The 242,976-nt window shown below is 45.8% G+C and overlaps 10 protein-coding genes and 1 pseudogene across 16 annotated transcripts; 3 read left to right on the top strand and 8 right to left on the bottom strand.

Annotated features, from left to right (window-relative positions):
* Nucleotides 1–11,725: 11,725 nt before the first annotated feature.
* Nucleotides 11,726–28,552, bottom strand: Scn4b (sodium voltage-gated channel beta subunit 4). The gene is made up of 5 exons (XM_021637955.2): nt 27,752–28,552; nt 20,080–20,252; nt 19,056–19,284; nt 16,970–17,099; nt 11,726–15,792 (listed from the first exon to the last, which is right to left on the bottom strand). The coding sequence occupies exons 1-5, from the start codon at nt 27,810–27,812 to the stop codon at nt 15,699–15,701; spliced, it is 687 nt and encodes a 228-aa protein (XP_021493630.1). The 5' UTR covers nt 27,813–28,552; the 3' UTR covers nt 11,726–15,698.
* An 8,517-nt stretch (nt 28,553–37,069) lies between these two features.
* Nucleotides 37,070–49,071, bottom strand: Scn2b (sodium voltage-gated channel beta subunit 2). The gene is made up of 4 exons (XM_021637897.2): nt 48,802–49,071; nt 41,882–42,048; nt 41,395–41,605; nt 37,070–40,625 (listed from the first exon to the last, which is right to left on the bottom strand). The coding sequence occupies exons 1-4, from the start codon at nt 48,869–48,871 to the stop codon at nt 40,426–40,428; spliced, it is 648 nt and encodes a 215-aa protein (XP_021493572.1). The 5' UTR covers nt 48,872–49,071; the 3' UTR covers nt 37,070–40,425.
* A 9,994-nt stretch (nt 49,072–59,065) lies between these two features.
* Jaml (junction adhesion molecule like) lies at nt 59,066–88,813 on the bottom strand. Its single transcript, XM_021637905.2, has 11 exons — nt 88,668–88,813; nt 85,100–85,196; nt 83,802–83,864; nt 80,517–80,671; nt 79,076–79,301; nt 73,518–73,630; nt 69,460–69,691; nt 66,291–66,441; nt 63,799–63,859; nt 62,709–62,792; nt 59,066–59,596 (listed from the first exon to the last, which is right to left on the bottom strand). Exons 3-11 carry the CDS (start codon nt 83,842–83,844, stop codon nt 59,531–59,533), a joined length of 1,131 nt encoding a protein of 376 aa, XP_021493580.1. The 5' UTR covers nt 83,845–83,864; nt 85,100–85,196; nt 88,668–88,813; the 3' UTR covers nt 59,066–59,530.
* A 4,223-nt stretch (nt 88,814–93,036) lies between these two features.
* On the bottom strand, nt 93,037–111,372 carry Mpzl3 (myelin protein zero like 3). Of its 2 annotated transcripts, XM_021637898.2 has the most exons (6): nt 111,216–111,370; nt 104,581–104,747; nt 100,077–100,287; nt 98,307–98,472; nt 96,279–96,342; nt 93,037–93,681 (listed from the first exon to the last, which is right to left on the bottom strand). In XM_021637898.2, the coding sequence occupies exons 1-6, from the start codon at nt 111,289–111,291 to the stop codon at nt 93,655–93,657; spliced, it is 711 nt and encodes a 236-aa protein (XP_021493573.1). In that variant the 5' UTR covers nt 111,292–111,370; the 3' UTR covers nt 93,037–93,654. The 2 variants fall into 2 exon arrangements, with proteins under 2 accessions (XP_021493573.1, XP_060228901.1); XM_060372918.1 differs by lacking the exon at nt 98,307–98,472 and having other exon boundaries at nt 111,216–111,372.
* Nucleotides 111,373–112,619: 1,247 nt separating this feature from the next.
* Nucleotides 112,620–123,953, bottom strand: Mpzl2 (myelin protein zero like 2). Of its 5 annotated transcripts, none has more exons than XM_021637950.2 (6): nt 123,685–123,949; nt 122,677–122,843; nt 122,165–122,375; nt 119,547–119,694; nt 117,132–117,204; nt 112,620–114,961 (listed from the first exon to the last, which is right to left on the bottom strand). In XM_021637950.2, exons 1-5 carry the CDS (start codon nt 123,740–123,742, stop codon nt 117,141–117,143), a joined length of 648 nt encoding a protein of 215 aa, XP_021493625.1. In that variant the 5' UTR covers nt 123,743–123,949; the 3' UTR covers nt 112,620–114,961; nt 117,132–117,140. The 5 variants fall into 5 exon arrangements, with proteins under 5 accessions (XP_021493625.1, XP_060228928.1, XP_060228913.1 ...); XM_060372930.1 differs by lacking the exon at nt 112,620–114,961 and adding an exon at nt 116,421–116,566; XM_060372945.1 differs by lacking the exon at nt 119,547–119,694 and having other exon boundaries at nt 123,685–123,951.
* Nucleotides 123,954–151,764: 27,811 nt separating this feature from the next.
* Nucleotides 151,765–162,643, top strand: LOC110549111 (T-cell surface glycoprotein CD3 epsilon chain). 2 transcript variants are annotated; one of them, XM_021637949.2, is made up of 9 exons: nt 151,765–151,889; nt 152,018–152,119; nt 154,171–154,188; nt 155,561–155,575; nt 158,651–158,668; nt 159,096–159,311; nt 160,381–160,548; nt 161,095–161,141; nt 162,026–162,643. In XM_021637949.2, exons 2-9 carry the CDS (start codon nt 152,071–152,073, stop codon nt 162,080–162,082), a joined length of 588 nt encoding a protein of 195 aa, XP_021493624.1. In that variant the 5' UTR covers nt 151,765–151,889; nt 152,018–152,070; the 3' UTR covers nt 162,083–162,643. The 2 variants fall into 2 exon arrangements, with proteins under 2 accessions (XP_021493624.1, XP_060228881.1); XM_060372898.1 differs by having other exon boundaries at nt 151,852–151,889; nt 152,021–152,119.
* Nucleotides 162,644–166,228: 3,585 nt separating this feature from the next.
* Nucleotides 166,229–167,579, bottom strand: LOC110549099 (large ribosomal subunit protein uL4-like; annotated as a pseudogene).
* A 6,392-nt stretch (nt 167,580–173,971) lies between these two features.
* Nucleotides 173,972–178,626, bottom strand: LOC110549118 (T-cell surface glycoprotein CD3 delta chain). Its single transcript, XM_021637963.2, has 5 exons — nt 178,469–178,626; nt 175,190–175,408; nt 174,639–174,770; nt 174,316–174,359; nt 173,972–174,111 (listed from the first exon to the last, which is right to left on the bottom strand). The coding sequence occupies exons 1-5, from the start codon at nt 178,518–178,520 to the stop codon at nt 174,046–174,048; spliced, it is 513 nt and encodes a 170-aa protein (XP_021493638.1). The 5' UTR covers nt 178,521–178,626; the 3' UTR covers nt 173,972–174,045.
* Nucleotides 178,627–179,950: 1,324 nt separating this feature from the next.
* LOC110549119 (T-cell surface glycoprotein CD3 gamma chain) lies at nt 179,951–191,410 on the top strand. Its single transcript, XM_021637964.2, has 7 exons — nt 179,951–180,094; nt 185,765–185,788; nt 186,831–187,058; nt 187,654–187,785; nt 189,920–189,963; nt 190,352–190,434; nt 191,192–191,410. The coding sequence occupies exons 1-6, from the start codon at nt 180,043–180,045 to the stop codon at nt 190,415–190,417; spliced, it is 546 nt and encodes a 181-aa protein (XP_021493639.1). The 5' UTR covers nt 179,951–180,042; the 3' UTR covers nt 190,418–190,434; nt 191,192–191,410.
* Nucleotides 191,411–199,959: 8,549 nt separating this feature from the next.
* Ube4a (ubiquitination factor E4A) lies at nt 199,960–242,368 on the top strand. The gene is made up of 21 exons (XM_021637921.2): nt 199,960–200,106; nt 202,118–202,209; nt 205,733–205,894; nt 212,912–213,085; nt 213,707–213,819; nt 215,407–215,559; nt 216,330–216,489; nt 217,067–217,269; nt 217,701–217,892; nt 219,283–219,616; nt 221,165–221,285; nt 223,379–223,683; nt 224,866–224,998; nt 226,031–226,218; nt 229,306–229,406; nt 229,504–229,617; nt 231,880–232,054; nt 233,549–233,729; nt 234,579–234,726; nt 236,358–236,515; nt 239,517–242,368. Exons 3-21 carry the CDS (start codon nt 205,774–205,776, stop codon nt 239,641–239,643), a joined length of 3,201 nt encoding a protein of 1,066 aa, XP_021493596.1. The 5' UTR covers nt 199,960–200,106; nt 202,118–202,209; nt 205,733–205,773; the 3' UTR covers nt 239,644–242,368.
* On the bottom strand, nt 208,439–210,158 carry LOC110549096 (phosphatidylinositol N-acetylglucosaminyltransferase subunit A-like). The gene has a single exon (XM_060372870.1). The coding sequence runs from the start codon at nt 210,020–210,022 to the stop codon at nt 208,571–208,573; it is 1,452 nt and encodes a 483-aa protein (XP_060228853.1). The 5' UTR covers nt 210,023–210,158; the 3' UTR covers nt 208,439–208,570.
* Nucleotides 242,369–242,976: the final 608 nt, after the last annotated feature.

The raw sequence follows: 242,976 nt of genomic DNA, 5'->3' as shown, positions 1-242,976 counted from the left end.
TTCAATGATGTTCCCTGAACTTCAGACAGGTTGGTATAGATAGGTTAGTGTTAGTTAGATGTTTTAGTTAGGAGTCTATCATTGTAATAAAACACCATGACCAAATGTAAGTTAGGGAGGAAGGGTTTATTTCATTGCTGGGGTCCAGCCCCAGATGAGGGAAGAGCTTCAGGGAGGGCAGATGCAAGAGCGACTGAGGGATGAGGGATGAAAGGATAGACCATTCAGTTTCCTTTCATGAGAGACGGGACAGAGAGGAAGCACGTCTCAGTACGGCTTGACCTGCTCTGACAATTTGTGTCCCTTGCGAGCTTTATTTATACATAAAATCATTTCCTCAGAAACTTTAATCATTGATTACGGAGCCTTAGGTCTTCCTTGGTTACATAAGTATATAGGAACAAAAGAAACAAAGCAAGCAAACACCAAATGTCATAAGAACTAAAAATTAACATTATGATAAAACCAGTTTTCTTTTAACACAAAGTATTCTTCCTTGTGATTAGTGTTGTAAAGCCTTGCAGTTACAAAAATGCTAGAAAGGATGACTCTATTTGAGTTTGATTCTGTTTTAAGTTGGCATGGAAGTAACAGATTTAAAATTATTTTCTTCCACCTGTTACATTACACTTATCTCCTTCAAAAGTTCAATCTTTCTGACCCTTAGTTGATTCTTCCTTTCCTTCCTCTATTTTTCTTATATATTTAAGATAAAACCATCATCCTTTTCTTGGATTTTTAAAATATTGGATAGCCATTTTTGCTTAAAGACAGTCTGTCCTTCTGTTTTTCTATAATATCAGAAAAGTTCTGGTCTGACAGGTTTATTCAGGAAGGCAGGCAGTTCAATGAGCCAAAATGCTTGTCTCTGTGACTTTGTCATGAACCCGTGTTTCAACACAATTTCTATCTTTATTACAATCCTCTAAGGGCTAGAACATCAGGGTTTCTAAAGTGCTTACTTTGTCTTCAGGAAAGTACCAAGGTCTGTCAATAACAGCATGATCAAAATCTCTTCCTGTCCATACTAGTTCCTTGTTTCTGAAGCTAAACATGAAAAACTAGTGATTTAGTTACAGCTTGTCAGCTTTCAGATTTTCCCTAAGTTTCTCTTCTTTAACAATTTTTTCTCAAATCCTCTACATCATGCTTACAAATATCATTTATTAATAATCCAACACTAAACTTAATTACGGTCTACAGAAGACTCACTTTTCTGCATAGCTGTTTTTCCCTTAGGGAACTACCACTAGTTTTATTATTATTTTTTACTGCAAAAAAAGAAAAAAGAGAGAGAAATATTCCTCCATAACTAAGACAGAAACCTATGGATATAACCATAAAGTCTCGAAGGCAACGGCATATCATATTCAACAATAACATATTTAACATATTAACATACTTAACAACAGCAATAGCTTTCCCCTTGGAGCCAGGAGTCTCTCTGGGACATGTGTTTGTCCTAACAATACCAAATACGAGCCCTGTGCAGCAGGATTTAAATCCAACGAGGAAGCGGCTAGCCACACCTCTAACAGGCGTGTCATTATTGCACCACAGCCACATCTGACCTGACAGAGGGGTAATGCAGCATACGGGGTCAAAACAGCGGGACTGTCAGCAATTCTTCCCTGACAGTCAGGATAACACCTGGCACCAAAAAAGGGCATGGGGCAGGAAGTAAGTTTCCACATCAGCCCCCATCCTCATTTCTCTCTGTCCTACAGCCAAAGTGTGTGGTGTCTTCGGCAACAAGGACTACTTGCCATCTAGTTCTGGCATGCAACCAACAGCAGTGGCAAAACATTTATGGTTTAAAGGGCCTCAGGGGCCTCCGTGACCAGTGACTTACAGGGTAGCAATCGACCTCTGTTACTAAGATTCCATCCAGTAACCTTAAGGCTTCTGGACATGCCTCTTCCCCCCCACACAGAATGTCTTCACATAAGCTCTTTAATTGCTGTTTCTTTACTGTTCTTCCAGATGCCTTTCCAAATCTGTAAGATACTCAAGGTTTAGCATTATATAAGAAAACTTTTTATAGAAGACAGACAGCCTCTCTGAAGGCCCACCACCATCTGCTCCAAGCAAGTGCCAATTGGTCTTGAGAGTCAGCAGCCAAGGGCACAAGTTAAAATAAGACATTAGAAGGCTCCAATGCCGTGTGAAAGATGCCACCACTGATCAGTCATCCTGCCAGGGAGCAGTGTTGGGTACAGCAATATGATGGAGGACACTTTCTCATCTAGCTTTCCATGACTGTCTTAGTCACTGTCCTAGTGCTGGGAAGACACACCATGACCACAGCCACTCTTATAAAAGAAGGCTAGGGTCAGATATAAGGGGATGTCTTCCTCCCCTATCAATGGACTAGAGGAGGGGCACAGGGGCAGAAGAGGAAAGGAGGGTGGGACTGGGAGAAGAAAAGGGAAGGGGCTACAGCAAGGATACAAAGTGAATAAATTGTAATAAATAATAAATAAATAATTTAAAAAAAAACTAAAAAAATAAAGACTGAAATGCTTAAAAAAAGAAGAAGAAGAAGAAGCGCTTAGTTGGGGCTTGCTTATAGTTTCAGAAGTTTAGTCCATCATCAACATAGTGGCATGCAGGCAGACGTGGTGCTGGAGAAGTAGCTGAGAGTTCTACATCTGGATCCAAAGCCATCAGGGAAATAGAGACTGGGCCTGGCTTGGCCTACCCCCAGTAACACACTTCCTCCAACCATTGCCATACCTGCTCCACAAGGCCCTGCCTCCTAATCCTTCTCAAGCAGTACCACTCCCTGATGACTAACCATTACCTAGATAAGCCTGTGGGGAGCCGTTCTTATTTAAACCACCACAATAATCTACCATAACTTCCTATGAGTCCTGTCATCTCCTCACCCTGGGGCCCTGCTGCGGAGCCACTGTGCATCCACTGCACCTAGTGATTCCAGCAGGGTGTCTTACACTGCTTGGCCCAGCCCAGAGCCAGAGCATACAAACCCAAGTTCTAGCCTGCCTCTGGGTGGTTCCCATGCCTGTCAGGTTCTCAGTTGGTACCATAACTGTTCCTTCTCCATCAACCACATCTGGCTCCTGAAGAGGTCGAGCAAACCTTCACCCCGGGTGGACCTTCTTGCAGGGGATAAACAAACACAGCAGAACCCCGAGGCGAGCTTAATCCTTTTACATGGGCCATTCTGTCATTCACTAAGTCTTTTTCTAAAATTTATTTTAGTTAATTTATAATTATTTGTGAACATTTTTGTCAGCATGTATGTCTGCACCGCATGTGTACCTGATGCCCAGAGAAGCCGGAAGAGATGCCCAGGGACTGGTGCTAAAGAGGTTGTGAGCCCGAATGTAAGTGCTGGGGATTAAATACAGGCCCTCTGGAAGAGCAGCCGGTGCTCTGAGCCATCCCCCTAGCCCCGTTAGCTACACACACACACACACACACACACACACACACAGACCTTTGGTGATGAATTGCTCAAGGTTTAAAACCCCGCCCTTGCCAGAGGCTTGCCTGAGTAGCATTTAGCTTTCTATTATCCCCGCCCCCTCCCGAGGCTCAACACAAATCTTCTCACATTTTCTTTCAAGTTACCCAGGCAGGCCTCATTGTCTGCTTTGCCTTTTTGTTCATATCTTCCTGGTGACTCTACCTTATAAACCCCGCTTACGTGACAGTTTGAATTGTTCAGATCTGTCAAAGCCTATTCTACATTTTAGCAAATCGAATTCCACCCTTGAGCTCAGGAAAGCCATAGTTCTAAGACCCCTGCTGGTTTAACTTCTTTCTGAAATACTGATCTTCCATACCAAGTCCTCTCAGTGATGCCTATCTTTCCCTTGCTGCGTGGGGATATCAGCAAACGAGACTAATCTCTGAAAACTCAACCTCTGTCTTAAGGGGGATGGGTAGTTACATCCAGTAGTTTCTCTGCTCCCACGGCACTGGGATTACTCTCATTCACCCGGCTGTCCCATGGACTCGAGAGCCAGCTGGCTGGGAAGGCGCTTTCATTCCCTGTCTACAAGTCCTTCCCAATCCAAACAGCTGAGATGCAGCATATCCCTGCTCATCATAGCTTCCCACACTAGGCCATTATGATGGTCCTCATCTGCATGTTGGATAGTGAGCTTTCCTCTCTGTACCGAAGACTGGTCCTACAGGGTAGCCTCTATCACTTCTATTTCACTCACCCCACCCCCACCCCCAGCTGTCTGACGAGTCCCATGAATTTCAAGTTTGGGGATTCCAGGAAGTGCTATTTAGCATAGACCTAATTTGGATTGCCTTTCCCTTGCACCGTGCCAGCTGTAAGAAACATGAAGGCCACACCCCCACCTCGTCCTCCCTTTCTTCCACTTTTTCTGCCAAATAAAAGGCTAATGAGAACAATTCCCTCCTCGTCTTTTTTTGCTCTCCATTACTCTCACCCAGGCAAATTCTCCTGGACAGAGAGCTCACCCTCCACTGCTTGTCTGATTACCCACGGCAAAGCCGCAGGATTGTTGGCACAATGTATTTGCTTAGGGGGCATTCCAATCCTCATGTGGCAAACCCGGAAGGAGATGTGCCACCTATTACATTAACTTTTCCTGAAAGTGAATGAGCAAAACTGTATTGATCTCAGATGGGGCATCAGCAAAGGACAGAAGGAAGTCCACTGTGGGTGAGGGCTTACCTACAGCAGTGGGGGCAACTTATGGGCAGTTACATCACTAAAAAAAGTCTCCCCTTCACAATCACTAACAGCTCATATATCCTCAGGGAAGGGTTGGGCCTCCGGCACCTACTGTACTGTCTCAAATTACTCATGCCCTCCTTCCACTATGATGGGATATTAGTGGGCCCAACCCCGTGAGGAAGCAAGCACAGCCCTTCTCTTCTCAAGACAGCAGTGCTCATGCCATGCCCAGAGGACAGCATTTCACAATACAACCCTACACTACATAGAGAAAGGTGGCCGCCCTGGACCCACCCCCAGACCCAGCATGCTCCATCCTAGGAGAGCTCAGCTTTGGTTATAAGTCTTGTCACCCACAGCAGGGGACACACAATTGCCACTACATCAAGGAGGCCTGCCACCCCATACCACATGAAAAGGTAGGCAAAGGTGCTCTGTGCTCAGTGCATCAGTCTTGGCAGAAAGTCTTTTAAATTGCAGGTTCCATGCAACTGCTCCTACCCAACCCATCTTTGTTCTGTCTGTTCTTCATTGGGTGCCAATTTTGCTGAGTACATTTTCTACACTTCCTGCTTTCTCAAGTAATTTTATTCCTTCTCTGATAGGGTTGAAGACCAGATAGTTATAGCTTTACAATTAAATTTAGTTGCTTAGGAGTTAAGAAGATGTCTTAAGGTCTAGATAGATGTTTCTAGGCTGATAGATACAAGGTGTGATAGCAAATAATTTAGGTACAAAACTTTAGATTCACCAAATTAGGATGGACAATTCTTTATTCAAGGTTGACTAGACATTATGTATGCAAGTCATATCTATTGGTTTTTTTAATTGTTTGATAGTTGTTCTTACTTAAAAATTGCTTTTTCAAACAGACAAAAAAGGGAAATACAACAGCTTGATCTGGTGCTTTGAATTTGATTGTTAACTATGCTGCTTCCCAAGGCCTGCTTGCAGTCTTTTATGAGCAGACACTCATGTACACCAAGTATTGCTGTGTAGCCTTGCCTCCCTGGTTGGCTGAATAAAAGGTCTAGATCTGGGAAGGGCAGAAGTGAGAGGCAGAGCTAAGGTTTAAGGGCCTTGGGAGACAGAAGAATCATGGGAGGTAGAGGAGAAAGGATCCAGTGAGCTAATTAAAGAACCATGGGGACTGGGAGAAGGAATCTGAGGTTCTGCATGGAGAGAAGTGGCCCAGATAAAGAGCATAAGCAAGTATTTGGGGATTATGGATGGAAAATAGCCAGACAGAAATGATTAAAGCAGATGGCTTGGGATGGGGGCTGGGAGATAATGAGATAGCTTAGGTAGATAGCTGGGTAAAATGATGCTTAGTCTAAAATCTAACAGGTGTCTATGTCTTTTATTGATTAGGATAGCAGGTTAGATAACACCACTACAATAATTAGGCTTTTAATAATAAACATTATTAGCCCAATCTTTTAATTTTCTACAACACATAATATATGTATTCATAAGAATATATTATATATATATGGCACCAAAAACAGCTCAGAGAAATGATCCCACAAAGTCTAGCTTGGTAGGCTCTAACAAGGAATTTAGTGGGTTCACATGGGTGACTTAAAGGCAGTGGCACCACCAAATCCTCCCCCCCTCCCCAATGGTTAGCAACCACTAAAGCAGCATCACTGAAATTCCCTGAACAGCCCACAGGCAGCTCCACTGAAGTGTGCCCACCTACCCCCAGCCCGCCCGACAGTATATCCTACCGTATATCCTCAGGAAAAGAACTCACAAGTTCTAGAACTATCTAACCTGTTCTAGGAGCTTCCTGAAGCTGGTACACTCCATTAGCTTCTGGGGTCTTGTTGGCTTCCTCCTTTCAAAATATTCTGGAAGGGAATATTTTGATTTGAAGGAAATAGCTACACCACACCTTGGGATGAGTCGATCCTTCGGAGGCAATTACTTGCCAGTGAAGGCAGAAGTAAACAGAGACATGTTTACCTGCTGATGAGTTGGGGAAATGGTGAACTGATACTGGAGAGGCCAGAGGGATCAAGTGTGATTCCCACACAATCCTGTTCCATTGTCCTCCCTTCTTTCCTCTCTGCCTGATATTGGCCTTGGAATAAAGACAACACAGATGAACCAAGGACATTATGTTAAGGGAAATAAGCCTACATAAGACACATCTCATTTCATTCTACTTATATGAGATATATAATCAAATTAATTGGCTTCCAGGAGCTGGAAGGAGCAAGCAATAAAGAGTTATTTGCTAAACAGAGTTTCAGTTTGTTGTTGTTGTTATTGGTGGTGGTGGTAGTCATGACAGTGGTGATAGTGGAAGTGGTAGTGATGATGGAATTGGTGGTGGAGGTGGTGGTGGAGTTTGTGGTGGTAGTGGTGGTAATGGTGATGGTGGAGATGATGGTGGGGTTGGTGGTGGAGGTGATGGTGGTGTTTTGGAGGTGGTTTTGATTTTTTGAAACAGGATTTTTCCTTATGTAGCCCTGGCTACACAGAGAACTCACTATGTAAACCAGGCTGTCTTAGAACTCAGTGGCCGACCTGCCTCTGCCTCCTGAGTGCTGGGATTAAAGGCATGCACCACCATGCCTGGCTCAGAATTTTAGTTTCACAAAGCAAAACATTTCTGTAAGTAGATGGTGTTGAGGTGACAGCACAGCACAAATAACCCTAACACCACTGCATAACATGCTTAACAAATGTCTAAGATGGCCATTTTGTATGTGCAATTTACACTTCAGAAAAGCCAGGCCTGTAAGCCTAGCCACTGAGGACACACAATAGCAGGTTCAAGGCTAGCCTGGGTAACAGAGAGAGTTTGCCAAGGCCAGCCTGAGAGGCGTAGTGAGACCATTTCTGAAAACAAAAAAATTGAAGAAAGGAGAGATGCAGATAAAATTACATGATAGAGCACTTGCCTAGCATGCATGAGCCCTAGGTTCAATGCCTGGGCCTACCAACATCATAAATAACTGTATTGGGGTCCAAGACTGTGGCAGCTAATAGTGTGAGCTCTAAAATCAGAATGCTCATGTCACCAGTCTAATCTCTGGAAAGGTTCCTTAATGCTTTCCTTTTCTATGTCTACAGAATGAAGATAAGACTAATAAGTAAATAAATAATGTCTTGTAGGGTTGTGTTAAGAGAATCAGCACACTTAGAATATGTCTGTTACATAGAAGTATACTTTCCAAGTATTATTGTCTTAGTTAGGGTTTCTATTGCTGTGAAAAGACACCATGATCACAGCAGCTCTTACAAAGGAAAATATTTCATTAGGGCTGGCTTAAAGGTTCAGAGGTTATGTACATTATTGTCATGATGGGAAGCATGGCAGCATGCAGACAGACATGGTGATGGAGAAGGAGCCAAAAGTTCTACATATGGATCAGTAGGCAGCATGAAGAGATAGTGAGCTACTGGGCATGGCTTGAGCATCTGAAACTTCAAAGCCCACCCCCAGTGACACACTTCCTCCAACAAGGCCACACCTCCTAATCCTTTCAAATAGTTCACTTCCTATGAGCTTATGGGGGACATTTTCATTCAAACCACCATAATTATTCTTGAAAAAGTTTTTTATACAATGTATTTTATCGTGTTTTCCCTTACCCAACTTTTCCCAGATCTTCCCATCTCTCTACCTACCCAATTTTATGTGTTCTCTCCCTCTCTCTAAAAACCCACAAAACAAAATAATCAAACATAAAAACAAAATAAAACAAAAGGTACCCAGAAAACAATGAAGTTTATTTGTGTTGATTAACTATTCCCGAGCATGGTGTCTGCCCTAGGTTATACTTGAGATACCAAGTATCACTTCATTGTAGAAAACTGATTTTATCTTTGCCAATGCATATCAATTGCAAATAGCTTCTTTTTAGGGGTGGGGACTCTGTCCACTTCCTGGGACCCCATCTGGCTTGAACCTGTGCAGGTCTTAAATGTGCTGCCACAGTCTCTGTGAATTCATATGTGCACTGGTCCTGCTGTGTCTGAAGGACACTGTTTCCTTGAAGTCACTCATCACCTCTGACTCTAAAATCTTTCTGTCTCCTCTTCTGCATAGATCCCTGAGCCTTGAGACAGCCCATTTAGGACTGAGTGCTCTAAGGTAGCTCATGCTTGGCTCACGGTCCAGATGTGGATCTCTGTGTTATCTCCCATTTACTGCAAGAAGATGCTTCTGTGACTAAGGCACTGATCTGGGTCCCGACCGAATGTGGCCACTGAGGCCATGGTAGTTCAAAATGTTTCTGACGGCCATTGACACAAAGCAACAAAGATGATCTAGGAGGAAAGGTTGAAAGGGATTGTGGGAAAGAACTAGGGGGATCCTGGGTCTATACCAAGAGGCAGAATCCCCAGGGAATAGAGGTAAGGTCATGAGTCAGTTTCCAAAGCCCTGCTGAACTGTAGAGTAATAACAGTACGTGAGTTGGAAGGGACAATTGGATTTAAAATATTCTAACCTTCTTAAGTTATTCAAATGGTTAAGTATCGATTCAAGTTATTATGGCCCATAAAAGGTGTACACTCTATTCTAAGTGGCCAAGGTTAACTCTCAAAAGAATGGAAATAAAGCTTTTACTTTCAAAACAATAAAGGAAGAAATACATTTTTTTAAAGCAAGCAACTCAAAATAAGAAGGAACACAAAGAAGATGGATCTGTTGTTAGGTAAGAAAGGTGGTTAGAAAAATTACTAACAACCATCATAAATGTTAAACTCAGCAGCTAGTAATGGGCTAGACAGCTTGGAGGGAAGTGGCTTTAGCTTTAACTTTATATTTATAACCTTAGTCTCGAGCTTCCCCTATATGTCCCTGTGATGCAGACTTGTTCCTGTTCTGTTGGGAGGTCCTGGGACCCTTAAGAGGTGGAACCTAGTGGAAGAATGTTAGGTCACCGAGGCAGGCCCATGGAGGGGACATGGAATCCTCTAGGTCCCTTGAGAATGTAGTTCTCAGGGGAACCCAGATAGCTCCCACAAGGAGTTTGTATAAAGGAACAAGTACACCTTTCACATCTCTTTGGCTTCCTATTTCCTCATACGACCTCTCCATTCGCACATAACTGCCCCGCTCCCCTATTCTTGCCATGTTGTGAGGGAGCTGGTGGTTCCTGGATAAGGTACTGGCATCTTGCTGTTGACCAAACAGGCCCCAAAATCATGAATAAAATGAACCCTTTTATTTTAATGCTTTAGTTTGGGAGTGCCTCAAAAGTGGGTTGTTCTAAACACAACTAGCTTCTCTCCTCACACAGTTTGTCTCTTTAGCATGTACTTTGACCACTGCAATGCCATCTACCAGAAGACCCTGGCCAGAACCCACCACATATCAGTGTCAGGCTCTCTGGCCTCCAGAACTGTGAACTAAGCAAAACATTTTTTTTATATAGTACTCGGCATCTGGTGTTTTGTTACAGTTTAACAAGGCAACAAATTACATCTACTCACCAGTCCAAAGACATTTATGTTATTTCTTGCTTTGGAGTATAACAAAGTAAAATGTCTAAAAACATCTCTGAATGAGTTTTTATAAGAATGTACATTTTTGTGAGTTTCATCCAACAAGAACAGAGTGACAGGAAAGGAATAGATCTACTTCCCCCGAACCCGAAGCAACTGAGAAATACCTCAAATATCTTTAATACACAGGAGGCAACCCAAGTCAGTGAGGCTTGAGAGAGGAGAAACAAAGGAAGGGAGCTGTATAGTCACCTCATGCGGGGAGAGCCTTCAGTGGCAGAACCCCATACCCTCCTGAAAATAAGAACCGCTGTCGCAGTTACTTTTCAATTGCTGTGACAATTACCATGACCAAGGCAGCTTATAGAAGAAACCGTTCATTAAGGTTTATAATTTCAGAGGGCAAGTCCATGGCTGTCAGGGCTGGGAGCATGGTAGCAGGCAGTCACTGGAGCAGCAACAGCTGAGTGCTGGTATCTTGATCCAGCGGAGAGCACTGACTGGGAATGGCTTGGGCTTTTGAAACTTTAAAGCCCATCCCCAGTGACACACCTTCTCCAACAAGCCCACACCTAATCCTGCCCAAACAGTTCCATCAACCGGAGACCAAGTACCCAAACACAGGAGCCTTTGGGGAACTTTCTCATTTAAACTATTATGGAGATAGAGCTGGAAGGTCATGGAAGCCAAAGCAGACATGGTTCCTCGGGCAGAGAGACAGAAATGAGAGAATATCACGGAAAGAGAGCTCTAGGACCCTGTCGCTTTACAAGAGCCCACCTCCAAACACTGCACTTGGTGTATGAGTTGAAGGTGACATTTTATATCTAAACCATAGCAACGATCGAGATGGCTAACTTTTGGATGGGGTGGGGATTGAACCTGGGCTTTGCACCTACGAGACAAGCACTCCCAAGATGGTTGATCCTCTGTGAGTGTACATGTATATGTATGTGTGTGTGTGTGTGTGTGTGTGTGTGTGTGAACGTATGTGCAAATGCACATGTGCATACGGATGCAAGTACACACGTGAAGACGGGGGGGGGGGAATCAAGTGTTGCTCCTCAGGTGCCATCCATTAGGTTTTGGGCGGTTGGTTTTAGCATTTTCTTTACTTTATAGACAGGGTCTGTCACTGGCCTAGAGCTCACCAAGCAGGCTAGATTGCTGGCCAGTGTGCCCAGGATCCTCCTGTCTCTGCCTCTCCAGGCCTGGGATTATTCAAGTCCACCACTACACTTGGCCTGTTTTGTGGATGAGTGTTCTGAGACTCTAATTTGGTCCTTTATGTTTAGCACTTGCATCCTTCAGCTGGATGTTTTCCAGTGATTCCAGAGTTTCTGGGGTCATCAGCACACAGAGTCTGGCCTGGGGCGGGGGTGGGGGGGTGTGGGCACCTTTTCAAAGGACCAGCATTAAAACAACACCAATGGCTTGGGTATGTCAGAAACCCTAAGACATCTGACACGTACTCTCTCACCTGAGCAGGTAACGTTTTCAACACAAGTAGTAAACTTGTCAGCTCGGGGGAAATGAACTGCCAGGCAACCCAAAATAAAAAGCTCACATCCCAGGTTATTAAAAAATAATTTTTATTTCATCCAAGGCAAAGCTAAATTCAATTGTACAATGCAAAAATGTGTTGTAGAGGCAAGACAATCTAATCGCATTCAGTCTGTGCTTACACACAAGTCAGTGCTGGGCATATGTGCATCGGTGCCTCCCAGAGGCACCACGGACCTGGGGCTCGCATGGCCCATCGCTATGTTGCTTGATCTATAAAGTTATATAGGAAAATTGACTAGAAGTACTGCCATCCAAGCCGGAGGAATAAACCATGCATAAGATAGTCAAAAGCACTGCATATCCAGCGGGACAGGGGAGTGCAGAGAACCCAACCTGGGACAAAAGAATAGGCAGCAAGCTAGAGGGTTTCCCCACAAATCCCTCTCCTGGGCATCCCAGCCCTCCAATGGCAGTTGTCTGTCACCCTGGCGTGGAGTCACCCAATAGAATCTAGGAGCACGGCTGTTCATTTCTGTCGCTTACCCTCCCTCCGCCTCTCCCCCCCCCCGACTCTCACATCAGCCCTTGCATGCACAGCCCACCCTCTTCAGTCGCGCTTCTGCACCTGCAGACTCACCAGGTCTGTGGGTCTGCAGGCCTGACGCCATACCCTCCTCACCAGTGCACCCTCACCTCCCGCCGTCTGAAAGACGCTCTCGCCTCCCTGGCTCCACCAAAGCTGTTCGGTCAGATGTGTGAAATTCTGCCTCCCATCTGTCCTTCTCTTGGGGCCCTCCAGCACTGTGGGTTGATTCCAGTTGCCTTCTGCCCACTGTCTACACCGAGGGATCTGGGCCCTCAAATGCAGATGTCTATTTGGAGGTCAAGGATAAGGGACTTTGTGCTTTGTCTTTGGTCTCACTGACATCATTGTCAGCACAACTGCATGGGTCCGCGTTCCCCAAAGTCAACTGTGTAAGAGTTTCTGTAGCACACTGGGCACAGGGAAGACCTTCAGCAACCCTGAGATCACTATTGAAGACTTGCCTGCAAGAAGGTCTGGCTAGGGGAAATGGCTTTGCGAAGATACATTCGAATGCAATCTGTGGCGATGTCTGCACAGGCATGCAGCTAGCACGAGGACCAGACATTCTTTGTTAGGAGGACTCAGGTTTTGTGCTCTTAATCCCTATCCATTAAGTGCCAGCATTATCACAGGCATTGGGACAACAATGATAAAAATGCACCCTCCCCCCATAGTCCCCGTCACCTCCATTCAAAACCGCGTGCCATGGACAGAGATGCTCTGAGCATCAGTGAGAGCCACGGTGCCTAAGGTCACAAAGGGAGGAGGAAGAATGTGAAGTGTGTAAGTGTTGTAGGGAGGCAAACCAAACCAAAGATGAAGACAGGACATACAGGGAACCCAACTAAAGATGAAGACAGGACATACAGGGAACCAAACCAAAGATGAAGACAGGACATACAGGGAACCAAACTAAAGATGAAGACAGGACATACAGGGAACCAAACCAAAGATGAAGACAGGACATAGAGGGAACCAAACTAAAGATGAAGACAGGACATACAGGGAACCAAACTAAAGATGAAGACAGGACATACAGGGAACCAAACCAAAGATGAAGACAGAGCATACAGGGAACCAAACCAAAGATGAAGACAGGGCATACAGGGAACCAAACCAAAGATGAAGACAGGGCATACAGGGAATGCTTTCTTATTAGCTTTGTTTCCCAATGCCTTTCCAAGCCAGGGGGCGGGGGGACCTCACCAAGCCTCACGACAGTCCTGTGAGGTAGCTATTATTTCACCCTTTGGGAGAAGCTGCAAGAGCCGCCTATAAGTGATCAGGAGGAGGGGACGGTGGCTCCCTTCCTCTTTTCTTCTGTATGCCCTGGCTTCCTCTCAGGAAAGTGAGAAGAGCCCACAGCACTTTGCCTCTCCCAGTGTTGGGGAAGAAAGCAGTTTTACATGAAGGCAGCTGGAGTTTCCTGAATGGCTGGAGGTTCTGGCGCCATGTTTGCTCTCAGGGTGTTGGCTCACACCTGTCATCCTAGCACTCAGATGGTGGAGGCAGGAGATCAGGAGTTCAAGGCCAGTCTTGGCCACAGAGGAAGTTGGAAGCCAGCCTGGGCTACATGAGACTTTGCTCAAATAAATATATTAAAAAGCAGGAGAAGGGTACTTTTTATCCAGGCCCACAATAGGTTCTGGATAAAGAAGGACAGGAGGAGAGGAGGCAAGGACCCATGAGCCCCTTGGCTTGGGCAAGAGACACTAGCCATAGCCACAGGCACCCTACAGGTCCTACTGCAGCTTAGTCTCCCCCAACTTTCACTTTGGGAGCCTTCAGCTACTACTGGGCAGAGCCTGTAACAGTCTTTATAGCCCCTGGAAAGAAGACTAGTCTCCATCTTCTAGAGTTCCAAGGGTCTCAGAAATCCAATGAGGAAGAGGGAGTTTGGGTACCCCCTGTTATTACATCTCACATAGCATAGGGACCTACCCAATCAAACCCATCTGAAGGTCCCACATCGAATGCCATCACAGCTCGGTATCAGGGACAAGAAAGAAAACAAACCCACACGTGTTAGCAAGACTGCCACCAGCCACAGGGCCACTGTTTGCACAACACCAGCTTCATAACCTTCTCCATGACCTTGGAGAAGGGAGCTGGGGAGCCCTAACAACAACACACCAAACTGTGCAATTAAGTCAGGGGGTGTGAACCAAAGGAACGGGGGCTAAAAAGCAGAACTCAGGAAGCTAAGGCACAATCTAGCCCGACACTCAAGGGCTGTGCAAACTGGCCCTGAAGAAAGCAGAGAGAAGGTATAAGCACCCTCTCCCTCTCTTCCTCAGCCTGGGTGAGGAGCTGGCCCGGCTGGGCAGAAAGAAGCTGGAATAGCCAAGGGCCTTCTCATCTGGCAACAAAGGTCCCTGAGGCAAAGGCAGACCCAGGGCTGGGGGTGAGCAGGCTAGGAGACAGAGGAAAGCCAGGCATGCTGGAGGGACATAGAGGGAGCAAAGGTTCTAGGAAACCTAGGGATGTGGCCACACCAGCTCTTTCAAGAGAAGGGAGAAGTGTGGAAAACTAAGGTCTGAGAGTACCAGGTGGCATGGTCCTGCCATGCCAAGGATAAGGTCTGTCAGTCTTGTGGGGCTGGGGTAGACATTCCAAAGGCTGGGAGGTCAAGGACACTGCTCTCCCACCTCTGAAAGCCAAAGAGCAAAGCCAGAAAAGATGCAGATAGCACCCCAGTGCTCTAGGAAGGATGGAGGCTGCCCCCTCCCAACAAGCCTCCTCCGCAGCTGCAGCCCAGAGAGCAAAGACAGGCTAGGTAGGCTGGGACACTTGAAGATCAGGGCAGCCAGGCCTAGCTGGAGGGTCTACATATTCAGAGCAGAAGGCTGGACAGAGAGCTGGAACAGTGTGCATGTATGTCAGGGTAGGGGAAGGAGAGGTCTCCTCTGAAGGAACTTCCAGATGTCTGACAGTCCTCAAAGCCCAGCCTGCCTCTCACAACCGGCTCAGCACTCAGCAGACTCCATCCCAGAGTTCTGGCACGTTCCCAGCATCTTAAGTGCTCACCCTCCACCCATCTCCAAAACCCAGCTTTGGGAACAGCCCTCACTGATCACCCCGATTTCCTCATGAAAGACAACAAGGAAAGGTGAGGGGAAAGTGAGGCTTCACAGAAGTGAAAGAGACAATCTAAAGAAGATCCCATTCTCCCGGGCCCCAGGGACCAATCCTTCCACACCGCTCCAGCCCCTCCTTTCCTGTTCTTCAACCTCTTGTAGGCTTCCTCCCCCCAGCCAACCCTTGCCTCTAAGAAGCCCAGGCTGGGGAAGGAATGGCAGCGCAGGCTGGGCAGGGCCAGGTCCTTCCTGCTCAGAGAGACTAGCGTTTGGGCCAAGCAGCACACATCTCAGTACGTGGGTTCTACAGACAGGACTCCACATGGACGTGACCATCAGAAAGTGAGGCTCCCTGCACTGCCTGGCCCTGAACGGGACTTCACACTTTTGTGGGTGGCTTCTCTTCTGCCTTGGAGCCAGGCAGCCCATTCTCTGTGTTGTCATTCCCAGAGGAACTCACAAGACACTCCTTCCTGGAGAGGGAGGGAGAGAGAGAGAGAGAGAAAGAGAGAGAGAGAGGCTGGTGAGAGGAACATGGGATGGTGGATGCATGCCTCTCTGTGCCCAGTTCTGTGCCCTCTCCTTGGCCTTCTCTTTTTTATTCTGTTCCAGAGACAGCCTGTCTCATCACCTGTCTTGCCTAGAACACAGCTTTCTAACATCTGTTCCCTTCTGATGCCTTTTTTTTTTTCCTTGCTCTGGCTTTATAAGAGTCTCTACCTGTCACATTAAAGACAGCCTGACACTGTTCCAAGAAATTCTGGGCCTGGGCCCACACCCTCTATACCTGCCCATCTCTCTCCTCCTTCCAGTAAAAATGTATACTGAACCCAAGTCCTCACACACGTTAGGCAGACGCTGTACCACTATCCCTGACTCCAGATGTCTGTTTTTATAACTGAGTTTATCCTAGAACTTCCTGGGAAGCCATGTCATCCTCTCAGGTTTTAATTTCGTTTAGTTTAGCTTTGGCTTTTGAAACAAGGCCTCCCAGTGTTACACGAGGCTGGCCTTGAACTCAAGGGGATCCTTCTAAGCCTGACTCTCAACTACTGGGACTGCAGGCCTGAGCCCCCATGTCTGGCTGCCAGGTACTGTTTCTGCTCCCCTCATTTGAATTCTCAGTATTTCTTGTCTCCCTAGAAGAGTCTTTCCATTCCAGCGTTCCTATGCATGAACTAATATTTTCTCTGATAAAATGAAAATAAATAGGCTTCCTAGCCAGGTGCAGTGGCACACACATGTAATCCCAGAGCTCAGGGAGGCAGAGGCAGGCAGATCTCTGTAAATTCAATGCCAGCTTGGTCAACAAAGCAAAGGACAGCCAAGGCTAACCTGTCTCAAATATATATATTTCCTAAATCCTATAGTATGCTTTAGGGCGTGTGGTACAAATGGATAGAGAGAGACTAATGGGACAGCGAGACAAAAAGAGATAGCCAGATGAGGAAGAGAAGGTGAAGAGAAGTTAAAAAGGAGCCAGGAGATGGGGCAAGGGCTGTAGGGATAGCAAAGGACAGCAGTGGCATCAGAAGGAGGTGGAGAATGAAGAGATGGAGGCTGGCAGGGGTAAACGGACGTGGCAGAGGAGGGCCGCAGGAGAGGGGCACCGGGCTGACGGCAGCCGGGAGTGATGCAGAGTCAACTCACTTCTTCTCTCGGGTCTTCTTCAGGATGAAGGTGATGAGCTTCTTCAGCAGCAGGATGCAGACGAGAAGTCCAATGACGCCACCCACCACAGCCAGGATGATGAGCGTCACCGTGTTGTCCACCTCTTCCACTGGAGGAGGGGCAGAGAGGGGGAGAATCGTGCACGCCCACCACACACACCGCAGTCTACCTCTAGGCCACGACCCTCTGGGTCAGCCAAGACAGAAGGCGTGGGGAACGTAAACATGGTTTTGTTCTGATCCCGGGTGTGGGATATGAGACTGATTCGGATAAGCCACAGTGGGAAACTACTTGGCTGGTGCAGGCTCTGAGAGTGGAATTTGCCAGCTGCAGATAGTTTAACTCTGAGGACTCTGGAGAGGGAATAAACGCCGGCACCCAGGTTGAGAGAGAGAGCTCTGAGAAAGAAGGCGGCTGGTGCTATCTCCTGCTGCTCCTAACTGCTGCTGATGCAGTCTGAGAAGAAGTTGGAGATCTCCTGAAGTGAAGACTGGACTCCCCCAAGGAACCCGACGACCATAACCAACTAGCAGCCTAAGAGAACTCTGTCCCTTCTCCCCACTAACCTTTTCTCTCTTCTATCCGATACTGGGGTGTTGGAAGAGATTGGAGTAGAGAAGGGAAGAAGAGGACTAAGAAACGTAAATAAAATAGTTTAAAAAGTACCCTAACAAGAAGGGTCTGGAACACGGTGCTACTCAGTTAGGCACCCTGGGGAGCCTATGCCTTCCGCCTTTCCACACCTTCCCATACATTTCACTCTTCCCAGTAGCTACTCACACACAAACTGCGAAGTAAATCAGAGCGAGATCCACAGCTCCTACTGAGGAGTGAGTCACAAGCTCACTCCTCAACCATCCTCCCCGCTTCCTCTCCCACGGCCTTTGGACACCACCTCCCCACTCTCTCAGCCCCCACCCCCACTCCCGTCACCCCTCCCAGCGAGGACTCCCTGGCCACCCTGTGAGCTATACAGCGCTATTCTTTGTTTAATTGCATTGATTCCTCAGCTAGTGGGAGGGAGGGAGCAAAGCTCCCATCCGGGTCTCACTGGACCCTGGCCACCCTGTAAATGGCTGGCCGAAACACTCTCCATAGATGACAGCCACCTGGGAGGAGCCACAGAGCTAACCCAGAGCCCAGCACCCAGAAACACTCCACCGGCATTGGGCCCTTCCCTTCTCCTCCTCTGCAGAGGCCAAGCACAGAGCAGAGTGACAGGAATCTAAACTGATAGGAGGGGTGATGCCGTTTGCAGCTCTAACTCCCTGGATGGCCTCAGGCCCTGCGCTTGGACTAGCCTAAAATCCAGCTCCTGCTGTCCTGTCTCCAGGGGCTCCTTGAGATGGTCACTGGGGTGGGGGCCTGGAGAAGGCACCATCTTCCAGGACGCTCAGCTGCAAGATGCCCAATATAATTGCTCACCTATTTATTCCCTTCTGCTTCTCTGACCACCTCCGGGGAGTGGAGAGGTATGCGGCTACCCGGCTCCTTGTCTTCGGTACCTTCCCTGCTTCACTGACCCACCCGTACCCAGTTCCAGAGGGGAGAACCACGCCTCTTTCTACCTCTTTGGAAAGCGTCTGCCCTTCAGCTATTCATTTGGGGCGGTCCATCTGCTTGTCTTACTCTGAACTACACACTCCTCATAAAAGAACACCGAATACCCACCACAGTATCCTTTACGACAACACCTGACAGGCACCCAACACCTGCCAACATGGTACACAAACCACCTACAAAAATCCACCTACATGGAGAGAGTCTAATGCCACCGAACACTCTCAGCTGGCTTCTCTGTCCTTCGCAGCCACTCTGGCTGAAGGTAGCCAAATGTCTATTTTACGGACGAGGAAATCAGGGCTCGAAGATGCTCAGCGCTATTGCCAAGCCACTCGGCAGCTGACTTTCTTCTAACATCCAGTAACTCATGCGCGTGTAAAGAACAAAGACATTGCCAGCACGGCCCATCCTGCCATTTCAATGCCACACTGAGACGGGCACCCGGGTTCCTTCTGCCCTACCACCCTCGTCCCCCTCCCCACACACACACCTCGCTACATACATTTATCGACCACCTGGAGGGTGATAGTGGCAGAGTTGTTCAAGTCCTTCTCCTTGGGGTTCCTCACGAAGCAGGTGTATCTGCCCGAGTCACTGAAGTCCAGGTCACTCAGCAGGATAGAGATGTTATTCATCTTCTCCTTGGTGGAACCCTCCAGGGTGATGCGGTCATCATCTTTCACCCTCACCTTCGGGTCAGACTTCTCGTTCTTCACGATCCCGTCGATGAGCTGGGGTGGGGAAGGATCAGAGTAGCACGCGTCACAGCGCCCACCCGTGAGCGCCAGCCACGTGCATGCCCAGAAAGACCCTTCATTTTCCTCTGCTCTCCCTCACGGTGGCAATGGCTCTGCCTCGCCTGGATTCTTCCTGTTTCAAACTAAACCTGTGTTCTTTTCTCAAGGACTCCCTGGAACACAGCTGTTTTCATAAAAGCCTCCCCCCCCACACACACACAGAGACACACACCATTTCTCTCTGCACGTCTCACCTAGCCTTTACTTCCATACTTACACTGTATCCTCTGCCGCATCCTGTCCTTCAGTCAAGGCCTGGATTAACACCATAGCTTTCTCCATCAGTATCCTCTAAGGCTAGTGTCTAATGTACAGTTACTCTGGGAGAAGCGCCTCTGCCAGACTTCAAAGAGCTCCTTCAGCATCTGCGACCTGCTCCCCTCCCCACTGTCCCTTTCTTGCCCCACTCCTGTCCTTCCATGCAATCCTCAGCCAACACTCTTTTTCTTTCTTCTGATTGTTAAGCCATTAATTTTTCTCCAAACAGCCAATTTGCAGGTTCCTCCCCGCCTCCCCGGAAAAGGCAACAAGGTCTAGTCAAAATTTCCAACAGACCCCAACTTCTGGCATCACCATCCTAACAATGCTCCTGCCTGGACTTCGAGAGAAAGGGTAGCAAAAGGGGGATCAGCAAGGTGGAACTTATCTCAGAAGGGACCAGAGTCTGGGCTTGAAGACATCCACGGGTGAGGGGACAGACAGGGTGGGGGACACGAGCACCCCACTTACAATCCTGTATGTTTCGCTGTTATTGTAGGACCACCTGAAGTAGAGGTTCTCAAAGCCAAAACAGCTGGAGAAGGTGCAGGGCAGCAGGATCGCTGAGCCATTGATAGCGTAGATGGTGGTGGCCTTTCCCACAGAGACCTCCAACGACAGGGCCGTGGGGAGCAAGACGAGACCTGTTCAAGGGACAAGACCTTCCTTAATAAACCCCCACGGGAAACCCTGGAAGGGCGCAGTCCTTCAGTGAAGGGTGACTTTGCCAGGCGAAGAGACCTTTGGCTTTCTCAGGCGAGAAGGTGGGTCTGTAGACCATCTCTAGGCGGCCTGGGCCATGCATTTCAATATCCATTTGGCCTGAGCAGGACTGAATTCTGAGCCGTAGCGGCCCGTGTGGTACTCAAGATGACCACTAGGGGTCAGCCCAACCCAAGAAAAGGAGGGCCTGCCTTTTTTTTTTTTTTTTTTTTTTAACCTGGAACCTGAAACTCCACCCCTTTGCCTAGGTTGGGGGCGACACCAGTAGAAGCCGTGAAAGTGCCAGAACTCCCCATTCCCCTGCACCCAGGGGACTTCCCTAGGTTGGGGCACACCCCTGGTGACGTTTGAGAGTTGCGGGTAGGGGCCAGGAAAGACATGATCGCAGGTCGCCATAGCCACAGCCCCTGTCTTGGAGCTAGCGGCAAAAACACCTTAGGGTTGGGCATTGCCTGGCTAGTGGGTCCAGCGCCTCCGACCACACAAGGGGATCCCGAGGGTAGCAGGATGATTACCCAGCCGCCGGGATGGAACCGTGGCCTCAGGGGACACAGACTCAGCGACGCAGAGTGGAGCAAGCAGAGCTCAGCTCTCTGCAGAGGCCATTCGAACTGGCACGCTGCAGGATGGGGGACCTAGCAGTTGCTTGTCCCCTCCCGACCCTGTGAAGCTCAGGCTCCCCATCACCCGGTAGCCACACTCCGCAGCCTCACTCCAGAAACCACAGTGACCCCCACGTTCCCCCCGCCTCCACACACACACACATACCGAGGCCGCCCCAACCCCCTCCACAGGACAGCCTTCTACCTCCCACACCCCCTCCCCCACAGGACATCCCTCTGCCTTAGGAGGCGTTGCCCTCGCCTTGGCCCTCCTCCTAAGTGCTCTTAAAGAATCTAATCCTCCTCCTCCTCCCCGGCACATTCCTCAGGGAAACTCCACTGCCTCAAGGTCGTACCTGGGTAAGAGATCCGCACCGAACCCTTAGAACCCTTACCTCTGTTTGCCCGTAGGGAAGATGAGCACTCAATCGCATCTTAATTCTCAGGAAACCCCTTTGTTGTCTAACTTAATTCCCTCGTGCTGCATCATAAATCGATTTCCTCTTGTCTTGCCCACAAGAGGTAATGACTTCGCTACTAAAAGACAGACAAGGCTCTCCAAGCCGTGCTGGTGGTCATGCTCCTGCTCTCGGGGTCCCCTCTGTACGCTTCTGGACGCCTGTGTACCCTATGACCCAGTACCCCAGTCCTGACTCCTGCCATGGTCTGTGATGACAACAGATCAGATATTGATGAAGCATTTGCCGTGTGCCTGGCGCCTTTCTGCTACCCCATCATGTCTAAGATTATAGACTACACTGCAGAGGAAGCCAAACCTAGAGAAGTCAGCGATTCCCTTAAGGTCAAAGAGGGAGACAGAAACCCCTCCTCACATGCTTAAAATAGGTGCGTTTGCCCACTGCGGCTCTAGCTCTTGCTAGATTACCTCAATTAGCAACTCTCTCTCTCTCTCTCTCTCTCTCTCTCTCTCTCTCTCTCTCTCTGTGTGTGTGTGTGTGTGTGTGTGTGTGTGTGTGTGTGTGTGTGTGTGTGTGTGTTGCAATGGTTTTCCGTGCTGCGGGACATCAGAATCAACTGGGGACAGGCATGGGCAAGGGTGGGTTGGCCCTGGAGCTATGTGAGTCTTCAGAACTGGCCTCGCTGTAGCTCCCAGGGAACAGTGGGAACAATGTGGGTGCAGACCACAGTTTGAGAATGGCTATGCTGGAGGGCTCCCACACAGTCACCCCCACTTCTAATAGGATACCAAATCGCAGTATGTGTTTTCTCCTTTTATAGATGCTGAAACTGAGGCTCAGAGAGGTAAAGTGGTTTTTCTAGCAGCCACACAGCGACTGGCCTCTTTGGAGCTCAGTACTCACTGTATAATAGGATGGGTCTATTTGATAGACTATGCCCATTTTCATTCTTAACCCTTAACCCATTATTCCTATTATTCCCAGTAAATGCCTCAAGAAAACAAACCCGTAAAGGCCACATACCCAGGAAGTGAAGAGGCAGCACCCAGAAAGAGATCTGCTGTCCCCAAGAGCAGCTCTGATGGGGGAGGGCGTCAGTGCTCCCTAGAGTCCCTGCTTGTTTTATCTCTGCTGTCCTCTACCCCATCTCTCCTCTGAGGTCTAGGAACAGTAACGGTCCTAAGTGTCCACTGTCCAGCTTAGATCCAGCACTAGAGGGTGAGAGCTCTGCTCTCCATGCCTCCCTAAGCCCAGAACCAGGATGCAGACCAGAAGACAGGAAAGCTCTGAAGAAAGGCAGCTTCTGGGCTGGAGAGCTGCCCCAGTGAGTAATAGTGATTGCCGTGTCAGTGTGAGAATCTGGGTTCAAATCCCCAGCACCCATGTAAAAGCCAGTGTGTAGCATAAAGCATGGGTAATTTTGAGTGTTAGCACCAAGAGATGGGTGACAGAGACAGGAGGATTCCTGGAGGCTCATGAGCTGGCCTGCCTAGTAGTATATGCAGCAGGAACACAACAGTGGTCTCAAACGAGGTGGAAGGCAAGGACGTGTACTCTGACCTCCATGTACACACTCACACATGAAAGCATGCCCACATTCACACATGAAAACATAAACAGACCTCTATGGTTATAGAGAAAAAGAAGCAGCTTTCTAAACTGGCCTCCCAGAACTCAGCAGGGGCAGGAGGATTGCTACAGCTTCGAGACCAGCTTTTGCTTCAGCATGAGACTCTGTCTCAAAAAATACAAGAAAGAGAAGGGGGTTGGGGGGAGGGAAGGAAGAAAGAAGCAAAAAAGGAAGGAAGGAGGGAGCAAGCTCCCTGTAATTCCTCCGAGCCTAGTGCCTGGACCCAGGAACAAGGCTCCTGATGAAGTTGGAGAGCCTTGTCTCCAGGGGCCAAACTCCTCTTTCCCAACTCCTGCTCAAACAAGAGGTTCCAGAGCACAGAGGCACATCAAAGGGGAGATGGTACCTTGTTTGTTTTTGAGATAGAATCATATGGGCCAGACTAGACCTGCTATGCAACCAAGGATGACCTTGAACTTCTCATCCTCCTACCTCCACCTCCTGAGGTGCTGGGATTCCAAGTCTGGTTTGAGAAACTGCTTTTGGTTGCTTTAAATAGACAGAAGCAGAAAAGAGCAGAGAAAAAGTTCAGAAGGAAGAGCACTATTTCTTTAAGTTCTGGCTCGCTGCACAGTGCGCATTTCTGCCCGACGCGGATGACTTAACTCTATCTAATTCGCTCAGGACTCTGATGGAAGCGCTGCTGTGTCCTCACTAGCCTGGAGGGGATAAGGGAATCGATGGTTTCCACGGAGTCCTCCCTGCCCAGGTGGAAACCTGAGAGACAGCAGGCAAGCCTGGCTGCTTCTACAACACCCAGCCCACCCAGCAGGGCATGAGGAAGCCCTGCCTGCAGCCTGGCACAGGCTCCTGTGAGGCTGAGCTTGGGAAGAAGAAGTACGGGTCACGATCTCCTAACAGGCCCCTGCAGGGCTACTTCAGCAGGTTAGCCAGTGCTGGAAGGGACTGGTCAGCAGGTCTCAGTCTGCCTGCTGACCTTGACAAAGTCAGAGGTGCCAAAACCTGCGAGCGCATCCCCAGAGCCACTTGGGAACAGCGGTAAGCTTTCCTACCTCTCAAGCTTGGTAGGGAGCCAAACTAGGAGGCTGCAGAGGACTCAAGGACTTCGGGAAGGGGACATCCTAGGGAAGAGGAGATTGTTTGAAAGAGGTGAGGAGCGCAGGGCTGTCCCCATACCAGTATTGGACAGAACCAGGGCGCCACCGGTTTCTCTTAACAACTACTGTTGTCAGCCAAGCCTGTCTCCAGGCTACTCACACATTGATTTATCCCTTCACCCTCTACCACGTCTTGAATTCTTTCCATGTGGCTATTTCCCTGAGTAAAGGACTTTCTTGCTTTGCCCAAAAGTTACCTCATTAGAATGCCAGTGTGGGTGCTGGGCATGTCTGTGAGTTGGGCCTCCTCCTGGTGCTATGGGATCAATGAAGTCTCCTCAGTCAGAGTCCTGCGGAGTCCCACCTCCATCCTCACAGCCTGGCTTTTTTTCCCCTAAGTCATTTAGCCATTCTCAGCAGCCATCTTCCCAAGTCCCTGGCTCCTGCCGCCCTGCTGGGATTTTGTCCAGGGAGAAGGGCAGACTTGGGATTCACAAGCTGCCCCAAAACTTTAGAAAACATTTAGGGCTGTGGACATGACTCAATAAGGAAAGTCCTTACTAGCAAACGGGAGTTCAATTCCCAGAAACTGTGTTAAAAAAAAAAAATGGGTACAGTGGCTTGGGTTGGTAATTCTATAACTGAGAAGACAGAGGCAGGACAGTGTCTCGGGCTCACTAGCCAACCAGACTTGTCTATTCATCCAGAAGCTCCAGGTCAAATGGCACACCTTGTCTCACCTGAGGAATTGCAAACAGGGTTAACTTCCAGCCTCCTCCCAAATACCCGCACACACATATACACACCCACACACACAAAAAGCATTCAGCACGTGGCTACGCTAGTAAATGTGCACACCTACAGGAATCTGATGGCTACCACCATCCATATCAGGGTCAATGCCAGGCTGGGAACATCCCGTAATCTTTTCCCATATCCAGAGATCAGTCACACCCAGGCAGGGTAGGGGGCAGAAGGAGGGCAAAATGGTACCTGCTCTAAGTTTAGCTCCAAGGACTTGCGGGGCATGGAGAGCAGAAGCTCAGCCGAGACTTTCTGGCCCCAGGGAGGAAGAATGGCTCAGAGTTAGAGCTTGGAGGAAGAAAGTGGGCCGAGGGCAGTGAGACAAGGACCCCTCCTGGGAGAGAGGCCTTGGGGACTGGCGAAGCAGGGCTGGGCCAGGCAAGGCTCCTGGGCCCTGTGGCAGAGGAGAGATTTCTGCTCGCTCATCCTAGGCAACCTGCCTGCCTACTTCCTGCCCACCCCCAGGAGCTTTGCCAGGTTAGAAGCGTGCCCCTGAGACAGCACTGGATCGGTGAAACCAGCTTTACAAACAAGTCCAAACAGTAGGTCTGTCCCTCTTTTCAGAGGCCGCTGGCCTGTGGTGTTGGCCCACCGCATCCATAGCTTAAGAGGATCCACCTACATCCCCTCAAGGAGCAGCCACAGGGCAAGGTGATGATCCCACTAGGAGGTAACCAGTCGGGAGGGCTTAGGGACTGAGCCCTGCCTGTTCCCATAAGCTTGCCTTCTGCAGACCCAAGGATTAATCATTTTTTCCAGGTGCAGACTGGGCCCTGCCCCTCCCCCCTCTTCTCCAGAATCTCCCGGTTTATCCTTGCTGATTTCTTCCTCTGAGTGGGACTCGACACCCTCTCCTTAATTGCGCACTCATTAAACAAGCCCTTAATAAATACATACCAGGGGAGAGAGGGTTGTGCAACACGGCACCCTCACAAGTGATAATTAACCACAGATCATGGCAATTAAGCAAATCAGGGAGCAAGGAAGGGGTGGGCAGAGCAGCACACCACCACTTACATACTTAGGAAAAGACTAGAACCCTCACAAACCTCAGCCACAGTGATGCGGCTTTGCCAGCTGCCTCTCGGGTTCAGAAAAGACTATCGTGTTTGTGTCTTCAAAAACCACTGGGGTCTCAGTCTACGAAACTGAAGTTGATATGGAGAGAGGGAGAGAGAGCTTCTGGGACACTGTGTCCCAACACTTCGTCCCCAACTGTGAAGACAAAGCTCCGACCACTGCTCAAGCCTGCCCATAGCCTTCCATGCCATGTCCCAGGGCCTCACTCATGCTCAGGCCCTAAACACAAGTCCCACTGACCTTCCCTCTCACCAGACGGCCTGGATTCTGTCCCACTTGACCATCAATTGGCCATGTGCCCTTAGGCAGGTTCCCATCCCCCTCTGGACTGTACATTTCACTTTCTGGAAAGCTCCATGCTATGGTTTTCAAAATCCCTGCCCCACTCATGCCAATGCTCTCCACTCACCCGACCCCATCCCCAGTTCCTAGAGCACTCTTGGATGTCCACAGATGCCTGGTTCCATGAATATTCTGGTAGTGCTAGGCCTGGTACTCCCTTGGCCACCCAAACACAGGGGTAAGGCCACCCGTGACATGAAGTGGCTGGCTTAAAGACTGGAGTTTCGGCACCTTGGAGATCCCTCGCTCTGTCCATGGCCACAGGAGAGGCCTGGGATGATCCAAGTGGGAACTCCAGAGGAATGACACTGTACCCATCCCACAAAGAGGAGCTTTGGGCGTTAAAGAGTCTCCATGAAACCCATATAACACCTGTGCCAACGGAACGGGACAAAACTCCAGTGTGTATCTCACCTGAGGGAGGTGAGTGAAAGAGCTCAGGTGGGAAGAGAATGCTGTTCCCACCACCACCACCCCAAACACCTGACAGATACCCCTAGGACAGGTCTGCAATGGCTTTCAGGTGCAAGGGTGTCAGAGGCTTCCATCAGAGATCTCTGTCCCCTGTTTCCAGCACAAACACCTCCACCATGTGCTTGACCCAGTGAAGAGAGGAGGGGCAAGCCGTTTAAAAACCAAACCTGACATAGATAAACAGGAAGAGGCACAGGTGCCAGAGAGGGAGTCAGCTTACATTGGAAGTCAGGCTGTGTAGAAGATTTCATTCTGGACTAATAAATACTATTGCCTAATCTAGAGGTTGACATTCAAAACCATCGTGTGAATATTAATAGATAACCGTAATATTCTATACCCTTCCTGTCCTCTGGACCTGACTCCTCTCTCTTCGCAGTCTTCTCCAAAATGAAGAGCCAGGAGCAGGCCAAACAAGTCTTCCTCTAAAGAAACCCCTTACAGGAAGAGGGACAAGGCCCTTCTTAAAAGATGGCTTTGGAATGGTCCTAGAGGTCCTTCCAAGCCCTTCCAGCATTTGGCATAGAGTGTCAGTGACACCAGAGAAGACAGAAGGTGGAAGAAAGAACCTAAAAAGGGTTGGGGGGAGACCCTTGCCCCCCCCCCAACTGGTGCATTGCTGCTGCCAGGGAAGGAAGCCCATGTCTCTTAGCAAAAGAAGCAGAGACTACTCCACCTGCAATCCCCACCCCCGAACCCCGGTTACACTCCAGGCAATAGACCCCTCCACCAGCATGCCTTAACTTGGGGACTCAGGAAGATTGCCCTGCTGCAGCCCCAAGCACCAGAGGGAGCAAGAAACTCATAGGCAGGGTGGCTGGGGGGAGGGGGCACATGCTCAGGGTTTCCAGGGAGCATAGTCGCAAAGCTAAGCGTCCAGCAGGAAGACGGTCATTCCACTCATTTGGTGACACCTTGCCTAAGGTACCTCTTCTCCTGTGTCACCCTGCCTCAGGGCGGGGTGGGGGTAAGAAAGAGGCGAGAGAAAAGACAGAGCTGGAGCTCTCTTACCCAACAGCCCAGCGCCCAGCCATCTCGCCAGGGTACTGCCTTGGTCCCCAGCCCAAGACATGGTCCTGTTCTCTCCGGAGCGCTCCGAGGGCTTGGGATGGGATAGTGGGCACAGCCGGGCTCTCCGCCCGGAAGCTGCCGGCGGAGCTCCGCGCCGCGGGTCGGGGCTCCGGAAAGTTAGCCACGAGACAGCGAGACGAGGGGGAGGACGGGGAGGGGGAGGCGCGCCCTCCAGCCTCTCGGAGCCGGCTGCGGGAGCCGGAGCTGGAGAGGAGGAGGAGCCCGAGCTGGAGCGAGGACGCCGGGGCGAGCGGTACGGCGCTGCGCCTCTGCTCTGGAAGCGCTCCAGCCGCAGGAGGGGCGGCGTCCCCCACGGATCAGGATCCTGGGGTCCAGTCGGGTCAGCCCTCTCTCTCTCCCTCTCCAGCCCGACCGGGATGCTGCGGTTTGGCACTGCAGGGCCGGCCCGCAGCCGCCCGCATCATCCCAAGCGCCGAGCTGCCAATTAGGAGAAGAGTTCACGGGGGAGTAGAGGTGGAGCTTTTAGGTTTGTTGGAAGGCTGTTTTGTTCCGCCCGGAGAATAAGAGTTGAGGGCAGCGGCTGCCTCTCCCGGGACCCACGGGGAGGACGTCCGCAGCGGGCGCTGCCGCAGCCGGTGGGCGTGTGCCGGCTTGCCCGCTGCGGACGCCCGGGTGCAGACCTGGACCCGCACGCGTCGCCTCCTGCCGCTCCGCTCCTTCGCTCTGCGGATGGCTTTTAGGCCGCGGGAAACCGAGTTTTCCCCCCTACGAACCGCTCCTGCGCACCGCCCACCAACCCGTTTCTGCACGGCCTCCTTGCCTGTTAGAGGACTGGGTGCCAGACTCTTGGCGACCTGCTCCCCACCCCCACCCCCCAGTGCTAGGCAGCGGGAGCGGGGAGGGAATCAGAAACACCAGGGATGCCCCCTCTCAAGATACCTAGCCAGCTACCCCACACGCCCTCCGGGACAAATCCTCCTCCCTACTGGAGACCAGTTAGACCTTGGAGGGTACACCCTCCTTCTCTGCGGCAGGCACACCGCCACACCCGCCGCCCATCTTCCAAACTGGAGTCCCTCGTAGGCTTCAGGGCCATAAGAGACCCTTGAGATGGTACACAAAACGTTAATTGTCTGCGGGGAGAACCTTGCTGTTTTCTCTGCCTGCGTTTGCGGCTGGAGAACTCTAAAATAAAAAGACAAATTTAACTTTGTGGAGAAGTCCATGCTGTCCGCCGGATGGTGACCCCACGATATTTACCTCCTGAGGTCATGCAAACCAGCATCATCCTCAACCCTGGGCTACAGGAAGGACAGCCGAGGGCTCCTAGTTTTAGAGGACCTCATGCTAGCTAGAGTCCAGAGTACTGTACAGGGAACACACCTCCTCCCGATTCTAAACGGTTCTCTCCTCTTCGGAGCAGCTGAGTTGGGCTCCTCTCCTCTGAAATGTCTTCTGAAGTGACGGGTGTGCCCACAGACTCAACGAGTAGCCCCCAGAAGCTGTGTGAAGACACTTAATGGGTGGTTTCTGGATGTGGGTGTATTAGAACTCCTGTTGCTGCAGGACCAACCACGGAAGCAGGATGACTAGGAAAGAGCTGGAAAAATCCCATTTGGGGCCTGATCTTCTAGATCATCAAGGAAGGTTTTTGGGGTTTTTTGTTTGTTTGTTTGGTTGGTTGGTTGGTTTGGTTTGTTGAGACAGGGTTTCTCTGTGTAGCCCTATAGACCATTGATGTAGATCAGGCTGGCCTCGAACTCAGGCATCTACCTGCCTTTTCTTCCTGAGTGCTGGGAGTGTGTGTGCCCCACCATGCCAGGCTGGTTACCCTGATTTATAACCTACAATTAGACGGATGTGCCTTTTGCGCTTGCATCTTGCTCCAGGCCTTGCCAACATTGGAAACAGAACTGGATATGAAGACCTGAAGAGACAGACACATGCTAACATGCTTAGCAGGGTGCTAGGCATACAGGCTGAGCACACAACACATCCGAGTTCAAAGAAGCCTGGGGCCCCAGAGGGAAGCCATGTCCAGGAGAGGCTTGACCTTTGGGAGAGCCTTCCACTATGGGAGCAAGGCCAGGCATCCACACTGCTCATGTTATTTTTACAACAGGGTCATGTTTCTCGGAGCAGTAGGCTGAGGTGAGAGGAGGTGAGCCAGAGGGAAAGAAAGTGACCCCTGCCCGGAAAACAGGGAGGGAGGGGGGACAGAACTCCAGAGATATCTTTAGACCCTGGTAGCAGACGGAGGTGACCAGTTCCCCTGAGTGCCCTACCCCCAGATCTCTTGTTGTGCCACTGATTCTTTTGCTGAAAGGGCCCTTACCGTGCCCTCACCCCAACCCCAGATGGATAGGTGGGCCAAAGAAAATGTATGGGCCAAGGTCACTGACCGAGTCACATGGAAATCCAGGGTTGGTGCTTCCCTTCTGTTTGGTTCCTACGCTTCACACTCCTGGTTGTTCTCTGAACACTTGGCAGAGCCCCCAGCTGGGCAGAACAAGGGCTTGGGAAACACTAGGCCGTCGTGGGCTGAGAGAGTTTTACATTTATAGAGCACATTCCACACAGAAACCTCAGGAAGCCATTGCAGTTACAGAGCTAAGAGGGTCCTCCTGAGAAGGCCAAGGGACAGGGTGGGGAAGGACCCGTTCCTTCTCCACCCTTGGAGACCTCTCAAGGAGTCCCACCGGATCAACTCCTTTCTCCCCTCAGAGGCCTGTAGTCACGGGAGAGCAAACAAAATGTGCCTTCGGGGGGTTGGGGAGGTCTGGAGGAATAGGCCCAGCAAGTGTCCCTGTCAATCCTGATTCCTGGGAACGGGTGACATACACAGGTCTGGGTGGTTTGGCTCAGAAATCCCTTGAAGTTTGCAGGGACAGCGAGATGGGTTGGACCAGAGCCAAACAGCTGTCAGAGAAGCATCCGTTTCCCAAGCTGGCAGAAAGAGCCCAGGCTTAAATGGAAGGAGCTGCTTCCTTGGGAATTCAGGTAGGTTAGCCCCCAAATCCTGTCTGACCAGACAACTGACTCAGCAGAAAGCCCATTTCTCTAAGCCTCCTAAATGGCTAGACTAGAGTTGGGGAGGAAAGGGGGGTCCTATTTTTTGAACAGGGGAGCACCTAGAGGGGTCACTGAAAGAGGGAGGCAGGATCACAGCAACGGAGGCCTCAGAGTGGTCCTGACACCACAAGATACTCACTAGTTCAACAGGACCACCCCCTACAGGTGACCCTGGCCAGTCGGTGGGTGACCTCCTCCCTTTTCAGTTCCCAGCAACTGGGCTGGGATCCTGTATGAGAGAGAAGGAACCAGGAGGAGGAGGAGGAAGGGGAGGTCCCCAGAGTTATTTTGAAAGGCGTTCTTCTAAGTTTGCAGGAGCCTGGCAGGGCATCCGCCCCCCTCTCTGGATCCCCCATTGCCCTTGTCTACTGCCCTCCTCCCTGGCCTCCTCCCCAGAAGCTCTCACACACTCTTCTCAGGACACTGCAGGTAACTGCAGGCATGAAACAGGGTGACACTGACTGTGGGTTCTGCAGGGCGCTGGCCCTACATCCTCACCCTTCAGGTCTTGGATCTCTACCAGGAGCCGCATCTGCACCTTGCCTACCCTGATCCCTCCCACCCACCCCCACCCCGCTTGTGAACAGGGCTTCTGTCTCAGACAGAGCAACTAGATTCTCTGCATTAAAGTTAAAAGCTCACAAGTTCTTCTGCCAGTTGGTTGGGGTCTTGGGCTGGACCTGTCTGGATCAATGTTTGGGAGCCTCATTCCATACTAGCCGGAGTCTGCTCACAACCCCTCCCCCTTTGCTCAGAGTGGCTGCCTCACTCAGCCACCCTCTCAGCAGCCACGGAAGTTTGGCAGGTGCTGAGAGAGTTAACAAGACAGCATACACCAAACCAACCCGCAGGCACGTGGCTGAACAGTCCAGCAAAGGATGCCGCATGGCCACCTCAGTTCGGCCGGGACTCCTAGGGCTCCTGGGGCATCAGTGAGCTGGGAGAAAGCTAAACTTTCTTTAAGCCCTCCTTTTAAGGAGAGTTCTCCCTTGCTCCTCACCTGCCTTCACTTCCTAGGGGCTCAGGGCATGGGCAGGTAAGCAGTGACTCCCTTGCATCTCTCCTTTCTTTGCCTTCTGCCAGGTTTTGTCCAAACATCCTTTCAGGCAAAGGGGGATGGGGAGCCCCAGACAGATGAGCTCATTGGAAGGAGGAGGGCAGAGGGAGGAGGGAGCAGAACCATCCCGAGAGGAGACAGGCTGGCCGGACAGTCCCAAGCTGGAGAGGGGTGTGTGCCTACTTCTAGAAGCAGCTCAGAGATGGGTGAGTCCTGGGCATCTCTTTCTTGGGGGACACACTGGGGTGGGGTCTAAAACCCCTGGGAAGAATCTTAGCCACCCTAACCAGCACCCCAGAGCTACGTTTAACTGTTTCCTGGGTCACCAAGTGCCCTATCCTCTTCTCAGCGAAGAATGGGCGCTCAGGCGTGGGATCTGGAGGCTTTGAGAAGGTTTGTCCTACATGGCAGCTGCTGTTCATTGTGAGGCTGTCGTATTAACCAAGTGGCCACGTGCGCACCTAGAAACCAGGACCTTGTTCTGCCCCTCAAATGGGCACCTAATGCAAAAATACAGTTTCAGGCAGCACTCCCTAAAAATTCTAATCCTGTTCTCTTCACAGACATTTTAGTTGGCGTGGGGGTGAGGGAGGCAGCTAAGAGAGGAGGTGTGCCAGGGGAGGAGAGAGGAAGGTGTAGAGAGGAGGAAAAAGGAAGAGGGAAAACGGAAAGGAAACGTTGGAGTGTGTTGGGGAGGAGGATCTCACCTGGTCGAATGCAGTCAGGAAGTTAGAGTGTGACAGGCTGAGGAGAGAGGGCCAGGGACTGGGAGAGCTCATGCCAGGAGGGTAAAAGGACTCAGGCTTTCAGTACTAACAGGAGGAGCTACAGGCCAAGAGGGAAGAAGGTGGCCAGCAGAGGCCGCCACTGTACAGACCGGACTGGGGCTTCAGAGCGCCAGGTTCAAACGAGACTTTAGAGGCCTCTGCGGAAGCTGTGCCCCTGCTCCCTTTGACCCTACATCACCTACAAACACTTTGAAGTTGGAGCGACTCACCTTTCTTCCACCTGCCCCTAAGTCTTTGCACAGAAGCCAGTCCACTGTCCTTCTGATATACAGGAATGGTTTTGGCTTTGTATGGCCCTGGACTTTAAGTCAGCTCTGCAGTAACCTAGCCACATCCCCTTGTGTACACATATGCCTACTACAGCAGAATTTTATTTCCTCACCTGCAGAAATAAGAAAGGGATGAACATTTGGGCTGTGTTTTTAGACTAAGCTCAACTGACGTAGAGTACCGAGCTCAGGGCCAGGCACAGCAGGTATTTAGTAAATAATGGCGGTTAATATAGGTCTAGCCAACTGTCATCCAAGCCCTACCAATAGGGCCAGTACTGTGAGACAGCCGCAGGAATATGGCCTGCTGGCAAATCTGGGAGAGGTAAGAAGAAACGGAACGCCCATGGGGGTGGGGAGAGGACTTTTTATCTTTTATGTATAGTCTTATCCGTAAAGACAAGGGAATCCACAGCCCTGGCTGGCAGGCCAAAGAAATCAAGTTAGACTTGGCTCAATCTTCGGAAAGAAACTCCACAGAAGCCCCTGGCTTCAAGTTTCTCATCATCTTCCAGCCTATTTTCTTATTCTGTGTAGGGGTTTCCCGACCACTTCTAAATCATGTAAAGATGTCAGTAAGGGACTGGTATAAGTAGGGCTGGTAAGATGGCTTAGTGTGTGCCTGCAACCTGAGTTCAATCCCCCAGGACCCATGTGGTGGAGGAAGGAAAGGAGAGAACTAACTCCGGCACATTGTCCTCTGACCGCCATTTGCATATACACAGACAAATGCATAATCAACCAATCAGTATGAAAAGTCGGGTACAAAGGTATGAAGATGGTCTGGAGAAGATGGTGGCTGAGGAGAAAGACGAAGGGATTAGGATCAGTGTTATTAATCTCCAAAGCAAACAAGGGTTAATCCTGCCTCTCTCATGTGAATCCTAAAGTGAGGGCTTTGAGGGCCATCGTCAGTAGTCTTAAGACTGTCTAAAAGTACCATCTGATATTTGAATCTTCTTGATGATACCTCCAAGCTATGCTTGGATACCTTCCGGAATGGAGATCCGGAAAACCTTGGGAAACTCATCGCCTGCACAGCTGACCTCCACTGGATCAATAGCTGCCTCCGCCAGCCAGTCCTAGTGTTTCGCCTTGAGCGGAAGAAGGCCAGCGTGATCCCTGTGACCACCACCTTCCCCCACCGTGTTTGCCAACAGCTGGGGAGCGCACTTGCCTTCCTGGCTAAGCACACCATTTTCCTCTGCCCTTGTGCTCATGTAATGGTGGAGGAACCTCTCAGTCGGCTGGGATGAGTGGCTTGTAGACCCAGTTAAGAAGCAGGGGCTACTGGGGTTGGGATAAATGTTGTTGTGCTAGGACTGTAAGGAATTCTCCTCCCATGAAATCCCAAGCAGCCAAGCTCAGTGTCCAGGGTCTGTTCAGGTCCCTTTCCCATAGCACCTCCTAGACTTTCAGGGCCATTATTGCCAGGAGGGGGGGAACTGTATCACCAGGTCACCCACTCCCCAATTCTCAGGTCCTCTGTTTTTCCTCCACCCACAGCCTTTCTCTCCCATCTTAGTCTGGGGTCTTTTCTGTCCTATGTGAGAATGGGATTCTTGGCTGATCCCTCTCAATGCCATGTTAGAATTCAAGATATGGGTCTCTGGGTCTCAGGAGCTGGGCACCCTGCTCCTGGGTCCCTGAAACTTCTCACCTACCAGTTGAAGCCTCTCTTGAGAGGTGGCTGGCACCTTGGATATGAGAAATGACTGGAACCTTGGGAGTGAGACTCTGTGAGACTCAGGGTGAGACTCTGTGAGGAGGAGGGCAAGCCACCAGGGCTCTCTGGAAGAGTTCCTGTAGAGGTCCCAGAAACAGGGACCTTTCTGAGCCCCCGAGGAAACAGTGAAGGTGTGAAGGCCAGGAGGCACAATGAGAGCTTGTCCCTCTGTCATCCATGTCGTGTGCACCCTACCAGGCCCTGCTCTGGGTTCCTCCCACATAAGCGTATGGATTCCCCTCCCCCTGCAGATGGGTGGGAGATCCATAATCTAAGAAGAGCCGGCATACAAACCAACAAATGGCCAATGAGCATGAAAATGGGATTCCGACTCTGAGAAGCAGAACTAAAGGAAAGTAGCCGTCTTGCCCATGGACATCAGGTCAGCCTGGGGAAGAAAGGCCTGGGCTCTAGCCATGCCATCAGCCTCGACTTCTCTTCTCTGAACTTCTGCTCTGAAAATTGGGCCTTTAAGGGAAGCATGAGCCTCTCCTATGCCAACGTAGGCCACTAGAAGGGGGCAGGGCAGGAGCTCGGCTGTCATGGGCTCCTGTGCTAAGCTGTAGTAGGCCCAGCGCTAGATGGGAGCTGTAGGAAGAGAAGCATGACAGTTTTTGAGGCCACTACAAGACCCTCTCTATTCTTGATTTAACATCCAGCCTTAAGGAAATTCTGGTCCTCTGTGTCCTCTTTATGGCATTGAGGAGGCCTGAGGGTGTATTCTGTGGGGCCCTCCCATCTCCGAGGTTGTGAATATCAACTTGCTTGCTCCATTCCTGTGGTCCAGATTCCTATCCCCCAAGTGACTTCCCATCAAAATATCGAAGAAACAGTTTGGTTTGGTCCTCTCAGCCTGGCTGAGGAACTCAGAAAGTCAGTGACTTGACCAATAAGGGCAGGGGAGAGGATGAGGGAAGTCTTGCCAAAGACAACTGGAGCTGTAATCATCCCATCCCATCCAACCCCAAGCAGGTCAAAGACATCAAATTAGGATAAATATCTGAATCCCCACCTCCTCTATAGAAGCCAGGCTCAGTTTGAACCTTCCAAGTATTCTTAGAACAAGAGGTGATGGAGAATGATGGTGATGTGACTGAGCCTCTGGGACCTATGTCCACCCTGAAGGAACCAGACAGACTCCCTAGTGCCTCTTCTACTCAGTCTCTTGCTTCAGTTTCTCTTTTCATCAAGAACAAAGACACCGTCTCTGACATCCCACCCTCAGTAGGACTCAGGGGCTGTAGGGAATAAGCACCCTCCTAAACCAAGGTCCTCGGCTCTGTTGAAGCCAGCCATCTTTGCTTAACAGTGCTGCTTCCTTCCTGGGGTCTCTCTTAGGTAACATCTGTGTCTGTCACAAGCATTAGGGCTGCTAGTCCTGAGATCTTCCTGGAATATTCCTGACCACTAACCACCAAGGAGGGTCTCTGCATCACCAGAGAACAGGCAGAAATATGAGAGGAAAAAATGGTCCATTGTTTATAAATTTTCCTTGACATTCAGAACGTTTAAGCCCCTAGACAGTGGAGACCCCAGACAGAAGGTTGGCCTTGGTCTTCACGTTGTTTACATATTGAGTTTCTATGTGTATGTGCCTGTGCCTGTGTTGGCCCAGGGGCTGGTTCTCTCCTTGTATCATGTGAGTCCCAGGGATGGAACACACGTTGTTGGGCTTTGTGCCTAAGCACCTTTAGCACAGAGCCATCTCACTGGTCCTTAAATGTCTTAAGGCTGAGTCAGCACTAGGTAAACAGGATACAGTGATACAAATGCAAATGAGATAGAGGTAACCTGACTTCCCATCTGACATTCCCAACCCCCCTCCCCGCCTCCTGCACCCCCTGAAGCTGCACTGGGGCACTCTGACCAGCTGTCACCCTCTCTTTCCAGAATGCAGGGCAGGCATGAGAGCTGTCTGCCTAGTGAGGCACTGTTAAGAATCCAGGAGCAGGAAGGACGGCCCATCTGTCTATGAAAAGAATAGGTGGCATCCTCAAAGTAGTCAGCCTTGGGTGCTTGAGTGTTTTCTTCATCCCTGACGTAACTGAAAGTCTCTCCAGCAGTGGGTGCTCGGCCACTTGTCTCAGAGGGCTTACCGTGGAGGGCAGACTCCTCCAGGGGCTGGAAGGACAAATAGATGAAAAGCAAGAACAGGCCAGGCAGACTACATTCTTCTCTGAAGGCAAGTGCTTTGAGATTTTCACACCCATCAGTGTGCATGGCATCATGGCGAAGGAGCTTTAGGCTTCATGTGGGTCTCCTAGTAAGGGGAGCGGGGGCTGTCTCTGACATGGACTTTGTTGATTGCTTTCATCAGGCTCCCAGCAAAGCCTTCCCCTACCCCAGTCTGCACCCTGGGAAGAAAGCCACCACACCAGAGAGATGTTTGGGGGAGACAGTGTGTTTATTGCAGCCAGTAGATCCAAACAATCAGACAAACTGCTAAAGAAACTCAGCCTGCTCCCAGAAGTCAGGTCACAGAAGGCCATTTGTTTAAGCATCTCTCCCCCCTCCCTACCACCAAACAGGACACAGAACCTAGATGTACATAAGCTCTTGCTATGCAGCTGGGTTCTCCCCTAAAAAGCATAAAGAACATTCCATAATGAACCTTTGGTAAATCTACTCGGAAACACTGAGACGTGATTACAGTCCCCCCCCACACACACAGTGTAATTTTGGGGTGGGCATAGTGAGATGTGTTATATCTGTGTATATAATATATCTCTACCTATATAGAAAGGCTATGTACAGTCGCATCAGCAAGCTTCGATAAAGGAAGACATCAGCAAGAGGCACAGCAAGGCTGTCTATCCTTAAGACACATGTAGGAAAAAAAAAGTTATCTTGATTTATCACCCGTTCCAACTGCGCCAAGCCATTCCTATGGCCTGGGACTAACTTCTCTGGACCTGGCCAGTATTTCTACCCGTCTATCTGCTTAACTGAATCTTGTAGATATTTAGCAGCCCAATTTTCCCAAGGAGACCCATAGGGAAACATGGACCCAATCAGCTTTTCCATTTTATAAACTGGGGATAACTGATGAGTCCACAGCTGGAGGGGCAGACAGCTATTTCCAAAGCCAGTTCCAAGGCACCACAAGGATTTTCAGTCCTGAAAAATTGTGCTTTGTTCTCATAAACTGAATCCCACGGGTTAAGCCAGCCCGTCTTTCTATGCGGTGGCCCTTAATTGGGAGGAAGAGGCAGAAGGGAAGCACGGAGGGGGCTCTGGGAGGGCAGGAATGGTTGGGAGCAGTGGTGGGAGCATGCAGCCAGAAGCAAAGCTCAGAGCCCACACTGCAGCAAGCGAGCAGTTTGCTGGCATAAGCTAGGAAGCAAGCTCGAGCAATGGCTCCTGCAGGGATATCTCACAGTTTCCCACCCCACCTCACAGAAGCCCCATGTTGTTCCCAAACTCAAGCCCGGAGGCCTTGAAAGAGGGTCTAGGAGGCTCCAAAAGAAAGTGCATGTGAGGGCAAATACCTGGGGAAAAAAAAAGATCCCAGCTTCAGCTTCTTAAAGAGGCAGCCTGTTAGAAAAACCTTGGGGTATCTCACAAGTAACCCTTCCAAAAGTTATGAGTCTCAGCCAAAGCAGAGCCCCTTGTCAGTGGCCCCTGGAAGAAGAGGGCATGTGCAAGGTGACAAAAACTGATAACTCCAGGCTGCAGAACTCTGTACCACTGCCCTTGGTTTCAGACGGCTTGAGGTGCCCACCACTCATCTCTCGATCCCTGGTTGGCTGGCTTGAAGGATAGGCAGTACCCACCTGCTCCTGGTGGCATCCTGGTGGCTTAGGCAGTGTGTTGATTGGCAGTTAGATACTGAGCCAAAGAGATTAGAACTTCCAGAAGGGTTAGATTCACCTTACCCAGGAGTTCTCTGCCTGGTTGCCCATCCCCTACTCTGTACCCCACCTCCCTGACTGCTGCATCCCTCCCCGTGGTCCCTTCCCTCTTCCTTTTGCACTCTTACTTTCCCAAGAGTGTCTTCCTTCTCCTCTGGCTCTCTTGTGGAAGCTACGGCTACAGAGGTGGAAGTAGATGCACCAAAAAATTAACCTTGGTCCTACAGTGCAGATGTGGCAGTCCCTGACTCTGTTATGGCTTTGTATGCACCCCTGGCACCCAGCACAGTACCCGGCATAGAGCCCAGGCTCAATAAATGGTTGTTGAATTGAAGTGAAGGAAGCTGAACCTCCCATCTGCTATCACTGTCTCTTCTGGTTGGCTATCTGATAAGCAGAGGCAAGTATTGGTCCCTGAGACTGTCATGGTCCTGTCTCCACCCTTCATTTCCTACCCTGGACAGCTAACTCCCTGAGCTAGTAGGGGCGGAGTTCCTGGGAGGGAGGCAGGGCCAGATGAACCCCACCACCATCACACACAAACACCTCTTAGGCTTGAGGTTCTCCCACCAGGAGGCTCTAGTTATTCTAATTGGGGACCACGGAGCCAGAACATGGGCAATGCTTTCAGCTTCTGTCAGTCATTTGGAACTTCAGCCTCTCCATCTCTAGGAGGCTCGGGCTAGTTCTCTTCTGAGCACCTCCCAACACTGCGCTCTCTGATTAGCCATTTCCACCCTGCCTTTCTCCTCATCTCTGGACTTCAACAAGTTCCTTATAAGATAATAAAACGGCAGTGAAAGTTGGCGTCCCATGAGGGCAACTTTCTCCCCTACAAAGGGAGTTCTGGGGGCGGGGCTCAAAGGCTCTTCCTGCAGGATCTCACATTTCCTTCCAGCTTTCTCTTTTTTATTTCTTGCCAAAAGCCAGATGGAAACCCTGCCAAGGGCAACCAGAAACCCCCAAACTAAAGCCCTGTAGGAAGGTGCCCCCAATACCAGCCCAACCCACCCCAGTTCTGAGTCTGGGTGCTGTTGGCTGAAGCCAAAGTGACCATCTTGTAGGAGAAGGCAGCCAAACACATATGCAATGAAACCCACACCCACACCCCTCAGTCCCCCAGCAGACTTCAACTCGGAGTCTCCTGATGGAGGGATTTCTAGGGCAAGGTCTGATCCTACCCGATGCCACTTTTCCAGTACTGCCCCTGCCAGCATCCCCAAAGGAGCAGTAGTCAACAGTGAACCAGAGCCTCTCTGGAAGCGGCAAGTGATAGAAATGAGGCCAGAACAGAGTCCTCTGGGCCAAGGCTCGTGACCAGGAATGTCTCAGCCCTGGCTTTCTTTTAGTGCTCTGGAAATGCACAGTCATGTTTTTAAAGAATGCCCCCGCAAATGGTAGGACCCCACTTTCATCCCCAGCCTGATGGCTGTTCTGGGCTGGGAGTAGCCAGAGGAACACAGCAAAGCCACCATGAGTCCTTCCCATGGCGCCTCTGGTCAGCACAGAACCACCACCACTCATACACTGCCACCCCCACAGTTTAAACCGACACCAGACCAAACCCTAGACAAGATGGTAAGCTGATCTCTTCTCCCATTATCCTCCCTCCCCCATCCTGTCTTTGGGACCGCACACGTGCGTCTTTCTTCCTCAAAGACTGACAGGCTGGAGCCCTTCTCGGTTCTCCCTGGGGCACCTAGGCAGTTTTCAAATGGAAGGGAGGGAGGTCACCCTTGGTATGGGGGTGGGGGATGGGAAGTGAGGCCCCAGATCTGGGGTCCTATTCAAGAGAAGCACACCAAGAGAGAGCAGGCAGGGTCACACTGGATAGGGCAAGAGAGTGATAGGAGACGGGACACGGGGAGGGGCTTCAGGGCAGGCTGCCATTTACTTGGCACCATCTTCCGCGTTGCCCTCGCCATCCGTCTTGCCCTCCTCCTCAGTCTTCAGGTCATCCGTGCTCAGCTTCTGCTCTTTTTTCCTCCTCACACACTTGACCACCATCAGCACCAAGATGACCACAGCCAGAAAGCCCCCCACGGAGGCACCCACAATGACTGCCACCGTGGAGTCCCGCTCTGGAGGCACTGGGGGAAAGGAAGCAGAAATCATGGAGCTGGAGGGAAACTTCCTCTGTGGCCACTGCTCTCCAAAATATGAGGGGGTCTGATCTGACCCTTCTCCACGGACAGGGCATTAGCCAAATTCACAGCAACCTAGACCACTGACCTCTAAGTGTCCCTACCCTCACGTCTCCTCAAAAAGCCTCTCCACCCCCAGAATGGAATATTTAAAAGCAACTTTGAGATTAGATCTAAATTTGATTATAGACATTAGGAATTGGGAAGCTGGGCGTGGCAGTGCACGCCTGTAATCCCAGCACTCGGAAGGCAGAGGCAGGTAGATAGCTGTGAGTTTGAGGCCAGCCTGGTCTACAAAGCAAGTCCAGGGTAGCCAAGGCTACACAGAGAAACTTTCTACACAGAGAAACCTTGTCTCGATAAAAAAAAAAAAAAAGAATGAATGAATGAATGAATGAATAAAAGAAACAAACAAAGAAAGAATGAAAAAAAAAAGGTATGCTCTTGAGTCTCAGTTTCCTCATCCATACAGTGGGCATAAGAGCTCGCCTCTCAGTGGGTTCTGTGGATGAAATGAGGTAAAGCCTACGAGAGCTGTTGCTGTTAAGGTTATGATCATGGCTGACTTGTTCCTTCAAGGACCAGAGGGAAGGAGTGGATGCCTTCCATCAGTACCAGCACCTGAAGATGAGATGGGGTCACAGCCTTCCTGAAGTGCCCTGAGCTACACTGTGGAGAAGGGGCAGTGTCTCTTCAACAGCCTGGTCATTCTTACCTTCTAGAAGGACCTGCAGGTAGATCTTGCCGTGGCCACGGTGGCGGTCAGGTGGGTTGGTGATGTAGCAGTTGTAAATGCCTTCATCTTCTAGCTGCACATTCTTTAGTGTCACTGACACATCGTACTTACTGGGGTTCCCTGAGAACTCCACACGGTCTCCAAAACGCTCCAACTTCAGGTTAATGATCTTCATTCGGAACTGGAGGAACTGGGGGCAGGTATAGAGAGTGTGGGCAGCTGGGCGAGGAAGGAGCTATGAGAATCACGGGGACCACCCTCTCCCAATGCTTCTCTTTTTCCACATGGAAAGTAAGGGAGTTAGCCTCAGAAGGGTCATCCAGTTGTGACATCATGCCCTCTGTTTCAGACAGCCCACCCAGAGTCCTCTGGGGCCCTGGTTCAAAGCAGGAGTAGGGATGGGAGTGGTGGGCTTCGTGCTTTGGGGCTCCTGTTTCCCTCCACTCCCTCCTCCACCGGGACTTACCATCTCCTCTGAGCAGTTATTGCACTCCTGGTAAGTCCAGTTCAGAGAGAACTGCTTATGGTTCACGGTGTAGCAGGAGTTGAAGGTACAGGGCAGGCGTGTGTCAGACCCATTGAGGACACTGAGAGTACTGGGGACTGTGACTTCCATGCTCCACCCCGGGGGCACTGCAGATGAAACCACAACCCGATGAGGATGTTTGGTGACAGAGGTGGAAGGTTGCAACCTTTCCACGGCCAGCCAGTGAGGAGCAAAGGCAGAGAGGCAGAGCAGAGTTAGGGGCCGATAGTCTGGGCTCCTCTCGGCTGTGTTTAGGAAGGCAAAACACATGATGGACACCAGATGTGGTCCTTAAGAGGAGAAGGGGGACCGAACAGATATAGAACAGAGCCACAGAGCCGTCAAATTGCCTACCAGGCCAAGGACAGCCAAGTTTGGCCTCAGCCTTTTCTAACTTAGAAAAGTAGACTTGTGTCTCTACTTGTCCCTGCCAATCCCAATGCCACTTCCCTGCCACAGGCTTCACTGGCCTTGCCTCAGTTTCCCCTTCTCCAGCCACTTCAGATCATCTTTGCGGTGTCAAAGCCCCTCCAAAGGAAGCATCAGTGTCTCCAAGGGGCAGGCCCGGCACAAGCACTAACATCCCCAGACAAGAAAAAGGATAGACAGCTGAGGAGCTGCTAATTGGCCTACGGTGATGACCTCCTCTTTGGGAAAAGTCATCCTGGAAAGACTATGGCAAAAAGCTGGTTCAAGCTGGCAGATGGCAGGGTGGGAATGGAATCTCTTTCAAGTCCTGTATGAGGCACCAGACTTGGATCAGGCCTGATGCTGCAACTGAGAAAAGTGCCACCAGGGTCCTCTAAGCAGAGAAGAGCTGAGGGAAGACAGGTGGGCTGAGCAGTACTCAGGGGTAGAGCTACTCCTCAGGTCAAACCCTCAGCTGTGACATTCAGCATCATTCGATCATTCATTTTCATTCTTTACTTTGTGATTTTTTTGGGGGGGTGTTAGTGGTGGGTTTTTTGTTTGTTTGTTTTGTGTTTTGTTTTTATTCAGGGGTGGAAGGGTCTGGCGGGCCTACTTCTGCAACCCAGGCTGTCCTTGAACCAGCCATGTAGGCAAGGATGACCCTGAACTTCTGACTCACCCACCTCCACTGGGCTTACAAGAGTGCACCGCAGCACCCAGTTCATTCCGTGCTAGGGACCAAATACAAGACTTCATGCATGGGAGGCGGGCACTCCTCCAACAGACCCACATCCCTACCAAATATATGTAAACTATCTACTGTGTGCCAGGTGGTTAGTCTTAGGTCCTGGGAGTTGTCACTAGGGTGAGGGGGGAGTCGCTGCATTGTGGGGCTTGTGTTCTGCTGAGGGGCCATACAGTGACAACTAAAATAAAAATGTGGCTGTCTGGAATGTTACATAACAGGGGCTATAAGGATTGCTGTATGGTAGAGGGGAGTTGTTTGATTCAGGACGGTCAGAGGACAAAGCTCTGAGAGAGTGATATTCAGGCATCATCTAACTCAAGAGAAGGGAGGAGCCATTTTCGGAATATCAAGGGCCGCATTCCAGTGGTTGGGTTGATCTTCACACAACTGAGAAAGAACAAGACATGGTAAGACCTGAGGTCAACATTGGGCATGGGCCAGGCCAAGGGGTAGAATATGGGGTGATTCCAGGGAGCTCAAGGATGGGCCATGGTTCCCGGGATGCCTGCTAGGTGAAACATGCCCCTCCCCACCACCTCACTTAGGTTCCATCCCAGCTCTAGCCTCGACAATGATCAATTGTGAGAAACGTAGGCAGACTCCTTCACCTCTCGGTGCCTCAGCCTCCTCCTCCAGAAAACCTAGCTCATCACTGTCGATGGGTGGTTACAGTGACTAAAATAAGTGCTAGTTGTTCAGCAAATGGAGGCTGTTATTAACCTCCTTCTCCTTAAGTTCTGCTTTGGGGGAACAGAAAGAGCTTAAGAGGTGAGAAGGGGTCTTTAGGTCTGATGGCACCTTGGAGACTGACCCCTCTGTTTGGACTCCCCCCACACCCCCAGATCTAGCTAAGGAGCCAGATTGCAGGGATCCTGGTTTCCCCACAAATCTGCTGGCCCCACCTCCAGAAGCAGGGCACGGCTGCCTGCAAGCAGAAAAGCCAGGCCTGTGCAGTGTCCTTCTGCTCAGCACATCCCCACAAAGGGCCTGAAAAGCTCAGAACTTAAGGACAGGAAGACTGCCGGGCCTGGAAATCCCCCCAAAGCCCTGCCTATGTGGCAGGCCTATGGACCTCACCTGCAGGGCCAATGACTCCAGGTGAACATTGAAATGCTCACCAGGGGAACACCAACTGGGAAAGCTGATGGGACTTCTCCCAAGAGGAACAAAGCCCAGCTGACTCCGCTCTTGCACTTTCATATAGAGTCTAAAAGTACCTGGCATGGTGCCAAGGAAGGAGGACGTGTGCAGAAAATATTAATGCCACCCCCACACTGCAGAGGCTGAAAAATCTGAGGAAAAGAACTGACAGAGGCTTGTCCCCAGTTTACCTTCTATGCTGGGCATTCCCATCTCTCCAGGCCCCTCTCTTGAAAGGGCTTCCACCTTCCAAGCTCTCCCCCTCCCCCTAAAAGCTCTGTGAAACTAGCTGGCTCTCTAAAGCCTCCTCCACCTGTCCCACTCCAGCAGCTGAACTTGAATGTCACTTCACATCTCCCTTCATCTCATCTAGAAGGAGCCAGCCTGCCGCTGTGTCAGGCCGCAGAGCTGCAAGGGGAGCCGGAGGTGGGTTTTTTGTTTGTTTGTTTGTTTGTTTGTTTTTTGGGTTTTTTTTTTCTTTTTTTTTTCAGGCTGATGGCAGGGGAAAGGGGAAGGTGCAATGCGGGTTAAGAGGCACCAGACGAGATTTGTGTGCCCTCTAGTGGTCATGTATGTCAACTCTCAAGTCCCGTCAGCAGAGAAGAAAGTGGGGAGGGAGCCCCGAACTAAAGGAAGCCAGAGAGCTAAGAGGACCTCCAGAGTTGTAGCTCTAGTGTCATCCTCTTGCCCATGAGAAAACAGGGGCTTTGAGACACACCCTGAGAACAAGGATAAGCCAAAGCCAGGAAAATGGCGCTCATCTTCTGGTCCAAGACTCACCCCCCCCCACACACACACACCGCCGCCACCACCACCTCATGAGAATCTCAGGGGTGCCAGGCTGAGGCCTGAACCTCCCACCAATTTAGGCTCTCACTAAGTTCAGGAAAGCATTGGTGGAGGCTAGAGCTGAGAAGATCCTGGCGCATCTGTAAAATAGATGGACCCCAGGCACCCACCATGCTGCAGCCATCTCAGCATTCCCTAGCTCCCTCGCTGAGGGCACAGAACTGTCAAGCATTATTGCCGGTCACTTTTGGCTGAAGAAATAAAGCGCAAAGAAGTCAAGTGACTAGCCCAAGTTCACAGCCAGGAACTAGTGGGATTAGAACCTGAATCCATGCCACCTGGCTGCAGACGGGGCTGAGGTGAGGAGCCGGAGCTGGGCGGGGTGTTATTGTCATTTCAGGGTGGACACCCACTGTTCTCCCAGGCCCCCTGTGCAGAGACCCTGAAACAGGGCTCACGTGCCAAACACTCTCTTCTAAAGACTGGAAGTAAATTCCCTTTACTCCTCCTTCTAGCCCTAAAGCAATCTATAAGTTTGTTTTATTCTTGAGAAAAGAAAAAGAAAACGAGGGAGGGAAGGAGGGAAAAAAGGAGGAAGAGGAGAGGGGACATTTAGCCTCCCAGGCTAATGTGACAGCTAACCCCACCTCCTCTCCTGGTCTTTCTGCTCAGATCCTCCTGCCCAGGTCTCCTCCACAGGCAGCCAGAACCAAGCTACAATCATGTGCCCTGGCCTTTTCCAATCTGGGGCCCAGCCTCATCACAGCCTCATCTCCTGCCAGACCTCATCCCTCACATGACTCTCTTCTTCCTTCCTCCCACCAGGCCCTGTTCATGTTTTATTGTCCGTTGTTTTTGTTTTGCTTTGCTTTGTTTTGTTGGGGGGGGTTGGCTTTGGTTTTTGGTTGGTTTTTTGTTTTTGTCTTGTTTGCTTTAGGTTGAGAAGTTTGTTCACCCTCCTCCCTGGAGTGCTTCTCCATAAACCCCAAACCCCATTCATAAGGTGCAGCTTGGCAACATCTTCCCTGGAGTCTGATCCTCTCCCAGTCAGGTTCCTATTTCTTCTAGTAACTTCAGGACCAAGTGACAGGAGAGCACTCAACACTGGGACTCTTGAGCTCTTAGGCAAGACCCTTAGCCTCCCAGGGCTGCCGTGCCCTCATCTGTAGTATAGGGGGCACCTCTCTGAGGCTATTGGGACAATTAAATGACTTGTTGTATGTGCATAGCCCAGCACAGTGCCTGGCACACAGCTGTTGGCAAAGGGGACTCCTAGCATTAGCACACACAATGCTGAGTTTTTGTTTATGTTCCTGGGCCTCTCAAGAGGCTCTGGTGAACTCCTTCTCGTTCGCTGCATCCAAAAAGGCATCTAGCACATAGTAAGTGCTCAGTGATGATTGTTGCCAGGGTTGGAGGAGGTGGGGAGGAGGCTTCCTTCTCCTTCTCTAGGTACTGCCCTAGCAGCAATGTGTGTGGTTGGACTGAGTGAGGACCACGCTCCACTCTCTAGGCTCCCTCAAATACAGTCCAGACCTCGAAGGGCAGGCCAGAGGCTGAAGAACTGATGATCTTGAGAAGAACTCTGGGAATATATGCTTACCACCTTTACAGCCACCCCCACGTGCCCTGTCCCTGATACTCTGCCTCACCTAATATCTGTGGCCTCCGTCCATCCCAGTGACCAGCACAACTACAGCTACCCACGTTCCGTTGCCTAGAGTACGAGCTGCCAGAGGCACGTCTCTGCGCAGCTTCAAACTTTCAACTCTCACAGGCCTCCCGCTTCTTTCTGCTCCCCCTTGCAGCCCTCGCGCACAGGCCTCTGCATCTCCCTCAAGCCCAGGTTGACTGCCAGGGCCCCTGGCCTTGTCCACTTAGATATGGCTGCCATAAACAGCCTCCCCCCTGCAGGAGGCTGTGGCTAACTCCTGAGAGGACACTCTGTTTGTTGTTGTTTTGTTGTGCAGATCACTCGTCCACTCTTGGAACCTGCACTTGAGACAGCTCACCATCTAATGCTAAACAGAGCAGTACCATTGCCTGACCTCTGGGGGCAGTAGAACCCAATATTAAAAGAGAATGTGGTAAACCAGGCACGTGGGAGTTCAAATCACAGCTCACTTATGCTAGTCACATGACCTGATTGGCTAAATTACTTAACTTCTCCGCGCCTCTGTTTCCGCCCTAGAACATGAATAGAATCATAGTATCTGCCTCAAATAACTGCTGTGAGGGCTAAACAAAATATGCCATGCCAGGGCTCCCGGGAAGCGTTCAGAAAGGTCTGTCCCTGGTAGTCCCTGCTCTGCATCAGCTCACAAGCTCACCAAGCAAGAGACAGGGGTCTCCAGTCACCCATGGGAGAAGTGGTGCTCAGGGTGGGTAGCATCCGGCCCATGGTTATGAAGTAAAGAACAAAGGCAGCTTTAAGCTTCGGTCCAATCCCATGGGAAGGAAGATGTTAGGTTCTTAGTGTGCAGGCTACCAGGGCTGCTTCATGTCTCTGCCTAGAGCTGTGGCCCAGTACCCAGCATGGGGGGGAGAGAGAGAGAGAGAGAGAGAGAGAGAACCCAGCACAGCAAGAGAGGCAGAGACAGTCAGTCAGACAGAGACACAGAGAGACAGAGATTGAGAGAGTTTGTAATGGAGCATATTCCCACCTACGCGATCCTTAGATTTGACCCCTGAGCACTGCTGAGGGAGTTTTAAGAGCAAGAATAAAACCACCTATGGGGCAGGTTTAGACCCCAGCATGGTGGCATTCGTCTGTAATCCCAGCACCCAGGAGGATACAGAGACAGGAGAATCACTGAAAGTTCGAGGCCAGCCAAGACTACAAAGTAAGACTTATCTGGGAATGAGGTGGGGGGAGGCAGAGTGGGAGGGTGCACACTTACAAAAAAGCTTCCAAGCCACCTGCCTAGCATGAAGTTTCTGGTGTTCAAATAAGAACTTGGTTAGGGACCATATGACTAGGTGGTCTGCAAGGCTGGGGTGGACCATTCTGAGACTGGTTTTAAAAGACCAAACCATGCCCCTCCAAGGGCTCCATGTATATTTTTCTCCTTTTCCCTGGATCCTGGACCCCTGACCTCTCCTCCCTTCTAGCCAGCCCACGCCAGGGGTGCCTGCCCCCACAGCAGCTGCTCTGGGGTCTCTCCTCCCAACCCAGAGCCCACCCGCAAACGTGATCCCTGCATCCTCCCACACATCCCAACCCACTGGTGGGGCAGACTCAACTCTCTGCCCCCCAACTCTCCAGAGAGCACTGTCTCCTTCCTAATCCTCTAAACCCACCGGATTCCAGGGAACGGGGGCTCACGAAGGAGACTTTTAAGATAAACCGGCAACTCCTAACGAGCTCTCATCGGAAACAGCTAAAAATGAAAATAATAACAACACTATGCTAATAATGTTGATAATAACCCTGACGAGACTGCAGAGCAGCCTCGCTCCACCCCACCCCCACGTAACTCTACTTCAGGGAAATCCAAAGTGGGGGAAGGAGGAAAAAAAAAAAACCCTCTTGATAATTGTGATCATTTTCATCCCCAAGCAACACTCACACACCCCCCCCCCCCAGTCAACATTTATATGACCAAGTAGTCCAGCGTACTGCAGTCCCGGCTGTCCCGATGCCCAGCACGCCCCTTCCCAAGGACACTGAGGGAAGCGCTCGCTCTTCCTTCCCACCTGCCCCCTGCCCCCCTCTTCCAGCTGCAGCTGCGCTTCTGACCCTTAGGAGCATGCAGATGTGGTTCTAACTTACCCAAAGAGAAAAACAGACTGAGCCCCGTGAGACTGAAGGCAGGGCGAGGTAGCCAGGCATCCCTGTGCATTTTCAGAGACTGTGATGTTAGGCGGGTGGGCTATGGGAGAGGGTGATTGAGGGACCAAGGACCACAAGAGAGGAATGGTTAGATGCTAAAAAAGAAAATGCACGGATGTACTTCAAATACACATACAACATTAAGGAAGCTTTATTTCCATCTCTCTAATATGGCCGACTTGTATGTGGCTGCTAAAAAGAGAGGGGGGTGGTGTGTAAGGGAAAAGGAGAAAAAGGGGGATGGAGTAAATATTGTGGTTGGTGGATTTCAGAAAGCAGGTGGGAGGGCATAAAAAGATATTCCTGGAAGAAATTAAGTTGCCAGAAAATTTTACCCTCTAAACTCAGAACTATATCAAATCTTGCCTTTCTACTGCACTAGAAATGATTTTTAAAATTTGAAAATTGTTAGGGAAATCTAGGTGAGGTGGTACATGCCTGCAGTCCTAGGGAAGCAAAGGCAGGGTTGCCATCAGTTCAAAGTTAGCCTAAGCTGCAAAACAGGAAAGGGAAGGGAGGGAAGGAGGGAGGGAGAAAAAGCTAAAAAGAAAGAAAGAAAGAAGGAAAGAAAGAAAGAAAGAAAGAAAGAAAGAAAGAAAGAAAGAAAGAAAGGAAGGAAGGAAGGAAGGAAGGAAGGAAGGAAGGAAGGAAGAAAGGAAGGAAGAAAAACTGTTTATGTCAAAGGCTGTAAGGAAGTTCTTTTTGTCATTTAAAAATACCCCAAAGGCCAGTGAGATGATTCAATGGGAGAAGGTGGCTGCAGCCACTGTCGAGCCTGAGTTTGATCTCCTGGAACACACCCGGTGGAGGGAGAAAATGAACCCCGGCAAGTTGTAATCTAACCTCAACACACAGGAGTGGCACCTGTGGCACATGCTCTCTCTCTCTCTCATACACACACACAGAGGAGGGAGAGGATGGATGGATGGATGGATGGATGGATGGAGAGATAGGCAGATAGATGTAAAAACATTCCTTCCCAAGGAAAGGGTTGCTTTGCGTTGTTGGGGTTTGGGGAAGCAGGCAGGAGGTTCTCAGAAAGCAGTGACTTCCTCATTGCTCTAGCATTTCCACAGAAAACAGAACATGTCAGAGCAGGCTGATGTGCAAACACCTAAGAGGCTTTTACAAGAGAAGAGAACATGAACCTTTGAGCGACCCTGATCCTAACACATCAACAGGAAAGGGGCATCTTTTGAGGCAACAGGGTCAGGGAGTAAATATAAACGGGGCATTGATCACGCCAGGGAGAACCTCTAATGTTGGTGGGTGTCGTGATGACAGAGGTTTTGTGTTTTTAACACCCTTACCTATTAGAGATACAATTACAGGAGAAATAGTGGCTGAAATAGTCTGTGCACAGATGAGAGCCTCGGGTAACGTTGTCGGTGCTCCCAGACGATTTGTGACATCAGGGGTACAGTTGGCTTGAGTGTGTGTTTGAAACTTGTTATTTTGAAGGAGGAGAAAGAAAATACAGGCTACCCCAAGTAGAAGAACGTGGGACAGAGGCAGCCCTAAGCAAAGAAGGGGACTAAGTCACCAGCACCCCAGGGTCTTACACAGCAACCATCACTTAGCTATCCCAGTGAGGAATCAGGATTTCATCTTAACTCAGGTCCAATTTACACGGGTTCAGGGCCAGGACTCAAACCCAGCTCTTTGACACACACACACACACCTCCCACAGGGTTTATCTCCAGGGTAGGAGACAGGCTATGAAGAAGCCTTATTCTGCACAGTGAGGGGCTGAGCGGTCTGCCTGGCTGAGACTCACTAACCAGGCAGTGACTGACCATCCAGGGACGCACAGGAGGAATGAATGTGTTTAAAGAGGGAATCAGAGAAACAACAACAAAACCCAGCCAGGTCTCTGAAGTCGCAAAGCCAACTGGAGCTGCAAGGCAGGACTGTGAGAAGGCAGAGGGATGACAGGCCCTGATGGTGCACTGACCCTGTCCCCAGCGCTTTCTCACACTACCATGGGGGTTTCCTCGGCCCCTGCACTGAGCCACAGCACAGGAGTGCGAATTTCAGGAGACAGTCTCCTCCAGTGCCCACCCCTATCACTCCAGGGCCCCGAGGCCTCTTCCACGGTGCACAGCTCACAGGTGTGTGCCCAGAGGGCTAGACTGGCACCACTCGGACCTCCTGCTCTGCTCAGGTCCCATCCAGCCAAGTCCCAGTCTGCAGAACCACCAACCAGGCGGCTGCAGACACTTCTCAGCCTGGACCCGCTCGCCGGAGATTTTTAGTTTGACGTAGCCGGCCTCTTCCTTTTTTCCTTCTTTCCTTCAGGCAGCCTATGGTGCCTTGTGAGGCCCAGGAACTGAAGGAAACTGCTTTACTCTCTCAGTTGACCTCATTCTATGTGTCGAAGCTTCTGTTTAATAGTTAATTGAGGCGAGAAATAGTCCTACATTCTTGTGCTTTTTTGCTAGAATTTAGCTAAGAGTCACTAAGTATTCAGACTTCAAAGAGCCGTGGGCCAGCTCAGACGTCCTGGATCAAGGACCGGTGGTAGCCAGATCAGGGACCCTGAGACAGGGGCTTTGTCAGAGCCTCCCACAGGCCACCAGGCCCTCAGTAGTCACTTGTCGCAAGGGGGCAAGCCTCCCCTAGGAGCCCGGAAGCAGAAACTCAGAGGTGTTTTGCAGACAGATGACACTAGTAATCAAAGATTACTTTTTTTTGGAAGTGAGGCCCTGTGGTTTTGGCATTTCTGCCAGGTGCCATTTATCACTGAAGATTTTATTGGACAGCATTCAATTACCTACCCTGCTGGGAGAAGACGAGTCAGAAATAATCCAAACGAAGGCAATTTCCTTCTGCCTTTGAAACTCAGAGTCCAGGCTACAGGCTTTCACCAGAGAAGCTAATTTCTCAAAGAACGACCCCCCGCTGGTCTCTGTGGTGCCACCTGGGAACTGGTTAGAAACATAGAGTCACAGTCCTTGTGCCAAGATGAAGAGGTCAAGAAGCACCATGCTTTACAAAGATCCCTTTAGGACGTTCTTAAGTCTATTAAAGTTTTCCACTTTACGGGTTTGCAAGTAGCAAAGAGAAAGCCAGATTTGGGGGGGAGGGGTTGGCAAAAAGAGGACGGTACCCAGGAGCAAGCTCTGGGTCAATGTCGTCGCTGGTCGAGCTGTAGAACACGGCAGTTTGTGGGATGTAAAGCAAGAATTCGTTTCACGGAATCCCTCGATTGCTCTATGCCTTCTTAGGCCAGTCCCTATCAGGTGAGGGTTGTTTTTGTTTTTGCCTGAACACCACTTACAGCTCTGCCTGGGCAGTTTCTTAGGAAGGCGCCTCCTCTCCCAAATACTCCGCTAGCTCATAATCTCAAAAATCTGCTCCAAAGCTGGAGGCATGGCTCAGTGGTAGAGCATGTGCTTAGCATGTTCAATGCCCTAGTTCAACCCACAGTACATGTGCACATTCATCTTCAATACACACACACACACACACACACACACACACACACACACACACCTGCTCCAAAACCACCTACTCCTGGTCTTCTAATTGCCTCTTCATTCAGTGCTCTTGTGACTCTGGCCACATTCACTCATTCAACACAATCAGGTATTAGAATCCCCCATTATCCACAGAAGATTCCGTCTAAGACCTCCAGTGGATACTGGAGACCATACCAAACCACTTCAGTACCTAGATAGAAAATCTGACAACAGGGCTAGGGAGTGACCAATGAGGTGATGGCTTGAATATACTAGACAAAGAAAAAAAGGGTATGTGCCTAGCCTGGGAAGAAGCAAGAAGGCACAAGATTTCATCATGCAACTCAGCTTAAAATTGTTATTAAATGGAAAATTCCAGAAGCAAATAATTTACATTTTCAGACTACAGCTGATCATTGCTAACAGAAACCACGGAAGAACAAAGCAAACATACTGTGGAACTACTTCATCTATCTAATAGCCCTATTGCTAAATGCTGGGTGAAACTGGAGAGCCAGAGATATGCCTGCCTTTGAGCTCACCCTTTCTAGACGAGGAGATAAAGGTGTAAAGCCACAGTTGAGCATGATGAGAGCCATTTTGTCTGCTGGGGGTATAGTAGCAAAATTGTTCCTAATATTGTTGCCATCTCTGAGCTAACAGAAATATGGCCAGAATGTAACCAAACAACTGACCTCCCAGCTGGACTGTAGCACTTTGAGTTGATTGTGTGTTGTTTCTCTGAGGACAGCCGTGGTCTTCCGCTGATCCCAAGCAGATGAGATTTACTGGATATATTTGGGGAAAGGGTAGCGATTCCACCAGCCTGACTATCCAGGTAGGTTCCTGTGCCAGCTCCTCCACTTCCTAGGCATTCTCATCAGCAAGGACTTGACCCAAATAGAATCAGATGTGCAAGGGCCATGGGAAAGGGCCTAAAGCAGCTTGTCTAATAGCTTCAGATCTCTGAGAGAAGACGAAGCACTACATGAAAGAGAGGACGAGATACGAATCAGATCAAGTGTAAAGATATCTTAGAAGATTCGAGAACTAAATTGCCCAGGTGAGACTCAAGCAAAGCCTAGAAAGAATATGGATTTGGGCAGCAAGGCTGGCAGAGGGTGCCCTAGGCAAGACGGCAGAAGGAGGGAGGCTTGGAAGCAAAGGGGGCAAAGATGAATGAAGCAGGTGTGTGTTTGCTTGTGTCTTTTGTTTTTGTTTTATTTTGGTTTGTTTTAGAGAGTGGCATGGTGGCTCAGTGTAGATGAGAAGACAAGATAGGGCCAGAATGCAGAAGACCACAAACACACAATGTGGAGTTCAGACAGGAGGTTTTGAAAGTTTCAGAGTTTCTGGTTCTTATTTTGAAGCAGGTACCATTATTACCATTGTTCTGTATATATGAGAAAGACCTCGGCTTTGTGGGAAAACACTAAGTTCCCTTAATTTTTTTTTCTTTTTTCTTTTTTTCTTTTTGAAGAAAAAATGTTTTGTGATTCTGGTTTTGCAGAAGTGGTCACAGATTGCCTGACCTCCCTTGAAGAAACTCCAACCACATCTGCAAACGAGCTAGCCAGGTCAGCAGTCATGAGAAACATTCTCTATGCTAGAAAGATGACTGGTCTGGGTCAGAATAGGATGTACTTAAAATTCTAAGGCTCTTGGCTCTAGGAAACTGGCGTGTCAGTGTTAGCAGAACACCCCAAACACACATGCATGTACACATGCACACACACTCTAGCATTTGGGGAAAGATAAGAGCCCATATAGACGCATGACCATACTAACTAGCCTAGGTGAGGTCAGGATATGCCAAGGAGGAACAGAAGAGCAGAGGGCTGGAGCCTTTTAAGGAGGCCCAGCAGCTGCCTCCAAGCCTCTAGAACCACTAGAGTCTCCATCCTTCATGGGCAGCGCTACCCACTCAGCCCTTGGAACTTCGTTCTCTTGGCAAGGGCCTGGATGTTTCTGGAAACCTACAGGCATGATAGCATCTGCTGTTCTAGGGGCCCAAACTACTGAAAATTCAAAGAGGAAAACTGCTTGTTGGAGAATGAGGAGACCAGCGGCCTCATGCCCTTCAGGATTGTCTCCTCACAGTTCCCCTAAGGCCCTTGCCTCTGACTGGCTTCCTTACACACTCTTCTTTGGATGGAAAGAGTAATTTAGGTGTCTGATTAAATGGCTTTGTGCTTACAGAAATCAAGATTAGCAAAGTATTGGGGCCGAATCACCGGAAGACACCGTCATCTAGCCAGCTCAGTTTTGCTTTTCAGACTGAATGGCAGGAGCCTGGAGAGACAGCTCAGAAGGTAAGAGCACTGGTTACCCTTCCAAAGGACCTGGGTTCAAGATCCTGAACCCACAAGGCAGCTCACAAACAGCTATAGCTCCAGTTCCAGAGGGTCCAATGCCCTCTTCTGGCTTCTGTGGGTACTACACATATGTGGTATGCAGGCAAAACATACACACACACACACACACACACACACACACACACGTATACAGAAAAACAAACTTTTTTTTTAAGAAAGGGATATTTATTTAAAAAAGAAAAGACTGAATGAAAGACTGGCTAGCCTCACATTAGAAAAAGAACCAGTTACTGAATGGCAAGAACTGGAGCGATGAATAAATTGGGCAAACAAATGTGACAGGGTTAGTAGGCTCAACCCAAGAACAATTGCCTAAGCCACTTCATTTAGTCACTGGGGGAAAAATCCTGGGCTGGAGAGATGACTCCCTGGATAAAGGTACTTGTTACTACCCTGACAACCGGAGTCTTCTGGTTCAAGTTTTGTCAATTTGACACGACTAGAGTCACCCCTAGGAAAGGATGAGTCAGTTGCCTCCTTCAAACTGGCTTTGTGGACACGTCTGTGGGGCCATTTTCTTGACTAATGATTGCTATGGGAGGGCCCAGCCCACTGTGGGGAGTGCTGCCCCTGGGCAGGTGGTCCTGCATTGTGCAGAGTGCAAGCAGAGCAAGCCAGCAAGCAGAACTGCGCCACGGCCTCTATTTCAGATCCTGCTTCCAGGTTCCTGCACTGGTTTCTCTGTATGATGGATGGACTGTGACATGGAAATATAAGCCAAATAAACTCTTTCCTCCCCAAACCGTTTTTGGTCATGGTGTTTATTACAGGACACCCACGGACCCAATCCTAAAAACTATCCTCTGACCACTACAGACATACACTATAAATTAAACTCCATAAATCTCTACTTTTATATAAGAAAGCCTCAATTTAGCATGGTTTGACATTACAAATTTTTTCTGCTTCGTGCTAATGTGAAAGCCATATACACTAATTAGAAGCTGGGCTGTGAGTTCTGAAGTTTGAGCTTTTCCCCAGCTAGCGGCAGGCAATTGTATCCTCTCCCTTGGGGCTGAGCAATGGCAAATCACCACAGTCACCCACGTGATCACAACCAAACCTCTGTGGTGCCGTGTTGGTGAGCTGCGATGTTGGACGGGTTAATGTGTTTGCTGCATTTTGAACTCATGATAGTCTCGCTTCATGATGCCAGCCGATCTAAGCCAAGAGCACTTGTATGGGAAAGCAGATGCCAAAGCAGCCACATAAACTTTTTGGTATGGAAAAGTAAGAGGCAGGGCCAGGGCTTGAGCACAGCCACTTAACTTCAAAGCCTTCTCCCTCCACCACATCCCTGTGTGTTCTTAGATTAATAAACACCCCCCTGGAGAAGAAGGAGGAGGAGGAGGAGGCAGTAGAGGAGGAGGAGGAGGAGGAGGAGGAGGAGGAGGAGGAGGAGGAGGAGGAGGAGGAGGAGGAGAAGGATATGGGATAGCAAATGAGCAGATTTCCCTATGCTCCGCTGAAATATTAGTATTCCATAGCTGTGGATCTACCTCAACTCTGAAACTCTGTGCCTATATATAAAAGGAAGGTTTTGGGGGGAGTTAGGGAAGGAGGAGAGCTGTGGGTTTACTCCTCCTCCTCAGTTCTAGCTGCTGAGCCCAGAATGGAAGCCAAACGGAATGAGTTAAGTTCAAAGCTGGACATGCCTATGCTTCTGCACACTGCCCTCCGAGGATCAAGCTGCCCCACCCATTCTCAAGCTTCTAGCTCAGAACAAGAGATATGAAGCCACCATCCATTCACCCGTGCCTATGTCCTGGAGGCCATTCTCCAGTACACACACTGTTTAGGGAAGTAGAAATGGACTTAGCCCAAGAAAGAAAGCAACTTAATAAGCCACAAATGAAGTTCCTTCCTCTATGAACTCTCAGTCACAGAAAGCCCCAGACTCTTCTTGTCCCATATAGGATGCTTACCTTCAGCACATGGCCACACAAGCCCTGTTTAGCATTAACAGATGCTCTCTGTGGCTGCTGAAGAACAAGAAGAGAGATTTGGTGATGCTCTCCCATGGTTAGCCAAGAGTAGATGGTAAATAGAATAAATTTATAGCAACTATGTTACATTTGGAGAGTTTGGAGAATCATTTAAAAAATGTAGCCCTGAGCCTGGGGTGACTAAAGCAGAGGCAGGAGGATCCCTGTGAGTTCGAGGCCAGCCTGGTCTACAAAGAAGATCCAGTACAGCCAAGGCTACCGAGAGAAACCCTGCCTTGAAAAACAAGACAAAACAAAAAATGTAGCTCCACTTGAGAATAAATCAGAAATCAGAGATTCCAGCTAGTATAGTAGGTTTATTCCTGCACTCGAGGGGCTGAGGCAGAAGAGGCCCCCATGAGCTCCAGAGCAATACCCTATTTCCTCCTTCATGTCCTCCTTTTTTATTGTTTTGAATTTTTTGTGTGTATGGGTGTTTTGCTTCCACATATGTCTGTGCATGCCTGGTGCTCACGGAGGCCAGAAGGGCCCCCTAGAACTAGAGTTAGAGATGGGTAGGAGCCACCGTGTGGGTGCTGTGAACTGAATCCAGATCCTCTGGAGGAACAGCAAGTGCTCTTAGCCACTGGACTGTTTCTCCAGCCTGACTCTTTTTTTTATTATTTTTTTTAAATAACTCACTGAGTCCAACTAATGCTGTTCATATACCCATGTACACATCAGTGTGGCATCATCACTGAAGGTATGGGTGACCTGTTAATGGCCACACTCTGAAGAAAATTGAGTCTCCCAGTGGTCATCAGTTTCCACTCCCATATAGCTCGTCAGCTAGGGCTTCACCCCCAGTGGTGCTGGGATGTTGATTAGCTAGCTCTCCTGCAGGTAAGCACAGCTGCTATCAAGACCAGAAGACATTTTACAATAGTGTGACCCCTCTCCAGCCTTCACATTTTTTCTGCCCCTCCCTGCAATGTTTCCTGAGCCTTGATATAGGCCTCCCATTTAGGGCTTAGCATTCAGCAACCACTTATCTTCAGCTCTCTGACCACTTTCGAATCTCTGCATTAACTGTTGCGCCCTGTGAAAAGAAACTTCTCTGACTAGGCCTGTAGCTGCCCCCTCTATCAGTATAAGCATAAATATTTGGAAAGCAGTTTCACAAAATGAGCATTTACCAAAACAATAGTAGTAGGTCCTCCTGCCCCAGAACTTAGGGCCTCCCCAGCTATAGACTTCTGGCCAGGTTTACGGTATCAGACATGAATTTCCTCCTGTGGATCAAGCCTTTAATCCAATCAGAAAGTGGTTGGTTACCCCGTAACGGTCATGAAACTATTGTGCAGTAGGTTCAGTGTGTATCAGTGTCCGGTCCAGCGCCTGGAAGGATCATCAATGCCTCCTCCCTCAATGGTCTACATAACACTATGAGAGCTAGCCAACAAGGAAGATTTCCAGTCACCTCCAGGCTTATTTCTCTATGTTTACCAAAGTGTACGGTGTCTCCAGCAATAATAGATCTTATCATTGAGTTATGGCAACACCATGTCTCAAACAAGCAAAGGAATCAGTGACCCAGGTCCTGGACCAATGCAGCTCAGTAACAGAACACTTGCATGCTGTGAACAAGACCCAAGCTGAGTCACCAGTAGTTCAAAGGGAGGAAAGGACTCGGGGAAGTCCTTAGAGAGACTGGGCAATGAGGAAAATGATGCAGAGAATGAGGAGATGCCTGTGGTACTCAAGGAAAGGTGACCAGAACTGGGCTCCCAGCTGACCCTTACAAGGCACAAGTCAAGTTTAAGAAAAACAGGATTTTTAAAATCAACCTTTTTATTTAGCTTTTATGTTATGTGTGTGGGTGTTTTGCCCGTATGTATGTCCATGTACCATGTGCATGCAGTGACTACCGAGGCCAGAAGAAGGTGTTCCCTAAGACTGGACTTAGAGTTATGAGCCACCATGTGGATGCTGGGAGTTAAACCTGGGTCCTCTGCAAGAGGGATCAGTTCTCTTAACCGCTGAACCATTTCTCCAGGACCACTCCCATTAAAAATAAAAAATTTAAAATAAGATCAACCCTTTTAAATCTCTTGATAACAAAGAAAAGCATAGGAACCTCACACTTCAGACCGAGAGTTCAGTCGTTGGCTGTTTGCTTTGGCAAGCCTGCTCAACACTTTTGAAAATGACAGATGCCCAAACCCCCTAGCTTGCAGCCACCATTGCAGATCCACAGCAGGAGGAAATCTCAGAGCTGCCTTCGCGTCCCACTTCTGACATGTTACCCCAAGCCTTCCCCAGAACCAAACCAGCCCCTGTCTGTTGAGCCCCTGGTGGCTCTCCCCTCGAGAGACATTTTCTCAGCAGTTCCACGCTTCAAATCCCCCTGCCTGCCCTTCATCCAGGACACCTAAAAGAATAGTTCCCACAAACCACATTTATTTGAGGATGATCCATCAAAAGAATTAGGTTTGTTGGTTTATATCTCTTCGAGTCTCTTAGTAGCTCATCCACAAGAAAACACTGTTCACATGTCAGATCCAGTCCAGCAGAGTGCTTGAGACCACGTGCTTGTAGATCAGCCAGCACCCCCCCCCCCCACCGGGCGGCACGCCATCTCTGGGGAACATCCATGGCCTCCCTCCCCTCATCAGTGCCTGATTATCAGTTCGGTCTTCCTGCCAGGCTCCAAGCCCTCCATCTTCAGGCCTTTGGTGGAGGCCGAGACCAGCTGGAAGCAGAAGTCTACAATAGCTGGCACGGTGGCTCGGGGGACACCAGGAACAGTCTTTGCCACCGCCAAGATAAAGTACTTTCTCTTTTCTTCTCAGAAAGTTTTCTCTGTTTCCGGAATTCCCGGAGATTTTTTTTTTTTCTCCCAATGGCATTATTTGAATCTGACTGAAGAGAGGGCCAAGCTGGATGGTTTAGGGGAAGAGGGCCAAACTGGGTGCTGTGGTGGAAGAGAAGAAGAAACAAAAAGGTTTGTAGGTAGTTAGGGGCTGGGGATGTAGCTCAGCAGTACAGTATTCATCTAGCATGTGGAAAGCCCTAGGTTCAATCCCTATCACTGGAATAAAAAAAAAAAGTCAAAATAGAATCGTAACTTTCCTTATATGTTGGGTAAAATACTAAATTTTAAATGTATTGCCTCATTTGGCCCTCACCCCCAGAGAGGCAAATGTCACTGTTCTCTTTTTGTGAAACAGGGTCTCATGTGGCCCAGGCTGCCCTCAAACTTACTACATGGCAGAGAAGGAGCTGAAGATAGGAAAACAAGCTCCCAGAGGCTGAGGCGCCCGCTCCTGAGGATCAGCTCCCGAGTTACAGGGGCAGGATTTGTATCCAGCCATCCAATGCCAAAGGCTGAGACTGGAACAGCCACTTGCAGAGCCTGGGTCCAGGAATCTTGCAGATGTCAAATTCAATGGATGTTCAAGGCCTTAGAAGTGGCAGGACATTTGTGCATGACCTACATACATGCATTTCTCTGTGTCTTGTTTGATACAGTGCAAATGCTATGCAATTAAGTGTTCTAATGTGTTATCTTAAAAAAAAAAAGCCAAGAAACAAGTCTGCAATTGCTCTTTATAGATATTTCCCAGATATTTTCAACCTGTGATCGGCTGAAACCATGGATTCTGGAAACAAAGATAAAGACTACATTAAAGCATCTTAATCAAGTCAACAGCAACAAAATGGCAGGTTCCTTATTGTTGTTCTCTATCAAAGAACACACCTGCTAAGGTTTCAAAGAAGAGCTTGTAGCCCAGGGTTTGGCCACAGGAGTGTGTGTGAGTGTGTGTGTGTGTGTGTGTACATAGGGACCAGAAAAAGATATTGGGTTGACCCTTGTTGCTGGACTCGCACCTTGTTATGTGGGGTCAGAACTCTGGCCCTCACAATTGCAGCAACAGAACCCCTAACTGCTTAGCCAGAGGCCAACCTCCCACAGATAGATTTATTTTGGCACACATAGCGTTTTGCTTACTTGTTTGTTTACATTTTTGAGACAAGGTTTCTCTGTGTAGCCCTGGTTGTCCTAGAACTCACTCTATAGACCAAACTGGCCTCAAATTCAGAAACCCACCTGCCTCTACCTCCCTGGTACTGGGATTAAGTTGTGTGCCACCATATGTCTGACATGTGTCTCTCTCTTTCTTTCTTTCTTTCTTTCTTTCTTTCTTTCTTTCTTTCTTTCTTTCTTTCTTTCCTTCCTTCCTTCCTTCCTTCCTTCTTTCTTTCTTTCTAGATTTGCTTTTTTTTAAATTATGTATATATAGGGGAGATGTGCATATGAGTACAGGTACCCACAGAGGCCAGAGGCGTCAGCTTCCCCTGGAACTGGAGTTACAGACATTTCTGAGCTATTTAACATGACTGTTGAGATCCAAACTTGGGTTGTCAGCAAGAACAGTATGCACTGCTGAGCCCATTCTCCAGCCCCACATGTAGTGTTTCTAAGTGACTTGACCAGCTCTGAAGGCCTGTATGTTTATAGCCTGGATCTCATTTCACCTACACTTTTGCAGACCTGAGGCATCAAGGGGACAAGGACATCAAGGGACCAAGGGCACTGTTTTCCTTGCACAGCTTGTGAGTAGCTGTGAAGGGCACTGTCAAGCCAACATTACTCTACTCCAAGAGGTTCTACAAACCGTGTAGAAGCAGTAGCCATGTCATCAGGTCAGGATGAGGCCTGGCCTGTTGCTGGAGCATCACATGGCAATAATGGGAGAAGGATGAAGTAGAAAATGACTCTTTTCATTCTCGACTTCAGAAGAGCTAATGTTTTACTTAATGGAACAGGGCCAGACCTCTGATCTCACAATGTCTAAGCAGGGCTTTCTCCACTGCCATCAGCTGGGAGTCATGTGTCTTCTGTGCAGGGAGCTACACAGCCTGTCATTCTGAAGTATGCTTGGGAGGCCTGCCTTCCTGAATTCAACAGAACACAGCTCCATCACAGGGTGGAGGCCACTAATTTGCCCACAAAATAACATGGTGCCACTGTGAGCACCAATTCCTTTGTCCCTCCCCCTACACACTGCACGCAGGGAGCCCTCCTGGGTGCTTTTCTTCCCTGAGTTGCCTGAGTCGGGTAAGACTCAGACTCCACCCTATCTTCTGAAATGCAGCCTGCAACCAGCATGGCAGTTAGAATGTGAGAAGGTAACTACAGAGTTCAGAACAAATAAAGCCAATGGCCAAAAGGAACCCTACTTTTACCTTTTAAGATACCTGTGTGTTTATGGTATGTGGGCATGTGCACTTGTGTGCATGAGTACAGGCGCTTGCATCTGGAGATCAGAAGACAGCCTTGGGTGTCAGGCCTCGCCTTCCACTTTGTCTGAGACAGGGTCTCTTTCTTGTATGCCGTCACCTATGTTGGGCTGTGTTTCCAACCCTCGCCTTGCCATAAGAACACTGGGGTTACAGGTGGATGTGCTAACAGCCTTTTATGGGTTCTGAAGACTGACTCAAACTCTGCTCCTCACGCACCTGCAGCAAGCATTTTCCCAAGCCATCTCCCTAGCCCCCTCCCTCCATGTATTTTGAGACAGGGTCTCACATACACCCGGCCTTGAACCAGGTATGCCACTGAGAATGACCCTGAATTTATCACCCTGCCTCCACCTCCTTAGTGCTGGGATCACAGATGTATACTACCACAACCAACTTACATGGGGCCGGGAAGCAAGCCCAGGGCATGCACGGGAAACAATGACTCTATAAACTGAACTACATCCCTACCCCTCCCACGGCCCCCACCTACTTTTAACTTTTACTCTCCTGAAAGCCTTGTCCAATGATCTAATAAATACACTTTATTACAACTAGTTTAGCCAGAGCTGTGCTGAGGGGAAGGCCCCTCCCTCCCTACTCTGCTCTCTCTTGGTGACTTTAGTCCTAAGCAGGGTTTATTCTCCCTGCTTCCCACTGTCTACCAAAAACAACCTCTTCAGATGGCCTCACCACTTCTGCCTCCCAGCCCTGGGTATCCTTCCCAACACCTCCTTCCCCTCCAGAAACCTGGCCCAGCAAGGGCCCAGAACAGTCCTCACCATGGTCATGTAGGTGCCCTCTGACTGTCCACTTGGTCCTCTTTCCTCCGCCTCCCATGTATTTATTGAGGAGTAGACATGTTTCTGGGTTGGGAAGAATACAAAAGTTCTTCAATATCATCCAGGAAGAAAACTCCTGTTCATACTGGCATCAGCTACCAAAGCCACCAAGTTCAGAGGGTTGTGGAGAGCTACCCAATTGTCACCAATGATGATAGTTCAGGCTTCAGGCTTCCTGAACTAACTCACCAGGAACAGGTACCAGGCTTCAACAAAACAAACATCTTTGCATCTTTAAGCATTGACTGGCAGAAGGGGGACCCTCATCCTGCAGAATAATTTATAGTATGTGGCCATTTCCTTCTGATTAGTCACAGCAAGTTGATACCAATTATCAGCTAGCTGTTACCGTAGGTTGACACAGCAAGAAGAGCCCTCCCCGAACCTCTCAGCTGTCACGTCTGAGCACTGTGATTCCCCAGCCTGTCACTCTTAGGAAAAAAAATACATATTCTCAGGCTTCAAAAAATTGAATCGGGTTAAAGAAAAACCCAACACTTGGGACAAAAGCAAGCCAAAACTCAGGAAGCCAACTGATCAAAGAGATGACTAGAAGTTAAAAGGGGAATGGGGGAAGGAGAGAAAGACAGGAGGGGGAGAATATAGGATCTCAGAGAAGCTAACCAATCACTCCTATTGAAAACTCCACATCAAAGCACTATGGAAGGGAAGTCTTTCTTGGTTCCCTCTAAAGGAACCCACTCTTAGTCATTAAGTCCCCAGTTCATGGAGGTAACAGAGCTTTCTGATCCCAAGCTCAGAGCTCTCTCCTACACCTACCAGGATCTGCTGCCCAGCGCTGATCTGGCCCAGGCTACCCTGCCCCAGCCCAATCCTCAGAAGCTCCAAGGCAGTGATAAAGTCTTCCTGGTTGACTGCTGTGCACAGAGCGATGGCCTGTGAGCTGAGGGCTGAGACTAACGAGTAAGACACAGATCCCAAGTGACAACCTCCACCTCACACCTCCCCACGGTCCCGCTGGAGTGTGTGCCCATCCATGTGCCCCTCAGAGGGTAGGTGGTTCTCTCACCTCTAGATTAGTCTTCTCTTTGCTCTCCAAGCTCTTCACAGAAGCCATGGAATGTACTGAGCTGTAAGGCATGAAAAGGATATGGAATTACCTTCTGAACTTCACAAGGTGCACTGATTCAAGTGTACTAGAAGAAACGCTGCACTGAACGGGACTTTTGCATCCAGGGGGACACCTCTATCACATAGGACCCTTGCATCACTTCATGGAGGGACTTCTAAGAGGAACTAAATACGAACGGAGCAGCAGTTATGGTGGAAAATAGGAAGCTGTTCTGGGGATAGTTAAGACTGAAACATGACTTCACCTTTTTTGTTTTCACTCTAACGATGTCTGTCCCAGAGTGGGAGGTAGAGGATAGCGGGGCACAGTGGCATCTTGAAGTCCCAGCTACTCCTGAAGCATGGAGCCAGGAGTTCAAGACCAGCCTCGGCAGCATGTAAAGACTCTATTTTAAATTATTATTATTATGACTATTACTACTACTGCTTGTAGTAGTATTCATTATTGCGTGTGTATGTCTCTATGTGTATGTGTGTTGCATTTGTGTGTGGGCATGCCCAAGCTACAACATGTATGTAGAGATCAGAGGACAACTTTCAGTAGTCCGTTCTCTTCCCACCTTGTTGAGACAGAATCTCTCTTGCTGTTTCTGCCCTCTCTGCATACTTCAGGCCAGCTGACCGGCTAACTTCCAGGTGATTCTCCTGTCTCCACATCTTATCTCACCGTAGGAGTGCTGGGATCACTATGCAAGCCACGACATCTGACTTTGTATTTGGGTTCTAGGAACTGACCTCAGGGCATCAAAGCATCTCACTGTCCCAAGAGACCCCATCGTAACAAGAAGAGGAGGGGAGAGAAGAAGAGGGGAAGGGCGGGCAGGGGAGGAGAGAAGAGGAGGAGAGATGAAAAATGAACATAGCAGGAAATATAATATTAAATGACTGAACAGAGAGAAGCCATGAAGTTCGGCTTCATCATCCTTTTCTTAGTGCCGAGAACTAGAACTATCAGTGAGCAGCCCGCACGCAACAAGACCGCGTTTCCCAGGTCCCTAGCTCTCCCAGTGACAACCAAGCTACAAGGAGCTACCCATCAGGCTGTGTGCTCTGACCGTTCCCTGATCAAGCCCTTCGTCTCTGATCTCTTGCTCAGTTGCCTCATGTGTTTGTCACTAAATGTACCTTTTTTTTTTCTGTTTTGATCTAAGGCAGAAATTTTTTTTTAAAGAGTGTAAGCATAAAAATAAATTAATTTGTCTCAAATGAAAATATTTGCGCTGTTAAAAACAAAAAAAAGCAAATACTACAGAATTAGACTGTGGAAAGTTGAGGTTTCCAAGTGGTCCCCTTACCCAAGAGGATCTTTATCTTTATTTCCCAGTAATGCCTCAGGACTATCCTTCAGAATCTCTATAACGACAGTCTAAGTAAATTCTCAGACAAAACATATCCGGCACGCAGGCTCCTGACATGAACAGTGCATTGCTTCCTTCCTATAACGGAGATCACACTGCCCATTTCCCGTACAGCCTTCTTGGCGGCCAGCTCACCATTACATGCTGGCTTGTCTGGAACGGTAGATTCAATGGACTACCCATCCCTCCAATCATTGCCTTTCTGAGAGATGTCGTGCCGACAGTGACTCCAGGATTTTTATTTGCGGCGAAGTTGCAGTGACGGTACCTACGTGGGAATCTCAGAGTAGCAGTGTTTCTGAGCAGTCACTCAGACATCAGTGTTGGGAGGCTTGAGGTGGTGACTCGGTGGAAGATAACATGCCTAGAGTGTGCAAGGTGCAGGTTTCAATCCCCAAGGGGGGAAAAGAGCCAATATTCCTTGGTCTTCATGGGGTCTCTCCCACTGCTGTGATTTCAACTGGGACATTAGCTTAAGCTGCCAACATATTTCATTAAAATTCTGTAAACTGAGGCGCAGAGGGCTACCAATAGTCAGTGAAATACTAGCATCTCTCTACTGGCATTTGGGCATTTCAAAGAGTCTGGGAGAGCTAGTGATTAAATTCAGCCCTTTAACACATTTCGAGCCAGGCAAGGCACACCTGCAATGCCAGCAAATGCCAGCAGGAGGATCATGAGTTCAAATCCAGCCTAGGCTACATAGGGATTTCTTGTCTTACTCTCCTTCCCAGCTATAAAACGTCTCCTAAGCAGTCACAGGTACCGTTACGACTCTTGCCTGAGGTCTATATCTGAACTGTGTTCCTCGTAAGCCTCCATTTGTGAGGGAGTTGATAATCTTTGGATAACAGCAAGGAGAACAAGCAAGCATGGTGTAGTAATGTCCAAGCCTTTCTGAGGGGAAGTGAGCGAAGGGGGCAGAGCCACCAACGATGCCGTCAAATGCAACAACCAGTGTTACACACAGGGAAGTGGCAGGCTCGCAGATGGGGGGTGAGGCTACTCTTCCACTCTAGAGGCAGTCTGATCACTCAGCCTCCCAGCTGAAGGGGTGGGGATGGTCACGTACCTCTTACTCCACTTGGTTTTCTTCACAATTAATATCAAAACAGGAAGCAGCAAGAAGGTGACGCAGACAATCCCCACAATGATCACCACCTGATTCCCATCCAGGACGGAGAAGAGCTGATTCCCGTCAGGTGGAGTTGTTGAAATCGGCACTTGGAAAAGGGAGAAAGCATTGAGAGGGTGTTAGCATTCTAGAAAAGAGCAGAGAACCCCAATGAACCTACACCACACAGCCCCAGCCAGCTCAGGGAGAAGACGGAGAAGGCCAGGCTGCATTCTATATCAGGACCCTGGGACACCATCCCCAGTAGACTAAGAACTAACCCAATCCCCCTTTGCTTATCCCTAAAGTGTAGGTTAAAGTTGGCAGAAGAAATGGCTGCCTTCACTGATGCTAAAGCACCTTTTTACATCACTAATTCTGTGTTAAAGTTTGGTTTACCAAATGACTAGAAATAACAGGTACTTGTGACGTCAGTGACATTTTTACGGGCAAATGATTGTTTTAGAAAGAGCATGTGCTTTAATAGCTAGCTGCATAGCCACGATGCTATAAGGCTTCAGAGTATTTCTACCAATGTCATCTGTTTACTCTAAAGAACTACATCAGCATTTCTTTGGCACCAGAGAGCTTTAGGCATACAGGATGCCTACAAAGACAATTGATGCCCAGTTCCTGCCTCCAAGGAGGGAGACAAACATGAAAACAGAAATCCACCAACTGCTACATGCACAACAGATATCTGTAGGGGGACAGAAGGGCACAGAGAAAGGGGAGCTCAATGCTGTCCAGAGCAAGGGAGGAGACCTTTGCCAGCAAGTGTCAAATTTTAATGTGAGCTTTAAAAGAAACGCTCAGTTTGTTGGGCTGTTGATAAAATGGAGAAAGGCTGAGAGAATGGCTGAAGCTGGGGATGTGTAGGAACTTGGGCTGGAGAAGCAACGGGGTCCAAGTCAGGAAGGAGTTTCACCACCTCAGCAAAAAGTTTCACTTTTTTTTTTTTTTTCCCTACAGGTCATGGAGAAGCCAATTGGAGCTGTGGAATGGAACACTCTGCCTTGTGACTTAGATGATGGCCCTGACTAAGAATGACAGCAGAGACTGGTTAGAGGCAGAAGGTCTAACAGAAGAGAAGACAGCCAGGACTAAGGTTGATGAAGGCCTGAAAGGAAGGCGGACTCAAAATCAGCCATAGAAATGACACGACATATTCATCTGTTAGATCAGGACAGGGAAGATTCAGGGGCCACTCCCTGGCACCCATTTACACAACCGTGCCCATGGTGGTGGCATTAACCAATGTTGAGGAGATGGGATGAGAAAGAGGTTGTGTACTTGAAGGATCTGTGGGAAATTGGTGTGGAGTTGAAATATATACATGCATCTAACCCCTGCCCCCCCCAACCAGCCCTCATCTCCATGTACCCTCATCCTTTGACCCAACCAACCGCAGATTGAAAATCATTAGGGGGAAGAATTGTTATCTGTGTGGAATATATGATATATATATATATAATTCCCCAAGCAACAGAGGGCAACCATTTCTTATATATCAGGTATTGTCGGTAATCGAGAGGTGATCTTGAGTATACAGAAGGCTATGCATCTGTTATAAACAAATGCCATCTTGTTTTGCTTTTCAAGACAGGGTTTCTCTGTGTAGCTCTGGCTGTCCTGGACTCTCTTTGTAGACCAGGCTGGCCTCAAACTCACAGCAATCTGCCTGTCTCTGCCTCCCTGAGTGCTGGGATTAAAGGCATATGTTACTATGCTCAGCTCCACATGCTATTTTTAATATGGCAATTTTACATAAGGAGCTTAATTATCCACAGATTTTGGCACTTTCAGTGGAGGAGGAAGTCCTGGAACCAAATTTCCTCATATATCAGGGGACCCATATGGCTGCTTATAGACATTTGTGCCCATCTAGCTGTGTCCCATAGAGAATGTAGGTTAAATGCACTGTCTAATATCACTATGGTGAAGAAGGCTGGGGACGGATGATTCTCATGCAAGTGGCCACTTAAGCTAGAATGGACCCGGCAACTTGAGCCTGAAAAGAAAAAAAAAACCAAACAAACAAAAAAAAAACCAAACAGAACTGTAGGCTGAGAGTTAAAATGGGACTCCAGCAGGGAGAGAAACTGAGCTGAACAAGAATGGCAGAGAACAGCAGAAAGTGCAAGTTCAAAGAGCCATGCCTGGCGGGTCCCCAGCAGAGGGGTGGGTGAGGCCAGAGCACAGGGGCTAGGCGCACCCACGGCAGGAAGGAACTCATCTACCTCAGGATGGTGCGTGAAGATAAGAATGGGGGCAGGTGTTGACGTCTGTGGGTGGGGAGCCCTGACTCCCCACCTTGGTGTGTTTTTTTTTTTTTCTGTGAAGTGGAAGAAAGACTTGTGAAAATGGAACACATAGGGATGAAGCAATTTCCTGAAGAAACCCTTCTGTCCTGCTTCCTTCTTCAGGTGGGACCACTCCACTTGGCACTGACCAGAAGTTGTCTCTGGCCTGAAGCACCGAGGCTTTCCCTTTCTAGTCATCTCTTTCACCCTGAACCCACCACAGCCAGCTCCTTCAGGCCCTGGTGAGAGAGAGAGGCAAAGTCCACAGCCCACATCCTGGCTGCTAACTGAGTTACCATTTAAGTTTAACCTTGCACAATCTGCCTCAGACAGCACCGTTATGTCTTTATTCTCCTTGGTGCACACTCTTAGCCAGGACATCTGTTTCTTATTATGGAACCCTCCTACTTTCTCTCCGCTGCTTGCTGTCTCTCACAGTTTAGGATTAGTGTCCCTTCACAGGAAGGTACGACTCCCTCAAAGCCAAGCAAACATGACTTGGGACCACCACTCTACTCGGCTCCAAGCTCCCGTGTCTTTACAGCAGTGGGTTGCACTGGCCACTAGCAAGATTTGGCAAAAATGTGGTGCTCACTGCAAGTTAGCTCCCTTTCCCGGGCCTAACACAGTGCAGAGCAAGATAGAGCAAAGTGAGCCCAGGCATCTGATGAGCCAGGCTGATGGAGGCATCCCTCTCAGGGTTGCATGCGTCCAAGGCCAGCCCCTAGGAACAATGCCTCCTTCCATTGGGCATGCCTGGAGCCTCCAAGACTCACTCCAGACACCCGTGGCCCCTCAGCCCTCTTCACTCAAACATTAGATACTTGGAGATTTGTCCTGGACCACACGCAGCAAAATGGTTTTCCTGGACTCCAGCTTCCCCAGGTAGATGCTGCAGGTGTAGACTCCCTGGTCAGACTCCTTCACCGTTTGAAGCCAGATAGAGCCATCGTTTTGGGAGGTGTCACCCATCAGGTTTACACGGCTGCGGAAGCGGCCCTGGTTGTGGAAGTACCCGCTATGCGTGTTGACGTCATAGCGCAAGATGATCTCCTCCTAGAAGGAAGGGTCGAAAGCGTGAGGCTGGGAGGATGGTTGTGTGTGTGTATGTGTGTGTGGGGAGAGCTCAGAGCTGCCAAGGCACTGCCATGTGAGGGGAGGAAGAGTGGATAGCCATGTTCATACGCATGTGTATAAACACGTGTGTACTGCTAAGCACGACGCCAAAAAACAAAAACAAAAACAAAAACAAAAACAAAACCCATAAACAAATGTTTTACCAGAAGGGGTAGGTTTAAAAGGGCCCAGTGTTTCTGGCCTGGAATCCTAGATACTCAGGATGACAAGTTCAAGTGAGTAATTTAACCAGACTGTGTCTCAGAATAAGAAGTGAAAAGAGGCCTAGGGTTATAATTCCGTAGCAGAATGCTGCCTAGTGTATGTGAAGTCCTGAGTTCCCAAAGCAAGAGCTAAAGACAAGAGACAGACAGACAGACACAGAGACACAGAGGCACAGTGACAGCCAGAGACAGAGAGACACAGAGAATAAGAAAGTAAAGTAAAATTATTTCATTCTCTGCTCTTTTCCAGAAAAAAGGCAAAATTATACTCTACTGTCTGTCACTTCCAGTTGAATTTCCAATGGGCAGCTAAAGCATGTCTAAAGTTGCCTGTTGCCCCCAAACCAGTTCTTTCCAGCCCAGCCCATTTTGGTAAATGGCAATGTCTTCTTCCAGATGCTCAGGTTAAGGATCTTGGAGTCACCTTTAATTCCTCTTTCTTGAGCAACTTGTATCTAACTCCCCAGAAAAAAAAAAAAAAATCCTGTGCCCTCTGCCTTCAAAGTACACCCTGAGCCCAGCTTTCCTGTCTTAGCTCCCAGCCACTATCATGCCAGGCCCACCCCACACCTCGTCTCTTCCAGCAAGGCTCTCTCACCTTTCTCCCTGTTCACCCTCCCCCACAGACTGTCCTCAGCAGATGGGTCTTTTAAACCCTAAGATCCAGCATGCCATTGTCCTGCTCTAAACCTTCCCCTGGCCCCTCATGCCTCTACAGGCCCTACATGGGGATCTTTCCCAGTCTCTTTTCCCTCTCTCACATCTATTTTCAATTCCTTCCCTAGATTTAGCTACACAGCTACTTCCTCAACGCTTGTCTCGGGACTACTGTTCTGGAGACTCCTGAAACTAGAACCCTCCGGTTTGGTTCTCTCTCCTCACTTTCTCCAGGCCACTATCTAAATGTCACCTTCAGGAGGCTTCCCTGACTATCGACATGAACAACAACTGCAGAACCCAGCTTAATGGTTCTTCACAGCGATTTCTTATTTGTCAATACTCACCCAACCATTGTTTCACTGTGAATAGCCTCCATCTTTACTGTTACTGTCCCATCAGAACAGGGTCTTTAAATAAACGGATGTTGAAATGTCATACAGAGGCATGTGGATATTAGTGACAGTTGTTGTGGTAGAGATAGTAATAAGGATTAAAACCAGGGCCTTTCGCCTACAAAGCAAGTGTTCTATATATAATGAGCTACGTCTCTAACTCTAGACTTTTAAAAAAAAATAGGAAAGAAAAGCTTTTCAGTGAAGCTAGTGATACATACATACATACATACATACATACATACAAACATACATACATACATACATACATACATACTCATATACATATACATATATATATACATATACATGGAAACACAAATGGAGAGACCTGGCCCCAGCTCTTCCCTCTGCTGTAAATCATTTGGTGCATGACATTGGGGGCCAGAGAACTGGACTGAGCGTTAGGTCTGGGCCAATCCAAGGCTTTCCCTGAGGCCCTGATGTGTGTCAAAGGAACATAGCTCCTTCTCTAAAACCAGAAACATGGTTGGCTGAACCTGTAATGGCCTGGGGCTAGGGCATTGGGGACCTGTGGATCTGAAGATCCTGAGAAAGCAACCATTCCCACCCTGAGGGGCCATAGTTATTAGACTCAAGGCAAATCTGTGCTCAGCCTATAATGTCCTTGTGAAAGACTACCTGCTTAGCTTCCTGCTGACTTCTTCCCACTGTATGATAGTTTCTGCAGACTCCGTCCCATTTCTCCCCTAAAAAATGCTGGATAGGGTGCTGTTCTGTTTGTTTGTTTGTTTTGTTTTGTTTTTGAGACAGGGTTTCTCTGTGTAGCCCTGGCTGTCCTGGAATGAGCTCCATACACCAGGCTGGCCTCGAACTCATAGAGATCTGCCTGCTTCTGCTTCCTGCGTGCTGGGATTAAAGGTGTGCACCACCACCACCCAGCTTGGTATAGCACTTCTTTAAAAACTGGCTTTTATGAGCCATCAGCTTATGCTAAGCCTCTCAATGCCAAGCAATTCCAAGCTTGTGTTAGAACTCCCAATTCCTGTCTTTTTCTTTACCTTCTCATTTCAAAGCCACCTCCCACTTAGGACCCTGCCAATACAGAACTATCTGCTGGTCCAGGTCAGCTGAGCAGTTAATAGTACTTGTTCTTAAAGAGGACCCAGGATCCATTCCCAGCAGCCACAAGATGGCTCACAGCTGTCTACACTCCAGTTCCAGGAAATCTGATGCCCTCTTTCCTCCAGACAAGCATATGGTGCATATACATATGTGAATGTAAAACACCCACGCACAGAAAATAAAGAATAAGTAAATAAAAACTTCAATGCATGACAAGCTCTTAAGAGCTAACCTGTGGCTACATATCACTCCCACCCTCTACCATGGCCATCCTTTCGATGCTCTCAGATAGCATCCAAGAATCAGGGACGTGCAAGATGACCTGGAGTATGTTTTCACTTAGCAACTTTGCACTTTAAGTTTTATCAATGGGCCAACTAAGATGCCACCCATAACACATCTTTATTACATCTTATTGAGGGGCACTTGCATGATGCGAATGTAAAAAGTCAGAACCTGTAGGACTCTGTTCTCTCCTGTACCATATGGGACCCTCAGGTCATCGAGCTTGGAAGTGAGTACCCATATCTGTTGGGCCATCTCGCCAGCATCGTTATACATTTTGACCCCTAAAGACATCACCATGTCATAGCTGAGATCTGTCAGTCCAGTGAACTAACTCAAAAGAAAGAGAAGAAATGAGTACAGAGTTCTGAGCCTGGAAATGGGCTTGCTCGCCTTAAATACTATTTATTGTTGCTATTTATTGTTTTATGGTTTTATGGTTCCCATGAATTATTACTCACTCTGGCTTCCAAGGATCCACCAATCCCAAGCCCTGGAAAGTTCATAAAGGTGAAAAAAAATTTTCTTCATCACACAAAGTGAGTAATGGAGCCCCAGGCCATGCTTACAGAAACAACACACGTTAGGGTAAGAAGGCAGTTGTGTTCTTATGCCTAGCCTATTGCTTTCTGGAATAGGCCACAAAAATCAGCCCCCTTTGGTAAGGATTTTACAAAAAAAAGAAGGAGGTAAAAGGTTTCTCAAACGCAGTGGCTATACCATATACAAAGTGCTTTCCACGTCCAACTGCAAGTTAGGATCTTGGAAATCTTAAGGGTTAAGCAATTATCTCCTCCCCACCCACCCTTCCTCTCTGCCTCCCATACCTCCCCCTCCCTTCACCTTTCTCCTCTTTCCCTTCTCCTTCTCCTCCTCCTCCCCTTCCTTATTCTCCTCCCTCACTTTTCCCCCTTTCCTTCAACAGAATCATACTTCCCACCAAGAAGCCAAGGTTGTCCAGCCTAGTGGCTAAAGCAGAAGCCAGATCTGAGAACTCTAAGGCCCAGGCTTTTGGAATGTCACCTCACCACATGGTACCTGACAACTGATTCTCCTCGCCCTGCTCTGCTCTGCTTCCAGCCAGGGTTTTCTAGTACAGTGATGCTCCCTCCTCCTTACCTTGGCATGGTTTCCTGAAGAAAACATCCAGTCAACTTTGGTCACCTGTCTCTCTCCTGTGCTCTGGAAAAAACATCCCATCTGAGCTGAATCACCCACACGGACTGTGAGCTCTGGGAATAAAATGGTAAATTGAGTCAGACTTATTGCGTAATCAAATAGACTTTCTAGACAATAAAGTCTGGCAGCTGAGGAGATGACTCAGTGGGTAAGAGTGCTCATTCTGCAAGCCAAAGAACCCGAGTGTAAATCCCTAGCCAGGCATGGTTGCACAGCACCTTGGAACCACGGAATTCAGGAACTGAAACAGGTAAACCTGAGAACTCACTGGCCAGCCATCCTAGCCAAGTGGTGGCGTGTCCAGCTTTGTAAGAGGCCTATCTCAAGGCAAAATGGTGGAGAGAGAGGGCAAATACAACCGTGACCTTGTTTGTATGCAGCACCCATGTACACACATACACCCACCCACACACACACACACAATAATAATAAATTAAGTCTACCTAAAGATTCTCAACAGCAGAATGCCACTGTCACTACCAATGACGTGAACAAGATATCCAAGAGCCTCTTCTCTCAAAGCAACATGGCATCCCCACATGAGAGAATGTGCTTGCTCTCCACAGGCACCAAGTCTGAGGTTTCTGCTGTTTTGACACTGCAGTAAGCTCTTTCTGCTTGCCTTTGCCTCCTTCATCTTTCTCCTTCTCCAGAATTTCTCTTGTATTTGAAGTCCACAGTAAGCACAGGAAAAGCCCTCACTTTCTGTTCATGGACATAGAGACCCACTTCGGCATAGCACAAATAGGAAGCAGAAAAACAGAAAACTCATTGTCATGTTTAACGTTCTCATTCTCTTAACTGGAGAAAAAAAGATGAATTGTGGGTAACTTTCTTCAAACTCCTGTACTCATTTTACAAGTTATTTTGGGACTTGCCTGAGATTTACTTCTGGCTTCAACACCGGTCATGAGACGCCTTGCAAATTAGGCCAAGGAAGTAGCCAGCTCTCCCCTTGGCTTCGCTGGTTGTTTCAGTCCTGCCCTCTCCAGAACCCTACCTCCGCATCTGACCCCAGCCCCACTTCCAGCTCCCCCAGCCTTCCAACTCATAGGAGCATCCTTCTACTGTTGTGTAAGCAGCTGACACTGCTATAGTCTCTCTGAATAAGCCGTTCTAAGAGGTCCTTGAGAGGAAAGCAAGGAGGATACTGCCAGCTTTTCCATGCTGCCTTACACAAAGCAACCATGAGGTCAATTACAAAAGCAAAGGCAGGTGATACACCAAGGAGACATGGGCCTGAGTCTCAAGTAGACAGAGTTCTTTCAAAAGAATGCCAAGCAAAGGCTCTGGGTGAACACACGCAGAGCATAAGCAGGCTTTTCATCTAAGTTGCCTCCCTTGGAGAACATGAACTTCCTGCCCAGCAAGAGAGCTACGCAGTGGGAAGAAAGCAAAAGAAAACAGTATGAACTTAAACTCAGTGGAGAGAATTCTGCAGGCAGTGAAAACCCACTCCAAAGGGCATCAGTAGAGAAGGAAACTCCCTTTCAATCACATCAGCACATTAAGAACTGAACACTAGCTTTTAAATCAATAACAACTGAACATTCTGAGTCCTTTTTAATGCACGGAGCATGTACCAGACCCCTTATAGGCTGTGTAGCAATTAGTCATAACATGCATGTTCAGCCCCTATGATCTGAGCCCACTAAGTGACTCATATATGTTAACGGCATGCTCAGCTGTAGAACTGTATCCCCAGCTGAAGAAAATATAATGTTTTTAGGCTCTTACCGTATTGCTCTCCATTTTACGGGAAAGAATAGTGAGGGGAGCTCAAAGCCACGTGAACAGTAAAAAGAAAAGTCAGAACTCAAACCTGAGCCCAAGTGCAAACAAACCACAAGCTTTCTGGTGTGCTGTACTCTATCACATCATGTTAGCAGAAGGAGGCCTGGGTCTAGAGCAAAAGGACTGGAAACCAGCGTTGTTTTCATCTGAAATATTCAGGGACTACGGGAAAGGCACTGAAGCAGTGGAATTGCAGGAGGATTATGAACTGGAGAGTGCACTTCGCAAAGAAAAATCTCACATGACTATACATGGAGTGTCCATGTGATCAGAGATGACCATAAACAAGTGGGCCGTGGTTCACCCAGCATGGAGGCCAAACGGTTAGGGCTTAGAGCTATCTGTTCCTGTTCTGGCTGAAGGGGGAAGAAATGGGGTTGACTCATCAGCAATTAAGGAAACACCTGACCACTGTATTGTGATTCTAGTTTCCCTGGCTTCTCCAGCTCTTGACATTGGCTCCTATTAATCCTTCTTTATATCCACTAAACCAGGAAAGGCAGCTATTTTGTGGATTGCACTTTGAGAAGGGTGAAGGTACAGCATCGGAGAATGAAGGTAGAAAAGGAACACAAAGGGAGAATCTTGAGGGAAGGAAAACATCAGACTTCCTCCCTTTCCCTGGAGGACCACAGCTTTGGAATTAAGATAAGAAGAAGTACCCAGAGCGTTGCACACCCCTTTAATCCCAGGGAGGCAGAGGCAGGGGGGTCTCTGTGAGTTCGAGGCCAGCCTAGTCTACAGAGTTAGTTCCAGGGAAGCCAAGGCTACACAAAGAAGCCCTGCCTCAAACACACACACACACACACACACACACACACACACACACACACGCACGCACGCACAAAATGCATTCTCACAAATTGGATTCACAGGAGGCACACTGGTTTAATAATTTCATCCATTACTCTAATGTGTATTGATTGCCTACACTCTACCAAGTACTATGCCAAAGGCTTGTCAGAGACAGACAAGCAGGGAAGACACAATTGTATGGGTGTGACGAGCATCATGAGAGAGAAAGGCAAGGTATGGAGTGTGGGGGGGGGTAGGAGTGCAGCGGCTAGAGACCAAAGCCAGAAGGGGATAATGGAGGCCCTAGACTATGGCCCTCTGCTCTCAGGCAAGCAGCCCTGAAGCCATCCACTGTTCCTCTCTGACATGCTTATTAAAGATTCGTTTTTATTATTTTTTAATTATGAATATGTGTAGAGGGGGTGATATATGCATGTGAGTGCAGGTGCCCAAATAGACCAGAGGAGTTGGTCCCCGTGGAGCTAGTTATAGGCCACTGTAAACCGGAAATCAAGCTCTAGTCCTCTGCAAGAACCATGTATGCTCTCGACCATCTCTCCAGCCCCTGTCCCATACTCTTTTTAATTGGAAAATTTTTTTCACACAATAAATTTAGATCATGTCTTCCCTCTCGGATCCCCCTCCTCCCTCTACACACTTCATGTTCTTTTTGTCTCTCCCTCTCTTAAGAAAACAGACAAAACAACAAAAATAATAAATACAGCACACAAAAACAAACCCCATAAGACCACAAAGATGAAAATCAAAACAAACAAGCAAAAGACTGATGACGAAAATGCTTAAACAAAGAAAAATGAGACCAAAGGTCTACAAAATACCGCTGAGGTTTTTGTGCGTGTTCGCGAGAGCACCTTCATCTGCTGGGCATGGGGCTGCCCTGAGGAGCAGCTACTATAGCCAGTAAAGACTCCGTGGAAGAAAACTGATCTTTCCGGTGGGTACCACCTGAAGCAGCTTCCTGGTTGCAGTGGGAGCCCACGGCCACTCCTCCCTCTGAGTGCTGGAACTTTGAATGGCTTGACCCAGTGCTGCCATGGTCTTTGTGGGTTCATTTGAGTGTCAGTTCTGTTGTGTCTGGAAGGCACCATTTCCTTGGTATCATGCATCCCCTCTGGCTCTTACAGGGATTCTGCCTCCTCTTCTACAGGCTTCCCCGAGCCTTGAGAGGAGAGCTTTGATGACAACATCCCTTTCGGGGCTGCGTGCTCCAAAGTCTCTCACCTTGTCTACTCATGGGTCTCTGTGTTAGTTCTCACACTCATGAAGGGTGTGTGCATATTGTTTTCTTTTTGTTTTGTGAGACAGGCTAGTCTCAAACTTTCTATGTAGCTGAGAATGAACTTGAACTCTTGAATACTTCAACCTCTCAAGTGCTGGGGTCACAGGCTCGGACCATCACAGTTGGCTAAGAATGAGATAGATAGCTTTGTGGTTTTCCGACAGTTTTTCTTTACATATTTTATTTGGAAAAGTTTATATGGATACAGCAAACAAATTTTAGATGCCCTGGGTATGATTAATTTGGATATCATTAGTCTATTAGAAAAGAGAAGTGTGAAAATTGTTCACACAACAAAAGAGTCCAGAACACCCATGGAATGTCAAGTTCCATGAGCTGGCACTTCTAGTTCAGTCTAAAAACGTCACCATCCCAGGGCTGGAGAGTTGGCTCAGTGGTTAAGAGTCCCTGTCATCCTTTCGAAGGACCAAGATTCGATTCCCAGCACCCACACGGAGGCTCACTACTTCCTCAGGCACCAGACATGCATGTGGTGCACAGATATACATCCAGGAAAAGCACTCATCTGAATAAAATAAATCGAAAAAATAAATTGAAAAAAAAAAACAGTCTACATTTCTAAGTAAAGAATGGTCTTTGGCATTGAAAGTTACTTGCAGCCCTCCGTCTCTGGGGAAACCTTCCTTCCAGCAGCTAGTTGGCCCTCCCCCTTTGCCTTAAAGACCAACAACAGCTTCCACCGTTGCCTGTGAGACTTCTTGAGACTTCTCTGGAGTGTAATGCCTCATCTGGGTTATGGTCTTGGCTGTGATCCTTTCTGCTTGGTCAGAGAGGAGAAAAACCTTTCCAATGTCCACCCTGCCACAATTCCAATCTCCTCAGTTCAAACTGTCATTTGCAGACTGTTTGAAAGCAGTAGATTCCTACTGTAAACAAAGCCGGCCTGACATCACCAAGAACAGAATAGTGACAAGGAAAATGACCTTGGTTGTTGTGGGTGAAGAGCGGGGATCCTCTGTGAGGGGGTCTTCTGCCAACCCCTGCCCTGCCCTCATGCTGCCAGAGATGCCCCAGAAGTTCAGGTTTCCACAAAAGGGCAATCTTAAAACCACTAAGCAAGGCTGGGGTATAGCTCAGGGAGACTGTGTCTCACTGAGTGCGGCACACTGAGCATGAGACCCCAGGGTTCAATCCCCAGTACTGTCTAATTAAAGCTACCCATCCACTGACATCACTCCTTCTATTTACAGACAGGAAAGCAAGATGCAAAGAAGTGAGAGAAAGCTGCTCCCTTCCTTAAGCCCCAGAACTCCTGACGTAGATAATACCTATAAAACCTGGATGTGGCATCAATGTGCCTAACTGAAAGGAAGTGGAACGGCTCCAAGGCCCAAGTATCAGTTAGATGTCTATAAATAGGTGCCCTTAGGCACATGGCTCAGCCTCGCCAAGCCTGGGTCACCTCCTCTGCAAGATGGAAAGCTTCCCAGGGGTTGTGAAGAGGGATTAGGCTCAGACTAATAGTTACCACTTATTAAAGATTCCCCTAAGGTGAGTTTTGGCCTACAGGCCGGCAGTGGATCAGCTCCCCGCCCTCTTCCACAGCACTGTTGCCCTCTGGCCCCTCTTTGGGTCAGTGTCCGCCTACCTTTAGGCTCCTCTGGCAGCACGCGCAGCACCACGGACTTTTTATACACGAAGCTCTCACTTTGGAGGCGTATTTCACAAGTGTAGGTTCCCTGGTCAGCCTCTTGCACATTTTGGAGCAGGAGAGAACCGTCATTTTGTAAGACGTCACCCACCAAACGCGAGCGGTTCTGGAAGCGCCCCGTAGGCACGCTAAGGTTGGAGTAATAGTATAGCACGTATTCATTCTGAGAGTAACAAACATTGGAGAAAATCAAGACAGGGACAAGACCTAAGAGTCTGGAGGAAAAGACCATTATGTGGAGACATCAAAGTTATCACCATCATAGTGACCAAGAGGTACTCAGCTAATAATAATATTAATAATGATGATGTAACAGGTAGCTCTCTCTCCTGTACAAGACTCTCTGACTAAGGTTCTGTACAGACAAATGAAACAGGGTACCCACATTTTCATTCCTTACAGCATAAGGGAAAATGCAACACCTTCTCTGAGGATCACTCTGAGGACTGGAACTGTTTGAAACCATTTCCTGTCTCATGGCAGGGCAGGTGAGATACCATTCAAATGTATGGCCTAATTCCTCTAGTATTGTGGGCTGTTTCTTGCAAGCTAGCTGCCACTCCCCTTAACCCTGCCCTCCTCCAGCCAGCAATATCCTAACACAAGAGGAGTCATCAGCAGGAATGGTAACAGGCTGGAAGGCGGAGCCCTGGGGAACTTAGTCTACTTTCACCATAGCTCTGCTTCTTCTATAATGGCAAATAGAAATGTAATTCTGAGTGAAGCAGCATTGCAGGATTGTCAGAGACTATGCTCTCAGCGACGCAAGCAGTCACCGATGTGTAAATATTGCTATTCCATTGCTAACAGCAAACTACTTGGGCCAAGTTTCACAGGTGATCCTGACACCCACACATCTCCATGGACTTTGTGACAGAGGCTGAAAGCAGTTTCCCAGTCAGAGAGCTCATGAAAGTACATGTCCTGCCTGGCTGTTAATCCCAACACTTCAAGCAGATGCAAAGAAGCAAAGTATGGCTCCCCCAGAGTCAAAGAAAGGTCAAAGAATCTATCCCGCCACCCAGAGAGATGCCTGTACCACCTAGCTCAGAGCTCTTCTGTCTAGACTACAGAAACTGCCTCTCACATCCACCTTTCCTGCCATATAGGGCAGGAGACAGTGAAAGCAAACTGAGAGAACTCCCATTGGCCCTGAGCCAGTAAGCACTGGTTGCCTTATGGTCACTTTCTTCCTCACAGCAGGGGAGATGGGTTAATCTGCCCTGCTGATGACACACATACCAGGGGCCAAGCTAAAAGGAGGCCCAGTGATGGTTCCTTCCAAAGCTCTTGCAACGTTCCCTCAAAGACTCAAAAACGGATCCTCCCACACCCATCCCATCTTGATGTCATCAGCCAAGGGCTGCCCCACCCTCACCTCAGCACGTTCCCCTTTTGAGAGCACCCAATCTACTTTGATGACATGTTTCTCTTCTGTGCTCTGGACAACACATCCCAACAAAGCTGAATCACCCACGTGCACTCTCAGCTCAGGAGAGGAAACGGTGAAGGCCGCCAGGCCCTGAGAATAACCTACAGGGGTTAACGGCAAGAAGACAAATTATTTAGACAAGTAACTTCAACAACGAAACTCAGTATCTGTCTCTAGATACTACCCAATACCCCTCCATCCATGATTCAGCATAGTGGAAGTGCTTGGAGGCTCCTCACTCAAACCAGCAAGGAAAAGGAGAGCCATCTTTTCTGCTTATCTACAATGGTTCCAAGTCTGAAGGAATTTACACCCTTCAAAGTGGAAAAAAAGAGCTTGCTGGTTCCCTTGGCCTCAATAGTTCCCTTCCCCTTTTCTAGAATTTCTCCTCCCTGCCTTACTAATAAAAGGAAATCCTAAAGTCCACGTCCACTTACTTAATCTCTTAGCTCTGCATATGGTGGGGGGGGGGGGGTTGTTGTTTTTGGTTGGGTGGTTGGTTGGTTGGTTTGGGTTGGGTTTTCAAGACAGGGTTTCTCTGTGTAGCCTTGACTATCTTGGACTCACTTTGTAGATCATGCTGGCCTCGAACTCACAAAGATCCACCTGCCTCTGCCTCCCTGAGTGCTGGGATTACATGCGTGTGCCACCTTGCTCTGCTGCGCGTGGTGTTCTTGGGGTTAAACAGGAAGTGGTTTTTGTTCGATCATATCTGAATAATCTGCTCACTAGAGGCTTTCTTGTCTTCCTTTTTTTCCTTTATTTAGTCAGTTTACTAAAGCTTATCTCTGCATTTGCTGGCTGAGTCTTTCTACAGTTAAGTGGGCCAGAGTGGAGCACAACTTTCTCTTTGAATTTCCTTCGCAGTTGCTCTCTCCCAGCCCTGTCCTCCCAGCCTTGTCAGCAGCCCCAGCTTGTAAGAGGCATTTCCAGGCATGGCTTCCCTTGTCCCCATCATCTGCTTGTTGCTCACAGAATTTCAAGAGGTCACTAAGAGAGAAAACCACAGCAAGGGCATTTCTGTTTTCACAAGGTATCTTTTGGCAAAAAGAACAAAACAGAGAGACAAATTTAGATGCTGTCCAGGTGGTGTCAAAGAGCCAAATGAACACATATGGGAATGAACAGGAAAGGTGCCAGCCTTTTCATCCAAGCTCTCTCCCCTGAGAGAAGAGAGAGAATTTCCTGTGCAGCAGCAGGCTCCCACAGTAGGGAGGATGGAAAAGAACATAGGAACTCTCAGCCCTTTGGATGGAGGTATTTTTTAAATCAAACTAGCTCCAGCAACTATTTGGAATTTTCCTGTGGGGAAGAATTGAATGTGTGAGTGTGTGTGTGTGTGTGTGTGTGTGTGTGTGTGTATGTGTGTGTGTGTGTGTGTGTGTATGTGTTCTATGTGACCTGGAATTGAGCAAAAGCAGCCCTTTTGTTTGTTTTGCCGAGTCAAGATTCACTGTCTACAGTTCTAAATAAATAAAATGATGGGCCAGTGAGATGTCACCAAGCCTGATTTCCTCTGTTCAATCTGTAGACCCACATGGTGCAAGAACCAAATCCCGCAAGTCATACTCTGACCTCCATACTCTTACCTCCACATAAATAAGTAAAATAATAAGCAATAATAAAGAGTTGGGCATGGGAATGCATGTCTGTGATCCCAACACTGAGGCAGAGAAAAGAAAACACTGAGTTCAAGGCCAACCTGGGCTGGGTAGTATCAGGTCCCAAAGAAACCCCGGACAAATGGCTAACTGTAGTGCTCATTTAACATGCCTAAGCTCATGCTCCCCACACCCCACTGCACCCTTTTCTCTCAGCATGGCGAGTATCTTCTACAGAGTCCTGGCTACTCTCAGCCCTTCTCACACAGCCCCCTATCCTAAACCTCTCCAGTCCCTGAGCTTCCCTTCTCTTTTCCCAGCTTCGGATTCAGACATATCCCTACACACTTTCTTTGGCCTCCGTTTGTTCTCTTGGCCTCTTGGTTCTTCTCTCTCTTGGTTCCTCTCTTAGTCCTCTGTAGTTCCTGACCCTTGCCCCTCTCTTTTCTCTTCTTCTCTCCCTTTCCCACCTCGCTCTCCTCTCATGACCTGGTCTGTTCTGCTGGCCATGTTCGGTCTGGACCCTCCCAGATGCCTCTGGCTGCACTCTTCCTCATATCTACAATAAAAACCTTCTCCTCAACCAAACCTAGGAGCAGCCATGTCCTCATTTTCATTCACAAAGAAAGACCCTGGTTACAAATTAACTTAGTAAATAAGAGGGCAAAGGACCACATTAATTTCTTCTTCCTACAAATCTATTTCCATGGAATAAGAAACAAGATACAGGCCAAAAAAGAGAAAGAGAAAAGAAAGAGGTGGCGCTGGGCAGCGGGAGCTTCCTGAGCACCCAGGCAAAGTTTGAATGAAAGATTCCCACCCAGTCTACTAAGCCAAAGCCGGCTTCCCAGGAGGAAGTAAAACTCAGGGGAAGTTTAAAGAATCCGGAAGGCTTGAGCAAGCTTTTTCTTTTTTTTTTTTTTTTTGGGGGGGAGGGCAGGGGGGGTGGGGAGCAAGTGGGAGGAACAGAGAGTTCCAGGCAAAGAATGCAACTACAAATTGAGAAAGGACTCCCTGTGTTTAGAAACCACAAAAAATATCCACCTGGCTAAGACATAAGAACAAATAGAAGAGCTCTTCCACTTCTCCTTGGTAATTCCCCTTCCAGGCCTGAGCCCAGCTGTAATTGACAGACACCAGTGTAAAGTGTAGGAATGCCATAGAGAAACTTCCTTTGATTCACACAAGCATATAGAATATCCAGGAGGGACCCAAGATAGACAGTCTGTGCCCAATAGAAACAGAAGAAGACAAGAAGAGTCGAACACCTGCTTTTAAAAGAGTGGTTTTACCAGCACCAAGAAACTCCAGCTCAGGGTGTCCACATCCCACAAATCAAAGGGACTCAAACATACATAAAATTAACTCTTAAAAATGTATGAGACGAGGGCCAGCAAGTTGGCTCCAAGGGTAAAGGCACTTGCCACTCTGAAGACCCGAGTTCAATTCCAGGAAACTACATGGTAAAAGGAAAGGACCAGCTCCTGCAATGTGTCTCTGCCATCCACATGCCCTTCCTCACAACACTAATCGAACAAACAAACAAATAAATAAATGTTTTTTTTTTTAAATGCAGGCATGAGACAAAGGAGAATTTACATATTGCCCTTAGTCTCTTGCTTGTACTTACCCAGGTACAGTGGAATCACAATCAGTTTCAAGAGGAAAAGCATGCTGCTTTCAAGTCTTCAATCTTAAGATTAAAAGAAAAATCGGAAAATTATATCCAGAGAACATTACTAACTGAACAAACCGACAGTGATCGCCAGTGATCGCCAGGTTCTGTCTGAGGCACTGGCTGTGCCATGGGAGACGAAGCTCCAAGTTACATATGAGGAAGAGTGGGAAAGAGAAAAGCAAGCATCTGTACGAGCAAGACAACATCAGATGCTGAGAAGGGCTACGACAAGACAAAACTTAGGGATGTTTGGAGAGACACTGGAGGTCTTCACGTTGGCCGGAAGGGAAGGTCAGATGAAGTCGTGTCTCCAAACAAAAAGGGCAAATGAGTCCCCATAGAAGCCCTCAAGACAACCACCCTAGATATTCCTGGACACTTCACACACACCATGCTACAGGACCCCGGAGCCTCAACATTTTACCTGTCCCGCCAGCTGAACTGGAATTGCTGCCTTGATGCCACGCAAGGACTGTTCAGTCCAGGCAAGAAAAGAAATATACAAAGAATGGATGTGACTGATTGATCAATGACTCTGCTAACAGAGTCATGGCTTCAGCTCACAAAAGGGGAAATTTTAAGCCTTAAAAGTATTACTTATCAAATTTAAAGTACAAAGACACCACATAAAAGACTTACTTTTTTTCAACCTTTAAAGGGCAGGATAGTGTGGGTAGAATTAAGAATTGAGCTGCATGCAAAACCATTTCTAATGTCTCTGTTTTGTCTGTGCTATTAATTTCATAATATCCACCAGCTTTTGGAAATGACTCACTATTCTATATGAAGTTCTCCTAAATGTTTTTAGCCAAACTGAAGAGCCCTAACACTAAGAAACTACAACTCAGTCCATCTTGGGAGTCAGACCTATTACCATAACCATCTCATGTGTGAACCCCCAACTCCTTCCCACTCGGCCATGAGAAGTATTCTACTCAGAACTGCTCAGAAAGGCCCCTTCCTGCTTTAATTACAGGGGTACCGGGCAGCTCTTCTGGGACTTCTGGCACTAGCCATTTCCTCAGTTGCCCAGGGTTGGAGCAATGGCTCCTCGAGGGCATGTACGTTCTTGCAGAGAATGACTTTGCTTCTCAACCCATATCTTCTGGCTCATGGGACTCCAGCTCCAGGGACATCTAATGCCTCCCATCTCCAGTATGCATGTACAAATACTCCCACACAAACATATACACAGAATTCTAAAAAATAAAATAAATACACATTTTTAAATTTCCAAAAAGATGCCTTACCTGTATTCCAATCAACAAAATCCACTTGGAAAATGGAAACTGTGCGAGGGGACTCCTTCTCAGTGTTCCTGGACTCACTATACCTTAGCTTCCTCACCTACAACACAGGATAACAAGGTAAGGATCAGATATGATCATCTAGATAACAGTGCTTTGAAAAAGAGGAAGAATCGCTAGACAGGATCCCATTTTCTAGAACCCAAGAACCCAGAGACCAGCCCATGACTTTAGAGACTCCAGGCTCTGAGCGTCTACCTTTATTGGAACGGTAAACTATCAGAATGAACTAGAAGCTGTGCTACCACCCTAAATAAAGAGAGCACAACTGAACTGCTCCAGCTATGTCAGGAGTCAAACAGAAGCCCCTCCACTAAAAACACGTATCTACTCTCTGCTGACCACCTTCCCTGACATATACACAGTTAGTGGCCATCATGTAGCATGCCTTAACTCTAGCGCATCACATGCAGGCATCCAAGAACGCTGTCGCCTTCCTGGGGATTTACAGAGCCCCCTACTCTGCTCAGCAAACAGCTCCCAGCTCTCATAGGATTCCCTCAAGAGCACACCACTTGCCTGTCTGTCAACAACGCCTATACATTGTCAGGGAAAGGACCACGTGTGTCTTGTTTGTATTTGTGCTCCATGACTGTGCTGCTGGATCTATATTGCTGGGAGCATGCCAGGTAAATGTTTGTCACCGACAATGTGACCATTACCTAGAAGTCAGCTTCAGGGCATCCTGCGACCCCTTGACACTATTTACAAGGAAACTAGCAACTTGAAAAGGACTGACTTACTCACTCAGGGCCGTACCTAGCCTCCTTCAAACCAATTTTAAGAAGTATAGAGTGTGGAGGATCAACAATACCCATTTTCAGTCTTAAATGCTCAAGGGCACTGATAGATCTCTGTGTGAACTGGGGGGGGGGGGGGAAGCAATGATTTTTAGAAGAAAGAGCACTGAATGTGAATTTTTTTAACAAGTTATTTTCCAGGCTCAACCACCTGGAACTGAACATTAACGTTATAGGCTCAGACTATTTTTCCCCTAGTTGATAGGCAACTACACAAGAACTGAACAATATGCAATACTGAAAATCGTCTCACTCTCTGGCGAGACTTGAACTGCTGCCTTGGTGACTGATCCAGAACAGGGACAAAACAAACAGTGAGGTAGGAGTACAGCTATGATGAGCTCAAGGACAGCCCGTCACGACTCTGCCTAGAGCCAGCGGCAATAATACTGATATGCAATAAACACAAAAAGTTGTAGTGCCAGGGACTGTCTGAGCAGTTTACACACTAACTCACTCAATCTTCACCACAACCATGAGACTTTTTGCAGATGGGGAAACCAAGGTTTGCCTAAGAACACACAGCAGATTGGCACACTCCGAATTTACTCCCAGGGATTCTAGATTTCTGGATCTTTCAAACCCAGCCTGTATCATCACATTGCTACATTTCTCGACATCTGTTGATGTTGCTGATGTCTTAGCGTAGACTCCCTGGGATTTATTTGGAGAAATAAGATTAATCTGCTCTGCCTGAGCAAATGTCCTTCCAAACCCCACTGCGCATACCTTCATGTCCTTAAACCTGTTGGTTCATCTTTCAGATGTCAAGTTAAATGTCATTTCAGGGAAACCTCTCCTTGGCTATCCATCCCAGGACAGGCTGCCTAGTCACATACCTTCATGGTGCTATTTATCTCTCTTTCAGGACATCTGTCATAACTTGTAGTCATCTATTTGTTGGGGTGACTATTTGCTCTTCCTCCCACTCCCCAAGATGTTAAGCTACAAGAGGCTGAGAAGGTGTCTGTGTATCACAACAGCTCTAGAGCCAGCATGGTGGGTTGGGGACGGGGACGGGACAGGAAATCCTCAGTTTACAGCTTCTCAAACAAGCTCATGACACCTTGGAAATTTACCAAGACTCCTCTAGTCAAGTTTCAATTTCCTGAGTAGGTGGCAAATATTCAGAAATTCTTTTTTTATATACATATATACACATCACACACACACACACACGCACGCACACACACACACACAATCATACATCATTAGTGAGGGGGAGTACATCATCAGGAAATTCCATTTTGTGACCATCCTAGAGTTCACTTACATGAACTAAGATGGCTACGATGCTACTAAGGCTGTATAATCTTATAGGACCACTGTCTGTGCATTGTGCACTACAGTGTTATTTAGGACATGACTATATACACATACATATACATACACACACACATATATTTTGAAACATACATGATTGTCAAAATTCTGAAGTCTAAACGCACATAAATGGAATCCTGGTTTTTAAAATTCCAACTACTGCTTTCAGAAGCACAACCTTGCCAATAGGCTTGTTAAGCTGCCATCCGCACCCTGCTCCCTTTCCCTTTCCGGACACTGAACCAGAGAAGCGTCAGGTAGTACCACACAGCCAGTTACTCCACGTGCTGGCCGAGCTTTCTGACCTAAGCTCACAGCTCCTTCACAGTAACTCCGGCAAAGATCTCCTGTCAGTCCTAGAGTGTGTGTAGCCACCGGGAACACTTTCCTATTATTAATAATGAATGGGGAGTGTTCCTTCTCAGTACAACTATGGGTAGGGAGGGAGATTCAAAGAAGAGACGTGTAGCAATGAGAATACCACACAGAATGTACAAATGGCCCTCAGACCTGACAATATTGTAAGACACTGGAAGACCAGGGTGATGTCTCCTAACCTCTCTGCCCCTGGTAGTCACAAAGGCTACAGAAACAGATGGCTGTGGGGCATTCTCACTCATGCCTCACTCCACTGTGACAGTAAGTCCCTCCAACTCCCCTGCCCGTTCCTGTGTACCTTTGGACTCTCAGAAAATTTTAAGTATATAAGTCCTGCTGACCATTCTGAGATACAAACCTCTTAAAATATGTCCCTGATTTTCCTTCTGAGACCGTGTAATACAGGTGGGGGGGGCGGGTATTGGTTGCTTTGTGGCTCTTGAAGCACAACCTGGGTTACACGCTATCCAGGTGGGACCTTGGGAACCGTTAACCATTTCCCGCTCCTTCCACACCAGCATGTCATAACCCAGCCTGCATCTGCCTTTCTGGAGGTGTGGGCTATGCCAGGGTGTGATGGGTAAAGAAAATCATCTCACTCTCTGGGGAGACTTGAACTGCTGCCTTGGTGACTGATCCAGAACAGGGACAAAACAAACAGTGAGGTAGGAGTACAGCTATGATGAGCTCAAGGACAGCCCGTCACGACTCTGCCTAGAGCCAGCGGCAACAGGAAAGCCGGAGACTGTAAACAACCTCGTTCTGGCTTAGCACGGCAAAACTTGTTTCTCCTTTCTCTGAAAAGACTGGCACAAAGTGCACTACACAATCCAGGGCTGCACCTACTTGCTTAGCTCACGGCAGCCCCCCAGCAGACTGGGAATTCAGTGTATCGCCTGCCTCCTCATCCGACAGGAGTGCCAATTCAACCCGCCTTCCTTTGAAGGAAACCAGGCTTCTCCTCAGAACAGCTCACACCGTGGCTCACAGCACACAGAGTCACTGCTTACCCAAGATGACAGTGCCCAGGAAAAGCAATGTACCGCAATCTCGTGCCAGCACCAGGATCTTCTGCCACCGCATCACCCACAACAGCCGAGAGACTTCTGCCGGCACAGTAGGTCAGACTCAAAGCAAAACAGATGTGTGCATGCTTTCTGAGGTGGCTGCGGAAACACAAACAGGAACCTTCTAATCAAAGTTCCCCTTTCAGTCATCCAGCTAACGACCCAATCTGCACTTACATAATTTCATTATTCTTAATTTAAGTTGGGTCAGTTTCACCAACTTTACTCAATGTGCTGTGATGGCCATATTCACCCACCTCACCCTGTCTTATTCCCGTCTCACCACTGCTGATCCCCTTCCTCTCCCCAACTAGTCCTACTCTTGTGTGCGTGGGGGGGGGGGGTGCGTAGTGTGTGTGGTGTGTGCCTGTGTGCATGGATGTGATTACGTACAATGGCCATGTCCTATCCAGATGCATGGCATTCCTAATCATCTGGCTTTTACTTTCGGCCGTCTCTTCTGTGATGTCCTGGAGCTGTGGAGGGGCTGACACAGAGGTCCCACTTGTGACATTTACATTCTTTGTTCTAAATGGAAAGACTTGCAACTTACAGAAGCCTCACTTTCCAGGTCCCTGTAGGTGTCACCTACCCTTCTGGAAAGCAAAATCTCAAACGGGTCAGGTGTAGCAGTGTATAGCCAGAAGGCTCAGGCAGGAGGAGCCAGCCTGGGCTACACAGTGAGCCCCTATCTAAATGAAACAAAACAACGCAAAAAATCTTGACTGGCATGAAGCATCTGCTGAGAAATCAGCTTTATGTAAATAAAGCACAATTAATTTAAGATGAGTAAAAAACATTTGGCTGTGTTTCTGATACAGCAGTTTCACTTAATTTTTTATTTTTTTTTCTTTAACCACACAGCTGCAGCCCGGACAATCAGTTACCTTCAGCTGCTTCCAAAGATTCGGGACTCCTGCCCACCATGTAGGTTTCCTCCGACGGTGAGGACTGCCTTCAAACAGGGAGCAAGCTGTTCTTCCACCAAGCCCTTTGAGTAGCGTGGCCATCCTCAGGGCTTCCAGGCTGCTTGATGCCTCTCCATTTTAATCACCACTTCAAAGTCAGTATTCTCATAAATACACGTTCACCCTTAGCTCTATTGGACTGACCCAAGCCTGGGTATTATGAAATTTTATCCTGTCCTGAAAATTGTCCAGTGTTTCTCACCTCAAGACTACACTGCATGGGGCTCGTATAAACATTCCCTCTACGGTCTATTTTATGCCACCAGCAGTTTGCCACTTGGCTCACAAAATTTCTAGAAACACTCCTGCTATATGAGCTGGCTCCAGCACACCACTAGAACTATGCAGGGTCTTGCTGACATACAGCTCAGACAAAAAACAAAAAACAAAACAACAACAACAAAAAAAACACCACAAACCCCTCTCTTTCACAAGAGACTTCTCATCTTAATATAGAGATAGACACGAAAAGGTCAGCCAGAAGGTGCAAAGAAGTTTATTGACTACAGTGGAGTAAAGATTCCATGAGTCACAATGTCTGTGCACGTAGTCTTACAGCTCATACCTTCCTGGAAACAAAACACTTAATTTAATTTTAAAAGTCAGTGAGATACAGAAGCGAAGAATCTAACACCGGTGTGGACTCTTCTGGCAGGAAAGTTTTGAGTTGTGCAATTAAATAAGAGTCTCGGTCCAGTCCATGGATCTTCTAGAGTCCCACTTCAGAATGAGAGCTCAGTGACAACAGAACATTCTGGCTCAGGGTTTGGCCTCCAGGTTTTCTGTTGCTGCAAAGCACAATTTCGCAACAACACATGCAAACATAATTGCGTGTGTGTGTGTGTGTGTGTGTGTGTGCACTCATATGTGTTCATGTACGAGTTGTGCATGCACACACACACACACACACACACACACACACGGGGTACACAGGCAACTTTCCCTTCTAAAGTCTTAGTGCTGACTCAGGAGCTGCGACAGCTAAGATGTCCTCAAGTGGCCAAAACAGGTCACAGGGAAAACAAAGTACTTTATAAATTCACATTTTTGTAATAGCTTTAAGAGCCCACTGCATAAAACTCAGAGGGTGGTGTAACCACAGTGAAAGACTTAAATCTGCTTTCCAGACAACACTATAATGTCATGTGGTTTGAGCCCACAGAGCAGCAAAAAGGGGGATGGGGAGTATGAGAATGGCACCTTAGAAAATATTAAAACAGTAAGTCAAACAAACAAAAGCCCTGTATCTTACGTCCACTCTTAAAGAAGGAGGGTTCCAGAGACTGCCTTGTTTTCCTTAGGATCAGAAAGCTACAGCGCACACCTCAGCATAAGGGTGAAGAAGAAAACGGGGGCGGGGGGCAGCCCAAGCCTAGGATGTAACCACAAACCCATGGAGCAAATAAAATTACTAAATTATTCCCTTACAATGAAGGACTTCACTGCTCTGTCAGGCAGAAGAGAAAGGACCATTTCAAAGCAGGCTACACAACAGTGTGTGTGTGTGTGTGTGTGTGTTTTCTTCAGGAGTCAGTCACCTAAATCATCAGTGTCTGAGCTAGACTAAACTTCACAACACACTCACAAGATGGAGGGAGGACCCTGACTAAAATGCTCAATCCCCATCCTGAAAGGCAAAGAGGATGGACATCAGAAGAAAAAGAAAACAGGAAACAAGTTAGGAACCTGCCACAGAGGGCCTCTGAAAGGCTCTGCCCTGCAGACTATCAAAGCAGACGCTGAGACTTATGGACAACTGTTGGACAGAGTACATGGAATCTTATGAAAGAAGTGGAAAACAGTAGGATCTGGAGAGGACAGGAACTCCACAAGGAGAGAAACAGAACCAGAAAATTTGAACACAGGGGTCTTCCCAGAGACTCATACTCCAACCAAGTACCGTGCATGGAGATAACCTAGAACCCCTGCACAGATGTAGCCCATGGCAGTTCAGTGTCCAAGTAGGTTCCATAGTAATGGTAAGAGGGACTGCCTCTGACATGAACTGATTGGCCTGCTCTTTGATCACCTCCCCCTGAGGGGGGAGCAGCCTTACCAGGCCACAGAAGATAACAATGCAGCTGCTCCTGATGAGATCTGATAGACTAGGATCAGAAAGAAGGAGAGGGGGACCTCCCCTATCAGTGGACTTTGGGAGGGGCATGTGTGAAGAAGGGGAAGGAAAGGTGGGATTAGGAGGGGAGGAGGGAGGGGTTATGGGGGAATACAAAGTGAATAAAGTGTAATTAATAAAAGTTAAAAAAAAAGAAAGAAAATCCCAAGACACCAAAACTGGCCCCTCCTTTTCACAGGATGGCAGTTTAAATGGGTTCCGTCAGAGCAGTGAGGTCCAAGGCATGGTCCTTCCCAACTGGATCACACTCTTCAGATCTTCCAAGAACCCAAACTATTTACATTTGGTGCCTCAATGTTTCCTTCTCTCTGTTGAACTGTCAGGAAGGGTCTCACTGGATTGGCCACAGACAGCCACGTCTTTAAGCAGTAGCCCAAAGAACAGTGGAATCTAGCCGCCAGAAATGTAAAGTGCCAGTCCCCCCTTGGCCTCTTCCATGGGCTTTCATGACCAGAGGTAAATTGCAATGCGTATCAGCTATTCCGATTCACAAATCAGCAGGCTAGGTGAACAAATCTTTGAAGCTGGCCAAATGACCCCAATTTCAAAAATAAGATCTTGGTGGTAAATAGAATGACTTTTATAAGATACATAGCATATAACACTGTAATATGGTGCCCTCCCAAGCTGCTTTGGGAGGACCATGAAGAAGACCACCACGTGGAAACAACCAAGGCTGGGGGAGGCATCATTTGTGACTGCGACGATCAAGAAGTGAGTCCTGTCTCTCTGTGGAGAGGGCTCTCTGAACACATGCCAGCCCTTCCTGATAGGTCAGGTACATCTTAACTGCTTATAGAAAACCCAATATAATTTAAAAATTTAAGTAAGTTGCTACAGGAGAGCAGAGGTGTGGGTTACAAGGCACTGAGAGGAGAAAGGAGAGAGGCCTGCACAACCTCACATCCTCATCTCCAGCGCTGAGCAAACCAGCTTGCAGATACAATAATGTGCCCATCACTGGTGCAATTTAGAACTAGAAAAAGTTCTAAACAATGACACAAGAAAAGCAGAAAAACTTAAAGCAAAGGACTACAGAAAATATTTCATAAGCCGCCACTACCAACCTTCTTAAGAGGCATTTCTTGCCTCTAACTTGAGAAACCGAGAAGGAAACCACAAATTTGTCAGCTATAAGAGAGCTTTTTTTTTTTTTTTGGCCCAACGTGTACCTGGCAAGACAAATGAGAAAGATTCTTCCACATCAAAATTTGTTTCCTTAACTATAAAATGACAATATTTTAATACTTAAAAGACCCAGTCAAAGCAAACCTACAACTTGTAAACCTACTGAGTCGAAAGAAATACTCCAAGTCACCTTCACACGACTGAGGACTGTTAAACCAAGTAGTGCACACTGAATACTCGAAACAGAAAACATTCGTGGATAAGAAACAAAGGCTATCCCATCCCAAACAAGTGTGTTCTTCGTTGGCACATCATCAGGAAGCTGCAAGCCCCACATCATTTAAAAGTACAATTTTGGCATCAGCAGAGTGACAGCAATTTGGGATTCTCCATCAGACAACTGGAAGAAAACACAAACTACATTCAAGGGCGAAGGTAAACCAGGGGGCGTGCTTCTGTTCAAGAATTTCTTTGTCCAATCAGAGCGTATTAGGAAGGGAAGTCATGAGTCCCTTCTGGGAGTTTCTGAACAGTTTATAAATACAAAATAAACATTTCTTCAATAAATAAATGGTCCTTAAAGTCTTCACTGGTGACCTTCGTAATCTCCTGTCACTGCTGTCCCCGCCAGTGGCGCTCCTGGCCAGGGGGATGGGATATTTCCTGTTATTTGGTAACCCCTCTTGCATCACACACTTCATCAGTATGCATCTTCGTAGTCTGAATCCTAGAGGAGAAAGAATAGCAGATGTAAGCACATCAAAATGCCACAGTCAGATTTACACACAGACCATGTGTATGGGGTCCCCAAATGGAACTCAGTGTAGGGTAGCAATGGTGGGGTACCCAGATGGCACACCCAAGCTGTGTGGAGCATCATAGGACCTCAATACGATATCTGCCAGGCTGATTTCTGCTTGGAAGCCCTAGTGGTTCTCTTTTCCTTGATGACTGTATTTTGGAACCTCAACACACAAGGAAAGATGCTTTGCCTACAGCAGAACGTGCAGGGCTAGGGTTAGGAGCTCACTTACCTCATTCTACCCTTTCCAGCTAACGGACACTGAGTAGTTAAACAACAGTTTCAGCATCTCTGAAATGGGGACAATAGAAGCACATCATATAGATGTGCACGAAACAACAGGTGTAGGTTTCTAGGCACTGGGCACAGCACTCTACAGCACACCTGTGACTGCAGCTCTTCTCACTGTCACTGTTACTCTCATTATCCAAACTCATACTCATCACTTGTAACCTCAAATGGCCCATTTGCGCCAGCTGGTGTATCAGATTGTTCTATGTCTTAATTCTATTGTTCTTCAAAAAAACTATTCATTTTTTAAATAGAGGAGGAGAAAGAAAGAGAAAGAATAAGCGTGTGTATGTGTTTATACTCTCACACTTGGAAGTCAGGGAACAATAATTCTCTCCATCCACCATGCGTCTCTGGGATTGATAGAGGCTTGGTAGCAAATACCTTTACTTGCTGAGCCATATCACTGACCCTGATTTTCTTGTTCTTCTAAGTAACTATTTCATACCTAAACCCTTCCCCCTGTCCTCTGATCCCTGCTCTTGTCATCATTTTGAGATCACGCCCCTGCTTTCTCCTGCCACTGGGAAGAGAGGCAGTCGGTGAAGAACGTCCACACACTTCCATCATCTGGTTCACTTACCTACACACAGCCTCATCTGTTTGGCGTCGCTACTGTCCTGTTTGTGTGTTTGTTTGTTTTCCAAGACAGGTTTCTCTGTGTGGCTCTGGATGTCCTGGAACTTGCTCTGTAGACCAGACGGCTTGCCTCTGCCACCAGAGTGCTGAGATTATAGGTATGTAGCACCGTGTGCAGCTTTTCTCTACTGTTCTTAGCCTTCTCTTCAGCTGCTATGTCCTCCTGTGACACCTCCTAGTAGCAACTTAGCAATTCTTCTCTTTCTTTCTCTCTCTCATTCTCTCTTAGCACAAATGTTTCCTTCTCCGTTGGCTCACCCACACAGCATAGAAATGTGCCCTGTTTCACCCATCATAAACAGTAACTCTTAACACACAGCACTCTCTGCCCACTGCCCTATTTCTCTGCATCCTTCCTTAGAAGAGCTGTTTGCACTAACTTCCTCCAACATGCCTTTGTGATGGTTCTTGCCCCTCCCCCAGCCCCTTTCACCCTCATTAGCTCAGTGCAGCTACTTTTGCCAAGGTCAGCAATAGCCTTGACACCAACAAACCATCAACAGTGAACTCCCAATTCCTCGAAAAATTTCCTCCCCATCTCCCAAGCTAACAAACTGTCCTCGTTCTCCTTCAACTTCAAAGGGCATCCCTTGTCATCCTCTCTTGCTAATTCCTCTTTGTCTGTAATCTAGAAGCCTTGGAGAACTCCAGGCTTAGTCCTCGGGGCCTCTCCTATATACATACACATCTGTCCAGTTCCTTGATGGATATATCTCTGTCGGCTTCTATGTCCTAATAGCTCCTGTGTTATATCTGCAGGCTAGGCCTCTCTCTTCAGAAGACCTCATTGTCCACTGCACACTTCAAACTTAGTATGTTCAAGCTCAACTCCAGGGCTCAGTAGTTAAGAGGACCTGGGTTTGATTCCCAGTGCTCACATGGTATTTCACACCACCTGTAACTACAGAAACTTGAAAACTCCCTATAAAAATTCTACAGGGTTTTTGGATTTATTTTCTTTTTTGGTTAGTTGGTTGTGTTTGTTTGTTTGTTTGTTTATTAGTCAGTAGCTTACACAGCCTCCTTTCTTAACTTAAGAACACAATTCTACATCCGGGAGACAGGAAATAAAATCATAGACTGGTAAGATGGCTCAGTAAGTAAAGGAGCTTGCTATCCAGCCTGATGACATGAGTTTGGTCCCTGGGGCCCACACGGTAAAAGGAGAGAACCAACTCCCCACGTTGTCCTCTGACCTCCATGCACTCATGTAGAATAATTAAATGTAAAGTTTGAAATGAGGGCAGGAGAGAAGGCTTAGCAGTTAAGAGCACTTGTTACTCTTGCAGAGGACTTGGGTTTTGTTCCAAGCTCCCATATGGTGGTTCACAACCATCTGTAATTCCAGTTGCGGGCAGTCAAATGCCCTCTTCTGCAGGCACCAGGTGTACAGGCGGTACACTGAATACATGCAGCCCAAACACTCTTACACTTAAAAAAATCTAAATTAAAAAAAAAAAATCAACTTGAGAACTGGTAGGTGTTCCCAGAGACTCTAGTTCATACTTTCCTGTGCTAGTGTGAATGTTTTTGTTGTTCTTGAGAGCAAAGGATCCTTCCAATAGGCAGGAAGATGAGAAACGGGCACTTACCAGACACTCCGCACAGCGGACACAAAGCCTCGCCATGCAGTCATTGTTGTCCTCCTGGTCAGTGCTGCGGAAAGAACACAAAGCAAAACTCAACTGCCACTGTCAGCACAGGGGACAGGTCCAGGCTCAGGTGCTACAACCACGGGAGTCTGCTTCTATTGCAGACCCTTAAACAGAGTCATCAGGAGTAAGTAAGAAATAAAATGCAAGGGAAACATGTGTCAGAATGGCCAGCAAGTGCTAGATAAACAGCAGCTGGTCACCGCCATTCACTCAGGAAAGTACTGACCACTAGCCAGAGTGGAGGCACCATGCTAGGGCGGGAACAGAAGTACCATAACCTGGTCTGTTGATGAGCTGCCGATCCCATGTGGGTGAGAATGGTAAGAACTAATGTGTACTGTGATCCGACACGATCATGCTCTAAAGTTAGGGTGGAACTGCTGTGCAGCAAAGGGCAGGGAGGGGCGGTCTCTGTTCAGGACTCAAGGAGTATGATGAGAAGGGGACATTTCAGCTTCGTCCTGAGGGTAAGAAAGCTTCTAGACAAACAAGAGAGGGAAGGGGGTGATTCTAGGAATTTTGGGGCAGGGGAGAAAAACAATGGATGGATGGCTAGATGGATGGACATGTAGACAGACAGATACATGCACACAAACATATATACAAACATGTCAATGACTATAGTATATCTATATATACTCTAACACATAAGCTGACTGTAGTTGAACTATAGAGAGAGTGAGAACAAATGATGAGACAATGTGACTTGGGATCAGAGCACAGAGCATTTTGTATACTGTCCTTAGAAACAGACATTGGTGTTTTCACTGATAGCTCTTTACCCCCCCCATCTTGTGTGTGTGTGTGTGTGTGTGTGTGTGTGTTACAGATTCCTTGAAAAGGGAAGTCTTTCTCCAGTAAATAAACATACACACTGGCAGGAAAAAAAAAAAACTTTGGAACTTCCCTTATGTTAAGAGCCCTTTCATAGACTATGGGAAAGTCACTTTTTTTTTTTTTTTTTTTTTGAGACAAGGTTTCACTATGTATCCTTGGCTAGCCTCAAACTCAAAGAAATCTGCCTGTCTCTGCCTCCTGGATGCTGGGATTAAAGGTGTGCACCACCATGCCAGCTACAGAGCTTTAATGTAGGTTTTTGTTCCTTTTAAGAAGTAAATCTCTTCCTGGGAAACCAATGGATTGTGCCTGCTCATTGGCAGAATGGCAGTTAATAAATGCTTTTGATAACTTTCAATAAGAATGACCTCCATAGACTCATGGAGGAAGTATGTCACCAGGCTGGGCTTTAAGGTTTCAAAAGTCCATGCTAGGCCTAGTAGCTCTCACTGTGTCTGTCTCTGTCTCTCTCTCCCTACAGATTAGGATGCAGCTCTCAACTACTTCTCCAGGACCATGCTTACTGCCATGTTCCCCACCATGATGATAATGAACTAAGCCATTACTGAGGGCTGTAAGCCAGCCCCCAATTAAAGGATTTCTCTTATTAGAGTTGCCTCAGCCATAGTGTCTCTTCACAGCAACAGAACAGTGACTAAAGCAATAACCACATCCATTTAGCCCTTTCTGAGCATCTGCTGACCAAGAGTAAGTAGCACATGCTTATTGAAATTCCCTTCGCCCTTCCCCGTTATTCTCAAAGCCTCCTTCATTGCTTATGCATATTCTGTTAGGAGACATTAGCTCTGTGCCAAAAAAAAAATAAAAAAGTAAAAGAGAAAAATATGACTGGGAGTTCTATTTTAATTTTGAGAGAATGAGCTATTTGCTGAAAATGTGCACGCAGAGACCAGCACTGCGTGGTGTCAATCCTGCCTTCCGTGACAGCACCCACAAATGTCACTCTGATCCTCCTTCTGACAGTCCTCATGGAACTATGGCATTTGGAAGAAGATCTGAGCCCTGCGCTGGGGAGAAAATGTGTATGGGCATGGGTGCAGGTTCTGCCCCAGAGCAGGGCTGTGAACAGGAAGCAGACCCACTGCTGGGGACCCCAGCCCGACTTACTCATCGGAAACTTCAATGGAAGACTTCTTATAACCAGACCTACTCCTCTTCTTCACCCCCATCGCCTTCCTCCCCATTCTCACCAGCAGCAGGATGACCACCAGTGCTGAGGGGACAAAGACGAGGATGGAGAGGAGGGCCACAGAGGACAGCATGGTGCCAAAACCTGTTGGGAAAAGCAAGACAGGGCTGTGACTTCAGATTGGTCTCAGGCAACTTTTGACTCCATGCCTTTGCTCACGCTTCTAATTCCCATCATAGAAAATACAAAAAATATGAGAAGCATAAACATGTACACATAATTCCACTGCCTCGAAGTAACACATAGCTAGCTACCAATTTATTCTTCTTTCTGGGGGTCTAAAAGCACACATGGAGACAGGATGCATGTTTGTAAAAACAGGAGTCCTATTTTTCACATTATTTTTGCTTAATATATGATAAATATGTTTTTTGTGATTAAAAAGGTCCTGATTAGCCAGCCATGGCAATGGACACCTTTTATCCCAGCACTCAGGGTGGTAGAGGCAGGCAGATCTCTGTGAGTTTGAGGCCAGCCTGGTCTACCAAGCAAGTCAGAGACAGCCAATGCTACACAAAGAAACCCTGTCTCAAAAAACCAATAGATAGATAGATAGAAAGATAGATAGATAGATAGATAGATAGATAGATAGATAGATAGATAAGTAGGTTCTGATTATGATTATAAAGCTCCTTCTATCAGGACATGGTGGTGCATACTGTTAATCCCAGCACTGGGAGACAGAGGCAGGATCTCCATGAATCTAAGGCCAGCCTAATAGTCAACAAAGTAAGTTCTAGGACATAGTGAAACTCTGTCCAAAAATAAATAAATAAATAGCCTTCTAAATATGATCCATAGTACTGTACTATACCATACTGGATCAAGTAGCAAATCAATTCTCTAACTTTGAACGTTCAAATTATTTACAATTCTTTGACTCCACAAGTCCTATTAGGATGACAACCCTTCTACATAAATACCAGCGGTTAGCTCTGTTTTCTTAAGGGAATATAATTTTAAGAAAAATGACTTCTATTACTAAACTGCCTTACAGAAAAATGAAATCTATTCCTGCCAGCAGTATGATTATGTAAATGCTATGGGTTATTGTTAAACCAGATGATAATTGTGACAAAGAAGACAGCGAGGAGGAAGGGAGAGAGGGAAAGGAGGGAGAAAGGGCAGGCAGGCAAGAAGAAATAAAGGAGGGAGGGAAGCCCCAGGAAATGGTAAGGCAATTTAGTGACTCATAATATATCTCTATGTCTTTGGGTCAAATCGAGTTTCAAACTCAAATATCCACTTAATAATCACCACAGGGATATGTTGAAAAAAGTCCCTCACAACCTCATCTCCAAAGGAGAAGAAAACTGCTGCTCTTTGTAACATAAAAGAAATGCAATGCGCCCATCCTTAAAGGGAGCAGCCTCCGCAGGAACAGCCACATAGAATATTCAGTTTTCAAATCTAAAGTACATCCTAATGGCTGCTGAGGTGGCTCAAGGATGTCCCCACCGACTCCTGCAAGTTGTCTTCTGACCTCCACACACACCTTGTAGCCTGCGTGCTCACACACCAACACACATACAAAATAAAATGTAAAAAAAAAAAAATGATTTTAAAATTAATCTTAACAGGCCTGTGAAGATAACTTTGACACAGTGATTCTCTAAGTCAGCTGGTAAGTTCTGGAAAGCACCAGAGGAGCCACAACACTTGCAGGAGGCTGGCAGTAAGCCGCTTACCTCTTTCTGTGACCGTGAGCTCTGTCAGGGGGATATTGTGGTAAACATCTGGAGGGTTCTTCACAGCACAGCTGAACGTCCCATTGTCCTTCAGAGTGGGGTTGCTGATGCTGATGGATGCATCGCCTTTGTAGACATTTCCAGCCCAGGAAATCCGGTCTCGGAATGTGCCCGCTGTAGTTGGGTACTGGAAAGACTGATAATGAAAAATCTAAGAAAGCAACACCATGAGAGAAATGGTTAACTTGGGAAAACGCAATGAAATGAAAAGCTGTGTAGGTTCAAGGTTACAAAGAATTATATAAAGGGTTTTCTTTTCTCCCAGTTGTTTTTTGTTTGTTTATTTGTTTTTAATGCTTTGCTCACCTCTACCTTGGAAAGACAGGTTAATTAAATTGATCCAAAGAAGGATTGATGAGAAAGTCCTGGGATCTCAACCTTTAAATCTTTCCTATGGTTGGAGAGATGGCTCAGTGGCTAAGAGCACTGCCCCTCCAGAGGACCTCAGGTCAGTTCCCAGCACCCATATCAGGCAGTTCACCACCACCTGCAACTTCAGTTCCAGGAAATGCCACACTTCCAGCCCCTGAGGGCACCTGCACACTTGTTGCACACAGAGAGAGAGATCTAAAAAAGGAACCTTCCTCTAATTTCTTCCGGAAGCCCTCCAGTAATGACCTCGAGCAGGGGGCAACTTCGTTTGCCACAGAACATTTCACAAAGTGAATAGGTTCTTTCTTTTCCCCCACCAAGTTTTAAATGCATTTATTCCGAATTGAGAAACAAGAATTGTGCCCGTTTGTGGAGCACCATGTAACTTTTCTGTGTAAAGCTGAGAACTAAACCGTGGGCCTTGGGCGGGCTAAGTTCTCCTGCTCCATCACACTGCCCTGCTATTTTTGATCTCGAGGAACTGCCGTGGCGCTGTCTAAAGTAGCTGCGCTATTTACATTAGTAAATTTTCCTTTCCTCCAACCTGTGCCAATACTTGATATAATTTGTCTTTTTAAGATTTTATTTTTATTATTTTTCATTATGTGTGTATGTGCACATGAGTGTAGGTACCCACAGAGGCCAGAGGGGGCATGAGATCCCCCACAACCGGAGTTACAAACCACTGTGAGCCACCCAATGAGGTGCTGGGAACCAGACTCAGGTCGTATGCTCTTAACCACTGAGCCACCTCTCCAGCCCCAACATTTGCCTATTTTATAACAGCTTTTGTGGGAATCTGTGAGGTGATATCTCATTGCAGCTCTATTTTTATTTCCTTTATAATTGGAGACACTGAGATTTTTCATTTCTGTTGACCACTGATATTGCTTCTTTGGAGGAATGTCTGCTCTCATCTTTTTCCTGCTGCTTAATCAGCTTATTTGTTTCCTTGGTACACTTTGGTTGTTGCACTAGGGATGTGAGCTTTGGGGACCTAAGGATAGAAGTTTAATGCTAAACTTTCCATTACACAGGTCCACAGGCTTAACTGTCAACAGTGCCAAAGTAGGGGCACTCTGCCCTAAAGTGACACCCATTGTCTGTTTATCATAGTTTGCAAATGACATTCATGTGTTTACTGACTTGGCCCTGATAACACCACTAAACCATGGGGGGGGGCGGTGCAGGTGTAACTATTCTGAACTCACAGAAAGAGAAACGAGACCCAGATAAAAACATGAAGCAAGTTACTCAGAAGCACACAGTTAGCAAATGACAAAGGGAGATTTTTATTCTCCAAATCACTGGGCAGGTGTAATACAATCCAACCTCTCTTGGGTTATCTCCAACAACAGTTAACACCAGCCCAGAGTCAAACGCCTGATAAGCACGCAATGAATGTCCGCTGTATTAAGACGACACTGCTTCGGATCGGAGCTCGGACACTTGGCCCCCAAAGCGCATATTTACACCTGAAGGTTGTGACAGGCTTGTCAGACAAACAACACGACTCTTGGGCAAGACAGAAGGCTTTCCTCTGGCTTTGTTTACTTGGCCCCTCCCCACATAGGACAGTGGGCGTTCCCCACCACCGAGTTGCCCAATTCTGAAGAGCAATAATTCCTCAGAGAAGATGCTGAATCACTCACTGGTTAGTTTCATCCAGAAGTTACTGCACGGATACTTAGCACATGTCCCATGTTCCAAGTATGTGAAGGAACAGACTACAATGGGCGCCAGACATGTTCTCATGGAGCTTACATTTGTGGTAAACAGAAATAGAAAGAACTAATGTATATGTGACAAGTGTTCCAAAGGGAGAAATAAAGGAGGCCTACCAAACCACATGAAGGTGAGTGCATGTACTCTCAGTATGTAGGAGGCTGAGGCAGGAGGAGTGCTGTGAATGTGAGCCCAGCCTGGATTATACACTAAGTTCAAGAATGGCCTGGGGCACAGGGCAAAACCTGGTCTCCAAAAACACAAGGCCCATCCTTGACCATCAGGACACAAAGCTGAAAAATCCCTCACCGACCTTCCAGGTTAATCTAACTCACAGTTTACAGGTTAAATTAGTGAGCTGCAACCTCACTCCCTGATAAGCCTGACAAACCACATCACTGCACCCTGGAGTTACAAGACCCTTAAAACGCCCCTGATTCCAGCTCTGACGAGCGCTGCTTCCTGGCCCACTTTACCAGACAGAACTCTAGGAGAAGCACTGTCTGCATATAAGGTTTCTGACACAAGAAGCTCCTGTTGCTCACTCTGGCCTACTTCTGGACAAGCAAGCAGAGCCAAACAAGGTCAGCCATAGCTTCCCCACGACTCAGAATAAAGCGAACTATTTTAATCTAACGCAACAGGAACCTTGGCTACGCCCCTGTTTCCTTCTTCGATGCCGTTACCTGCCTCCCTCCACACCGGCACTCTGCAGCAGCTCCTAACGCACAATTCAAAGCTACTCACTAAGATGAAAAGTAACCTTTTTTCCAGTGAAAGAAAAGAGAATAAAGAACACTTTCTACAGCCTAGTCAGGGACAGTGAGATTGTTCGGTGAGTAAAGGCACCTCACCACTAAGCCTGACGTCCTGAGCTCATCCCCCGGATCCGCATGGTGGAAGAAGAGAACTGGATCCTGCAAGTCATCCTCTCACCTCCACACACTCGAAGTGGCATGCATACACAGATAGGCAGACAGACAGACAGACAGACAGGTCCAATTTATATATGACTATGACACTCACACTCTTCTTTTTAACAATTTTTTAAAAATTATTTTAGTTCATATGCATGGGTGTTTTTGCCTGCATGTCTGTCTGTGTACACTGCATAACTGGTGCCCACAGAGGTCAGAACAGGATGTCGGATCCCCTCGGAACTGCAGTTACAGGATGTTGTGAGCTACCATGTGGGTGCTGGGAATTGAACCCGGGTTCTCTGGAAGAACAGCCTCTTAACTGCTAAGCCATTTCTCCAGCCCCAATTCAAATACATTCCTACATAGCACCCTTCCTGAACTAAGGCAACTGATGGAACTCTAAAGAGAACTATAATATATTCGGTGCTGTATACATTACAGCATTGTAATCTCTAATTAAACATCCATAATGGAATTTGAACCATAAATGTGTTTTATATGTGTGAGTAAAGTGTATTGCTGCTTCTAATATTGCAAGGCCATCTGTCACAGTGACATCTGTCACCAGTACAAGGTGCCACCATTTCCTCCAAAGGCGCTATATAAATCACTGCAGACGTTTACACGGCCAGAAGAGAAGCCAAGATAAAGCCACAGAATGTGGCTTCTCAGACAGACACACCCACCGAGACAGCAAGATTGGAGCAGCTTTCAGAGAAAGGATGTCTGTGACGTGAGTGGGGAATTTCTCCAGCCCACGTCCTGGTCCTGGAGATGCCCTTTTTAGGACGTCAGATCTAAAAGAAGCTATAACACCACACAGAAGGAAACAACAAGGCAACAAAATTAGACATTTCCTCTTGGTTTCTGACCATTTTTTTTCCTTGAAGGTAACATAGGAGAGTCTTACACGTCAGAGCAAAAGGCACTACGTGATTTAACAAATATTATACGGGGCAGAAGCCTGGCTCACTCCAAAGGCTAAAAGTTTCTTTTATTTCTTTTTCTAAGTTCAACTGCATTTGGGGTATGCACACTCAAGTGTGTGAGTGTGAGTGTGTGAGTGTGTGTGTGTGTGAGTGTGTATGCATGTGCTTGTATGCGTGCGTTGGCGGCATGTGTAGGAGCACTAGTGCCATGGTGGACATGTGAAAGTCAGAAGACTACTTTTTTGAGAGTCAGCTCTCTCTTTCCACCGTGGGTTTCAGGAATCCAACTCAGGTCATCAGGCTTTCATAGCCGGTGTTTGCTTTCTTTCTTTTTTTCTTTTTCTTTCTTTCTTAATGTAGATCAAACTGGCTTCAAATCTGCTATGTTGCTAGGGGATGGCCTTGAACTCCTGATCTTCCTACCTCGCTGATGCTGAAATTTCAGGCGTATGCCACCATGCCAGGCACTCAAGCAACCCTCGGAAAGTCCACACTTACAGATTCTGTACGACTGCTGCTGGGAGGGCGGTATGTCCAGTCTATGGTCAGCTTGTCAGTGACATCCGAAGATGACTTAAAGGTGCATTTCAACTTGATCTTCTCTCCAACATATCCTCGGACGTGAGCATCTGCGCTTATCTCCAAAGGAAGGACGATGTGCACACCTAATGGAAGCAAGGCCAAATGCTTAAAGTGCACTCATTTGGTTGTGTTATGCAAATGTGAGCGACCACTGGAGATGCTCTGCATCATTTTTAGGGATCTCTCCCGCATGCCAGAGCCATCAGTGTATTTTCAGGCAAATCCACAAAGAACAAGGAGCTAAGATCTAATAATTTTGAATAACATTTTTATCATTTCATAGTCTTAAATCATAGTAAACAGTTGAGCAAAAATTAAAAACCCTAGTCACACTGGCGTTTTTCCAAAGATAGGCTTGTAGTTAAGTTAAATGTAAACAAGGGTTGCCTATAGTAACTAAAAGGCAACATTACCCCCCACTTCCCATCCTGTACCCTCCCCAACACCCCCCCATGCTCCATATACAGTAGCCTTTACAGGGTCTAAAAGAATCAACCAAACACAATACAGTCACAGCATGAAGCTACCACTGTCTCCACCAGTAGCAAAATGAGGACGGAAAATACAAATAGGAAATTTATTTTTAAAGCTCTCCTAAAAGGTTATATCTAGTCTTTCCCCCCACCTCTTCCTCTTTTTAAAAAAAGATTTATTTCTAGTTGTTGTTGTTGTTTTTAACTGTGTGTGTGTGTGTGTGTGCCTGTGCTGGTGCCTGTGGAGGCAAGAGGCGTTATCCCTGAGCTGGAGCTATGGAGAGCTTTGCGAGTCACGTGATGTGAGTATGGGGAACAGTAAGCGCTCAAAACTGACGATCCTTCTTCCTAATGCCTCTTCTTTAACCTCTTCTCCTTCCTCTCCTCCTCCTCCTTGAGAAAGGGCTTTGCTATATAGCAGTCTGGCCTGAACTCACAGTTCTCCTGACACAACCTTCTAAATCCTGAGATTGCAGGCATGCACCGCCACACCCAGCTATGCTTCCTGTCCTAAAGCTGGTTAATGCATCACACATCTATTAAAAGTAAATTATGGAGGGCTGGCTGAAGGACTAGTTCAATAGCAGAGCACCTGCCTCAACTTGGAAGGTCCTAGGTTCTACACTTGACATAAAAAAAAAAGTAAATTATGAAGAGAAAGAATATAATTGAATGTGTTCTACAGTGTAAAAGTAAGATATCATTTTTAAAGCCTGCAGAGTGTCGTCTTTCCAAAAGCACTCATTACAAGTTTGACACTCCATCTTCTCTCCGTGAGAAAGCAGAAAAAAAAAAAAAAAAAAACTGGCACTTTCTTCCAACCAATTCCCTGTTATGTTGGGAAAGCAATAAATAAAAATATGCCTCCTACTGGTGAGCCACGTTCTAGGAAACTAAAATCCTCTCCTTTGCTTTTCCTGTTTCTTTCTCTGGCTTACTAAGACAACATTCTTCTGGTAGTCAAGGATAACAAGATGTCAGAAAAGAGCAAATCCACACACTTCACCCAAATCCAGCGGCCCTTCTGGTACAGGCAGGACTGTGTAAGGATTTAACACGAAGGTGTCAGAAGCTGGCTTCAAACCCCACCCTTACAGCTGGCTCTGAGCAGCTCAGAAAGTTACCTTACTCCTTTAGTTTGCTCATCATGGCAGAAATGGGGCTCATCTCCAGGTCACTGTGAGGACTGAATGAGGTAAAACACACACAACACCCAGAAAGCCTACCTACCTGGAGCAAACGCCCCCATGCCTGCTGATACCACCTCCTCTTTCTCCTACAGGCTCTTGACCTTTCCTACCACTGGCATTCTGAGTCACTGTTCCAGAGCCTTTACCTCTGACAGCTTTGAATCATTTTCTCACTCTTCTCTGGACAATCTAGTCTGGTCACATTCCTCCTGAAAGGAGGAGACGAGGCAGAGCTTGCTAATAAGGCCTATAATAAGAATCCAACCCATCTCAAAAATGACGGCCATCCGGTTCCTTACACAGCATCCTTTCTAGCAGCCATGCTGAGCTTCTCAATTCATATATGCCTCGGTAAATGCTCATTTCTCTGCCAGAAAAAGCCTTCATTCTCAAGCTCTCACTCCTGACCCACCCACGTGAATAAAGATCCTATTCAGTACTGGAGAGTCTAAAACCCGAAACGTGGAATGAACCCACAAATCACACATGTCTCTTAGCCTATGTTTTTAGCCTAAAACATAAGAATGATACAGAGCTTAAAGGAGTAGATTTGAACCAGAACGGCACGAAGCTCTAGCCGATGTGACTTCTGCTGAGAGCTAGGCCACACTTCCTTAACCTGCTCAGGCTCCAGTTGCTCCGTTTGGTGAATGGAAAGAATAACCCTCCTAGCAGCGCTGAGAACACCCAACACACTTTAAACATACACAGGCCTGGAGACAGCACAGTGGTGGAATGTGTGGGGCCCTGTGTTTTCTCCCAAGTACAACAAACAACCAAATAAATAAATACACATAGAATGCTTAGTAGGGCTCTTAGGATGAAAACTTTTCAACAAATATTAACTATTAACTCCACGCATACTAGGAACCCGAACTAGTTCCCCGTTGGAGCTGTGGATTAAAATCTGAACAAGAACAGTCTTTCTCAGACACCGGCCAACCATGTCCTGCCCTTTTCACTGTGCCCCGACTGTCCAGGCATTTCCAAAGATAGTGTCCTTTCATGACTTTACGCTTTTCTCAGAAAATGTCTTTGTCAGGAAGGATCTCCCCATTCCTATCAGCCTGCTGGAGTTGCTCCCCACCACACCCCAACATTCACACGCCTTCACCACCAACTCACATACCAGCCCACTTTGTGATGTCTTCCCCCCAAAAAGTTCTTTGCTCTTCCTCCAAAGTTCCCATAATACCATACTATCCAAACACATATGCCATTACTACATCTGATTTATAAATGCCATTTCCTCCATGAGATGCAAGCCCCATCAGGGCAAAAATTCAGAGGGAAGGAGGCAGGCAGAGAGAAACAGGAGGATCACCATGATTACTAGTGTTACACGTGTTCCTGCTCACTAATCCTCCTCCATCACCTTTGTTATGGAATTTTCAATGCTTCTCCCAATGCTACTGTCCGAACCCATTCAGGAAAAACTCAGTCTTAATAATCACCTCTAGACTGGGCTGGTGTACTAAAGGAGGGAAAAATACCACACAAATGCACAGACAGTTCCCTCAAGAAATTAATGGTAGGAAGGAAGGTGTCAAGAATGACTCTCAGTTTCTACTTAGAAAAATCCACTCACAGAAAGAAAGAAAGAAAGAAAGAAAGAAAGAAAGAAAGAAAGAAAGAAAGAAAGAAAGAAAGAAAGAAGGAAGAGGAAGGAAGGAAGGAAGGAAGGAAGGAAGGAAGGAAGGGAAGAAAGAAAGAAAGAAAGAAAGAAAGAAAGAAAGAAAGAAAGAAAGAAAGAGTCTGATTCTGGGTAAATTTACATGTCTTTGATACCTAAGGGATAATGTCAAAGAACCGTATGTCAGGGGCCAGCAACCTATAACCTATGATTCAAGTGAAAGCAAATGGCCCTCACGAAAAAGGAGCAAACTCTTAACAATTAGCAGTTACCCTACTCTTGGCTCTTCGGGTAACCCAGATTATCTAAACCAATCAGTCTCTCCAGTGGTCTCCCAGTAAACAGCTGAAACATTTCAACCTTTATGAGAATGGAGTTTTAGTAGAATGCAACCACATTGGTTTGTTTATGGCTGCTTTTTCACACTTGGCAGAAACTAAAAAGATACAGTAGAGAACAGGTGCACCTGCCTGCGCAGCCTAAAATGCTTACACTCATTCCATTATTGGAAATGACTGCCAATACCTGCTTTAAAGCTAAGACAAGATCTCAGCTCGAGTTAGAAATCAGAACCTTCGTAGTTCCTCCAAACAGTTCCTCTCTCTCTCTCTCTCTCTCTGTCTTTCTCTCCCTATCCCTTTCTTTTGCCCCTTCTTCTCTCCATAAAAAAAACCACAGCCAACCATAAAAATATCATAACAGAACCATTTAATGGAGGATGAGAAAAGAAAATCCCATTCTAATAAAAATAACTTTAGTCCTGGAAGAAATTCAACATGGCTAAACAAAGCCCCTAATTTTGTATATCCCATTTTCCAAAATGCAAATCTTCCCACCTTAAATTTACATACTTACACTTACATGAAAAGTATAATACTGGGCTCTCTATCATCACTGCTTACTCCTCCTCCCTTCCCCCCCTTTTTTTTTCAGACAGAGTCTCATGTTTCTCAGGTTAGATCTTTATTCACTATGTAGCTGAGGATGACCCTGAACTTCTGGTTTTCCTTCCTTCACATCCCTAGTGCTATGATTACAGTCATGCACCATCATACCCTGAGCTATGTCTCCAGACCCCTAGTCTATCATTTCTATATACTTAGCCAACTGAAATAAGCAGGATCAGACTTACATCTTCAGGCCAATTCAAACAAGGTGAGAATTTAAGGGTTTTCTATCTTTGAAGAGGGTGGCAAATAAACACTAGCGGAAAAGCAAAGCTTTCACCTATGATTCAAAAGACACAAAATGTAAAAACAAGCAGACAGCCAGATGAAGCACTGTAAACACGCTAAGTGAAAAAAGCTAGTCACAAAGGGGCACGCCTGGCTCACTTTGTCTGAAATGCCCAGGACAGACAGAGGCATAAATATAGTAGATTGGTGGTTTCCAGAGGCTGTGGGAAGGAAGAACGGGTATGGGATTTTTCTTCTGGATGATGAAAAAGTTCCAGAATTGGTTGTAATGACTGTATAACAGTGCATATTAAAATTATTGAAATATTAAAATTATTCAAATAGATGAATAAATAGATGTGAACTACATACCAAAAAATCTGTCCCTTTTTCAAACCTGTATTTAACCACCAGACAGGATATTTGATTGCCTGAGACTGTACTTAGAAACCATTGTGAGCCACCATGTGGATACTGAGACCCAAACCAGAGTCCCGTGGAAGAGCAACAAGTGCTTTTAACTGCTGAACCATCTCTCCAGCTCCCTGGTTTGTTTGTTGGTTGGCTGGCTGGTTGGTTTTAAAGGCAAAACATAAGTCTATTCAAGAAGAGTTGGAGGAGTAGGTGAGGAATATAAATCTATTTATATCTTCAAGACTTATACACAGAGATCAGTAACTTAAAAACTAATATTAGAATGTGTGCACCCAAGTAGAGGTCAATAATCTGCTGAGTTGGTTCTCTCTCCTTCCACCTGTATGGAGGCTCTGGAGATGGAACCAGGTCTTCAGGCTTGCATGGCAAGTACCTTTACCCACTGATCCACCTCACCAGCCCCCCAAAATTAACTCATGTTTGAATCATTTGTTTTGCTAGATCTGACGCCTGCTCATCTGGGTGAAGTGACACTAGATTTACAAAAAGACCCACCATTTCTATAATTTTTTTTCTCAATAGGACAATATTGGAACATTTCTCCCCCTACACCCCTATTGCATACAGAGAGAGAGAGAGGAATGTATATGAAATGGCAGTAGACCTGACTCTATTGCAAAAAGAACTCAGATGAAAAACTCGACACTTATGACATAAGTAGATGGGAGGAGTCAGGAAGTATGCTGGCAGCATGCAGATAAATAAAAACGTCCTCACCTTACCTGAGGAGGCTCAGCCACCTAATGTGTTCCTACTTATACAATACTAAAAGCCCTTTTCAGAAATGCATATTATTTGCAGGAAAATGTTACAATTCATTCTAATGCTAGATATTCTAATATTTTATTTCTTTAGGAAGACACAAGCACACACAGAAAAAATAATCAGAAAATCTTTGCACCTCAAAATGAAGCTAGTTAGTTTGGATTGAAATTTAGAAATCTGGACTAGCATGAAAGCAAAATTATCCAAGTCTTACAATACTGTCATTATGTAAACACCGTACCCATAATAATTAAAATATTAGAGTTTCAAAATAATGGCTGTGACTTTTTCTTATACTTTAGAATGTTTATAAAGTGCTAAGGTTGCCTTTTCTTCAACAATATGCCTGCTATAAGAAAAATCACACTACAACCCTTCTCTAACATGTTTTATTTCAAAGCCCCTGAAATAAAATCACCAAGTGACGATTTTCCTTTTTTTTTTTTTATTTTTTTTCTCCAGCCTTTACAGTCATCACTGTGTCTCTCAAAATAACTAGGACAAACAGAATTGCCATTTCTGACCAGGATGTAACAGCAATACAGGAACCCTGGGAGACAACCACTGCTAATCTCACAAGAACAGTGAGTGACTGCAAAACCTGAGCTCGCTGTGGTTTCATTGTGGTATCACCTAGGCAGTGTCAAGTCATGAAGGTGGTCGGCATCAGAGCACTCCGAGACCGGCCCGGAACTAACTCTCCGCAGTGGGTGTTGCCAGCCAGGAAAGAACGTCGTCCCACACAACCCTCTCTCTCCCTTCCTTCCTTCCCAGAAGCCGAGCAGGGCTTTTCGGAGACCCCCAACCCGGAACCGGAAAAGCGACCATCTTTCCTGACCCCCCCTGCCGGAAGTAGAGCCCAGCCAGCTAGCGCACTCACCCTGGACGACTAGGATGCTCAGCACTGGAAAGAGAGCGCAGCCACGGCCTCCAGCTGTTCCTCTTGGCTGCTGCATCCCGGCAGCTCTTCCGACACTTGCACACCCTCTTTACGGCTGCCGGGGACCACGCAGGTGGCACCGGAAATGACGTCATTGCGGGAGTCATCTTTGAAATAGGCGTGCGGATTTACCTTCATCAGGGACATGTTATAGAATCATACCTGTCTTCCCTGATCAGCGATTCTTTGACTCTCAAGAAGGCTCTGATTGAGCTCCTCTGCTTCAGATTGGCTACAGACTGGGGAAACTTTTTATGGATTCTGCAGGACCAGGCGTGATCCTCCAACCGTAATCCAGAAATTATATTACAGTATCTAATGAACCATCACAATTAGTTCTCATACATTTGAAGACCAGGGAGACATAGGAGAGCATACAGGGTCAAAATAAAAAAATCTTTATTGAGTCTTGTGGTAAATAAATGCAAGCTTCGTCATTTGTGTTCCTTTTAATGTAGCGATTATATCTTCCAGAATTGGATGCTTATTAAGCTACTACAGTGACAGTGATGATGAAATCATTACAGCGTGAGGTGAAGGGAAACTAGGGTTTGTATATCTATGCGTTGCAAAAATAAGAATATCACTATCACAGTACTTGACGTGAAATGAGATGGTCTCACGTGCACTGAAAAAAGGAAAAGGGCTTTGCTTGACCCATGAAGTCATCCAGTTCTCTGGGAACCACCATGGCTAATGAAAGTAGAAGGGGACCAAAAAGCCTCAGCTTTTGGAAATAGTTCATAACTGTGACATTTTCAACTGCTATACTTTACTAGAATTCAAAGGCGGTGGTTTTTCTCTATGAAGAAGGAGTGGGCAAACTGCTATCATTGGTTTTAAAATCCCCCAAACTAAGCCACGCAGAGTGGCAAGAGCCTGTAGGCCCAGGAGCTGCAAGGCTGAAGCAGGGCTAAGAAAAAGCTGGGCTCCATAGTAAAAACCTAGTTGGGGTTAGGCTTAAACTCAAGAAATGAGTCTTCTAAATATGTCCCCGGGTGTGGTGTCCCATGCCATTAATTCCAGCACTCGAGAGGCAGAGCTCTGTGAGTTTGAGGCCAGGTCTACAAAGCGAGGTCCAAAACAGCCAGAGCAGTTACACAGAGAAACCCTGTCTTGAAAATCAAAAACAAAAAAAGTATATTTTGCCCATTTCCTAGCTCTCCAAAGTAATGTGTAAAGTCTATGGAAATAATACACATCTACCACAAATTAATTTCATCCAGTACTTACTTCACCATCTCTAAGAAAACTTGAGCAAAGATAAAACATACTCTCTTGTTTTCTATTAACTGCTATGTGAACTTTACAGATTTGTATGTTAACAAATAATAAAATCCATAATTCTTTATTACTAAGGGTTTATTTACACAATGCTTCAGACATAATAAAAAATAAGTTACAGTACAAAAATGCTTTTAGAAAGGAGACACTGAACAAGGCTATGATACCCCATGAGTATTCAGACAAGACACAGACTACAAGTTGCTGGAGATGGTCCCCGTGTGTGTGTGTGTTTTTTTAAGATTTATTTATTTATTATTTATACAGTGTTCTGCCTGAATGCCAAAAGAGCACATCAGATCTCACTATAGATGGTTAGGAGCCACCATGTGGTTGCTGGGAATTTAACTCAGGACCTTTGAAAGAACAGTGTTTTTAATTAACCTCTGAGCCATCTCTCCAGCACCCCCCCCCCATGAGTTTTTAACCTCTCCATTACAAGTATGAAACATACATGAGCCATCTATTTAAAGACAGATTCAGTTGTTATATCCATAATAGTAAATACAGATCTAACTGTAGCTTCAAACTAGGTCACAAAACATTTTTAGGCCAGACTGTGGTGGTACACATTTTTGATCCTAGCACTAGGGAGGCAGAGGCATGGGTCTCTTGAGTTCAAAGCCAGCCTGGTCTACCAAGTGCGTTCCAGAACAGCCAGGGCTATTCATTGAGATCCTGTCTTAATTTTTAAGAGAGAGACAGAGAGACAGAACAACAAGAACTTGTTTCGGCAGTATAATGAGGCATGGAATGAATTTCAAGACCAAGATTTACATGTAAATTATGCCAATTTGTTTTTAAAGACTGGGTAAAATACCAAGGTCCAGTGTCTAGAAATATAATCTTTTGGAAATTCCTCGTTGTTAAAAGAAATAATCTATGCAGACCAGTCAATGGGGGTTAAAACAAACATCACATTGTAAAGGTTCACCCTGGGCCTGAAGTTTTAGATGTTCTTTGTTCCCTGAACAATGCTGCCATAACTGTGTGTGCGCACCACGTAACTGAACACAAAGGTGAAAGCCATCCCTCTTCTCTCCATGGCCCACTGGAGAAGTTTTCTTCACATTCAAATAAAGGGAAAAATAAATTTGGTTTATTCCATTTAGGTAGTTTGATATTTCTTTGGTCCATGCCAAATTTCCACTTTAAAAAGGTGAATTAAAACCAAAAGAAATTTAAATAATCTCTTCCACTTCTTACCCTTACATAAGACTGTTAAACAAAAAAATAAAAAACAAAACAAAACAAAGGTCATTTGCTTTGGATTGGCCTTTTTCACAAGTCTAAATATGTTTAAGTTATGGTATATCAGAAAGTCTTCTCATATACTGCTTAATGGCTCTAGTCTGCAAATGAGCAGAGTCTGACGAGTGCAGGTAAAAATGAGAACAGAGCAGGCAAGCTATCTGTGCTCATTACAAATGTACAGTTGGGCTGGCTGTGGCAGTTCCCCCCTTAGTCACAGCACTTGAGAGCTGAGGCAGGGGGGTTTCTGGGTTTGAGGCTAACTCTGCATAGCTAGTTCTAGACCAGCCACTGCTACATAGTGAAAGTCTGTCTAAAATTAAATAAATAAATACAAAACTGGTAATGAGTGACTCCTCTTGGTAGCGTTTGCTGGTATCCTGGTGTTCTTGTGACCTAGCACTGACACCTATAAACCCTGGATTAACTGACAAAACAATGAACTTAGGATACTGAAGAAAAAAAAAATCGGTGAAACAAGATGTGTCTGTGACTTAAGGACAGCAGTGAAAATCACACTTCCAGCGTGAACTTGGGGTTTGCTATTAATCAAAATGGCTGGAAGGTTTAGCTAATTTTTTATGATATATTTTCATTTTACGTATGGGTTTTTTTGCCTGTGTGTATGTATGTGTCACATCTCCTAGAACTGGAGTTACTGATGGTTGTAAGCTACCATGTGGGTGCTGGGAACTGAACCGGGGTCTTTTCTGTGAGAGCAGCATATGCTTTTAAATGTTGAACTATCTCTCCAGACCCCTTAGCACACCTCTGTGCTGTTCTAAAGAAACTAAAATGTGAGACGAAATGTCCTAGCAGACACAAGCTGGCTGGCGTGCCACCCCTCTGATGCCAAGTACACATGAGTACAGGAGTCATACTCCATACGGAATGTGGAAGGACAAAAATGTAACTTCTTGGCTTACAAAAGCTAACACACATTTACACTCTGGAATGAGATACCATCCTAGTAATGAAGGTAAGCGTGGACTGGTAGTATCTGCTCAGGTAGAGCCCTAAGCTGCCAGGCAAGGGCGTTGCTCCTCTAGGCAGGTTTGTGCTGCGGAACCTGTAGGATGACAGGTCATCACTGGAAAGGTTTCCATTGGCTTCAAGGGGTGCTAATGCTGTCCTCAAAAATCCTCAGCTTCCTGGAACACAAAAGTTTAAAAGGATAATGTCCTTGAGAAGAGTTAAACAGAGTACCTGCCAGTGCCCATCATGACATCCATCATCCACTCCTAAGGACATTTCTCTGTTTTGTTTTGTTTTGTTTGTTGTTGTTGTTTTAAGACAGGGTTTCTCTATAGCCTTGGCTATTTTGGAACTCACTCTATAGGCCAGACTGGCCCAGCATTCAGAGATCTGCCTGCCTCCTCCTCCCTAGTGTTAGAATTAAAGGCATGTCCACCATCACCTAGCTGAAAAAATATACGTAAGCCTACTCTCCCACTAATTCAATCTTTAATTTCAAAAATCTTACTGCTCTTTATTACATGGTTCTCAGAGCCAGTGTTTTGCCAGTACGTGTGTACGTGTCCACATGTGCTATGCTTTGTTTTCTTGAAACAAGATCTTACTGTGTAGCCCTGCCTGGCCTGGCACTCATTCTGTAGACCACATAGCCAAGACTGGCCTAGAACTCACAACTGTCTTCTTGACTCAGCCTCCAAAGTTCTGGGATTGTAGGCAGGGGCTATCACGTTGGCAATGTCTTTTCTCCAAGCCTTGCATGGACACTTGGTTAATACACAGACCACTCACACATGCTTACTTCCCATGCCCTCTGCCACATCGATTAAATTGACATAAAGGAAAGCAGAGACATCAAATGTGTGGAATTCATGCATTGCCTAATCTTAAAGTTGTTCTTCTGTTTTCTTTTTTTCTTTTTGGCATTATTGCTTTGTTTTGTGACTGAAGGTTTGTTTTTTGGTTTTTTTTTTAATAGACTTACCTCTGTATAATACAACATCCATTTTTAAAACCTATATTTTCCTTTGGAACCATAATACAATTTTCACCTATTAAAATCTAATAACTCCCTAATATCCACACTTGCATGTTCATATTCAAAAATCTCCCTATTTAGAACCTCCATTTATTTTTAGAAAGGGTCTCACTTTGTAACCCTGGCTTCCCTGGAACTCATTCTGTAGACCACACTGGCCTTGAACTCACAGGGATCCACCTGCCTCTTGAGTGCTGAGATTAAAACCTAGTACTGCCTCCATGCCCAGCCCAAACTCCAAAATGTTTATAATTGTTTACATTTGTATCTTCTGTCAGAAACACAGACTCCACTAGATGATATCAGTTTGTTAAATTTTCTTTAGTCTTTTTTTCAGATTTACTTATTTTATTTTGAGTGTTTTGTCTGCCTATTTGTATTTGCACCCAAAGAGCTCAGAAGAGCTCTTTGGAACCCTTGAATCTCCGAGCCCTTGGAACTGGCTGTGGTTGGTAGCAAGCCACCATGTGGCTGCCAGCTGAACTCAGAGCAGCTGCAAGAGCAGGAAGTGCACTTAACCACTGAGCCGTTACTCTGATCCTTGGGTCACTTACCATCATGCCCAAAATGATTTATAATAAAAACCAAACCATCAGATATTAATCTTTTCATTAAAAATGATTTATTGGGCTGGAGAGATTGCTCATTTGGTGAGGTGCTTGCCATGTAAGAATGAAGGTCTGAGTTCAACTGCCAGAACCATGGAAATGACTGGGCATGGAGTCACATGCTTAGAATCTGAGCACTGGGGAGGCAGAGAAGAGAAAGAGCTTCGATAGCCACACAGCCTAGCTTAGACAGCAAGTCCCAAGCCAGTGAGAGGCAGTCACAAAAAACAAAACAAAACAAAACAAAACAAAACAAAACAAAAAAAACCCAGGGTATATGGTAGGTGAGGTTGTCATCTGATCTCTACATGCATACACACACACACACACACACACACACACACACGCACACACACAGAGGATTTATTCACACATGGGAAGTTCATTATTGGCAGTGGCTAATAAAACCCCCAGACCTTAACCAGTAGAATTCTCTCCGCTTTAACAGAAGTAGTCTGGCTTCTCAATCATATACATAAGAACCCTGAAGAGGGAAGTTATCTATGAGGCTAATAGGACATTAATCTGCCTGACTTGCTTCTGAATAGGATATGTCCTCAGGGTGACCCGAGAGATCTCTGTCGGGGATGGCTAACAGCTGGGCATTATCAGCCATGTGGAGTAACCCAAAATATCCATGTTCGAAGTGGGCTAAGTAGCCATGTGAGCTGAAGAAAGAAGTCACCCGCGTGAGACCCTGACCTTGCAGCGTTAGTCCGTATCTTCCAAATAAACAGAGACCTTGTTCCCTTGGTTGAGTTTTTCCTCTTCCTTTCTGTAACAAAGGAGCAGGAGCCAAATATTAGGTGAGCAAGACAAGAAGCAAAGGAGTTAGGTCCCATAGCAGCATCAGGTAAGGAACTCAGACCAATGCTCTGAGAAGAACTACATACACTCGGAAGTTCATTCAGGTTATAGAGAGCTAAACTACCAGTGCCATGTAAATGATAACACTGATGCCCCACGTGACCTATGAGTCCAAACGCAGACGCTTTTCACCATGCAAGAGAACTCCCTTGGGGTCTAGTAAAGTACTATGGAAGTTTAAAGTGCACACCTATGCTTTACCATAGTTTCTTACTTCTAATGTCTACCCCTCTGCAAAAAAAAAAGGGGTTGTTTTTTTTTTTGGTTGACCTAGAAATCCTCTTTATTTATTAAATTCTCTTCAAACCAGAATGCCATCGATGGGTTCCTTAGATGCTCTCAAAATCAATTGCAATTATTTCTGTAAATATTTACTAATTAAAATAAATGAATGGTTGTGGGGTATTTATAAACCCATATGTAAAAGAATGACTTGAGACTCTCAGTTATACACAAAACCTAACCCAAAATACAGCAAAGACACAACTAAGAATGTAACTAAAAACACAAAACTCTTAGGAGAGAAGGACTTTTATCAGAACAGAAAAATTTTGTGTCTCAAGGGACACTATTCAAGAAAGATCAAAGAGAGCTCAGAGAATGGGAGCAATTGCAGGCAAAGTAACTGAAAGGGACCAGGAGTCTATTATAGCTTAACAATAAGAAATCATCCATCTCAGTTTCAGGCTGAGCAGACATCTCCAGAGATGCTCTATGAACAGTGCTAAACTCGTGGAATGCAAAATCACACAGATGCAATCAAAATCTCACTGAGATAACACCTCACTCCCACTAGAGGGCGATAATTAAAAGGGAGTGCCGGTGAGAATGTGGAGAAATTATAATGCTCATAGGGGTGTACTGGCTGTTAAAGGAAAACAGTCTGTCAGTTCCTCCAAAAACTCAATAGCTAGCAATGTTCCTTCATCTTTTGCAGAATTGAAAGTATGTGTATACACAAATATGTGTAGAGTATGTTTGTAGTGATTGATATTCGATATAATAACCAAAAGAAAAAAGAAACTGTATGTCCACCACCTGAGCAATGTGGCGTGACCATTATATACAGACAAACAATGTGGCTACAGACAAACAATGTGGCGTGTCCATTATATACAGCCATAAAAAAGTGAAATAGGATGGGGAGAAAGTTCAGTGTGTAAACTGCCTGCTGTGCAAAGATCGAAGTTCAGATGATCTCCAGGTACCGTGCAAAAAGGACTAAAAGTGGTAGTGAACCCCTTTAGTCCTAGTGCTGGGAGGCAGAGACAGCAGGATCCCAGAGGCTTAACAGGCAGCTCCTCTAGCCAATCAGTGAATGCCAGGTTCAGAAGGGACCATGTCTCTGCCATATGGATGCTTCAGACCAAACCCAGGTCCTCTACACAAGCAGCCAGTGCTCTTAACTGCTAAGCCATCTCTTGGGCCCAAATGACTGGGTTTTACAGCTTACAACTTTTATCTCAACTTTAAATGTTTACTGAGCACTTACCGTCGGCAGAACGAACTTTCCAGCCACTGACTCACAGTGAGTGCTGAGGGCCTCACCCTGTAGCTTTTACAAGTGTGCTTCCCCTTACAGGGGATCTTTTCAAACGTACACTTTTTGCTGCCATTGTTGTTATTGTTGTTTTCAGAGACAGGGATTCTCTGTGTAGCCTTGGCTGTCCGAGACTCACTCTGTAGACCAGGCTGACCTCGAACTCAGAGATCCACCTGCCTCTACCTCCCAAGTGCTGAGACTGGGAGGGTGTGTGCCACCAAGCCCAGCAAATGTACACTTTTTTTATATACCACCAAAATCCAAATAATAAATTCTGTGGTGAGATCTTTTGTAAAAGTAAGAAACCTTTTGAATTTTGTTGTAATTTTGTTTTTAAGTGTGTGTGTGTCTGTCTGTCTGTCTAACTGCTTGTTTGTGCACACAAGTGCAGTCACAGGGGCCAGAGATATTGCATCTCCCTGGAGCTGGAGTCACCGGCTAATTTTGAGCCACCAGATATGGGTGCTGGGAACCAAACTCAGATCCTCTGCAAGAGCAGTCTATGCTCTTAACCACTGAGCCATCTCTCCAACCCCATCAAGAAACGTTTATAAAGTCACTACCCATGCCCTCATGTATCTGTTCTGTGAACCAGAAACCTCTGAGAAAATCAACTGTTCATCAGTTGTTTGGCCCCACTAAAAAAATCCCACAGGCCACCCTAGGGGTGTGAGCTGGGGTCCCCACCAATGCTCACTCAGCCTTACGATTTTATTGCCACTGCTTTATCGGCCCTCTCTGCCCATCGCTTCTTCCGGAAGTGCTGAAAGAGGACCACCATGATCACTATTATGATCATCAGTGCGCAGGCAGAGCCAATGGCCACAGCCAGGAAGTAGATCTCAGAAAAGGGCACTGTGAGGAGAATAAGACAAGACAACAGTAAATTAGGTGAAATCTAAAGGCAGTGACAATGCATCTCATTGTTACCCGGAATCTTCCTCACTCCTGCTTTTACGAATACCACGTAGCCCTTGGCAGCAGCAGGAAGCCAACACAGGGCTTCTCTGGCAATGACAGCCCCGCTGGGGAGCTTTGAAGTAACTCTCAGGCCCCACCCCAAGCGTGCTGGACTAGAATCACAGGGGCTAAATCTAGCCGTCCACGTTTGGACATGTTTCCCAGATGATGACGACACTCAAGGACTGAGAACCTCTGAGTCAGTTGAACTGCCCAGCAATTCAAGTTCTTGCTGACCTAGTCAGACCTATGCCCAACTCAGTCCTGAATAACTCTACTCATCCCCTCCCTCAGTCAGTCATTTGTCCGGGCTTTAAAGCATTCACTGTGCTCCTATCCTTATGATAAAAACAAAGGAAAGACAGGAAATAAAGTAATTAACCCCCAAAGCCAGAAGGGATATTATGAGAATGTTTATCCCAGAGTTTCCAGCCTGCAATCCATGGAGGATGAAGATCCAGGGGACACAATGCCTTCTCTACAGGCCCCAGGCACATAGATACACATGCAGGCAAAACACCAAAATATATAATGGAGTATGGGTAGTTCTTTAGGTGTACCTCAATTTCATAAAATAGAAAACCAGGGCCATGATAAACTCGAAAAAAATCGTGATGTGTTAAACTACTGCTAGATTTTTGTGTAGGTGTGTGTTTTGTTGTTGTTGGTTGGTTGGTTGGTTTTTGTTTTATGGTTTTGGGGGTTTTGCCTAGCCTATCAGAAGAAAAAAAAAACTGAGATCTAAAGATACTACATTACTCCTAGAAAGAGAGTTTTAAACTGAACTGGGTGGGAGTGATAGGAGACAATCAGAATCAGACCCCTTGACAGACTAAGATATTTTGAACAATGTGGTGTGTTAGCTAAGAATACACACTACCTCGACTCTTAAAACGCTGAGACAAGAGGATCTCAAGTTTGAGGCCAGCCTGAGCTACACAGAGAGATCTTTTCTGAAATAGCAAGACTTCATCTCTCTCTCTCACACACACACTCATGTGCAGAGAGAGAGAGATCTATGTTATTGGCTGTGTCACCTGGGTTATTTATTTATTTATTGAATCTCAGTTTCTGCCTATGTTAACACATAACAATATCAATTTCTTGAGTGCTTATTAAAAAAATGAAATAATTGTGGCTGCCTATAAGTGCTCGGTATATGTGGCTATTATAACAGTTCAGAGTTGGGCAGACTGTCACAAATCCATGGCATCATTTTGTCCCCACCAAAATCTGCTCTTTTCTTATCACTGTAACAGATGACAAAAGCAAAATTTATGTATAATTGATACACAAGTAGTCGGGGCTCAACCCCAGTTCTCCAACTCAGAAGCGTTGTGGTCCAGTTCTCTGTAACCTGCCATCATTTTCCATGTAGTCCCTGTTGTATGGGCAACCAAATACACTAGTTGGAGAACAGTTTGAGATGGCGGGGTGCTGAGTCTGCAGTGACTTCATTTACTAACTATATGAATTTGGGCAAGTGACTTACACTTGGTAAGTGACAGTTTCCTTGTTAGTAAAATGAGAGATACTAAATACACAGCAGATTCATGAGATAGATAAAGAATAAATAAGATGAAGCTGGAGAGACGGCTTAGCAGTTAAGAGCACTGGTTGCTTTTTCAGAGGACCTCAGTTTGGTTCCCAGCACTCACACGGTTGCTCAAAACTATCCGTAACTCCAGTTCCAGGGGATCTGACACCCTTTTCTGGTCTCCATAGACACCAGGCATTTACGTGATGGACAGGCATCTATGCAAGCAAACCACCCATGCACATAAAATAATTTTAAAATTGTTTTTAAAAGAACAAACAAGGCCAGGCGTGGTGGCGCACACCTTTGGTTCCAGCCCTCAGGGAGGCAGAGGCAAGTGGATCTCTGTGAATTCCAGGCCAGCCTGATCTACAAAGGGAGTCCAGGACAGCCAGTGCTACACAGATAAACACTGTCTGAACAAAAAAAAAAGAAATAAAATGTATGGTTAAAGCTCCTGACGGTGGGGAGTACCAGTAAACAGGGCCACAGTTATTCGTGGTGTGTCAGGATTAAATGAGATAGTGTGTACCAAGCACTTTGGATTGTGTCTAGCAATGAACAGACCCATTGTGAGTCTTTTTATCAGAGTCGCTTCCTGTCCCTTTAACAACCTCAAGGCCATCCTTGTCACAGATTCCTCAGATCTCTTTGTTATTTAGTTTCTTTCCAAGGCCAAACAAAGTCTGTATTTTCTCTCCCCAGGATTCCTCAGTCTCTGAAGTTCCCAGCTCTGAAGACCTAGGCCCTCTCTGTTCCCTTCCAATTTTACAAAAGATGGCACTTTTTTTTTGGGGGGGGGGTCGGCTCTCACTTCCCAAAACCTACCTGTGTGCACCACGCTGAGCCTGATCGTCCCTACCAGACCATCAACGTCAGGCGGATTCTTCACCTGACAGGTGTATGTCCCGTTGTCATCGAACTGCAGCTTCCAGAGCACGATGGAGGCATCGTACCGCTCGGGGTTCCCATCCCAGACCACCCGGTCCTTGAACCGTCCACTCATGGGTCTGAAGGGATCCATGTGGTAATAGAAAACCTACAGAGGAAAAAGGATGAGCTTTCCCCCTCTGTCCAGGGCAGGAGGCCGAGATGGCGGGGTGGGAGATGGAGGGGGTGGGGGTGGAAGAGAAGCATCGTCAAGTCTGATCAATGGTCCAGCTCCTCAGAACGCTTCTCTGGTTTCCCTTTTCTCAGACCTATCACTCTATGTCCTCTCCCCCACGGCTCCCAACTTAGCCCCATGCATGTGGCTAACACAGCAACAGCAAGAGGAGAAAAGGATCGCCTTAATCCGTTCTGGTCAAGGGTCCTCCGGAAGGTGCCAAGCGTCTACTTACGAACTGCTCACGCCCCCCATCTCGTGGGCGGAAATTCCACGTCACAGTTAGTGCATCTCCCACCGGGGCAAAGCTGGAGAAAGTGCACTTCAACCGCACATCGGTCCCGTTGACTGCCTCCAGGGCCCCGGAGGTGTAAATTTCCACAGCTGCCGTAGGACAAAGCGCTGAGAGGAAGGGAAGGAAGAGGGTTAATGGCGGGTGTGCATGGTCGAGAAAAGCGCTGGCGCCTTCCAAATACGCCGGCCTTCAGAGCCACTTCACCTGGAGTCCTCACGCTCCGACCCACGCACAACCCTGACCCTCCCATCCCGAGGGCCAATTAAAAGTAAAACTACCTGGCGCTCTCCCTTTCTTCACAGCCTCAGCAACGATTGGAAGGAGCAACAAAAATCCATGTTGGTCAGACATGGAGTGTTAGGATCAAGCAATACCGTATATGTTAGAAAAGAAGACAATGTCTCCAGGCGGTACGTTTTCCAGCCTGTGGGCCTGGGGCTGCTCCTAGCCTGCAAGTTAATCCACCCCAGCAGCTGGGCTCTCCTGCACGCCTGGAACCCTTACACCACGTGGCTGATTTACAAGCCTAGTGTGTGCTTTGGGGCAGCTTCAAAACCACAGCGGGACTCTAGCTCTGACCGTCTAGGTTTGCTCCGTGGTGCTGCGGGGAGTCGCAGAAAGAATCCTCCCACGGAAATCCAAGGGCCGAATCTCGCCGGCAGCCTGAGCTTGAGAACAGCCACACAAAGATGGTGTGTAACCCGAGATCAGAAAGCCGTCTCTGTGCCTGAATCGCGGGCAGCCAAACACACCTAAACCTGTTTGCCCAAATCACTGCCCCAAAGCAACCCACCGAACTGAAGTCTCCATGAAGTCTGAACCAGAACGACCGGCGGCTGGGGCTTGAGCTCCCAACAGAGCCCTTAAGACTTCTTCAAGTCACGAGCTCTGTCTTTAAATAAAGTGGGCTGTGGAGGCAGGCAATCCTAGAAGCCCGCCACTTCTTACCTGTGAGCTGTAAACCCAGGAGAAGTGGAACCACACGCGCAGGGCTCTGGCCATACATCAGGGAAAGCCAGCCGTGGCCCCAGAGGCCAGACCCGGCAAACCCAGGGCTCCAGCACCCAGCCAAAGTCAAGGCCGGGACGAGCAGGCGCCGCAGTTTTCCCCCCGCCCGGAGAGGTCCGGGTCCCTCACCTACAGAAGGTGCCCAGCAGAGCCAGCCAGTCGTGACTCATCCCGCCCCAGCCGGTGCAGCAGTGGAATGAAAGGTGGGGCCTCCGCACCCAGCGCCCTCCTCCCGGTGCTCCCTTCCCGCCCTCCTCCACACTCCTCCCAGCCCTCTGCGCAAAGGTCTCAGACTCTGAGGTCCTCTCTTTACTTTTCCGTTCATCTGACCGAGCCCTGGCCTCCGGATGGCCTCAGGAGCAGCCAGAGGAGGTGGTGCCAGTTTGAATGTCCCAGGCTGCTCTGGGCTTGGCCCACACACACCCTTTTAAAACAAGTTTTAGCCTTGCCTAGGAAGTGAACGCTGAAAGTGGCTTGCTGTGATTCCCGCCCTTGGGCCACGTTAGCCTAGGGCCTAGCTCACCGCACCCAATCTTTCTGGGAGTTAAGGCCCTCTGAGAACCCAGTCCCACCCCTGAAGCCAGCAGTCTTTCCCGAGACTGAGCACAAAGACACCGAATCTCAGTGCGGGATCCTTCCCCAGTTAAGGACAGCTCCCCTGCTCTTTTCTCCCACCTCAGTGCAGTTTGCAAAGCCCTTTTCTGGTTATCCTTTTCCCTCAACAGTCCTCTTGGAAGGGATACCATTTTAACAGTGTAGAGAGTGACAGCCCAGGAGGTAAGCAACTGTCCAGAGTCTCTTTGTGTTCCATTTTATTGTTTGAGACAGTCTCACCGTGTAGCCCAGGCTAGACCTTGAAGTTGTGACGTCGTTGCCCATCTCTGGCAGTACTCTGGATTAAATCCATGACCTCACACTTACTGGGCAAGTGCTCTGGCACTGAACTACCCCCACAGCCCTCTGGGAATCTTTCTGACTTGCATGTGTTCTCTGTCCACAAAACAAAGCCTGATATGGGTGATCAGACAGTGAACTCCAGAGTAGAGGAAAAGTCATCCAGAAAGAAAACCTTTCCTGTGTCCCAGATCTCAACTGCCATTTTTAGGACAGCCACCTATCTGAGAGGTCTAAAACTCTGAGACAAACTGCTTCATCTGGTAAGAGGCACAGATTAATAGCACAACGGCCAGCTGACAAAAACAGGAGACCAAGAAAGCAGACAGTTAAAAAGTGGGTGGAGACAGCTCCATAAGTATTGGCACCGCCAAGCCAACAAGCCTCACCAGAGTCCTGTCTCTGGGACCCACATGGTGGAAGGAGAGAATCAATACCTGAAAGTTGTCCTTTGACCCCCACAGGTGAGCTATGGTACGAATACAGACATAAACACACAAGGGGGGGATGGGAAAGGGAGAGGGAGGAGAGAGAGGGAAAGAAAAAGAGACTAGTTAAAATGTAATTTAAAAATTTAAAGAAATATGCCAGATGAGGGAGGGCGCCCTGGAGTAGCTGTCTAGAAACTCTTTGGTGATCCACGGTCTTCTAGCTGAACCCTGGAACAAAGGGTGTTAGGAAGGTAAGCAAGGCCCAGGTTAAGTAGAAAAGTGAAGAAACATCAGGCTAGAGGTACGTGCAGCTCAAGGACAAAGCCTGTGCACAGGGCCCTGGATCCTATCAAGAGGGCAATAAAACAGAAGAAAAAGAAAAGCATGGGGGAGAGGTGGAGCAAAAGTGGGTAGCCACTCACCCAACCTACACACTGAACCGGGGAACCCAGGAGCTGCCCCAAAGGGAGGTCAGCTGCACGCTGGCACCAATGTGTAACCATCATGAGCGTTTCTGGACGAAAGAGTGTCTGGTTCCTTCACCAGCCTCCAGACCTAAGAGTCTAGGTCATTCTGAGCAACCCAAACTGAAAATTCTGGGATGCTAAGTGACATTTTCACAGTGGTCAGATGTAGCCATTCCTGTATGTAGGTCGGAAGAGGCCAGCCCCAGGAATAAGGTGTGGGTGTGGGGGGGGGGGTGTTGAAGGAAACTTCATCTTGGTAGGCTTTCAACTTTGTGAACAAATGAAGTTCCAGAAGGAGAGACATAGCCATGGGGAGGTTAAGTTGACAGCAAATTGCAAAATTCAGTGGAGTTAGCTGAGGGACACTCTGAGACACAGCAGGTAAGGAATCAGGGCAGGAGGCACTGAAAAGAATAAAAAGCCTGTTGTCCAAGCTGAGGAATCCCTCTCCAGTCGCCAGATGCCCTGAGAGCTGGCAGCCAGCCCCACTCTGAGGGGCACAGCTGCCCGGATCCCATTCCTCAGCCCAGGTCAAGTTTTTGGCTTGGGCTTGGGAACGCCCAGTTCCTTCCAGTTAACAGGAGAGACTCCAAGTCACTCACTGTTCCCCACCCTGGGTGAGGAAGGAGACCAAGCTGAACCTGTTATGAGAAAATGACAAATAAAAAGCCCATCGCTCCTTGGTATTCCAAAGATGCCAGTGTGCAGGACTTCGATCAAAACTAGAGGCGCCTGAGGACAGCCTGAGGAATAGTTTGTGTCTAGGCAAATGAAACAAACAAAACAAAACAAAACAAAAAAGAAAAAGAAGAAAAATAAAAGAAATTCTTACAACTAAAAGGAAATGTTCAAAAACCCTGCTTTTTAAACTATTCGAGAGAAGAGTCTGTCATTAAAGTTTGTAACATGACCTCAGTTCTAAAGGCGCCATCTGTTCCAACTGTCTACACAGGTAGCTGCAGGATATTTAGATCTCAGCATGAAGGAAAACTCACTGGAGGCTTAGAAGGCATAGAGGTGCTCTCTGCACCAATTATTGGTAAAACTTCTATTTCCCAGAATCCTAGGCAAAAAAGAAAAAGCACAAACCAAAACACCTGTTATTTTCAACATTAGGTGAAGTCAGCGTTCTGTGAAACAAGCAAAAATGTATAATTTAGCTTTTAGTGTTGTTCAAACAAAGAATTTGTTTACTCAAAAGTTTCTGTCAGGGTCCTACTAAGAGGGGGGAAAAACATATCCCTCCTATGAGCTAGGGATGTAGTTCAATTGGTAGATGTTTGCCTAGCAGACAGGAGGCTCTAGGTTCCATCCTCAGCACTGCAAAAAACCGAGCATGGAAGGCCCCATCCATCTGTAATCCCAGCTCTCAGGAGGTGGGTGCGGGCAGGAGGATCAGAAGGTCAAAGTCAGCCTTTGCCCAGTGTTTGGAGCCAAGACTTTGAAGACAACCCAGACTGTGTGAGATCCTGTCTAATCAGAGAGGGAAGGCAAAGGAAGGTAGGGAAAAGGGGGGGAGGGCTAAAATGCTTCTCATATGCTAATCTAAACATGCAAAGTAGAGTAAGGTATTTGGGTCTGGCACCATACTATTCATAAATGTAACTGGGTAAACAGTTACATTTGAGACTTTTAAATGATTTGGTCCTTAAAAAAGAAGGAGGAGGAGGAGGAAGAGAAAAAAAACCAGCAACAGTAAGAAGAAGAAACAGGGCTTTCCTATTGGGACAGATGATTGAGATAGGACAGATGGATGGGGTGTGGCAGTTTGGGTATCAGAGGCTACAACCTCTCAAACTTTGAATGCTGGGAGTTGCTGCAGACCAGGGAAAAAGCTAGATATCCTTGGGCAACATCCTCACTGGTCGTCCGAGGAGTGTGGGTTTGGTCCTCACAATTGTCTCAACTGAAAGTGACTAACAAGTCACTTGGCAGTGCAGCCAGCGAGAGCGCGGACGCCTCCCAGACTTCCTAGTCATTTTGCCACACACATCTCTTCATTTGCATCATTTATAGCATCCTTCACACTAAACCAGTAGGGTGTGTGTGTGTGTGTGTGTGTGTGTGTGTGCTATTTCTCAGTACCATTAAAAATAAAAATATTGGCAGTTGGCGAGATGGCTCAATGGTTAGAAGTGCCTGCTGCTTGTATAGAGGACCAGAGTTTTGATCCTAGCACCCCCATGAAGTAGCTCACAACTACCTGTGACTCAAGCTGCACGGGATCCAACATCTTTTTCTAGCTTCTGCAGACACTGCACTCACTGCACAAAGCCACACACAGATGTATGTAGATACATATGTCACAATTTTAAAAGACAAGTTAAAGCTCTTTTTTTTTTTTTTTTTTTTTTTTTAATTAAAACTAGGCTTAGGCTTAGGCAGTAGAGTAACATGCCTCGGATGCTTGACATCCTGGCCCCAATCTCAGCTCAGAGGGAGTGAAAAGGAAGAAAGAATGGACTGAGGTGGGCAAGGAACTGAGACAGCAGCCAACACTCAGTCTCCCTGCTTTCTCATGGACTCTGGCCTAGAAGGGGAGATTGAAGTACCTACTTTAGAAGGCTGGAGAGAAGGCCCAGCCTTCCCTAAACAACTGCAAGTTGCGGCATCCTTTTATGACACTCCTCTGCTTTAGAGAGTGTGTTCAAGATAAGAAAGGGAGCTGAAGATGGCAGGGTACTAGCTGATAGGAGGCCTCTGTGCCCCAAAGAATAAGCGTGCTCCCTTTCGTCCTCTTCCTTGCCTCCTGTATCCTCGACAAAATCCAGACAGAGTCTGGGTCTGAGGCTGGGCTCTGTGGGGCCATGGAAAACAGGAAGAGGAACTCTCTTCTGCATTCTTGCAGCACATCGTTCACTGCCTTTCCCATAAAGCCTCCTCTCTTAATTGGAGTAGAGACACAATTCCCTTATTATTCAGTTCAAGGAAGAGACTTGGAAATTTAACCTTTCACTTACTCCTGAGGGAAGCCAGATGGACGCACAGCGCTGAGAGATGGGACATCTTTGATGGTAACTTGGAAGAAGCTCTCCAAGCGTTTGTCCACGCACTGACATCCATACTGCATCGAGATGACATTTCACCGTCATTAGTCTTCACTAACACCATTTCTGTTCTTCTTATTAATTGTTGTTTTAAAAGTGGCTACTGTGATCAGCTTTCATTCTTAGGAAGTCCACTCATTTTCCAAGGAAAGCAAGAGCTACTGTCCTTCCCCCTCTCCACCCCCCACTGAATTGTAGGAGGCATGAGCCATCAAAGCTGTGGGTTCAGATCAAAGCTCAACCATTCATTCACTGTGTGACTTCAAGTAGTTAGTTAATTCTCTGTTTCTCATTTACTTCAGGTATAAAATGGAAAAAGACAATATGTGCCCACATAGACAGGTCTAAGAATAAAGTGATATGTTCCATGCTCACTGCACACAGAAAATATTCAGAAAATTTTGGCCATCTGTGGTTTTAATTAGGGAAGATGCTGAGAACTTCCCCATGGCCTCTTTGAGGAAATGCCTAACACTGGCTTACATAGCTAGACCTGCAAGCACCCCAGCAATTATTCTGTCCCAAGAGCAATGGAATCTTAAACCAGAAGTAGATTTTCCAGGAGAATGTTCACGGCAGCTTTATTCATTAATATCCCAAACCAGAAACACCAGGAAACCATCAACACAAGGATGGATACACACGCTATCAGATATTCCTACAACAAATACTACTCAGCAATTAAAAACGGACAGACTGCTGACACTACCACAGTTTAGATTAATCTCAAAAATGTGCTGAGAAAAATTAGTAAGATGCACAGTAAGGTGTAGCTCTCTGATTCCATTTAAATGAGGTTATAGAATAGTTCTAGAACCTTTGGTAAAAGGCAGATTTGATGGTAAAGGCCCATAATTCCAGCACATGGAAAGCAGAGGTAGGAGGATCACAAGTTGGAGGCCTACTTGGACTATAGAGAGTTCAAGACCAACCTGGGGTACATAGCAAGTTCAAGGCTAGACTAGATACATAAAAGGGGAAAAAAAAGAAATAGCCTTTGTGAAGGAAAAAAATTGTAAATGTTAAATGTTTGTTCTCAGAGGAACGGGAGGCAAATATTGATTGGAGAGACTGGGAAGGCATGAGAACTTAGAGCAATATTTGTCTTCTACATTCTGATAAGCAGTTGAGTTACTATACTAGTCACTTTTTTATCACTTTTAGAAAACATCTGAGGAGAGGCAGGGCAATGGCTTAGCCAGTAAAAACACAAGTTCGAGTCCCAGGCTTAGCCAGTAAAAACACAAGTTCGAGTCCCAGGACCCACATAATAAACAGGATGTGGTGCTGCAAATGTGTGAACCCAGCGTACCAGCAGTGAGGTCAAAGGCAAGGAGAGGGTCAGGAGCTCACAGGCCAGGTAGCCTGCAGTTTATACAGCAGCGGAAACAAGAGGGACCTCAGACGAAAGGTAGACAGTAAGGATTCCCAAAAGCTGCCCTTTGTCCTCCACGTGTACATATAAGCAAACAAACAAACAAATACTTTTTTAAACTGAAGAAGCAAAAGAGGGTTTTATTGGGCTTGCAATTTACGAGGTTTCCGTCCATGGTCGTGTAGGGCCATTGCATTCAGGCTGATAATAGGCAGCTATGTCATAGTGAACAGGCCTGGAAAGTGCTCACCTCATAGCCAAGGAAGTTGTCTGCTCTCCCAGAGCATGCCCTCTTTTCTCTAACTCAATGCAACCTTCTGCTCTCTACCACTCCCAACAGTAGTACCCAGTTATGAGTGCATCCATGGATTAATCCACCAAGTAGGCCAGAAGGGTAGTGAACCTAGCATCTCTCGTGGTACCACCAAGTGGGGATCACACCTTCAACACAAATGCCTTCATGAGAGGGAAGCACTTCTTACCAAAATTATACTAGTTACACCGAATTGTATGCTGGCCAAAACTCTTTAAAAATTACGCATTTAACATTACACTCTAACATTGAAAAACAGCTGGGCATGCCTTTAATCCCAGCACTCTGGGAGGCAGAAGCAGGCAGATCACTGTGAGTTTAAGGCTAGCCTGGTCTACAAAGCTAGTCCGGGACAGCCAAGGCTACACAGAGAAACCCTGTCTGGAAAAAAAAAAAATGTTTTTTATCTTTTTCATTCACTACGTTTTTTTTTTAATCATTAAATAAATGTTTGAGGTTCATTATCTTACATCATTCTAGTAGAATGCTGATAGTTTTTAAACAACAAAAAATATCACTCACAAACGAAAACTACCAGTAGGAAAGCACCTACTATGCACGCAGCACAGTGGGAAACATTTTACAAAAGTTGTGTCTTCTAAGCCGTGAGGTAAGCAGGTCCTCTACATTTCATAGATGAGAAGATCGAGGCTCGGAGAGGTCTGCTCAAGTACCCACTATTCTCTCTTACCAGGCATTGTGCTAGGTGTTGAACAAGGAGTTTGATTTGCCCTCAAGTTGCTATCTGTTGGAAAACACAGTCAACTAAATAGGTAATTATTACACAGGGAGACTAATGAGTTGTGATGAGAGAGCTGCAGAAGAGAAGTCCTTAAGCCCCAGAGGCCCAAGGAAGCTTTCCCAGGAGAGGAAGCACCCAGCATGGCTGGCTAGGAGCCATGAGATCTGGAATTATGTCAACGCAGGGGTGAGTCAGAAGCTTATGCCGTTCATCCATTCAACAATCACTTTTTGACCACTATGACATGTCAGGCATTGTTCCTGGAACAAGACACACAACAGCAAACAAAGAAGCCTGGGGTGGTTGTGGGAGACACATTGAACGTAAGTGACACTTGAGAAAGGTCTGAATAAAAAGAGAAGGAAGCATTCTGGGAAGAGGAACTCATGCACACAGAAGAACGGAGGATGCTTAGGCAGTCTAAAGGAAAGTCAGAAAGGCCACTGGAGCGGCGGCAGAGAAGACCGTGGCTGGGAAATCAGGACAGAGAGTAAGGGAAGAGTACACCACACAGGGCCTTGAGGACCTCACAAAAGACTGCCTTCAACCGGGCATGGCAGCACAAGCCTTTAATCATGGCATTGAGGGACGAGGCAGGAAAATCTCTGTGAGTTTGAGGCCAGCCTGGTGCATATAGTGAGTTAGTTCCAGACCAATAAGGGCTATACAATGAGACTCTGTTATCTTAGGCAACCATAAAGAGACCATGAGAAATGTGTACAAGCCACAGTAAATAAATTACAAACCACAAAGAAATTATCCAAAATAAACAAAGAAACCTCTTATAATGAGTAACAAAAGTGACTTTAAAATCGCCATAGGACTTGAACAGACATTTTAAATAAGCATAGGAAATCACCAGAGAAAGGCAAACCAAAACCTTAATTAAAGACCACACCCATTTAAATGGTTATTATTTTTAAAAACAAAAAAATTACTATTAACAAAAAGGCAAAGAAACTGAAATTGTTGTCTATATCTAATTGGAATGTAAAATTACTTCATCACTATAGAAAGCAGTTTGGCAGTTCCTCTACAAAAATGAACCAAAACAGTCACAGCGTGGTCTGGAGGGATGGTTCAGTTGGTAAGAGCCCGTCATGTTCACATGAAGACCAGAGCTTCAGTCCTCAGTACCTGTATACAAAGCGAGGTCCTGCGGTATTTGCCTGTGACAGCAAGCAGCTCTGGACAGAAACAGTCAGATGGCAGGCTCGCTGGCCAGCCAGCCCAACTCAGCTGTGAGCCCGGGTTTATTGAGAGTCCCTATCTTAAACAAACAAAGGTGGAAAATGCCTGAGGGAAACACCCAATGTTGACCTCTGGCTTACACACACACACACACACACACACACACACACACACACACACACGGGAGCTGAGATTCCTGCAAGCTCATCCCAGAAGGACAGGCTCTGTATGTTTGATTCCACTCATGAGGGAGGTACACCAAAAAAATTATCACGTTCGTTGAGTAGCCTGGGGCCACCAGAAGCTGGGGGATGGGGGAAGAGGGAAGTTCACAGTGAGTGTTTAATGGTTACAGGGCCTCCATTTGGGAGGGTGAAACAGCCCGGCAGAGAGTGAAAGAGTCCAGATGGTGACTGCTGCCAAGCAATGCGATTGTGTATAGTGCAATTTAAATGTCATGCTACGTGACGGCTATTGTTGTGGTTGACATCCATTTACTTCTTTGAGGGCTGTGAGGGTGAGGGCACGCACGTGTCGTGGTGCTCATGTGGGAGGTCAGAGGACAATTTGCAGGAGTCAGTTCCCTCCTTCTACCATGTGGGTCCCGCCAGCAGGCTTGGTGGCAAGCACTTTCCCCTGCTCAGCCATGCTGTAGATTTTTACTACCCCCACACCTCCCCCCCAAAAAAAAAAGGAAGGAAGGAAAACAAGCAGGCAAGGTAGTTTACAAGGCAGGGTAAAGACAAGCAAGCGCACATATAAAATAACGGCTCTGGGTGCTACGTGGGTCTCTGTAAGACTTAGTTACTTAGTGAGAGTAACGGAGGCATCATCATTCAGTCACTTGACACAGAGTCACAAATCAGTGCAGTTGTCACCGGGTCCTGTTCTGACGACAAATGCAAGGTAAGCAGCGGAAGTGGGAGTGTGGGAAGTGACCCCAGGTAGGGACTAGAACAGCAACAGGAAAGAAGGGCAGCAATTGAAAAGGTTGGCTATGGGTGGAGGACAAGGAGACAAAGGTGAGCGGATGAGCAGAGATGAGGCTGGACATGTATGTCATCAGGAGTCCGTTCTAAAGTCCTCCAGTAAGGTTCAGGGATCTGAACTTTATCCAGGAGCAGTGGGATGCAAGGAAAACATTTAAGGGGTCAGATTTGTGCATTAGAAAGATCACCCAGCTGTGATTGGAGAAAGATATGGGAAAAGGGTAGGGTGAGGCGAGAGTCTGTTTCTAGCAGGCCAGGAGTGATTCCCCCTGAACCAGGGAAGCTAAGAAATTGCAAGATGTTAGGGAACTAGGAGGGAAGGGGTTGGAACAGGATTAGAGAGGTGCAGGGCTGTGGAAAGCAACCGCTGAAGGCTGATCCCTAGGTTTCCAGCACAGGTGAAAAGGAGCTGCCCTCTCTGAAATAAAGAATCTGAGGGACAGTTTCACTCAGTGTTCCCGAGGGACAGCCAGGCAGAGATGTTCAAGCAAAGCTTACAAGAGGTCATTGCTTTGAACTAGCCTCCTCCACCAGGCCTGGCAGACCAGCAGACCAGATGGGACCAGAATGGAGCAGCCGCTTAGCCAATCACAGATCTGCCATGGGTCAATTTAAACCAGGACAACAGCCGGGGAGTCTCCACAACCCTCCACAACTAGAGGAAATGCAATTGGCCCGGGCCAGACACACCAAGCCATCCCCTTCATCTCTGCCTTTGAGTTAAACAGTCCGGCTTTCCTTTCCTGTTTATAGTTCCTTCAGCCACTTTCTACCTGTAAAGGCCCCTTTTCCCTTTCATCCTCGAAAGCCTCCAAAAATTGACCTCCATGTAATCGTGGCCACGGTGAAGAGAGTGCCTGGTAAATCTTGAAATTGGTGAGCTGGGGGGAAGCCATTGCAACAGAAAAGCCAGACTGGCTAGGCCATCTGGAAGCAGACTGGTAACTAAGGTGACAAGTTTTGGTTCAAAGGACAGGCCTTTCAGAGCAGCTCAGAGAAGGAGGTAGCTGGAAGGGGTCGAGAGCTAGAAAAGCCTCCTAATTTGGGGTTTATTAATGTAGCTTTGGTGTCCTGGACTCACTTTGCAGATCAGGCTGACCTTGAACTCACAGAGATCCGCCTGCCTCTGCCTCCCAGAGTTCTGGAATGACATGTGTGACCAGTGGGCCTGGCTCTTATTTGTTAATTGTGAGAACAAAGCACCTGAAAGTAGGTGGTGACACACACCTGTAAGAACTCAGGAAGTAGCCGGGCATTGGTGGCACATGCCTTCTTGCTTTCTTGCAGAAAAGTATGTGAGCTCATTTGTGTATGAGATGGGGGTAGTACATCCTCCTAAATTAAGAAGTTCTTATTTAATGGTTTCTATTGTATTTGTTTTATCTGTATCACGGGGAAGAAAGGTCACTCTTCTAGAGTGAGGAAAGGAGAGAAGGGATAGACAAGCATCTTCAGGACAGAGAGTCTAGCATAGTTGCTACCTGGAGGATGAGCAGAAGCTGGCCAAAGTAAAAACTTGGGATGGTTACACTACTTGATCCCTAAGTTTTTACTAGTGACCCAGTCAGATTCAAAACCAGATCTGCCTGACTAGCAGGTCAGCACCGGAGCCAGCTTTGCTTTCTGCCAGTCCAGCATACCAAAGAATTCCCCTCACCCTACCTCACCACCTCCTCTGCTCTCTAGGGGGACTCCTCAGAGGTAAGTGAAATATACATTAGATTCTGACTTCTCAGCATCTCTCCCAAAAGAACAAAAGGCTGATGAGAAAACTCTTGGAAATTTGTGTTCATTCCTTTTCCTGTTACAGAAAACAACAACAAAAACAGCTTCAAGCAATCGCCAGGTGGCCTGCATTCTCAGAATTCAAGGAAGAAAGCGATAAGATCTTAGCACCCCAAGGAGAGAGAGAGAGAGAAAGAGAGAGAGAGAGAGAGAGAGAGAGAGAGAGAGCCACATTTCCAGGTGATGTACATAAAATGCACAGGCAAGGGATGGCACAACAGTTTTTAGAGAGAGGTACTCTCTGAAAAGGATACATAGGAATCCTGGGAAATAAGGAACAGTTAGCAGAAGAGCAGTGCCCCATGGGCCAAGGACCTGGATTAGGGGAAGGCGGCCAGGCCCTGTGGGATCCCTGCGGTGTACTAGATCATGGGAACAGTTAACAACTACCAGTTGTTACGTAAATCCCTTTCCATACCATCATTCCTCACAACCTTCTAAAGCACTTCATCAGTCCTTTTATAGGGAAGGGAGTGAAGTGAGGAAACAAAATGGTCTACCTGTGATCACATTGTTGCCATGGAATCCAACATGGCAGCAATGAGTCCCAAGACTCTCCTCTACAAAGGAAGCTTGGGGCCAGGGACGTGGCTTAGTGGTAGAACGCTTGCCTGGCGTGAGCAAAGCCCTGGGTTCAGTCCCCAGCACTACAAACTAACTAACTAACTAACTAACTAGCTAACTAAAACAAAACCCCACACATTTAAGATACAAGAGGCAGAGCAACGACACAGCAAGGTCCCGTTGTGTTCCAAGACTTCTCATCAAATCCTAGTAGTTTGGGAGGCAGTCTAATAAGTGATGGGAATGTTAGGTGAATGTGAAAGAGAAAAAGGGGTGTGCGATGCTAAGAGAGGTAGCGGACCTCAGCATAGTGCTTCGCACACGCAGAAGGATTCAAACAGAGCCAAGCAAGCGCCACTCCAGGAAGCATTCACCCAACCCAAACAGTAGGCAAGGCGGAGGAGAATGTCTCTGTAATTGAAAGATGGACTCTCCTTAAGCCCCTCACCCTCACCTGGCAAGGCAAAGCAGAAGAAAGATTCGCCCTCAGACATCACGCTTCGTAACCACCACTGGGACAGGGCATTTGCCTTTGAAAGCAGACATCAGCTTTTGGAAGAAAGCTGAGCTTGAAATTAGAGGGTGTACAGAATCAGAGCAAGCCAAGAGGGAACCAAAGAAGCTCCCGGCGAGTCCGGTCTTGTCCACCTCATCAGCAAGCTGGTGATGAGGCCGAGGTCGGCATCATCCACCCCACCCTGGCCTCAGCGTCAGCACCCTTCTGCCCCCATCCTTAGCTTACGGGAACTACTCTGATGGCGTAATTTTTTTTTTTCCTGTGTAGTCATTTCTGGGGAGGAGGCGCTGCTGACAAACTGGCTCACAGGTGCCCTGAGCAAGTGGACCTGGGGTGGGAGAAGCAGGTATCTCCGCTCCTTGAATTACTTGAAGTAACTGAAACGATGAGGAGTCTGTTCCATGGCATAGTTGGACGGGAGAGCCAGCCGTCCGTGGTCACTCCTACGGCTGCAGGAACCCTTTGGAACTGACTCCACACTCCTCCACTTCTCAGGCGCAGGTAGAGATTACAGAAAAGAAAGAGCCCTAGTGCCTTCACTGTGCTACCAGGAACCAGTTTCCTAACACCCAGCTCTAACCGGCCTGGCAGGAATGGAAGCATTCTGAAGACTCTGAGCCCCTCCCTCCGGCTATCCAGCTATCTGACTATGGAAACAATGATCTCCAAGAAACTGGAATTTCCCCAGGAATCTCCTGCTGCAAAGCAGAAGGCTGAAGTCAGCTGCCAGCCAAACTGGGAACTGCTATCAGGAAAGAGGCTGTGCATATTTCTCCCTACTTGTCAGATCAACTTACGGGAGGAACAGGAGCCAAGGGAATGCTGGGTCGGTGATGGGCAAGACCACCTCCGTACCCGCTGGCCCACTTCTTAAACCCAAATCTCAAGGCAAGACACAAAGATAGACCTGAGTGCAGGTGTGGGGTGGCCCCTAGATCTCTGTCCCTCATCCGAATGAGGCCACATTAAATAGATCTCCTTTTCCTGATTTTCACTACCGTTTTTCATTGACTTATTGATGAAGGGTGCATATGCCTGGCTTGTTACAGTTCCGGGGCACAGGCTCTGATCCAAGTAATTCTGATGGCATTACCTATTGATCCTCCCTGAACTCCAACTCCCGTGTGCGTGCGTGCATGCGTGCGTGCGTGCGTGTGTTGTAGCCTATATAGAGGTCATTGTGAGTTCCAGGGATTGAATGTGAGTTGTCAGGCTGTCAAAACAAATACATTTACCCACTAAACCATCTCGCCAACTCATCTTTCTAAAACTTTCTATTAACCAAAAGACCTGGAAAATTACATCTCAAAGAACAGGCTACAGAATATCCAGAAACAATCACTGGTCCTTAGGGAGATGGCCGTTAAAAAATGGATAATTAAAGCTGTTATAATAAGTAGCTGAGTACTGCAGTTCATGCCTGAGACCCCAGCAATCATAGGACTAAGATGAGGTGATCCCAAATTCAAGGCCAGCCTGGGCTACAAAGTGAGACACCTTTCTAAATAAATAAATAAATAAATAAATAAATAAATAAAAGGCCTGGCAGGGGTAGCCCAGACCTTTAATCCCAGCGCTGGGGAGGCTGATCTCTGTTCAAGGCCAGTCTGGTCTATAGATTGAGTTCCAGGACAGCCAGGGCTACACAGAGAAAAACCTGTCTGGAAAAGCAAAATGAAACAAAGCAACAAACAAAGGAGCTCAGAGAGGACTTAGCGGATCTGGTGTCTCCCCATCCTGAGCACTGGCGTTGTAGGAAGGCCCACACAACCGCCACAGAAGATCCAGGGAGCCAAACCCCAGGCATCCTGTTGATGCCTGTGTAGTGCAAGTGCTTTGCTTACCTCTAGTTTTGGGTTGGTTGGTTGGGTTTTTTTATATGGCTTCTTATTTTATTTCACTTTTTATCAGTGTTTTGCCTTAGTGTATGTCTGTGTACCACATGCTTTCTTCGTGTCCACAGGGGCCAGAAGAGCTACCATGTGGATGCTGGGAACTGAACTAGGTCCTCTGGAAGAGCAGTCAGTGTGCTTACCCATCTCTCCAGCACTCAAAATCTGAATTTTTATGTGAAATAGCCTCTACTACAAACGTGGGCAATGAATTCACATGGTTTAAAAGTTTGTTTGGTTGGTTTGGTTGGTTTGGTTTTCCGAGACAGGGTTCTCTGTGTAGCCTTGGCTATCCTGGACTTGCTTTGTAGACCAAGCTGGCCTCGAACTCACAGCAAGTCGCCTGTCTCTGTCTCCCTGAGCGCTGGGATTAAAGGCATGTGCCACTACTGCCCAGCAAGATTTATTCATTTACGTAAATGCTCTCTCTGCATGTACACCTGTATGCCAAAAGAGGGCATTAGATCACATTATTAGATGGTTGTGAGACATCATGTGGTTGCTGGGAATTGAACTCAGGACCTCTGGAGGAGCAGTCAATGCTCTTAACTTCTGAGCCATTTCTCCAGCCCATGGTTTAAAACGTTTTATTGCTTTCATTCATCTATTTATTTATTTGGAGGTCGGATGTGCCATGGGACACACATGAAGGTCAGAGCACAATTTTTAGAAGTCGATTCTTTCCCATCACGTGCGTGTTGAGGATTGAACTCAGGTTGCCAGGGTTGGTGGCAGGAGCCCTTACACACTGAGTCATCTTGCCAACCCAATTCATGATTTTAAAAACCTATGAATATTAATTGTGTGAAGCCAATTACCTTGAATTTAGTGCAAGAAAAACTTACCTATAGTGGTAGTAAGATAAGAGCTATCTTTCTTTCTTTCTTTTTTTTTTTTTTTTTGACAGGGTTTCTTCTCTTTGTAGCCCGTCCAGAACTTGCTTTGTAAATCAGGCTGGCCTCGAACTCACTTTTCAGATCCACCTGCCTCTCCCTCCCTGAGTGAGGGGATTACAGGCTGAGAAGAGCTATCTTTGATGAGAACAAGGGTGTTTCAAATTCAAGGCCAGCCTGGCCTACATAGTAAGACACTATTTCAAAAACAAAACAAAGGCCAGGCGGTGACTCGGAGGGGGGTGGGGGGGAACATGAGGGCAGCTGCTAGACTCTGGAACTGCGCAGTTGATCTTGGTGCCTCCCACAGGATCGGTCCCTTTGTAAAAATGTGGCAGGCCACACATTTCTGTTGCCTGTGCGCTTTTCTGAAATAAATAAGCAAAACTGAGCAAGGAAACAAAAACAAACAGAGGGCGGCTCTGTAATACAGAGCGCTTAGAGTTTATTTTTATCATTTTAAACCGTGGGGGAGGACAGGAAGGGGCTATGTGCAAATGAAGGCCGCTGTCCCGGGAAGTCGGAGGCGTCCAATGTCCCTGAGGCAGGAGTTGAAGGTGCTTCAGAGCTGGTGGGTGCCGGGAAGCAAACCCAGGTCCTCAGCAAGAGCAGCGTGTATTTTAAGCGCACGGGTGTTTTGCTTCCATGTATGCCTGTGCACCACACGCCTTCCCGCGGTGCGCAGAGGCCAGAAGAGAGCATCGGATTCCCCTAGGACTGGAGTTACAGATGTTTGGGGGCCGCCCTGTAGGCGCTCGGGGTCAAACCTGGGTCCTACGGAAGAGCCGCCAGAGCTCTTAACAGCCGGGCCGTCTCTCCCAACCCCAGCGTGTGAGGATCTTAAAGCATTCGAAGTCATTCGTGGAAACAGTTGGTGAGATTGTTGCTCTCTCGTGGGCTGATCCCAGTACCCGACGGCGGTGAGTGCCCAGTGAGCATCCATGAGGGAGGAAACTGACTCCCAGCCAGCAAATGGGACCACTTTCAGGATAATGGTGCAAGCACGCACTTCGTTTTCTGACAGACAGAGTCAAATTGTTTCACTGAAAAGCCGCTGCCATTTTGCTCTTTCCCGCTGGGCTTCCTCCGCGTTTCCACGACCGTGGAATAACAGCCAGGCAGAATTTAAGCATAGCACCACAAACGAATGATTTTTTTTTCTTGGTTTTAATGAACAAAGATTTTTAAATGTATTGCTTTCTATGATAAACACCCGTGAAACAAAAATAGAATTTAGTAATAGAATCATAAAAAAAAAAAAAAAAAAAAAAAAAGTCTGTGAGGTCCCTTCTGGTTTTCATCATTTTTCATGGCTTCTTTCTGTCCTCCAGGTCTCACAGTTCTCCATTGTTTTTACTTCTTCTTTTCCCTTAAGATAGGGTGTGAATGACCATATAATTTACTGTCCAACCCAGAACACTTCAAAAAGTAAAATGGTATTTCCGATATTTACACTGGAAAAACAAGAATGGCCAGGGCTGTCCCAAGCTCCCGGCAGTGCAGAGACACCTCACTTAAACTCTTAGGTCCCCGGGTCCACTTTTGTGAAATAATGGAATTGAACCTTTAAGTGACTTTTAAGACCCTACTGGTCCTTTATTTTCCAAGAGTCTATTGTTCTGATTGAAAGTGTGCCACAGACTAGGAACCCTAAAACCCTTAGCATCCTTTTATAAGTTATTTTTAAATATTGTATTTATTTATTGTGTATGGGGGGGAGCGTGCCACATGACATGGCTTACCTGGAGGTCGAGGGACCACTTTTGGGGATTAGATCTCTATTTCCATCCCATGGATCATGCCTGGGAGATGCACTCAGGTCTTTGGTTTGGCAACAGGCACTGAGAGGTCTCTCCTGCCCCCTCCGCCCCCCGCCCCATCCTTAAAAGCTGGTCTTGATGAGCATTGGGCCTCGCTGAGGATCTGCTGAAGGCAGCAGGAAGAACCCTGGTGCTGCCTCAGCCAAGGTGTTCTGGCCTGGCAGGCTCCCCTCCACTTCCCTTGGAGGCCTGATGCCTTCTGGGAAGCAAGCAGGTCAGACTGGTCAGCTCAGAAGAGCTCCTGGGTGGAAAGGGAGCCAGGTGTTTGTCCAAGCATAAGGGAGGAGTCTTCCAGAGTGAATCAGGACGGGGTGAGAGGCTTCCTGCCAGATCTGCAGTCAGGAGCCATCCAGAGGCTCAGGTCATCTCAGCGGCATTCGTGGCTGCCCAGCTATGCCAATGGTAACCAAGGGGGCTTAGAGTTAGGTACGCCTAACTCTACCACCAAGCCTAAGGACCTGAGTTCAATCCCTGGGACTCACCTAGTGGGAGGCAAAAAAAATCCAGCTCTCCAAAGTTGTCCTCTGACCTACACACCCATGTGGTTGCGCACACGCACACACACACACACACAAATAAGTAGAAGTGAATTTTTAAGCGTTTTGTAAAGGGTCAGGGCTAAGACATGTGAGAGTGGCCACCTTTGGTTTCATTCTAACAATGCTGACATTATTCCAAACAGTTCTAAAGTGACTCTGTTAGAACTGACTTAGAAGCTTGAATCATCGTTTTCTTTTTGTTTTTTATCTTCACAACCTCAAATGTTCGTGTTTGTGTGGAGAGAGCTTGATTGGTGGGCGTTTAAAGTTACATGGGTCAAATCCAAAAGGGACAGAAGAGTGAATGCTGGAACCAGGCGCTGACTACAAAGTCACGCAGAAGATGACTCTGAGGTGTCTAAATGGTCCCTGGGGGGCCCGAGGAAAGATAACGTCCCTTAAAGCCTAGTCAAGGGGACCCAGGCCTATAAGCCTGGAAGACTGACCTGAAGAAGTGCCCTGACTTTAAAGCCACTTGAGCTGTGTCTTGAGACCTTATTTCTAAAAGGAAACACATACATACACACATACACACACACACACACACACACACACACACACACATTATATGTAGACAACTATAAAGGCACTAGAGTGACTTTAAGACCTCTCACTGCAGTAAGTTGGACTCACGGCTCTTTTCACGCTGCGCCTCCTGTCTGCTCTCCAGACCCTTTCCCGGGTTCCGGCTTGTGCCTACCCCCATGTGTCTGCGCTTACTGCTCTGTCTGCTTTGTCCGTCTGATAAACCTTAATTCTCTTTGACGGTGGAGCTCACGCTCACTGCCATCTTCCCTGACCCCTGCAGCCAGAGTTAATAGTCAGTCCCTTAGCACCTTCTGACATTTTATGACAGCCGCTGAGCGGTCATTATTGTTTATATGCCGACCCGCACGCCAGGCTGAGTTCCTTAAGGACAGAGACCATGTCGCGCCCGTTTCTGTATTCTAAATACAAAAAAAAAAAAAAAAAAAAGCCAGCCAGCCACAGAGTAGGTATTTGCGGAGTGAATGTGTAGGTTCTGAATCACTATTCCGCCCCCACCAAACACACACGGTGTAGAGCTCCCTCTGGTGGAACTTACAGGAGCTACAAGGATGAGCACCAGGCCCCATCTTCTCCTTGTCCCCAAGGCTGGGGTAGCCACGTTGTGCAAGAACGCCTGATGGTCTGCCGTTTTCAAACTAGGAGCAACCGCCGAAGTAAGAACTAAGCGGAAGCTATAAAGTATATGAATCTAATAAATCATATTCGGACATGTTAACTAATTAAAGTGTTAATGATATAGTGTGTGTTATTAATTGGACAACAGCATATATCTCTGACTTTCATTCATTCATTAGCAATTTTAACTATTGAATGAATGATCAATAAGCCTAGGATTTGGGACATGACCTTTCATCTATTTAATAAATGCTGTTTTAATTAGATTAAAGAAAACTGTGGCTAAACACTTAAAGGACACCTGCCATTTTTTTTAATAACAAATTTGAACCTTTTAACAGCAAAGCATCCCAACACATGGTATCTTTTAGAGGGGCAAATAAGGGTGACAAAGCAGAGAAGTCTACCCAGTCACCCGGCTCATTTCCACATTCTAAATCCAAAGCTTTCTGTATGAGTTCACACAGGGCCCCACAAAATGAAAGACAGCTTGTTTTTAGCTTTGTACTATGAAAAATTATGAGCATACACAGAGATAAAATAGACATTGTTTTGCTCCAGTCCTACCTAGCTTCTGATTCTTATAACCTTTCCATGTCTCCCTTTTCTGCATTGGTTCCCTGAACTTTGTGGAGGCTACAAAGATACTTATTACAGTTATTATTCTAAGCTGTGTCATCCACAGGCTGGGACAATTCGGTTCTGGACGGACAAGAACCCAAGCTTACGGGAGGCCAGGGAACAGAAATATGAAAGATAGAAAAAAAGCAATAGAGGTGTGTGGGCATGAGCATGCTAAAATACACCTGAACTGGGTTCATAGCTACTTGAAAATCAGCATTAGCTATCCGTTCCTTTAAAATGCTTATCTTTATTTATGTGAGTAATGCATATTCATTGCGGATATTTTTAAACATGTAGAAAAATATAGGATGAAAATTCAGATTGCTCTATTTATACACATGAGCCATCTTTGTAGGCATTTTGCTGGTTCATCTCCAATCATATTTTCCTAAATGTGCATTCGTATTTCACACAGTAAAGATTATACTGTGAAATTCAGCCTATATATGTTTTTTTTTTTAACTTATGGGCATGTCTATGTCTTGTTTTCCTTTAGGTAATATTTTTTGCAGGAATACATTTCCAAAGAACCAGCCCTTAAAAACATATACAATCTTTCTAAAAAATGAAATCCAGCATCTAGGTTCTGAAAAGTGAAAGACCAGTTAGAAGAAAGCAGCGGCCAGCCCGTGCTCTTTCTTTCGTTGTCAATTTAAACTGGTTGGGGCATTTCATTTCGATTTAACTTGTGAGTTCTCTTTGCTTTTGTAATCATATAAAAGGGTAAACACAATAAACTCATGCCTGGTTTTATGTGTTCATCACTTTAAAAGGGATTCCTATGACATCGTGTCCCTCCCAGAGCTAGCCTGTGCTCTCCACTCTAAAACTCCTCAGAGCAACTGCTTGCCTTCCAACTCCTACCTCTTACCCAGGGGTGGGGGAGTGGAGGGAGGGGAGTCAAGAAATTTCATTCATTCATTCATTCATTCATTCATTCATTCATTTTGTTGTTTTGTTTTTTGAGACAGGATTTCTCTGTGTAGCCCTGGCTGTCCCGGACTCTTTGTAGACCAGGCTGGCCTCGAGCTCACAGAGATCTGCCTGCCTCTGCCTCCCAAAGGCTGGGATTACAGGCGTGCACCACTACCTCCCGGCTTGGGTTAAGAAATTTTAATAAATATGAATGAGGTGGGTGGCAAGGATGAAGTGACCCTTCTCCCCTTCCAAACCATAGTGAACGAGATCTTCTTTCTGGGATTTTTCTTCCTACGATCCTCTTGAAAATCCCATGGGTGGAGTGGGGGCTGGGACCCAATACAGCAGTTCTATAATGGAATAGTGGGGGCTAGAGAGACAGCTCAGTAACAAAGAGCACTCGATGTCCCTTGCAAAGGTCTAGAGTTTGGCTCCTGGCACCCACTTCAGGTGGCTCACAACCACCTTAACTCTGACTCCAGGTGACCTCACACCCTCTACTGGACAGAGAAAGCTTCTGCACTCACAATACTCCTCTCCACCCCCACCCCACATACACACATCATTTGAAAAGATGAAAGAAACCTTTTTTTTTTTTTTTTTTTTTAATGAAATGAAGCCACGGTCTTTTGAGAACACAGAGCTTTGCTAGCGTGCACATGTGACAGATGTAAAGTTCCCAGGCACTTTAGTTTCTGACCTAACTGCAGCGTCAAGAATGTTTAACCACAAGGGGCATGGCTGCCGAGACTCAGCTGCGGTTTCTTTGCAACTCCTTTCCCAGTACCAGAAGGTCAAGATTCTAAGTTGGAGACCGTCTACGTTAGGAAAGAAACATCTCAAGAAGAGATCTCAGGAGCCAAACATGACAGCAAACACACCTGTAATCCCACTACATAGGAGGCTGAGGCAGGAGCATAGTTCTAGGCCAGCCTGCGGGTCCACAATGAGATACTCCTCCCCCAGACAGTGGAGGATGGGAGCAGAGCATTCACCAAAGTTACTTTATATAAGGTCAATATACCAGAGAGAGGTTGTTCAAAGAATCAGAAACAAAGAAATTACATAAAATAAAGGGTTTATTTTGGAAGTTTGATCTTACATAATTGTGAAGTTGTAAACTAGTGTCCATTAGTTACTCCTGAAAGCCTTGTGAGGCTATGTGGATGGGGCGGGTGGTAAGGAAGGAAAGACCAACATCAAAAGAGGCAGAGAAAGGCAGGATCTAGATTCTTATCTCAGCCCCTAGACTTCACACTGACTGTTTTTTGTTTTGTTTTGTTTAATGTTAAGGGTTTTTTTTATTATTGTTTATTATTATTAGTTCACATTGACTGTTTTTATACAGTCTCCAGGCCTCCAGCCTCACCTCCGTGGATGGGTCTGCCATGCAGCATAGTACTATATGGGCCCAGTTCCCAAAGAAGCAAAGGCAAGGAGCCCACAAGGGAGCATACACCTGTCTTTTCCCAGACCCAAAGTACAGCCTGCAGATCTGCAAAACCTTGTTTGAGCAGCTCTGAAAAGATCTGGCCTACATCTGCCTTTGAGACAAACAGCAAATGCTTTCTTTGCCTTCTGGGCCTTCTGCATCTGGGCAGGTTTTCTCCTGTGGTTTACCCTCATCAGAAACGATCATATTCAGTGTACCCAGTTTCAGCTTCTTTCTACATGCTTGTATCCAGCAGGAAATAAACATTTTAAGTATCACTTATAATAACATCAGAAACACAGTACGGGGCCAGTGAGGTGGCTCATCAGGAAAAGTAGCTTGTTGCCAAGCTCAACAACCTAAGTTCAGTACTGGGAGCTTATGTGGTGAAGGAGAGAACTGACCTCAGAAACAGCCCACTGGCCCCATCCATCAAAATGACATACATGCACCAACACACATAAACATGGAAGATAGGTAGATAGGTAGGTAGGTAGGTAGATAGATAGATAGATAGATAGATAGATAGATAGATAGATATAGATAGATAGATAGATAGATAGATAGATAGATAGATAGATAGATAGAGCTAATAAAATATATAGTCTAACCTGATTCTAATTAAAGGGATGGAAAATAACTACACAAAAGGCTATAAAATGTTTTTAAATATATGCTAAATATATGAAGGTCCCAAATAGTATGTTCATGAAGTAGAAGATGCAGTATTTGGAACTTGTCAATTTTTATCAAGTTGATGGCCAGACTCACTGTAATAGTGTACTAATAAAATTTTCAAATAATAAATTTCATTGTTTTTTTTAATTAGTAGAATTTAATTATTCTAACTTAAATGGAAATGCAGAGGACTAAAAACTCCAAAGGAGGGAGAGGATGAGAAGGAAAAAAACAGGAAGGAAAGCAAGATGAGAGGGTAGAAATGACAGGTTCAGGTTAATTTACCAATAGTTGAAAGAAGGCGTGAGACTCAGGGGACCACTTGCTCAGCGCACAGAGGCTTTCCTCTTTTGCAGCCAGAGGGCAGACTGAGTTCAGTCCTGGGTCTTAATGTACAAGTTGAATTCCAGAGAAGCTAGGCATGGTGACATCTGCCCGTAATACCTGGACTCAAAAGGCTTAGACTGGAGGCCCATGCATTCAGAGGCCTCTTATGAGGATGTGCCTTACAAGACACCACTAACTGTATTTGCCTCCTGGCCATCCAAGTGCTGCAGGCTCCTGCTTTAAAGCCTCAGTCCCCACTTGATGATAAGGCTTTGGGAGGCTGTAGAATCTTTAGGGGATGTGGCCAAGTCGCAAGGCTGGAGGGGTGCAGCAATAATCCATTGTGAGAGAAAATGGATGAACTCTATATGGGGTATGACCGCAAGGAGACAAGCCACAGTTACTGGAATCCATGACCTGTATTCCCACGTCATCTAGCACCTCTTCACCCTCAGCCCAACCTGCAGCTGGCTGCATGACGGGCTACTCCTTGAGCAATGGCTGACAAAGGATTATGAAGCCTGAGCTTTATTGCCAGATGTCATCTGAGTATGTGAGGGAAAGTCAAAGATGAAAGGCTGCAACTGTGCAGCCCCACGCATGGTTGAAGACACCAGTGAAGGGGAACCCTCCCACTGGCGGAGTACCAGGCATTGCGTCTGATCATCCACTTTATATCGAAAGAGAAGTGGCCTAAAGACAGAATAGGCAGAGAGGTTCACCGGCAGTGGTAAGTGACTGGATGTATCGGTCAATGGCCTGGAACAAAAGTGGTAACACTGGGGCAGAGAAGCCTGTGGGAAGGATGTGTGTATGGCAAAGCACTCAACACAAAGTAGAAGGAAATGGCTTGGCCACTTAATGCCAACTAGTTCTGCTGTGGCCATCTCCACACTGGAACACTGAGGTCGTGAAGGAAGTGTGCTGTCAATGGTGGAGTTTTATCTGGGCACAGCCATGTAGCCTCTTATTCACCAAGTCCATCACAGCTCCTGCCATCACTGTAAGAGCCCCAGGGCTGAGCTGCTGGGTCAGTGTCATCCTGGAGCAAACCAACCAGTCGGTTTTTTTGGCAATGGAATACCTTTCTGGGCCAAGCCTGGTGACTTGTTTTCATTGATGTTGTCATTGTCACTGGTTTGAGACAGGGTCTCATTCTGTATCTATCCCAGGCTGGAATAAAACTTACTACGGTAGCTCAGACTCATTTCAGGTTTGTGGCCTCAGTCTCACAAGTGCTGAAACTGCAGGTGTCAGTCACCATGCTCAGATGGACTCCTTTGATAAAATAATCTTTTGTTTGTTTTTTGAGACAGGGTTTCTCTATGTAGCCTTGGCTGTCCTGGACTCACTTTATAGACCAGGCTGACCTTGAACTCACAGAGATCCACCTACCTCTGCCTCTGGGTTGCTGGGATTAAAGGTGTGCACCACCACTCAGCTTTTTAAAGATTTCTTTCCTTCTCTCTCTCTCTCTCTCTCTCTCTCTCTCTCTCTCTCTCAAGATTGTATTTATTTTACGTATGAGTTCTCTATCTGCACACAGCATGCCTGCATACCAGAAGAGGGCATCAGATTCCAGTGTAGATGGTTGTGAGCCACCATGCAGTTGCTGGGAATTGAACTCAGGACCCATGGAAGAGCAGACAATGCTCTTACCCACTTAGCCATCTCTCCTGCCCCTTGATAAAATACTTTATTTGGATCATCCTGGTTAAGGGCTTGACATTCTTTTGCACAGTTCCTCAGCTAGACCTGCCATCTAAGAATTCCTATACCATCTGACCCATCACCATTGTATCTTACGTAGCATCACAGCCAGACACACTACCAAGAAAAGGCATGCCAACGGACAGATGAACATAGTTTCCGTTGGTCCCATCATATGCCATATCATTTTGGAGCGGCTGGCCTGACGGAGTAAGAAAACATCCCCTGCTCCTCACCGCCAAATCACCATCAAGGAACACTGCAGAAGAGTGGGCGGGAAGAATGCAGGGCTGGAGGGTGGGAAAGAGAGCTGCGAAGTGCTGTCTTCTGGAACAGCATGACTGATGTGCACTCCACCTCAAAGCAGCCATGGTTACCTTCCTAAGAGCCGCACAAGATCAAGACAGCCAAAATCCCAACATGGAATGGGAGGATTCCAGAGACCCCCACTCCTAACTCAGCAGCTATTGATCCTAAGGACTGCTAAGAAAGGAAGAACCACTTTTTAGGGGTGTGGCTGCTGGCAGGTTGGCGTTCCCCCAGTGCCTTACACTCACTCACACCTATCCTTACTCACACATGATTAAGGCTCATTGGATTCAGAGGAATGATAATAATAATAACAATAATAATACATGAAGTCCTAAGCAGGCTGGTAGGCCCCAGAGGGACTTGGGGGAGGCAGTAGGGGTAGATAAAATCAAAACACCTTCCATACATGATCAAAATTTTCAAAGACAAGATCATTTTTTTAAAGAAAACTTCCGGTTAGGGAGATAGCTCGGAGGTTAAGAGCACTTGATGCTCTATGTGGAAAACCTGAGTTCAGTTCCCAGGACCCACACAGCAGCTAACAACAGTCTGTAACTCCAGTTTCGAGGATCTGATGTCCTGTTCTGGCTTCCCCGGGTACTGCACACCCGGGCTGCACCTACATGCCTCCTGACAACACACTGGGACATATAAAATCAATCTTTTTTTTTTTTTTTTTTTTTTTTTTTTTTTTAAGAAGGGGATCAATCGAGATCCTGAAAAGGCATCTTGAGGATGAGGTGAAGCAGGGGAGTGGAGCAGTGCCGCAGTGAACTACCCAGATCTGCTGGGAGCCGGCTTCAGGACCCCTCACACCCCAGCTGATAGGATTGCTATCCCCTGAGAGTCACAACCAACCAGGCCACAGGTCTCATGCTCAGGAGAACCTGCTGCTCACAAAACCCTCCCAGGAACAGTTTATATCCAACTACTGGCTAACATGCCTTAATTTGCCTTAATTCAAGAAAACACCGTGCTCCTCACGGGGAGGACACCAAGGCGCTGTCTGAGCTGCTGCTTCTCTGAAGTTGACCTTCTCTGCCGGCCACTTGGCTTCCCTCCCTCCCTTGCAGGTGTCCTCCATTCCCACCTCAAGGTTCCTTTCCCAGAGAACTCAAAGGATGACCTCGCGCATTCTGAGATGTGAAGATAAGCCCAGAGTGAAAGGGGTCGGTTGGTTGCCGCGGCTCTGCCCCTCAAGGAAAGGGGTGGGGTGAGAGGGGTATGAGGTTTTTGTTACCTAGCCCTCCCGTTCGCTTCATTGTTTGTAATATGCACATGTATTACTTTCACACTTGATCTCAGCCAACAGAAGAAATGTGGCATCGCTTCTGTAATTGAACTTTTCCCATCTAAGAATGCTAAAGAATGGTGTTGGTGAGATGGCTCAGTGGAAAAAGAAACTTGACACCAAGCCTCATAACGTCAGCACAATCCCCCAGGACCCAAGGAACCTTGCGGAAAAGAGGCCCCGGTTGAAAGAATGTAAGAGCCAGCAGGGAGGGAGGAGTGCTGTGAAATGCTGACTCTGGACATGGCCTGGCCTCTGCCCTCAGGAGCTCATTGTAGCTACAGTTATCTGCACAAGTCAACGCCAACAAGACCAGACAGCATTTCAGTAGGCAGCATTAATTAGACTCAGTGGGTTAGGGGGGGGGGGGAATTAGGGGTAGAGCTGTACTGGGGGTGCCTGAGGGGACTGTAAGGAAGAAATTGAGGTGACTTGATCAAGATACAGAGTATACATGTATGAGATTGTCAAAGAATAAGTAAAAGGTAGTTAAAGAGAGAGAGAGAGAGAGAGAGAGAGAGAGAACGGGAGCCAGAGAGTGAGATAGCAAGGCAGGGAGGAGATCCTGACTCAAAATTAAGTTAGAGAGGGATTGAAAAAGAGAACTTAGTATCAACCTTTGGCCTCCACAAGCACCCACACATGTCCACACACTCAAACTCCATACACACATGAAAGCAATTTTAAAGACTCCAACACCATCACTTTTCTGGGGGGTGGGGGGAGCAGAAAAGTTGTAACAGTAGGGAAACAGGGAGAAGGGTTGTGAGAGGCTGTCTTCTGGGCCTGGCACAGCCCACGTAGTCATGACCTCATATAAATGAATATATACAAAGTATATATGGTATATATGTTGGGATCAGTAAGCAGGCACTTCTACAGGCAGCCCCAAGGGACCTGAGAGACCAGTTATCAGGCATTTGTGAAGACACCACCTGCTGACCACCTGGAACTACCTGCGCATGCCCTGGGTCACCCTATAAGAGAACTGGAGCCCTCCCCCCATCTCTCTCTTACTCTTCCTCTCTTACTCTCTTCTCTATCTCTCTTCCTCTCTCTCTCTCTCTCTGCAACCCCCCTTCCCCTAATAAACCTCCCACGTGGAACCGATCTCGTGGTGTGATTTGTGAACCTCCACAGGCGCACGTTTCTCTACATTCCTAACACTGGTTCACTGGTCCTAACAATATATATATATATATATATATATATATATATATATATATGTTTAAAGCATATATATATGAAGTATATATATATATATACATAGATAGATAGATATTCAGAGAGACATCTCAACAGATAAAGTTGCTTGTGGCAAAAACCTAGAGAGCTGAATTGAAACCCAGGGCTCACATGATGGGAAGAATCGCTCAGGTTGCCCTTTGACTTCCCCACACACTGCGGACGGAATGTGTATTCCCACACACATGCACATACAATAAGTAAGTAAATAAATAATGTAAAATTTTTAAATAAAAAATAAATGTAGGAAGACTTGTTGAGAAAGAAAAATAATCAGAAGGCATGATATGCATGTATGAAATTATCAAAGAACAGAGTCAATAAAAGTTTTTTCAAAGACAAAGCTGATTGCTTATAACTCAAAAAGCACCTTTGCTAGATTGTAAACAATCATGGTAACAGCTGCCCTAGTGTGTTTATGAGTAAGGCCCTTAGCATACTGTAGGGGCATAGAAGGAGTATTGTGTAGGTGTCTCAGTGTTCAGGACCTGCCTACACGCGCTATGAAAGGCCAGGATGAGCTATATAACAAAATCCTGTCTCAAAGAAAGAAAGAAGAAAAAAAAACCCAAATCCTCGCAGATCTTGTTAATGAGCTGACTCCATCTTGCTGCTCAAAGCCAAGAGCACTGTAAAAGAAGGTACGGAGTGTTTCAGCGTCTTCCTGCCTCATGGCTTCCAGCGGGTTTCAAAGTCCCCTGCCTTAGTGGTTATGCCTACGAAGGAGCCCTCCCTCGGAGTGGAGGTGCTTTGCACAGAACACAGGTAGGCGTCCTTAACAGCTCTCTCAGGACTTGCCAGAGCCCTCGTCTTTATGGCAAGGCTGTGAGGCCCAGGTTTCCTCAGTTAAGCGAGGAGGAGGCTTCTGCCTTGAATATTTCCAAGTGACGTGGAGTAGGCGGGGCTCAAAGGCCCCTCTACACTTCCCGTGCGGGGTTCAGACACCTGCCTCCCCTTCCTGCTTCTGGTGCCTTCTTCAGAAATGGTAAGTCTCTCCTTGTAAAACGAACACCCTCCCTCCGCCCCCGGCCCCCATCCCATTATCGCAAACAATGATCCAGAGCCTTTACTTGGAGCCAATATGTTGAAAACTTCATCGGGCTTCCTTTTCAGAAGTAATGAGCTGGCTGTGTCCGCCATCTTAGTAGAGAGAGCATTTTGAGAGGATGCAGTGGAACGCTTTCTGGAGAGTTCTGGGCCTCGGCCTCCTAGCAAGTGAGTAGGGGGGAATGAAAAGGGTGGTGCTTTCCCAGGCTGGCCTGGTGCAGCTGGTGCCTCGCTGACTAGACAATTCAAGGAACTGTTGGTGATGCCGTGAGGGAGGGGGAACGAGGGCTGGAGACAGCAAAGAAATGTGGCCCAGGTGCCAGGGAGACAGTTCAGGGACAGGCAGAGGAAACCAGTTGGGTTGATCATATCAACTGAGAGAAGAGATCTGTCTGTCATCTGTCAGTCATCAATAATGAACCCATCCGTTAGTAAACTTAGCAGCGCGAAGAACTAGGGAGTGCGGAGAGAGTGGAGAGGTGGCGCCCGCCTTTTGAAAGTGACCAAGAGATTGCAATTGGTTTAGTCCTTTTCCTGAAGCAAGGTAGAATATAAACTGATAAATAGCTGAGAGCACATGTATGAGATAACACCCATGCATGCACACACACAGGCCATTTGCTAACTATATGCGCTGCATATATGGGTTAACCAATTTGATTCTGACTTCTTGCACGGAAGAAAGATGGTGCAGCCCCTGTCTTATAAGTGAATTTGTCACTGCAGGATTGAACAGTTATTCAGTGTTAAACAGTCAGTAAGTCTGGCAGTTGACCTGGGAAAGCAGGGATGTCTGTCTACGAGACCTGTGCTCAGGAAGGAGTGTTTGTATGTACCTTGTGAGCCAAACAACTTGTGAGAGCTTTATGTCAGAGACCTAGAAAATGTTGTATTGCCACAGCTGGGCTCCCCACTCAGAGCCACAGCTGCTGTACCTCCATTTCCTGCTTCACCCTGGTTTTCTCAAGCTCAAATATACACACTCCTTCACTGGGGGTCCTGGTGAGCTGGCTTGTGAAAGTCAGAGGCTCCGATGCAGCCTAGGTTGCATTCAACGTTCTTCTGCCTTAGCCCTGAGAGGGCTGGAATTCCAAGCTTGTGCCATCAGCTCCTTCAGTATTCTGTATTTCTAGCACACCTTTGGGTATTAATCTGTATCTGGTCCATGGAACACACGTTAAGTCTCAAAGGGCAGAATATGACGCCTGCAAAGATCAGCTAGGCTTTTTCTTAGAGGTCTCTGGGATAAATTGTACTCTCCCTTAAATTAAATAAATAAATAAATAAATAAATAAATAAAGGAAAGAGGAGAGCTTATGAGATGGTTTAGTGGGTGAAGGCGCCTCCCACCAAGGCTGACAGTCTAGGCTCCATCCCCAGGTCCTACATGTGAAAGGAGGGAAGCAGTTCCTGCAAGTTGCCCTCTGACCTCCAGCATGTGTTGTAACACACATGCGCCCACATACATACACACAAAATAAGCAAATGTAAGCAAGTATATTAGAGGGAAGGATAAAAAGGGAAGAGGAAGGCAGGAGAATGTTGAAGGCCTGAGCACTGTAGAAATGTGCCTTGTCTGCTCTGGGAATGGGAACACCTCACCCTGTACAGAGGCTGTTTGTAAACCAAACACTCAGGCAGTGCAGAGAAAACTGGTCATTGTGACAGACCCAAGTCAGTGTCAGCTGAGGGCACCCAAGGGAACCCAGATATACGGCCCTAGTTGATGAGTAGTCAGGGTTTCGAATATTCCCACTTCTGTCTCAAGCAGAAAACAAGTGGAAAATTTGAGTTCTCAGGCCATGACAGACAGAACAAGAAAGAATCCTAACCCGTGTACCCAACAAGGGCTTGTTTTTCCTCTGAAGCCAGAGAGCAGTTCTCAAAATGGAGGTTCTGCTGAAAAGCTCACTTCCCCTTTCTTGAGCCACCCAGAGAGGAGCCTCAGCTTGCTTAACTGCTGTTTGTGAGACAAGGTGCACTCCTGTTTGATGCTAGATGTTTCTTCGTTCAGCTTCCTCCTGAGGTGGCTGGGAACCCCTGCATGATACCCTGCAGTAAACATCCTTTACTGCAGTATAGGAACTACCATTATCTGATGGTGGGCGAAAAGGATTTTAGATGCCAGTGATAGTCAGACAGGAGCATGACTCTTTTTGTTTGGAATTTCAGGCATTCACAGGATTCACTAACTTATGTTTCTATCGTTTGTTTTCCAGTTGGCACTTGTCAGGAAGGTAAGAGATGATTTCTTCCTTTGCTATGAAAGGCATGCCACTATTCTTGATTCAACCATCACACCAAATAGCAATCTTCCAGTCTATGACTGCTGGATGATACATTCAACAGCAGTCCCATACGGTTATAACGGAGCTGTACACGCCCATCCTGTGGTATTTCACTGTATCTTTTCTGTGTGTACAGACACAGATACTTGCCATTGTGTTGTGACTGCCTGTTCAGAACACTCTACACTATATAGTCTGGGTGAGCAGTGGGCTCTGCTCTCTAGGTTTGTATACATGTATGCCGTGACAGTCATTCAGAGACCAAATCACCTAAGAATGCATTTCTCAGAACTGGCTGTATTCGGAGCACAGTTTTGGCAAGCTTCCCTTAGAGATGCCACAGACAGCAGTGAAAGAGATTTTTCTCCTTCTCCTTTGCCTTAGAGATGTACCCCAGTTTAAAGAACCAAGAGATTACAGAAAATGTTATGTCTGAACAGTTTAAAACTGTTAAAAATGTTAAAGAAGAGCTGGGAAGGTGACTTCAGTTGGTAAAGTGTTTGCCTGACAAGAATGAGCACTTGATTCGAGTCCCAAAACCCTCATTAAAAAAAAAAAAAAAAAAAAAAAAAAAAAAAAAGTCAGGCAAATCCAAGCACTGGGAAGGCAGAGACAAGAAGATGTGTGGGGCTTATTGGCCAGCCAGTCTAGCCTAGTCACTAAACTCCAGGTGCAGCAAGACACCTTGTCTCAAAAGCAGTAAGATGGAGAACTATTGTAGAAGGTACCCAATGTCTATCCCTTCTCAGACACATACACACACACACACGAACACTTAACACACACATATCCACAAAAAGTTAAAAGTGTCAATGGTTTTCATTTTTCTGCTTCCCTGTTTGATAAAGGATGTGAGGTTGGCCAGAATGTATGCATAGGGCGACCTTGGTTAAGCTTTAGGGTGGCATTTGGGTGCACATTCATAAGCAAGTGCTCACATAGTCTGAATGTGGTGCACTAGCCTGAACTTTACTTTTTCAGGTAGGGCAGCAGAGTCAAGATTGTCCCAAACCTGGAGGCCTCTCTGCTTATTCAGCACCTCCAAAATGAGAGAAGCAACATTGTGTTCAAAAGCAACAACCGTGCCTGGCTCCTTCCCCTTCCCCTTATGACTGGTGTCCATGGCAGCCATTTTATACATAGCCAGCAGATAGAGAATGGAGAATGTAAGACTCCGAGAAGCTTGTCATATACAGCCAAGGAAACTTCAAGACCCTTTGCGCTCTTAAGATTGAGGGAAGGATCCTGCCCCACGGGAGCAGGATGGGACTTAGTCACGAAGAAGAATATTACTAACGGCTTCCTATTGCTTCCCTTTCAGATGCCGAGGACCTCGGTAAGAGAATTCATGCTACATGGCCCCTCTCAGAACAAACGAACCAGAGGACAGCCACAGCAGTGACAGTGGGAACCAGGGCTAGTAGAGGGAGACTGCGGTCATCTGTCTGAGATGTTTCTGGTTGTGTTGCTAGCTTCCAGGTCTGGCTAGAATGATGCATGTATGCTTCCCCGAGCAGACTGTTAGGAAAAGGCTCACAGATGGGTGGGGTCAGACCCTCTACTTGTTTCCTTGAAGGCCAAGACAGCGTTTCATTTGCCTGCCCTTGGTGCCCAGCCTGTAGTGCATGCTCTCTGAAGTGTTTGAGTGAATGAATGAACAGAATAGTAATATTTTGCTAGTTCTTTCTCCTCAAGAAGGCGACTGTCTTGTAAGACACACAAATATTTGATACTACAAATTTGCTGCATGCAAGGGGTAGATGCAGAGAAAAAAAAATGAAGTACGAAAAGAAGGGCAAACTCTACAGAGTGTAGCTGAGGCAGGCTACAAGGGGGAGGAGGTTCTTGAGCTGAGTCTTAAAAAGGTCATGCTGCACTTTAGGGACAAAGGATACTTGAGGCAGAGGAGACAAATCTAAGCCTGAGGCTTGACTGCCATGTTTGAATCCTGATTCCGTTTCCTACTTGTTGGGTGATAATGGGTAACTTGCTTAACATCTGTGCCATTTGACCATTGCGTATAAAATGGAAACAACCTGTAGCATTGTTGTGAGGACTTAATGATTGATTCACCTAAAACTCTCACAACAGTGCCTGTGAGATAGAAGTCAGCAGGTGGCATTAGCTATTTCATAGAAATTTGTTGATTATAGAGAATAAACATAGGGTAAGTGGAGAAAGGTAGGTTCGGCAGGTAAGATCGCTTGCTGCTCTTTCAGAGAGCCAAAGTTTAGCTCCCAGCACCTCTTTCCAGGGAATCCAGCATCCCCTTCTGGCCTCTGTGAGCACCATACACATATGTGCATACTAACAAACATACACATAAAATTCCTTTAATTTTCTAAAATTACTTATTTTATATGCATTTGTATTTTGTCTGCGTGTATGTTTGTGTTAGGATGTTGGATCTTGAAGTTATAGACAGTTGTAAGCTGCCACGTGGGTACAGGGAATTGACCCCAGGTCCTCTGAAAGATCAGCCAGCGCTCTTAACCGCTGAGCCATCTCTCCAGCCCCTCTTTTAAATCTTTTTAAAAGAGATTAAGTGAGCCCGGCACTGTGGCGCACATCTGTAGTCCCAGTACTCAGGGAGACAGAGGCAGATGGATCTCTGTGAGTTCAAGGCCAGCCTGTTCTATAAAGCAAGTCCAGAACATCCAAGGCTACACAGAGAAACCCAGTAGAGAGATACAGAGAGAGAGAGAGAGAGATTAAATGAGTGTGGTGGTAGTACATGCCTTTAATCCCAGCACATTGGAAGCAGAGGCTGAGGCAAATGGAACTCTGTGAATTGGAGGCCAGCCTAGTGTACATAGCAAGTTTCAGGTCAGCCAAGATTACATAGGAAACCTCTGTTTCACGGAGAGAGGGAGTGAAGAACTATATCTTGGAAGCTAAGCATGGTCAGACCTGGTTAATACTTAAATAGAAGATAAGTGTTAAAGTTTGTTGAGGATCTATGTTCCAGCTATTGCCCTAAACAAGGGAGGAAAGCTTAGAAATAAATAGTCCAATCAATGAGGGAGAAACAATTTGTAGGAAGCTCAATTTCTTAATCATTGTGAAATGCCATGGTGTGTGTAAAAATGGATGTGTACAAACTTTTTATGAACACATCTGTTTCTAAGCATGGACATCCTGTCCTTGTACCATCATGTGTAAAACAGCACTCTTGACATTGAATTAAACCAATAAGGTTGTAAGCAATTTTTTTGCATGCTTTTAAACAAACCTCTTAAACACAACATAATGTCTACTTACTTTTTTATTCTATCTTATTTATGATTTCTGATTCACATAAACTTTCCAGAAAACATCAATGGTAAAAAGTATTAGGTCAAAGTAATCCTCTATCATCATTGCATCCAGCTCCCAGCTGATGGCCAGTACAGAGGATCTGTGTGGGAAGCCCTAGCCAGATGGCTGTTGAGTGGCTGGGTCAGCTCTGATTTCCATGGTAGCAGGATCCCAGGAAGGAAGTGAGGAAAGCAAGCAGCATTTTTTTTTTCTTTTTTGGAGCATCTGCAATGTGTGTCCACTTTCACCTTCAGGATTCCTTTGATACTCTCCAATACCTCTGAGGTGGTCGTTTTATCTCCATCTTCCTCGTGAGGAGACTTGAGGCCAGGAGCCATGGTGCACACTTTTAATCCCGTGGGTTGGGAAGGTTGAATGGGAGGCCAGAGCAGGTGACATAGCAAGGCTCTGTCTTAAATAATAAAGACTTTTTTAAAAGAAACAAACTGAGGTTGATCTTGATTACCAACAGCTTCATTAGCTTTAAGGAAAAGAAATGAGAGGCTGAGGGTGTGGCTCAGTTAGCAGAGTGCCTGCCTGACATGCATGAAGCCCTGGGTTCAATTCCCAGCACCGCGTTAACTGGGCATGGTGGTGTGCACCTGGAGTCTCAGAGCTCAGGAGTTAGAGGCAGGAGGATCAGAAGTTGAAGGATCATCCTCAGCTTCATAACAAATTTGAGAGCAGCCTTGACTCCATGAGACCTTGTCTCAAAAAAAAAAAAAAAATTTATGAGAAATCTACAGGCCTAAGAATCAGTAATGCAAATACATGAAGGTCTTTATTTCTAAGGCCCTGTGACAGCTATCTAGAAGATGATTCTGGCTGAATCAGGAGAAGAGCCCTAGACTGTTCTGTTGTATCACTCTAACACTCTAGTTTCCACAGTTCTGGCTTGTGAGCACATACCCCTGTATTTTAAATTTGAAGTGTCTGGATTATGCATAAGCACATCTTGGGGGCTGAATCCAGATCTCACCTCCAAGGCTTACAATTCTTAGGGTGTTGATATCTACTCCCTCTAGAAAATGTTTACTCAAGCTGAAGTGTAAACTGGGATTATTTTCTTACTAGTCTTTCCTTTTTTTTTTTTTTCTCTCTCTCTTATTTTCAGATAACGGAGGGCAGAAACGTGAGTTTACAATGCTTTATTTTTATTTATGCCATGTCAGAAGATACAGACTGATGGGTGGAGGAGGGGAAGCAGATTGAGAGAGAGTAGCCCCAAGAACTGAAAACTGCCTTTTACGTTTCCCAACATCTATTTTAGAAAGATTTCAAATAGGGGCTCTTCTTTACTCCCACCCTCTCCTTCCCATCGCCCTATGTTACTGCCTATTCTCTAAAGCCACCTTCCAAAGACCCCCGCCTCCCCATCTCTACACATCGCCCCTCCCAGTTTCTCTAGCCAGTACAACTGCCTCTGCCAAGCAAAAGCTCAGTGTCCAGTGATGAGTAATTTCCTGGATCTCATTGCTTCTTGTAGCACTCATTTGTCATCTGTAAAAATTTCCTGGATTTTTCCTTCCAACCTCCTTCCCTTCTCTCCTTTTCCTCAGAATACCAAGTGTCTATCTCAGGAACCACGGTAGAATTGACGTGCCCTCTAGAGAGTGATGACACCATAAAATGGGAAACAAATGACAAAGTACTGACTGGTGAGACCGATAAGCACCTGGTAATAGAGGGATTTTCGGAAGTCAAGAACAGTGGCTACTACGTCTGCTACTCAGATGAGAAACAGAAGAACAAGTACCTCTACCTGAAAGCCAGAGGTAACTCAGGCTCCTCCCAAAACAGCTTTGTCAAGAACCCCCCAAGCCAGCCACTGTGCCTATCACCTCAAACCTTCTCCTGCACTCCACCCTAGGCCCCCCTGGGGCCGCATAGTAGCAGTATTTTCTGAAAAGTAGATTAAACGGTGGCCTGGAGTTATCTGGGTAACTTCCGTTGGTGCCAGGTATCAAATAGCACCCTCCTCCAGAGGCAGGCTCCGGTCACTTGGCTTGGAACATATCCAGACCCAAGGTTTATCAGCATGAGTTTATGTGGTCATTCATTCAGAGACACGTTTCATTAGAAGGGCTTGCAGAGAGACCCAGTGCCGCTTCCTAAAAGTCCCAAACTTTTGTCAAACTTGTTACAATAGACAGTAAGAGCTGCATTTATCGAGTATTGTATTTGTCTTTGGTTTTTGGTTTGGTTCTAGGTTTTGGTGTTGTTTTTTGTTTTTTGTTTTTTTGGGTTTTTTTTTTTTTTGGTTTAGGGATTTTTTTTTTTTTTTTATGACAGGGTTTCTCTGTGTAGCCCTGGCTGTCCTGGAACTCACTAGGTAGACCAGGCTGGCCTCAAACTCTCAGAGATCTGGCTCTGGAGTGCTGGGATAAAAGGCATGCACCACCACTGCCAGGCTAAGCATGATATCTGTAATCCCTACACATGCCTCAGCTATCTAAGGGCCTGTGGCACCCTAGGCAAGCCCTATACCACCCACAAGGCCCATACCATGGGATCCTTTCCTGCCATCCTCACATCAGCCATATAGGTTAAGAATATTTTTTTATTCCCATTTTGTTGATGAGAAAACAGAGGCTTTGTGGAACTGAAAATCCCCACAACTAGTGAGTGATGGAGCTGAGACTTCAGAGTCTCTGGCCATAATCACCCATCCTGCTTCTTATTGTCATTTTCACTGGACACCATTGCAGGGCAGGGCTCTGGGGCTGGCCGGCATGCAGGTGTCGAAGGAAATCTTGTCTTCAGTTGTTTCTACCTCCTCTTCCACGTCCTGCTATATTCCTTTTTGTGTCACTTCTCTCCTTCCTCCACCCCTGTGCCCTGCAGTGTGTGAGGACTGTGTGGAGATGGACTCGACAACATTAGCCATAATCATCATCATTGACGTGTGCTTCACTTTGGGCTTGCTGATGGTCGTTTATTACTGGAGCAAGAATAGGAAAGCCAAGGCCAAGCCTGTGACTCGAGGAACCGGTGCTGGTGGCAGGTCCAGAGGTAAAACCATTGAGCTGGGTCAAGGGACATTTGCCTGGGCCAGGATGGGCAGCAAGTCTACAGCAGATTCCAAACAGCTTTTTTAGCACAGTCTTTATGGTACCAAGATCCCTACAGAGGGCTTCCCAGTCAAGACCATTCCTCTCCTTCCACCCTAAAAAAAAAAAAAAAAAAAAAAAAAAAAAAAAAAAATGCTGAAGACCAACATGGACCAACCACTGCAGTGGGCTTCTTCAAATTCCTAGAGCACACTCTGCAATAAGAAGATTCAGTCCTCAGGCTATGGGCAGAGAGATCTCAGGGTCTTAGCTCCTACCTCTTCCTCTTTCTGGGTGGAAGCAATCACAAATGATGAGAGCAGTGTGGGAGGCCTTAGGGATGGGGTGAAGGAAAGAAAAGGAAGGGTAGCTGGGTGGAGAAAAAGAGATTAGAAGAAAGAACAGGGAGGATTGCCCTCCCTTGGGTTGGCTCTTCTGGTAGCCATCTTTATTTTAAGACATGTTCAACATGGAAACAATACTCTCCCCTCCCCCCTGTCCTCTGCAGGGCAAAACAAGGAGCGGCCGCCACCTGTTCCCAACCCAGACTATGAGGTAATGGGATATAGTGGGTGGAAAGTTGGAGGGGACTGCTTCTAGAGAGACCAGCTGAGACTGTCCATCTTAGCTGCCAGACGCTTCGAGCTGCTCGCCCAGGGCCCCCAGGACAGGCTCCCTATGTGCATGCCTCCTCTGCCTTCTTCATGTTATAAAAGAACCATCTCAAAGGCTGGTTGGCTTCCATAACCATGTAGAGGCAGGGGCTAGAGGAAGGAAGGCACACCTCTTCCTGTCATTTGTTTGGGCTGAGATTCAGCCACGGAGGATACCACCTATGCAAATGTTAACCAGATAGGTGAGGAAAAGAATGGTGTTCCACCAGCATGCCCCAGGACAGTCAGCCAGTCACTACAATAGGACACTGACTGATTAATAATAGCCCCTAGTTTCCCTCCCTCACATGCACTCACGCAAGCACGCGCAGATGCATGCAGTCAGGCACCAAGGCCCCTCTCCCACCAGGCTGTCGTTCGATTTGGCAGTTGAAGAGTTAATGCCTGGCTCCAGGTCCTTCCCTTACTGTGACTCTGCACTGGCAATTGTTAAAGATTGTTAAAGATTGTCTTTATCACACTGGATAAATTGAATGGATAAAGCTAGAGCTCCAAGAGTGGAGTCCTTAACGACCTCTCAGTAACTCCAGTGAACCTTGACAAAAGGCCTAGAGGCGAGTCTTCGCAGTCTCCCTGGCTGAGTTAGGGAAGTGGAGACTTCCAGAAGGAGGCAGCGGGCTCAAGTCTGTGTCAAGTTCAATTGGGCTCCTCCTGACTCCAAGCCCAGAGCTCTGGTCTTGCCCTGCAGCCAGTGCTCCAGTGCTTTTCTTTCTTCATATCTCCTTCCTCCTACCCTCCTAACCATCCTTCCTATTTCACCCTCAGCCCATCCGCAAAGGCCAGCGGGACCTGTATTCTGGCCTGAATCAGAGAGCAGTCTGACAGATGTGAGGGACACTGCCTTCCATAGACCCAGATCCATCCCGCTGAGTGCCTTGCTATTCCTCATCTCTGGACAAATTGCAGACTCCACAGCATTGCCTCTGGCCTCCTCTCCCACCTCCTCTGCTAGCAGCCAGTACCAGGACGATTGCTGTCCCAGTATCTTTGAAACATCATGGCTGGTCAGTTCTTCGGCCAGTCATCTTGTCAGAATACATTTTTTAGTCATTCATTCCCTGATAGGTCCTCCCTTCTACACTGATGTTATCCCTGCCTTCAGTCCCCTCCTTTTCCTGCATATAAATTGGCCCTCATCCCAAGCCCTTTCCTATAGCTTTCTGCTTTTCTAACTTTGTGTTTACACCCTTCGTGGGGGATGGGCTCAGTGATCACTGGCAGAGGTCCTGCCCCATTCATAGATCCTGGCCCAGCCCTTTCCATAGGACCCTCTCCAGGGTTCACCTTAGGTCCTTGGATCTCCATGAATATACCTGCATCTCCATGAATATACCAGGCTCTTCTCTGCTAATGCAAAAGCAATAAAGTGTATTTGGCTGAAAATTTTACTGTCCCTTTTTTTCTGGAAGGTCCTCAGAAGCAGCCTGTGTCCTAAGGCAATTCCAACTCTCCCCAGGAACTCAATGCTGTGCTTGCCTGTTACAGGAGGCAGGCACTAGCAGCCCTCCACACGCATCAAATCATTAAAGTTGTCAACAGTGATGGATGGGTCCTTGACAGAGTGACTGGTCCATAAAATGAATGAGACAGAAAGACAAGAGTATGTGGAAGGAGTTGGGGCTTAGATGCTGGTTTCCACCAGCCACCAGGAAACGCTGCTGAGCAGAACCCAAGGAAGTGGAGAAAAGCCTCACTGTGCAGTTCCCTCCTGTCCTGAGGCAGCTGCCTGAAGCCGGGGCAGCAGTGGTTGTGCCACAGGATGTGGGCTGTGCTGGGAGTGAGGATGAGGGAGGTGTGGTGGCAGCCAGCGGCCAGAGGGTTTGGTTCTTGGTCTCCACCACACTCTGCTTGCGAAAGAGGAATCCAGAGCCCAAGCAAGCTATCCTAGGCCAGCTCAAACCAGCAGGCGCTCTTCTCTGCCCTTCTGCCCTCAGACACATCCCCACTGACTTCAGAGCTAGCCATTATGTGACTTCTGGCTTCTGCGACTAGCAGCCCTCCACACACTGTCCACACTCGGCCTTGGACCTGTGACTGCAGCGCCTGTTTGTTGGTCTCCACTGAAGTGTCACTTTTTCCTCTCTAGTCATCAATGCTTATGTTAAAGTGACTCTTGGTGATTTTGCCCATCACCAACCACTAATAAGCAGGCTGGCCCAGGGGTGGCAGATTTCGTCCTGTGTATGTCCAGTCAAAGATATTCATAGCTCAGCATGACAAAATTACTAACATTTGTTGTTTATTGAGCAGTGACTTTACTCCAGAAGTTGTTATTATCCCTGTATAAATCGTCTCACTTAATCTTTATAGAGACTCCACATACAGATGTTGTCATCTTCCCTCTATAGTGGGCTCAGATAGGTTAAGTCATTTATCCATGTCATAGTGAAATGCGGGCTAGAATTAGCAGCCAGGGCTTCTGTCTAACTCCAGGGCAGTTTTGTGGTTGTTTTGGCTTGTTTGTTTGTTGTTTTGTTTTGTTTTGAGACAGCGTCTCACAACCTAGCTCTGGGTGTCCTGAAACTTTACTATGTAGACCAGAAACTCATTACCTTTACCAGACTGTCCTCAAACTCACAGAGATCCTCCTGCCTGTGCCTCTGCTGCTCAAGTGTTGGGATTAAAAGTGTGCACTGCTGTGCCCTGCTTCTAACTCTAGCACTCTTGACACATCCCCACTATGACTGTGGCATAAGCAATGTTCCTCCTCCTACCATATGTCTCTGGAAAGATGGAGGGGTTGGAAATGGAGCTGAAATTCAAAGTCAGTTTTATCTACCTGGATTGAAGACAAAGTAATACAGGATGAAGGCAGATGCTGTGTTGAGGAAAACAAGAAGGTGTCAGTGCAAAACACAGCTCTTGCTCCAAATAGAATAGCAGACACTTTATTCTGAAGCCAGCAAGATGGTTTAGCAGGTGAAGGTGCTTACCACCAAGCCTGAAGACCTTAGTTTGATCCTCAGAACCTAAGTGGTAAGAGAAAACCAACTTGCATAATGTCCTCTGACTGCTAATCCCACCTGAAGAGAATAAAACCACTACCACAGTTTTTGAGCCAAATCTGAAGCAAGCTTTAATTAAATACTGGTCATGTCCATAGATACTAGCCAGGTCCACACAGAGAATTCCCAGAAAATAGACCTTTATAAGTCAGGACTTATGAAGGTGAAACCCATAAGTCTACCTACTTCCTACTTTCATCTAATCAGGGAAAAGTATATATTCTGATGTACTTCCTCTTGCCTATGTGTGATGAAGCATATCCTATGCATTTTGGGCAACCAAGCTTGTTTACAGAAGCCAAAACACATGGCTTGTTATCTTACATAAACAACAGCCCCTAGCATTCCAGGAAGTTATCTGTCCTTGGGTAGTGGGACTTACAGGTTAGAGGCATTTTTTTGTTTTATAGATAGACCTCTTCAGCATAGTAATTGAAACTTAAAACATAACATTAGCCATCACATTCTCCCCTTGAATTCTATCGTGAGTCAAATACTTGACTCCGTGGTGGGTACCTGTTCGTATTGGGATCCAATAGCCATCAGCTTAATGGCACCCAGACAGGAATTTATGTATCTAGTTAAGGCATTAATGAGTCAATGCTGTTAGTAACTAGCAAAATCAGAAGGGCCAAAGGTCCTTCTATGGCTGACATCAGAGTTACTCTCTAGGAGGAGCCCAAAAATGAGGCTGGGAACCAGTCATTTATCTCATCTTGGCTTTTTTATATAATTTGTTTTGAGTACAGCTAGATTATATCTAATGATTCCTAAGTGGTGCATAGAAACAATATTTTTTTTTCTTAAAACTATACAATAACCTCCTTATTTTACATAGAGCAAGTTGAGTGTCCTGCCATATTTTAGAACTATTTCAGTTGATGAATCTGCCTGTTGATAGATCTTGGTCTATTTGGTTTTAGCAGGTACCTTTCCTGGTATGCCAATAGACATTATAGGTAACCATTTTGTCCCTTTTACCACAGAGTTCTTTTGACCTAACATTCCAGCCTTTTGTTGAAGATAAGGGGTGATGTATTCGCTTTTGTAATTACTTCCTGCTGAAAAAAGGACATTTTTGTCAGGGAGCAGGAAGCTTGGAATGTTAGCCAAAGCCAGGAGGGGATTCAGGCAACGGGGCATTCAGCAGAAGCATTAGTTCTCTGACCCAGCTGAAGAGACAGGAAGCAATCACTTCACGTGGACTGGGTCCCATCAACTGTCAGCAAGTCTGGGCTCACAGCCATTGGGAGCAGGTAGTCCACAGCTGTTTCCTGGATGGTATCTGTTAGCCAAGTGTAAATCTGCTGGGACAGAAGTTAACCAACGTTTGTAATCTTCACTAAAATCCACATTGCAGAAAAAGCAGCTAACAGGTGTTTGTAAAACAGCTGGAATAGACGTGTCTTTGAGTCATAAAGAAAGCTATGCCATTTGGTTTAAAAGCTTGAATATTCTTTTCTCTGTCCAGGGGACTAGGTATATAGATTGGACAAAGATGTTTTTTTTTCCTGATGTTCCTGTTTTTCCTGATGCCTTTAAGTCTGTACTTGGAAGACAACCAAAGGATATTTAAAACCTTGAGCTTGTGACTGATAATAGCAGTCAGTGCTTTACCAGCTTATCAGAACTCCACTGGCCAAATGTTAAAACTCTGAACTTTTGAAATCTTAGTATGACAATAGCATAGCAAGAAGGAATGAAATCTGAGTAAGGTACATTTACTTTTATGTACCTTAAATAACTTCCTCAGACCTTCAAAACTTATTGAAACCCTTTCTTTCTATGTAATCATTACCCGTGAGACACAGGTAATTGATTCCTGAGAGTACTCATTGCAAAGGAAGCTCTTTTAAATAAAGGAATATTAAAAAGTTACATCTGAAACCTGCTTATTCTTTAATATGAAGCCTGTTAGCAAGGCAAACCTATCTGCCTTTTTTTTTCCTCCCTGCATCTTTGATTAGGTTTTTATGCAAACAGACCTATCTCTATTTGTTCTATGGAATGATTCAGATTGTACTAGTTTATGCAGCAGGCTTTTCTCTTCTGCAGTGGGTTTCTTCTCAGCTGCCGGCTCCTTGACTGGGGCAGCCTTCTTTCATGCAGGCTTCTTCAGCTTCTTGACGTCTACAGGCTTCTTTTCTTTCTTGCCTGCAGCCCCCTTCTCTGCCACAGCCTTCTCAGACGTGGCTGCCAGTGCTGTTGCTGCTGCTGCTGCTGCTGCTTCCAGTTTCTTCACTGGAGTTTGTGATTTCTGGCCTGGCGACGAACGGTTTTCCTGCGCATAGTCTTTGCGTAAGGGTTCAGCTTCAACATGATTCTCAGGTTCTTCAGTGGATTCTTCTTCAAAACTCTAGTCTGAATCTTCTTGTGTGGTGCTCGGAAAGCTCTTTGGATTTCTGGGCTTTTCGAGGTCCTGCTAAGGTCTGTGTCCATCACCTTGTGCATGGGAAGGTTGTGGTTACTCTTGAGAGAAGCCGACACAACTTGTCTAACTTCCAGAAAGCGCTTTTAATCCAAATGTAGAAACGTCCCACATGCCCACCAGGAGTGAGTTTCAAAATGTTCAACGTGCTTACAGTGAGCAGAGAAGCAGAGGAATACCAGGGATGTTTCTGAAGGCCCTGATGATTCCATTATCTTTGTTACAGATGAGGCACGGTCCCCTGCGCTGGATGTGCCGTCGGTTTCTTGTTTTGCCCTTGCCAGCTCTCTTTCTCTGAGATCCATAGACCTTTTTGATGTCATTCCAAGCTTTAAGTTTCTTAAGCAGCTGAATAGCCTCCTTGGTCTTCTTGTAACCTACAACCTTATCTTCAGCCACCAAAGGCAGCTCAGGAACTTTCTCAATTCAATGACCTTTAGACATTACCAAAGCTGGTAAGGCTGAGGCAGCCAGAACAGATGGCTTATCACTTTTGGGTTGTGTTCACTCTGCAGTGCCAACGATGCCAGGTTTTGGCTGACGCAAACATGCAGCCCCCATGACATGTATTTCCAAAGGCACCCTGGCCAGAACAGTGGGTCCCACCACCTCGAGCTCTGGGAATTCAAGCCACAGCTCTGCCAGTACCCCAAGACTAAGCGCTAGTCTGGCGACCTGCCAATTCACTGACAGCACAGGGCTGTCTGTTGTTTTTCCTCAAGTTGGTGTGAACAAAGTTCTCAATATCCGGCCAAATGGGGGCTTTGAACACAGCTGGCAATTTGACATTCTTGCCAGATGACTCCCCCTTTTCAGAGTACACAGATATGAGGGGATGGGCACAAGTCATGATGGGGAGAGGAGAAGCCCACCATCCTTGCAACCCGGCTGCTCCCACCCCTATCTGTCTTTTTCAGAAGACCTAGGAACTCTAGAAAAAGCAAACACTGATTTGTATAGATGAAATGAGCTAACAAGGTAGCTGCAGCCTTGGGGAAGGAGCTGGTTGCCTGCTGCTACCAAAATGACAAAACTACAGTTAGCCATCAACACTATCAGAGATCAGAGAAGGATAAATTATAACTCTCCATGACCCCTCCATGTCTTTAAAACCAATACACCCACGTGTCTCTTACATTACAAGGTTCAGCTGCCAGCAGGGGTGGTTACATTCTTGTATACAGAACACATGGAGGTGCAGCTTTAATACCTTACTAAACAAGTATTGTTTTAAAGCCCTATCATTTATAAGCCATGTTTCTATTACTTTATTTTTAGGACAAGAATTAGCATACAAAAAATCCATCCTAACCCCAAATATCTGTTGTTGCCTCCTTGGTTGATTTATAAAAGTGGTCACCTTTCATTAAGATGGTGGTGAAGTCACATGTCCTTCACTCTCTCCAACTGTAGCGAATTGTGGCTGCCAGACATGTGGCTGCCCATCCTAATGGAAGACAGCAGTTAAGATGGCAGTAAGCTACATGTTGCTTCTATCCCAACATGGCATCAGACATGGTTATCCTTTAAGATTGCCTATGGATACATTTTTAACTATCAAGTCCCTGTGTTATGAATTTTAAGTTAACTTTTTTTGTTATAGATTTTTAACTGTACCCAATAAACTTACAAACATTGAGGTACAGAAAGTTCACATGATGATCTTACTGATCTTGACATAAGCTTTGAATCCTAGCAAAAAGTTTTAGTCTAATTTTGGGCTGTTCTGCTTTGTTTTCTTTTTTCTATCATCACAAAATCAGGTAGCTTACCTGACATAGGACAGAGAGGAAATGTAAATAACCATGCTTGGGTCTCAAGAAAGACGAGCCATAACCCAACTCTAGATCCAGCTTTTCAATAAAACAGAACAGCATAAAAAAATTTAATATTATTTACACCCAAAGGTACTTGAATCTCTGATAAACTGTATAGAAGGAATATCTTGTGCATTGTATGGATACAACACCTGTCAATAAAAAAACCTATGGCCTACAGCTGAGGCAGGAAATAGGTGGGATATCTGGGAGGCAGAAGGGATTCTGGGATAAAGCCAGGTTTGTGAGATTCATATGGCAAGATGTGAAGAGGTTGGACACATGGTACCTGAGCCCAGGTAACCAGCCAAGCAGCAGAATGTAAATTAATATAAATGGGCTAGTTTAAGTTATGAGCTAGTTGGAGAAGAGCCTAGCTTTATGGCCTATTTTATTATTGAAAAATAATAATTGAATCTCATGAGTCATTATTTCCAGGGAGCTTAGGGGTAAGGAGGAAAAATCTACAAAACTGAATCCAGTGACAAGAAGGCTCAAAAATAAGAAATTCTGAGTGCCGGCCATTGAGGCAGCCATGGCAAGCAGCAGCAGCAGAGGCTGGTGGCTTGCGGTAGCAGAGACAAATAAACAACAAAAAACTAATAAACACAGAAAGTACAAAAACAAAGACAGTGGAAATTAACTAATAAACGCAAAAACAGAAAGTTCATGCGCTCAAAGGGGACAAACCAGAAACTAAACATTTGGTGGCTACCATCATTCATACATTCGACTGAGCCTGATCCATTTCTGTGTTGGCTCCCATGTTTACAACAGAATTTATTAAAAGACAAAACAGACATGACACAAAACCAGTTCAAGAACCCCAGGTTGGCAGATGTGACATCTCACTTTTTGCCCTGGACAAAAGAGCATTTGGGTCCCACAGAAAGAACCCCTCCTCATCCCAGGTCAGATCCAGACAAAACCAGATGTCACAGAAAATTAATTTGATTCACCAGGGAGACCTCCATAGACTCTTGCTGCTTTTCTCAGCACTGCAGTCCACTCTAATAGACCAGGAAACTGATAATTCAAGCCTTGGAACATCTCAAGGTAGACACTTCCTGAGGTGGCCTTTCAGCCCAAGAGTCCCAGAGTAAGGGTCAGGCTTTAGAATTTGGATGAGTGATCTGATCTCGCTGAGGCCTCCAGAAAATGTTAATTCTACCAGATGAGAATAAAATTATCATTAACACAATGTTTGAACCAAATCTGAAGCAAGCTGTATTAAACACTGGCCAGGTCCATGGATACTGGCCAGGTCCATACCCAAGATTCCCAGAGTTGATCCCAAACTACATTAGTAGGACTTAAAAAGGCAAAACCGACAAGGCTACTGCACACATTCATACAATCAGGGACGAGTATACATCCTGATGTACTTCCTGCCTGATTACCTCCCGCCTGTGTGTGATCAAGCATGTCCTAAGCAGTTGGAGCAGCCAAGCTTGTTTACGGAAGCAAAAACTCTTGCCTCGTTATCGGACATGAACTACAGCCCTCAGCACTCCAGGAAGCAATCTTTCCTTGGGTAATTGGGGATCACAGGTTAACACAGTAATTTAAATTTAAAACATAACCTTAAGCCTCACATGACCTCCACATGTGCACCATGAAGTGTGTGCTGAGCTGCCCATGCGTGCGCACACACACACACACACACACACACACAGAGTTTTTAAAAACAAAAAGGGAGTGGAGGAGCTGAAGAGATGGCTCAGCAGGTAAGACTACTTATTGTTCTGTATCTGAATCCTATCCCAGCCTCCATACAAGGCCACTCAAAACTGCCTGTAATTTGCTCCGGAGGACTGAAATTCTCTTTTGCCTCCTTTAGCACCTACATAAAAACACAAATTTTAAAAAATCTTTAAAAAAAAAAGTAATAGAGAAATCATTTATCCCAAGCCAAATATGAGCACCATACCCTTGAACACTGATCTAGGTTGCCCTACATGTCATGTTCCACTACAGAAACTGTGCGGGTGGCTGTGTCCCTGCATCAGAGCAGGACATCAGTGTCTTCCTTTCCTACCTGCTCTCTAACTACCTTAAGACGGGCTGGCCAGACAGCTCTTGGGATCCACCTGTCTCTGCCATAGCCATTCTTAGCTTTTCAAATGGGTGGTGGGGATTTGAACTCAGGTTCTCATGCTTACAGAGCAAGCACTTTTATCCACCGAGCCACCTCCTCAGCCCCATGGCAGTTATTGTTATTTCTCTGTGGTCATAAAATAAAATAAACTCCTAAGTGAATGCATCTATCAAATGTGTTGGTGGGAACAGGTAGGCAAGTTCCAACAAAGGAAGCTCTGGATTTCAGATCCAGTCTGATGATAGTCTCAGCGCTGAGGCTGGTGGAAGCCACTAGGCCACTGATGGCCCAAGATAACTGTGGCCCTAGCTCTGCAACATTGCAACTCTCCACACCTTACAGGAGGACCAGAGGATCACAGTAGGAGCAAGATGTAGGGGGCACAGAATGGGAAGGAGGACGTAGGCTAAAGGAAAGATGAGCGTGAGTAAGAAGAATTGAATTTGCCCTCCTGCTAGAGACAGATTACAACAGTAAGGCATAAGAAGCTGGGCAATAGACAGTGTGCCCTGAGATTGAAAACAAAGTGAACCCTAAGGAAGAGCCTCCCTGCTGTGACACAGGGAGGGAGAACCAAGGCAGAGCGCAGAGACCTCCGTGAAGTAAGAGGCAGAGTCAGGGAGCAAGGCTTGAAATGTTTTAGAACACAGGCGTCTAAAGATCTGAAGAGGAGCCCCTCCCGTCTTCAGGTGAAGACTGAGCAGCACACCCAAAACACAGAAAGAGTGCCTGAAAGGATAGGGAAGAAGCTTTCCAGACATCAGGCTGGAAATAGTTGTTCCAACTTCATAATAGAAGGCACTGGAAAGAGATGAAGGTTCCATGGCAGAAGAGACAAGAGCCTGCTCAGAAGCCACTTAAGTAAAGACACCAATCCCATCTGGGAAGCTTCTGTCCTCAGAATCTAGTCTTTTTCCAGAGGCTCCACCTGCTAATACCATCAAGAGATGAACTGGGGGAGAACAAAAGATGAACTAAGGCTCAGTGAGGCAATACACTCCAGCAATCTCAGTACTTGGGAGGGAGAGACAGGAAGATTGCTGCAAGTTTAAAGGCAGCCTAGACCACGTGGCAAGTTCCAAACCAGCCAGGGCTATATTTAAAGACAGCTTGTCTCTGAAAAAATAAAAATAAAAATACACTAATTGGAGAGGCACAAATGTACACATCCATAACAGTGAGACAGCCTTAAGGTCAATACATTTCCCAGCCTTGATTAAACTAACACATCCCTTGAATAACATAACATAATAAGGAGACTATTTCAGGGTTTCTTACTTTTTTTTTTTTTTTCTACTCAAGGTGCCTTTTTGCTTAAGAAATTTTCACACGACCCTGGGTAAATAGGTATATAAAATAGGTACACAAATCAAATATTTACTGACAATAAAATATAAACTTTTTATTTTTAAAGCAGTTCTTGGAGTCAGCAGGATGGCTCAGCTTGTAAAGGAGTATACTGCCATTTCCGAAGACAGAACCCACATAATAAAAGGAAAAAAAAATCAGCCTCTAAAGTTGTGCTCTGACCTGTGTGTGTGTGTGATGTGCAAATATTTTTTAATTATAAAAGTTAAAACAATTTCAAGGTGTGGTGTGTGTGTGTGTGTGTGTGTTGCCATTCATTAGAGGTGAAAGATGAGGGGCTAGAGAGCTGGGTCAGTGATTAAGAACACTTACCGTTCTTACAGAAGAGCTGAGTTTGGTTCCCAGCATCCTCTCCAAGCAAATCACAAGCCCCTACAACTCCAGCTCTGGGAGATCTGACACTCTATTCTGGCCTCTGCTGGTACACTCACAGACACACATAATTAAAAATAAAGATACATCTTTATGTTAAGATGAAAGATGAATATGATTGTTTATATCTGAAAAAAAGAGCTAAATCTTGAGCCAGGTGGTAGTGGAGCATTCCTTTAACCCCAGAAGAGAGTAAAGATTGGGAGGCAGAGGCAGGCGGATCTCTGTGAGTTCAAGGCCAACCTGGGCAACAGAGCAAGTTCCAGGGCTACATAATGAGACCTGTCTCAGAAAAACAAAAACAACTAAACCTTTGCTGAATATTTTAAATCAAACAATAGATAGCATCATCAATGTTTTTTGGAGTTGATCAATATTTTTTAATTTTTAAGGTTGGGAAAGTAACTCAGTAGGTAGACTGCTTGCCTACTGTGCTTGAGGTCCTGTGTTTCATCCGCAATGTTGCAAAAACCAGTGCCTGTAATCTCAACACTGTAAAAGCGAAAGCTGCAGATCATCCTTAGCTACCTAATATGTTTGGGGCTACCCTGGGCTACATGAATCTCAGTCTCTAATTTTTGAAAATTGTATTATTGTCAATGCTGAGAATATTGCTTTACATAAATACGTACTACAAAATAGCAAATATGCTCAGGGTCATTTCAAAATTTGTTGGAAATTCCATCCTGATCTCAAGCCAAAATCCATTTAACTTTTGTTTTTGAAACTCAGCCAGCAACTCAAAGTACTTTGAAAGTCAAGCGTCCTAACACAGTACCAAGATGTGCTAATTTAATATTTATATGCTGAGGGGTGATGGCGGGAAAATGGTAGAAGTCTTTGTTTTCACATGAAGCCATTGTGCTTCTACAGCAGCAGGAAACTCTACTTGCACACGAGCCTGGAGAGCACGTGCAGTTCAGAGCACAGAGGAGTCTCAAGCCTGAGCCAAGGTGTTTCAGGCAATGTTTGTTAGTGTTGGGTGACCTGACGGTGGACAAGGACCTAGAGCAAACGCTGTGTGTTTGGGACCAAAGCTGAAGGAATTTGCACAGTGCAAGACAGGCAAGCACTGCCAGAAACTGCTTCAATTCGTTATGTTCTTTATTTTGAATTAATTTCAGGAGCAGGGCTGGCAAGATAGCTCAGTGGGTAAAGGTGCTTGCTTTGCAAGCCTGGTGACCTCAGTTCAATCCACACGGTGAAAAGAGAATTCTTAACAGCTCTCTCTCCCTCTTCCCCTCCTGCGCCCCAACCCCACTCCCATCCCACCCCCAGCCCCACACAGAGTCCCAACACTCTTTGGTGCTCTACCACCCCCGTTCATGACATCATGGAAACTTGCTTTGTGGCTCAGCTGTGGTAAGGCAGCAAAACCCAAAAGAGTTGTTTTGATAGGGACTGGAACCAACACGCGGCTAAAGGGGAGTCGCTGGGTTGATCCTCCCCACAGGAAACCCACAGAGTTAAAAACACCAGGCCAGGATGGACAGGAAGCTGCCGATCGTGCGGCTCCTCTGGGACTGAGGAAAGGAAAAACCAAAGGGAGAGCACAGATGGACAAGATCCCAGTCAAGCTAGAACTCGCAACCCATGCCTTTGAAAACACAGGGGCCTGCTGACTGAAAGAACAGATCTTTATTGAGCACGGAGGGAGGGCACGGTTGATAGGACACTGCGGAGCTCCATTCTCAAGATCATTTGTGCCGGGACCAATTCCCTCCAAGACGGCTGTACTGAGCATCATCGCGATCCCGAAGAGGCTGAGATGAGAAAGAAGCACGACTCGAGTCACAGCTGAACCCTTCTCAGCACCCATGCCTGACTCTGCCAGACATCCAGGGATGTGCCATCACCCACCCCCACCCCGTCTCCCCAGGACTTGCCAGACATCTCACGACCCCTACTGTCGGGTCTCTTACTCCTTACTCCTTTCTCCCATTTTTGTCTCCTCCCTTAGGGCTTACCTGATACAGCTGCTCATTCTTCAACAGGGCTTGAAAGTCAGCAGCTAGAAGCAAGAAAAGAGAGTCATTAGGTGCTGGAGAGTATGAGCTAATGAGACCTAAGAACACTGCAGGGGGTATCGGTAGCCAGTCACACCGGCCTTCACCCTCAGACATCTGCATGAGCATCACTGGCACACATGTTCTCCCCAGCATCCTGTGGTATGAGTTCCTAAAACATCGTCAGAGAAACTCCCAGATGAAGCCAGCCCTACCACCATCCCCATCTCTCAGCCAGTTCATGAATTCATTCACACACACACACACACAGCCCTTCCACTAACCCCCAGAGAGCCTTCCAGTCTCATGTCCTTCAAAACAGTAGACTCCCAAAGCCAGGAACAGAGTGATGGTGAGGTCAGCGAGGATGATGCCAGCCACAGTGGCTGACTTCAGCTCCACACAGTTCTGGCACACTGTTGGGAAGAGGAGGAAGAGAGTTTTCAAGGCCTCTGATCCTAGGAAGACCCTAGGTTCCCCATTCCAAGACTCACACGTCAGTGAGAAGGTCATGGCCTTCCTATTTCCATCTCCACCCTTTTCCCAAGGAATTGCTGAAGAGAAACATGACATAACTCCAGCTTTGGGGGACTTTAGAAGTGGACCAAGCCCCTCTCCAAGCCAGCAGTCACAAGCCAGCCCCTGCTGCTCTGTCTTACTTAGTCAAACTCTCTCCCATTCTGAAGCACTCCCTGACCAATCTGGTTCATACTACCACGAGCACCCTTGGTTCGTTTAGAGAATAAATTGGTTGACCACACTCTGCTTTAAGCCTGAGTATTCTCACATGCAGAGGGCCCATGATTTTCTCCCTTTGGGTCCAGGTGGCACATACTTCGGTAATACACTTGTATGGTAGACACCATATTCTTCATGTCATCTGTCCCATTACACGTATACACTCCTCGTGGGTCCAGGATGCCTTTTCCCAATTTCAGTGTTTTATTTTTTGCAAACCATTCTTCCACTGTTCCCTGTAGATGTACAATGCTGGTATTGCAAGTCAGAAATACTTGGTCTTCGTGTTCATCCACTGTTATCTTGAAAGGGCTCCCTAAGAGGAAAATACCATTGTCAGAGGCAGCTCTCTGGTGTGTAGCTGACCCATCATTCTGCCGAAGCGCATGCTTATGGAGCTCTTGTCTAGTAAGGGTTATGATTCCTAGTGAAGGAGGCAGAAGCGACCTGAGGGGGACTTCACGCTGTCTAGGAACTGCTGGGCCGTGAAGGCCATGAGGCTGGAGTCCAAGCAGAGAACGGATTGTCCAAATGAGTTTTAATTGTCAGTTCAACTCACCCTAGTGTCAGCTGAGAAAAGAGTCTCTAATTGAAGCATCGCCTACTTCAGATTGCCCTGTGGGCTTGTCCACAAGGGATTGCCTTGATTGCCTTAACTGAGGCAGGAGAGCCCAGACAACTGTGGATGACATCATTCCCTGGTCAGGCAGGCCTGGGCTGTATAAGAAAGCTAGCTAGATAAGCATCAGCAAGCAAAGGGACCGGAAAGAGCATTCTCCCGTGGTTTCTACCCTGCACTCCTGCCTGAATTTCTGTCCTGACTTCCCTTAATGACAGACTGACCTGGAAGTGTAAGCTTAAAAAAAAAAATTCTTTTCTCCCTTAAATTGCTCTTGACCAAAGTATTTTATTACAACAACAGAATTTGAACTAGGCCACAGATCCAGAGAAATTTGGAGGCAAAAGGGAAAACTATGAAATTTAGTCGATCTGAGAACCTTTCTGAAAATGAGTTCAGACCACCCATTAGACTCCTGGGGTTCCCCAAGAGCCCTGAGAAGGCAGAGGGATGTTAGCCCGGCAATTGCACCTTTTATACTGAAGGTGTCCAGTGTCTCTTCCTAGCCCATAACTCTCTCACTTCCCCTTCTCATCCCTTCCTTCTCTGTCACCTCTGCCCTGCTATCTGCCAGGGTACTGAGAGGCTCACTAGGAAGGCCTTTGCCAGGGCCAGTGGTCTCTGGGGCAGAGAGAAACTGCAATAAATCAGCAGCCCAAGTGATCCAGGTTTCCCCAGGGCAAACCCCATGTAAGAAGATTAGCTGGGAACATAGCTCAAAGGGAGAGGCATGTGCAATGGCCTAGATTCTATTTCCAGTACTGTGTGTGCGTGTGTGTACGCATATATGCGCAGTCTATATATTGACACAGCGACTTGCGTCTGTAATCCCAGCCCTTGAAAGGCTGAGACAAGAGACCGCCCGAGACCGCAAGGCCAACCTGGGCTACATAATAAGTTCCAAGACAGCCCTGGGCTATACCGAGTGACTGAGACTCCATCTCAAAAAAAAAAAGAAAAAGAAAAAGAAAAAGAAAGAAAGTAGTTTGGCAGTTCTGTCAGCGGCAGCTGGGATAGAGGCACAGACACTGTCACCTGCAGCAGCCTGATGAGTTTCTTCAACCTTTGAGGAACACAACTCAAGTAAAACCACAGAAAACTTTAGGATGGACCAGGAATGAAGCAAATTGGAGTTTATCTTAATATAGTTTATTTATGTTAATATAGGGACACCTCAATATAGATTTTAAGCATGGATATTAAGGGGAAGCAGCACTCCAGAATGGCTGCCCGGAGAGAGACACCGTTGTCTCTACAGCAGCTGTATATGCACAGTTTTTTGTTTTTTGTTTTTTGTTTTTTGTTTGGGGGGAGTGAAGTTCTTACCCACAGAGTTTCTAAGAAACATAAAGGAATTCAAAGAGTGGTTGGGATGGGCATCTGACAGGATTACAATTGAGCCAGTAAATGTTTAGATTTGGGGATGCCAGAAGGCAGGAGATCATCACTGTAAACAAAGTAAGTGGTCTCATTTGTGAGAGTTCTAGAACATGTTCTAGAGAGAAATGAGCCCCCCTCCCCCAAAGGTCATATACACTCAGGCACCAAGCCTGGCTTGTTGCTATTTTATTGTAAAATAGCCGTATAGGAAAAGTGTAGTATGTGGTCAATTTTGACAGAAAATGCTAATTGTGCCAAAATCCTCAAACCTCAGCTAGTGAGAGACTTCAGCTAGTTTCTAGGGTAAAAGGTTCCTGTCCTTTCTGTGTCCCTATAATTGTCCCTGTCTTTGTAGCTTGCCTCAGTACCATGGAGAAAGGGCCACAAACAAACAAAAAACAATCAGATCTGTTCCTGAGGCTCCATGTAGGTCAGGTGTTGTCAGGGAGGGAGGTGTAGGAGCCAGAAATGAGCACAGTGGCACTTTTCAGGCACTGCCGTGTCTGCAGTGTCTGCAGAGTCTGTGTGTCACTGACCTTCGTACTTAGTCACCAATGTGAACACAAGAGTATCCTCTAGAAAACTCCAAAATGGCTGCTCCTGCCTCTGAAGCAGGAGTATAGATGAGCATGCTAGAGAGGACAGGTGCATACAGTTCTTCTCCTCCCACAGCCCTGTCTTCTTTGGAGTTATTTCCATTAGAAATCTCCAGCGGCCAGGAGGGCTCTTAGAGTGACCAGTTGACCCAGTTTTCCTGGCACTGCTGATTTCCTGAGATGTAAGCTTTTCAGGGTTATTTTGGAGTTGGTTTGGTCTGTTTTTTTTGTTTTGTTTTGTTTTTGTTTTTTTTGTTGTTTGTTTGTTTCACTTCTAGAGATCTGCTACCCCTGTGCTATAAACCCAGCCCACTTTTCTGTTTTGAAAGTGAACAAACTGGGAAGAGTTGGCACTTACTAACTTTAATATAATATGCCCTCTGTCTGTCCTTCCTCACTCAGCTGAAGCCAACTTTTAAAGATTGCTCCTAAATTCCGAGCTATGGCTCCGGGTAACACATAACCAAGAATCCTACTCCGAGAGGACATTCGCCTTAGAAAGTGCAGTAGGTATAACTTCTTCCATTTCTAGTCTCAGGCCTAGGCTTACACAAGACGGAACTGCTTCCTACAGATGTCTGGTCCAAGGCCTTTGGACCAATGTGAGCTTTGACTGAAGTAGATCGAAGCCAAATGCTTGTTTCCTATACCCCAGCCCTGCCCTTTTACTCTCCCTGATAAAATGAAGCCAGCATTGAGGTGTACTTCCCAGTTGACCTGCTTCCAGTGACAGTGTCCTTCCCCGGCCCCTCCTCCACACGTCAGAAGATGCCTCACTCACCTTGAGGGAGAACTGCCAGTAGCAGAACAGCCAGGAGCCCGATATGCTCCATCTCTCAGAGGAGTTTCATCCAACGAATACAGACAACCACAGACCGATCAGCCAGGGTGAGCACTACCCTCCGCCAAAGGACTCATGGGTATTCAGTAAAAGGAAGAGTGGGGGAGGAACTGGAAGAGATCTTCCTCTCTGCCTTCTGCCTTTGATGATAGAAGGATGTCAAAGCAAGAGTAGGCTAGGGGTGGAGTAAGACGGAAACAGGTGCAAATTGCTCTTTCTGGAGCAGAGAGTTTGGGATGAGGCCGAGGCAGAGCACAGAGTATGAGGGAAGTTCATTCTAATTTCCAGGAGGTGTAAGGAGATTTAGAATAGCCTTTCCTGAATCAGTGGTAATAAGTGAAGAAAACGCTGGGCTTCCTGTTGACAACACAACTACGCTTACTCACAAACAAGAAAGAGCCACCTCTTCAAATCCACGGAAAGAAGCTATGAGCCCCATTATACAAGCCATATTAGCCTTTCCCCCAGTTTCTGGCCAGTTACAGGGCAGTCTGGGACACATCAAGCTGCTTCTAAAGCCAGTGGGAAGATGGACTTTAGGACCCCTCAGCCATACAACTGCATCCTAGATCTAGCACGTAGTACCCATGGCGCCAGGCATGGAATATTTCAGAGCTGGTCTCCTTCACTGTCCTTTGCTGTAAGGATTTGGAGAGCAGTGTCTGCATGGTACAAGCCTTCTCAGAATGAGACTCTTCTTAACAATATAATCCAGTCACTTGTAGAATTGAGCCTCTCCAGGAGACAATAGACTTTTTCTATCACAGGCTGTGGGGATCTGAAACTTTCCACACTGCCACAGTCAGAAGCTCACCAGCCTAGAGACAAAACTGTGTTTGGTGCCTGGTGTCACATAGGAGGACTGTGAATTTCTGTTATGCACTGGCTGGCTGAAGGAGACAGAGGTCTGAGACCCTGGAAATAGCCCAGGGTATTGCACCAAGAAATAAGCTAGCTGTCCTGTTGGTATGGGTGCACTTATTCTCTTCCAGGTGGATATCACTTCGATGGTCTCAAAAGAAAAGTGTCAAAATCCCTTAATGAAGGTCTACCCTAAGATGCTGTTTCTTTTGGAACTCCAGCCCCACAAACCTAAATCCATGAATTCTGGGGTCAAGTGAGAAACAAGTCCAGTCCTAGCAAGAACCACAGGCAGGGGACATTCATCATGGTCCTGAAGGCCCAGGGCAGTCTTCAACCCATTGTGCAAAAAGGTTCTAGGGGTAAGGAGTTTCTGGATGGGAATCTAGAATCCTCACTCTGACTCCCTGCCACCTGCCACCCTGCAAGCCTAAAAAAAAAAAAAAAAAAAAAAAAAAAAAGGTATGCCTGTCCCTGCTGGGGCCCTTGCATCCCACACTTTAACCCGGATGGGGGCCCCGGGTTTTGCCTCTGCCCAGAGTCCCAGCTCAAAGGATGCTGGGCGGAGCCAGGCTAGCTGCTGCACAGGCTAGCTGGTTGGCTGGCTGCTAAGGGACGCTCTACACTCCTACTGGAGAAGGAGAGAAGCTGACATGGAGCAGAAGGGTCTGGCTGGCCTCATCCTGGTGATCTTTCTTCTTCAAGGTAAGAGTTTACACGAGTGTCTGCCTAACAGCATGGGGAAGGCTCAGGAGAAGAGGCCGTAACGGGGGGGGGGGGGGGGGGGGGCGGGGTGCAGAGTTATTGGAATATTGGAATCCTAATTAGCCTTGAGCCAGCTTCATCTGTCATTTTAGAATTCAAAGAAAGAGAGGCAAAAACGAAGCTTCCAGCTGTTCTCTGCTGGAAAGAAGCATTGGGGCCAGAAGTCTAAACTCACTAAAGAGAGGCTTGTGGTGCCGCCATCTTAGGTGCGAATGTAGTTGAAAGAAGCTGGTGCAGCTGGGGTAATGGCTCAGTCAGTAAGGCGTTTGTTTACCATGCAAGAGTTCAGTCCCTAGACCCCTGCTCCCCCTGCTGAAAACAGGTGTGGTAGCACACTCTTGTCATCACTGTGCTAGGAAGGCAGAGGCAGATGGGCTTTCTTGTAGGCTAGATAGACTCAGCAAATCACCACATTCAGGTCAATTAGACACCGCACCACACCGCACCGCATCACACCACACACACAGCCCAGTTAAGGAAATTGGGAGGAAAAGTTCTATACAGTGGACCTATGAAACATTTATCTACGAAGCCGTTTAACTGGTCAACGAGCACGGTGAGATCCAGATACGTAAGACTCCAGAGAGTGAAAAGATGAACAAAAACCTTCTCAAAGAGCTCAGAGTGTCATTGGAGAGATCGGTTGCAGTGCTGATGCACTGAGTACAAGGTGCAGCATGGGATGCCTGTTTGAAACATCCAACAGGAAGTAGGCAAATTAGGCTGACACCTGGGTACCCTGGGAGAAGCCAAAGTCATGAAAATGATTTTATTTACTTGTTTGTTTTGTGTTTGAGGATGAGGGTATATGTGCAGGTGGTGGTGTGTGTGTGGAGGACAGAGGACAACCTGAAGGAATTGGTTTTCTCCTTCCACTATGTGGGGCCTAGAATCAAACTCAGGTCACCAAGCTTGGCAAAAGGTGCATTTACCTGCAGATCCGTCACAATGTCCCTCCCTCCTCTCCTTTTTAACAGGGTCTTACTGTATATCCCAGGTTAGCCTCCAACTCAGGCAATCCTCTTGCCTTGACCTCAGGAGTGCTGGTGTTATAGGCATAAGACACCACACCCAGATAAAGGCCTGAAAATTTTTGAAACTACAAAACTATCTTTGTGATGCATCAGGAACAAAAAGCTGAGGAAGGACCTATAGAAACCAAGAGCATGAAATGTTTGCTGGGTATAGCAACACCTAAACTCTGAACTCTGAAGGTAGAGGCAGGAAGATCAGGCGTTTCAGGGCAACCTGGTCTGTATAGCAAATTCTAGGTAGGCCTAGACTATATGAAACCCTGCCTCAGAACAACAACAAAAGCCAGAGTAAATAGTGTTGAACATAATCCACCAATATAAAAATATATTTAAATTTTAACTTGTGGAATTTGTTAAAATGAAGATCATGGCTGATTATACCAATTTCAGTAGAGTGATGTCAGTGAATGCCAGATGGGGGTGGGGGTGGGAGGGATAAAGAGTGGCTGAGAGGAATTTAAATGAGAGGCAGAAGAGATGGAATAAAAGAGAAATAGAGTATAAGAACTAGCTAATGGGTGAACATGTTTTTTTGTTTTGTTTTGTTTGCTAAAGGAGATAGTGATACATAGAACAGAGGTCTAGAGCAGATGTTGGAAAGAGAACTGAAGGCAGAGTCGAGGGCACACAGAGGAAGGCAACATTACCAAGTGAGAGCAACAGAAAGCAGGTGCAGGGGCTCTCACCAAGGGCAGGCTTTCCTGTAATCACACAGGAAACGGAAGGTCGGGACCACAACAGCACTGCTACTCTCAAAGCAAGGAGGGGAGGCGGTGCCACTGCAGACAATGCGGGGGTGACAGCGGGGGTGGGAGGGATTGAACAAGATGGCAAGAGTGGAGAAGTCTTTCTGAGAGAAAATGGAGAAAGCTAGACAACACAGCCAGAGGCTAATATTGAAAGCCAGAGGGAGGCTTCTGGAAACAGTACTAGGTTGAGCAGCAAAACAGCTGAGCCCTGAGTCCCACTCAGCCACCAATAAGTTGTAAACCCTTGAACACCACTGCCCCCTGAACTCAGTTCTCACACCAGTCAAGGACGACCAAATGTCATTTCCTCCACTTTTTTTGGGGGAAGGGGATAATCAATTATTTCTCCCCCCCCCCTCTCTCATTTTTTGAGACAGGGTATCATTATGTATCCTGGATGTCCTGGAAATCAATATGTAGACCAGGCTGGCCAGGAACTTTCAGAGATCTGGGTACTTTGCCTTCCAAGTGTTGAGATTAAAAGTGTGTACCACCATGCTCAGCCCCTCTCTCTCTCTCTCTCTCTCTCTTTCTCTCTCTCTCTCTCATATTTTTATGAGTTTTCTAAAATTCTTAAGTCAGTCAGTCACTTCAAGATCCCTCCATGGACAGTCTACCTTCTGATGGTCCAGCCTTAGGATGTCTTCCTACCTGTAGTAAGGCCCATACAACCATAGCAAAAAGGCACATTGCACATGGGGAAGGGACAGACATATTGGAATTGCTCCTGTAATGCTCCACCCTCAGATGGCCCAGCTTCAGTTGCATACTTGGCTACCCAAAGCAAGAAGCATGAATTTGTTTCTCCTAAACCCTTTGATTCTATCAGGCCCATGTTTGAGCACCAATTTGCTGTGCTAACTTTTCCTGGAGAGACGTGAACATCTATCTGCTTCCTGCAGGACACTGATGCAGATCAAAGTAATAATTCCACTGAAGTCCAGCTTAGCGAACAGTGAGTTTTGTTGACTTTACAGAAAAAAAGTTGAGGGGTTAGTTGCAGGGATGTGAATATCCTCAAAAGAGCTACATCACTGCGAAGTCCCAACCCATCACAGAGAACAAACTTATAGAAGGTGCATTGTGGAATCTTCTATTATCTTTCATATGCATTTGTGTAAGCACCAGGGTTAATAGCAACTTCAAAATTCTAATCCTGTAATCCAGTGGTTCTCAACCTGTGGATCACAACCCTTGTGGGGGTCAAACAACACTTTCACAGGGGTCACATATCAGATATCCTACATATCAGACATTTATTTTACGCTTCATAACAGTAGCAAAATTACAGTTATGAAGTAGCAACAAAAATAATTTTATGGTTGGGGTCATCACAACGTAAGGAACTGTATCAAAGGGTCACAGCGTTAGGAAGGTTGAGAACCACTGATCTTGGTGGCAAAACTTGACCAGCCTCATTCCAAATCTTCTCCTTGGCATAAAGTCAGAGTAGCCAAGAGTCCACTATGAACAACAAAGGTGCGTTCATTACTCATGAAATCCCAAAAGTTTGGAAACTCTACACAGAGGGCTGGAGAAATGGCTCCATGGTGAAGAGCGCACACCGCTCTTGTAGAGGACCACAGTTTTGTTCCCAGCACCTACACCAGGCAGCTCACAGTTTTCTATAACTCCAGCTCCAGGGGCTATGTCACCTCTGGCCTCCACAAACAACTGAACTCTCATGCACACAAGGAATTGTTCTGATGTCCACACACAGACACATACAACTAACAATAAGGTAAATCATAGGGAGGAAGGAAGAAAGGAAGAAAGTCCCGCCCAGAAAGGTAAGACAAAAACCAGTCTTGGTTAATCCAATTTGGTGATTTAGGCTACATCCAGGAAAGAGGCGGAGACACAGCCATCGCCATGCACTAGCATCTCTCTTACTCTTGACCTCAGGTGACCACACAAATACCTTGGCCCGTCAGAACAAGTTCATGCCCAACTGATCCTTTGTCTTTCTTCTTTTTTTTCTTTTTTTTTAATTTTTTATTTAACTTTTATTAATTACACTTTATTCCTTTTGTATCCCCCCATAAGCCCCTCCCTCCTCCCCTCCCGGTCCCACCCTCCCCCCCTTTCTGCATGCATGCCTCTCCCCAAGTCCACTGATAGGGGAGGTCCTCCTCTCCTTCTTTCTGATCTTTTTTTTTTTGTTCTTCTCAATGCAGTTTATTCAGGAACCTTGAACAATCTTCTGACCCTGGGGAAAGCCAGCCCACAGCTTAAAATAGCCTCTGGGTAGCCAACCCCAGTGTGCCTTGTGGGCAATGCAGATAGGTCCACATACACGGAAGCAAGCCAGATCCTCAGCCTTAGCCAAATATGGAGTTGTTTGTGACAGAGAGCATTCACCATCGGGAAGGTGGAAGGTAGAAACCAGCTCCATCTTTAAGGCGTGGCATTACGCAGCTCTCTACAGTTCCCCCTTTTTGTTTTAGACGCATCAGGCAAGAGTAGAGGTCTGATCTCTGATATTAGAAATAAATTGGGACTTTGTACCAATGTTCGTTTAGGTGTCATTCACCCAAAGAGCATCAGACCCATCCGATACCTTTTTCTCAGAGGCGGGATCTGGGGCATCAACCTGCATGCAATCAGACATGCTCTTCTCTGGGTCGAAAGCGGCTGACCCTGAGTGCAGTGCTTAGCCTCGCATCCTGAGCGTAACATTTTAGCTTTTTATGGTAGCCAACCATGCTTGGGGAGACTGTCCTGCTTCAAAGGCTGTAAAGGCCTGAATGATCATGGCTGCATTACGCTGTTGTGAGACTCTAATCTTGCATATACACCACAGGCAAACCAAGAAGACCAACACCAGAAGGCCTGCTAATGCTCCCATGCCTGCCCATTCCTTCAGATGATTCATGGCTGCAGCAATCCATGATGATAATCCTGTGGCTAGTCCGGCGTCCACTCTGGTAGAATTTGCCGTAACAATGGCCACTCTCAGCTGCTCCATCATAGTATCGAATTCTTCAGACCAATTACCTAAAATATAGCTAGACAATTATTTAGACAGATTTGCAGCACGGGAAAAATTCTCATATTGTATGCTAGTGACACAAAGTCCAGCATACTTCCATAGACAGCCAAGTTGAGCGATTTGCCATAGGGTATCAATTTGCTCCTGCACGAGGTCAATCCTCTGATTGAACACCATCAAGTCTCCTTTTAGTTGAGCATTAACCTTTTTGTACATCTAAAGCATGAGCTATATTGGCTAAAAGATTATTTAGGGTCTGAGCAGTCTGCATAGTATGACTCATGGCTAATGCTGCGGTGGTAGCTCCAACAGCCGCCAATGAGATGGCAGTAACAATGGCGGCTGTAATTCCAAGATCCCTTTTCTGTCTGAAGAGAGTCATAGCGTGAGGGGCATCAACGGGCACAGGCACCCAGCGAGGCATGCGAGTAACCAGGGCATACCTAAATTCACTAGCATTCCGGCATTGGGCAAAAAAGCAAGAATCATTACCACAATTACTTGGCTCTATCTGGCTAACAATGAATAAAAATGGGGGTTATAAACAAACAGGTGTGGACTTATAGGAAATATTATGAGAAGCCTTAACCCCCTCGTTGGAACATCCTGCGTCAGTTCTAGAACTAGCAGTGGTGGTGTCCGAGGTCTGAGTAGGTTCAGGAGACCATTGCCCCCAGGGGCGAGACGTGCTCCATGCCAATTGACTAACTCCATGTTTTCCTCCACTTTTGAAAGTCATTTAAGGTTCTTAAATTATCTTTTCTTTTTTTTTCTTTTTTTTTAAATTTTTCATCAATTACACTTTATTCATTCTGTCTTTCTTCTTTTTTCCCAGGGACTGTGGCCCAGTCAAAACAAGGTAAGAGAAGTGGTTTCCCTCTGTTCTCAAAATCTGAAGAACTTCACAGAAGTCTGGCCTCCTACAACAGTGGTTTCAGGGGCTGAGGAGCTGGCTCAGCAGTCAAGAGCATTTCCTGCTTTTCCAAAGAACCTAAGTTCAGTTTCTAGCACCCACATGGGATTGCTCACAGCTGCCTCCTATTCCAGCTCTAGGACATCCAACACCTTCTTCTGGCCTCTGTGAACACCTGCACATATGTGACATATACTCATACAAACACACTTACATGTTCATTTAAAAAAAAACACATCAATAGTCTCATAATTTAGAAAGGAAAGAATTCTGAAAAGATGAGGTGGTAAGCAGTGAAGATCTGACATTTCCATTATCAACCAAATCAATGTCCTGCTGGGACCCATTCTGAGTTTTCCTAGACCTAAGCCAAGACTTATTTGGTTCTTGCAGTAGAAACAGGGATCTAGTAACTACTCATGTCTCAAAATATGACTGAAACAGCAGAATTAGCACCACCAAGGAGCATGGTGATAACAGATCTTACCCCCTAGAAGTACTAAAGAAGGCCTGAAATTCTAGCATGAGCCACATATGACTTGTGTGCACATTAACAGCAGAAAAGCCAACAGTGGTGGCATATGCTTTTAATGTCAGCACTGGAAGGCTGGATCTCTGTGAGTTCGAGGCTAGCCTAGTCTACAAAATGAGTTCCAGGACAGCCAGAAATACACGGAGAACACCCTGTCTCAAAACAAACAAAAAAAAAAAAAAGGAAAGAAGGAAGGAAGGAAGGAAAGAAAGAAAGAATGAATGAAAGAAAGAAAGAAAGAAAGAAAGAAAGAAAGAAAGAAAGAAAGAAAGAAAGAAAACAACAAAAAAACTGCAGGTGGAGAATAAAAATATACATAAACACACACACACACACAAAAAAAAAAAAAAAAAAACTGGGGAAACGCTGTTCTCGTTGTTACAAGACAAACGTAATTGTCTCGTCCTGGTACAATTACAAAGACCCTTAACAGAACCACGGCTTGTCCCTTTTCAGAAAACCATTTGGTAAAAGTGGATGACAATCAAGGAGATGGTTCTGTACTTCTGATTTGTGACTTGAAGGACAAGACTATCTTGTGGTTTAAAGATGGCAACAGAATAAGTCCTCCAAATTCAACTAAAAACACGTGGAGTCTAGGGAACAGTGCCAGAGACCCTCGAGGCGTGTTTCAGTGTCAAGGAGCGAAGGACAAGTCAAAGCCGCTCCAAGTGTATTACAGAAGTAGGTGGCCCTTCTTATGTCGTTGGGAATTCAGCAGTACTTACTGTTCTGGTGGGCTTACCATCCGGGATGCGGTGGGAATACATGCTAAGCAGTGATTTACGGTGACAGGAGCCAGTTCTCTTCATCTGGGGTTACTACTCTTTAAATCAACACTCCCCACAGCTTCTTGAGAAAGCAGAGCCCTGTACAACCTGTTTAACCTTGGGGCGGACCTCATGGATTACAAAGTTCAGCAAATAAATCAGTTAGGGGGAGGGGACCTGAGGTTTATGTGCAGCATAGAGGAGCACAGGGCTTTTGAGAGTGGACACCAGGTCTTCCTTCTGCTTCACCTGCAGTTCCTATAGTTCACCTACAGTTCACCTATAGTTCCTGACCATAAGACTGTTTAGGCATCCCTGGGACTTCTCAAGGAGGAACACTGTGAAGCAACAGTTCTCGGGGTAAGAATCCTCCCTTGCCATAAGGCACTAAGAGAGAGGAGCCTGCTGTCCAGGGCAGAAGCATTAGTGCTGGTGGGCAGAAAGAAAAAAAAAATGCTACAATGCCTTACATCCTAAGTCTGCCCCTGCCTGTGCCTTGTTCCCCACAGTGTGTGAGAACTGCATTGAGCTAAATATAGGCACCATATTCGGCTTCTTCTTCGCGGAAATCATCAGCATTTTCTTCCTTGCTGTTGGTATATACTTCATTGCTGGGCAGGATGGAGTTCGTCAGTCAAGAGGTAAAAGAAGCTAGATGTGGTGGCACATGCTTGCAATCCTGGTACTTAGGAGACTGAGGCAGGAGGACCCTGAGTTCAAGGCCTGCCAAGGCAACAGAGAAATACTCTGTCTTAAAACAAAATTTCTAAAGTGCTGCAGTCTGGAGATATACCTCAGTCAGAAGAGGACTTACCTACTTTGCACAATGCCTAAAGCTCAATCCCCAGAACCCCATAAACCAGATGTGATAGCATATGTCTATGATCCCAACACTCAAGAGATGGGGGAGGGGGCTACAGAATCAGAAGTTCAAGGTCATCTTCAGCTACATACAGACTTTGAGGCCAGCCTGTCTCAAAAAGAAGAGGGAGGAGCTGGAGATATGGCTGGGTTAGCAGAGCACCTGCTCAGCTTGCTCCAAGCTCTGGATCCAGTCACTAGCACTGACTAAAACTGTGCACGGTGCCCCAAACCTGTAACCCCGGTATTTGGGAGGTAGAGACTGGAGGATCTGACACTCAAGGTCATACAAGGCTGTATAGTGAATTCAAAGTCAGTCTAGGCTACATGAAACCCTGACTCATAGACAGACAAACAAACAAATAAGCTAGGAATGGATTTGCTCAGTGTAACACACTCACATGCATGTGTGAAGCCCTGAGGTCGTTTCTATGTACTAGAGGATAAAAGAAGTAGAGGAATGCTTTTAGCTGAGAGACAGGACCAACTAAGACCCTTGGCTTCCTTCTTATCAAAGTAGGCCCAGGGAGGGGCCTGAGTTGGTGCTAATGGGTGTAACTAACATTGACTCTGTGCCTTTGTGGGACAGAAAAAAAAAAGACATTTCTTATTATCCCAGCAAAATTTGCCTGGCCTAAGATTTGGCTTTTTCTTTTTTTTTTTTCCCTGTTATCGTTGTTGTTATTGTTTTGTTGAGACAGCGTCTCATAAGATAACCCTGGCTGGAACTCATTATGTAGCTCAGGCTGGCTCAAATCCCTGGTGTTCCTCCTAAGGACTGAGATTACAGGCATGAGTTACTATGCTCTCTCTCTCCCTCTCTCTCTCTCATTATGCCTGAAGACAGGCATAACGGCACATGCCTTTAATCCTAGCACTCCAGAGGCAGAGGCATGAGGATCTCTTTAAGGCCAGGCTAGTCTATATATTGAGTTCCAGGCCAGATAAGGGTAACATAGTAAGACCCTGCCTCAAAAAACAAAACTCTTTATTGAAGCCAAGTATAGTGGCTCATATCTGCAATGCTAGTACTCAGGAAGCTCAGACAAGAGGATCACCTTACGTTTAAGGCTAACCTGATCTACAGGTTAGACAGAACTATATTGTGAGATCCTGTCCCAAAGAAAGGAAGAAGAAAGCAAAACATTCTTTTTAAAAAAAAAAGGAGGGATGGAGAGGTGGCTCATCAATTATGAGCACTGGCTATTCTTCCAGAGGACCTGAGTTCAATTCCCAGCAACCACATGGCATCTTACAACCATCTATAATGGACTCTGATTCCTTCTTCTGATGTGCATGAGAACAAAGCACTCATTTACATAAAATAAATATTTTTTTAAAAAATTAAAGATGATCTTATGTAACTGAAGATGAGCTTCCAGTTCTTCTACACCCCAAGTGTTAGGATCAATACCTGGTACACGCACTGTTAGGGATCGGGATCGAACTCATAACCTCACACATGCTAAGCACTCAACCAACTGATCTACACCCCCTAGCCCCTCTAGAAGAAGCCTTTTAATTGAAGTATAAATGTTTTAAAAAGTGGAATCATAAGAAATACAGCTAAAAAAAACTAACAATACAAACATATTCATGCATCTGGCACCCAATTGAAGAGCCAGAGTGTTACCAACACCGCAGAAGCCCCATGATGGTCACTTCAGGCCACTACCTGTCCCCAACATGAGCACTATCCTGACCTCTGACCACAGGGATGTTTTGCTTGGTTCCAGTTTTGTGGAAATGGACTTGTGCAGTATGTATTCTCGTGTGAAGCTTCTTTTGCTCTTGAAAGTGGTCCACATTCTTGTGTCCAGCTGATCCTTATACTGCTTAGAATTCCGTTATGTGAATAATTCAATTTATTACCATTCTGCCTTTGAATACATATTTTATCTATTTTTTGTGCAGCTTCAGACAAGCAGACTCTGTTGCAAAATGACCAGCTCTACCAGGTAAAGAACCAGGGATGAGAAAAAAAAAAAACAAAAAAAAAACAGTGCTGCAGTTGGTAAGGGTTGCCTTTTGGAATTGGGGGCAAGTTATTTGGAAGCTGCTCTAGGGATGGCATGCCACATGATGGAATGGATGCTGTGTGGGATAGCATGGGGAAAATAAAGAGAAAGACTAAGAGAGACCAGGGTGAGCATCTAGTGAGAAAAAGATGAAGAACACACTGGCTGAGCTCAAGAGACACACAAAGAAAGTCCACACGGACCCCCCCTCTTCTCATTCTAGCTCCGATCACCCACTCCAAAGTTTGGTTCATAAAGATATTCAGTGGCTATGCTTTACATTAATTAATGGAGGATAGAAAATTGATGATGATGCCGTCCTCTTCAGCCCCTCAAGGATCGGGAAGATGACCAGTACAGCCATCTCCAAGGAAACCAACCGAGGAAGAAGTGAACTGGACAGGACTCAAAGTAGGCGGGCTCCTCACCACTGACCCTGGGCAGTGCCTCTGCCCAATCTGCACGCTTCCTAGCTGCTGCCAAATCTTTCTTCCCCCAATAAGAATGGGAAGTGGGTGGGGGTTAACTGTGGAACCCCTCTTCTAAAGTCACTGGTACCAGGACTGACTGCCTCGACCTGAGAGTACCTGTGTGCTGTGTGCATCTGTACATCCTCCAAGAGCAGGGCCTCAGCCAGAGATGATGAGCATTATTCTTAACCTAATTAAGTTCCCTCAATGCCCACTGCTTTGTCTTTGTGGTGAGGGACTGTCCTGCCCATTACAGGAACATCCTTGGCCTCTATCTACCTGATGGCACTGGTACACTCCACACCTCAGTGAGCTGAGCAAGAATGCATTAAACACTACCTAGTGTCCCCTCTAAAGAAAAATGGCCATTAAAAACTAAAGACCAAAGTGGGCATTGTGGAACACACCTTTAATCCCAACCCTCCGAAAGCAGAGGTGTTTCTCTGTGAGTTCCTGGTTAGCTTGGTGTAGTAGAAAGTTACATGTAAAAAAATAATAATAATAATAATAAATAGCTTTTAAAAGTTGGGAGGGGGGAGGGAGAGAGAAAAAAATCGAAAAACCTTTACTAATGTCCAGTCAGCCTAGCAATCAATCAGAAGCTCTGGCTCAGCCCAATACAAGTTTCAGTAAGGGAGACAGATTTGAAAGCATCAGTTGATTTTCTGACCAGTTGCAAATTTTCTTTCTCATTCCAGGTGTTCTCAATTCTATCCAGTACCCAGAGTCAAAGCAATTCATTTTGCAGAGAGCCCAGTAGAGAGATTTTCAGCCCTACGGTTAGACTTAACGTCAGCAGAGGTGGCAAGCAGAGAGGAAGAACTCTCAGAAAAATAAATAAATAAATAGATAAATAAATAAATAAATAAATAGAATGGTCATTTTCCAAAATAAAATAAAATAAAAGTCCAAGCTTGGGGGAGCTGCCGGTGTAAGAATTAGGGAAGCAGAGCACGTGTCAAGCTTGTCTGAGGCTCTGGGTTAGCGTCTCAGCGCCCCAACCCTAGATTCCCACCCCCACCCCCGCCCCAAAATAGTGAAGGCAAAATAAGCACAGTGTGGTGTTTGCAGAGCGCCACCTAATGGGGAAAATTGTAAAAGACAAAATTAAAAGATAACCCATCTTTTTGTCCAAATAGATGTTTGTTTGTTTGTTTGTTTGTTTGTTTTTCTTTTAACTTTCATTGGTTCTTATACAGTTCGTAATTCAGTGGACCAATGTGTCAGCGAGGTGGCTCATAGGAAAAAGTGCTTGCTACACAAGCCTGACCACCTGAGTTCAATCCCCTGAAAAGTCAAAGAAGAGAATTCACTCCATCATTCTATTCTCTGACCTCCACACACGCGTGAAGTATGCACACACCATGTGAACATATGACACACTTAACAGTAATAGTTGTAGTAGCAGTAGTAATAGAAAAGTGATAGTGATGATGATGATGACGATGATGATGATAATTCGGTGGACCACATATATAGTGAAAGGTTTCATTCCACCAGGATCCCCGGCCACAGAGTAGCCTTCCGCGCAGGCAAGTGAGTTTCTTACATTTGTTTTTGGGTGTATCCCAAGCATATAAGAACAAGTTCTCAAGTACACCTTATTCTCCCTTTCCCTATGTTTCACACCAATGATACAACACTATATATCTTGCACTTTCTCCTAATCCAACCTGAAGATTGCAAAGTAGAATAGGTAGAAAAGACCGATTACTGGCTATTGTACTTACTGGTCGATTGAGTGATTCATGTAAAGCACTGCTTGTACTGCCTATTTGCCAAGTATGACTTCACTTGCTACCTGGAACAGAGTGACCTGGAGAAATAGCCAAAACAATGAGTCCTTTGCCATTAACAACCTGCTGACTGCCCCGCCCCTTAAGTGTCTGTAAAATGCTTGCCAGCCCCGCCTTGTGGTGTTAGAATACAAGATGAGAAAACAAAGTAGCTCTGGCATTGAAGCCCACCAGGAGCTATCCTGGCTTGGGTCCACCAGTGACAGCTCCTCTCTTCTGCTCTCATTGGTGTTGGAGTGCTTATTCCAGAAACATTCCCACAACATTTCTGGAGGCTCCCCAAAGATCCCCTTCACCTCGACCCCAGTCAGTCCAGAAAGGCTGCCACTCCCAGGTCTCCCAGCCCACCAAAGGTCCTAGAACTAGAAAGCGAGCACCCCCGGGGAAATTCTAGGGTCCAAGTGGTCAAGGGGACTGTGAGACCCAGGACCAGACTCTCGAAGTAGATTAAATTAGACATCCAGACTAGGTAAAGATCCGGGAGGGGGCAGGATGGTCAGGAAAGCCAGCGTGGGATTGATCACTCCACAGGATATTGCATCCATAGCCTTGGTGGGATACCCAGGTGGCACTGCTCTTCAAGGAAAAGTTAGACTGGTCTCTGGGGAACTAGACAGACTAGGAATCAAAAATGAGCCAGGGAGGGTGGCCTATAACCCCAGCACTCCAGAGGCAGAGGAAGGAGAATCACTGTGAGTTCAAGGCCAGCCTGGTCTACACAGTGAGTCCAGGACAGCCAAGGCTACACAGAGAAACCCTGTCTCAAAAAAAGAAGAAGAAAGAGAAGAAGAAGAAGAAGAAGAAGAAGAAGAAGAAGAAGAAGAAGAAGAAGAAGAATCTAAAATGAGAATGTATAATTTCTGAATGAAATGGTGAATGCTTGTGGATACGGGATCTGAATGAGCCCCCACCTGTGGTTTCACCTGAAAAGGCATTCACCTCCTGTAATAGGAGGTGACAGGGATATACATGTGGCCCTAAGATAAGACCTTAAGTCTTCGCAAGGTGGCTGGCACAGGTCTAGGCACATATAAACACAGCTCCTGGTTAGGGAACTCGTTTCATCATGGGGTTTGCATAGTCCATTTGTGAGACCCCACACAGTCTTGCAAAAACTGCTAAGCTTGAAGAACCAATAAAGAACTCACATTAGCTTCCCAGGAGGATGAAATTTTGTTCATAATGCTACCTCCCTACCAGCTCCGAGCCCATGGCAGGACCACACAATGCTGACCTCCTGAGGCAAAGCTCACCAACCTCCTCTGTCTGCAGCTCTGCCAGCCTCTGGACTGGCTGCTGTGTTCCAGGGCTGAACCCATTCCAACCTGTCAACTAAGGGAAATCCCAATCTCTCCCCTCATCCAAGACCATCACATCTATGCAATCCAGCCACCTGAAAAAGGAGAGGTAGAGCCCCTCCATGATTGCGGAGGAAGTATAAAAGAGATTTTTCTCCTAGCAGCAGGACCTTGAGGACCAGCTGCTCCCAATTCAGTTATAGAAACTTGTACGATAGGAGCTGAAGCCTACAACAAGGGGAATAGTCCCTTATATCAAGAAACTCAAAATAGCAAAATATAGAGAAAGAGAACTGCTTACCTCACGGAGCAAAAAAATTAAAAACAGAGGCCAAATCCTCCAGCTCCTAGAAGCTGTCTAGGCTGCAGCCTGTGGCCATGGTACACCGCCAGACTCATACAAAGAGCTGAGGTCGAGCAAGTTGGGGAAACCAACGGGCAAACCAGTGCCAAACAGGCTGCCCTCCTCCATGCAGACATAGCCCCCAGGCACACTCCTCTCCCTTTACCCCAGTATGTTTGCCCTCCCAGTGCCCTCAGGGACCCCCTCATATACACTAAAAGGGGGAAAAAACTACGAAAGTTTTTTTAAAATTAAGAAGCTACTGAAAATCAGGAGGGCTGGCAGCTTACTACCGCAGATAGAGACATACTAATTCTAGAGATGACAGCCTAGTCTGGCAAGTTCATGAAGCAAACATACCTGGAAAAACTGCCCCCCAAGAATAACTGCAAAGACATTCGTGGTCCCAAGGTTGCCAGCGTTGAACCACAAGCTAGCAAAGCCTGTCTGCAGTTCGCTTGAAACAATCTCAAGCAGGGATCCAAGGCACCCACGCTGCCACAGAAACAGAAATTTTGTCCATTGAAATGTCTAAAAGTGGACTTTATTGACAATTCAACCCAGCAGAGGGTACAGATTCTTGGTGATTACAGTGTTCCCATCTTCAGGCTGAGCATAAGCTCCTCCCGTTTTCACAGAGAATTAACTTTGGAACTTGCACACACAGTACCACCTCCCAATTATCAGACCTCACTGAGACAATGAATAGAACTTTTTAAACAGCACAGGCCACACAATGCCAAGAAACAGACCTCCCGGGCCAGAAATTCTGCCACTTGTATTGTTTAGGGTGCATTATTAGCCCTGTAAATGTGGGTACTCTCCTTTTGATATCATGTTTGGCCACCTACCTCTACTACTCCCAGAGGACTTAAAGGACTATGGACACACCTGCCTCAACTGTCTCTTGAGAGATTTGACACTGAACAAAAATTGCCCACTGCCTCAGATCTTCTGATCAAGCCATGGATACACCACAGCCACAGCCAAGGCTGCTGTGGACCCACGCCAGAATGCACTATGAGACCCATCCAGACCCTCTGCGGTTGATCACCTCAAACAATTTCAAAATGGAGACAACAGCTTAACTCCTACTCTGTTTATATGGATCCTTTCCAGTCCCATGGACATACACTCAAGCCAGTCCTTACTCATCCTCTCTGGCCTTGTGACATAAATTAGTCTGGACAGCAACCTTGTCACCTTAAGGTTTCCTTCTACTGGGGAAAGGACCAGCCATGAATCATCCCTCCACACTCGTCACGCTGTGATGGAACTACCCACACCAATAAAATTAGACTGTGACTCCTTGTGGAGACAGCCCCAACCAGTGAGTGACAGAGGACAAAAGAACAATTGTGATTCGGGGGATGGGGCTGTTGGTTTTATCTTAAATACTGGCCATGACGACCATGTGTGGATGTCACCGAGAAAGGGTCCTGGAAGACAGCTCCCACAGAGGAACAAGGAGTTATGGTTTTAACAAGCCTTTGGTTAGGGAAACCAGGGAAGAATAATGTGGAACCTGACCACAGAAAAGCCTTGCATCTGGGAAAGACATGTCTTAAAAGGCTGGCTTTAGTAAATGCCAGCCGTAAGTTTCATTTACCTGTCAGGACTACCGGGTAGGTCTACAAACAAATGAGGTTACTTATACTGCAGTGGACTCACTAACCAAAGCCTGATTAACAACACACACACACACAATGTGTTTAACAGGGCCACCTGATCAGGTCATAAGCCATGGAGGTACCCTGCTGGTCGAGGCTGAAGTTTTTGCCTGGACCAGCTAGCCATTACAAGCTCGAAGATAAAGGCAGAACTCCGTCCCCTCAGCAGGGTCCCCTGCTCTCTGCCTAACTTCATCTAGAGAATGTCTTTAGACACAGACTCCCTTAACCTCGCTTGAAATATGGCCCCTGACACAGCTCCTCAACAGCTCTCCCCTCCCTGACCCTATATGTTAATCGAGCACTGACATGCTACTCTTAGGATCAGAGCATGCTGTATAACGCAAATCAAGCATCCTTGAAGCCCCCCACCCACCCACCCATTCCCCTAAGGGTATATATTCTTTGTTCTCTGGAATTAAAGTTAAACTAGCCATCAACTGTTCCCTGGCTGTGTGATCCCTGTGCGGTTCTTGATGGCCATTCCAGGCATGTTTCTTGTCTCCTGCCTCTGTTGGTTTCTGGGAGGCAGCCCCCGGGCAGGAGGAGAACCAACATATGGGAACTGAAACGGGATGCACCAGATTAGTTAAAAGAACCATAGTCCTGATGGCATGTACTTCGCCTGCCCCAGGGGTATTACACTTGTTACCAGGAGACAGTTGCAGACTGGTACTCTTGGCCCCTGACTTAGATGAGCTCCCAGGAAGCAAGGTCCAACAATACTTACATCCCTTAGATTCAAGAAGTAAGAGAACTCCTGGACTTTCACTAGTCCTGCCACAACGGGCCTTGACAGGGTCCATGACTGCTGGTGCCACTGCGACAGTCAGCCAACAAGTTCAGCATAGCCAGTTCTCTACTCACACCAAGAAAAACTGAACTATTGTTCAGGAAAACTTAGTCACTCGGGAAGGAAATAGGTTCCTGGACAGCAACGGTCCTCCAAACCCCTACAGGATTGGACCTGATTTTCACTAAACATTTTTAAAGGTATATACATGGTTTTAAATGAGAAAAGCTGTTTTATGCTAATCAGTCAGGAATAGTACAAAAAGTTATTAAAAAGTATTAAGACTAAAGGTACAAATGCGAGCTACCGGAGTGCAATACAGCTCCAGGAGTGCCATCCCATTTCTTCAAGATAGATTCAGAGGAGTTATGAAGGTGAAGAGGAAGGAATGAAGTAGAATATGGTATCAAAGACCAATTGTTATTGATCGATTTAGTGGTTTACTTAAATCACTGCTTGTACTGCCTATTTGCCAACTATGACTTCACTTGCTACCTGGAACAAAATGATCTGAAATAGCTGAAACAATGGGTCATATATACAGAACTTATTTTGGTGGGCTGGAGAAATGATTCAGAGGCTAAGAGCACTGGCTGCTCTTCCAGAGGACCCCAGTTCAATTCCCACCACCTACATGGCAGCTCACAGCTGTCTGTAACTGCATTTTCAGGGTAGCTGACGCCCTCACACAGATACAATTGCAGGCAAAATGCCAATGCACACAAAATATGAATAAACAAATCGTTTAAAAACATTTAAGAAAAAAAGAACTTCTTTTGTATGCGGCCGCACTATAAATTTACCTAGCCAGTCATGTGTTGGGGAACCTTTACCTTGGCCCTTAGCTTTCTACCTTAAAACAAGACTGCAAAGATTAACATTGTACATCATTTTTTAAAAATGCATTGAGCTTGAGAAATGGCTCAGCAGCTAAGAGTGGCCTCGTGGTGGGCTACAATAGTGTGTAAGTCCAGGTCCAAGGACCTCACTCCTCTTCTGCCTTCATAGGACATACATGGGACGCACATACATACATACATGCTGGCAAACACCTAAACCCACCAAATAAAAATTTAAGAACAAAAACCCATAAAATTTACATTCATGCATAATTAATGTATGGTAATATTTGCCAATTTTAAGTGATTTCGCCTGCTCTCAGCAGTTTTTAGTAAGTTCACCCCCCCCACACACACACCACAATCCAAGTTGAAAACATCCCTACCACTGCTTAATACCCCTATTTACAGTTGCTCCCTGTTCTGACACTCAGCTCCAACTAGCCACGCATCTCTGTCTCTTCGGGTCTTATTTTTCTGAACATTCCATATGAAATTGTGTAACTTGAGGCAGCAAGTTCCCAGGGCTCATCTATGTTGTGGGAATATCTTTACAAATTTTTGGTTTTTTTTTTTTTTTTTTTCACTTTTTAAAGCAGGGTGTAGCTAGGCCTTGAGCTCCTGGTATCTGTATATTTTGTTTCTTGCTGTTGCTGAAAAGCCATTTCATGGATAATCCACTTCTTGCTCATCCATTTCCCAGTCAAAGGACATCTGGATGGTTTCATTTATTGGCTATTATAAGCATTGCTGAAATGAACATTCTTTTACAATGTTGTTTTGGTTTTCATTTTTGTTGTTGTTGTTGGTTTTTCAAGACTTAGTTTCTCTGTGTAGCTTTGGCTGTCCAGGAATTCTCTGTCAACCTGGCTGGCCTCAAACTCGCAGAGATCCACCTGCCTCTGCCTCCGGAGTGTTGAGATTAAAGCGTGCACCACCACAGCCTGAGTTGCAAGGTTCTTTATGCAACTATAATAATTTCATTTCTTTGGGGTAAATACCTAGGAATGAAGAATCTCCAGATCATATGACAAATTCATGTTTAGCCTAACTCATTTAAACAGCACCTACCAAAAAGATGTGAGGGCTGTTGTTTTTATGAATATTTTTATGAATATTTATGAATATGAATACGCTTCACCAATATTTGTCACTATTTCAATATAGCCATGTTAAGATTTATTTTGTATTATTTTTATTTTTTTGTGTGTAGGTATTTGGGCTGTAGGTCTGCCTTTGCACCACGTGCATGCAGTGCCAATGTCGGCCAGAAGAGGGCAATGTATCCCTGAGACTGGCGTTGGTGTTGTGAGCTGCCAAGGGCATGAACCCTGGGTCCTTTGGAAAAGCAAGCAGTGCTCTTAACCGTTGAACCATCTCTTCAGCCCAACACAATTGCTTTTTACATGACACACAATATTAATCTTTGTGCCAACTTCACTTTCTTTTTTTTTTTAAGGTTTTTATTTTATGTATATGAATGCTCTGTTTTCATGCACACCAGAAGAGGGACTCAGATTCCATTGTAGATGGTTGTAAGCCAACATGTGGTTGCTGGGAATTGAACTCAGGACCTCTGGAAGAGCAGTCAGTGCTCTTAAACCGCTGAGCTATCTCTCCAGCCCCAACTTCACTTTCTTAATAGTGACTTTTGAAATTCAAAGTCTTCTTAATTTTGATAAATTTCATTTTATAGGTTTTGTTGTGTTTTGGGGTTCATGTCTGAGAAATCTTTACCAAATACAGTCACAGAGTTTCTCCTATGACTTGTTTTTTTGTTGTTGTTGTTGTTTTAGCTTTAACAATAAATGTCATTTTGAACATGTGTAAAGTATTAATAACAAATGGAAATAAAAGGTATAGTTGGAAAATATCTGCGCCTGTAATTTTATTAAAGCAAAACTCACTTCATAGCGGTTACATCATTGAACACTACCAATTACAGCTAACAAGTGCCTGTCGTTCTCATACATGTGTGTTACCAATTTTGCTGAGGTTTTGAGCTGTGCCAACATTATTTTTTAAGAGGGTATCTCACAATAAGGCGGGGGTTTGGGTTGGTTGGTTGGCTGGCTTGAAGTAGCCTAGGCTAGCCTCAAATTCACTGGATAGCAGAGGATGACCTTGAACGCACAATCCTCCTCCCTTCATGATCCCCAAGTGCAGGAATCATAGCATGTCCCACATCGCCCCATTCGGTACAGTTTTAATTTTCATTTTCCTTATTAAAACTAAGCATCAGCCAGATTTGTAAAATGTATACTGTTGCCACTGTAGGCGTAAAACTAAGTCCAACCCCAAACAGCACACTGCCTGGCACCTAAGACCCGCTCAAAACTTCTTGGACATTGCCTTTGTCGGTATTGTTACTACTTGCTTCTAAGCTACGAAGAGCGGAACGGCTCCAAAATGGCACAGGCCAAGTGGGAGCGTGTAAAAGCGGAAAGCCACAGTCGGTGTGCAAAGCCTGAGACCACAATGTCGTACCGACCCTCAAGAGGTGGATTTCCAAGGTCCAGCTTCGCTTTCCACTAAACTACGAAACCCTCAGCCATCGCCAGCCCCGCCCCGCCCCGCCCCGCCCCGCCCCGCCCCGCCCCGCCCCGCCCCGCCCCGCCCCGCCCCGCCGTCTAACCCAATCCCAAAGCCACTTCCGGCCCGCCCCCTGCCAGCCGCCAGCATGCCCCTTATCGGTGTTTTGACTGCCATTAGTGGTCGAGGACCGACAACGCCCTACTTCCGGCGCGTGGTAGAGACCCGCAGGCGCGGCGCTCGCCGATGACGTCATCTCCGGGTGCCTTGCTGAGTCGGAAGTGGGAAGCTTTTGGTCGCTGTGGCTGTGAGGTGTCGTCGTTGCTGCCCTTTCAGGCTCTGGTAAGAGAGACGGTGTCTCCTGTCTGGGCGGGGGAGAGTGTTAAGACTGCGACCGGAGTTTTCTCCTGCACAATTGCCCGTCCAGATCTTTGCATACTTGCTGTTCGCTGTTCTCCAATGCTTCCCTGACCTGGGTCCCTCTTGAACTTCGACCCTGTCAGATCTGGAAACCCTTACAGTGCTCCAGCGTCGGGTACCTCTGCACATTTCCTTCTTTGCCAAACCCCTGCTAGGAAAGGCCAGAGTGTGGGCAGTGACTGTCTTTTGGCTTCATTTACCTAGGACCTGCGCAGGGTGGGTGGGTCTCCCTCCTGTCCACGAATCTCTTACCGAATCCCAAAGGATAAAATATGAAGCGTGAACGACAGAGAGCCAGATGCCAAGGAAACGAAATGAAGCTCGAGTCACAGTAATCAAAGCAGTTGAGTGCATGTAGCAAGATGCTGACATTTAAGGCGAGTGATGGGTTCGCCGCAGTAGCTCTTGTGGGTTTTGCTCGAGTTTTTTCTTGGATCGAGAAGACATTTCTCAAATTGAGTGACCGACCACAACTCAGAAGTTTTGTATTTAGGGTCCGTTTTTGTCTCCTAGAGTAAGAATGGGTTTACTCTCGCTGTCATTGACTTTTTTGATTCCAGAAAGAAGACTACATGAGATAAAATGGGACCCAAAACGGAATGTTAGGGTTTGTTGGAGATGGTTTTGTTTGTTTGGTGGTTTGTTTGCGTTTTTTTCGGTCTCATATGTGTTTCACTTGATGAGATCCTTCTAGCTTGCAGATAAATGTGTTGCAAGGATTTTTGTTAAGATACTGCATGTAGCACTAAAGGTATTTCTAGGTAGACATGTTACCTCAGGAACATTTTTAATTCCAAAATAGAGACTTTATGGAGTATGATTTAATACAGTTTAATTTGGGCTGGGAGCAGGGTAGGAACCCAAGCCCTGTGCATACTACATGCTCTAGACTGAACTACATCCCACCCCACCTCAGCTTACACATAGAGCATGGTTTCTACGGTCCAGTTTTTCAGTGTTACAGATAGTTCTACTTTAAAACTGGATTGGACATGATCTCAAAATATTTTCTTAGAGATGAAGATTTTTGCAGTAGGTATACAGGGAGAAATTACTTACTAAAAATAGATCAAATCCAAAGGCTTTGGAAGGCTGGTAGTTGTACCATCCTGGAAGCTAACGAGAGAGTGGATGTGTTTCTGTCTGGAAACTGAAAACAAGAGATTGGTTTGTTTTATTATTGTTATTGTGTCTTTTTTAAAAGAATACTTTTCGTTTACTTATTTCTGTGTGTGTGTATGCTGCATGTGTGAAGATGCCTGCAGAAGCAGAAGGCATTGGATCCCCAAGAGCTGGAGTTACAGAAAGTTGTGGGCTCCCAATATGGATGCTGGGAACTAAACTCTGGTCCTGTAGGAGAGCAGAAATCGCTCTTAACCACTGGTCTGTTTCTCTTCCTTCTTTCCTTCCTTCTTTCTTCCTTCCTTATTTCCTTCCTTTCTTCCTTCCTTCCTTTCTTTCTTTCCTTTCTTCTTTCTTCCTTCTCTCCTTTCCTCCTTCCCTCCCTCCCTCCCTCCCTCCCTCCCTCCCTTCCTTCCTTCCTTCCTTTCCTTGGAAAGGTTTTGTTTATGGGTGTGCATCTGTAGGCGTGTGTGGATGCCCATAGAGAGCAGAAGGAGTTGTCAGATCCCTTGGAGTTGCAGGCATTTATGAGCTGCCCTGTAATGGAGACTAGGATCCAGACTCTGGTCCGTTGATAGAGTGGCGAACTCTCCTAAATGAGCTCTCTCTTCAACCCCCTACTTATTTATTTCTGAGTCAGGGTCTCTCTGTGTAGCCCAAGCTGGCCTTGACACCAAGATCCTCCTGCTTCCACTTCCCAAATGCAAGGATTACAGGTATGCACCACTGTACTCAGACTGAGAAATTTAGAATAGGTAAAGTAAGCATTAAAACAAAGCAAATGTCAAGGTTCCATTTCTTCTCTTTCCAGGTACTTTTATTTTCATGTGTAAGCTCAATGACTAAGTCTAAACTGGAATCTCCACAGAGGTTCTCATCAGGTGATCGGCCCTTCTTTTTCCTGTAAGTTGATACACGACTTAGCCTTGCTTCTAAAGAAAGAAATTCTCTGTACCAACTTTAAGTAAATATGAGAAAGAAAAAAAAAAACAGTTTAATAGAGTAGGCAAAACCTTTTTTGTTATTGTTGTTTTTAACATTTGTTCTCATCTTCTTTCTGTTGTTATTATGAACCACTCTGCCCAAAAGCAGCTGAAAGGAGGGAAAGGATTATTTGTACAGTTCCAGATCACAGTTCATCACTGAGGAACATTAGGGCAAGAATGAGAAACTGTGGAGGAGTGCTGCTTGCTGGCTGATGCATAGCTAGCTTTCTTATACATCACAGGACTGCCTGCCCAGGAGATGATGCCACTCATGGGGCTGAGGCCTTCTGCATCAATTAGCAGTCAAGACAGTCCCCCCAAAGAAATAGCCACCCGCAAGTCTGATCTGAGTAATCTCTCAGTCAAGGCTCTCTCAGATGACTCTAGGCTGTGTCAAGTTGACAGTTACAGATAACTAAGGCAGCATTTGAGGTGACAACAGGCTTATTTTCATTCTCTGTTCTACACACACTTAGGTACTGAAGAGCCAGTGTCTGACCTGGTTTGACCTGCTGCTGCATCTCCAGACAAATAATAAGTCTGTACCGTGAAGTCAATTTTTGAGTAGTGCTGTGGTTATGAGGGGCTCAGGAGTAACCACTTGGAAGGCTGAGCCATTCAGTGAATACTTGCTTAGATGTTGCGGTTTTGAAGGATAGTGTCAAACACAGAAGAAGAAATAATCAGATAAGAACTTGTACTCAGTGGTCCTAGAGTCTAGCAAAGCAGATCTGTATAGGAGTGTAGTGTAGAAGTTTTTAAATCCTATTGTAAGTATAGATAAGATGTAACAGAAAAGCTGTGCAGGATGGCATACACCTGTAATCCCAGCACTCAGGGAGGCAGAGGCAGTTGAGTCTCTGTGAGTTCAAGGCCAATATGGTCTACAAAGTCCAGGACAGCCAAGGTTACACAGAGAAACCCTGTCTCAGAAAGAAAAGAAAAACGAAACAACAAATATATATATATAGTATATAAAAATATATATATACATATATAGTATATATATACTGTATATATATACTATATATAGTATATATATACTATATATAGTGTATATAAAACAGAAAGTTAGCTTCTTTGCATAATGGAAATATATAGAATTAAGAAGGAAATAATGTCACTTGTGGAGCTAAACTCTCTCTTGATAGTCTTAAGAACCTGTGTCCTATATTCTGTATTCCTGGCTTCCTCTTTATATACGTGATGCAGATTCATAGTCTCCTGTCCAATGATCTGGACCCTTCAGTTGTATTTTTTTAAATATAAAATAACTCAAGCCAGGCATTGTGGTACATGCCTATAATCTTAGCACCTGAAGACTGAGGCAGAAAAATCACTGCACATTCAAGGATAGCCTGGGCTACACAGGATACCATGCTCTTAAGGGGGTGGGGGGTGATGACTTAGTGGGTGGGTAAAAGCTATTGATGTGCAAACATGAAGACCTGAGTTCAAATCCTTGACACCCATGTAAAGAGCTAGATGTGTCTACATGTACACTTGTAACCCTAGCCCTGTAGAGAGTGGAGACAGGAGGGTTGGTAGTGCTTGCTTGCTGTCACCTTTGCTCCAGGTTCAGTAAGAGATCCTGTCTCAAGGGAATAAGGAAAGTGCTAGAGCAGAACTCCCAGCCTCCTCCATTGGCCTCCATACCTGCATACATATATGCCACACATCTGTATCACACAAGCATGCACACTTCTCACTGGCTTATGTAGTTATGGAATCTGCCTGCATACATGTGTGCCGCACACTTATATCACACACACACACACATAAACACACATAAACTTAGCTTATGCAATTAGGGAATTTGTTGAATTTAATATTTGGAAGTCTGGAGAATTCTGTTTCCCCTTTGTGTAGCTTAATTTGGGGGTAGGTAGGCATTTTTAGATGGTGTAAAGGTGGCAACTTTAGGTTTTCGTTTTACTAACCTAGCAACTCAAGAAGAAAGAGTTCCCTTCTCTATAGATCCTGCCAAAAGTCCAAAGACAATGTTTGCTGATTCCTATAAGACTTGATAGCGTCTTCTGCCCACCCCTGGATCTGTTGCTTTGTAACCTATGCTCCTTCCTGGAGAAGGTAGACGAGAGCAACACATCTGCACGTGCATCTTCAATGGAATTGCTGCTCAGAGGACAGACCCAAGGTGTCACGAGAGGAAAGAGTGACAGTATCCCAGAGACAAAGTAACAGGAACTCACTCTGTTTTCTGCCATCTTGTAGAATTCAAGATCCCTTCGGGTAGGGGGAACACTGGCAGTCTGCCAACAGTTAGTTCAGGATGGCATCACATGAACTAAAAGTGAGTTAAGCTTATCCACTGGTTACATAATGAAAGTCTTCTCAAGGACTGTTACATTCCAACATAAAAATATTTTTTTATTAAACTCAACTAAATATACATGGCAAAAAGAAAAACATGAAACATCATCTAACAGTCTATATCCCTGGAGTAGGAAAGCCCTGTGCCATCCTGACAGGAGACTAGCCTGGCTGGCTGTCACTGTGGCTGATTAGCTTTTAGCTCTTATGCAGGAAAAATAGCAAAGGCCATGAAGTGACTGGTGGAAATATCTCAGAAGTGCCAAGAAGTGATATAAACTCTTTTCCTCCTGAGTACTTAAGGGTAACCTTTACAACTTGTATTAGCTGTATAGTGTGGCCCTGTCTCAAAAACATATATACTAATTGACTAATTAGCTAAAGGTAGACCAAATGCCCTTCCTTCTTTCTGTCCTTGTTCCCTCATCATTGAGCTGTTGTATCTGTTTTATGTTAGACAGTCTACCTAACAGTTGAATTTGTTTCTTAAATATAAAAAAAGTTCAGTAAGCAGTAAAAATTAGTATAGCATCAAACAAAGACAGTCAGACATGATGAATGCCAGTAACCCCAGTATTCTGAAGGCTGAGGCAGGAGGATCATGAATTCAAGCCAACCCACATGACAGCTCTCTATTATGTATAATTCCATTCCCAGGCATCTGATGCCCTCTTCTGTCCTCCACAGGCACCAGGCATGCATATGGTACACAGACATATGTGCAGGCAAAACACCCATGCACATTAGATAGATAGATAGACAGACAGATAGACTACAGACCCCTTTTCAACTAAAACCTAAACATTATTTGTTTGATATTTTTCTTCTGTTAAAATGGGACAGAGTCTCACTGTATAGCCTGGAAACATGGCAGCCAATCAGTGGAGTCACTGACTGTTAAGCCTTTTGAATTTTAGCTGTGTCCAGTTGGTAGGTTTGTAACCATCTTGCCAAATATGTCTTGAGTTTGGGAACAGGAATTGGCACATCTCACTCCAAAGCATTTTTGAATGTGTAATGTTCAAGAAATGGGAAAAGGAACAATGATGGGTATATTATAGTGATTGTGTTATCTGCCCTTCTGAGTCTAATTCCTGTCCTTTGCATAGCCCCTACCCCTAGAGCTGGATGGAGAATACCTTAAAGTGAAATGACAGACCAGGAGAATAACAACAACATCTCAAGTAACCCCTTTGCTGCTCTTTTTGGCTCCCTGGCTGATGCCAAGCAGTTTGCAGCAATCCAAAAAGAGCAGCTGAAACAGCAATCCGGTAAGTAGGGGAGCCAATAGCAGCAGATGCCATGACCTAGAACCAGGTCTTTCCAAAAGGATTCTTTAGGAAATTAACTGTAATTAGAACTTAAGCTTGTTTTGCTTTTATCTTCTGTCTGTCTGTCTGTCTGTGTTGTTGAAGGCAAAAGCTGGTTTTCATGGCTCGTTTTGTTTGGGGCCTTCCCCTGTGCTATTCCCTCACCCATGTAAAAAGAGATTGGCTAACAGGTGATTCCACAGGGCACATCCCAGTTGTGATCCCAAAGCTGTCAGGTTGTTTAGTCAAAGGAGAAAAAAATGGTCTATTAGGAGCTTTTTAACATTTGAAGCCAAGGTGATATGGTGAACAGGCTGTAGAAACCAGAGATAAAAGAGTCATAAAAGCTTTCTGATCTTGTCATTTAAAAAGAAAAAAAAAAGGAGTTGTTTCTAACCCAGCGCTTTATAAAACCTCTCAGGTGAAGTGTATCTTTGGTTCCGCTGAGTTCCCTTTGTGACTCACTGCTGTTAGGACAGACTGCTGAAAATCGGATTCTTAGCTTCAATATGAAAAAGGAAAAACAAAACTCAGAATAATATCTTGCTAACCAAAAAAAAAAAAAAAAGGCTTTCCTCGTTTGGAACTGAATTTAGGATCAAGTACAGCTTCTATGTATCTGGAGACAAAACAAAAGGATTAAAACACATTTCTAAAACACATTGTCCCCTGGGAGAGTCACAGTCTTTCAAATTAAAAATGACCTCTCCCCTCCCCCCAAAATAGTTTTTTATTTTGATAAAAAGAGAGATGGTTTACATTTTCCCTTCATTTATTTAAAAAGTATATAGTTCAGGTGCATTGCTGAGTTTTGGCCTTGCTTTGTGGTTGGGATTGAATAAACAGGAGAAAAAGCAAAACGAGGAGGGAAGAAGAGATTATAGATGAAGCAAAAGAAAGTAAATACGAGGCATTTTAACTGTCTGTAAGCAGGGTCGAGGCTGGGCTGAGAGCATAATGAGCACCAAGCAGTGGGAATGAGGCAGGCACATGCCCTTCTGTTCACTGTCTCGGTACCTCATCACCTTAGTTTGTTTATGCTAAGGTCGTGGTGTCACCAGATCCAACCTGTTTGTCAGCAGCAATTAGCATTCTGCCAAAACCTTTGGCCTAATATGCTGAGCTCAGATCTGCTCAACTCACACATGCAAGCATCTCTTACTGTTGAAAGTTTGGCCCAGATTTTCAGAGTACTACTTTGTCAATTAAAAAAAAAAAAAAAAAAAAAAAAAGCAGGTGTACCCGGGTACTTCCTAATGAATAGTACTGCCTTCATAAGGGCATTCCTATGAGTGCCCTGGAGGCAGCCTTTCAGGTGGTTTATAAAACAGTAAAGGAATTCAGTTAATAAGAAAAAAAATAGAAGACAGGATACAACAAGCAATTTAAATATCAAAGGATAAAAATACCAGTCTTACTAGTCTATAGAAAAGTGCCCATTAAAACCTCTGTTAGGTTCTGGTGGTGGCTCAGTGGCTTAAAGGCACCTGATCTCCTGAGTTCAGTCCCGGGGACCCACAAGAAAAGACTCCATCAAGTTGTCCTCTGACCTTGTATATGCTCTATAGCAAGCATGCAACCACACATACATACTCTAAATAAATGTGATTTAAAAAAAGGAAACAATTAGGTTTTTGTTTGTTTGTTTAAAATGTCAATCTCACCTTTATTTTTGGTCATAAGCATGTTTTAACAGCCCCAATTTATGAGTGTGACTATAACATCAAAAGCAATACAATCTTAGAAAATTACTCAACAATTTCAAATAATTAGAATAGGAACAGTATAGAACGGTCTGTTTCCACATACTCTGACAATTATAATCAAGGTCAGGATACAGAAACACATTGTTCCACCCTACAGACATGTCATACACTCACAAAATTTTTTTTTAAGCAGAGGGTTTGCCTATACTACCATCAACAGTGGTAACAGGCCCTAGAACTTGAAAAGAAAGTCTCTTGATACACACAGGATGATGTATGATGAGAACGCATATGGCAGGATTAAAGATGTACTTGGAGTATGTGATGGTGGCATTTTTCTCAAATAGCTTGAGCATTTGAGGCATACTAGACAGCTGTTTCTTCCCATGAACTAGCCCTAGTGGCAGGCACCACCTAGTTCACCATTTCAAACAGAGTTGGTGCTCAAAACATGCTGGCAACTTACTCAGATTGTCTGGTACACTTACTGAGTGTACCCATGTGTAAGAGTGTGGTCTAAGGGTCCATTTACGGTACATCAGCCGTGAACATGATTTAAAATAGTTCATGTAACTGTATCTCCCTACAGAAAGCTTGCAAGTGCCTGCCAGGTGTCAAATTGGTGGTGTAATTTAAAACTGGCCAAAAAGGACCCAGCGACCAATACATAATGTTAAAACATCTCCACTGGAGGGCTTTCAGTAACCTGAAACTTTCACACCTGAGTGGCCAAACTATTCTCCCTAAAATTTAAGAAGTGTGAAGGGCTTCCATGCTCAGGAATTGTGTGTGTGTTTAGTTTCCCTTAATGAAACAGTGAACGCTATGGAGGTTGCGTAATTTATCAAATTAACTTTGATGCCTCAAAACAAAAGAACAAGGTTGTTTTCAACTGTCTAAGAACTGTCTAAAGTTTACAATTCAGGCTCTTCTACCTGCTATCGGATACCTCATCAATGTCATCTTTTGTATCATGAGGATAGTCATGGATCCAGGCTCCCTTTGGCCCAGTGGCATCTATTGCCTCATCAATGACAGAATCAGGAGTTACCCATCTCAGGAACATGAGGAAGAGATAGCTGAACACAGCCAGCAAAGCAAAAATGTAGCCTGTAACTGGGCCACAGTGAGAGGTGAGCCTGTTCAGCCTCTTGTGCATTGGCAGCACAGTTTCATTCGCCACCCTCTCATATACCTTCTCTGTTCTCTCTGCAACGTTCCGCCAGGTGTAGAAAGCCTTCACTACATTGTGGATGTTTTCTGGAGCTGGCAGTGTCCCCGACTTCACTTGGAAAATAGCTTTTTCCAGCCCTTCACACAAAGATTTTATCGAAGGCTCACATAAAATAATAAGGTTCTCTGGGAGGACTTCAGGAATCCCGCCAACCTTCGTGCTGACGACCTGTAGACCACAGCTGGCGGCTTCCAGTATCGCCATGCAGAAGGCTTCAGTCAGGGAGGTGTTAAGAAAAATATGTCCCTGAATTAAGACATTTCTGACATCCTTGTGGTCTAAAGCTCCCAGAAGATGCACCCTGTTATGTAGTTGGTATCTTTCCCGTACTTCTTCCAAAATGATACTCTTTGGTCCTGCTCCTCCAATTAAGAAAGTTAGCTCAGGATATTTCTGACAGAGTTCAGGGATTATACCGCTGAGCAGATCGATCCCTTTTCTGTAAATGAGTCTGCTGATGACAGCAATAGTTATTACACTGCTATCTCTCTTAAGTGGTCCTGGGGTAAAGTCGGTAGGATCTACAGCATTAGGAATGACAGACACTCTTTCAGGATTTAGTGCTGCTCTTAGTACAGTGTTTTCCTTACTTGTGTAAGAGACACAAATGATGTGGTTTGTGTCACAAAGAGACACAGTTAGAAGCTTGTTTGTAAGCACCGAGCTGACATCAGCAAATCCAAAAAGGGAATGGTCCGTGAAGACTGTCTGAAGCCCCATTGTCTTAGCATGGAAGAGAGCATCATGGGCCATGGCAGAAAAAGAACTGTGAGAATGGACGATTGTAACTCTCTCCCGAACAAATATGTACCTGAGCAATGGCAGACTGTGAAAGAGAGTCGTGGCTGTAGATTGGTTGTACATGACTCTGAGAGGCAAGTAATAAACTTTGAGGCCATTGGTGAGGTAACGGATGCCCTTTCGATTTCCATAAGCATGTGTGATAATTATGACCTTGTGCCCCCTCTCAATGAGGCACTGAGAGAGCTGGTAAATGTGGCTTTCCACACCTCCCACGTTTGGGTAGAAGAAGTCCGACACCGTGCATATATTATGTGTGTGGGTCCTGTTGGCGGAAAGACGTGGAGGGCTAAACTGGGAAGGCATCAGTGAGGGAGGCTGGCCATGCCCACCTCCTCTATAGGCCATGCTCAGTTAGTTCAGGCATTTGTTTTCCATGTAAGCCAATTAAGAAACATGTCTCTGTCACTTGGAGTTCATACTGCAGTTAGTTTTTTCCATATTGAAGGGCAGTAATGCTCAAATGACCCTTCACTTCCTTTTCTTAACCTTTCTTGTGGTTATGTAGGCCTTTCCCGCATGATTGCTGTCTTTTCAGTGCAGATTCCAATATTCCTATGCCGCCCCTAGAATTAGATTGAATTATATTAAAATTACAAGGGACGTTTACTCAAACTCATAGCTAGGTGTATAGATAAAGACAGTGTCTCTGAGAATAACTTATGCTAATTTTTAAAATAGTTAAGCTCTTTCAAAATTTTTGCATTACATTTATTTAGTGTGTGTGCGTGTGTGCATAAGTCAGAGGATAACTTGCTGTGTTCAGTTCTCTCCTTCCACCATGTGGGTTCCAAGGACTGAACTCAGGCTACCAAGCTTAACAGCAAGTGCCTTTATCTGCTGAGCAATCTCATACACCCTAAAGCTCTCGAGCTTTTTGAGCCAGCAATTCTACTTCCTGATTTTTGCCTTGCAAAAACACTCACCCAAGTGAACAAAAACAATGCGATTACATTCAGCACTGCATTAGATCATGAAACCCTGGAGTAGTTTTCACGTTCATGTGATGAATAAACATGGGGATTAGGTGGCTGCATAAGTCATAATAAAGACCAAAAATGCATGACAATGCAACTATTAAAAGGAATGAGGTGGTGTGGGCCTGCTAGTGCAGGCCTAAAATCCCAGCTACTCAGAAGGCTAAAGCAAAAGGATCAGGAGTTCAGGCCATCTTCCCCTATGCAAGTTAGTTTAAGGCTGGGCAATATAAGACACTGTTGTAGGCTGGAGAGATGGCTCAGAGGTTTAGAGCACTGGCTGTTCTTCAAGAGGTCCTGTGTTCAATACCCAGAAACCTCATGGTGGCTCACAACTATGTAATGAGATCTGTTGCTCTTTTCTGGCGTGCAGGCATACATGCAGACAGAACATTGTGTACATAATAAATAAATCTTTTAAAAAAAAATAGACATTTTCAGAAAAACAAAACACAGGGCTGGGGATATAGTTCAGTTGGTGAAGTTCTTGCCTAGCAAGCACAAAACACTGGGTTTAACCCTCAGAACCACATAAAAACAGATGTGGTGTGCATCCCTTTGATTCTAATTGGTGGTAGAGTCAGGGATTAGAAGGATTAGATCATCCTTTTAGGGAGTTTGAGAACAGGAGACACTGTTCCAAAAAAACACAAAGCACCCCAAGAATGAAAGTCTCTGAATGATTTAACAGGAAAAAAAAAAGTTGGTGTTGATAAGTTAAGAGGCTTGCAGGACTGGAGAGGTAGATGACTTAGCAGTTAACAAGTGTGTGGAGCTCTTGAGAAGGACCTGAATTCTGCTCCCTGTACCTACATGGTAGCTTACATTAACTCCAGTTCCAGGGGCTTCAAAGCCCTCTTCTGACCTCTTCAGCTAGAAGGTGCACACACACATTGCATATACATACATTCAGGCAAAATACCTATACAAGTGAAAATAAATTTAAACATTTAAAGCTAGTTGAGGGGCTAAAGAGATGACCCTATGCTTAAGAGCACTGGCTGATCTCAGAGGTCTGAGGTTCAATTCCCAGCACTCCCAGCACCCCAGCACTCACAACCCTCTATAACTGTCTCATGGGATATGATGCCCTCTTCTGGTGTGTAGGCATACATGTAGACAATAAACAAATCTTAAAAGCCAGTTAAGGGGCTGGATAGCTCAGTGGGTAAATACATTTGTTTCTGGTCCTGATAACCTGAGTTCAATCCTTGGAACCCACATGGTGGAAGGAGAGAAAGGGCTCCCCAAAGTTCTTCTGTGATCTCCAAATGCATGTCATAGCACATAAACATACATATAAAAATAAGTGAATGGGCAGTTGTTGTAAAGCATGATACAAATGTGTCATTTAAAAAAATGGATAGCTCAGCATGCACATTCCCTACACAGAATGCATCCATACACAGCATGAAAAATGAAAAATGCATCTTTAAAAAGATTAGCCTAGCTGGTCATGGTAGCGCATCCTTTAATCACAGCACTCAGGAGGTAGAGGCAAGCGGATCTCTGTGAGTTCAAGGCCAGCTTGGCCTACAAAGCCAGTAGGAAGCCAGGGCTACACAAAGAAACCCTGTCTCGAAAAATAAAAAATAAAAAAATAAATTAACCTGATGAGATGTCTCAGCAGATAAAGGTGCCGGCCACTTAGTCTGCTGGCCTGAGTTCAATCCCCAGGACCCATATAGAAGGAGGAAACTGGCTGCTATGGGCTATGCTCTGACCTCCACAAGTACACTGACACATATTGCCCACACGCAAAATGTCAGAGACAGGGAGGGGCAGCTGAAAGCCACAAACAATGGTAATGAATGTGAGCCAGGAGTCTGGAACACTGCAGAATTAAGCAGCAATCTGTAGGGAACTGTTCAAGGAGCGCTTCTACAGGATATATTCCTGCATGCAAACTTACCAAAACAAATGCATTGTTTAGGGAACAGCCATACATTTTAAATAATTACAGTCGTTTGATCTTTTGGTAATTCTTTTTCCTCTAAGATTTGCAGGTTAGGTAATGTTGCTAATTTTGGCAAGGCAGTGCAATTATGAGTTGAAATAATAAAGCTTACTGTGTAGAAGACAAGATTTATAGCCAGGATTTCAGAATCCTACACTGCACTTGCCTGGCTTGAGTTGCTCACTAAAAAGATGAATAATCTGTGTCCCATCTGCAGTTGTCCTGGGAATTATCTTCATTCTAGGTAGTGTGTCCGGTTCTGAGGGAGGAACATACTATGTAACCGCTTATGCATTCTGGCAGATGAGCTCCCAGCAAGCCCAGATGACTCGGATAATAGTGTGTCAGAGAGCCTGGATGAATTTGACTACTCAGTGTCTGAGATCAGCCGCTCCTTCCGGTCACAGCAAGAAATATGTGAGCAACTCAACATCAATCACATGATCCAAAGGATCTTCCTCATTACTCTGGACAACAGTGAGTTGCAGACTTGCACCCATTGATTGATTGTCTGTTCTTCTCTCTTGGCTTGGGCTAGGGACTGCTTGGGCTCTTAGAATACTGCTATGTCTGATGTTTAAAACCACCCCTCTACTCCCTGTTTTATTTTAGTAAGTTTTTTAATTACTTAAAAACAGTTTTTCAACAGATCTAACTTCTGTAGCCATGTTGGTGCTGACTGAGCTGTGTGAGCTGCTTGTCTGTACTGCCTTAAAAGAAGTAGAAAGAGTAGCTCGCCCCATCTCCTTCTATGGATGTTGAGAGGTTCAAACATGTTTACCTCTGCCCTGTCTGTAATTCAACCCTAAACTTAATGCTGGTGTCTGGAATTTTTCTCCTAAGTGTCATACTGAGAGTCCACAAGAGCCCGTGCTCTGGATATACGTGTGTATCAAGATCAGTTGTTGGAAGCTGAGCAGAGTTGTACATGCCTTCGGTCTCCAGTACTGAGGAGGCAGAGGCAGGAAGGACTACTTGAGCCTAAGATTTGAGGACCAACCTTGGCAGCATAGGAAGATCCCATCTCAAAAAAACAAAAACAGTGTCATGAGGACAAGAACATTATCCTTAACGTATCAGATTAAAACTGTTTCACAGGTGATCCAAGCTTGAAAAGCGGAAATGGCATCCCCAGTCGTTGTGTGTATTTGGAAGAAATGGCAGTAGAGCTGGAAGATCAAGACTGGCTTGATATGAGCAATGTTGAGCAGGTACCATTCCTGATTATGTGCCCTCAGCAAAACAGCCATGTGGCTAAATTCTGTCCATTCTCCAGACGTGACTTTACTTGCCTGTGCCTCTTTCACTATGTGTGATATTCCCCAGTGACCTCTTCCTATCCACCCTGTCCCTACATCCAAATCTACCCATTGTTTAAGAACAAGTTAAAATGTCATCTGTGTTCCCAGAAAAAAAGTTGTCATTCCCTCCTTGAGTTCCTTATCCCATACATTTCTTATGGTAACTGTCATTGTCTCTTGTGGCTTTTTAATGAACCTGCCTTATCACTCCTATTAGATTCTTAAGTTCCTAAGACAAAGCCCATCTCTTTTTTACATACTTTCAAAGAAAACCAAAACCAGGCTGAGGAGATGGAACACAAGCAAGTTTGGATGGTCAGCACCCACAAGCTAGCCATGACATGTGGGATACTAACCTCAGTGCTAGAAAAGAGCGGGCTATCTCTGGGGACTTGCCTAGATGAAAAATACTGAGCTCCAGGCTTAATCAGAGCTCAGGGGCATGAGGTGGCGAGTAATAGGGCAGGGTACCCACTGTCCTCCTCTGACCTCAGTCCAGTCCTCAGGAGATCAAGTGCAGAAAGCCAACATGCATCACACAGAACTGTTTCCCAGGGTATCAGAGCCCTCAGTAAATGGACTATATGTTTGAAGAATGGTAGCTGGGAGTGGTGGCAGATACTTTTAATCCCAGCATTGGAAGGCAGAGGCAGGCAGAGCTCTGTGAATTCCAAGGCCAGCCTGGTCTACATAATGAGTTTCAGGACAGCCAGGACTGACTACATAAAGAAACTATGTCTCAAAAAAAAAAAAAAAAAAAAAGATTAAAAGACTAAAACTTTCACAGTGGTTGGCCAGGCAAGTGGTGCACACTTTTAATCCCTGCACCTAGGAGGCAGAAGCAGGCCAGTGTCTGCATGCAATGCCAGCCTGGTCTTCACAGTGAGTTCCAGGCCATCCAGGGCTACAAGGATACCTTTTAAATAAGGGGCTTTCGAGAGATGGCTCAGTTGTTGAGAACATGTACTGCGCTTACAGAAGACCCAAGTTCAATTCTTAGCATCCATATCATATGGCTCACAACTGCCTGTAACTGCAGTTCCAAGGGGAACCAATGCCTCTGGCTACCACGAGCACATTCACTCCAGTGCATATACCCTCACAGAAACAAACGTATACACATAATTAAAATTAATCATAAATGTTTAAAAAATTGAGCAGAAAGACTGATAACTTGACTTTCAGCTTTCACGTTTAAAGTATTTTTAAGCCCTGTGATCAGACAGAAAAGTACATTTTACATGTAGGTTTCATCACTGATAGTTTACACCATTCAACAAATAACTGGTGCCTACTCTGTGCTGTGACACTATCCCAGACACTTATCTTAATTCACAGTAACTGTGTATACAGTTAGTGACTAACATTTCTAAAATAGTAAGAGTTCTCTCTCTATTCTGAACTATGTCTGCTTCTTGCCAAAGCATGTATCAAACTCTTTGTGTTCTAGGATTTACCTTGAAATAGTTCAGTATTTTTGTTTATTTTTCTTAACAGGCCATCTTTGCTCGGTTATTGCTTCAAGATCCAGGAAACCACTTGATCAGCATGACTTCCTCTACAACATTAAATCTCTCTGCTGATCGAGATGCAGGAGAGAGGCACATCTTCTGTTACCTTTACTCCTGCTTCCAAAGAGCCAAGGAAGAGGTAAATGAATAAGCCCCATGAATTTTAGATTATCCTCTTAAGCATGTGAATGAAAGTTGGATCAGTGTCTTTCATGCCATAATATATAGGTTTATTTGGTGATATACCTAGCAATATGAGGTTGCCGTTAAGCCTTAGTATCCTTTTGAGGCTTGGGGTCCATTTCTCTTCCCAATTAACCAGTTCCTCCTGTTCTCTATACAAACCTATCTAGAAATCACACCCTTAAAAAGGAAAAAAACTAAAACTAAACACCAGATTAGTCAGGTGTGGTAGCACATGCCTGTAATTCCATCACTCATGAAGGACAGGCATGAAGATTACGAGTTCAACACCAGCCCGGTCTACATGTCTACACAGTCCCAGGCCAGCATACCCTATGTGGTGAGACCAAAATAAGACAAGATGAACCAAGCAAAAGCCAAATCTGGTAGCAACATTTCCAGTGAGATGGAAATACTGAATTGTGCTTTTCAGTCAGACAAGTGTGGCTTGAACTCAGTCCCCATGAAACAAATACTGCCAGGCAGTGGTGATGCATGCCTTTAATCCCAGCACTTGGGAGGCAGAGGCAGGCACATCTCTGGTTTGAGACTAGCCTGGTCTTCAGAGTGAGTTCCAGGAAGAGCCAAGGATATGCAGAGAGACCTGGTCTTAAAAAAACAAAAAAAGAAACCAATACTGTTTGGGAATATATGTTTTCCATCCCATTTGCTGTTTAACCTTGCTCCACGTATAAAAGTTATACGCTTTTCTTTTTTTTGCTACAGATTACCAAAGTTCCAGAAAACCTGCTCCCCTTCGCAGTGCAGTGCAGGAACCTCACTGTGTCCAACACTCGGACAGTTCTCCTCACCCCAGAGATCTATGTTGACCAAAACATCCACGAGCAACTGGTAGATCTGATGTTGGAGGCCATTCAGGGAGCCCGTGAGTATAAGCAAGGCTGTTGAACAACTACACTTAGCGGATCAATTTAAAACTCCTTTTAATAGGATTAGAGGGTCTTAGAGTTATTATGATTCTGACAGAAATTAAGGAAAAAAGCTTACACCTTGATCTTTAGGTCTCAATACTAGCAGAATTTTCAAAAATATCACAGAGGGGCTGGAGAGATATCTCAAAGGTTGAGAGCACTTCTAGCTGCTTCCGCAAAAGACCGCAGTTCAATTCTCAACATCCACATGTTGGCTAAGTGTATGTAACTCCAGTTCAGGGGGTCCACTGCCCTCTTCTGGCCTCCGCAGGCACTGCATGCACTTAGCACATAGACATGCATGTAGACAAAACACCGTACACATAAAAGTAAATAAATCATAAAGAGCCATTGTTAGGAAGTGAGTATATAGCTCATTGGTCACGCACTAGTAGAACAGTTGTCTAGCATTCACCAGGTCTTCAGTTCAGTCCCTGCACCACGACAGAGATAGGCAGACAGAGAAAACTGAAACTGTGTAAAGACAGAAGGTGACATGGCATCCTTCCTTTCTCATTTGTCTTCTGTTAGATTTTGAAGATGTAACTGAGTTTTTAGAAGAGGTCATTGAAGCCTTGCTGTTGGATGAGGAAGTTCGAACATTTCCTGAAGTCATGATTCCAGTGTTTGATATTTTACTAGGGCGAATAAAAGATCTGGAGCTCTGCCAGATCCTACTGTATGCATATCTGGATATTCTTCTCTATTTCACTAGGCAAAAAGATATGGCCAAGGTAGGTGTCAAAGCACTATATGCTCATGGTGCTGACAGCTTAATACTTGGTGTTCCCTGTCCTGGGGCCACTATAACATTGCCTATAGAAAGCCAGGGGTGGTCACATGCCTGGAATCCTAGCACTTGGGAAGCGAAGGCAGGATGATCAGTGCTATCCAGGTACACGGTGAATTTGAGGCCCTTAGGCCATGGGTAAAGACACTTGCCACGAACCCTAAAGAGCTAAATTTGATCCCCAGAACCCACATAATGGAAGGGGAGAGGGAGGAACCAACCCCTACACACAAGTTGTCCCCTGACCTTCACACTATGCCCATGGTATTCACACACACAGGTGGTTGTATAAGACTTAATTCTTTGAGACCCTTACATCTCATTCCCTTTATCTCACCATACAGATGAATAAGTAGGATTTGTCCTCTCCTACAGGTTTTTTTAGAATACATTCAGCCCAAGGACCCTAGCAATGGGCAGATGTATCAGAAGACCTTGTTGGGAGTCATTCTGAATATCTCGTGCTTGTTAAAGACTCCGGGTGTGGTAGAAAATCATGGCTACTTCCTGAATCCATCTCGTTCCAGTCCTCAAGAGATCAAAGTACAGGAGGCCAACATCCATCAGGTGGAACTGTTTCCCAGGCTGTCAGCCCCCTGATTTGAGATAATCGAGGAACCATGTAGGGATAAGGCTGCTTGAACCTCTTTGGGAAAGCAAATTGGTCTGGTTGGGTTTTGTCATAATAACATAATGAAGTTGCCCTCTTATTGGGGGGATGAGGTGGCACATGCTTGTAATCTTAGCACTTAAGAAATACAGTCGAGGGGTCAGGAGTTGGGGATCATCCTGAGCTATATAGCCAATACTAGGCAAACTTACACTATAGGAGAGAGAGTCTCAAAAATAAAGGAAGGAGGGGGCTGAAGAGATGGCTTAATGGTTAGGAGCACTGGCTGCACTTTCAAAGGACCCAAGTTCAAATCCCAGCACCCATATGGCAGTTCACAAATGGCTGTAATTCCAGTTTCAGAGTATCTGACATCCTCACACATGGATACATGGAGGCTGAACACAAATGTGAATAAAATAATAATTTTAAAAAATAAATAAAATGGGGCTGGAGAGCTGGCTCAGAGGTTAAGAACACTCCCTGTTCTTTCAAGGGTCCTGAGTTCAGTTCCCAGCAACCACATGGTGGCTTATAACCATCTATAGTAAGATCTGGTGTGCAGGCAGAATGTTGTATAAATAATAATTAAATCCTTAAAAAAATAATAAATAAATAAATAAATAAAAGGAAGGAAGGAAGCAAAGAAATCACCTTCAGCACATACCTTTAATTTCCACACCTGGAGGCAGAGGCCGGCCTTGTTTACATAGTGGGCTCCAGGACAGGCAGAGTTGTGTAGAGAGACCCTGTCTCCAAAAAGGAAAAGAAATCGTGTGCTTCATGTTGTTCACTATGCCAGTGAGATGGCTCAGTGGGTAAAGGTAGTTGTCATCCAGCCTAGTAACGAGTCTGTTCTCCAGGACCCACACAGAAGAAAGAGAAAACCTAGTCCCATACATACTCACACATGCTCCATAGTTTGCCCCTCCCGCATACTAAATACATTGACAATAAATAAAATATTTACTGACTGTAACCACATCTATTTGTATTGTTTATAGCTTAGTTTCATACTACAATGGTAGAGTAATTGCTATGAAAACCATTTGACAAGCAGAGTCAAAGGATTTATCATCTAACACTTTACAGGAAAATCCCTACTCTAAAATCTATTAAGCTCTCTGAAAGTTGGCAGCCAACCAGAAAACATCTCCTAACCAGCAATACATATATATATTTTTTAAATCAGAATCAGTGCATAAGATATAAAAAATAAAGAGAAAGATTAAGATTAGCATATACTTAGAAACATGTATTTGCTAGAGCCTAGGAGTAAAGAAAAAGAAAAAAGAATGCCAGGATTGTGAAATTGGAATGTTGTGTGGTTGTTTTCTGGTTAAACAGTTCATGGCTCAGTTCCATGAAAAGATCTACCAGATGCTGAAGAACCTGCTCCAGCTCTCTCCAGAAACCAAGCACTGTATCTTGTTCTGGCTGGGAAACTGTTTGCATGCAAATGCAGGCCGCACCAAGATCTGGGCCAATCAGATGCCCGAAATCTTCTTCCAAATGTATGCCTCGGATGCCTTCTTTCTGAATCTGGGTGCTGCTCTCCTGAAGCTGTGCCAACCATTCTGCAAACCCAGGTCCTCTCGGCTCCTCACCTTTAATCCCACATACTGTGTCCTGAAGGAGTTGAACGATGAAGAACGAAAAATTAAAAATGTACATATGAGAGGTAGGTGGGCAACTGGGCTTCTCAAAACAGTGACAGTGTATGTCACCCCTGAGGCATTTGCTCCCTTCACCTTTGAGAAAGCCTTTTGTTCAAAACAGATGAGACACAGTGGAAAACTAGTTAAGTGATTTAAAAGTAGATTTTTGAAAAGTAACTGTTACGGGGCTGGAGAGATATGGCTCAGCAGTTAAGAGTGCTGGCTGTCCTTCCAAAGGCCCTGGGTTCGATTCTTAGCAACATGGCAGTTCACAACTGTCTGTAATTCCTGTTCCAGAGGATCTGACACCCTCACACAGATGTACATGGAGGCAGAACACCAATGTACGTTTTAAAAGAGAAAAGAAAAGAAAAACAACTGTTATCTTTTACATGTTAGGCATTGGTGAGACCTTCTGTCTGATTCCAGCAACCCTGGATGTTCATTCCCTTGTCTTTTATAAAATGCAGTAACACACAGATGTCATCCTTTTTGAACTCAGAGGTTCCAGAAGAGGGTAGGTAGACAGGTCAACACAGTAGAAACAGCATAGGGGTGAACCAGCAGCTCTGCTGGTGTCTTTATGGCTCAGTCTTGAAAAACAACCTGGGTTTGCCAGCACAGGAGCAGGGGTGTTAGAAGGACAATAAAAGGTGTAGAGGTAAAAATCTGTGTAAGGAGCAGCAGGCACGATGGTGCACACTTTTAATGTGAGCACTCACTTGAGAAGAGAGGCAGGTGGACCTTTGAATTTGTAGCTGTCTAGAAAAAAAAAAGATCTGTGGGAAGAATTTATTGAGGAATAGTAAGGAGTTCCATGAGTTAGAGCAAGGGGAAGGGGTAGGTGAAGAGTAAGAGGTTGGAAGTGGGAAGGAAGAAAGCTGACACCACCTTGGAGAAAACTTGAACAATATAGAGAAGTGAAAAGAAAATAAATGAGCCCTAATTCTATCACTAAGAAAGAATCCTTAGTTTTGATTGTTTTCCTTCTAGGTTTTTTTGGGGGGAGGGGGAGTTATCCTCATGTAACTAAAAACTAATATCTGCACAAATGTAACTTATCTTAAACACAGAAAAGCATAAAATAAGTGGAAATAGCCAGGTAGTACTGTCAGCAGCACATGCCTTTAATCCCAGCACTTTGGAGGCAGAAGCAAGTGTGTCTCTGTGAATTCAAGGCCAGCCAGAGAAACCCTGAGCTACATAGAGAAACCCTGTCTAGAAAAAACTAAATAAATAAATAGGTAGGTAGGTAGATAGATAGATAGATAGATAGATGGGTAAATAGATAAATAAATGGGAATGGCCCTATTGCCTATCACTTGGAAAAATACACAGTATTAACACTTATTTTAATGTTTGCTGATTTCATTGATTCAGCAAAAGAGATTTAACTATTTCTGTGGATAGTAGGAAGCCAGAAAGTTGGTTTTAGACAAGAAAGCAGTTGGAGATGTGTCCTGAGGAAGATATCATTGTAGCAGTATGGAAACTGAGCAAAAGTCAAGGGAGACTGAAGTCCAGGACACATGTCTGTGGTGAGCAATCACAATTCCTTTCACTTCTTCAAGGTTTGGACAAGGAGACCTGTTTGATCCCAGCTGCACAGGAGCCAATGTTCCCCCAGAGCTACAACCTTGTGACAGAGAACCTGGCCCTGACAGAGTATACCTTGTTTTTGGGATTTCACAGGTAACTCTTTTGATGTCTTTGGAAAAGCACTGTTTGTAAAGAACTAGTTAGTTGTACTGCAGCAGCTCAAGGGTTGACAGTTCGTCTAAGGACTCAGGATGTCACAAGACAAGAATTTGTGTGCACTTCTTTAAGTTTACATGAGTCTATTTTGTACAGATTATTTACAGTGTTTAGCTATTTGTAAAATTAACAGTGTGCTAATATTTTTTCCACATTCTGCCAACTTTTCAATCCCTATCTGTCTGTTATTGTCTAGGAAAATCTAATTCTTTTCATTTTACATTTCACTCTCTGTTCTTGAATTCTTACTACTACTGATGTCCAAAGACCAAGAGAGAAAACTGACAGAAATTGAGAGAATGGTGATAAGGGGTTTCAGTAAGACCAATGTGACCACAAAGGGGCTGTGAGCCTGAGAAGAAGGATTCTGAAAATGGGAAGGCTGAGAACTTTTGTGGAGGAGTTTTAGAAGGGTCCATTTCTAGCAGGTCAACTACATGTCATTGTGCACTTTTCCCCCTTTATTTAGCTGAGAATGATTGCCAGTATAAGGGGACAGTAGCGACCCGTTCCTACTTCTCATCTATAAAGAGTATGGCGCCAGGTGGTGGTGCACACACTTAGTCCCAACACTCTTGAGGCAGAGACGGGTGGATCTCTGAGTTGGAGGCCAGGCTGGTCTACAGAGTGGCTTCTAGGACTCCACAGAGAAACCCTGTCTTGAAAACCCAAAAATAAAGAAAGAAACAAACAAATAAAAATAAAGGGTATGACAAATGCTGATTTTTTTTTTTTTTTTTTTTTTTTTTAAGTTGAGGAGACAGGATACCCAGGCTCATGTGCAATGTAGAAGCTAGAGATTGGCAGCAGGTGGCTTTCTCAGATGCTCCTCACCATATCTTTTGAGGAAGACTCTTTCACTGAAACTGAAGCCCACTTATTCAGCAAGACTCCAGAGATCCTCCTGATTCTGTGCCCAGGCATTAGGACTACAGGAGCACACCACACTTAGCTTTCACATGCGTGCTGGGGGTCAGGCCCTCATACTCACACAACAAGCACTTTACCAACTGAGCCATCTCCCCATGTCCCCAGAATACTGACATTTTGTTTGTTTTATTGAGACAGGGTTTCTGTGTATAGCCCTGGCTATCCTGGAACTCACTCTATAGACCAGACTGGCCTCAGATCTACCTGCCTCTGCCTCTTGAGTGCTGGGATTAAAGGTATGCATCACATGCCTGGCCTGGAATATGATTTTTTTTAATGTCTTCTTAGGATATTTAAATTAATGTAAAATTTTTAAAGCACTTCTCTAGCAGATAATACTGAAAAAAATGAAAATGTCTTCTTTAGATAGTGTTTTTGACCTGTTGTTGACATTTTAAATGCGGTGACGGAAGTTCAGCATGTGCTCGATCTGCTCAACAATCTAAATTCAGACACAGAGATGCCAGGCATCTAGCTTCCTCATCAGCAGCCCTCGTCACTGTCCACAAGAACCAGAGGAGTGGTTTAGGACTGTAGAACCAGTTATCAGCATTCCTAGTTCTATGTCTTCCTTTCAATATTCAATTGAACTTTGGTGAAGAATAATTATTTTATGCTAAACAACAGTGGCTGGAAGCTGCTCTTAGGTTGTGTGCCAACTGCTGTGTGCTTAGGTCGTGATAATCGAGCCTTTTCTCATCGGCTTAGTTTTCTAACTGTGCAGAGATCATCGACCGACCCCGTGTGTGTGCTCTAATTCTTGTGCTGGGCTGCTCATACTCCGTCTCACGAACTCTGTCTCACTAAAACGCCTATTTTCAGTAATAACGCTCACTCTGCATCCTGCTCGTGTCAGAGGCCGCTAAGTCATCATAGTTCAGATCTGTTGAGTGTATGGTAACATTTTCCAAGCAGAGCGGTGCCCCTTGCTTCTGTCCAGTCAGTGACTTTTGTGAGTGCCTTGTGTGCCACCGTACCTGCAACTTTCTATAACCTTAGAACACTAAAACAAATGAGGATTTGCTTTTCAGTGTGCTCTGTGCTACACTGCCCTGACATGAGCCTCCCTGACCTAGTCTCTTCTGCTTTCTTGGGGGCAGGTTACATGATCAGATGGTAAAAATCAACCAAAATCTGCATCGGCTGCAGGTTGCCTGGCGGGATGCTCAGCAGAGTTCTAGCCCTGCTGCTGACAACCTTCGTGAGCAGTTTGAACGCCTGATGACCATCTATCTTTCAACCAAGACTGCAATGACTGAACCCCAGATGCTGCAAAACTGCCTCAATTTGCAGGTGTCCATGGCTGTTCTGCTGGTTCAGCTGGCCATAGGCAATGAGGGCTCACAGCCAATAGAGCTAAGTTTCCCTTTGCCAGATGGCTACAGCTCTTTGGCTTATGTGCCAGGTAAGCAGCCTGTCCCTTGGGAACATTCTATTAATAGCCACCTAACTTTAACTGGGTCACCTTGGAAGCTTAATCCTCGAAATACCCTTTCTTAGTTATCATTCCATTGTTGTTAGAGAAATGACTCAAACTTGCAAGTATCTCCTGGCCAAAGCATGGCAGCACTAGCAGGTGCTTCTCCAGATTTGTGTCTCCATTGGTGGGACTATCAGAAAACAGCCTTCAAAAGATGAACTATTGTCAGGGTTTTCACGACTCTTACTTTCTGTCATTAATATCGTTTGTCTTATTAATTTGTCTGTCTAACTCTCCCTGAGGTTTTTTAGAAAAAAAGAACCCCCTCTTGTTGACTCGGAAGGGAATTCTGTGTGTTATGTGTCAGTGAGGGGTCAGAAGATGTTGTTTACTCATCAGATTAAATGTTCTTCAACTCTGTGCTAATCTTGTATTGCTACGTAACAAGTTATCCCCAAACATAGCAGCTTAAAACAACAAACATTTTCTCACATAGTCCTTCACGTCAGAAATCCAGGAGCACTTGGCTGTGTGATTCTAGTTCAGAGTATTAATGAGATTGTGGCCAAGCTGTCAGTCACAGCCATAGGACTCTGAGGACTCAGCAGGGGCTGGAGGATCCACTTACAAGACCAGTCATGTGGTTGTCAACAGGCCTCAGCTGCTTGCCAAAAGCCCCACACATCTCCTCGTAGTGCCACGAATGATGTGGCAACACAGGTGGCCAAAATGAAAGCTGCAAACTTTCACAACCAGTGTGCACTCTCCTGCACACGTCAGAGTGTTTCCCAGCCTAGAGTAATGCAGAAAGTGACTCTGCAAAGGTATGAGTGCCAAAGTGGAGGGTGGTTGGAGGGCCATCCTAGAGCTCCTTACTGCAGTCACCTAGTGTAACTCGCCACACCTACAGGATACCTTAAACTGTGAGCAACCTTTGGGGTCACACCACGTTAGTGTTGACAGTACTTTATGTCACTGCTGTTTTACTCAGATAAAAATAAGTCCTGATACACACGTAAGAGATTGTACAGTTACTAACTTATCTCTACCCCTGGTATATAAAAGACTTGGATGTTTTTAACCCTCGTTAATTAATGTGAAGGAGGTACTGCAATGTTGTTTGGGACCAATGAACACATTTGGCTAATTCCAGTATATCTTTTTCAGAATTTTTTGCAGATAACCTGGGTGATTTTCTCATTTTTCTGCGGCGCTTTGCTGAAGACATCTTGGAGACATCAGCAGATTCCCTAGAGCATGTCCTTCACTTTATCACCATTTTCACTGGAAGCATAGAAAGGTGACTTGCTGGAAGCTTGCCCCAGACGCTGGTTAGAGCTACAAAATATTCCACCTGCTGTGGTTAGGCTGAATAAGCAAAGGACTTTGCCCACAGAGAATTTGAAGCTGCATATAAGGTTCCTGATGGGAATTTCACTGCTGGTCCCTGGTTAAAATAGTTAACCAGAATACCAGAAGCCATACCAGTGGCAGCCAGGTGCTAAACTCTTCTAACTATGTGAACCAAGGTTTGCACCTATGGCTTGAGTTGGATAAGCAGTAAACCTACGCTGATGTTACTTCTAGCCTTCACTCAGACACAGAGGTACTATGGTTTTTAGAATTTTGTACAGGAGAGAAAGGTGGTATTATGTGTGCAGGCTAAAAGAAGTAATTTCTATGCACAAAAGGACACATTTGCTGCAAAATAAAAAGAAAAGTCCACAATTCCCCAAGGCATATCAATGAGAAATACATAGAAGTCAACCCTTTACTGAGCTGAGCAAACCTAAGGAGTGTCTTAAGCCAACAGGTATTGATTAGACACACAGGATAGGGACTATGGGTGCTCTCAGGTAATTATAACCTAACCTTTACCCTCAGAAAGCGTGGGAAGGCAAATTTATTCAAGATGAACCTGTCAGAGAAGAGCACATAGTAAATAGTGCATTGCTATAGAGAAGAAAATTGAATGTCCTAAGCATTACATGGAAACTGAAGTGCTCCCTCATACATGGTAAGCTGTCATCTCAAGAGTTAAATGGGCAGGCATAATAGTGGACATCTATAACCCCAACACTCAGGAAGCAGAGACAGAAAGATGGTCTCAAGTTCAAGGCCAGCCTGGTCTACATAGAAAGTTTCAGGCCAGCCAGGACTATCTAGGAAAACCATCTCAAAATACACATCACACCAGACTACTGACAAACTTGAAGCAGGTGTGACCTTTATATATTTAATAGTGATATCGTATATACTGGCTCCTCATGTAGAATAGAATCAAATTGGGGAGTTATGTCTTCCTACTCATCATGCTTTCTGCCTTCTGCAGAATGAAGAATCCCCACCTGAGGGCCAAACTAGCAGAGGTGTTGGAAGCAGTGATGCCTCACCTGGACCCAACCCCAAGCCCCTTGGTGTCCAGTGTGTTCCACCGAAAACGCGTGTTCTGCAGCTTTCCATATGCTCCCCAACTCTCAGAAGCCCTAATCAAGGTTTTTGTGGACATTGAATTTACAGGTAAAGAGGTCACATAATGTGCTCTAGAGCTCAGAACTAAGAGTTTCACAGCTTGATCACGGTCAAATGTCACAGAAATGTCAATCAGCATTTCTTTTTTTTAATAATTTATTTAATTTTTTTATTTTATGTGCATTGATATAAAAGTGTCAGATTCCTTGGAAATGGAGTTACAGACAGTTGTGAGCTGCCATGTGGGTGCTGGGAATTGAACTTGGATCCTTTAGAAGAGCAGCCAGTGCTCTTAACCTCTGAGCCATCTCTCCAGGCCCCTTAATCAATATTTCTTGATTACTTACTGTGTCCCAGGCTTAATGCAGAGTACTTTATTTTTACTGTATCTTTAACTTGTCTGTCTAAAAAGTTTATATTATTCTCATTTTTATATGTAAGAATATAGATGCTTAAAAATGTTTTCATTGTTTAGTTGTTTTCATACAAGTAAAAGTTGTGGAACCAGCTCTGTCTCACAAAAACAAACAAGAACAAAAAAAATCCCACCTGTATATACTTGCAAGCAATGCAAACATCAGGACCTGAGACTGAGCCTTAAAATCCAAGTTTTAAAAAGCCAGTTGCTGCACCAAGCACCCATAATCCAGTTATAGGGGGCGGAGACAGGAAGATGCCTGGGGCTTGATGGCATCCAGTCTGGCTGAATCAGCTCTGATTTTAATGAGAAGCTGTCTCAGAAAAACAAAGTGAAAGCTGGATGGTGGTGGAAGAGGCAGGAGGATCTCTTTGAGTTTGAGGCCAGCCTGGGGTACTGAGTGAGTTCCAGGACAGAAAAACCCTGTCTCAAAACAAAAAGAGAGCAACTGCGAAAGACGCTTGGTATAGACCTTCAGCCTCCACATATGCATGTGCAAATACAAACATGTATGATCACATACGCACGACATATATGTTCATATCAAAAAGAAACTAGTTAAGGAAAAGAGTTCCAATAGACAACATTGTCTTTCTCTTCAGTCCTGAGCCTGAGTCTTGATTAAGTAGAACTTTGAACTAGTAGGCAAGATTCATTAAGCAGTTGCATAAGAGTGTTTTAAAAGGGGATTTCTGCCATTTGGTAGCATGTACAATTAACATTTCGCTAGCTAACTTTCCACATTTGTTTTCTGCCTTTGTCTCTTATTTACCTCTGTGTCTCAATTTCTCACATATAAAATGAGTCAAAATGATGATTCAGTGACATAGGGCATGTAAACCTTCACCTAACTGGGGAGCTGCACTGTAAGTCACTGTGGTGATCTCACTGTGTGCTGTGCAGAGAATTGTAATGGCATACATCCGTTAATCCAAGGAAGTGAAAGTTAGAATAGGTTCGCTCAGCCAAGCACAAGGATGCTTGTTGTAATCTTAACATTAACCTGCTGTAATCTTAACATCTGGGAGGCAGAGGCAAAAAGACTTAGTTGGAGACCAACCTAGGGCCAGGTGTGGTGGCACACAGCTTTCATCTGAGCTCTCAGAGTAGATGTAGGTGAAGCTCTGTGACAGCCTGGTCTATATTGCAAGTTCCAGGACAGCCACGGTTACATAGAGAGACCTGTCTAAAAAAAAATTTAAAAAAAAAAGAAGGAAGGAAAAGAGAAGAGGAAAGAAAAGGAAAAATAAAACACCTTGGGGACCTGGAAAGATGGCTAAGCAGTTAGGAACATTCATTGGCTGCTCATCAGAGGACCTAGGTTTAATTCAGACCCAGTTCAATTCTCAGCACCCATAACGCAGCTCACAACTCTCTGTAACTCCAGTTCCAAAGGATCCAACACCTCACACAGACATACATGTAGGCCAAAATAATAATAAATTGGATTATTTAGTAAGAGTCTTCTCAAAATAAATGAATCCAAGGAAAAAGGGAAGTGAGAGGAGTGGGGAGGGAAGCTAGCAGACTTGCCTTAAGCAGAACAAGAGAAAAGCTGGGCCTCGAATTCCAGCTATTGTATCTATCTGTCCAGCTGCATTCTTTATTATATGAGCCATTTTGGAGAGGTCTTACGGTAATGTTGGTAATTCAAACACTGTATAAGGCTCCAATTTTTAGCTCTTTGCATGATTTTTTGGAATAGTCAAGAGTCAGTTGGTCCCGTGGCTGGGACATTGTCTATAAAGAATGTAGAGATCCTTTTAATCCTAGCACTCAGGGAGGCAGAAGCAGGCAGATACCTGTGAGTTCAAGGCCACCCTGGTCTACAGAGTTTCTGGACAGCCAAGGCTACACAGAGAAACCCTGTCTCCAAAACAAAACAAACAAAAAAAAGAATGTGGAGATCATTTAGTGTCCCATTCTGCACATGACTTTCACTGCCATAGTGATCATCTCAGAGGCCTCATTGCATACTCCATATTTGGATACAGAAGCATTTGTTCTTGCCTTTTTTTTTTTTTTTTTTTTTTTAAGTTTGGTCCTGATGCCTAAGTAAACTGTCCTTTAAAGATATTTCCTTCTTGTTTTGTCAAACAAACACTCGGCCTAATTCTAAGGCCTTAGAAATTGCTAGAAGAAGCTGGGCACATGCCTTTAATCAAGGCACACAGGAGACAAGCAGATCTCTGAGTTTGAGGCCACCTGACCTACAGAGTGAGTTCCAGGACAGACAGAACTACACAGAGAAATCTTGGGGTGGGAGGTGGATATTCCTAGCAAAGGCTGGGGATGTAGATCACTTGCCTACCATATGCAAGGCTTATATTTTGTGTATTGTATGCTCTAATAGAATACCTTTATTCCTTAACAATCTCATACAATAAAGAATGCTTGATCATATCCATCCCCAACTTCCAACATGCTCCCTTTCCCCTTTCATATTTGTTCCTTGTTTTTGTTCACAACACACTGAATCCAGTTAGTGCTGCCTGTTGGAATGCTGACTGGTTTGTTGACATGATCCCATGTAAGTAATTGTAGCTACAGCCTAAGTTTTATCCCCAGCACCCAGGGAATATGGACTGGAGGAACTCATAGGGAAGATTTTGGCATCAGCATTGACATTCAGAGTAAAGAAAATACATACATATACAGGAGCTCCTGCTTCTCTATTAGACCACCCTTGCTGATTTCCCATTCTTGCCTTACTCCAGGGGACCCTCATCAATTTGAACAGAAGTTTAATTACCGCCGTCCTATGTATCCCATCCTAAGATACATGTGGGGGACAGATAGCTATCGGGAGAGCATTAAGGTAAGAGAGGTTTTCATGAAACCAGTTGCTTCAGATCAGCCTCAGTACAGTTGTAATTTGGTACTAAAATATCTTCTTCTTGGGCTGGGATTTACAGGGTTTGGCTGACTACGCCTCTAAGAATTTAGAAGCTATGAATCCCCCACTGTTCCTCCGATTTCTTAACCTATTAATGAATGATGCTATCTTCCTTTTGGATGAAGCCATACAGGTAAAAAAAAAAAAAAAAAAAAAAAAAAAAAAGTCCATGTGGTAATACCATCTGCAGTTATTTCAATGAGAAAAGCTTCAGATCATCAACATTGTAATAGTGGGGTGGTGGTAGTAGTGTTTGGTTTGGCCTCAGACTCATAGGATTCCTTTCACCTTAGCCTCCAGAGTTTGGGACATGAACCACTACACCTGGCAGAGAGTATATTCTTTTGACCTTTTAATTATGATAGAGTAATAGTAATCCTTGCTCTAGAACATTTCTTGTAATAGTGTAAAGCTTGCCGTTTCAGTAGAGATAAGATCAAAGGTCATTGTTGAAGCTTGACTGGCTTGGGAGTTTAAAAGATGGTGTTGGGCTGGAGAAATGACTTAGTGGTTAAGAGCAATGATTACTTTTTCAGAGGACCTGGGTTCAGTTCTCAGCACCCACATGGCAGCTCTCAACCACCTGTAACTCTAGTTGTGGGGGATCCAACACCATCTTCTGACTTGCACATAGTCTTGTAGATATGTGGAGCACATGCATATACATAGATAATGTTTTAAGTGTGATACAGCCAAACCAAGGTGTACCAACAGGTCAGTGACTGTCAGACTTTCGTTGTTACGACAGAGTACCTGAGAAACACAACGGAAAGAAGGAAGGATTGTTTTAGTTCATAGTTGCAGAGCTTTTAGTCTAGGCTTAACTGTGTGCTCTGCATCGGGCCTGCTGGGCTGGATCCCCTGGTGGGGCAAGAGCATCAATGTCCCTAGGCAGTGACCCCAGGAAGATGATGCAGGTTAGTTCGAGGGTAGCCTACTGGACAGTCAGGTGCTCTTGCTGATAACCCACTAAGTAGCTTGTGTTTGGTTTGAGAAGGGTCTGTCCTCCTACTCTACATAACCTGCACACTGGAGTTTGCCATAGGCTCTCTAAGGAAGTGAGAACAGTTTCTGTTATAAACAGATCTGAAGACAATATGATTCAGGGAGTGAAGCAGATGGTATTTTCTTGAGATTGGTTAACCTGCTGTTTGCTGCTACAGTAAGGATGGTGAGAGGTGAGGAGTTCTAAGTGAGTATGATTCCCTTCTAGACATCAGGCATATTTATAGAACTTTGATTTTGATAATCAGGTTTTAAACATTTTGTGTTGTTTTTATTTTTTGTTTTTGCTTTTGCTTTTAAACAGATTTATTTTAGTGATTTTTGTTTTTTTTGTTTGTTTGTTTGTTTGTTTTTCAAGACAGGGTTTCTCTGTGTAGCCTTGGCTGTCCTGGACTCGCTTTGTAGACCAGGCTGGCCTCAAACTGCTGCCTGCCTCTGCCTCCCAAGTGCTGAGATCCCAGGCATGCATCAGCTTGTTTTGGTTTTATGTTTTAGAAAGGATTCCTTTTTCAAGATAGTCCAGTATTTTAGCCTAGGTTCTGTATGCTGCTCCTCTGATCTCCCTATCTGTGGATACTAGCCTAGTTCCAGGCAGTTATCTAGCAGTTATCAAGCTGAGACAAATCTATATGAGGACACTTAATTTTTTTCTTTCCAAAAATCCTTTAAAAACTTAATTTTACATTGTGTGTGTACACTTGCTACCGTATGAATGTGAAGGTCAGAGGACAGCTTGTGGGAGTCTGTTTTCTCCTTTCATGAGGGTTCTGGGGATGCAGTGCAGGTTGTTGGCCCTGGTAACAAGTACCCTAACCCACTGCATTGTCTCACTGGTCCTCCTCAAGTTCTTCAGCCCTGCTTTGACAAAGGCTCATGACCTTCGTATGGTCCCTGATTTCCCCATATTAGCTGACTGGGTTTGTTTTTTTTTAAGATTTATGTGTGTGAGTGTTTTGTTTCCATGTATGTAAGTACACTACATGCATGCAAGTACCTGGGGAACTAGAGTTACAGGTGCTCATGAGTTGCCATGTGCAAGAACAAATGCTCTTAACCTCAGAGCCTCTTCTCCAGCTCTGGATTTTTTTTTTATTATTTTTTTTTTTTAGTGTTTATTAGTGTTTCATTTAACTTATGTAAGTGCATCCAGTGCCCATGAAGGCCAGAAGAGGGCATCAGGTCTCCTGGCACTGGAGTTACAAGTGGTTGTGAGCTACAGTGTTGGTGTTGGGAACCAAACTGAGATCCTCTGCAAGAGCAGCGAAACCTTTTAACCATTGAGCCACCTTTCCAAACCCAGATGACTGGATTTTAATTAAGCCCTCTTAAATATCACAGCCCTGCAGTTGCACTTCTCTTATCTGATATATCACATTTCTGGTTTCCATAGTATTTAAGCAAGATAAAGATTCAGCAGATTGAGAAAGACCGAGGAGAGTGGGAGAGTCTGACACCAGAAGCCCGCCGAGAGAAAGAGGCAGGTCTGCAGATGTTTGGGCAGCTGGCACGTTTCCATAACATCATGTCCAATGAAACAATTGGTACTCTTTCCTTCCTGACATCAGGTAAGAACATGAAGGTCTGCTGTACCCAAAAATGTAGGAATCAAGCTCTGTTTCACTGAGGGGATCAGCCCAGCTCAAAATTAAGAGTTTAGAATCTGAGACAGGTGATGCGACTAAGTCAGTAGAATGCTTGCCTCACCTGCATGAAACCTTGCATGGGAGCCCACACTTGTAATCCCAGCACTCTGGGGGCTGAGGCAGGAAAAGCAGAAGTTCCAGGTCATCCTCATCAACATAGTAAGTTCCAGAACATCTTGGCCTGCATGAGACCCTGCCCAAAAGAAAATTGGCTCTGGTGACTGTAACTTCTACACCTGAGAGGGAAACAAACCAGAGAAACTTCAAAAAGAATAGTGGTCCCAAATTGACAGGCCAGAAAATATAAGTTGGTTTCTTGAAGGAGCCGGGAGGATAGCTTAGTGGTAGAGTACACGCTTAGTATGTGCAAAGCCATACGTTCGATCCCTATTACCCAAAAAACTTTGTGAGGACCATTCTCATTAGAGCAATACTGCCCTCTTCAGTAACCATTTGCCACATGTGGTTAACAAGCATTTACAATATAGATAGTCAGAATTAAAGTGTGCTATATTTGTAAAATCCATAATGTAAGATTGTGTGTGCTGGGGTGTGTATGTGTGTGTGTGTGTACATGTGTGTTTTAAAAAAACACAAAAATCCAGGCATGGAATGGCATCCTCTTGGGAAATAAAACAGAAGGACTCTGAGTCCCAGGCCAGCCTGAGCTATGTAGTGACAGCAAATAACAACAAAATAGAGAGGGAGAGGATAAATAATTTGCATTCAGTGATTACATTCTGTGTGATATGGCAGCCAGAGAGCAGGGGTGAAAGGAAGCCCTCTAGTGAGAAACACAAAAATAGCTTTTTTAAACTTTTAAAGCTCTTTTAGTAACTTTATCAGGTCATGGAAATCAGAGAAGATAAGGTGGCCACAAACCATGGACAAAAGCCACAAAGGACAGAAAGGATGTTTTGAATATTGAAAATGTGACTTTAAAACTTTAAATATTCGGCAAAAAGATTAAAAAATTAACACAAGGAATGCTCCCATTAAAGTAGAACAGAAAAGAAAAAATGAAATGTACACTAGGAGAGAAAGGAAATGAAGAGTGGATTAAGGGAAGTCTCAAATACAAGTCAGACAGGTAAAGGCATTTGCCACCAAAGCTGACAGCCTGGGTTTGATCCCTCGAACCCACATAGCGTCAGAGAGAACTGACTCCCACAAGTTGTCCTCTGACCTCCACACACTTACTGTAACACTTGTGGGTGCATGCAAAAATGTTTTAACAATGTTCATGTCTGGGTGGTAACTTTCGTTTCCCATTTGTTTGTTTGTTTTTTGCATGTCTATTTTTTCACTGAAAATGTATTGTGTAATTAAAAATCCTCAGAGGTCTCCAATAAAATTAAATATTATAAAGAGAAAATTACTGATGCACTGCATTTTAAGACTATGGCTTTTTTCCAGAGATCAAGTCACTGTTTGTGCATCCCTTTCTGGCTGAGCGCATCATCTCCATGCTGAACTACTTCCTGCAGCACCTGGTTGGCCCCAAAATGGGCGCTCTGAAAGTCAAGGACTTCAGCGAATTTGACTTCAAACCTCAGCAGCTTGTATCAGACATCTGCACCATCTACTTAAATCTTGGGTATTTGAGATTGAGCAAGCCGTGGGGGTGCTAATATTTTACTAGCAGTATGGTTAGCTATTGTGTGAAAATAGTAGGGGAAGGAAGGCTCATTTCTAGCTGATAGATGAAGGAATCTTCCATAGTTTTAGATAGATTTTATCTGATCCAAGGGACATTACGTTCTGCCTTGATCTGTGCAAAGATTATAAGTACTGGTTATATTACTGTTTATGAAAGTATGTTTTGATGGTGTGAATTACTTGTAGAGACATCCTTTAATCCCGGTCCTTGGGAGCCAGAGGCAGGTGGATCTCTAAGTTCAGTGCTAGCCTAATCTACAGAATCAGCTCCAGGACAGCCAGAACTACACAAAGAAACCCTGTCTCAAAACAAAATAAAAATTAGATGTCAAGCCAGGAAGATGGCTCAGTCAGTAAAATGCTTGCCACACAAACATGAGTGTCTGAGTTCAGATCCCTAGAACCCACCTAAGAAGCTGCATGTGGCAGCTGTAATCCCAGAACTGTGGCAGCGGCAACAGGAGACTCCTGGAAGGTCACTGGCTGGTCGGCCTACAGAAACTGATGAATTCGAGGGTCAGTGAGAGGCCATGTCTCAAGAACACAGTCTGGAGAGTAATTGAGGAAGACAGCTAACATTGACCTCTGGCCTCGACACACACATGTACATACATATACATGCACCAGGCACACAGGTACACATACACAAGATAAATAGAATGCCTTTCTAGTTCAAAAGCGCCCTTGTGGCTTCTAAGTGATGGAAAGATTGTTCTGTTGCCCATCCACTATCTCCACACTGACCTATTCTCTGATGCTCGGTTTCTTTCTAATGCTGGCCTTTTAGGGATGAGGAGAATTTCTGTGCCACTGTGCCCAAGGATGGACGTTCCTATTCCCCTACTCTCTTTGCACAGACAGTCCGAGTCCTGAAGAAAATCAATAAGCCCGGGAATATGATTGTGGCTTTCAGTAACTTGGCAGAGAGAATCAAGGTGAGGAAGATGACAGTCTGTTTTCTCATATATTCATTAAAATGCCACAATGTCGATGCAACTCTCCTGCTTTTGCCCTATTTCAGGAAGAAAAGGAGTATTGCCTAGAGGCATTAGAAACAGATACTTCCTCTTAGTCAGTCAATATCTGGAGCATCCATCTTGCTAAATAAATATTATCCCTGCCAAGGGAGAGTAAGAACAGAAATTGAAGATGTTTCTACCAGGTGAAAAGAATGTGCATTTGTAAAGTCTTTCTTTCCACTAACTTTTATGTCCCAGTATTAGGAAAGATTTGAAAACCTAATGTAAATGCAAAAGAACTTTTTGAAATAAAATTCAGGAGGAAGGGCAGGCTTGCTGGCCCAGCTGGCCCAGCTGAAACAAAAGGATTGCAAGTTTCTAACTCAAATAAGTAAAAGCTGAGTAGTTCACAGACACTAATTTATATTGCTTTTCTCGGTTCTCTGCATCTCTACTCGTGGATGGTTTATACAGAAATGCATTTCAGAGATGAAAGTATTCTGTTGGGCTCAGCTAATCCCTCCAGTTGGACAGTGGTAAAGCTCTATTAGAAGTGGGGGGAAGGAAAATACATGGCTCAGAAGTTTCACAGAAAACCTTCCAAAGCTGGGCATGGTGGCAGCCGCCTTTAGTTCCAGCACTTGGGGAGGCTGAGGCAGGCAGATTGCTGTGAATCCAAGGCTAGCCTGGTCTACAGATCAAGTCCATGTCCAGGACAGCCAAGGCTACATGAAACCCTGGCTCAAAAAAACAAAAGAAAAAGGAAGGAAGGAAGAAAAGAAAAAGAAAACCTTCCAGGCGGGGCAGTCGTGGCGCATGCAGTTAGTCCCAGCACTTGGGAGGCAGAGGCAGGAGGATCTCTTGAGTTCAAGGACAGCCAGGGCTACACAGAGAAATTATCTCAAAAAACAAAAACAAAAAAGGAGGAGGAAAAAAAGAAAAATAAAACCTTTCTTATTGGTGTCAGTCTTTCCTCAGTGAGTTACTTTTCGTTTTGTTTTGTTTTGTTTTCTGAGAAAGGTTTTCTCTAGGTAGCCCTGGCTGTGCTGGAACTCACTCTGTAGACCAGGCTGTCTTCAAACTCTGCCTCCTGAGTGCTGGGATCAAAGGTGTGCACCACCCCCACCCAGCTGAGTTTATTTATTGAGGTGAGCTTGATGTTGGCCTACAGCTTAGCCAGATAAAGCCCTAAGGAAATGGTTACGGGAGTCAAATGCACTTTTGAATTTCTGAACCTGCTTATATAAAAAAATGCTTTTCAGACATAGGCTGTGTGAGTAGCTTAATAATTACGCGACTAACAGCCCTCCTGCTCTTTCCCCTTTCAAATGCCAGCATTCACAACAGAATGCTGCCAGAAAGATGTACTCCCCTTCTCCTGCTAACAATTACATCCACTCCCAGCCATAACCTCCAGCAGCTGAGCCAACCTGAAGCAGAACTAACTCTGCCTCCAAAACATGGGTCTTGGTTTTGTCCTTGAAGAAACAAAGTGATCTGTGTCACTGTGGAGGGTTTGTGAGGACCAAGATTAAGGTGTGGTAGTTACCGAGTAGTTTGAAGCTGTACTAGGAGTTCGCTTTAGAAACGCGCTGTTGTTGCCTCAGTCTCTTGCAGACCTCCAGCAACAGGAGGAGGAGACATATGCAGATGCCTGTGATGAGTTCCTGGACCCCATCATGAGCACGCTGATGTCTGACCCTGTGGTGCTCCCGTCTTCCAGAGTCACTGTGGACAGATCCACCATTGCCAGGCACTTACTCAGGTACGCCCACCCCCGGAGTAGCCTGAGGAACACAGCTGTGCTAGCTTCCTGCATCTGCTCTCCCAGCAGAACTTTGCACAGCAGGTAGCTCTTACAGTAGATTCACAGGCGTAGCATTTGATAGCACCTGTTCACAGCTTTAGAGCTTGATGCACTAACTCTGTTGAAAGGCACTGGCTCTTACCTTACCTCATCCCTCCTTAAGTAATCATAGCCAGCTCTAGCAGGAGTCTGCCATTGCATGTGGGAAACAGAGGCAGGAGGATTGCCATAACTTTGAAGCTAATCATGGTCTACATAACAAGCTATAGGCCAGCCAGAGCTACTTAGTGAGACCCTATCTCAAAAAACAAAATAAAATAATTTTATCCACATTATGAAATATGTCAACATGAACTATACTGTGCCATGAAACTATTTTAATTTTATTTAAGTTGTAAAAAATGTCAAAAATGGGGGTGGGGTTTAGCTCAGATTTTATACTCCTTCAGTTACTATATTTGTTTTTGGGTATGGTAGCTTGTGGTAACATAAACTTCACCAAGCCAAATGCTGTTTGGACAGTCACCCTGCAGGTATCCAGAGAAAAGACAAGAAGGCAAAGATACGTGGAAGCTAGTCAGTGCCCAAGCAGCTCTTACGTTCTCTTTTAGAAGAGTATACTGAGGTCAAGGAAGGGAGGCCAGTAACTGGAGCTTTATGCTGTGGCCCCTGCAGCCAACTGTTTGTTTAAATGTGTTTGAGTGTTTAGGATACGTGTGTGTGCAGCACATGCACGCTAGTGTCTAGAAGTCAGCAGGTGTTGGATCCCCTGCAACTGGAATTATGAATGGTTGTGTCATCTTGTGGGTGCTGGGAATGAAACCCAGGTCCCCTACAAAAGCAGCATGTGCTCCCAACTGCTGACCCCAGCTCTACAGTCCCCAACTTTTTTACTTATTTAATTTTGAGAGAGGGTCATGCTGTGTTGTCAGGTTGGCTTCAAACTCCTGAGCTCACGCAATCTTCCTGCTTCAGCTTCCTAAGTAACTACAACTACAGGTAAACACCGATGTACCTAGTTTACCCCACCCCATTCTTTTCAAAGACAGGATGTCATGTAGCCCAGGCTGTCCTCAAATTCACTTTCTCCTGGATCATGAGTGCTAGGATCATAGGCTAATGCCACCATTGCTTGACTTGGCCCCTTACCTCTTTTTTATTTTTATTTTTCAAGTGCAAGGTTAGATAGAAAGGGGGTACTGAGAGACCATGATGCCTATTTAAAATTCAAGTAAGGCCTTTAATCCCAGTGCTCAGGGAGGCAGGCGGATCTCTGTGAGTTCAAGGCCAGCCTGGTCTACAAATTGAGTCCAGGACAGCCAAGGCTACACAGAGGAACTCCTATCTCAAAAAACCAAAAGTAGATAGGTAGGTAGGTAGGTAGGTAGGTAGATAGATAGATAGATAGATAGATTAGAATGCAAATAAGTTGACTTAAATTTAAGGGATTTTTTAATATATAAAAATTTTCTGTTTCATTTGGTGTTCTTATGCTTTCACTATATGATGCTGTGCTAAGTGATGTCAATGGCATTTTCATAGATACAATATTTATTGCCTATTTTTCCCACGCCTTAGATCTGTCAGTTACTCTTTAAAGTATATCATGAATCTTATTTTGTTTTGGAATCAGGATTTCATGTAGCCCAGGCTTGAACTTGCTGTGTAGCTGAGGATGACTCAGCTTTTGATCATCGTATCTCCCCCTCCTAAGTGCTGAAATCACAGACATGCTCCACCATGCATGGTTTATGTGGTATTGGGGATCCAACTTAGACTACTTGCATGCTAGACAAGCACTCTATGGGCTGAGCTACATCCCCAGCCAGACTTGGCTCTTTCTTTGTTGGTTGTACTGCAATTTTAAAATGACATTTATTGTTGTTTTGTTTGTGTCTTGTGTGTACATGTGTGTCTGCACATGCGTGATGTGTACTTGCAAGTATTAGTTCTCTCCTTTAACCTTCTGGATCCTAAGGATCTTCAGCCTTGGCAGCAAGCATCATTACACACTGAGGCATATTGCTGGTCCCAGCTTTGTTTTTCTGTGATGCTTGGAATCAAACCTCGGAGCTTGTGCAGGGTAAACAAGCACCATGCCACTGATGTATACTCTCAGCACTGAGCCAGATCTGCATTTACTTGCATAGCAATCAGCTAATTTAATCAAATACCATTTCTACAGCCTTCTTCTCTCAACAGCTTCTACAGTTCCAAGAATCTGTCACTAAAATTACAAGTAGTGAACCTGGTTCGGTGATGCTCATCTGTAGTCCCAGTTCCCTGGGAGATTTAGACAGGGGGGTTATTGGTGCCCAGGAATTTGAAGCCAATTTGAGCAGCATGACAAAACCCCATTTCGAAAAGGGGGGAAGAAAACCTACAAATGGTGATTTATGATAGCACAAGTGTCTAGGATCACTAACATAGAGAAAGCTAAAGGCTGATGACAAAGATAGCATTTAAAAACCTTTTATAGGTTTATGTTTTACTTGTGCATATGAGTGGTTTCCTATATGTATGTAGTTGTAGCATCTGTGTGCCTGGTGCTCACAGAGGTCAGAACAACACATTGACTCCCCTGTCACTAGAGTTACAAATGGTTATGAAACTCCAGATAGGTACTGGAAATTGAATCTAAGTCTTCAAGAAGAGCTGAGCCATCTCTCCAGCCCCAAAACTGGAGTCCTGGCTGTCCTGGAACTTACTCTGTAGAACAGGCTGGCCATTCACCTGCCTTTACCTCAGGAGTGCTGGGATTACAGGCGTGTGCCACCACCACCCATCATGAAAAAGATACCGTTTTCATTTCCTTTCTAACCCCAGAGTCATCTTTTGACTCAGTCACAGTGCACCATGTCTTAAGTCAAGGGCAGTGAGGTGCTGAGATGCTCTGCTTGGCCTTAGGATATTAGAACTCTCAGAAGTTAACTCACTTTTCATTCTCTTCTTGTCCTAGTGACCAAACAGATCCTTTTAACCGTAGTCCCCTTACCATGGACCAGATCCGGCCAAACACAGAACTGAAGGAAAAAATCCAACGGTGGCTGGCAGAGAGGAAGCAACAAAAGGAGCAACTTGAATAAATACTCTGAACTAAACAACCTAAACCAGCTTGGGGTGTAAACAGTTGTTTGTGGCTTCTCTTTCTGGCACTCATCCTTTTCTGTGTCTTTAATTTTCTTTCTTTCTTTCTTTTTTCTTTCTTTCTGTGTTGTGTGTGTTTTGTTTTGTTTGTTTGGTTTGGTTTGGTTTCAGTTTATTTCATGTGTTGTTTTTCCTTTACTAAATTAGAAAATTGTTCTTGTGCAAATTATGATAATTAAGATTCTTAAGACCTTGTTTCCCTGGCTTGCAGGAATTTCTCTTTCTTACAGCCTCTTTATAAATCACTAATTTTCAGCCTTGGTTTTCCTATTCCTCTTGTTTCCTTTTCTGTCCTAAATTATATTAAGTCCAACAACAAAAATGTCCTGTCACTTTATTCCTTCCCTTCCCAAGTACTGTTGAGACATTTTTTAGTGAACACTGCTTTTAAGTCTATGATGTCAGCTACTTTAGTGACAGCTGATAGCATCCAAAAGCCCTGATGTACTGTTTATTTATTACCCCAGAAGGTCTGGGCTTAAGACCCTGTTCTTACTACAGCTCTGTAATATTACAGAGTAATTTTCCAGATAAATACAAATACCTTAGTGTGTGTACACATTTTTGGCTAATGGGCAAAATGGGAGAGGCTTATACAGCTTGTGTTGGTATCTCTTAGCTTTGTGTTTTCTTGTAACTTAAAGATACCATCACAAACACTCCTATGAGGCTGTCACCACCAAAAACTTAACTGCATGATCTTTTAATGAGTGATACTGATGGGTGAAACCTCCAGTAAGAGAATAAGAAACTGTTGGGCCCTTTTCTCTTTTTGTGCTCCAAGGACTAGGCCTGAGAAAAATATTCTATCTATGAAAATGCCATTTTAGGACACTTAATGTAGTGTGTGTTTATTATACACAGATACTGTGTCCTTTTTGTATACCACATTATATTGTGTCCTCCTGCTAAGATTTATGTAGTATATGGCAATGTTTTCTCACATACTCAGTCTAGTCAGGTAAAATTCTAAGACTCTAACATGTATATAGCAAATGTTTGGGCTGTGACCTGGCTTCTAAGAGCTGCTTCTCATCTAGCCTTAGTTTATCAATTAACAAAGTAGAGATTGGAGCAAAATCCTATCCAGGAACCATTTTAAATCCACTGAGCTCTGGATCATTAGTAAGTGGATCAGCCCCACTTCTCCAACTGTTTTGCTATGAGAGGCTCAGTCCTCTATGGGATGTTTTTATATCAGTACTAGTCTCAGACCAGAGGTGTAAAGGATGAGAAAAATGGGATTGTGGCTTCCTTTACAGAACATTACTGTTACAAAAGCATATACATCTACAGAAGCAGTGTTTTGGTATTCCAATACAAGTTGCCAAAAGCAGTCATTTGTGTGTTTTTTTGATAGTATCAACTGGAAAACCTATGATCAGAGAGAGCACCTCACTCTGGCTAGTAAATCAGTGTTTCCTGTGGCTGTGCTTCTCTGTGAACAGGGAATCCTAGGGAACATTTGTGAATGCCAGAATATTAACCCTGGGCCTTTAGGTACAGGTTGACAGGATTTCTTTTCTTCAAATGAACTTCATTTGCTGTGTATTATTCTGCTTTCCCTCACTGGGAATGAACTGCATATGAAATAAGCTTCTGTCTGCTGCACTTAATTTTCCAAAGCTAATGTGGTGGGATGCTTTTATTTGAAAAAAGGGGAAGGCCAGAGTTTTGCAAGTGAAAACTGGAGGAAAATGGGTACAAAACCTCAAGAAGACAGCTGCTTCCAATGACCTCTATGCTGCCTCTAGTGTCTGTCTGTATTCTACTTCCAAACTGACCCTTCAGATTGTAAGCCTTTTTTTGGCGAGTTTGTGTTTTGTCTTCTTTTTAAGCTCTTCTGATACTTTTCTATGAATGGCTGTGACACCACTGATGCTGCTGAATACCTTGTATCACAAAAGCAAGTGTGTAGCTTCAGGCCACTATTGGTGAGGAAACCAAGTGTCCTCTGTGCCTTCTTTCTTTCTGTGGACTAATTTAAAGACATCTAGAAAAAGGAACTCTAAAGACTACCACCCTGGTCCAATAAAATACACATGTGCATTTGCAAAGGTAAAGGGGTGTCTCATCTGGAACTCGGCAACAGCTGTGAATCTGTTGCGACTTCCTGACATACCTAGTTTTACTTGCTGGAGTAGGAAAGGAAAGTGAAGACTTTGGTCAGCTCTGGTATTGCTCATAACTCAACAAGAGGCTAATACTAAACTTGGAAAATTACTTAGGGTTCAAGCAGTTGTTTGTTTAATATAGCTTTTCCTGGCGTGTGAAAGTTGAGGGACACTTGAGAAGTAGTCTAACAGTGCAGGTGAAGGGGCCAGTTGCTGCTTGGTACCACATTCTACAAAAGCTTCATTACTTTATTTGGTTCTGGTTGCCAAGCAGCCAGTGGGCAAAGCCTACGACTATTGGGTACCTTTACAAGCCATGCTGGTGCTGCACTGTTGTCATGTGAGGAAATAGTGAACATATTATAACTGCTAAATGGGAAAAGAACCTAGAGACAGAAACTGAAGAACAAAAAACAACAAAGAGGTTGACTGAAATAAAACTCGATCAACATAACTGTATTTGAAACATTCCAGGAAGGGTACTTCTTGTCAAACCTGCCTGGGGGTGTTTGTTCAAAACTTGTATTTAATAAATGAGCACCTGACTGACCTTCGTTACCCTTTATTACAGTATTAAAAGCTGGTGGCAGCCTGGTACGGTAGTGTGTACCTGTAATCCCAACTACTAATGATAGGACTGGAGGGCAAGGCCTGCCGACTAGTGAGTGCAAAGCCAGTCCAGGCATCTTATCAAGACATTTCAAACTAAAATTTGGTAGAGAGCTTGCCTAGCATACACATTACTAAATTTAATCCCAGTACCACTACCACAGAAAGAAAAAGCTAGTGACAGTTCCAGGAGTCCCTCTGAAAACCTAGCGGGTTTTGCCACTTTCTCAAAGGCAAGGTACTAGCAAATGTGTATGACCTGGCTGACCTAACTTGTCTCACCTCCAGGGCAGCAATTCTCAACCTGTGAGCGGCCTAAGGCCATTGGAAAATACAGATATTTACATTACAATTCATAAGATCAAAATTACAGTAGCACAGCAAAGAAAATTTTATGATTGGGGGTCAGCACAACTTGAGGAACTGTATTAAAGGTTCTCAGCCTTAGGTTCTAGAGGGATCTGGGACTGCTCTAGAGGGATCCTGGGACTATCCTCAGGAGACAAGTCTCAAGGAATGCATTTTCCCTCCCCTAATTAGCTCCCTTAT

This window comes from Meriones unguiculatus, chromosome 1 (assembly GCF_030254825.1).
Source record: "Meriones unguiculatus strain TT.TT164.6M chromosome 1, Bangor_MerUng_6.1, whole genome shotgun sequence".
NCBI classification, from domain to species: Eukaryota; Metazoa; Chordata; class Mammalia; order Rodentia; family Muridae; genus Meriones; species Meriones unguiculatus.
This window is presented reverse-complemented; position numbering and strand designations above follow the sequence as displayed.

What these genes read in the sequence shown, in the direction of transcription:
- Scn4b (XM_021637955.2), bottom strand. Translation starts at nt 27,812, where the DNA reads ATGTCTTGGGCTGGGGACCAAGGCAGTACCCTGGCGAGATGGCTGGGC. An exon ending in GCTGGGCGCTGGGCTGTTGG is followed by an intron (nt 20,253 to 27,751) that starts GTAAGAGAGCTC and finishes TCCCTTGAACAG; the next exon opens with GTCTCGTCTTGCTCCCCACG. An exon ending in AAGAAGACCCGAGAGAAGAA is followed by an intron (nt 15,793 to 16,969) that starts GTGAGTTGACTC and finishes CTCCCTCTCCAG; the next exon opens with GAAGGAGTGTCTTGTGAGTT.
- Scn2b (XM_021637897.2), bottom strand. Translation starts at nt 48,871, where the DNA reads ATGCACAGGGATGCCTGGCTACCTCGCCCTGCCTTCAGTCTCACGGGG. An exon ending in ATAACTGCTCAGAGGAGATG is followed by an intron (nt 41,606 to 41,881) that starts GTAAGTCCCGGT and finishes ACCTGCCCCCAG; the next exon opens with TTCCTCCAGTTCCGAATGAA. An exon ending in CCTGCAGGTCCTTCTAGAAG is followed by an intron (nt 40,626 to 41,394) that starts GTAAGAATGACC and finishes CCTTTCCCCCAG; the next exon opens with TGCCTCCAGAGCGGGACTCC.
- Jaml (XM_021637905.2), bottom strand. Translation starts at nt 83,844, where the DNA reads ATGCTTTTCCTCTTGAAACTGATTGTGATTCCACTGTACCTGG. An exon ending in AAGAGAAGACTAATCTAGAG is followed by an intron (nt 62,793 to 63,798) that starts GTGAGAGAACCA and finishes TTCCCAACCCAG; the next exon opens with AAACATGTCTACTCCTCAAT. An exon ending in AGGGCACCTACATGACCATG is followed by an intron (nt 59,597 to 62,708) that starts GTGAGGACTGTT and finishes CTTCCACCACAG; the next exon opens with CACCCAGTTTGGCCCTCTTC.
- Mpzl3 (XM_021637898.2), bottom strand. Translation starts at nt 111,291, where the DNA reads ATGCAGCAGCCAAGAGGAACAGCTGGAGGCCGTGGCTGCGCTCTCTTT. An exon ending in GCAGCAGTCGTACAGAATCT is followed by an intron (nt 100,288 to 104,580) that starts GTAAGTGTGGAC and finishes TTGCTTTCTTAG; the next exon opens with ATTTTTCATTATCAGTCTTT. An exon ending in TCCGCTGTGCGGAGTGTCTG is followed by an intron (nt 93,682 to 96,278) that starts GTAAGTGCCCGT and finishes TTTCTCCTCTAG; the next exon opens with GATTCAGACTACGAAGATGC.
- Mpzl2 (XM_021637950.2), bottom strand. Translation starts at nt 123,742, where the DNA reads ATGTATGGCCAGAGCCCTGCGCGTGTGGTTCCACTTCTCCTGGGTTTA. An exon ending in CCTGGGTTTACAGCTCACAG is followed by an intron (nt 122,844 to 123,684) that starts GTAAGAAGTGGC and finishes CCTTCCTCTCAG; the next exon opens with CGCTTTGTCCTACGGCAGCT. An exon ending in AAAGCAGTGGCAATAAAATC is followed by an intron (nt 117,205 to 119,546) that starts GTAAGGCTGAGT and finishes CCTTTGTTACAG; the next exon opens with AAAGGAAGAGGAAAAACTCA.
- LOC110549111 (XM_021637949.2), top strand. Translation starts at nt 152,071, where the DNA reads ATGCAGTGGAACGCTTTCTGGAGAGTTCTGGGCCTCGGCCTCCTAGCA. An exon ending in TGCTGGTGGCAGGTCCAGAG is followed by an intron (nt 160,549 to 161,094) that starts GTAAAACCATTG and finishes TGTCCTCTGCAG; the next exon opens with GGCAAAACAAGGAGCGGCCG. An exon ending in TTCCCAACCCAGACTATGAG is followed by an intron (nt 161,142 to 162,025) that starts GTAATGGGATAT and finishes TTTCACCCTCAG; the next exon opens with CCCATCCGCAAAGGCCAGCG.
- LOC110549118 (XM_021637963.2), bottom strand. Translation starts at nt 178,520, where the DNA reads ATGGAGCATATCGGGCTCCTGGCTGTTCTGCTACTGGCAGTTCTCCCT. An exon ending in ACTGGCAGTTCTCCCTCAAG is followed by an intron (nt 175,409 to 178,468) that starts GTGAGTGAGGCA and finishes TTTTCCTCTTAG; the next exon opens with GGAGCCCTTTCAAGATAACA. An exon ending in CATACAAGTGTATTACCGAA is followed by an intron (nt 174,771 to 175,189) that starts GTATGTGCCACC and finishes TCTTCCCAACAG; the next exon opens with TGTGCCAGAACTGTGTGGAG.
- LOC110549119 (XM_021637964.2), top strand. Translation starts at nt 180,043, where the DNA reads ATGGAGCAGAAGGGTCTGGCTGGCCTCATCCTGGTGATCTTTCTTCTT. An exon ending in TGGAGTTCGTCAGTCAAGAG is followed by an intron (nt 187,786 to 189,919) that starts GTAAAAGAAGCT and finishes TTTTTTGTGCAG; the next exon opens with CTTCAGACAAGCAGACTCTG. An exon ending in AAAATGACCAGCTCTACCAG is followed by an intron (nt 189,964 to 190,351) that starts GTAAAGAACCAG and finishes CGTCCTCTTCAG; the next exon opens with CCCCTCAAGGATCGGGAAGA.
- Ube4a (XM_021637921.2), top strand. Translation starts at nt 205,774, where the DNA reads ATGACAGACCAGGAGAATAACAACAACATCTCAAGTAACCCCTTTGCT. An exon ending in TTGTTTTTGGGATTTCACAG is followed by an intron (nt 221,286 to 223,378) that starts GTAACTCTTTTG and finishes TCTTGGGGGCAG; the next exon opens with GTTACATGATCAGATGGTAA. An exon ending in ACCATCTACTTAAATCTTGG is followed by an intron (nt 233,730 to 234,578) that starts GTATTTGAGATT and finishes CTGGCCTTTTAG; the next exon opens with GGATGAGGAGAATTTCTGTG.
- LOC110549096 (XM_060372870.1), bottom strand. Translation starts at nt 210,022, where the DNA reads ATGGCCTATAGAGGAGGTGGGCATGGCCAGCCTCCCTCACTGATGCCT.